Source organism: Eschrichtius robustus, chromosome 6 (genome assembly GCF_028021215.1).
Source record: "Eschrichtius robustus isolate mEscRob2 chromosome 6, mEscRob2.pri, whole genome shotgun sequence".
NCBI lineage: Eukaryota > Metazoa > Chordata > Mammalia > Artiodactyla > Eschrichtiidae > Eschrichtius > Eschrichtius robustus.
In genome coordinates, this window is record NC_090829.1 from 41191718 (window position 1) to 41480075 (window position 288358).

The 288358-nt window shown below is 42.6% G+C and overlaps 3 protein-coding genes and 1 long non-coding RNA gene across 8 annotated transcripts; 2 read left to right on the forward strand and 2 right to left on the reverse strand.

Annotated features, from left to right (window-relative positions):
- Window positions 1-7221: 7221 nt before the first annotated feature.
- SCHIP1 (schwannomin interacting protein 1) lies at window positions 7222-130097 on the forward strand. 5 transcript variants are annotated; one of them, XM_068546177.1, is made up of 9 exons: window positions 7222-7306; window positions 8454-9140; window positions 100156-100274; window positions 120718-120835; window positions 121814-122011; window positions 122898-123021; window positions 125459-125552; window positions 126006-126096; window positions 129458-130097. In XM_068546177.1, the coding sequence occupies exons 1-8, from the start codon at window positions 7253-7255 to the stop codon at window positions 126052-126054; spliced, it is 1443 nt and encodes a 480-aa protein (XP_068402278.1). In that variant the 5' UTR covers window positions 7222-7252; the 3' UTR covers window positions 126055-126096; window positions 129458-130097. The 5 variants fall into 5 exon arrangements, with proteins under 5 accessions (XP_068402278.1, XP_068402277.1, XP_068402281.1 ...); XM_068546176.1 differs by lacking the exon at window positions 126006-126096 and having other exon boundaries at window positions 7225-7306; XM_068546180.1 differs by lacking the exons at window positions 7222-7306; window positions 126006-126096 and adding an exon at window positions 7692-7918.
- A 71017-nt stretch (window positions 130098-201114) lies between these two features.
- Window positions 201115-236049, reverse strand: LOC137766801 (uncharacterized). The gene is made up of 4 exons (XR_011074370.1): window positions 235965-236049; window positions 219448-219520; window positions 218417-218533; window positions 201115-202194 (listed from the first exon to the last, which is right to left on the reverse strand). It is a non-coding gene; the product is annotated as an uncharacterized lncRNA (long non-coding RNA).
- IL12A (interleukin 12A) lies at window positions 235666-243108 on the forward strand. The gene is made up of 7 exons (XM_068547380.1): window positions 235666-236046; window positions 236699-236853; window positions 239824-239937; window positions 240648-240689; window positions 240765-240806; window positions 240909-241052; window positions 242578-243108. Exons 1-7 carry the CDS (start codon window positions 236031-236033, stop codon window positions 242731-242733), a joined length of 669 nt encoding a protein of 222 aa, XP_068403481.1. The 5' UTR covers window positions 235666-236030; the 3' UTR covers window positions 242734-243108.
- A 5911-nt stretch (window positions 243109-249019) lies between these two features.
- Window positions 249020-286021, reverse strand: LOC137765860 (NACHT, LRR and PYD domains-containing protein 1a allele 5-like). Its single transcript, XM_068545637.1, has 18 exons — window positions 286016-286021; window positions 285631-285902; window positions 275981-276012; window positions 273102-273146; window positions 267347-267388; window positions 266983-267012; window positions 263487-263531; window positions 263076-263123; window positions 262871-262917; window positions 262726-262775; window positions 262220-262437; window positions 261856-262106; window positions 259433-259567; window positions 256632-256770; window positions 255285-255338; window positions 254945-255025; window positions 252066-252338; window positions 249020-250356 (listed from the first exon to the last, which is right to left on the reverse strand). Exons 1-18 carry the CDS (start codon window positions 286019-286021, stop codon window positions 250337-250339), a joined length of 1788 nt encoding a protein of 595 aa, XP_068401738.1. The 3' UTR covers window positions 249020-250336.
- Window positions 286022-288358: the final 2337 nt, after the last annotated feature.

Below are 288358 nucleotides of genomic sequence, written 5' to 3' on the forward strand. Positions count from 1 at the left end.
AGTAGAGGAACCAACTTTGTATCTCCCAAGAAGGAAAGTGATAAAATGACGCAGAGACATTTCCAAAGGGTTTTTAAGCTGGAAGAAGCCTTTTAGTGCATTCACTTATTCATTCATTCAATTAACTCTTACTATTTGCTTAACACCCTGATCATGAAATCCAGCCCCTTCATGAGGAAACTGAGGTCACAAAGGCGGTTAGAGACAGGGCTGGAAAGAAAGCCCAGATGTTCTATCTCAAGGACACTTCACTCCATAGTCCTGTTAAATATTCCCATGTAGTTACACTCAGGTGATGAAATAGGAGAGCATCTGTGTACTGCGTGTGACTTGCATGTAATTCATGTAATAAAGATAAAATATAAACCCCTCTGCCAGCCATTTCTCTATTACTCTAAATGCCACAGCTTAGAGAAGGTTCAGCATTAGGGCTAATATCTTCAGAATTCGTTTGGGAATTTTGCAAATATAGTAAATCTTTTTTTTTTTTTTAAACATCTTTATTGGAGTATAATTGCTTTACAATGGTGTGTTAGTTTCTGCTGTATAACAAAGTGAATCAGCTATACATATACGTATATCCCCATATCTCCTCCCTCTTGCGTCTCCCTCCCACCTTCCCTATCCCAGCCTTCTAGGTGTTCACAAAGCACCGAGCTGATCTCCCTGTGCTATGCGCTGCTTCCCACTGCTATCTATTTTACATTTGGTAGTGTATATATGTCCATGCCACTCTCTCACTTCGTCCCAGCTTGCCCCTCCCCCTCCCCATGTCCTCAAGTCCATTCTCTACGTCTGCGTCTTTATTCCTGTCCTGCCCCTAGGTTCTTCAGAACCTTTTTTATTTTTTTTTTTAGACTCCATATACATGTGTTAGCATACGGTATTTGTTTTTCTCTTTCTGACTTACTTCACTCTGTATGACAGACTCTAGATCCATCCACCACACTACAAATAACTAAATTTCGTTTCTTTTTATGGCTGAGTAATATTCCATTGTATATATGTGCCACATCTTCCTTATCCATTCATCTGTTGATGGACACTTAGGTTGCTTCCATGTCCTGGCTATTGTAAATAGAGCTGCACTGAACACTGTGGTACATGACTCTGTTTGAACTATGGTTTTCTCAGGGTATATGACTAGTAGAGGGATTGCTGGGTCGTATGGTAGTTCTATTTTTAGTTCTTTAAGGAACCTCCATACTGTTCTCCATAGTGGCTGTATCAACTTACATCCCCACCAACAGTGGAAGAGGATTCCCTTTTCTCCACACCCTCTCCAGCATTTATTGTTTCTAGATTTTTTGATGATGGCCATTCTGACTGGTGTGAGGTGATACCTCATTGTAGTTTTGATTTGCATTTCTCTAATAATTAGTGATGTTGAGCATCCTTTCATGTGTTTGTTGGCAATCTGTATATCTTCTTTGGAGAAATGTCTATTTAGGTCTTCTGCCCATTTTTGGATTGGGTTGTTTTTTTTTTTGATATTGAGCTGCATGAGTTGCTTGTATGTTTTGGAGATTAATCCTTTGTCAGCTGCTTCGTTTGCAAATATTTTCTCCCATTCTGAGGGTTGTCTTTTCGTCTTGTTTATGATTTCCTTTGTTGTACAAAAGCTTTTAAGTTTCATAAGGTCTCATTTGTTTATTTTTGTTTCTATTTCCATTTTTCTAGGAGGTGGGTCAAAAAGGATCTTGCTGTGATTTATGTCATAGAGTGTTCTGCCTTCTGCCTATGTTTTCCTCTAAGAGTTTTATTGTGTCTGGCCTTACATTTAGGTCTTTAATCCATTTTGAGTTTGTTTTTCTGTATGGTGTTAGGGTGTGTTCTAATTTTATTCTTTTACATGTAGCTGTCCAGTTTTCCCAGCACCACTTATTGAAGAAGCTGTCTTTTCTCCAATGTATATTCTTGCCTCCTTTATCAAAGATAAGGTGACCGTATGTGCATGGGTTTATCTCTGGGCTTTCTATCCTGTTCCATTGATCTATATTTCTGTTTTTGTGCCAGTACCATACTGTCTTGAATCCTGTAGCTTTGTAGTATAGTCTGAAGTCAGGGAGCCTGATTCCTCCAGCTCCGTTTTTTTTTCTCAACATTGCTTTGGCTATTCGGGGTCTTTTGTGTTTCCATACAAATTGTGAAATTTTTTGTTCTAGTTCTGTGAAAAATGCCAGTGGTAGTTTGATAGGGATTGCATTGAATCTGTAGATTGCTTTGGGTAGTATAGTCATTTTCACAATGTTGATTCTTCCAATCCAAGAACATGGTATATCTTTCCCTCTGTTTGTATCATCTTTAATTTCTTTCATCAGTGTCTTATAGTTTTCTGCATACAGGTCTTTTGTCTCCTTAGGTAGGTTTATTCCTAGGTATTTTATTCTTTTTGTTGCAGTGGTAAATGGGAGTGTTTCCTTAATTCCTCTTTCAGATTTTTCATCATTAGTGTATAGGAATGCAAGAGATTTCTGTGCATTAATTTTGTATCCTGCTACTTTACCAAATTCATTGATTAGCTCTAGGAGTTTTCTGGTAGCATCTTTAGGATTCTCTATGTATAGTATCATGTCATCTGCAAACAGTGACAGCTTTACTGCTTCTTTTCAGATTTGTATTCCTTTCATTTCTTTTTCTTCTCTGATTGCTGTGGCTAAAACTTCCAAAGCTATCTTGAATAACAGTGGTGAGAGTGGACAACCTTGTCTTGTTCCTGATCTTAGAGGAAATGGTTTCAGTTTTTCACCATTGAGAACGATGTTGGCTGTGGGTTTGCCATATATGGCCTTTATTATGTTGAGGTAAGTTCCTTCTATGCCTACTTCTGGAGGGTTTTTATCATAAATGGGTGTTGAATTTTGTCGAAAGCTTTCTCTGCATCTATTGAGATGATCATATGGTTTTTCTCCTTCAATTTGTTAATATGGTGTATCACACTGATTGATTTGCATATATTGAAGAATCCTTGCATTCCTGGGATAAACCCCACTTGATCATGGTGTATGATCCTTTTCATGTGCTGTTGGATTCTGTTTGCTAGTATTTTATTGAGGATTTTGCATCTATGTTCATCAGTGATATTGGCCTATAGTTTTCTTTCTTTGTGACATCTTTGTCTGGTTTTGGTATCAGAGTGATGGTGGCTTCGTAGAATGAGTTTGGGAGTGTTCCTCCCTCTGCTATATTTTGGAAGAGTTTGAGAAGGATAGGTGTTAGCTTTTCTCTAAATGTATGATAGAATTCACCTGTGAAGCCACCTGGTCCTGGGCTTTTGTTTGTTGGCAGAGTTTTAATCACAGTCTCAATTTCAGTGCTTGTGATTGGTCTGTTTATATTTTCTATTTCTTCCAGGTTCAGTCTCAGAAGGTTGTGCTTTTCTAGGAATTTGTCCATTTCTTCCAGGTTGTCCATTTTATTGACATATAGTTGCTTGTAGTAGTCTCTCATGATCCTTTGTATTTCTGCAGTGTCAGTTGTCTCCTTTTTCATTTCTAATTCTATTGGTTTGAGTCTTCTCCCTTTTTTTCTTGATAAGTCTGGCTAATGGATTATCAATTTTGTTTATCTTCTCAAAGAACCAGCTTTTAGTTTTATTGATCTTTGCTATTGTTTCCTTCAGCAAATATAATAAATCTTTTCCCCACTTCTTCGTACTCTTTATGATTTAAATACTTCAGTCATGCCTTTTCTCAAGTGTTGCCTTTACAGATTAAAATCCTATAAATAGCACTGACCCCTAAGGAAGATGATCTCATCCATACCCCTAGACTATTATTCCAGTTTCCTATCCATGTCAAAATGAATACCCCAATCTCAGGGTGGCTACCTTCTTAAAGGATTTGTTTTGGGGGGAACTTAAGGCATCTAATTCATAACAATGTGAAATTCATTTTCTGAGGTGTCTATACTCTTCCTTTAGACAATGAAATCCCTCAACTTGCTGATTATTGCTGAACTTGTTGATAGTTGAGGAGGTTGACTGGAGCACCTATGAGCAGAGGGGAACAGCTGCTCTTGCCAGCTGCCTTTTCCTCTGCATAGACATAAATACTGCCCAAGGAGGCTCTGCAGGGCAGGAGACAGAGAACTCATTGAGGTTGCTGCAAGGAGACCCTGTCTGATATTTTTGCTTAGTCAGTACATCTGTATGCATCTGGACCAAGGGATGCTGAGCTCTTAGCTCAATGACTAAGAGCAAGGATTCTGAAGCCCATCTACCTGGGTTCAAATCCTGGCTCTGCCACCCGGCTTTGACATTAGTTACTTAACCTTACTGTCTTCAGCTTCCTTACCTATAGATGGAGATACTATTTTTTTTTTTTTTTTATATATAGGGTTTTTGAGGATTAAATGTTACTATTAATAATTCCAGCAACAATTATCAAGTTCCTATTCCATTCCAATTACCATGAACAAGATAGAAATGGCCCCTTCCTTCATGGAATTTAGAGTACTTTTTCATACTAGGAACCCTGACCCATTTAAGGGTTGTGAAGTCAATGGTGAAGTGTGACCACATTTTGTTTTCGATGACTTAGGATAGAATTTCACAAAATAAGAGTTTTAGGAAACTTTTAAAATATTTTTATATGTATGTGTGGCCTGGGTCTTGATATAAAATGGATTTCTTGAGTCTAGTAAAGAAGATAAGAAATTAAACAGCAACCTGGATTCAGCATATGTGATAAGTTCAGTGAGTGTCATGGTGACACAGGAAAGTCACATGATCCCCTTTGGGTGGGTATGAAGAATCAGGGAAGCCTTCCAGGAGGAAGTGGCATTGAAGCTGAGACTTAAAGGAGGAGTAGAAATTAACCAAAAGAAGTTGGGGGAATAAACAAATACTTAAAAAAAAAAAAAGAAGTTGGGGGAGGTTGGGCAGGGAGCAGTTCCTTTAAGGGCAGTGAGGAGCCCTGGTGTGGGAGGAGGCATGGGGGGTGGTGGTTGGTTAATGAAGCAAGGAGAGACTTGCTCAGATTTGCATTTTATAAAGGCACTCTGGCTGCTTGCAGAGAATGGGCAGAGAGAGTAGGGAGACTGTTTAGTAATTTCAGGACACAGTGGTCTAGACTAGGGTGGGGACAGTGGGTATTGAGAGCGACAGGACCCTGGTGATTGACGGGGAAAGGTGCTAGTCTGGGATGACACCCATCTGACTCACATGTCTGACACCTAATTTACAGAGGTTGCAGGGGACAAATCTAAGTCTGTAAGCCCCAAGCCCCTGACTTGAGGAACTGTTCCCGTAAACAGGAAGACAGGGCCTTTCAATCACTTTGCAAATCATCTCTCCATCCCACTGGACATATCTGTAGACTGTTGCTGGCCTAGCAGTTGGCAGGGCTTCCTGTTCCAAAGTGGGACGGTTCTTGGCAGGAGATGGAAAGCTGGAAACAGAATGCGAACTGGGCTAGCCAGGCACCTTGCATAAAGAGAAAAGAAAAGAAAAGAAAGGAAACCTGGTACTTTCCCATCTGATCCAGAATATCTGGTCAGAAAATAATTTAAAAGGACAGATAATTCAAAGATGTTTCTATTTGGCTTTGAAATGCCATGCATTTTTGGCAGTGGATTTACCTTGCCAAATGTTTTTCTAAGGCGTCATTTTGCATTCCCTGAACACAGACCATCTGGGCAGCAAAGGGCTGAACCAGAGCCCAGGAGGGAGTCTGGGTGGCTGGCTGAGGAGGTACTGATACTTGAAAATTGGACGGAGACCACAACTCTCCCTTATCACCCCAGTTGATCAATACTTGTCTGTCTACCTCTGTCCTGCCACAGAGCAGGGAGCTTTTTCTGACCTAAGCTTTGCCAAGTCACGTGGTGACTTAAAAAGCAGCTATCTAGTTCCCAGGACGCACCCAATGCTTTCTTCCCATATCTCTGAACACTCACAGGGCCACCTCTACTCCACAGGGGGGCAGCCAGCTGACCCAGGGCTCCACAGCAACCTCAAAATCAAACCATATTTGGAGCACGGGGCAGGCTGTTTACAGATGTCACCATAAAAGATATTTTAAGTTATAATCAGTCCTGTTTTATAGAAGGGCTGTAAAGGGGCCAGACCAGAAGGCCCCCTTTCCTGTTATTCATAAGATAGCTGCTTCCAGACAAGATAAAGATTAGTTTATCTTCCCTGGCTCAAGCCTACCTAAGAGAGGAAAGGGTCGCACTTCACAGAAATCACTTAAACAAAGGGTCTCTCCCATTTAGGACCTAGAAGAAATGTCAGGGTGGCAGCCACTCCCTACTAAAGAATTCCAAGCATTCCCCCATTCCTCCATCTGGAGGGTGCCAAGCCAGGGTAGTGGCCTGGTCCAGACTAGAATTCACTGGGAATAATCAGTAACAGGCCCAAATCTGGAAGTTCAAGGAAACTGGTTTTCCCCAATCTGTAGTAAAATTAAGCGAATTTTTTTTCTTCTTTTTCTTAAAAAAATTTTTTTTGGCTTTATTGAAATATAATTGACATATAAAATTGTAAGATATTTAAAGTGTCCACTATGGTGAAAATATATATATACATACACACACACACACACACACACACACGTATATATGTTGTGGAAGGATTCCCCCCATCTAGTTACATCCATCACCACACATATTTATCTTTTTTTGCCTGTGGGAGGACATTTAACTTCTAAGTGCTGTTTTTCATAACCCGAGAAGAGGGCATTTCCTACTTCCCCAGGGTTGGGTAACAGTTTTTTCACAGTAAAGTCTTAATCCTTAAAAGGTGCTCTGCGACCCATATCCGTTTTCCAAGTGTTGGTTATCTTTCCCTTCATGGAACCTTGTTCCTAAAGAGGACGAGCTGCCAAACTAAGGCCGTCGCTGTGTTTTGAAAAATCCAGCAGAGTTTTTTTTCGACTCGGTTTCCTGAAAAATTTAAGGAAGCCAAGCCAGCGTCTGTGCCAGGAGCTTGTGACCTGACACCCACCTCTTCCCCTCCTTTAATGTCCCCTTGATTGGAGGTGGCCAAAGGGGACTTTGGAGGCTCGCCCAAACCTTTAGCTCAGATTCCCCACCTCCATGCCAGACAGCAATCCCATCTCACACTCCTCCATTCCTCATACACACACACCTCTCATAGGTCATCCTCCGCGCGCAGCCGGGAGGGGAAAGAAAACGTGAGCTAACGCAACAGGTTCCACCCACAGCCTGAACTTAACAAGGGGAGACGGCCAGGCGACTGGAGCTGGGCGGTGGAGGGAGAGGAAGCGGCGAGGAGGAAGGTGGAAGGGAAATGATGGTGCATGACCACCGAGCACACGTCACTCGGACTCCCACATGGGCTTGTGTATGTGCGCATGTAGCGGGAGGGAGGTCCTGCAAGGGGTCACTTGGGGACTTCCGCGCGGGTTTGGGAGGCACCGGGCCTGCGCTTTGGGATGCGCGGGGGTTTAGGCGGGGTAATGAGCCCCGCAGAGAGGGCTTGAGGCTCTCCCAGGAAATATCAGTGTGTCTGGGGGTTAAAATTCACCACCCTCCCCAGGGCGCCGCCCCTACTAAGTGGTCCTGTCTGCGCCCCTAAAGCCCCGAGTCCCCTTCCCTCGGGCCTTTTCCCGGCCCCTCCAACGCGATCCCCGCCCGGCCTCCCGCCCCAGCCTGCTTCCGAGAAAGCCGGGAGAGCGGACTGCGCCGCGCCCGGCAGCCTCTGGGCATGCTCGGTGGCGGGACCGGCTCCGTGCCGGCAGGGCGCGTCCTCCCTCCCCCAGGGCGGCGGCGGCGCCTGCAGCTACGGCCGCCGCGTCCCGGCCCCGCACACCTTTGGGGGCCGCGGGGGCCACCCTGCCCGGCGGGAGCCGAGAGCGGCCCCCACCCCGAGCCTTCCGGCGAGCCGAGGAGGGGCCGGCCGGGGAGGCGCGGAGGCGGGAGTGAGACCTCCGAGCTGCCTGCGGTTCCTTAGAAAGTAAAGCTCGGCTCGCCAGCGGAGCCGGGCTCCCGGCCGCCGGCGGGGGCGGGGCGGGGCCGGGTAGGGGGTGGTCTCGGCGCCCTGCGCGAGGTGCGAATTTAGTAGCCGCCCACCCTCTTCTCGGTCCCCGCCCCCAGGGAGTTATAATTCTCTGGGAAAGTGTCTGGTTCTCGGAGAATCCCTGGGGCGGGGTGCGGGGGCGCGCCCGGCGCAAAATGGTTAAAACAAAGTCCATGTGCGCCCCGGGGTGCCTCTTATGGAAAGTCTACGTGCCGGTGGCTGGGCACCCCCTTTGCTGATTTGAGGGTTAGTTACCCGGAGGAAGTCTGCCTGTCGCAGGGGAGGGGATGGGATGAGGAAAGCCTCAGGCTGGTGCCGGATCCCCCCCCCCGCAGGCCTCTTTGGGGGGCGCACCTCCAGCCAGGCGGGCGCGGGGCCCCGGGCCGGGGCGTTCGCGGCGGGCGGCGGGCGGCGGGCGGCGGCCGGAGCAGGCTCGGCCCGGCGGCTCACTCTTTCTGCCTCCTCCCCCCAGGATTACCGAGAGGATGGGATGGATCTAGGCAGTGACGCCGGCAGCAGCAGCAGCAGTAGCCGCGCCAGTTCGCAGTCCAACTCCACCAAAGTGACCCCTTGCTCCGAGTGCAAATCCTCGTCGTCGCCGGGGGGCAGCCTGGACTTGGTGTCTGCCCTGGAGGACTATGAGGAGCCCTTCCCGGTCTACCAGAAGAAGGTGATTGATGAGTGGGCGCCGGAGGAGGACGGGGAGAAGGAAGAGGAGGAGGAGCGCGGCGAGCGAGGGTACCGGGATGACCGCTGTCCTGCCCAGGAGCCGGGGGACGTGAGCGCCAGGACCCGCAGCGGCGGCGGCAGGGGCGCCACCACCGCCATGCCGCCCCCCGTGCCCAACGGCAACCTCCACGCGCACGACCCCCAGGACCTCAGGCACAATGGCAACGTGGTGGTGGCCAGCCGGCTCAGCGGCTCCCGGGGCCCCCGCCGGGCGGTCCAGAAGCCTCAGCCGGCGGGGGGCCGGCGCGGTGGCCGGGGCCCGGCGGCCGGGGGCCTCTGTCTTCAGCCCACGGACAGCGGGACGTGCGTCCCGGAGGAGCCCCCGGTGCCCCCTATGGACTGGGAGGCTCTGGAGAAGCATCTGGCTGGGCTGCAGTTCCGGGAGCAGGAGGTGCGGAACCAGGGCCAGGCGAGGACCAACTCCACCTCGGTAAGTTGCCCGGGGTGCGTGCCCACGCGCGCACACACGTACACACCCCGCGCACAGCCCGCACGCGCCCTACCCGCGCTCCCGCCCGGCGGCGGCCCCATTCATCCTGCCCCGAGGGTGGGTGCCGGGCAGGAGAGCCTGACTTATGCTCTCCTGGGGTACCTTTGCTCAGTCTCTGAGCTGTCTGGGTTTGCAGGGTGGGCGGGGAGGAGGGAGGGGCAGCCAGAGGGCAGCGGAAAGTCGGGTTAGTGGAACCAGCGACTCATTTTAATGGAATTACTTATGGAGACGAGGTCGTGAGTCACTTGCCTGAAAATAAATCCGGGGAGATTTTGGCACCGAAGTCGGTGGCCTGTGTGTGTGTGGGGGTGATATCTTAGGTCGTAATAGTTGTGGCTTTGTCAGCCGTGGTGGGTGTCCCTTCGTTGCCACTAATGTCTCATCCATATACAGGCTGTCCCTACGCACAAGCACGCATTCGCCTGCCCACACCTCCGGTGAGGCAGCAGGGATTGTTCCCTCTTGGCGTTTGAGCGGATGCTCCTGCATTGTAATGGGTTGACCGCCCTCCTCTGAGATTTTTTCCTTTCTGAAACCCGATCTATTGTTGACCTGAGGGAACGGGTGAATTGACCTGCTAGGATGAGGGAGTGGTTCTTTCCTCTGTGGGCTGACTCACCCCCTCTCCGCTGAATCCCGCCTGGTTTTGATAAGCAGTTCCTTACCGGAGGCTTGCGCCTCAGTTCAGGAAACCCAGAGAGGGAACGGTGCTGGAGTGGAAAAGAGAGAGGGAGGGAAGGAGGGATACATCTATAATAAGAAGCTCTGGCAGGTTCACACTTGTCTCAACATCTTTTTTGCCCCTGAGAGGAGAGCAGATAAATGACTTAAAAGAAAAGCGTCATGAATGTAGCTCCCCTATTTATCACTGTCTTGAGATAAAGCAACAGTTGTAATTTGAAATCATTAATGAACAGATCCTAAATGGGGCTGAAGGGCATACAGTTTAAATGAGCTGCTTTCTGTGTGTGGCAGTGTGGGAGAATGCCTGCTTGCAGGTGTAATTTTTCGGCTCCAGGGCCCTGGGGCTACTGGAAATTGGGTGCATGCACTTCTGACTTCAGGGGTAAGGACAGTTGATTGGCACGGTTTCTATCAGAGGGAGCCCTTGGCTGACAGAGCCCACTGGTTAGTGTCCCTTGAGAAACTACCTATTAAATTAACACACTCATTTTAATACCAGCTGTTTACCATGGCCACTCGCAGACACGGAATCTTTCCATTACAGCCAGTACTCTGTCTCGTACCTTGCAATTCAAAACATGCTTTTCCCACCTAGTGCTGAGAAAAATACCTGATTAAGCTCCCTGGACTTAAACAATGACTTGAAGATACATAAGATTCCTTTACTATGGCCTGACATTTTTACATTCCAGGAAAATGTAATAATTGGGTATACATGCAAAGTTAGGGTTTGATGATGACAATGAGTTCCATTATTCAAAAAGTTCTTGAGCACCCATGTGCTCTGTGCTAAATTCAAGGTGTGATTCTCAGCGCTGCGGTTACACATCTGACCACGTGGGCCTGGAATTACGGTGAGCGAGGTAGGGATGCAGACTGACTCCCCGCCCCAGGAACTTACAATTTAATGGCTAACCTAACAGACCAGCCTACCCCAACACACACACACACCTTCTTCCTTATTGAAGAATAAGGACTGAATCTTTCCTTCTTGGGCCATCTTTGAAACCTGAGGGTGTCTTGTCTCCTCACCTAGTGAACAGTTTGCATTGTGGGTTCCTCCCCTCTCCTTCCCTCGCCCTCCTGAAAATGTCCCCACCTGGGCATTTCCTCCACAAGTCACACCGAATTTTGGGTTCCATTGCTTCAAAGTAAGTATATGTACAGAAAAAACGGGAGAAGGAAGTGGCCTGTGAGGTTGTTTAATATTGAAATTTTCCATATTTTGGTTTGTATTGGAACAAAATTACTAGCTGCTGTTAGTTTAGAATAGTGTTTTTCAAACTGCAAGTTCCCCATGAAGTCACCTTATCACTTTTTAAAAAATAAGATAGAATGTACTGCAGTGTGTTGCAGGTAGTCACAGTAAGATTGTTTTTTTTAGAAAGTTTTGTTTCAGTTTTATGTAGACGCTGGGTTACAGTGTAAGATTTCTTTCCCACTGTGGGTCACTGTCATAAAAGTTTGGAAAACACTGGTTAAAATCCTGTTTACTCCTGCCTGGAATAAGTGCAAGAATTTATAACCCTGAGGACAGAAGTTTGAGAGTAACAAAGGAGTTGGTGTAAAAGAAGAAGTCTGTCCTGAAGGAGTTGCTCAAATCGAGCGGTATTTTTGCTCCTCCTTAAAAAGTTGTGTGTAAATACATTTAGGTGAAATTAATACATAGTACTGGGAGGAGGGGTATAAAATGAAAAAGGCAGGTACAGCTCCTTCACCTGTGAAGAGACCCAAATAAGCTATTCCCACCACATGACTTTTGCCCGTGCTGTTACCTCTGCTTGGAATCCAGTGGCTGGTTCCTCCTGGTTCCTCCTCATCATCCCAGACTGTGCTCAACTCACCTCCTGAGAGAGGCTGTCCCCGGCCCCCCTCCCTGATACAGAGTAAGGCACTCCACCACCTACCAAGGCACTCCTCGTGTATTAGTGCTTATCACTGCCTGACATTATCATGTTCAGTTCTTCATTTTTGGTTCTCTAGAATCGAATTGGAGTGCAGGGGTCTTGCCTGCGTCGTTTCATTGTTGTAACCTAGAGCCTGCGACAGTGTCTGAGAAGTAGTAGGTTCTCAAATACTGAATAAATGAAGTGTTTATAAGACTCACACGGCCCAGACCTAAGCCAGCCCCCTCATTGTACAGTTGAGAAAATTGAGGCCTAGAGAGGTTAAGAGATTTGCCGAAGATCCCAGTAAGAAAACTACGAAAGGGTTTTTGTCCTTCCTTCTGATGCCAGACTAGGTTTTTTTCCTTTTGATGCTCAAAATTAGTTGAAACAAGAGGAAAGGAAAGAGCTTCCATGTTCCTGAAATAACTTAAAGGGTTTCCTAATGACAGGTCCTCTCTTGGATTTCCTTAGTGTTAAGGACAGAAGTAAACTAGGAAATAATCAAAATCCCATGACTTTACGGGTCTCTTCTCACAGACGGGGTTTGGTGTGAATGGAAACACGTTGAGTTCTGCCCAGCAAAGCAGCAGCTGCCTTCTCATCCCTGTCCAACGCCCCTTTCTTCCTCTTGGCTACAGCGATACACTCCAAACGAAACACTGAGGTCGCAAAGATGTGCTGACGATCAGCTGTCTCCAATCCAGGGAAGATTTAGAGGCACGTTTAAAAACACGCAGCGTTTGGGTAGGACTTCAAACCTAGGGCTGACCTTTACCTTGTGAAGCTGTGAGCAGCTCATTTCTCCCTTGGTGCCAGTGGAGGGGCATGAGCTTGGATGCTCCTGGGAACCACCTTTGGTGTCAGAGCAGGAGGTGCCTGGGGAGTCTTGAAGGAAGCTCTGGTCGCCTGACTTCCTGCTGTCTTCTCAGGGCTGCTCCATCACAAACCTGCATCGCCTCAGGCGACCCACCCGCTCCTCAACGTCCCAACCCCTCACCTTGACGTCAGAGCCTTGAGGGCAGCGAGGTCACTTTATCCCACTGCCTTATCCCCAGTAGCTCACTTGTGCCTGACACACTCTTTGGGGGCGGGGGTGGGGGTGGTGCGGGCGGACAGGGAGGGGAGAGGTTTCACCCAACAACCAGAACTACTCCTGAAGTGCCCCCTCCAGTTGGCCAGACCCCTCCCCACCTCCATCCCGTGTCCCTGTGTTTCTCATGGTCCTGCCCTGGGCCTCCAGGTGTGTGAACGCCACTGGTAAACTCAAGGGCCACACACAACCCAGGAGTGAGATTTAGAACCAGGGTGCCAAGTTACGTGAGCCCTGCCCCCATATGTTCGCGTTCATCCTAAATTCTCTTCTCCCTGCCTGCTCTATGGGAACTGGCGCGGACAATCCTGAGGGGCGGTCCTGAGGGAAACCTGGAGCTTCTCTTCCCGTTTCCCTCTTCTGAGCGCAGCCCCAAGCCTCTGTCTTTCTCCTGCTTCTCCAGGACCTTAGTGTGTCACAGTACCATTCTTCTGCCTCCCCATCACCAAGTGGAGGGGGGTGCCCACTGCCTCAACCTACTCCTCTTCCTAAGTGGAGTATAACTTCACCCTTTTTTCTCCCTCCTACTTCTCCCTCCTTTTGATTCTTTATTTTTTAAAAAATAGCTCCGTTGAGGTAGAATTGACATACAATTAACTGCACATTTAAAGCCAAGGTGATGCATCTATCTCTCACCCGCAACAGTATCCTCTTGCTGCTTTGCAGTCCTTCCCATTCTGTTCCTTGGCAACCACTGATCTTATTTCTATCACTATAAGTTAGCTTGCATTTTCTAAAACTACTGTAAAAGGAATCATATAATATGTACTCAATTTTGTCTGGCATCTTTCAGTCAGCATATAATTATTTTGTGATTCATCTGTGTTATCGTGTATGTCAATAGCTCATTCCTTTTTATGGCTGAGTAGAGTTCCATTTTATGGATATACCCTACTCCCTGGTTGATGCACCTTTGGGCGGTTTCTAGTTTTTGTCTATTACAAATAAAAGTGCTGTGAACATTCACGTACAAGTCTTTGTATGGACATATCCTTTCATTTCTCTTGGGAAAATACCAAAGAGTGGAATGGCTGGATCCTATGGGAGCTGTGTGTTTAACTGTTCGAGAAGTTGCCTGTTTTCCAAAGAATTGGCACCATTTGATGTTGGTTTCCTCTCCCACCTGTTGGTGTATTCCATCTGTGTCCTTGGGGATTTGCAGGACATCTCTCTTCAGGTGACTGGGGTGACTGATCCCCTATCTCTTAAGAGAAAACAACAGCAAAGTACCAGGATCACATCTTATAGCCAACCGAAGTCATTACACCCATTGCTCAAAAAAAGGAAAGGACTCTTTTTTAAATTAAAGAGGAGTTCTAGTTGTAGACCTGACACATTTTCATTGCAGTTTTATTATTTTTTACTGCCTGTGACAGATGCATTTTCCTCCATTAATGAGAAGATAAGAATAATTTTAATCAACATGTTAATTGAAAACAAGTGCTGATGAAGTTATTTCCAAAGTACTTGAAAGCAATTTGTCTTTTTATTTGTTTGTACTATTAACTAGTAGCAAACTTTAAATAGCCTACACTTCTTCCTAGAATGGTACTAATTACAGGTTATTTTCAATGTATTATTCTGTAAGAATTATAGCCCAGTTACTCCTTCTCCGTCAATGACACTACTAAAGTAGCTTGAATGGCTGAGTAGTTTGTTTCCTTAGTTACTCAGGCTATGTTTAAATTGCATGAATTCCCATTTTTACAGACTGAATTAAGAGGTCTTTATTATTCCTGCAAAATATAGTAAAGTTTATAAGTTTAATAAGTTATGTGATTCATCAGCCTGGGATACCACAGTGAAAACATTCTGAGTGGTTTGCAGTTATCACTTATCCCTCTTAGAGAGCACGACATGACAGTGTTAAAATCACTTTTTTTTTTTTTTTACCATAACCGGAAATTACCGGGCTAGCTATATTCTTTGCTTCAACCTTTACCTTGAAATGTTTAGTGTCATCATCGTCTGCTTTTCTAATTTATGTTGATTTCTGTTTAAGAGCTGCAAAGGCTGCTCTATGCATTAGCATGTACTCAAGACTTCAAAGAAATACGGTTGGGTTTTCCAACAACTTAGGTTGCAGGTAAACCACAGGTTCTGAGGCTCTGTTTGTGTATTTCAGCTACCATCAGATAGTTCATCCTACTGCAGAAGAGCCTTTTGAAAATATTGTAGTTGGATTAAAGGAAATCTTTGCCCACCAAGTGGTTTGTACGTAGTGGTCCTTTAGAACATTCTAAGGATCACTGTCGTGCCGCAGATCTGAAAAACAGATACAGATATTCTCATCACACATTCATTGAGCTGTTTGAACATCTCACCGCCGACATCACGTCACCTTCCTCCATCCCTTTCTAGCTCAGAATGCACTTTCAACTCTAGAACCTTTGCCTGGCATTCCTTGTGACTTCACTCCCAGGAAGGCCCAGCATGAGCCCTTTGCTCTGTAGCAGGTCCGGACGCTACTGTCCACCAAACCGCCCAGCACTCTCTTCCCCAAGGCGTGCTCTGATTCAGCTTCTTTGGGAAGCTGTACCTGATCATCTCGGCTCTAAGCAACCTCTCTTCCGAACTTCTTACTCCGCTTGTGTTTCACTTCCTCATTCTTAGGTTTTAAAAGGCTCATCCCTGACAAAACTCAAACCAGACCTGTCAATCTCTGGTTTCAGGCTCTTTCAGTGATATTGTTTGCATTCTCTTTTTGTGGGTATGTCTCTTATCTGCCCAACTATTTTAAATCCCTCCTCCCCTTCAAACACATACATGTACAGGCTCGGGCATTTCCTGAGGACTGGACATTTGATGAATGCTTGTTACCTGGTTAATGTATTTTGTACCACGTTTCTGTTTAGTTTTTAAATTTGCTCAAAGCCGGTATACTATGAACTTTATTAATACTAATAATAGTAATTACAGATCCTTCCTTAAAAGTTTATATGAACTCTGTGACATTACATTTGCATTTTAAAATAGAAATTTGTTTTTACTCCTGGACCTTTGCCCCTGAAGACATGAATCGTTTTGTTTTCTTACCTCTGAAACTCAGTCCTAAGTTTTGTGTTTTTTTTAACAACAAGGACCTTTGCAAATGCTTTTCTTTAGCTGCTTTATGTTCCCTGAGCTGTTGGGACAGATGACACTTTATACTGTTGCTGCTTTATACTGTCAGTGACTGGGAGATTATTTTGCACACAGCTTTTGTAGAAATTCAAGTGCCAGTTATGAAACTGAGCATTTTTCATAGAAAAGTAATAGGATTTTAAAGATAGAAAGGATCTGAGAGGTCATCTCATCAAACCCTCGCCACTTTCAAAGGAGGAAGCAGGCTTATGAAGATTAAACGTCTTCACCCACCTTCCTCAGCCCAGGCCTGACCCAACCTCAAGTCACCTGACTCACAATTCCCACTTTTAATGAACTCGGCCCCCTTCAGCTACCTTTTTTAAAAGGAGTCTTTTCACAACTTAACTGGAGGATAGATCCAGCCTCATCACTTAAGAGCTTCAAGACTGGAAGTAGATTCTAATTTTTATCACCTGATAGAAAAGTTTCATTTTATTGTTTATTTCTTTTTCTTTTTTTAAAACCCATGTTGGAATACAATCATAAAATTGCCTCCTTCCATTCGGATTTCAGCTCATCACCGTATTTCTGCCAGCAGAAGAGTACTCTCCCTGGGTTGACAGATTTTTTTTTTCTGTCCTTTCTCCTTCGCCATCTGTAAACACCTTTTCCTGGCTGTCCACCCTCCTTTCCAGCACTGGGCAACACGCAGTCCTCTCCTCTCACAGGTTCAGGGCCGACTGGCCCTTGCGGACCGTGCAAGGAGCCGCCTGAGTACCAGGAGGCAGAGGAGGGAGCAGCGAGGGTGAGGGCTGACCGTTGTGCACGCCACTTCCATTTACAATCCGTCCATCGACTGTCAGGCTATGAGGCCATGCCCGGGTTCAGATAGACAGGGCGGAGAAGATTTCCATGTGGCTCACTGCACAAGTGGAAACATTTTGTTCTAACTAGACAGAGTTTTAAGTGAATCGTTTATTATAAGCTCAAAAAAAAGCAAAATAACAAAACCAAGAAGAGACTAGAAAGAAAGGCATTTGTGGAGTTCAGGAGAGGCCCATAAAGTAGTCTCTATTAGGACACTGGCTTTGTTAGAATATGGATGAAAACTAGGAATAGAAAAATGGACGTCAGGGAAGGGAGATGTGTTTGGGTTTTTACGTTGCCTGTGTGGCGTTTCTGAGTTTCCCAGTTAAATCTGTAGAAGTGAATCATCACTCTTTCTTCTTGTCAGGTCCAGGAGAGTTGTAATAATCACTCTCCTTCACTTACCAAGTCTTATCAAATCCATAAGAGCGCTCATTGTTTCAGATGTTCTGGATGTGTTTGTTTTGGTTTGGTTTGGTTACTGCTATTCACTTTTGTGAATGATTCTGTTATTTTCCTTATATATTTGTTAAATAATTATGTCAAGCATGTTCTATCACTAATTTTCATCACTTGTTTTTCTCTGTTTTCATTCATGCATATATTTAACCTAATTTTATTCTCTCCACCTGACCTGTTTTTCAATATTTGTGTTATTATAGGTTATTCCCATTTTTTCCTACTTTTGTGGTATTTTCTCTATAAAGTATCAATATATGCGATTCAAAGGTGATGGTTGGGAATTCCCTGGCCGTCCACTGGTTAGGACTCTGCGTTTTCACTGCCAGGGCCCGGGTTTGATCCCTGGTCGGGGAACTAAGATCCTGGGAGCTATGTGGCAGGGCCAAAAAAAAAAAGAGAGAGAGAAAAGGGTGATGGTTTAGACTAGGAAACACCCAGGTGATAGGAATGAACTCGACCACTGCTTGTTCGGTACGAGGTTGATGGTTTTTAAAGTACTTGTAAAATATTTTTTAGTTATGTTTTACTGACATGAGGTTATCCTTAAAGCAAAGCTTACTGCAAGTGAAAAAGTTACCAGTTTTCTTCAGTCTAGCTTTGTATATCAGATTTCCTAATAATTGCCTCTTGTATCTGTACATTTTACTGATACCTCTGTATCTCCATCCACATATTTTATATTTACTTGTAATTGAGTGAACTTTTTGGTGTATCCATCATCAGCAATATCATGTCACCTTTCTCTCTCCTTTTTTTCCTTCCATTTCTCGAAGTCTCTCCTTAATATTTGTGGCTCATGAAAGTGATTGTGAATCTTCCTTGGGATACTAGCATAGTATACCAAAAAAAACATTTCAATTTTTATGGATTACAAGGAGCAGTGCATTAGTCAGCAGCTGATTTCTGCAGATTCATCAGTTCAAGAGTTTTATTACCCGTGTCCTAATAGAGATGATTGATTCTTCAAAACTCCTCCTCGTAGAAATAAATGTCTTAGTTATTCATGAATTTTTGGTTTTGTTTTGTTTTGTTTTAAATGTTACTAAAAGCTTCTATCCAGAAAGTGGTGGCAGCGTGAGGTTGGGGCTTTTCCAGGTGATGCTCTGTTTGCCCAGGCGGATGGGGTTGTTTTCACGGTGCTTGAGGAAGAGCAGAGAACAAAGCAGCATCTCTGCAGCCTCACAGTCAGGCCTCCAACAGCCAGATTTTCTACTGGTGCCTTCTGGACACACACCAGCCAGGCTGGTAGGTCGTTGTCCCCGTGGCAGCACATACCCATTGCTTCCTCCCCTCGGATCCCCCCGCTGTGATCCGCAGCCTGCCTCTGGTTCCCGTTTCACTCGTGTGTGGGTGACCTGTCTGTGAAGAGAACCAATACAAAGTCCATAAGAAAGTGGCTCCTCTAGTACTGGGCACCTCTGGTGGCCAGAGCCCCTGGCCAGGCTCCCTCATGGACCTCTTAGTGATGGAGAGCTGAGGACAGGCACTCTTCCGAGGCCAGCTAGCTGTGGCCAGGGACCACTCGCTCACTAATAGGCTGTAGACATGCCCTGAACAAAACAACAGGTAAGTCTAGACAGCTACTTGGTTCTGTAACTTGATTCTGTTTCCTTCTTGGTCTGCCATATATGGAAAGAACTTCGCTGTCTAAAAAAGTTGAAAGGGAATGAGGTAATTTCCTCGTAATTCCTGAGATCTCCAGCCGTGTTTTAAATTTAGATTTGAGGTTAGAGCGTTAAAAAAATAAAAACAGAAAAGCTGCTGTGTTATGAAATGCTAGGGCATTTTAAATGTCAAGTCCGTCAGCATGATAGCTTGTACCCCCATTTTCTCCATCCAAAGAAAGAGTAGTGTTAAACTTCTTTCTAAAATAAGAAGGGGCTGGACCTCTGGGAACCTGGCACAGTGTCTTCTTAGAAAAGAACGTAAAGCCTAATCTCCACTCCTATAAAAATAACATGTTTTCAAATAGTTTCAAAACCAACTTAGCCTTCTGTTTTTCTCCTCATGGCACCAGTGGCTAAAAATTATGCCACTTATGAAAATTACAATTTTTTTCTTTGTGCAGTCTTACAGAATTTTGGTCCGTTTTGACCGGGTCTGACATTTTATTATAAGCAACGACATCTTAAGTGCTCTGTCCTTTTTTTTTCCACTCTAAAATTGCTTCTGTGAGGAGTAAGAGAAGACCACTGGGATTTTATTTTTCAATACTTAAATTATGTAAATTATGTAATCAATGATCTCCTATTAGAGTTGTTATCCGGCCAACAGTGACCCCACCGTCTGACCCAAATAGCCCTTAAAGTAAGATCTTGTTCTAGAAGAACAACTTTAGGCAGCAGTAATTTTAAGTTTTTCTGAATACTGGCTCTACTATGGTATGGTGATCTCAGTATTAGATGTATTTTTCTTGTGTTTCATACGGAAACTTTCAACAAAGCAAACGTACAATGGTTGTGCTTAAACTAACATGCAAGACCTCTGCAGAAAGTCCAGTGCACTGGAAGCAAATTAAAATTCTCTTTTACTAGTAAACAATCACACTGAGAATGTGAATATTAGAGCTGGAAGGCACTCCATAGCAAGGGTGGCAAACTCAGATGCTTCCAGAGGCCACGGAGGAAACTAATGAGAGGAGTGGAGGACAGGTCCCAGGGACAGAAGACAGCTGTTCTTTCATACTACTGACTTGTTGCTGTTCCAGAACGGAGTCTCAGAGTTACGATATGTCAGGAGAAGCCCAAGACCCAGGTTTTTATGAGAAGTATCTTGAATACTAAATGCACTGCAAATAACTTTAAATAAATGCAGTTTTGTGGAGCTAAGAAACAGGTCTGTGGTTCAAAAGATGGTCTTGGGCTACCAGTTTTCCATCCCACACTTAACCCAACCCCTTCATTTTACAGGTAAGAAAACTGAGACCCAAAGATGTTAGGTCACTTACCTGAAGTGGGGATGAGGTGGGATGACTTGCTAAGAGGTTTGGTAAGAGTCTAGAAATGAGAGATCTCAGGGAGGAAAACTCCTGAAGGAGTGTTGGTCTTATTTACTGACACCAGCATAACATTTTTCCCCCTTTCAATGCTTAAAGTAATTTGAAACAATAACATCCAGAGGAAAAAAATAAGAGATGCCTTATGTACACACCTTCCTCTATTTCACTTTATTTTTTTATACATTCCATTACTTAGAATTTAGTTTTCTCTTTCATCTTCAAAGCAGTTCAAAAATTGATTTGTTATTTGGATTTGGGGTATTTCGTTATTTATGAAGGATGAAAAGGGAAGGGCTCTTTAAGAACAGATTGTCTTAAACATAAACATGCGTGTGCACACAGACACACACACACACACACACACATACAGTGCAGGATATGTGGCCTCAGTTCTTTTATCTGCTGGAAACTCATCTGAGACCATTTAATTCCAAGGGGTGGTGGTAGGGGTGAGTTCTAATAAAATTTATTGTTATATAGAATCTAATGAAACTTTAATATTGATGAATTGTATTGTTTTTATTTAACTAAATATATAGTATTTAGGAGGACTTATTGAAAGTGTAGAGATTGGGAAGTTTTTTTTTTCTTCTTTAGAACTATTGGCTATAAGTCCAAAGTCAACAGATTTCAAACAAATGAGACAAGTTTGGGGTGTTAATTCACTTTCCTTTGGAAAAATGGGAAACGTTCACTTAGCTTTTTTTAAAAAAAACTTTTTATCTGGGAATAACTTTAGATTTACAGAGGTGTTACAAAGATAGTACAGAAAGTTTCTGAATATCCTTTACCAACCTCCCCTGATGTTAACATTGTATATAATAGGTATATTATATATAATATACACATATATAATTATTAAGAGAAATATACTTGTTTTCTGATATTTCTTCAAATATAATAAATAGTTTGAGTATATGTAAGTGTGTGTGTGTTATATATAACTGTGGTACACTTGTCAAAACTAAGAAATGAACGTTGGCACAGTATTATTACCTAAACTGGAGGCTTTAATTGGATTTATATTAGCTTTTAAAATTAAGAAGGTTGTATTAAAACTACCCAACAAAGGTAATAAATAACACACAGGTTGTGGCTTTTGAAGAGAGGGGAGAGTTGGATCCTTCGTGCTGTCTCTCGGCCCCCCCAAAGTCATCCCAAGCGAACTTGAAACCGGAACAGAAATTCTGCTAGTGTGTTTGCTTTGTAGATGCATTTTGAAGACTCCTACCTCCTCTTCCGACGAGGCTGGCTTCCCTCAGTCTCTCCCCTGCAGGAGGAAGCGTGTGTTGTGAAGGGGCAGGAGAGGCAGGTGAAGAGAGAAACTCCACAGGCCTGTGGAGGGAAGGCTCCTCCCAGCAGGAAGGCAGGAGTCAGGGGGCTGTGTTTTGAGCCATCGTCTGCTTTCACGGGCTGCGGCCAGCCACAAATTGTCACTGTCCTTTGGAATGGTATTTGGCTCGCCAACATCTGAACCGTTTGTTTATTTGTTTTTTAACATCTTTATTGGAGTATAATTGCTTTACAATGGTGTGTTAGTTTCTGCTGTATAACAAAGTGAATCAGCTATACATATACATATATCCCCATATCTCCTCCCTCTTGTGTCTCCCTCCCACCCTCCCTATCCCACCCCTCTAGGTGGTCACAAAGCACCGAGCTGATCTCCCTGTGCTATGCGGCTGCTTCCCACTAGCTATCTATTTTACATTTGGTAGTGTATATATGTCAATGTTACTCTCTCACTTCGTCCCAGCTTACCCTTCCCCCTCCCCGTGTCCTCAAGTCCATTCTCTACATCTGCATCTTTATTCCTGTCCTGCCCCTAGGTTCTTCAGAACCATCAGAAAGAGAAAAATAAATACCATATGTTTATTTTTTTTTAATGAGGAAGCAGCATTTTGGCCTGGAAGTCTCCTTCCTTAAAGTTAAGGGTCTGGTGGAATTGTGAAGGCTCTGTGAGCCTGTGGCGTGAAAATTCCCACAGAAGGGAGTAAGTTACCGTTGACTAGAAAGAGGTGTAAGTGGCCTGGGGGACAAAGCCCACTCAGGCTGTGAAATGAGGGCTAAGTCATGAGGAACACATTTGGGAGACTTCACAGACTAGAAATGGTGAGGAAAGAGGTTTGAGACTCTCGTGAAAATGGAAAAGGAAAGGAACTTGGTATATCAGAATGTTCAGTATTTGCTGACTGATTGAATAATCCAGATTTTCAAAGCTAAACTGGTTGTGGGCTCCAGGCATAGTTTTATCAGCAATAGAAGGATGTCCCCATGACTCAGTGACTTCTCATAAGGAGCGTTCCCGGTTACTCATTCCCTGCCTTTGGGTGGCCTGGTTTGGCTGGCGGGATCAGTGATTTCCTCTTAGGACTTCTTCAAATTTCCCAGAATTCTTTTACTAATTACATGTTCAATGTATTGTGGATTATGATACTACTAAGTAAACGTTTCTTTCAGTAAAACCCATATAATCAGGTTGAAAACTGTGTGTTCTCCAGACCAAAATGGTTTTTTTTCTTTTTTTTGTATTGAAGTGTAATTGATTGACAATGCTGTGCCCATCTCTGCTGTGCAGCAAAGTGACTCAGTTATACACATATAGACATTCTTTGTTTTATATTCTTTTCCATTATGGTTTATCACAGGATATTGCAGACCAAATGTTTTGACTAGCTGCTTCAATTTATATACGCCTTTGAAATTCACTAGATGCTATGCTCGAGGATGGGACGTATGCACGTCACTGACATCTATACTCTTAGGTTCTTCCTCCTGTGGTGGATGTGCGTGGGGTTTCTGCCCAGCATGGGTTTACCCTTCCTAACAGCACACAGGTTCTTTTTAGGGAATTACCTCTTTTCTGCTGTGTGCGATTTTGGTGGGAGGGCAATTGCAAGTGGCTGACTCCTGTTCGGGCAACCTTAGCCCAGGTTCTCCCTCCCCTGACTCTGCCACAGGTGGAAGAGCTCCCCTGGGACTTTGGGTCTAGAGCGTTCCCTGCGAGGCCCTCCGGAGCAATGGGAGGCCTCCTCGCGGTGGTGACTGCTGCCGAACCCTTCCCATGAGGGGACCACGGTCGTGGCTTCTGCTTCCCAACCTTCCCCGCCTCCCCTGGTTTCTCAGTGCCCACCTCCTGTTGATTCTCTGAGCTTAAATCAGCCAGGGTTGGTTTTATTGCTGTCAAATCAGGAACCCTAACTAACAGCAGGCAGTCTCTCGACTTATGGCTCAGATTCAAACATGACAGTTGTAGGCCCAATAACACTAAGTAGAGGCCTTTAAGGTTTTTTGAGTCTTTCACACAATCATTGAATATCAAAGGTGGAATGGGGACTTCCCTGGTGGCGCAGCGGTTAAGAATCCGCATGCCAATGCAGGGGACACGGGTTTGATCCCTGGTCCGGGAAGATCCCACCTGGCGCAGAGCAACTAAGCCCGTGCGCCACAACTACTGAGCCTGCGCTCTAGAGCCCACAAGCCACAACTACTGAAGCCTGTGCTCTAGAGCCCGCAAGCCACAACTACTGAAGCCTGCGCTCTAGAGCCCGCAAGCCACAACTACTGAAGCCCGTGCGCCTGGAGCCCATGCTCCGCAACAAGAGAAGCCACTGCAATGAGAAGCCCGCGCACCGCAACAAAGAGTAGCCCCTGCTCGCCGCAACTAGAGAAGGCCCACGCGCATCAACGAAGACCCAACGCAGCCATAAATAAATAAATTTATAAAAAAAAAAAAGAAAAAAAAGGTGGAATGGACCTTAGAGCTAGAAGGGTAACTCATGCTGGGTACAGTCCCCTTCTTTTTTATAGGTGAGGAAATAACCACACAAAGTGAAAGTGACTTTCAAGGTGTCATAAACAGAACATGACATCCTACACTGATTTCTCATGAGTCCTCTGCCCAGGGCATCTTGACCTCACACCCTCCTTCTACTTCCCTGACCCTGTGAGCCATGGTGCCCATTTATAGGGTGACTGGCCAGAAGTAAAGACAGCCATCTGTGGCCTTGGAGAAGATCAGTGGCCTTGGAAAGGAGCAAAGCTAACTGGACCACATAGGACTTCAACCTATGGCTGGTGGCGTTATAACCAATATTCAAACGCTGAGCTGAAACGTGCCCTCGGATGCCCGTCCAGACGTGTCCTCTTGATGCAGCTCAGACTTTGCATAAGGAAGTGATTATCAGCAGCCTCCGGAATCGGGTAGACCTGGCCCAGGACAGCAGTAGTGGCATCCTTATGATTAGGGGCGCAAAAACAACCAATGTTATGGTATAAATCTCATGTTTTTAATGTGGATTAGAGATTGTCTTCTAGACATCCCTTAGTTTATAGAAATTGTGCTTTTATGTTGTAAGTGTAGCAAGTCTCCGAGCTTGGAGAGGGTAAATTTTCTGAATTCATTTTGGAGCAGAAGCTATATTTTTAAAATTGCTTATGTGAAACTTTTCAGCAAAGTGAAAAGTGTGCAATATGATGTCTGCCAAGACTTTCCTTAATATATGTCATTATTTTTTCTTCTTAGCTTTATTCAGTCAGTGACTATATATTTGCATATCTGCTGTGTGTTAGGGATGGCGGATAAAGATGAGCAGAAGCTCATGTGCGGCTGTCATGTCGTGGGGCTTCTTGCCCTCATGGAGCTTGCAGCCAAGCAAGGGAGACTCACATAAATCATATAAGGACACAAATGTGCCAGGTGCTGCTGAAGAAGGCCATGATGCTGTGAGAACTGCAGAGACATGCCCTAAACCTGTTTTAATGAGAGAAACAAGCTGTTGCTTATTGAGTGCCTACTGGGCACACACTGATCTGGCTGCTTTTCATTTATTTGCCTAATGCACGATGGGGCAAGTTGAATGCTGTTACTCCCATTTTATAGACAAAAAAACTGAAGTGTGTGGTGGGATCACAGAGCTAGTGCAGGTCCCTCTGGCTCCAAGGGCCATGTGCTTTCCACTTCTACTAGAAACCACTACACCAACTATTTGGAATTTAGCCCCTCTGACTTTTCATCACACAATAACTGCTTATTTTTGCTGGTGGCTATGGCCACATCTGAATATCTGTGATCTCTTGATATATAATATCCGCTTACACCCACGTGCTTCTATTCGAGAATTTTTCATAAACAGAAACTTTAATTAATAATTAGAAATTCACTTGACCATAAGTGCATGGCTTTCTGTTTGTTTTCTCTGTTTTGGAGGTCCCCGTCACCACCCCTATGCTTACTTTTAATCATCAAATCTATCCAGTTGTTAAGGCTCAGTCAAAAACTCACCCTACGTATTGGCTTGAAGGGAACATAATGATCCTCTGGTTGGGTGGAGGCACATGGAGATAAAACTGTGCATTCTCACTCCCTTGACGCCCAATCGGGAGCTGGCTGCACCTCGTAAACTGTTTTGAGCATAGAATGGGACAATGGGTCCCTGAGGTTCCAGGAAGCCCTGAATGGATGGAGCATGCCTCGGGAGCCCTTACCATCCAGTGGGCAATGCACTCGGAGAGCCTTCCCCCCAAAAGTCCTGGGACCGCATTCAGCAATGGCTTAATCTGTGCCAGTAGGTCTAACAAAAGAGACTGTCACCTGAGGGACCAGGAAGAGGGACAAGGTTGGGTAGGGTGAAGCAGAGGGGCTCAAGCTGCAGCTGAACCCACTGCCTTCTGTGACTTTTATTTCTATTTTGCCCATTCATGTACTTACTTAATAGTCATTCACTCAGTAGCTGCACTGTGCTAGACACTAAGGAGACAAGATAGCTGTGATCTTGCCCAAAGGGCATAGTTATTCTGGTGAGGGAGGTGGACATTTAACAGCTAGCTTCCTCGGTTATTTATTGAATGCCCGAGGTAAGTGCTGTGAAGGAGAGGTCCAGGAGGCAGAGGCAGCAGGGAGACAGCGGAATGGAGATCTGGAGAGGAGGGAGCCCGGCGCAAGGTGGGATGGCAAGAGTTTCCTGGAGCGGAAGGGCCGTGGGGCAGGAGGGAGTTTGGAAAAGTTTGTGGAAATCAGCCGGGGGATCCCTAACCAAAATCACTCTCTTTCTCAGCACACACATCCCAGGCATTTGAGTCTGTACTTCACTTTTGGAACTTTCTACCACCACTCTTAAAGCCATCTTTTTCACAATAAAATCACCTTGCAATTTTCCTATAGTAAATTTAAAAAATGTTTATGCTGCAAGGAGTTTAATAATAGAGGCAATGCTTGAAATGCCATTTCCTTGTACCCAGAGAATTGGGGTACAGTGGGGAATAGAGCCTTGTAGGAAAATAAGAGGGAAGAAGCTATTTGAATTCAGAAATGAATTCATGTTAAACTTCTCCGGCTCCCGGAACTTCTTGAGTGTTTTGGTTTAAAGGAGTTGGCATATTTGTGGGGTTTTCTGCTCAGGTCTCCTGGATGCTGTGGGCTGGGAATATGTTAAACACAGAAGTCCCAGCCTTTTTCCTAATGAGCTATTTGTGCTTTAGACACACTAACCTAGGATGGGGCAGAGATGTCGAAATGCCAGATGCTGACAGGATTGGGGACAGAACGTCAGGCATTCTGATGACGGCCATGTGAGCATTCCGTCCGGGGACTTCCTTTCAGAAACACCCACAATGCTCTGTGGGCAGGTCCAGGGAGGTTAGAGAAACCCCTCACCTCCCCCATCCATCCAATTCGAGATGATTGGATCTGAAGTCTTGGTTAGGAGCTAAAGGGTAATTTCTGGGTCAGAGCAGGACCATGAATTGTATGAGCTGAGGTAAAGCTTAATCCTCTCTTCTACCCACCCACAGTGAAAAGCTGTTGAACGTCAAATAGGGTTTGCAACTTTGAAGTGAAGACATTTCCTGCCGCATATCATCGAGTTGAACAAGTCCACACCTGTTGGTCTGGTCGTTGGTTAGTAGAAGGAGTGAAAGAGAAGAACTGTGTGCCTTTGAGTTAAGGCATTTTAGATACTTATTACTCTGATTCACTTTCTACCATTCCCCTTCACTGCAGTTTTCCTTTCATCTTGACATTGTAAGTAATGCATCAGCCTTCCCTATGGAACAGTGCAGATCTCATTTAAATGGTAAAAACGTCTCCAGCTCAGGCCCATTTGCTACACAAGAAATGGGAAATATTTTTCTCAGGTTGGAGCCTAAGGATTCCCTGTAACGTGGGTACCTCCCATTGGTTTCCATCACTATATTCCTTTAACCAATGGTTTCTGTTCTTTCAGTTATCCTATAGACTAAGTGGAAAAATAAACGGCTTCATAGCATTGTGCTGGGTCTGAGAAAATTGTTTATACATCTCTATCAAAAACCAAACTGCAAAATACTAAGTAAAAGTCGAAAAACCAATCGGACTTTTCTCCTTAGTATGCCTCCTTGGCTTTATAACCTAGAGACTGAACTAGGGCCTAGAGGTTATGAACTAGACAAGTATTGCATTTTTTTTTTTTTTTTTTTCCAAACACCCTTACCCGTTAAAAAAGAAAAAAGGCTTTAGGGTGAACTCTAAGGTCTGTGTTACTTTTTTAAAAAATCACAACTATGTATTATTCGGGTCATCCACCTACCAAAGGCAATACACTTAAAATGCCGTATCAGAGCGGTTGTGCAACTTCTCAATTTGATAGCTTTTCTGAAAAACCGTGCATCCATAAATGTAATGAGAGCTTTTTTCATATTAAAGGCATGTTATTGGGAGATGGAATGTTTCCTTCTACCTACATAACTGCACAGTGATTAAATATTGACTAAGAGCCAGGAGCTGACAGCCCTCGGCCTCACACTGGTAGATGCTGATGTGTGAGGCTGAATGTAAATACAGAGCCATCCCCAGCAGGGCCACCGTCTTCTGTTGGGAAGTGAGGAGCAGCAAGTTGTGAGTTATGCACGCCATGCGGTGTCAAAATTCAAGTGCTCAATAGAAGGATGCAATTTGAAACAAGTAATTCTGTAAAAAGCAACCCAACTCTGTCAAAAGAAAAAGATATTTTCCTAATCAATCTGAATAATAAAGAGGATGTTAGTCAGAAGTTTTAACAAAACATCCAGGGTATCCACTGAACACTGCTGTTTGCAGAAACAAAAGAGCTGTCTGTCACTGGAACGGCTTATTCTTTCACAGACAGTGATTACTTGGTTTCTATGAAACAGACTGGTTGAAATCATCAGATTTATTTCCGTGATACTCACTTGATTAGGAAATTTCAATACATCGTCTGTAGTTTTCTTGTGTGTATATTTTCTTATTTATTGTTGTTTTAAACAGTCTGACCATTTAACACACACAATTAGCTGTTTCTCTCCTTCTGTGGGGGGACGGGAGGGGAAATGCGATGTTCTGCTTGGTTTCCAAAAGAAAATAGTTTTCATTCCATCCTTCTGTTAATAGGATTCATTATATATCTAATTATTTTTAGTCTAAGACTTTTAAACGCTGCAACAAATACCTGGAATTTGTTTCAAAATAGGTCCTGTCCAAGCTGAAGGTAGAATATGAGCTTCAGCCTAACCTCCAACCCGTTTTGTTTGTTTTGGTTTGGGTTTGGGTTGTCTTTTAAGCACTAGAAGTTTCTGAGGCACCTTCCTCAATTTTGCAATCCCTGTTCATCCCTCACACATTCACACCCACTTGGCTGAGGCCTGTACGTTCCGACTCCGGAAGCTGAATGACAGTGCCTGCCAGGGCCTTGCCCCAGAGTCTGCCCCTCGCTGAGTACTTAGTGTGCTGAATGAATTCATGGCGAAATGATGAATCCCCTTCCTCAAATTCTGTTTTTAAGGTGAGTGGAGAGCAAATCCAACAGACTAGTTCTTAGTGTTTTTCCCCTCCGAAAAAACACCTTTGTGGTTGAACTGGGCTTTCAAAGATCCAACCCAAGGACTGACTGCTGTGTTGGAGAGGTCAGCTGTCAGCCTTGAGTCCTCCTTTCTGCCGGCCTCTGCCCCTCCACTGCACTGGGACCAGCTCCCCTCAGCCCTGCCTGAGCCGGTCAGCCAGCACAGAAAATCGGCTGTGGTTTCCACGAAACTTGACTTGGGCTTCAGTAGGTGGAATGGAGAAGGTTAGCCGAGGAATCTTTACTTTTTCTGATTTCGTCTGGCAGATAGAATGACCATCCCTGAGGTTTCAAAATAGCTTAGTGAAGATGACTTGACCCATGCTGAGAGCAGTCGCCTCCACCTGGAGACCAAGCCCTGCCTTTGTTCTTCATTGGCTGCCCCACTGAGTGGCTAACACGGAAGGGAAGGGGAGCCTCCTTGTCCCTGAGTTCTGTTTCTGTCACCCAGGAAAGCACATTTTTTAGATTTTTTTAGATTACCGTATTGGGGCAGACATTAAAATAGACAATGTTTGAGACTAAGTTTTCAATTTCACTCTTTCCAGAAAAGCAATGTACTGATAACCGAAGTGACAAGTTGCAGTCACCATGCTCATGACACTTAAACCAGTGGGTCCTGTGGATAGAACAGAATCTTAAGAATGGCCTGCTGAGTGCTGAGCATGCTTTCACTTGTAAGAAATTAAATTCAGAAACACTAAACACAATTCCTTGATGTGATTTCCTGTTGGTTCATCTATATACTCTAGAAGATTCCTGAGGAGAGGTTTATTGCTCACAGGAATTTAGTGCAAGTGTCCTCCAACAGTGTTGACTGTTTTCCAAGAGCCCCCTCTCAGGGCCAAATTATCCACTTCCCTTTCTTAGTGAGTTTACTGCAGATCATACATTTACCAAAAATACAGAGAGAGCCTATTATATCCTGGGCGCTGAGCATACAGTACTGGAAGAAAACGGTAGAATCCTAGTCCTTATGTAGACACATACATTAAACCTTTGAACCCACCTGTGTTAGTGAGGGTTCTCCAGAGAAGCAAAACCAATAGGATGTGTTTGTGTTTGCCTGTCTGTCTGTCTGTCTGTCTATCTGTCTATCGAGAGAGAGTTATTTTAAGGAAATAACTCTTGTCCAGGCTGGCAAGTCTGAAATCTACAGGGCAGGCCACCAGGAGTTGATGCTTCAACTTTAAGTCCAAAGGCAGTCTGGAGACAGAGTTCCTTCCAAGTCAGGGGACCTCAGTTTTTTTCTCTTAAGGCCTTCAGCTGATTAGATGAGACTGACCCACATTGTGGAGGGTAATCTGCTTTACATAAAGCCTATGTAAAATCTTAATCACATCTAAAAAAAATATCTTCACAGCAACATCTAGACTGGCATTTGACCAAGCAACTGGGCATCATGGCCTTGCCAAGTTGACACATAAAATTAACCATCCATCCCCTACCACCACCCCCAAATAACTATGTCATTTCAATTTAATGGCTCTCAAACGTAAGCAGGTATCAGAAACCCCTGGAGTGCTTGTTAAAACAGAATGCTGGCTCCTGTTCCCTTGACTCAGGAGGTCTGGGATTGGGCCCAAGAATTTGCAATTCTAACAGGTCCCAGGTGACGCTGATGATGCAGGGACCACACCTTGATAACCACTGGTCTGTGTAATCCAGGAGCTGTCCCTTAGCCTCATGGCTCAGAAACTGATGTTGTGATCATAAGAAAGGTTGTTTTATTTCTCAGGGATAGACGCAAACAAACCAAGATTACAAAGCTGCTGTGTAAAACGTCAATGCAAATTTATAGATTTATATTAAGAACTAAAACTACCACAGTGAGCAGAATAATCGTATCAGCTTGGGAGGGATCGTCTCCCCTAGGGCCACGCCATGGAACGCTGAGCCACGATCAGAAGCAGCTGGAGAATCAGAGCCAGGGAATGGGGATGAGTGACTGTCTTCTGCAACTACCACACCACAAGGTCGGTCCTGTTCTCAGGGGCCCCTGGCCAAGGCCCTCTCTCCTTGGACTTTGTACACGGATTAAGACAGGGCTGTTGTTTGGGGGATGGATGCTCTAAGTGGACAACTTGTTTGTACTGCTCTGAAAGAATGCTTCTCTCTGCTCTGCAAACTCTACTCAGCAGTGGGGCTCAAAGTCCACAGAGATTGGAAATACTTTCAGTGAATCATTTAAAGTTTAGTTTTTATAGTAACTTTTCATTAGGTGTAGCACATACCGTTTTTATGAAAGCGGAGATTGGGCAGCATTAGAATTTGTTAGTGTGTGCCCTTTATATGCTGGGTATCCTTTCTTGGTTGTCATTTGAGTGAATTTATAATCTCCCCTTCAAAGGCTATTTTCATCTTTCTTTGCACATTAAGGTGATTTGGCTTTGAAAAAAAGTTATACATTTCATATTTTCAAAATGTTCCATGTCCGTTTAGAAGCCATTTTTCTCTGAGTTTTGGCTTTCTGCCTCCATTGGGCTATTTTTAGATTTTTACATTAAGAATGGGATTCTTAATACAGACCTTTGAAGCAAATTGTGTTGCAAAAAAGTTATATTATTTGTTGCAGTGTTCTCTTTTTAAGAATCCTGAAGCTGCCTTCCTCAGTGTGAGAAGTTTGGCCTTTTGAGTAAAGATAGACCCTTAAAACTGGTTCTGAGAAATCTGTGGGCTGTCTCCGTCACCCCTCCCACCCGGCCTGCCTTGAACTTCTCGTGAAAGACAATTGAATAAATAGCCTTCGGACATAGGGATAGGTGGCCGTGGAGCTGCCCCTGGGTTACCGTACCCGGACCTCAGTGCCGATAAGAAGTAGATCTACACCGGTCTCGGGGACACGGCAAAGGCAGGTGCGTTCTCACGCCTAACCTTCCAGTCTCATTGCCCTACCAGTGCAGGGTCCAGTCAGCAAACAGAAGCCATTCTAGGAATCTCAGGGAGCTGATTTAATATAGGGAACTTGTTACACGAGTGAAGGGAGGCTGAACGAGCCAAAAAGTGGACACGGAGGTAACCTAGAGACATGTAACTGTGCAAGAAGCAGCCATCACCCCTAGAATTGAGGCAACAAACGGGAAGAGATGATATGACCGGAATCTTCCTGGGAGGTGCCTCGTGTGGTCAGGGCACAGCCCCTGGAGGACATGGCAAAGCTTGGGGAGCATCCTGGGGGGTGGGCATCTGGCAGCCACAGTCAGGTCACAGAAGAGTCACCCCAGGGCTGGCGCTCTCTGCAGCTGCTGAAGGAATGGACCTCCCAGAGCACATGCCTCTCCCCTCCACTGGCCAGTCTCCCACTGGTGCTTCCCATGGGCAGGGTCTAGCGAGGAGCCAGGTGGCAAAGGAGCCTGAGTGTGGTTTGCAGAGTCCCAGCCTTGGCATCGTAGAGCAGAGACCTTCCTTGGCTTTCTTTGCTTTCCTTCCTTCCTATGTTGGTCTCTGCTCTCAGTTTTATTCACTTATTTCTATAAAAAACTTAGTATCTCAAGTGAAGGTAATGTCAGTGATAAAGGGATCTCTAAGAACAAGGGAGGAGATCTATTAATCCATTCAGGTGATCCTACAAGATGCTTCCCCGGTCGTTATTAGGAAATACTTCTGTGTTAATGAGGGAAAGAAAAATTTCAGCTTATTTTTAACATTACATTTAAGTTTCCCAGAGACTAGAATGACTGTGTAATATTATCATTTCACTTTTGAGATTTTAAGTCTTGTTTTTATTTGGGGATAAAAGTACGTCCTCATAATAACCATTCTTATGTGCATGCCTATCTTGCATCTAGAAAAATTGATTCATTTTTCTCCTAAAGGTCAGACTTTCATGGGCATCACTTTTTGCTACAATTCTTTTGTTTGTTCATATCAGAGATGATGGAGTTGGCAATGATAATGCCCTCCTTGTACTGGATTCAGCTCAGTTCAAGGAGCCTTTTGAAGGGCTTGTCCAATGCCCGGCTGTGCCCCGAAGGCAAGGGGGAGAGCATAGCTTTGGGCTTAGGACAGACTTGGCTTTGAGTTCCAGCTCAACCACCTAAGTTTCTTACCCTGTCAAGCTCAGTTTCCTCATCTATGATATGAGTCGCAGGGCTGTTAAAGGATTATATATGACAAAGCACTTGACATCATGTCTGGGACATAGTAAGTGTTCTATAAATGGTAACATGTTTTTACTGTTATTATTATTATTGGCAATAATTCATAGTTTGGGTAGGCTTTGTAGACATTATTAAATTTAATAGTAAATTTTTCATTGCTTAGATATTTGTGTTTCATCTGTACAGTTAATCGGCATTTTAGTTGTCATTGGCCTAGAAGGGAATTTTTCTTTTAAAATTTTTATAATTTTAAAATCTTTAAACTCATAATTTTGTTTAGGATTTATACAACTCACTTTCCTACCTCCAGAAAGAATTTTAGGTGGCTGGCTTGTCATTTATAAGGTTTTAATAAGAGAATTAAAAGTAAATAACTCACATGCTTAAATCATTTTTTAGGTCTTTGGCTTTCATACTTACTTACAGGTTGACAGTTTGTTAATCAGAATGGAGATTTGATGTGGACTTGGGTGGGGAGATGTATTCTATTCCAGTGACTAGAGCACTGAATTGAGATTTTAGAAAGAACTTGGATTCTATTTTTAACCATGTCAGAGATTTGCCCATAACTGCAGGCAAACTATTTTATTCTCTCTGCTTGTTTTCATTTTGTATTCGCCATCTTCTTGATTCACAATGGCCTTATAAGAATTAATGAGAATGTTTATCAATAGTGTATAGCATATATTTACCTTGGATGAAAAGGGCTGTGTACAAACTATATCTTACCCTTCTTTTGTTGGTATGGGGCAAGGTTCTTAGCTGTCCCTGAGTATCAAATCCCTTAGAGCCTTCAATATATTCAGATCCAAGGCATCACCCACCCTACCCTAAGATTCTGATTCAGTTGGGACCCTAGCATTAGAGTGTGTGTGTGTGTGTGTGTGTGTGTGTGTGTGTGTGTGTGGTCTATCTATCTATTATCTATTTATCTATCTATCTATCTATCTGAGGAGGTTCTGACATGCCACCAGGGTTGAGAAACACTGGTATAAAGGATCAAGCCAACCTGTGTGCTTGGTTCTTTCTCTTATGTTGTATCTATTGGCCATTTCATTGCTTATTGCATATGGGCAGATGCATTAGTTTCCTCCTGCTACTATGATAAATTTACCAAAAACTTGGTGGCTTAAAACAACACATATTTATGATCTTACAGTTCTTGAGGCCAGAAGTCGGAAATGGCCTTACAGGGCTAAAATCAACTTGTTGGCAAGGCTAATTCCTTCTGGAGGCTCTAGAGGAAAATCTATTTCCTTGCCTTTTCCAGCTTCTAGAGGCTGCCTGCACTCCTTGGACATCATTCTTACCTCTGCTTCTGTCATTACATCTCATTCTCCGACTCTACCTGCCTCTCTCTTATAAGGGACCTTGTAATTACATTGGGACCACCTGGATAATCCAGGGTACTCTCCCTATCCCAAGACCTTAACTTAATCACATCTATGAAGTCTCTTTGGCGTGTAAGGAAATTTATGTTAGGACATGGACATATCGGGAGAGACCATTATTCTGCCTACCATAGCAGGAAAAAAATTCAAATCCCCCCCGTTTTTCTTGAGTACAGAAATCTGAGTTAGCCACAGCTTGCCTTCTCTACAGTTTTGATAGGCAAGAAAAGAACACTTTGCAAAGGCTGGAAGAGATGACACCATGTTCAAAAATTTGATTTTATTGATTTTTTAGAAGGCTACCAATTTTTACATTTTCAGTTGCCTTAGGAATTGTTTCAGAAATAGATTGCATAACATTTGAATTTCATCAGCTCTGAAATGGTGCATTGCTAATGTATCCCTCAGGTGGGGTACTTTCCTGCTACTAAAACAGTGATTCTCAACTTATTCTTGAATTTATTCCTCCAACGAGCAATTATTGAGCCCCAAGTGTGTGTTTGATCTCTAGACACAAGAAGACTGCATTCCTGACCTCAAAGTCAGGGTCAAAGAAGTCACCCCAAGTGGTCAATATTTTTGTATTTTAATGTAATTGATTTCTTTGTAATCCTATGTTTTTTTTACTATATGCATGTGAAAAACATTGTTCTAAGAGGGGGTCCACAGGCTTCGCCAGAGTGCCAAAGGGGTCCTCTTGACATAAAAATGATTAGCTCCTATGAGAGGCCAACAAATAGGATTCTAACAGAATGGTAGTTCTCACCAAAAAGATGATCATGAGACACAGGAAGCTGCCCAAGGGAGGGGGAAGCTCCTGGAAGTGGTTTTCAACTCTAGCTGCTTATTGGGATGATGGTCAGAAGGTGGGTGGGTGGTGCTGCTTAAAAATACCAGTGCCTGGGACCCACCAATGGAGAGTCTGACTTCCAGGGAAGGCTCCAACATCTGACACAGAAGTGATGTTGAGTTTGGTCTTGTAGAAGTGAAGCAGAGCGGGAAGACCTGGAGAGTGTGGTAGAAGTCAAGGGTAAAGGCTCTGTAAACAGTTCCATAGAACTGAGACGTGGACACGGCCAGTAAGTCCATTAGCTCATCCCGCCACCCGCCCGACACCCCCCTGCCCGGCCCAGTTCTTCTGCCAAACACTGTCTGCTGAAGGCTCTGTGACCTTGGAGCAAGACAGAACCAAACTTAGACACTTGGCAGCTCAACAATCCTCTGTTCCCCCCTTAGCCAGCTCTTTTCCTTGTAGGGAAGACAGGTTTCCAGTAGTTAAGAATGTGGGCATGAGCCAGACTGCTTGGAGGCTAATCCCAACTCCTCCACTTAAATAGCTATGCGATCTTTGGAAATTTACTTAATCTCCTTGCCTCAGTTTCCCCACTAATAATAACTTCCTAGGATAGTTACCAACAGCTGAGTGGGGTAGGTACTTTTATTGGCTCTATTTAACAGATGAAACTTCGAGATATTAAGTAACTCGTCCAAGATATCACAGCTGCTGTTATGGCCTGAATGTTTGTGTCTCCTAAAAATTCATATGTTCAAGCCCTAACTCCCAATGTGATGATATTAGGAAGTGGGGCTTTGGGGAGCTAATTAGGTTTAAATAAGGATGAAGCCCCAGTGATGGGTTTAGTGCCCTTATAAGAGGAGTAATAGAGACCAGAGCTCCTTTCTCTGCCATATGAGGACAGGGCAAAAAGCCAGGAAGAGGGCCCTTCAAAGAATCAAATCTGCTGGCACCTTGATCTTCGCCTTCCCAGCCACCAGGATCATGAGAAATAAATGTCTGTTGTTTAAGTCACCCATTCTATGGTAGTTATAACAGCCCGAACGGGCTAAGATAGCTAGCAAAGGGGCAGAGCTGGAATTGGAGACCGTTATCTTTGATTCCCAAATAGAGATATCTCACAAATAGGGTAGTCAATGTGATAAAAGTATGCACTAGGCACAGTGGTGGCCCAGAGGAAGGATTCACTTCATTTGAGTAGGTTAGAGGAAAAGAATCTTTAGCTGGGTCTTGAAACAAATGAATCCTCCTGGATTTACCGGAGGATGTGGGAGAAGGCATTCCAGGAAAGGGAAGAGCACATGGAAGATTATGGACACATGGAAGCGAGGCTGTGTTGGGGAGCATTTGGCCATGGAGTAGGGTATATGGAGGGAAGGCAGCAGCAATAGGGAGTGCTGTGGAACAGGGTTTCTCCAGGGTTGTGCTGCATCAGGTATATATATTAGAAGCACTGGGTATGCAGAATCCGGGCCTCTCCCGGGAATAATGAATCAAAATCACTGAGGTTAGAGCCTGGCCATCTGCATTTTAAATGAAGCATGTCCTATGCATCTAAGAAGACTAAAGTTTGGTGAACCACACACAAGGATGTAGGGGAAAGATAAGTCGTAGAGGGTCTTCTGTGTCATCTGAGGTGTTTGGACTCGGGCAGAGCCACTGCAGGTCAAATTTGAATTTTTAGGAAGATCAGTCTGAACACAGTGTAGAAGAGGAAGGTGAGCGCTGTGCGGGGGGATGGCATCTGGTGTGGCGGGAGTGCATTCTAGCAGGGGGATAATGGTCCTAAGTGAACACACTCCTGAACTAAGATAGCGGATGGCAGCGGAAGAGAAAAGGGCAGAAATAGAATCCATATAAAGCGTGGAGGATCATCGGAACGTAGTGAGAGGTGGTCTCTGTGTGGAGGCGGATGGGAGAGGCGGTGGGGGTATCAGAGAGGAGTCTGGATTGTTGGTGGGCATGAAGTGACTGCTTGGAATCCACTGAGTCTTTGACGTACTACTTCTTGCAAAAGAGACCTGCCAGGGTTGAGTGTCATGCACCCATCCTCCCCAGATTCCCCAGAGGAAAGCAGAGATGGAAACAGAGCATGACCAGGTGACAGCATCTGGAGGTAACAGGGAGAAAGCCATTTGTGTAAGCACCGTCCTCCCTCTGTGTGACACTTGTAGGTAATGATAACCATAGTAAAGGAGATTTACGGTTTTGATTCGGGATAGAAGCTGTGATGCAAAGAGTTTGAGAGTCATTGTGTTAAAGCAAAGTGCTGATCTAGAGAAATACTTGGAGACAAAGAAGCCTTACATTGACCATGGAAAAGAATCACTCTGAGAGCATACCAAGGCCATGAAATCATGAAAGGGAGATTAAAAACCAAAACTATGCACTCTGTATGTCAGGGAGGGAGAATGACTGAAAGTTTCTGGACAAGCACCACTGTGTTTTTCTTCCAGATGATGTCATTCAGTTAGAACAAGGACTTAACGACCAGTGACTGGATTATCTATTTTTCCATGGCTAACTGGCTTCTCCCGTTGTGTTTGGTGTTTGGATTTCTGCTCCTTGGGAGACCCACATATACTATTTCAACCTCATACCCTTCAAAATTATTGACATGAATGGCTATTGTTTAATACCTCTAAGTTGATGGGAGGCAATGGGGTACCACCCATTTCTGTAGCATGGAATTGATAAGTGGTAAGGTCACTGCATGCTTTTGACCCTGGATGTTTATTTTGCCCCTGTTGGTAACAATTTCCAGCAGGTCATTATAAAACTTGATTTTATAAGATGTCCTTAAATTTCTCTTAGGTTAAAATGTAGAGTCCTACAGCCCCTTATTTCTTAAGACCTTCCTTCAGATTTTTCCTCCAAGGGATTTTTCTCTTTCTTCCCTTCCAGTGTTACCTTAAAAAAAATTAAGCATTATATCAACTTTGCGAAGTTTCTTATTGTAGACAACACATTTATAAGATACAAATTAGTATTGAAGTGTTTTTTTTTTTTTGAAGTGTTTTTAAAGTAATTCTGTACTACATTGTTCTTAAAAAAGTAAAACTAAGTATTACAAAGTGTAATTTATATTAGTATTACACAAACTAGAAAGTTGGTATTGCCTAGAGCAAGTTTTGGAGGCAGCTGGGCTGGGTCTAATCCTTTCTGTCCCATCTAGCTGGGTGACCTTGAGCAAATCACTTGACCTCTCTGTGCTTTGACTTCTGCATCTGTAAAATGGGGGTATTGATAGTACCTAACTTCAGGGCTGTTAGAGGATTAATTTGTGATGTGTATACCTGACCCATAATTAAGGTTAGTTATTTTTCTTTATCACCATCATTTACTCCATTTTCATAATAGCTAAACAGGACATATTTTTCCAGGGACCTACTGCAGTTTTCTATACCTGGTTGGCTCTTAACAAATGAACGAATCTGAACTTTTGAATTAGAATGATCATGAGATGAAACAGAAAGTGATTTTAAAATCTTTCCTGGATTTCACGAGCCTTTGTTTTTAATGATAGTCACAGAGCTCCTGGAATTTTCCATTTAGCTATCTTCCACTTGTGGCTTCACATATGCAATGAGAAAAGTTGGGTAAAAGAGGGAGACGCTGGGCAGGGCAGTTATTTGACCTACATTCCTTTGCTCTGGTGTTCAAGAGGCTTTGTTCACAGTCTTGAGTAACAGCAAACATTCCATCTTCTGCGGGCGGCATTCTTTCTTGCTGAGGTAATAGATGCAAGCACCATGGTGGGCTGCTCAGACACAGGTGAGCTGCCTGGGCTGCTCTCCAGGAAAAGGAGGTGCCGGGTGCCACCACATGGCACCATGCAAAGGAAGCAGGCTCGGGGCCACAGACTTGCACTTGAACCCTAACCCTGGGCAATGACTTAGCCTCCCTGAGCCTCAGCTTTCTCATCCATGAGATCATGAAATGGAGGATTACGAAGAGCACGGCACCAAACCTGGCACAAAATAAAGCATATTTATCCAGTGAAAGTCTCCTCACTGCCTCCTTTGTGCCAGGGACACAGGTGACCCAGGTCACAAGACAGACAGCCTGACAGTGTTAACTGGCCAGCAGACAGACTGTCCAACAGAGAGCCATAGTAAGCGCAGTGTGGGAATAAAGGATGGTGGTGAGAACACATGGAAGACAGAAACTGAGACCTGATGGATGAGTTGGGAGTGTGCCGCCCAACCTGGTGGGAGATGGGAAGGAAGGGTGTGCAGGAAAGTGCTGGGCACACAGAGAGGTTCAGTAAGGCTAGCCAGGGCCAGAGGGATGGGGCGGGTGGGGTCTCATTTGAAAATTTGGACTTTATCCTAAGAATAATGAGAAACCTACTGCAGGGTTTTAAGTGGAGAAGTGATCCCAGAGATTTGGATTCTAGAAAGATAACTCAAGGTCGAGATTGGATTTGAGGGGGAGCTGTGCTGAGGTCTGGAGTCCAATTCAGTTGAGAGGCATTCGAGGTCTTCCAGGTGAGAGACGATGGAGGCCTGGTCTTGGAAAGAGGAGGCCTCCAGGGAGAATAAAGTGGTGCTTTCATTCAATCACTTACCCCACACGTGTTAATCGAGCATCTATTATGTACCATGTACTGTTCTAACTGCCTAGGATACTGTAGTGAACAAAGTCTCTTGCTCATGGAGCTGCGTTCAGCACATAACACAAGTGAATATAAATGAAATGCATATAACACTCTGATTTTATGACCAAGTTGATACCCACCTCCCCGATCCCACTTTAAGAAGGAGAGGTCAAGCAGAGCTGAGCATGTTTCAGGCCAACCTCCCGGTGCACAGGATTAGTGCACATCTCTGACCAGGAGAATGGCACACCTGAGTCCCAAGACCCAGAGTCTTCTGATCTCCTCCGGGCGCCCCCCTTGCAGCTGCCCCTCCGCCAGTAACAGATACAGAAAAGGGACCAATTCAAAGCTACTGAATACCAGCCAGGGTCACAAACTCAAATGCCTTCAGGAGCAGAATATCATTATTGGCTTTATGTTACACAGATGGTGTCTGGTGCTAGAAGGTGAACTTCGCAACGAGTCCGTTGGGTCTGAGGAGCACAGACCGCCATAGTAATTGCTGCTGTGAGGCTGTATGGCAGTGGTTCTCCAAGTGTGGTCTTCAACAACTGGTGGGCCAAGAGGGTCCCAGTGACAGACGGAGAACTGAACATGCCAGATCTTTCTTTTGTTGCTCTTGGCCCATGACCTACAGTTGCATGACGTTCCATTTTCACACAGGGCAGAGGTGCATGTGCAGACCCAGACACCTTAAATCATATGTGCAAATTCATACGTCTTCAATACAGGCCAGGCAGGTCTCTAACTAAGGGAAGCTCCCCACAGGTGCCGAGAGAGTAGACTTCATCTAAGGGGGCCCAGATAGCACTGTACACGGCCAGCTGTGTGTGCCTGTGTAGAAATGCCGGTCATGGGATTTTTATGTGAAAATCCTCATTTTTATTTTATTTTTTTTTCAGAATGTAAAATATGTGTCTGGAAGAAAATCCTCACTTTTAAAATGTTGGCAACTGAGTCCATTTTTTAAGCATGCAATTTGTAATCATCTGTGGGCTGGATACTCCCTTGATCTTTTCCAAGGCTGCCCTGCAGAAACCTCCACTTCTGGCAGCTACTTTTCTACCCTTTTCACTCCCCACTGAGTCCTTTAGTCCCTCATTATGTCCAATAGGAGTGACCCCAAATTGGCCAAAATGTTCTTGCATTTATACAAAAGTTATATACAAAAAGAAGTTTGTGTATACAAGGATTTTATATAAGAAGGAATTTTCAGTTAGGGGAAGTTAGGTGGTACTGTTGTAATGTTGTAGATGTTGTTTCTCTAAGGGGAGAAATTTCTGAATTCTAGTCAACTTACAAACACATGTTATGGAACACAAACATTTATTTATAAATAAAAGAGAGAAAGTGCATGCAGATGTATTAAATATATATTAACACACACTACGTGTAAGTACATAATACATTTTTCTTCGGAATTGTCAGATACTTTTTCCTGAGTCAAATGAATCGAAGGCCTACTTAAAGTAAAAAAGAAAGAAAATCAATATATTCTGTATGGATATTTTATCAGTTTTATGGTGAACAATTAGGTAAATATGTGCCTCTATTCTGGCCTTACGTAGCTTTAGATTATTTTTTAAATTAAATACAAGTTTTAGGAAGGACCAGATGTTTTGCGCCTCCTTTTATGATTGAAATCTTTTTCTTTCTAAAATTAAGGTATTTTCTTCTAAAAGAAATAATCCATTTGATCAATACTACTACTGTATTTGTGTGCACCTTACAACTTTATAAATTTCTTTCATGCACAGTATGTTTATAATCACCTTCTCACTTTTATTCACATCCTTAAAAACATCTCTAGGAGGAAGAAAAAACAGGATTCACTGAAATAATAATAAAAAAAGGTTTAGTGCAGTGCCTAACACTCGATAATCATGCAACATGCCAACAGTTGTTATTGCTACAATTAATATTATCCCTCTTGTTATAAGCCTGATTGACAGTCGAAGAAACTGAGTCTTGAGTAACAAGTCCACTAGGGTTATAAAGCTAGGGAGTTTTAGAGACTAAACTTATTAAGATATGGTTCTACTGATCTAAACTTTATAGACTTTCATTTATAACAAATAAAAACTAAAGAACAAATGAAAAGAAGCTTTTGTTACTAGAGCACCTATTTATGTCCTGGGTGCGTTGCACATATTCATTTGTTTGATTTTTTTTTTTTTTTTTTTTTTGCATGTACTGTTTGAGGTTTCATTTTATAGCTGAAGAAACCGGAGCTAGTAAGGGGTTAAGTTACTTACCAAGGTCACATTGCAAGTAAGTGACAAAGCCAAAAAGTGCTCCTAGGTCTGAAGCCAAGGCCCCTGACCACCTTCCAGAGCACACTGTCTCTTACTACATTGTATCTAATTGATGCTTGCAAGTAACAAGTATTTTATTTTTAACTGATAGTAAGCATTTGTGTCACTACGAAAATAGTCTTCATGTCATAAAATTGCCAGCTCAAGTAGGAGAAAGCAGTCATCTTGAATAGATAGGGTTTTCTGTAAAATAAACGAAAAGGTTTTGTTCTTGTTTTTTTTTTCTTTTTTTTAAAGAAATCTTTATTTCTTTCCCAGTCTGGGAGATGACCTTTCCGATGTTATACCGTGGATAGAATTCATTCTGTAGGCCGTGAGTGGGATTTGGGGAGTATGACGGAAATAACTGGTGAATCCATATCCCATTTGTAAGTGGCTTGTCACGTTAAAAACAGTGCCATTCTGATATCACAGATGCATGGAGAAAACATAAACAATGGATATAGGGAAGTATCCATTCAGATTAGGTTTTGTAATGAGTAACAAAACAAAACAAAAAAATGCCAGTGCCTCAAATAAGATAGAATTTTATTTCTCATGCATGGAAAAGAAGTGTGGAGGTCAGGAATCTCAGGCAGTTTCAAGATGACTGAAGATTGTTTTCTGTTTTGCTGCTCCATCCATCCTTAATCCTCAGTACAAGGCTTTCTGCCTTGTGGTCCAGGCTGGCTGCTTAAACACCTACTACCATGTCATAATATGGCCAGTGGGAAGGAAGAAGGGCACATCTCCCTACCTTTAAGGGCACTTTCCAGAAGTCATACATGACATCTTTGCTTAGATCCATTTAGCCAGAATGTAGTCCCATGGTTGTGAACGCACACACCTTGTTGCAAGGGAGGCTGGAAAATGTGGTCTTTTGGGGGAGGGGGCAGGGGGATGCGGGGACATATGTTATCAATCCGGAATAGGGAGAGAACAGATATTGGGGGACTAGTAAAGTCTGCCACAGAAAGAATGGAAAAGAGATATAGAGAAAGATTGACTCTGATCCAGCCTCTGTTCTAGAATACCTTATGTGCACTTGCCTTAGGACAGGAATCCTAGAACAGATGTGCAGATGTGGGTCCTAAACTTTTACTCTTTGAATGAATGATAGAAATCTTTAGGAGCCCGTGTCTTAAAAAAAGAATCAAAGACGACAGTAATCTTTATTTTTTTAGTAGCTCATTTGCACACTGCTTCACCACAAATAAGATCTGCCTGGGGAATTACATCATTAATGAATCACTAGCTCCAAACCTACAATGAGTATCCGAAGCTTTCAACTTCCATTTCAAAGTCTCTGCTGCCTGACACAGATACAGACTGTGGACAAGGGACATGGATTTCAAAGTTCTTGGCCCACTGCTCTCATCAGTAAACATTCACCCAGGGAATCTCATCATGGGTGGGAAGTAAATACAGTTGTTCCTCCATATCTGTGGGGGATTGGTACCCAGGACCTGCCACGAATACCAAACTCTGCAGATGCTCAAGTGCCATAGCCATTTACAGTGAATCATAAACATAATACAAGATCCGAGGATGTGGACCCCAAGGATGTGGAGGGCTGACTGTAAATACACTGGGAAGAATGTTAAGGGAGCTGGCTGCTTTTCTGCCAGAGTGCTCCTTTCCTCTCAAGGAATATTGAAATAATAATAATGCTAGCAACTAGTCTTTGAATGCCAAACCCATTACATGTTACTACACTTAAACTTCAGAGCAACTCTGAAAGGTAGGGTTTTATTCATTCTCACTTTACAGACATAGAGGCTCAGAGTCACATAACTAGTATGGGGAGTTACTGAGACTTGAATTCGGGTCTGATGGACTCCAAAATCTATACCCTTTATCACCAAGAAGGAACAAGGACCCCTTCAATGTTTTTGTGTGTAACAGCCTAAGGAAAGTAGGGACGTGCGGTCAACTTTTCCTGGTCCCTGGAGCTGTGTTAAGGCTCCCTCGACCCTCTCATTGGTCCTTTACTGAACCAGTGGGCTATAGGTAAAACCACAATACAGTCAACTGTAGGAAATGCCACTGTTTTAGAGCTGTGAGGGTAGAGGTTGCTTAGGGCTGAGCAGGTGAGAAGGGCGGTAGCAAAGAGCTGGGGCTCTGTCTGTCCCCATTTTTTTGCTTTTCAAATGTATGCTTTCACCACTGTACTCTTTTTTTTTCCAGTCACCTTCGTCTTATAGCTGTTCCTCCACACCTGGTGGTTGCCAGATGACTGTCTATATCTCTAGAGCTTTGGGTTTCTTCATCCTAATCCTCGGAGAGAGAGGGAGAGGGAGAGAGAGCGAGATTTACAGAAGCTCTCCCAGAAGAGCAAGGAAACAACTTGCTGCCATCCTCAGAAAATTTCTTCTCAATCTCTATTGGCCCACATAGGGTCACCTGTTTATCTCTGAGCCAATACTGTGGAGTGGGGGGTGGGGGTAGGATAATGCAAATTAACTTAGGTGGAGCCACAAATCCCACTCCCAGATCAACTTCCCCCAAGAACCTGGACTTTTGCAAGAGCAGCTGAGGGTAGCCAAATAAAAGTTAAGGCTGTTATTAAAAGACTGGGAGTGGGGTTTGGGAAAGCATCCACGGTGTCTTCTAGACTTTCCCTGTTGTGAGAATCATCCCCCACCCGCCCCTAGCAGCACCCCAGGGACTGGGGCTCTTAGCTGACTCTCGACTTTTGGAAGGCTGCTGACCCCTAGTGTTTGGAGTAGAGCATTGGAGGGGGAGAATCCAGAGATTTGAGTTAAGCTGCAAAATGAGAATCACAGTGCCACCTGCTCCCCTTCTCACACAGTGAGGGTGTGAGCAAAACGAAACTTCTAGAAGTAATTTAATGAATATGTGATTTTAGTTAGAACCCTTCCAAAGACCTTCGAGACCCAGTACACAGGCCCTCCCTGACCTTGCAGACCTGCGCCTTCAGAGCACACTCTGGAACCCTTGTCACACCTGTGAATAGTCACCCAAAGTATTTCTTCCTCCCTCAGTGGAGGCTGTGCTCTCTGAGGTCAGACCTGGCTGCGAAGACCCCAGCCCCGAGCACCCAAGCCTCGAGACTTAGTGAAAACTTGTGTAAGTAAATGAAGAGCCCAGATGTTGCTCAGCTCTCCTGTCCCCTTTCCCAGCCACTACTTTCACTTATAAAGATCCAATAGATCAGCCTAATTGTACTCACAATAATAAAAAGTAAATAAATAAGCAACCCATTGTGTTTGGAATATGTACGTATAAATATGAAAATATGCCAACAACCCAAAATACACGTGCTTTGTGATGGTAGGATAGCAGACAAGACTGATTCGACTTCTGTGCAAATCAGCAGGCACCACTGCTGTCAGCTCTCCTTTGATCTGTAGACAAGCCGTGTTAGATGGGGTCCTTCTTTGGTCTGTGCATTTGGGGTAACAGGACTTTTCCTGCGTTCCATGCTTTGGGATAAGGGTGGAAAGGAAAAGCAAGAACATGGTAATGATAATATAGGATGGCTTTCAAGAAGATAGAATAAGGTTTGGTTTGGTTTTGCTTTTAATTGACTTCTAATTCAAGCGTAAATGTGACAGCTCTCAAGATAAGAGAAATTTTGCACAAACCCGTGAGTAGAATGAACTGCCACTAAGCCGTGGAGGGCACCGAAGGGCAGATAGGATTTCTCAGTCGGAGTTCAGGGAGAGAGTTCTGGAAAATGGCGGCAGCCACAGCTGTAGAAGCCCTAACCGCTGTTCGGTTCTGTTTGTCAGGGCCAGCTGCTGTGCAGGGAAGGAGCTGTGCTGGCCCAGTCCAGGGCCCTCTCCTGACACACAGCCTGCGAGATCCCCTCCGGGAGACGAGTCCCACACTGACCTTCTCTTCCTTCCCCTTTTCACACGGAGAAACAAAATGGGAAAATGGGTTATGGGATGGGGAAAATTAAATCACTGATACAAAGTGACTGGAAAAACTGAAGTATATCATCGTGTCCTAAAGTATTATATCCGTTTTGCTAGCCTGCTCTTATCTCTTAATTAAGTAAAGGAAATGCTGTTCATTGTCAAGACTGTTACCATTAATACAATTTGGTATTTTGGAGAGAATGAAGATAGGTACTAAATACTTATTCTGGTGTTCAGTTGACAAATTTCACCATTCCGCTTTGGATTCATTCTTCTCCTTTGAGATAGATACTTAGTGTTCTTACAGAAATATGGGTGTTATTCAGTCAGTGTTTAACTGACTTTTAAAAAGCCACTAAAGTTGCAAACTGATCCCAATCAGCTAGTTTGAGCAGTCTCCTATTTTACACTGTATTTGTGCTTCAGGGAGAAAGTAACGGAAAAGGGTCCATGTTGGCTTTGTCAAACCGATGTATGAATAATGGACAAGCAATGGATGACGCGGGGCTCGTGCCTGCAGAGCCACTTGCACACCTGCTTTCCCAAGCACTTCACATGGTCCCACACTTTTTAATGTGCCAAGTACATAAATTTAGTTGGTGTGTTTTTCTAAGTGCTGGCTCTAAGTCTGTATGAATTACATTCCTAATTCTGTTAGGAAGGTTGCAACACTTTGGGTAAGAAAAGAGAAGTATTTTTAGAAATTTGTTCTCTACAGGTTAACTTTTATCTCCAGGGTGTTTTCTTTGGTTTTGTTTTTGTTTGTTTTATGTGTGTGGTTTTTTGTTTTTGTTTTTTTTGCTGTTCCCCTCCCTTTCCCACCCCCCACGCCCTGCAGTTATAATTGTGTGTGTGTGTGTGTGTGTGTGTGTGTGTGTGTGTTTTGAATAGATGGTATCTAATTAGGAATTCTCTTGAGAAAAATTTTTAGCCTGAGAAATATGGGGAAACCATGGCTGAAGAACTCTAAGGCAGCTGTTTAATTTTGGCAAGAAAAAAATTAGGTCTTAATCTTCTTTGTTGGGTGTGTGAGGCACCGTTGTGCCACTCTTCAGTGTGATCTGTGAGGAGAGAGGCTAGTGGACAGGCAAGTGCTTTACACCTGCAGTCTCTTTACATCCTCCCAGTAGCCCTTTAAAGCAGGTATTATCATTTTACTTGAACAGGTGAGGAAATTGAGGCTTAGATAAATTATGGGATTTGCCCAAGGCATAGGCGCTAAAGGGTGTGGCCAAGTGAATCCACGCGTTTGCAAACTCAAGAACTCTGTTCTTTCTACTATTCCAAGTGGCTCAGCTCTCAAATTTTTGTCTTAGAAATAAAAATACAAATAACAACAAACATTTGTTCAGCTTTAGTGTTTCTCAACAGAGTAACAGACAGTTTCTCTGGAACCCTTATGTTTTCACTGAGAATTTGATTGTTTTTGTTTTCATTTGGATAAGAAACCATAAGCATACTCTGGATCATCCAGATCATCCCTTTATAGCAGAGTACTCCTCTATTACGTAAGCAGTGCTGGTTTGATTTGTGTTTCCATTGACCCCAAGAAGTGTTTCTCCACCCCAGAGATTGCTAGCTGCTTTACCCAATATCCACTCTTTCTTTCTTCCTTACTAACAGGACCCTGATTTGACAATATTCCTACATTTCCCAGCCTTCCTTGAAATTAAGAATGGTCACATGACGCTGTTCTAGCCAATAATATGCAAGAGAGTTATTGGGTGGGGCTTCCCAGAAAATTCCTTAAAGGTGGCCGATTTAGCAGGCCCTTTACACTCTGTTCTTTCTCCTTTTGTAGCTTGGACGAAAGTCAAGCTATGACCAAGAGGGCAAGAACACGTGCTAGGGATGGCTGAAGATGGAAAAGGCTGGGTCTCTAATGACTACAAAAATCATCAAAACAGCCCTGGACTTGGCTATCTACAGACACCTTATTATATGGGAACACTAGCTCCCTAATTTTTAAAGTAGCTTTATTGAGATATAATTTACATACCATAAAATTTACCTCTTTTAAATGTACAATTCAATGATTTTTAGTAAATTTTCAGAGTTGTGCAAATATCACCACAATCCAAATTTAGAACATTTCCATCACCCTCAAAAGATCCTGCCTGCCCATTGACGGTCAATTCCCAGTCCCACTCCCAACCCCTGGCAACTACTGATCTGTTTCCTGTCCCTGTAAGTTGGACATTTCATATAAATGGGACCATACAATATGCAATCTTTTGCATCTGGTTTCTTTCACTTAGCTTATTGGTTTTGAGATCCGTCCATGTATCAGTAGTTCATCCCTTCTTATTGCTGAATAAGGTTCCATTGTATGGCTGTCCCATGTTTCGTTTATCTCTTCACCGGTTGATGGATGTGTGATTGCTTCCACTCTTCTGATATAATGAATAATGCTGCTATGAGCACCTACAGGTCTTTTGTGAGATACGTGTTTTTATGACTCCTGGGTAGATACTTAGGAATGGGATTGCAGGGTCATACGGTAAATTTATGTTTAATTTTTTTTTAAGAAACTGCCAAACTTTTTCATAATGTTTGCACCATCTTACATTCCCATCAGCAAAGTATGAGGGTTCTAGTTTTTCCATATCCTCACCAATAATTATTTTATCTTTTTGATTCTACCCATTCTATTGGGCATGAAATGGTATCTCATTGTTGTTTTAATTTTCATTTCCTTAATGACTAATGATGCTGAACCTCTTTTCATGTGCTTATTAGCCCATTTTTAAATTGGTTTGTTTGTCTTCTTATTGACTTGTAAGAGATCTTTATGTATTCTGGATATCAGAAATAATATTTGCACATATTTTCTCTCAGACCGTGGCTTATCTTTTTTATTATTGGTAATTTTTTAAGCACAACAATTTTTTAAAATATTTATTTGTTTGTTTGTTTATTTTGGCTGCTCTTGGTCTTAGTTGAGACACACGGGATCTTCGTGGTGGCATGCGGGCTCTTAGTTGCGGCATGCACGCGGGATCTAGTTCCCCCATGAGGGATCGAACACAGGCCCCCTGCGTTGGGAGTGTGAAGTCCTACCCACTGGACCACCAGGGAAGTCCCTAAGCACAACAATTTTAATCTTGGTGAAGTCTGTTTTTTCTTTTTTTTTCTTTTATGGATCATGCTTTTGGTGTTGTGTTTAGGAACTCTGTCTAACCCAAGCCACAAAAGATCTTCTATATTTTCTCCTAGGAGTTTTATAGTTTTAGCCCCTACGTTGGTCTGTGATCAATTTTGAGTTTATTTTTATATATGAGTGAGGTAAGTGTGTAAATTCATCTTTTTGCATGCAGATATCCAGTTGTCCCAGCACCATTTGTTGAAAGACTGCAGTTTCCCCTATTGGGTTACCTTGGTACCTTTGTCAAAAATTGGTGGGCTATAAATGTAAGGGTTTAAGACAAATATCGTATGATATCACTTATATGTGGAATCTAAAAAATGATACAAATGAACTTATAAACAAAACAGAAGCAGACTCACAGACATAGAAAACAAACTTATGGTTACCAAAGGGGAAGTGGGGGAGAGGGATAAATTAGGAGTGTGGGATTAGCAGATACACACTACTATATATAAAATAGATAGACAACAAGATCCTACTGTATAGCTCAGGGAACTATATTCAATATCTTATAATAAACTATAATAGAAAAGAATCTGAAAAAGAATATATATATATATATATTATAACTGAATATATGTATGTATATGTATAACTGAATCACTTCTCTGTACACCAGAAACTAACAGAACATTGTAAATCAACTATACTTCAAAATAAATAAATAAATTAATTAATTAAAGGGTTTATTTCTAGATTCTCAATTCTGTTCCATTTATCTATGTGTCCATCCTTATGGCAGTGCCACACTATCTTGATTAATGTACCTCTGTAGTAAGCTTTGAAATTGGGAAGTGTAAGTTCTCCAACTTTGCTCTTTTTCCAGATTGCTTTGGTGTTTCTGGGTCCTTTGCTTTCCCGTATAAATTTTTGGATCAGCTTGTCAATTTCTGCCAAAATCCTATTGAAATTTTAATAGGAATTGTGTTGAATCTATAGATCAGTTTGAGGAGAATTGCCATTCCAACCCATGAATATAGAATGTCTCTCCATTTATTTCGGGTTCTTTAATTTCTCTCAGCAATATTTTGTAGTTTTCAGTGAATAAATCTCATACTTCCTTTGTCCCTTAAATTTTAAGGTCATTGTTTTATGGACTTTTCTTCTGCTAAATTGAAATCCTGCTGTATGTTCTAATGGCCAAATAAAATAGAAAATTAAAGGAATAGAAGTGGACTTAACATACATAAATGATTTTTTGTTGTTGTTGTTACACTTTATTTATTTATTTATTTATTTATTTATTTATTTATTTATTTATTTATTTTTGGCTGTGTTGGGTCTTCGTTTCTGTGCGTGGGCTTTCTCTAGTTGCGGCGAGCGGGGGCCACTCTTCATCGCGGTGCGCGGGCCTCTCACTGTCGCGGCCTCTCTTGTTGCGGAGCACAGGCTCCAGACGCGCAGGCTCAGTAATCGTGGCTCACGGGCCCAGTTGCTCCGCGGCATGTGGGATCTTCCCAGACCAGGGCTCGAACCCGTGTCCCCTGCATTGGCAGGCAGATTCCCAACCACTGCGCCACCAGGGAAGCCCCATAAATGATATTTTTACGTGAAGGTCAAATGATGTCATGGTTCATTGTATAAATGACAGGTTTCACAGTGGATAAAATGGAGACACGTGTTGAGAAAATGGAATTATTGCATGGCACACAGAATTTAGGCATCTCCAATCCATACGAACCTTTGTCTTAAAGTTAGTATTGTATGTGTAAAAGCTAATAAAGCAACATCACCTGTCACAACTCAGTATTTGTTCATTGAAATTGATTGTATATCATTTTTATTTAGATTTGTTTATAAATTTGTTTGTATTTTATGTGTTATCAGCATAAAAAACTTATACCTAGTTTTACATTTATTGGCCCAATATTTTTTCCCTTTAATAAGTATCTAGTATGCAACACTGGAAAGCACTGGTTTTAGTTTATTAGTGTACAAAGCATTTTCGGTTCCCCATCTTACTGTTCTCACAGCAACCCTGGAGCTTGGGTAAAATAAGGATTCTTAGTATCCCACATTATAAATGACTAAACTAAGATTCACAGAAATTAAGTGACATGTATAATTTTATACATCTATACCTGGCAATTCTGGGATTTAAAATTAGCATTTCAGGCTCCAAATCCCTTACTCTTTTCGCTACATATATCACTGATTATTGATCACTTTCTTAAACCCTGCCAAGGATACAAGAGAAATATAAAATTTAGGTAGGGAGGGAGATAAAACCCATGAAACATGCTAAAAGTAAAGTTAGTATAACAGAGCCCACAGCGCAGACACAAAGTTGTTTTGGCAGCTACAGAATGCAGACAGGTGCATGGACCTGAATAATTGAGTAGGAACAACGCAGAGGATACCTTCAGGCAGCCCAGATCCATGACACCGCGCACCCCCTTCAGAAGTGAAGCAGTCGTTCCCTGCCCACCCCCCGACACTGCTGGGAATGTTGGCGGCTGACAGATCTCATCAGAGACTCTCTTTGAGGATTGCCCTAGGTGCCTTTGCCCGAAGAGAGCTGCCTTGCCCAAGGTCGTACCTTCCTTAGGGCAGCCCATATCCAGCGTCTGGTTGAAGCTGAGAGCCGATTCTCCCAGCTTGGGTCAACTGTCAAGGGCCAGCCTCGCTCCGAGCTCCCTTACAGGATCAGTGAGGCCTTTGCTGCAGCTGTGTCAGAATTCAGCCTCTCCTTCTGCCCTGTGTTGCTGCCTTTATTCCTTCACAGGGGTTGATCCCCAGAGTGTTCCTCAGTAAAGGTCCTTCCTGCTGGTGATCTTCGCTTCAGAGTCCGCTTCCTGGGGAACCGACCTGCAGCAAATGATCTCTTGAGGTTTCCAGGCAGCAGAAACAACACGAACAAAGGCCTAGAGGCCGCAGTTCCTCTCGAGGATGTAGCAGAGAGAAAATGGAATAGTGTTTTTAAAAGCCTAGGAAAAAATGGCCGGATGGTGGAGGACTTTGAAAAACATGGTGAAGTATCAGCCTTGATAGAGAACGCTCCAGAAAGCCTGGCTGACCCACCCCGCTATAGATGTTGCTCATTGAGAATATTGGAGCTCACCCTGACATTCCTTTTGAAAAGTGAATGCGTAAGCCAGATACATCAGCCCTGGCCTTGGGGCAATAAGCACTAATCCATCAGTGATCCTGTGAATCGGGCCCTGAAGCTGGAGAGGAAGATCTGAATTTAAGATCTCCCTTGCCAGCTTTCTACCTGTGTGATCTTAGAGCTTCGGTTCCTCATTTGGAAAATGGATATGCTGTGAGGATTGAAATATTCCTAATTTCACTGGCATTTCATTGGTGTCATGTGACAGGAGGCTTCCCTGGCCCAAATAACTGGATGATACTAGGCTAAACTTCGTTCAGTGGATTTCCTTACTGTAAGATTTCTCAGTCTTGAATATGCTGCTGTGCCTTGTGATCTCAGAGAGGGGGATGAAATTCAAATCATCTTACCTTAACTTAACAGAAAGATCTTTCCACACTCCTGACACTTTCCAGGGAGCATCTAATAGGCTTGTGTCCTACTGAAGTCATATTGAGAAACTGGCCCGTCACAGAGTAGGCAGTTAATAAAAGATAAACTGGATTCTATTGATCACCATAGTCTGCCCTGCCTTGGCCTTAAACTAAGTTAGGAATCTCTCAGGAATATGTTAAGACTTCTCAGTGACTCTGATACTCAAGATCAATGTGGTCTTGCTTATTTAAATTTGGAAAGGTATAATTCACTTCAAGGGTACCTCCAAATCATGACATGTATCTTTTAAAGAATGATACTCTCTCAAGCCTTTAGATTAGGGGGATTCATGGGTTTCCAATGCCTGCACTCTCCATTGGACTGGCAGGGGCCACCATGCTGTGCTGAAACATATGGCGGCTGCCTCGTGGGGACAGAGCAACTTGTTGAGAAGGATGCTGAAGCTGTGTCTGGGCTGTGTGAGCAAGGATGCTCTGATGGATTAGTGATGTCATCTGCTGTCACAGCCTTAGTTACCTTTATTTCAGACCATAGTTAAATTTAACTTACACATCCCTTTACTTTCGGAAGACAATGGGAGAATAAAGTATACAAACTATCTCAAGTGTGGCATGTTCAAAACCCAACTCATCATCATCTTGTCCTCTAACTCGAGTCAGTGCCAGTACCTTTCATCTCAGCTCACGGCAATGGCCACCACCAAGGTACACGTGATTCATCCCTGCTCTCCATTTCCTATAATCAATCAGTCACCAAGGCTTGTCAATTTTACCTTCTAAATGTGTCTCAAATCATTCCCCTTCCCATTGCAGCTACTGCCCTAATCCTACAAATGCTATTATCTCTCACCCCAACTGTTACAGCTTCTTCCATCCGGTCTCCCTGCCTCCAGCCCTGCACCCTTTAAATCCTCCCCCAATCTACCTGTCTACCTGTTCAGGTGGGTCTCCTTCTCAGATCCTTTAATGACTTCCTCAGGGTAAAGCCTAACCTAAATGTGGCAGCAGAGGCCTCCCATATCTGGGTCCTTCCCTGGTCTCATTTCATGCTACTCTCTGATGCTCTAAGAGAGCAATCTCTCTGACCTGCCTGATTCACATTGTTTCTAGCTTCCATGCCTTTGCTTCTGCTGTACCCTCTGCCTGAAATGTTTCCTCCACCCTGTTCACTCTGCCCTTTACTTGCCCAGTTAATTCCTACTCATCGCTGAAACTCAGCTCAGCCATCGCTAACTACAGAAAACCTTTCCTAACCCCTCCTTCCTCCAGACTTGGTTAGGTGCCCTAACCTGTGACATCTATTATGTATAAATAGCATAAATCTGTAATGTATAGTATGATTGTCTGTTTGTGTGTCTGTCTGCACTTTGAAAATGGGGTTTGTGTTATTTCATCTCTAGTCCTTGCACCTGTTAACATGACTGCTTTATCTAAAACATTCAATAGATAATGTGTGGACCAAGTGAAGGAATTAAATATCTATGATGAATAAAACTAAGCTAACAGCAGCCCATGCACATCAAAAATATAACCCATACTCAGGTAACAAATTTTCTTTGTGGATTAAGAACGATTGCCATGCCTGGCTGGTGAGGTTTGAGAGAGGAAAGCGATCAGTGGGTTTCACGAGTGAGAGTAGCAGAGTCTAATACCTTAAGCGTCACATAAAGCAACGTGGACACTGAATTGCATCTGGTTTCCAGGGAAAGAAAGTCACTCTGAGAAGTGCTTAGCCGGGTTTAAAGTAATTTTCCCACTTTTGTGTGGCCATTTTGGTGTTGGACCCTATCTGTACTCTGTGGCTGACTTTTTAAAAATGCCTACAATTCGGCTCATTTTTCTCGTGGATTACTGTAAAAAGAACACCTTCTTACTACTGATTAGATCAGATTTAAGTTAACTTGTGTGACCCTATGGTGAATGACCGAGTGGATTAAAACGTGTTTTCAACTAAAGCATTTTTTATGACAACAGAGGAGGAATTGAGTGTAGCCTGTCACCTTCTGGTTAAATTCCTTATTGTACTTTTGTCACTGTATTTTTACTATGGCCAGGACTTCTGCCAGTGACAGCCTCTAAGCCTTGATTTTTGAATGGCCCCAGGAATATGGACTTCCAGACTCTCTCTAGCGCCCTCATTTGTTTTGATTTTCCTTTTTATACGCATACACCCACAATATGCCACGGTCCAGGAACTCGAATTTAAAATAAACATGCAGTCCCCTCACACTCGTCTGATGGTGAGACCCTCAGCAACTGTGGTCGACTGAAGCCTAGACACACATCCTAAACTCAGACAACCCACTGAATGGTCAGCAGCAAAAGAGGGTTTACTAAGTCGTATATGTCACACTCAAGTAGGACAGGAGTGTGTAAAGAGGTAAGCTACAACTGTGTGGCAATTTCACTCCTCCTCAAATGATGCTAAATGAAAAAATCACTTTACACCAAGGTAATAGTTTCACTGCTCTTATCACGTGGCCCCCAGGCAGAGCACTGTGTCTCATGCTAAAGTTCTAGGGATAAAAAGCAATTGAAAAGCTGTAAACAATAGCTGGGGATACTTTCAGCTGGAGACAATAACACTCTGAGATTCAAAATCAAAGTGGACAGAGTGTGCAAATAGTGCAGCAAGTCTGAGCACTCTTACGCCTCCCGAACATTTTGTCATCAGCATCTCTCCCTGCTCCCCTCTTGTTTCCTGATCACGTCAGGTTTGTGTCCTCTTCCCCAGGAAGGGGCAGCATGGCGCCGTGGGCAGAGCACTGTCTGGGAGTCTGCTGGGCCTTTGTGTGTCCCTAGGGCAGCCTGCGGTGGGGGAACCACTGCCACCACCGTCAGCCTCCTCAGCGCCAGGAGCTGTGCCAGGTGCTTGGCACTTGTGATCTTGTGCAGCCCTCATAACCACACTGCAAGGAGGCACTGAGGCTTGGAGGAGCCAAGCTACCTGCCCAAGGATACAGAGAGAGGATCAGGCATGGCTGGCCCAGAGGCCTGCTCTGGTCTGTGCTAACATCATAGATCCTTTTCCTTCCTGGCAACTGAAGACTTTTTTTACATTAACAAAATTATATGTTATAGGCTCATAATTTAAACATGAAAAAAGTTTAATTGTGTGGTCCTTACATGTCCTTACCGGTCTTAGTTATCTATTGCTTTGTAACGGTTTACTATAAAATTTAATAGTTTAAAACAACAAACATTTGTTATCTCACAGTTTCTGATGGTCGGAAATTTGGGAGCTACTTAGCTGGGAGGTTCTGGCTCAGGGTCTTTTGTGAGGTTCAGTCAGAATGTCCGTGGGGCTGTAGTCATCCAAAGGCTTGGCTGAGGCTGGAGAGTCCTCTTCCCAGATGGTTCACTCACATGGCTGGAGGCTGGAGGCCTCAGTTCCTCACCATGTGGCCCTCCCCATAGGCTGCCTGGGTGTTCTTGCAACTTGGCTGCTAAGTTCCCCCAGTGTGGGTGAATGGGGAGAGAGAAGAGAGAGAGAGAGAGAGAGAGAAAGCAAATGTATCTTTTTTAACCTAGTCTCTGAAGTAGCTGGTGTGTCACTTCTGCTTTTTTTTTTTTTTTTTTTTCCTATTCTATACTAGAAAGTCACTAAGTTCAGCCCACAGTCAAGAGAAAGAGAATAAGGCTCCACCTCTTCAAAGGGAGAGTATCAGACAATTTGTGGACATATTTTAAACCACCCCACTCTCTCTAACCCATATCCATACATCTTTTAAGGCAAGCAAAAGAGAAGAAACCTCCATCACTAAAAAAGCAAATTGCTTTGCTCTTTCTCTGTTTGACTTTGTCTTGCGTGTTCTGACCACCCAGTGCCTCCAGTTTCCTATCCCTAAACTGCTATCTAAGGAAATGGTTGTTTCCATAGCAGAGAAATCTTTACTTTTCCAAGGAATTTACAAGGACTGGGAAATACGGAGATAAGCTTATCCTCTTGATTAAGCCCTGACTCTGGGGGCTATCTCGAATCTGTCTCCCACTCTTTGTCCTGCAGGCCAGTGGCGTAAGGGGGGCTGAGCTGGTGCCTGGGGCACCCCACAGATTATTCCCCACATGGCTTTCTCTTCCTATCTCCTAGGTGAGGCCTGGGGCTCAGGGTGGGGCTTAACCACACCCCCCCCCCATGACCTGGTACCCCCTCCCCCACCCTCAGGGCAGATGGCTCAGGTAATCAGGTCCTGGGAACCATCTCTCTCTGGACCAGTTGCTCTTAGTTGGGATTGGTCACTTATTTCCAGGTTTGAATGAAGGCTGTGTTGGTTACCAGGGTCACACGCCAGGCAACCTGCACAGCTCTCTGCCCAGAGTCCAGGTGGACCTTCCATAAAAAGACTTCAGTGGTTCTAGAAGGGAAACCCCAAGGTTAATTCTATATTTTAAAGTGATTTTCTCAGAGTAAGAGAGCAGAACCAGTTCTAGAATCAAGTTGTTTTTACCTTTCCCCTCTGCACCTACCTTAATCAGAATAAGTATTAGGAACTTCTGCCACTTAAAGGTAAATCAGACACCAAGACTAAACACTTGAAATTATGATTTCTTCCTGTGAGAGGAAATGATTAAAATTTCTTAAAATTATAATTACAGACAAGTTATTCTTAAAGAAACATGTATATGTATATATATTTTCAAATGAATTTATCAGTAGAGTATAGCCTGTTTAAAAATCTTTAGCTTTCATTCTGTCTGAAATTAAATGAATCTTACCCTAAAGCGGTACAGGCAGTTACTAGAGCAAGGTAACTGAAACCTGAAGAAAAGGAAGAAAAGAAGGAAAGTGTGTGCCTCTGTTGGACCATACATTCAAGAAATGTTTATTGAGGTGACTGCTATATGTGAGGCAGTTTTCTAGATGCTGGAGACAGCTGTAAACAAAACAGTCCCTGCGGCCCTAAAGCTGAAATGATACCAGGAGTTAAACAATAAACAAATAAGCACATATATAGTATTTTCAATGTGGTAAAGTACTATGGAGGAAAATAAAGCAGAGCTGGGGGGTGGGGAGTGCGGGGGGCAAGGAGAGGCATCGAGGTGGGATTACCACGACTTCAGACAGGGTGGTCAAGGAAGGCCTTGCTGCTAAGGCAGCATTTGAGGGGAGATCTAGAGAAAGTGTGGGAGCAAGTCACAGGCTGTGTGGGGCAAGAGAGTTCCAAGCATGAGAAGCAGAGTGCTTAACTTGATCAAGGGCTAATGAAGAGGGCTTTGTGGCAGGAACTGAGTGAGTAAAGGGAAGAACAGGCCCACGAGTGCTGGGAGGCCGATGAGAGGTCTTTGTGGGCTCTGAGCAGGGATTTGGTTTCCTACTCTGACTGAGATGGAGGCTATGAGAGGGTTTTGAGCAGACCTGAAAAGTGATGCAATCAGATTATCTGTTAGAAGAATTAACTCTGTCTATTTTGTTGAGGGTAGACCAAGGTGGAAGAAATTGGAAGGACAGAAGCAGAACGTCTGAGTACAAGACCTCTGTAATGGTGCAGGTGGGAGATGGTGATGGTTCACAGTAGAATGGTAGGAATGGAGGTGGTGAGAAGTGAGCAGATTGTGGATATATTTGAAGGTCCAGCCCAAGAGGATTTGCTGGCGGGTGGTGGGATGTGAGGGGCAGGGAAGAGTCAAGGATGATCCCCAGAGTTTAGGCCTGATGAACTAGAAGCATGGAGCTGTCAGTTACTAAAATGGGGAAGAACAGGTGGAAGAGTTGCAGGAGTTCAGGGTTGGGAGAGATCAAGAGTTCGTTTTAGGATTGATAAACGTAAGATCCTTATGAAACGTGCAAGTGGAAATGGCGAGTGGGCAGTCAGACAAAGGAGTCTGGACTTCAGGAAATGGTCCAGGCCAGAGGTGTAAGTTTTGGAGTCAGCAGCCAAGAGACTGGTTGACATTTCCAAGAGAGTGAGTTCAGATAGAGAAGAAACCCGAGGACTGAGCCTTGGGTATTCTAGTTCAGCACTGCCCAATAGAACGTTCTGTGATGATGGAAATGTTCTCTATCTACTCTGTCCAGTACAGTAGCCACTAGATGTGGCTATCGAGCACTTAGGAACAAAGGAACTAAAACTGTAATTTAATTTAATTCAAATTTAAATTGCCACACGTAGCTAGTGGCTACCATATTGGACAGTGCAGCTCCAGTAGGTTAAAGTAGGAAGAAATGAGGAGGGATCCGCAGAGGACAGGCCTTTAATGTAGGAAAAGAACCAGGAGAGAATGTTGTCTAGGAAGCTGGCAGTGTTGACTATTGTTCATAGATCTAGCATGAGAAAGACTGGGACTTGTTCTTGGGATTTAGGAAGGCGTAGCCATTTCAATGGCATGGGGGAGACGAAAGCCTCCTCGCTGGAGGGTGTTCAATAGGAAATAAAGGGCAGAGAGAAATTGTAGACAGTGAGTCTGGACAGCTCTCTGAAGGAGTGTTGTGGTTATCTAGGAGAGTGTGGGAGTGAATGGATGGAGAGATATAGAGGAGACCAGGCAGCGCTGAGGGCGCCCTTGGGGTTAGTGGTCATGAATTTAAAGTGAGATCAGTTAGTATGGTTGTGTATTTTTCTCCAGCCGAGCATATCAGCCTGGGAACAGGCACGGAGTAGCAAAGAGCTGAATTATCCACAGTTGGACCTTAACCAGAGGAGTGTGAAGGGAGAGGCGCAAGTGAGAAGCAGAGAGAGAGTTGGTGGTTGCAGCGATGGGCCATGGAGTCTTCGATGTTGTAGAGAGAGAAGGGAGGACATGATGGGAGAGAGGGATGGTAGAAAGGTGGGCAGGAAATGGGGTATAGGGCCCAGTGCAGTTGAAGAATTGTTGGAATTAGAATACTAGGGAGAGTTAGCCGGAGTGATGAGGCGAGATTGATGGAGAATAGGAGGCTTGATCAGTGATGGCAAGGTCAGGAGAAGAGCATGGGAGCAGGTATAACTGAGATAGAATGGAAGAAGAAGGAGTCAAGGAATTTACAGGCCAAGAGATTAGAGGGATTGTCTAGCAAACATGGAAACTCCTTGGAATTGTAACAGGTCTCACATCGGAGAGGGACTCCTCAAGGCATGAGGCAGAGTAACCTGGGGAGGAATAGGTGACTAACTAGGAGGGCTAGCTAGGGGTGACTGAGGGCTCTGATGGTGGGAGAGTCAGAGCAGGGTGTTAGGGAGAGCAACAGTGGTCTGCAAGCAGGAGATGAGCAGGGAGACGCCCCCCATCCAACAGGCCCTTTAGCAAGAGGGAGGTGGGAAGGAGAAGAGCTGTAGGGGAGACAGTGCCTTCAGGGACTGTTAGAGCAAGACAGTGAAGCGGGCCCCCTGGAAACGCTGTGGAGGACTTTGGGAGCCAGAGGGGGCTTTACAGAGCCATTGAGGGAGCGTAACTAGGGGTGAAAAGACCTTGCGGTAAGGTTGATGATGTGTCTCCAAGACAGACAGTGAGGGGAACGCTGCTAGTGTTGGAAGCAGGGGGAGGGTTCTTGCCCAGAGCACACAGACCTCTGGGGTCTTTGGGCTGATAGCAGTGGAGGATGAGTGGTCTTAAGCGGAGGATGTGGGTCAGGAGAGAAATCCCCTCCAGAGTTACAGGACAGCCCCAGGTGTCCTGTGGTGTCTGCATCCCTTACCCCGCTCTTTCTAAACTTAAGGCGGTTAAGCTTAAACTCATCATTGACCTCAGTTAGCTTCTGCTTCTGCAGTGTGGACTTAATCCCATGCTGGAGCAAGAAAGAATAGCGCCAGTGTCAGGGCCAGCCCGGGGCCCAGCAGCTGGCATGTGGTGGGCGCTTGGTAAAGGTCATCTTCCTCTTCTCCTCCTCAGCAGCCTCTGAAATTCCATTTCCTCTCCTACTGAGGGAAGTTACATCTTTCCATTGATATTCGCATGCCAGAATCAAAGATACTTTTTCTTTGTATCTGAGAACCCATGTAATACTCAAAGAAAACGTCTGTATGTCTGGTTCTCTCTCCTCCCCCATCTGCCACCCAGGACGGGTGTCGTGGGCATGTAACCTCTGCAGTTAGCAAAGGGCCCTGGACTTCAAGGGGACCAGCTCTTGGCTTCACGCTCTGCTGCTGCCATCCTGAAATTCTTAATAATTTTTGAACAAAGGGTCCCCGTTTTCATTTTTCACAGGGCCCTGCAGAGTATGTCGCTGGCCCTGTACTTATTCCAACCCCTAAAAGAACAAATAACAGGTAAAAATGACCATGGAGGGGTCAGGCCATTGGATTTATCATGCCGTCCACATGTCAACATTTCAGTGATGAAGGGTCATTTGCAAATAATGAAAACCCCCTAACCATATCATTTGTAAATAAGAAAATAATTGAGTGCATCTGAAATCTTATGAACGCCCAATTTTTAATCATCTATTTTTTTCAACATTAAGAACCAGCATCACTTTCAGAAGGATTCTTCACTTATTGTCATTACCCCCATGTATTAATACATTAAAAATCTGAAAGTTATTCTTAACTCCAAGTGAAGCATGACTGAATTATTATCACGCCAAACAGAGCATTGAATCCTTCCCTTGGAGCCTTTCTTACCTGCTTGTAGGAACTCTCTTGTCTTTACAGGAGACATCCATTTCCTATAGTGTGTACAGTCAAGAGCAATAGCCTTCGGGGAAGGAAAGAGGTAACGGGGGCAGGGCAGGTATGCATACCAGTTATTTATCTGGGGATAGACGCCATACCTGCCTCATCTTCTCACTGTCTGGGAAAAGCAGAGTCCCTACATAGGTTAAGGCATCAATCCTGGATTATGGTGACTTGTGCTAAATGAAGAGACCTCTCGGGTTCCCCAGATTCAGCAGTGCCAGACCTGTGCTCTTTGCATCCTTTGACCGGATTCATGATTAATTTATCATCGAGACAAGGCAAGCGAGTGCCTGGAGTCCTAAAACTTGGGTAGCTCCTTTACTGTGGAGATCACCATCAGTGATGGCGCTGTGCTGTAGAACAGTAAGTATTTTCTATGGAGATCACGCATTAGGATTAGAGAGACTCCAGCCACATCCAGCATTTCTTCTTCAAACAGTAGAATACTTTCTGGAAAACCACAGCCTAAATTGTAGCTTATTGCTTGTTTTTAAGCTGTCATTTTTGTTTGTTTTCCTCTAAGAAAACAAATGTGCTAATTTTTTTCTTTTTATGCCTTTTTTTTTTTCCAGCCTAAATCTCCATGGGAGGCAGGCAAATTTTTAAATGTCAGTCTTTCACAAACCCAGTTCATCTTCTTACCGGTCATTTTGCATCTTATTGTTTTGGTTAGAAAACTAGTTGGGACTCTCTATCATCCTTAAATATAAGAATTCTGACTTTGTACACTTATCAATATCCTTTTTTTTGGGGGGTGTACAAGTTGCCAGTGGTAAATTGAGAAGGGAGGAAAAAACCCTACTAGGCTGTTTCCTTTTTTTTCTTACTAATTTTGGATTCAATTGGAGGCAGTAGTCTAGTGAATGCACTTTAGTATGTGTTAACCTTACATGGGGAGCTATAAATGATTATTTTTGCCCTCAGGTCCAGCTGACAGTCAGTCCTGTCCCAGAGGCAAATCTACAGGGTGAGGGGCCCCTCTGAACCTGCCAGAGCCACAGTTCATAGTGAGGAGGGAAATGCAGCCAGAAGGCCTCACCCGGCTGACAGACTGGCCATCACCCACTTAGCTGTCCAGGTGAGGCTTCCCCTGCTGTCTTGAGATGAGGAAGTGGCTACTTGACCAGCTTTGCCACAGTGATGAACTAATAGCCGCTGATCGCAGGCACTGTCCTGCCCTGGGTCCCAAGGCCTGATATGAAAGAACTTCAAGGATATCATTCATTCATTTCTTCAAATATTTGTTGGACACCAGCTATATGCCTGGCACTGTGCTAGATGCTGGATGGACAACAGTAGACATGATGGATGAAGTATACTGTCTAGTGGAGCAAAGCAACATTATACATCCCACAAATTAACAGATACACATTGTGGTAAGTGCTAAGAAAGAAAACATAGTGTGCTAAGTGAACCTGAAGCAGGTCCTTATTTAGCCTGGGGGCTAAGGAAAGGCCTCCAACTTGAAGCCAGAGATGTTACTCCCTCGAGGGGCGTCCAGGTTGAGAAACACCTCCTAAGAAGTCCCTGAGGCAGCAGCAATCTTGGCTTTTCTAGGAAACTGAAAGGCAGCTAGTGTGCCCAGAGCTAGGTATGCAAGAATGTGAGAGGCACAAAGGAAGCCTAGAGGGTAGAGCAGAAGCAACGTTAGGGATTTAGGATTTCAGCCTAAATGTTGTGGGAAACCACTGAGGAGTTTTAAGCCAAGATGTGACATAATCTGACTTATGTTTCTAGAAGTATTTTTCATTCACAGAAGGGAAGCCTGCCAGCGCTTAATTTTGTATAACAACTTGGGAACTAGATCGAGAAAGCACGCAGCTACGGAGACTATCAAATCAGGGGCAGCTGCACGAGTGAACGAGGCTAAATTTCTTTTAAAGTGACGTTTTATAAATTTATGCCATCTAAAATTAGGGTCATAGGTCTGATTGCCTCAGTTGTAGTGACAGCTCTGCTGAAGAAATCACTTCGTCCTTTGGAAAACGAATTTGATTTTAAAGCCCTCAAAACAAGACCCAAGTAGCTTAAACCATCTGTATAAACTTCCACCACTGTCTGTCTGCAAAGCAGACGTGAGCGTTTTCAGCGGGCTGCTATTCCTCAAGTTACACTGGGGGTCAGAGGCGATGAGAGGAGAGGAAGCATGGGCGTCTAGGCAAAAATGGATTGTGTTTATTTTCCTTTTCTTCTCGCTCTTTGACTGAATGGCAGGAATGAGAGCAAGTGAACTCTACCTTCTCATAGCGTCATCTCTGATGAGGGGAGAGAGGGGAGAGGAGTGAGGTAAACAGGTATTCTAGGAGGCACCAGACAGCAGAAGGACTGCTAATTTCTCTCTTGGCTTTCTTAGTAAATAATGAAAAAGCCCAAGCACTTACAAGCAGCGGACGTTTTGTTGACCCAGCCTATGTGTCTGAAAGAGGCTCTTTTTGCTATTCCCAAAGGAAAACTGGTTAAATTAGGGAGTTTTAGAACACTTGGGATTAATGTGCAGATTAACTTTACTGCTTATGAATAACCCACGACTGATCTTTTTTTAAAAAATTTTATTAAAATATAGTTGATTTACAATGTTGTGTCAATTTCAAGTGTACAGTAAAGTGATTCAGTTATACATATAAATATATATTCTTTTTTACCTTCCCTTCTATTATAGGTTATTATAAGATATTGAGAAGAGTTCCCTGTGCTATACAGTAGGACCTTGTTGTTTATCTATTTTATATATAGTAGTGTGTATCTGTTAATCCCAAACTCCTAATTTATCCCTCTCCCACCCCTTTGGTAACCATAAGTTTGTTTTCTATATCTGTGATCTGTTTTGGAAATAAGTTCGTTTATATCTTTTTTTTTAGATTCCACATGTAAGTGATATCATATGATATTTGTCTTTCTCTGAACCCATGACTGATCTTAACCCTTAACGAGTTCACACCTTGTCCACTGTTTGGAGTAGCACAATTTCCTAACCAGTACCTTTATATTGTGAAAGAATTTATTTCTAGAAGATGAGAAACTTTCTTAATTCAGTAGCTTTAAGATAAAGCAAGTTAATGAAATCATTCAATAATATTCTGACATTTTTATTATACTTCAAAATACTTTTTAGACTAGTGTTTTGTCTCCTGCCTTTTAGCAACTAAAATCACCTCTTTTGAGGTGCGAGAATGAGAAAGATTATAAAACCATTCCAGATTGCTGTTTAACTGGCCCTGGGAAAGCTGGTTAGAGAATTTACCTGAGGAAGCTCTTAAGTACTAAATCCCATTATAACTAGTTGCATTTCAACACTACTCTTGTATTGGGGGGGGGGGGGAAGATTTAAAGACCACTAAAGAGTTTTAATAGTTCCTTAGAGATTATGTTGAGTTTAATCCTAAATTATTATGCCTCTGACCTGTGTTCAATGATAAAGTAGGAATATATGTCAGTTGGTGAACAGGTAGTTTTCAGAAGAGATATATACTCATAAATTATTATGTTTCCCTTATTTTCATTATTTTTATTTTCTATGAAATAAATTTTTGAAAGTGGTAGCTCTAACTTCCATAATAAACTAAAATTTCATAATAAGCTCATAATCTATGTGTTTAAGTTTTGAAATACTTTTTCCCACAGTCAATGTAAAAAGAAAAGTTGAAAATCATTGCCTTTCGTTGCATTTATATTAGGAAAGACCTTAAGTTGAAAGCAGATAGTTTTTGTGGACCTACCAAGTGTTTAATATATAATGTGATATTAATTTTGTTTTGTGGTTGATGTTGTTGCTGATTTGGAAGCCTCATCCTGTAAAATAAACTTGATTTTAAAGGACAACCATATGGTAGCCTGAAAGAGGGGGGCAGAGTGGGGGTTACAAGGAGATGATAGTTTGTGAATAAACCCATTTTATAGATTAGGAAATAGAGGCTCTTACATATGAAGTTGCCCAAGAGAATACATCTAGTCAGAGGCACAGTCGAGCCCAGAACCCAGGCCTATGAATCCTGGTTCAAGGCTCCATCCATTCCGGAACCATCAAAGATGGCCTAGATTGTAATTTTGGATATATTAGCATTAGTGTGACTTTTATACTCTTTTATTAATGAAGACTTACGTATTTATATTTATAACTGGTATTAAAAATATCACTGAAGTGTCAGTAGGACAGTGGAGCATATTTTTAACATTATTTTTGTTCTCTAATCCTATTCGTAGTTTGAACTGATTGCAAAACACACTTGTCCACTAGAGGTCACCTTTCTTCAAGATGAGGGTCGGTTCCCTTCCCTAATACTCTTGAGTCTGGTTTTAAATGAACCACCACCTGCGAGAAATAAACAGCCTTTTTTGTGGTCAGGGATTTCATGTGTTGCTTTAGCTAAATGCACTTATATTGGTAGGTAAGGCTATCAGTGGGGATGAAGGGCAGGTGTGCTCCCTTCTTCCCCTATACACACACACACACACACACACACACACACACACACACACACACACACACACACACACACACACACACACACACACACACACACACTTTGTGTGAGGTCTGGCTTGGCCCCTCTTGACAGACCAACTTATGTTTCTTTGGAAACTCTTGTGTTAGCCCTGGCGGGTTTATACTACCTTCCACTTTTTCTGCCACTGCTCTCTCTGACTACAAAGCCAGAGACTAAATGAAGACTAAAAGAAATGGGCCTTAAACATTGGCACAATTGGGGATGAAACCATGTAGACTTCACCCAAACTTATCTATGAGTCAGTTACTATTTTTCTGCAGTGTGTGAATTTCAGTCAACGTTGGCCAGAGAGTACTATGGGGAGAGGGCTAGGACTGTGTCCAATAAACAAGCACTTTGGCAGATTCTATTGAAATATAAACCATCTCAATATTCTAGGGGGAGAGGGAGGCCACGGCTACAGCACTGCCTGATGCATCAGGTTTCAAACTATCTGTAGAAACCCAGAGCTGCTGGAGGTATTTTTAGAGGTTCATTTGCACCTATTATATGAACTGCTAAACACCTCAGCCCCTAAAAAATCAAAGTGGAAATTAAAGAGTTCTGAGATGTGAAAGCAATTCAGAATAGAGATGCAAATGAGATTGTGAGGCTCTGGGCATTTGGAGAAGAGTTGTCCTGTAAAGCCGTGGTGAGAAGCGTATAACAACATTCCAGCCCAAATGGTAGGGGTTCATTCCTTCATATCTATGCAAAGAACTTCTCTCTGCCCCCTTTTCTGACATCAGCATATTAATTTATCCTGCCAGGTTAAGTAGTCTTTTACAGTTCTCAAAACTGAACTTGTAAATATGTCATTGACCGTGGAGGTGGTCGCTCTGTACTGGTCTTGCTGAAAGTTCGTGCCTGTGCATGTCCAGGTGGGAAAAATGATCTGGGCTGTCCAAGAGGCCCAGCTGGGTTCAGTGCCAGGTTAGGGGCGGCACATCTGTTTGGCACATTCCACATCAAGCCTAACAGGTGGATTGTGCAAATCACAAGTGAATGCCCAATGTATCAAACGAGGAGGTCTGGTTCCTGGTTGATGACGTATTGTCAGTTTCGGTAGTCTGTCTTTTCTTATCTTGTTTTTAATAAGAAATGTGAGCAGTTGCTGTATGTTATTAGTAAACCAATTTTGAAATAAATTTCTTGTGACTTTGCTTTCAAGCTCCCGGACATGTTTAATGAAGAATATCCGGAGATTGCAGCATAAGCTATTATAAAGGACTGTTACCATTTCCAACCACTTATCTGTGCGAAACAGGATTCTCTTGGTGTGGCACAAACAAAATGAAGACATAAATGTAAAACTACAGTGGGAATAAGACTGTAACTGACTTCTGTAAATTCTGTTTTCAAGTGTTTGTGTATAACAAAACAGCCTCATGTTCCCTGTGAGGGATTTAATAAGTAAATAATATCAATTGGAATGAAAAATAATTTTATTTTGATTAAAAACAGTTTTGATTGTTTCATACATTAGTTTTCATTTGAAAAGCAGAGTCTAATACTTAAAATGTGCCAGCCATTGACTCACAGTTGACTCCGGCAACTGTTTTTTAATATCTGAAAGGATAAACACAGGTGCAACCGTCCGTAGATTGGTCAAAACTTCTGAGTAAATTAGTTGACACATACACTTGTAAGATTCTCAGGTAATTTTGTTATAAGGATAAAAAATTACAACCTATTTTTACCCTTCTCTCTCTTTCCATTTCTGGGGCTCAGATTATGTGGGAAGAAGCTGTGGGACTATACAAATACCAAGCATCCTTTTCTGTGGGAAATGACCTTGGTGCAATAGTAGCCTCCAAGTCCACTACCAGGCACTCCTCCGAGAAGTCTCAGACCAAATTAAGATACTCAAATCACAGCTGATTAAATCAATTTAAAATGTGTATCAAGATGCAAGGGAAGGAGATGGGGTGAGCTGCCATATTTAGTGTGATATTGTGATGCGGTCTTCGTCCCTGCTTCTGGCACAGAGCTCCTAAAACCCTTGGAATTGCCTAAGTGATAGGAGCGATAAAGGTGTCTCTTGCTATGTTAGTCAGGTGACTTTTGAACATACCTCAGGATGGGGACCAGTTGCCTGAAGGGCCAACCAAGGGATTAGAGAGTTGGAATTTTCAGTCCCACCCCCCCTGACCTCAGAGAGGGGCCAGAGGTTGAATCAGTCGCCAGTGGCCTGTGATTTAATCAGTCACGTCTATGAAATGAAGCCTTCATAAAAATCCAAAAAGGACAGGGTTCCGAGAGCTTCCAGGTCGGTGAGCACTTGGGGGTTTAGGGAGAGTGGAATGCTCAGGGAGAGGGCATGAAAGCTCTTTGCCTTTCCCCATACTTTGCACTGCGCATCTCTCCCACCTGGCTGTTCCTGAGTTATGTCCTTTTATAATAAACCAGTAATCTAATAAGCAAAATGTTTCTTTGAGTTCTGTGAGCCGCTCTAGCAAATTAATTGAACCCAAGGAGGGGTTCGTTGGAACCTCCCATCTATAGCCTGTTGGTCAGGAGCACAGGTAACAACCCGGACTTGCAGTTGGCATGTGAAGTGGGGAGGGGGGACAATCACATGGACTGAGCCCTCAACCTGTGGAATCTGATGCCATCTCCAGGTAGAGAGTGTCAGAACTGAGCTGAATTGTAGGACACCCAGTTGGTATCCAAGAACCTGTGTTTTCATGTAGGGAAAACCCCACCTCCACATGAATTGGAATTGGTGCCAGAATCCTACTTGGGGTATGGTCCAGGAATGTGAAGGACCGCACTACCTGAGTCTTGGGTTATGCAGTATTTACATGTCCAGCCTTTCTGCCACAGCCACCTTCCCTGTTGATGATATGGTTACAAGTCAGCCTTGAGGTTGTAGAAGGGAAGCCCAATTAGACAGAAGGTGTCTGCCAATGACACACAACCTGCTTTATCAGAGACACAGGGGCAAGTCCCTCAGGCTCCCTCTGTAGCTTACCCCCTCACCTGATGAGCAGCTATGGAATTGTATTTCTTGGGCAGAGGACAGATAGGGCCAGAATGGGTGTCACCAATGGGCAGTCAGTGTACTATCTAATGAATATTGAGTGCCTAGCGGTTATTTAGTGTGTCATGAATATTAGGCGCTTCTTTAGTCTTTCCATCCCTTTCTATGCTCAGCTTGATCTAGGTCTAACACATCCAGTTAACTAACTTCCTTTTTTTTTTTTTAATTTTTATTTTATTTATTTTTGGCTGCGTTGGGTCTTCGTTGCTGCGTGCGGGCTTTCTCTAGTTGCGGCGAGCGGGGGCTACTGTTCGTTGCAGCGTGCAGGCTTCTCATTTCAGTGGCTTCTCTTGTCTCAGAGCATGGGCTCTAGGCGCGCAGGCTTCAGTAGTTGTGGCCCACGGGGCTTAGCTGCTCCGCAGCACGTGGGATCGTCCCAGACCAGGGATGGAACCTGTGTCCCCTGCATTGTCAGGCAGATTCTTATCCACTGCGCCACCAGGGAAGCCCCTAACTTACTTTTTAATACTTCATATCTCATGAACTCTGCCTCATCGTCTAAATCTTGTGCATTTCACTTGTGTCTGACAAGCCACTACATATTCATTATCTATGCTTAACACAGCTTGTAAGTTTCATCTAGCCCATTTGTTTTTCTTCTATAGCATTAATCAGCATTACTCGAATATTCTCAAGTAATACAGCAACACCTTCTACAAAATATCTTAGAAGAGCTTCCCCCACACTGCTCCGCCTCTCTGATTCCATTCTAGACAGCCTCCCAGTCCTTGAGGTCTTCGCCATCCTTCCTCCTTCAAGGACCCAATCAAGATACTCACCCATGTGTGCTCCTGCATCTTTCCCCATCTCCACTACAATCTCCTCTTTCCTCAACGTTTCTTTGTAATTTCACTGCCCATATCTTCAGTTCTAAGGCTGAATGAAGCCCTGTTACGTGATCCTGATCTAACTTGTCCAGGACCTGGCCCTTCCAGTTATTTCCCACCCACCATAGTCAGTTTCTCCCTTCTTGCTGGCTCCTTCCCTGATGCCCACACAGACGTTTGGATGTCCTTATCTTAAAGACCAACCACCTCTCTGATTCCATTATACACTCAGGCTACCACCCCAATGCTCTAATTCATCCACAACCTTCTTTACAGACTGCTCTCTACACCGTCCCTCAACTTCTTAACCACTTGTAACTCGACTTCCACCCCTAACACACTAGTATTCTCTCAAGGGAAACTGATGACTTCCTAATTGTCAAAACTTATGGCTTTTGGTTGTGTTTCCCTTTCCACCTGTTAGTCTTTTCTGCTTCCCTGCGGTATTTGAAGTCTTGACCCCTCACTCTGTTGGTTTTCCTTCTCCTCTCACCTTGTTGGCCACACCCCCTTTGCTTCCTCTTGCCCTCTGAATGCTGGTTTTCACCCAAGGGGATTGTCATTTTCTATTGCAGCTATAAAAGATCACCCCAAACTTAGTGACTTAAGTCAATGTACATTTATTATCCTACAATTCTGGAGGTCAGAAGTCCCTAACGAATCTCACGAACTAAAATCAAGGTGTCAGCAGGGCTGCAATCCTTCTGGAGGCTCTAAGGGAAAATCCACTTCCTTGCCTTTTCCCTTTTCTAGAGGCCTCCCACATTCCTGGGCTCGTGATCCTTCCTGTGTCTTCAAACCCAACAACGCTGGGCAGTCTTGCTCACGCTGCCATCTCTCTGGTTCTTCCTCTGCCACCTCCTCTTTTTACCTTATAAGGACCCTCGTGATAACATTGGGCCTGCCTGGATAACCCAGGATAATCTCCTCATCTCAAGGTCAGCTGATTAGCAAGCCTAATTCCCCTCCCCCACCCCCAGCCCCCGTGGGGATCGATGTGCCCACCACAGTGGTGTCTTTGTTTCTGATCAGTCCTTTCTCTACAATCTCTCCCTTCATCTCATCCATTTCTGCAACTATCCTCTCCCCGCAAAAGACCCCCACGTTCTATCTGTTGACCTGACTTCTCTTTTGAGCCCCAGGTGCTTCCTGCACCTTCAACTCAAAACTTTATGGTGAAAAATAAAAGACCTCATTACTGCAACCCAATCCCTCAGAATCAGTTCCTCCTTCTAACTGCCTGTTTCTTTTCACAGCACCAAGTTTACTCTGGCAGTGGTCTCGAAACCTCATGACCCCGTGTCCTGTTCACTCTTCCAGGTCAGATCACTGGCTAGGTGCCGTCAGTTTATTTTTCACAGTCTCATGGAATACCTTCCTCTGTCTTTAACTTTCCATTCCCACTATCATCTCCATCCTTCAGGCCTCTCTTTATTACTCGGACTGTTGATATTGCCTTTAATTAGGAGAAGGGGAACAAAATCCATTTCTGTTCCTTTCCAGGGCACCTAAGAGCTGTTTTACATGTTATTCTCATTTTATCCTATCATCAACCCAATAAACCAGGAATTAACATCCTTAGTTTATAGATGAGGAAACTGAGGCTAAGAGCAATGAAGTAACTTTCTGAAAGTCATAATCATGTATTCATCCATTTAAAAATATTGAGAGCCTATTATATGCCAGGTATTATTTCAAATGTTGGGGATAATAGCACTGAATTAGCCAACCATGATCCAAGTTCTAAGGAAATTTACATTAATCTAGAAATAGAAAAGACAGACATTCAAGAAGTAAACAACCAAATGAACAAGATTATTGCCGTCTCCTGGCTAACCTAGCTAAGAGTTCTCTTGCTCTCCTGAATTCCTAGTGAGCAAACAACAAAATCTCTTTGGTAGCACTTTACTCATTCATCACTCTATGCAGTCATTTGTATACTGCCTTATTTCCCTTACCAAACTCCTTGGGGGCAGAAACACTTCCTCACGTGGCACATAATAGGAATTTCTTTCAACCACAAGGTTGTAAGAGTCAAAGGAGATGTTGGGGAAAGTACTTTGTAAACTGTAAAGCCATTTTCTAAGGTTTGTCGTCATTGGTGACGCTGACTGTGATCTTCTTTGGGCAGGTTATTCAAGGACCCGATTCCCCTTGATGTGAACAGGATTAATTTTCCTCATAATTCCTTTTCCTCCCTTGCCTGGTAAAGAAGCACAACATAACGCTATATAAAATGTCTACCTGCTTTCCACAAATTCCTAAGGAAAAGCTTAAAAGTTATTGCTTAAAACAATGACTTTCTTGCTCATCTTCCCCACCCCCAATAACTTCATTTTTCCCCAATATTTCATTACAAACTGTTTCAAACTGAAAAGTTTTTAGGCGAATCTCCATTTATGCACCATACAGATTCTGCAATTACTGTTTTACTAAACTCCCTTTGTCAACAGCTTTCCATCTATCCATCCGTCAATTCATCTCATTTATTTGATGCATTTAAAGTGAGTTGCATTGTGACCACCTAGAGGTGTGGGATAGGGAGGGCGGGAGGGAGGGAGATGCAAGAGGGAAGAGATATGGGAACATATGTATATGTATAACTGATCCACTTTGTTATAAAGCAGAAACTAACACACCATTGTAAAGCAATTATACTCCAATAAAGATGTTAAAAAAATTAAAATAAAATAAAAATAAAAAATAAAATAAAATAAAGTGAGTTGCAGACATCCCTAAGCTATCCGCTAAATACTTCAGCTGCATATCATTAACCGGATCTTTTTTTATTCTTTTGAGGTAAATTTTACATACAATGAAATGCACAAATCTTAAATGTATTATTCAATGAGTTTTGACAAATGTATACTCCTCTGTAAACCAGGCCCTTTCAAGTCATACAGCTTGTGCCAGAAAGTTCCCTATGCCCTTCCCAAGTCAGTCCCTGACCCCAGTAATTCATTTTTGAAACTGTATTCTCAGATGACCTGCAGATGTGACTTTTTAACCACTATATTTACTACCCCCCGCAAAAAAAAACCCTTCATTCTGTTGCTATTTCAAAAATTTATTTATTTTAATCTTTTTTTTCAGCGTTTTTGAGGTATAATTGACAAAATTTGTATATATTTAAGGTGTACAATGTGATGGTTTCACATTAATATACACTGTGAAGTGATCACCACTATCAAGCTAATTAGCATTCATTACCTCACATAGTTACCTTTTTTTTTCTTTTGACCCCTCGCCCCCTCTCCCTGGCAACCACCTGTTTGTTCTCTGTATCTGTGAGTCTGTTTCTGTTCAGTTATGTTTGTTCATTTGTTTGTCTTTTAAATTCCACATGTAAGTGGAATTTATGCCATATTCCACAGTGGAATACTGCAGTGGAAATCATGCAGTATTTGTCTTTCTCTGTCTGACTTATTTCACTTAACATAATACCCTCTAGGTCTATCCATTTTGTCGCAAATGGCAAGAGTGCCATCTTTTTTTATGGCTGAGTAATATATATATGCCACATTTTCTTTATCCATTCATCTGTTGGTGGACACTTAGGTTGCTTCTATATCTTGGCTATTATAAATAATACTGCAGTGAACATAGGGGTGCATATATCTTTTCAAATTAGTGTTTTTGTTTTCTTGGGGAAAATACCCAGAAGTGGAATTGCTGGATCATATGGTAGTTCTACTTTTAATTTTTTTGAGGAAACTCCATACTGTTTTCCATAGTGCCTGTACCAATTTACATTCCCACCAACAGTGCACAAGGGTTCCCTTTTCTCTACATCCTCTCCAACACTTGTTATTTGTTGTCTTTTTGATGACAGACATTCTGATGTATGTGAACTGATATCTCATTATGGTTTTGATTTGCATTTCCCTGATGATTAGTGATGTTGAGCATCTTTTCATGTGTCTGTTGGCCATCTTCATTCTGTTGCTATTAATTGCCACAAATGAAAAAATATCTTTCTGGATTTAAAGACATAATAGTTTGCTTGGTGGCAGAAATAGGATCATTAGCTTAATGAGGAAATGCTCTAATATTTCTTCTTTTAAAACATACCTTGGATTCGGATTTAGATAGAACCACCCTGCAACCTCCCTCTTACCTTATGATGGATTTTGATTTCAAGGCCAGCCTACATTGGCTCAGTCAAAGGGGGTTTATTTCTCCAAGTCTAGTGGCCCTCAATTTAGCGGTTTTTATATGAACACACTCACAAAGAAAATCTGGAGGGTTTTTTTTTTCCTCTTACTTTGAGGCCTTTTTGCTGCTGTTGGAGGATTTATGTTCTTGGGCATGTCACAACTCTCTTAGGCCTCAGTTTCCATATCTGGAAAATAACAGTTTATCTCTTGAGGTCCCATCTAAATCTGAAATCCAATACTTTTTATGGGAAGAGAAGTTGTGAAGACCTGAGAAGAAAAAATAATCTCTATGCTACATAGATCACACTACTTAAACAGTTCATCAATATTTTTTAGTCCAAAAATAACAAATGTCACTGTAGCTTGGTAAGTTATTCTAGCTTAAATGTTCTTGGAACAGCTGGTTTCTGTTTAAAGTTTTTTGTACTAGCAAATCATAATTTAAATTATAACACAAAGTCCTTTCCAATGAATGACTATAAAGGGAAGCTTGCTTGACATATTCCTCTTTTTTTTTCTTTTTATCTTGTTTACACCTCTTGAGAGGTTTTTTTGACAGGATTTAGGATACAATTGTCAGAAGTCTGTTCTCCCCAGAGCCACCTCTGAGTCACTTCCACTATTTATGGAACAGCAACTGTGAAGAGTGGGATCATGTTTAGGCTTTTTTTTTTTTTTTAAACAACACATGATAAATGTCTTTAGGAGTTTATGTAATATATCCCAGAGCCTTCAGTTTTCAGAAGAGAACAGAGTCCAGGAAGCAACTTCTTAGGCCTTGTATAGCTTGAAAGCATGCTCCCAAGCCTTAAGGTCATAGACTGTCAAAGTAGTAACTTGGATAAAGTTTTAACAGACTTTCAAGTAAAGCTGTTCTGTCTTGGAAAGTTGGGATTGTGTTTTATGTTCGGCATAAAATTTCCATTTGATCTTATTTGCTACCTTGCAAAAGGAACTTTTACTTCGGCTTACTTTTCCTTGCACATACTTCGGATTCCAGAGCCTTCATCTGGGCAGTTGTATAGCAAGGCACTCCACAAAGAAGTCTGTCTCTGTCTCTGTCCTGTACGGATTACTCAACAAGGAGGGATGAAATTTTGGATGGGGATATGTTGCATGTTATTTCCTTTCACTGAAGAGTTTCTGTCCTCTTTTCTTCATCATCTTTTTAAGAAGACTCATAATCTAGCTCAGGCTTCTGCTTTGTTCATCAAGCTCTCATTGTGCCACCCACCAACGAACAGGCCTCAAAAGTCTTGCACATGTTAGGTGGCCTAGCTCTCTCCTAGATTCCAGGGAGAAGGCCCGTGAGCTTTGCAGGGTGCATGTCCAGAGTGCTTTTTCCTTTGAACCCATTGGACCAGTGCTGAAATGCCAGCCTGTGAGATCATCAGCTGGGCCTTTCCTGCCACCTTTCCACTGTCCTAACCAGGAAGCTGAAGCCTGGCTTGTGAGTGTGTCTCTGGGGTTGAACTCAGAGGGCCAACTTTTCTCCTGTCAGAATCTCAAATCACGAAAATTAAGAATATTTAGAAAAATAGGTTTGTTTCTTTCCAAGAAGCAGAGATGTTATAAAATTAAAAATATATCACCAAATATTCCTAACACAAATTCTCAGCATTCCTTAAGATCGAGCTGGATATGAAAACTTGTCAAACATGTTGACTCCATTCATCGGGCAAAAAGTACTTGTTTTTCTCGATTAATAGCATAATGAGGACTTTGCAGTTATTAGTAAGATTATTTAAGAAGATAGATATAGCTATATCAAAATAGCTTAAGAATAATATCTCTATTGAATTTTTTTTATTTGGTGGTTTAAATTCAGTCAAGATTTTATTGAATACCATTGACTTGCTCAGAGCCATTTTATTAAGAAATAGCAAGATGAGTTGCCCTATGGCAACTAAGAAATATAGATAAGAAAATTTTATTGTGTTTAGTTTTTAAATTATCTATCATTAAATTAGCTTCACAAATTTATAAGCCTAGTCGTTCCTCTTTATATATCCTAAAATCCTAGAACCACCCTGAAGTATTTTAGAAATTCGCTCCTCTTTTTACCAGAGACATGTATGGTCCAACTTGTATGTCCTTTGATTACTATCTGAAAGCCCAGAATCCTTTCCATTACTGTCTCTTAGGTGGAATGGTCTGTCTCTAGAATCATATTGTGCTATATTGGGGGTGTCTATATATTCAGGTCACAGCATTGGGCCATATATATATATGGCCTTACTGGCAAAAAAAAAAACTTGCAGTTTCATTTCATTTTCATGAAATGAATGAATTATACTGACTTTAATACTTTAATAAGCTCCCTCCCTAAAAAATTATACGAAAATTATTTCATCGTATTTCTGTTTGACTTAAAAAACATGCTGATAAGAGCCAAAAATAAGTGGGAAATCAAAAGAATTACAAAATAATATTTTTTGAAAGAATGAAGGCCCTCCTTTTAGTTATAAAGTTGACAAACACTTCAGACACTCAACACAGAGAACATCCCTTCAGTGTCAATATTCAGAACGGATTGTTTTCCCTTTCGCCTGTTAAAAGTTATGAAATGATCCTTAAGGCCTCTCGTTTCATAAGCACCATGCAAGCAGCATCTGCGGGCAGGAAGGATGATGCCGGAGGTTAGAAATGTTCAACTGCAACATTGATTTGTGTCTGTCTCTCTCCTTCTCCCTCGCCGGCCTTTTTCCCTTTAATGAGGACTAGAATGTTTCCACATCAGTTAACTGCCTTCATAAAGCACCAGAAGGTCACACCAGCCCCAGACTGATCCTTTCCTTTGTGCCTATAATATAATTGGCTGATTGTGCCAGTGATGAGCGCGCCCCCTCCCCCAGCCCGGTCCTAGCTCCATGTTTGTAAGCCTCACTGCTGCTTTCCGAGGAGAGCAGCTCGGCTCGCTGCGCGCTTCCCGGCACAGGCACTGCCACTGCGCAGGTTGATCAGCGAAACAGCATCCATTTTAATCTGCGGGGAGCCCCTGCCTTCCCAGGGCTTGCTCTCCGCCAGTGGGTGCTCCGCGCTTTCCCTCCGCAGCTTCGCTGAGCAGTCCTGTTTGGGGTCTGCGCCCTAGGATGCACTGAGATGGTACATCAGGAGAACTGTTCGTATCAGGTAAGATTTAAAGCCTGATTGTGAGGCCGGCATCCTTTGGGAGAGGAGGCCTTCCTCTTCCAAAGCAGCAGGTTGCCTCTTTCCGGATTTTCAAGGGATTTTGCTATCCTCCCCTCCTGGCCTTCATCGCATACAGTATCTGAATTGTAATTAGATTTTCTGGGGAGTAATGGGGCAGAAAACACTGCTTCTTTGGCCTTTAAAACATATGTGAAATCCACTGAGGTGATCTGTGCTTTGCACATTCTGTATGTCTGTGCAAATGAGACGAACTGCTTTGAACTGTAATTGAATTTCAGGGGCTTTGGAGAAGGAAAATCTATCTGGAATTTCACGTAGATAACAATGAAAAATACGATTTTTGCTCATTGCATAGGGTTGCGACTTGCTTCACATACAGTTTTTAGGATTGTCTTGAAGGATATTAAATAGCAAGTAATAATTGATGATCTAAGAATTTTCAAAAATTAGCTGGCATGCACTTGACGTTTAAAGTTGCACTTGTACGTCTCTCCAAACTTATTTTTACTAGTGTGTTGTTTTAAATGACTAGTAAATAAGAATTAAGGTACCAACATGCATAAAAAACTCCAAATAGAAGATTTTGAGTAATACATACTCATCTGTGTGCTAATTTGCTCTCTGGAGTTTTGAAGTAAACACAGACGATTGCAGAAGACCAGTTCTAGAGTGTGACTGGACTGTGGAGGCAACATTGAAAGTATCCTCGTTGTCAACAGACAACGAGAATGTTCTCGGAGAAATTGCTCTTTGCAGCAGCAAGCAATGGCTAGTCCAATTCCTGGATAGTTAATATCAGGATATCACTCAACTGACCGAGTTTAGACGCTCTAAGGGACCATTTCTCTAATCTAACAATGCCTCTTCCTTGTGTGAGGTAGGTTACCTGAGACCAGCAGGTGTTTCTCATAAGGTCGGGTTTCACAGTGGTGAATATATGCAGGCAGAATAGTACATCTCACAAGACTCAAGGCAGTCGTTCCTCAGCCAAGTATTGTGTGCCTAGAAAGTGTATTTATCCACTTTTTCTCTGCTTAATAATTGGAATTTTGTAACTGTAGACTTATAGTATTTTTATTTTATAGTACATTTAGGGCCATAGATCCTAAATATCAAGATTGTGCTTCATAGGAGCTCTTTCCAAGAGAAAAGGGTCATGATCTGAGGAAACAACCAAAACTTACACAGAATACAGTTTGGGAGCGTAGTGTCAACATCCATGGAGAGCCTAACCTACTTATGGCATGGCTCCAGGTGATTAAATTACTATAATAATTAAAATCATTTTTCTGCTCAGTTTTCAGAGATGCTATGTAATTTAATTTTTGAAAGGCAAGATACTATAAGATTATGCCCTATATCTTTTCATTAGGTTGAACATGGAATCACTGGTTTTACAAGTCAAAAATTGGTCAAATATCAGCAATTTCATCTGGAGAGGAGAGATTTTTTAGCCTACTGCTTCCAGAGGAAGACAAATTGATTTTATTTTATATGAACTACAACATGTAACAGTCGTTATGTGTTCGATAGTTTTGAAGTATTTATTGCTTATTTTCACAATAAAATTACGTGCATTAGGCAGATAATAATAGGCAATAGATTCTGCATCTCCATGGAGTTTTATAGGACTGTCTTCATGTGTATGTTCTTTTGAAATGCTCTCCCTTTATTCACAACTCAGCATAAACAAAAACATTAACCTTGAAGCCACGTCTCAATCCTACTTAGAAACCTTAGTTTTAGAACCCACTGGGCACCATGTGCATTTGGATTCAGAAAGGGTGGTTTCTCTAAGTGCTTGGCTTGATGTTGTCATGGTCACTGGTGATATCTACAGTTCGATGTTTTTCAGAAACTTCCCCTTTTCTGATGAAGGCTTATTTATTTATTTACTTATTCTTAAGGATGATAATGTAGTGGTTAAAGCAAATTCCTCAAGGTTAGCATCTCAGTGAGTAGAAGGACTTTATTTGTAGGACTGATTTCTTTCCTCCATAAATGTGTACCAAGGTTTCTTAATGGAGAGCCCATGAATGGGGCTTCGGAGGCCATTCCCCTCAAACTTACTTGGACATTTTGGTGCACATGTCTAGATATATGTTGTTATTACTCTTGTTCCATCATCGCCGTCATCATCAGAGCAGTAACGGCCTCCTGACTGGTACTGCTCCTGCCCTTGCCCCCATTCCGTAGTCTGTTTTCAACAAGTATCCAAAATGATCTTTCAAGACCTAAGTCAGAGCCTGTCACCCATCTCAAAATTCTCCTCCTCGACATAAAAGCCCATGTCCTCCCAGGGCCCCCAGGGCCTTACATCACCTCACCCCTGATTCCTCTCCCACATCCCCCTCCCTCCATCCCTTCCTCCCCTCCCCCCATGCTGGCCTGGCCCTGCACTTGCTGCCCCTCCTGCCTGACATGTGCTTCCTCCAGGTATCCTGTGTAGGGTTGCAGATTTAGCAAACAATCTGCAGTGTTTGGGGCATATTTATATTAAAAAATTGTTCACTGTTTACGTGAAATTCAGATTCACGCTGGCATCCTGTATTTGTCCTGTTGGTAACCCGCATGGCTTTCTGTCTCACTTGCTTCAGATCTTTGCTCAAATGTCACCTTCTTGTGAAGGCCTTCTCTGGACTTACTATGTCAGCTTCCAACTCCCCAGTTCTATCCCAGTATTTCTGTTACACTTTATTTTTATATTTGGCATTCATCACCAGCCATGAGACTTTTACTCATTTGTCTATTTTCTGTCTCCCTCTCTCCATGGAAGCTCCATGAGGGCAGCGATTTTCAGGTTTATGTCCATCTGCTCTCCCAGTGCTAAGAACAAGCTCTCAAATAAAATGGATGGATGTGCCTACTGTATATAAAATTGACTAAGAAGAAAGACACTGTTAACATTCCATAGCATTGTGGTTTGTTACATTTTGATGGCCATTGGGGTGACTTTCAATCCTATTCTAACCTCCTACCATTAATCTGCCCTGGTTTCAGTGTTTGTGGGTCAGATTATCCCCTTAATTCTTGTTCCTTTTCTCATCTGTGAAACGAGATTTTTCCTAGTTGACATCCTGGCATGAGAGTTGGCAGGTCCCTGCCAGAGGCCACCTTTCTGCATCAGCAAGTCTGTTACCGTGAATTAAGAGACACCTTCTCCCAATGCACATAAAGGGCTCAGTGAAGATTATAAGCAGCCCAGGAAAACCATGCATCACTTCACTTCCCAATTATTTATTACTAATATGTAGAAGTATAGCTGATTCTCATGTATTGCTTTTCCAAATAGATGACTGTTTTGAAAAAAAGAGTGTCACTGCTTCCAAGAGCTTGAAAACCACTGCTTGAGGTGGATGGATGCACTGTGCTTTGAACAACTTAATCCAAGGAGGGATGATCAGAGAGAAGTTCTCAGGCAGAATTTTTCATGGCTGTTTTGTTTTAAAAAGTTCTCACGTTGTCATCATCTTCGTGTACTTTCCTCCCTCCCAGGGTTTACATTAGCACAGAGGTTACCGCGGCATGTGTTGTCATTTTCAGTTGTAGCCGTGTTAAAAGAGAGAGCTATCAACCTCCATTTTCCAGTCTTGGGAGGAAGCCAGTCTCTTCAGGAAAGAGCCTTGCCCACAGCTTCAGGCCTGGCAGCCTTCAAGAGGTCTGATTCTTCTAAACGATCTCTGATAGAAAGCTTTGAAATATCGTTAACTTGGAAGTACACGCTTAGGTCAAAGGGTCCGTTTTGCTTAAAAACTCCCAAATATTTTCTCCTCTCTCCCTGCAGTTCATTTTGGAGATTGATGCGAATGTAAAGCCAATGACACGCTTTTATCCCTTTCTCTCCGTTGTTTAAATTCCCTTATCACCACCCCAGATACAAACCACACCCTCACGTTCTTAGCTACCACAGGAATGGAGGAGAAATAAAGTAAAATGGTATGTGAATGACTGTCGTCCTTTTCCTCCCTTGGGAGCATAAAGAAACTCTTCTTCAAATACACACCTGGTCTTGAAAAAGCAGAGTAGAAATCTTTGATGCTTCCCCATTTTCTTTAGGATAAATTTCCAACCCCTTTGTATGGCAGTCAAGACCTAACCATGATCAGAACCCTGGGCAGAAACACTCCTCCCTCCAAACTGCTATACTTCTGCCCCCAAATTGCCATTAGTCCTTTTTCTTTGCTGTGATGCCTCAGCCTACAAAGTCTGCCACCCACACACCTGCTTCTACCTGTTGCAAGCTGATGTACTCTGAGGCTCAAATGTCACCTCCTTCAGGAAGCTTTCTCCTTCTCAGTGCATTTTGCTTTTACTTCTGTTAGAACCCATTTACAGCTAGTGACATATAAGTCTGTCTCCCCCATTAGACAACAGGCTTCTTGAGAACAAAGACCTGATTTTCATTTCCTGCCCTGCAAACATAGTATGTGTTCAATAAATGTGTGTTGGACTGAACTGCATCTTCTACAGTTGGTGCTGTTCCGAGTCCCCAGGACGAGGCTTTTGCATCATAATACCAGAGAGAAGCTCAGATCTGTGCACTGCAACAGGGAGTTGGTGAAGCTGATCCTGGTATTCCGTATACCTGGCTTACGAGCCTCTTTCCCAGTTGCCAGCATCCCATATGCCGAGATGGGAGACACAGTGCAAAGAAGAAAATGAAAGAGACAGACACCCCCCCCCCTTCCCAGAGACAATGCATTAAGAACACACCTCCATACCTACTTCTCCTTCACCAAGAGAATTTTCCCAAGGTGAACCTCATGGTCCATCCCCAAGTACTTTTTCAAAATACCTGTGGTCAGTTGAGGCAAATACTCATCCTCAAGCCACCTTTCTTAATATATTGAATTTTGCGAAGTTTTCAGAAATCTTTTTACCATATAGAGGGATAATTTTACTGGCTCCTGAAACACCAAATACCTCTTGGACAAAATGTTTCAGCCCAATTGAAGTGTCATACCCAGCACATAAAAGATGTCCTATATTGGTCTCAAATGATAAAACTAGGGATTATATCAGTTTAAATAGTACATTAAAAATTCTTGCTGGAGAAAGTAGTAAACAGCCTTTCATGCCCAGATTCTAGTGGGTTATTTCATGGTTAACAAGGGAAAGGAAATATAGTCTGTCCCTATTGACACCAGGGCAAGGGAGGGCTCATTTCCCAATTCCCTCTTCCTGTGAATGAGAAAACAAGGTATCAAATTTGACTTCATTTAAGATTCCACTCAATTTAAGCCTGGTTTCATCCATAGCAGGGAAAAAATATATTGACCTAATGGAGAGGGGAATTTCAAAGCATTTAGTGCACTATTTGATACAGGCTTTTAAATATAAGTTCAATGAAAAATAAATAAAGTTCAATGAAGTTATTTTTCCATCTTGTTCTATAGATTTTTATTTGATTGGGAAATTTTTTTCCCCATAGTTAAGTGCTGAAGAATACTTGTTTTCATTGTTTTGCCTGGTTGGGGTATAGTTGTGTTTTGCCTTGTTGAGATACGGTGTGTTTGTCTGAGGAGAGAGTAACATGTCCATCACCTTAAAAATTAAGAAAATAGTTCTGGATGTAAACTCGTCTGCACTTGTTTTTAGGCTGTATATCTGAAAATCTAATGTTGTATATTTTTTACCACAAAAGGAGCACAGTGATAGGTGCCCAAATGGGGGGAAAAAATCATGGATTTTTTCAGTATTCATACAGGATTTCAGTATGGGCCTGATCTGAAATAGAAATTTAGTACAAGCACATCATTCCTATTTAAAGTAGCACTGGGGGCCTCAAACATCACGTTTTAGACATCAAGCGATTTTAAGAAATAAATATGCATATGCATATTTTAAGCCAAAAGTCTAGTATTTTCTCTTGGAAAGGGGCTGGGGATAGAGGAGGGGAAGGAAATGGAAACATCACTATGATACATATCAGTGCATGCATGATTTTTGCAGAGTAGAGACCCCACCTTCACACACACACGCGCGCACACACACACGATCTTAAACTAAGATTTCACATGCAGAAGCGCAACATCAATAGCGCCGTATTCTATTATTTATTTATATTCTCTATACCAAGGGAAAATTTGAAACCTTGGTGTACTTAGTATTCCCCTGGGCACTATCTAGAAGCATCAGAAATTACCAAGCTTCCTGAAATAGAAAGTACTTTGATAAAATTGCTTGAATTCAGAAGAAAACAACCATCCAAAGGCCTAGTGACAATCAGCATAGGAGAGCCATTAAGGGGGAAAGAATGCTAAGAACACAGAAAAACATAATGAGGGCATTAATCCTGGTCTCCCTCGGAAGCTGTGCCGCCGTCGTCCAAGTGACTGCAGTTGAGTTTCTTGTACTCAGGTCTTCAGCTGGGCAGAAAGCTTGATGTCTGTGGTTCTCAGTTTTTCTGATGTGGGTCAACGACTGGCACTCTGTCTCCTCCCAACATTTTCACCTCCTCCACTCCATGCTCCCAATGCCATTAGTTTAACTTTTTAAACCTACACTGAAAAGTCCACTGCAAAATTGCACGCATATGTTCGTGGTTTATCTAGCTATCGGAATACCTTAATTGAAAAGCAAAGCAAATTTAGACGAACATTGCACAGAAGAAAGTAGTTTATTTGAAAAGAGATTATAAATCAGGTGTCGGTTTGTATAGCACATGGAATTTGGATATTAAGGTGGAAGGAAAGGCGGTAGGAGGCTAAAGGGTTAATCAGGATGAAATAGTTTCCATCAATAGGAATAGGAAAATCTTTTGACAATGCATAAGTGATTTCCCAGTAATGCGGTGGGTGTTCTCACAGTCAATAATTTCCACCAGTGGCCGATAATGATCATTTAAAAGCATTAGCTCACGTGAGCAATGCACCTTGCAGTTCAGATCATGGCTTGACAGGAAACTGAAACTCTCCATTCTAGTCCTTGAACTTCAGGGCAGAGGGGTGAGCAGAGGCCCTTTCAACCTCAGGGACTGTAAGTGGCTCTGTGTACATTTTCTAAGGGGAAGCATTAGTATCTGGGCCCATGTTTTGCCAGCACAGTTCATTTTAGAGAGGGCAGCAGTAGAGGAAGGAACCAGGAAAAATTCTCTGTAGGAAAGACATGAGTGACTGTTATCCCCTTGTTTGTGCGTAGCTGCTACAAAACCACCAAACATTATGTTCAGCTCAAGCCTTTTGAGGTCGTGTTTTGTTTTGTTTTTTCCTTTCCTGCATTCATTTGGACCTCTTGGAAGTGAAATTAATTACAGCGTTGATCCCAGGCGTCTAAAGTCAAGATCTTGCCACCATGCCTAGAAATATGATCTACAATAATATAATCTCTTATAATGAATTTTTTCAAGGTCTAGAGCTGTGCTTCTAAAATTTAAAGCGCGCTCAAAAAATCCTAGCGCTCTTGTAAAAGTGCATTTTTTGATTCAATAGGTCTGGGGTGAGAGCTGAGAGTTTGCGCTTGCAGTCTGCTCCCAGGTGATGTGGGTGCTCTGATCGGAGGACACACTTTGAGTAGCAAAGCTCTAGAAAGCATCGAAGATCAGTTCACATGTTAGGAAAATAGCAGGTATTTTAAGCCGGCACAAGCCATCCAGATAGCGGTGGTACAGCTCCTTCTGGAAAGGGTTTGGTCTACGAGTGTATGTGCTGAGCACTTCTTTAGGGAGGGTGCAAAATAAATTCATCACCACTGGGGACCAAGTTTCAAGAGGAGGTGTTTTATCACTTGTCTCTATATAGTACTTATTAGAGAATCACTTATGCCAAGAAAAGATGTAGGGGGTAGAGGAGGGGAATGATCTTTAGTACTTTCTTAGTACTAATCCTTGCTGCTGTTGTATGGCTGGGGAATTTCCATCTTGGATTTTGAGGTGCCCTTCTCCAAAAGGTAATATGTTATTAATGTATATGCATATGCATTTATATGTATGTATGTGGTCAATGTATTATTGGTGTATGTAAATTAATTTGAATATGTTTATACATATACATAGTTAATAGTGAGGGTTGAGTCATTTTAACTGTATATTTAAGGCCACCCTGTTAAAATTAAAGTCAAAAGGTATTAGTAATTAGGCTTATAGTTTTATGTACCTTACTAAGTCTTGTACTCTCTAAGTTTTTATTGGGAATTCCCTGGCGGTGCAGTGGTTAGGACTCAGCACTTTCACTGCGGTGGCCTGGGTTCAATCCCTGGTCGGGGAACTAAGATCCTGCAAGCTGTGTGGCACAGCCAAATAAATAAATTTTTATAGCTGCATCCGTGTTAGCTCTTGATTATAGACTGCTAAGTGGGCTAGGATGCTAGCCTAGGTAAAAGGCTGAAATCACTGAAGTTCACGGTAGGCCCCCTCCTTCAACCTGAGCAGACCCATGTTTACCTTCTAAATGTATGTGGTTTCCACAGAAGATTTCGGTTGAAAAGCACTCATATGAACTATTAATGTTTCCTTCTGTGGACAACGTTCCAAGGACAAGGGAGATCTCTGCTAGAGAGAAGCCCTTCCCAAAAGCAAGTGTGGCTCGGGAGATACAACTTCCGTCAAACTGTCTGACAAAGGTACAAGACATTCTCTTGGGAATTGAGGTGGAGGATGAGGGTGGATGGAGTTAAAGGGGTGTTTGGATGTGGGTCATGGGGTGCAGGGAAAATATTTGTTTTAAGGAAGTAGGGCTACTACAGTGAGACACCTTGATGCTACAAGTCTACCACGAATTGAATTTTTTTTTAATTTGTGGAGAGGAAGGGTAGACAAGTGAATGTGAGCATGTCAGCAAAGGTTCAGATGCCAAAAGCTGTCTTGAACAGCACTTTTGCTTTAGAACTCTGTTCTTTTTTTTTTTTTTTTTTTAATGCTATTCTTGTCTGCTTACATTCTTTTCTTTATGTATGTATGTATGGCTTTGTTGGGTCTTCGTTTCTGTGCGAGGGCTTTCTCTAGTTGTGGCAAGCGGGGGCCACTCTTCATCGCGGTGCGGGGGCCACTCTTCATCGCGGTGCGCGGGCCTCTCACTATCGCGGCCTCTCGTTGCCGAGCACAGGCTCCAGACGCGCAGGCTCAGTAACTGTGGCTCACGGGCCGAGTTGCTCCGCGGCATGTGGGATCTTCCCAGACCAGGGCTCGAACCCGCGTCCCCTGCATTGGCAGGCAGATTCGCAACCACTGCGCCAGCAGGGAAGCCCTAGAACTCTGTTCTTAACAGCATTGAGGTTGGTCAGGAATTCACACTGGAAGAAGTATTGACTGGTACATTTGCTGCTTTCTGTCGCAGCATGTCAGACTATAAGACTGTGCTGCTGAACGGAGCCTTGGCCTTTGAATTCTTCTTTGGTCCATTTCTCCCACACACAGTAACTTTTAAAAAATACTGGATATAAGTTTTAGTTTATGGCAGTAGTAATTCGATAACAAGGAGTGTGTGTGTGTGTGCACTTCTGTTTATCTGCTTCTTGCATCAAAACATCCTCCAGCTGTGGCCCTTTTCCTTCTCTGTATGTAAAGCCAGCAAACAAAACCAAAAGCCATGGGAAAAGGGTAAAGAGAGCAGCAGAAAGGAACGTCTTCTTTTGTGAAAAAGCCTGCCACCGGCTTTTAAAGAAAAGTTGATGGATCTTTTTCTCTTGCCTACATTAATAGAACAAAGCAGCGATCCTGGAGCAGAAATGAATTTGGAAATGTGTTGGAAATGAATTTCATTCTTGTGCTGGGGTTTCTCCCTGAAGATGAGACTTTTACATCTGATTTTAAGGAATGATTGGTTATGGGAAAAAGGAAAAAAAGGCAAGCATCTGTCTTGCAGGTTAACTTTTAAATTATACTGTTTGGTTTTGGCACGGGAGACCCGGCTTTTAACTTACCAGTGAAGTCTGCGAGGCTGGGCTTTGCATCTATTTTTATCCCATACACTCTACCCCTGGTTCAGAAAAAGGTTGCTGGATTCCTTACAGAACTCCTACCCACATTCAGCCCTGAAGGGGGGAGTTGGGGAGTTGAATCAGCTTTTCCTTGACTTGGGGTAGAAAAGGTGCTGGGGAGAGGAATCCAGGCAGGATCCTTCAGGGTAAGGTGACAGCAGACGTGGGAAGGCTGAACTCAACCAGCTGAGTGTCAGGGCAGAGTTAGTCTCGGAGAACAGCAGCTGCCCCCGTGCTGGAGCGCAGGACAGACCACGGAGGCTGGGTGGGGCGGTGTCTCTGGGACAGAGCGGGGCAAGGTTACGTACAGCCGGACACAGACTCTTTTCTGGCTCTCCATGTCAGCATGAGCGGTAACCAGGGTCCTGGGCAACTGCACGTCAGCCTATCAGAATTCATGGGAGGTTATTTCTTAAGTGAAATTCTAAAGAGTTAAAGGATGAATTTGGACAGTGATGGAATGGATGACATCATCAGTCAAGAATCCCCATTGGATATGGAGGGGGATTATAAAAAGGTAAGGGGGGGCGAGCTCTTTTGTTTGTAAACAATCGGACCATTTTTCTAACTGGGAGAAAGATCACCCTTGAGGAGTGGCCAAATTCCACACTCAGTGGCCATTGTCATAATATATTCAGGAAGGCTAAATGCACAGAATCGAATGCATTAAGCTGGGAGAGTTCTTCTTTCTGTGTTTCCCAGTTTGTATTCATTAATATATTATAGCAGTAACTGGAATACACATGTTGTTATTCTGAAGTTGAAAAACATTCTATTATGCATATAGTTTCTAGGCAGGCTTTTTATGTAAAGGAATAATTTTTTAAATTACTGACATGTTGACAGTTCACCTGCAAGAAATAATTACTAGCATGTTTAATCTATCTTTCTAAGTTTGGCTTTTTTAAACAATGAAAACTATAAAGTTTTACTAAGAGAAGTGTGAGGTTTTAAAAAAAAACTGATACAGTATCTGCTAATTCTTTGCTTGCCTTTTCTTTTGAAAGTCAGTAAATATATTTTTGGTATGTTTTTTATGGTAATTGGTAATAACAGCCCCAAGTAAAAATAGCTTTAGTTATATGTGTGAGGTCATGAAATTAAACTACAAGCATATGCTTGTCTGTCCACAGAAGGCTAAACACTATGTCCTTCCCCCTTACTATTTCCCATAAGTCAAGTGTAGGTCACAACACAGCCCAGTATGAAGAATCAGGGACCTTCCGTCATGGACCTGGAAAGAAAGACCTGTTTTCCCTCAAAGGCAAATATCCTAAAACAGTAAAACTTGCTCCTAAATTTTTAATTTGATCAAATACGTCACTAACTTTTTTTCCCCTAGATTGAGATAGAAGCTTCTGTCTTGATAGATCTTTACGTATAATAATGTAAAATATGGCAATTTAAATCTTATATACATAATTGTGTGTATGAGGCCTGTTTTAAGGACATGCTTTATTTCTTAGAGCAGTTCACAATAGTTTATGTTCTTTTCCAGGAGTTGAAACTTAAATAGGTTTAAATGACCTGCCTTGTTGCTCTGTGTGTTTTTTGTCCTTTATGATCCCCAAGAAGGAAGTGAGGGCCCAAGGGGATAAGTGCTCAGAGTCTTGAAACCCTGACACCTCTCCGATGTCCCCTCCTGCCGGAAGTGGGTGTGCAAAAGATACTTGGGACACTCAGCAATCAGAGTCGGGCACTTACCCAACCCAGTAGAACAAGTGCACAGTTCTCATATTGCCTCTATTTTCAGTGCCAAAGGACTAGTCACGGTTTTCTTTGTCACAGCGTTTCTCAGCTAGGAAAGTGTAGGTCAGTTTGCACTTAGGAAAATGAAAGACATACCACTGCTAATGCAATAACAATAAAGTAATGACCACTGTAGTTTCATCCTACTTAGAAACAGAGAGAGCCCAGATGCCTGGAATGACTGAGCCATGGTATGCGGGCAACCTGATACAGCGTTGACTAAAGTGACAAACATGTAAGGCTCAAGTAGCTTTAAAACATCAACAACAACAAAACAAAGTTGAATTGTACAACCCTTAATCTCACTAAGGCAGTAGAACACCACATGTGACTTCAAGAGAAATAGTATCTGAGAGGTTAGTACAAAAGACCACTAGATGAAACTTTTAGATGTGAAGGATGCCCAGAGATCAGTGTATATTGTTGTGGACCCTAAACATGGAAGTCGTTCTGTTGTCATTTCAGCTTTTAACTATTTTTCTCAGGCAAAGTGCTTTCAAATGTATGCATATCATGATAACTACAAAGGCTTCTTTATTAAAAAACCATTATTGATCATTTCATTAAGAACTTCTAGTGAAACAGGGCAACATATGCTTTCTTTAAAATACAAAGGATAGAAAATAATTAGCTAATATAAAAATCACTTTTCCTAAGTAGAATCTTTCTTTTCTAAGTTTTTTTTTCTCTGTTTTGTTTTTGCTGTTTGGCTGACTAACTAGAAAATTAAATTAGATGCCATAAAGCAGTGGTCTGTAGGGTTTTTTCACCTTATATTCATCAGTAAAATGTTTTTGAGCCCAAGCCTTTAATATACATATATTCTATTCATAAATTACACATATATACCACTGTAAAAATACATTTTGTATGTATAAAACATATACAGTCGTCCCTTGGTATCCACAGAGGATTGGTTCCAGGATCTCCACAGATACCAAAATCCCAGGATGCTCAAGTCCCTTTTATGAAATGGCATGGTATTTGCATATAACTCACACACATCCTCCTGTATACTTTAAATCATCTTTAGATTACTTATAGTACCTAATACGGTGTAAATGCTATGCTATGTAAATAGTTACTGGGTACATGGCAAATTCATGTCTTGCTTTTTGGAACTTTCTGGCATTTTCCCAAATATTTTTGATCTCTGGTTGGTTAAATCTGCAGATGCAGAACCCAGAGACATGGAGGGCTGACTGTATACAAGTAGATATTTTTAAGAATAAGATGTTTAAAACGTAAATAAAAATAAAAGTTTTAATAACTTCTTCTTTCATCTCCTGTCACTCTGAGGTCAGTTGTCCAAAACACTTGGAAAATTGGTATATCCCTGCCTGGGTACGGTAGAATTTTTTATACCAGTTGCACTAATAAATACTGCATGTATATAGGGATTATTTTACAAGGTTGTGTTAAAGTCAGGCAAACAGCCTTCAGGGGAAAGGTCACTTTATGATGACTAAAATTAGATTCCACCCAGGCAAAGGAAGGAAAGGAGTACACATCTGTTCCATTTCCTTGGGGAAGGTCCTGATGTTTCATTAAGGACCTCTGGTTTGTTCAGGAATAGTAGTAAGACTGTACTCAACCGAAAGCACATCTTAGTATCTAGGAAGGAAAGCCTGCACCTTGGCAGAATCCTAGGTGTGTAAGTCCGGTCTATCATGGCCCTGCCTTGCTCTGAGCAACCTCTGACCCTCTGGGTCCCACAGCCCATTGTCTTCAGGACACGGAGGCACATAGCCTGCCAGTCAAAGTCCTGATCCCGTCAGCCGTCACTCACCAAGAGCCTTCCTGTGTCCCTGGCATTGCGTGTGGGGCCAGGATCACGAAAGGGAGGCTGGGCTTTCCCTCAAGGAGCTCACAGTCCAAATGGGGAGGCGTACAAACAAATACGCTGCGGTGGAATTGATGCCACCTGGAAGGACGTTCAGATGGTCAGTGTGGACCTAGAAAACGCACAGCCTGCACCATCTCAGGTCTGGGGATAGATCCACATTATAGCAGTGGAGAGAGAGAGGAAATCAAGAATATTTAACATGAAGCACGGTAGAGGACTGGTTCCCACTTTGTCCCAGAGCAGAGCAAACACCGGCAAGCTGGCCTTGCCTTCTGTCCCCAGGCTACTCCTGGCAGGAGGAGCTGCGTACAGGGCCGTGTGTGGTCGGAGGATGGGCAAGCCCGCTTGCCTGGCTTTGTTTCTCCGGGGTGCTGTCTCTCGTGTGGTGCATCCAATTATGGTGAAAGATTAGGGAGGAGCCCGTGAAAAAATTAAAAGGCTGGAAGGAACAATATTTAAAGTGAAGCCACAGCTGCGCCTCATGTTTTTTTAAAAAGGTGAATGGAAATGACTGCTTGAGATAAACTGTAATAAACAGGAACACAGAATGCCAGCTGCCATTCCAGACAAGAGCTCTGCCCTCCCCACACAATTACTGAGGAAAAGCAGCCGTCGACCTCCATGAGCCCTCCCGTCTTCCTGTCTGTAAGGGCTGAATATGCTTGAGGAACTCCGTTAAGTTACTGAACCCCGGAGCCCAGCCCTACCTCAGCCCCCCGGGACAGTCTCTTCCACTTTCTGGGCCAGGGTCTCCTTTTCTTTCAAGGGAGGAATGGGCCCGGTTGGTTTTAGGTCTTGTAAATATGAAGCCTCGTAACTCCCAGTTCAGGCCTCTTTGCATCATATAACCCTGTTGGCGCACCTCGGTAAGCCAGCGTGGTAGGGAGTGGGTTCTTTCAGATAACTAGATTTTCCAGATACATGGTATGTGAATTATACCTCAATTTAAAAAATAAACACACACACATTTTGGGGGGAGGGTACGGTTTATTTTTTAATTGAGATATAATTCACATACCATAAGATTCACATGTCCAAGTATATACTTTGATGGTTTTTAGTATATTCATAAGGTTCTACAAACCACTAGTATCTAATTCCAGAATATTTGCATCAGCACCCCCCAAAAAAAGCCTGTCCCCATTAGCAATTACTCCTGATTCCCAACTCCCCACCACAATCATCAATGTACTCTCTGTCTTTCTGGATTTGTCTGTTCTGGATATTTCTGTATCTCTTTTATCCTTTTCTCTACTCTTCTCAGCAGGTTACCCCGCCCCTACCTTTAATATTAGCAACAAGACCATTTAATGAATTTCTCTCTGGATCAGACACTGTGCCAAGTACTTTCTATATAGTATTGTATTTAATCCTTAAGACAACCTAAAAAATAAGGTATCTTTATCCCTTTTTTCAGAAAAAGACACTGGGGCTTAAAGTGTTTCTGTAACTTGCAGTAGTAAGTGTCAGAGTGAAGAGGTTAACTTGGGTCTTCTCGGCCCCGATTGCCCTGCGCCGGGCTCCTGCTCTCCTTCCTGGTCACACACCTGTGTTCGGCTCCCCCAGATCCTCAGCCCACCTTGACATGGGAGGCAGGGGACACCAACTTCCTGGTGGTTGATTGTGGTTTGGCTGTTGCATAACCTTGCAGTAGGTGTTTTGGACTGTTGTGTTCTGACAGTGATACTGAATGACTGAGATGGTTTTACAGACTTGCAAAATGGCACCTGTTAAAAATAGAGTCCCCAGATAACACCGTCCTGTGTTAAAAGTAGTCTCTGAAGGCAATCATTTGAGAACCCGGGAGAGCTCAAGATGCACCCAGCAGTTCATGTTTTGGCTATGCTGCTCAGAGGTGAGGAAAACTTTAATTTTCAACTGTGTCCCTTTAGGATTCGACATTGAAACACTCCCACTACAGAAGTCATCCTTGTAGATTGCACCCTGGGCTCCTTTACCTCCACCAGAGTTCCCATTCAGCCAGGAAATGGCTACTGAACTTCAACCCTAGGGGTTTGTTAAATACTTTTGCTCTGGTCCTTAACAATTAGATGTTCAAGTGTTAGGGACTCTGCAGGACAGCACTTCTGTCTGCCTGCTCATGTTTATCTCCTCTCCCTATAGCGTGAGGAGAAGGAATGCAGTCGATAGGCCAAACAAACCGTCATCAGGGTTAACTAATTGTAAACAAACATCTCCATCCTCTGAACTGGCATCCCAACCCTTTTGATGTTGGCAAATCCTTTAGTAAAACAGGTGTCAGAAGGCCCCTGGACCCTCCTTGGATGCCCGTCCTGGACTTCAGGTATCTAGAGGCAGCTGTCCCGTGATTCTGATGCTGAGCAAGCCGAACCCAGGTCTCAACATTGCCCAACAGCCCGGCCTGACGTCTAGTCCAGAGGACTTGTTTAGGTAGATGGGTGCGAGGATGCAAAGATAAGAGATTTCAGCAGCATTTCAGGAGACCTTTCTGGATTGTTTAGTGTAAGTATCTGAAATAGAAAATGTCAGGAAAACAAACTGAAAACAAAACAACCAGACTTACTATCCACTCAGTGATACAATGGAAAGATACTAGGTTATTTAACTTTCACTTCCACTAATAATTGAAAAGCTCTTCCCAGGAAGCTTGCGTCTTGAAGTAAGATGCAAGAACTTGAAATAACCTGCACAGAGCAAGTATTTATGCCCTTGACATTCAAAAGCATACAATCCATATTTTTACAGAATGCTGTTTTCATATTTTGATCTTGTGATAAACCCATAGTGAGAAAATAATTAGAAAGTACTATCAGTATATTTGGGTTTTGTTTTATTTTTTGTTTTAAAGAAAATTAATAAAATTTGCCTAATTAACGAATAAGTTCTGTCCTTGTGGTTCCTAATGTTTAAAAGCCTCAGACTCCTCCACACTAGAATGCTGCCTATAAATTTAGAGTAAAACTTTGTTTCTTAAGCCGAGGAGAGAAATAAGAGTAACTATTATTTTACTAAAGGAAGAGTTCTTTTCCACCGGGAGCTCCAGAATCCCAATTGCATTCCCTGGTGGATGCCGCTAATGGCAATGATGCCGGATATCACTAGGCAATAGATTGCACTGAAGCAACGGGATCATTAATTGCTTCAAAACAGGCATCCTGGCAAGGCCTTTGGCAGAGGCCAGACGACTGCAAATGCAATGCACCTGGATCCAGAGTCTGGACGTTCCACAGGCAGCAGATCTGTGCTCAATTAAAGAAGAACCAACTCTGTGTTGCATGTAGCTCCTTGATCTGTTCAGGTGTTTAAAGCCATGGTTCTCAGGGTGTTTGAGCCAGCAGCATCTGGGAACTTGTTAGAAATGCACTTTCTCAGCCCCACCTCAGACCTTTTGAATCAGAAAAATAGTCTCTGGTTTTGCAAGCCTTCCAGGTGATTCTCATGCATAATCAAGTTTGAGCACGACTGGTTTAAAGAAATTTGTGACCAGAGAGAGAGAGGGCCACGTTGTGCGTGTACCCACCCATGCGATTCTCCACTTGGCACACCGATGGCAAAGCAACCTCCCTGCATCCAGAGTTTCTTCCTGGGCCTTGGGGGACCAGGGTATTCATCAGCTTCTAGAATAATGCAGCCCCCAGCCCTTAGGAAGTTTTTCCTCAATGGCACATTGTTTTCCTTTTTCCCATTAGTTATCATTGCTTTAACAGACATGAGGCCTGTGTGAGACACCCAGGTAGAAGATGGAGAAAGAAAATTCAAGGCCTGGAGGCTTCTTCAACTTAGAGAGAGAAACTTCTGGTGAAATAGCTAACCCCTCGCAACTTCTGGGGCTTGTTAGAAATACAGGACCCCTGAATCAGAATCTGCATTTTAATAAGATCCCCAGGGGATTTGTATGCACCCTGAAGTGTAAGAAGCACTGACGGAGGTAACAGCTTTAGCAAGGCAGAAAGGAGGCTGCTAGAAGTGGTATCTTCCTGGATTTGTAGTGAATTGTACTGAGGCAGGATTATAAAATAAGCACATCCAATAATATAACAGGCTATTTCAGTTCCCATGGTGCACAGGTAAAAGTAAGAAACCGTGGAGCTGGGGAGGAGGGGAAGATCAATCCAGGGAAGAGACGGAAGACAGGAAACCTGGGAGGAAACATTTTCCTTTCTCCCACTTCCCTTCCCCACAACTGAATCCTATCCAGGCCCCGGTTGTCCCTGCTCCCAGGCTTACATCTGCTTTTGTTCCTAGAGCACTGCTGTGCCATTCGCATCAACTGCGCCCCCTGACTCTCTAAGCCAAGCTTCCTTAAATGTCTTCCTCCTTTGGGGAGTTTAAGGAACCCCTTCCTCTGGGTCAGGCAGGCCCTCTCCTTTCCAGCTATGTGGGGTCAGCATCTGTGCAGGAGTCAGAAGGAAGCAGCTGCTGGCAGTGTCCTGAGCACCAGCTGGCTTTCGGTTTAGGCTCAGGATGTTATGTTCCAAAGTGTGTTTCTGAGAACCTCAGTGGGCCCGCAGCTGCCCCCAAGAAAATGCAGTTTGCCAATTAAATTTTAGAAATGCACAAGACACACAGTCTTCTGCTTATACATTTATAAGACCAGCATGTGAAAGACTAGGTGGCCCCTGCTTCAGAGACACAAGGATGCTTCGAGCAAGGTGAATGGGGTGCCAGAGGGACGAAGGCAGGACCCAAGGAGGGTCTCGGGTAACCGGTGTGTAAGGGCCGGGTGCAGCCGTGTCCCAAAGAAAGTATGGAAAGGACTTGGGGACGGACCAGATTTGGAGATAGCCGATATTTACCCAAGCAGAACATTAGCTTGGGCCGTTTGCTTTTTATTTCTTTTACCAAATCCCCCCTCTTTCTTCTCTTCGACTTTGGGGAATTGCAGCAGAACGGTGGCACAATGGGAAAGGCTGAGCACCGGCGTTCGGGGTCTGAAAGGGCTCAGTGGTCTGTGTTCTGAGATCGTGGCTCACATGATGCCATCAGAAGCCATCGTGAGCCTTATCTGCCCAGGCACAGGGGGTGGCAGCAGGGAATTCGTCGACAGGCAAGGACAAAAAACTGCCTGTGGCTGGTCAATGGTGAGTTTGTGAGGACATTTTCACTCTTGATAATGGTCTTTCTGTCTCATAGTGACGAGCCGCTCCTCCTCAGGCGCCCTCTTGCTTTTTGCCTGCAACATCAATTTTAGACGTTTCACTTTTGTTTTATGACAATATTTCCCAAGACCATTTTAGGAGGGGACATGGCTCTGCTTGCCATAAACACAGTTGGCGAGTGTAGTTTTGAGTCCGCCTCTCCCTTTTCCTGTGCACTTCGCTGTTCCTCGCCCTGGGGCATGTTTGGGCTTTGGGGGTTTGGAGGACGTAATTGCCCTGCAGGTGTAATTCCTTAGAGAGCAAAAGAATTTTGAAACTACACATACATACACACACACACACACACACACACACACACTCATACTTTACACATGTGGGCAACAAGAAGGAAATCAGGTTCCAATTGTTGAATTTTAAGAGAAAAACTATTTTACTAGTCAGTCGAATCATAGTTACTTGAAAGGTTAGGGCGGTTTGTTCCAAAAGGAAGATTGAGCAGTGGTGTCCAATGAGTGGCTCTGATAAGAAGACATTTGTATTGTAAGTATTTGCGGTTATGATTAGGCATGTGGTGTGTATGTTTTGCAGTCAGGTGTGTTCTCCTTTTCTGAGAAAGCATCACATCCATCTCAGGAAAGACGTCGATCTGAATCTAAGTCCCGCCTCTTATCTTCAGCATGGTGTCCACGTGGACACCTTACTGATGGATGTGGAGGAGTGATGTGGAAGAGGAGCAGGAAGATCTGGCACCGGAAGGAAGGACTTGAATCCTAGCTCTTCTATCTAACAGTAGAGTAACCTTCCTTCACCCTCTGTTTCCTCATCTTCAGACCAGGAATTGTTGGAGGATTAATCATAATAGCTACCGCTTATTGCAGATTTACTTTACCATAGGGCAGGTACTGCTACTAAGCAATTTACATAAATTTTCTCATTTAATCCTCCATCATCAAGTGGGATCCTTTACCTCTGGACTGGGAAGGGCTTTCCAAGCACAGAGCCAGCAGACACTTCAGAGGGAGTGAGCTATTGACTTAACTGTATAACATTTAGATTCCAAACTCAAAAGGACTAATCATATGCTTACTATAAAATTTTCAAAACTCTCAGATCTTTATAGAAAAATAAGCAAAGCTAGGAGTGAGTAGAGGAAAGCAAGTACATTAACTGAAAAAAATTAAATATTTAATCTCACTGGTAATCAAAGAAATTAAAATAATAGCACTTTTTGCCTATCAAATAAAAAACACTAGCATTTTTTTTTTTTTTAAGTGAAACTACTCAGTGTTAGCCAGGATATAGTGAAAGCTGCACCCTTTTTCGTTGCTGGTGGGCACGTACATTGGAACAGATTTTCTCTCGAGCAGTGTGACAGAATGTGTCAGGAGCCTCAACAAGTGCTCACACTCAGCTGATCTGGTAATTCCACTTCCAGGAACTTATCCTGAGGAAATAATCAGACATGTGGGCAGGAATTTATGTAAAATGCTAACTTCTCTGTAATTTTTAATTGGATACAACCTAAATGGGTAACAATAGAAGATAACTCCAGAGGAGAGAATGATAATGCGGCCATTCACAATTGTATTTTTTAAGAATTTTGAATGAAGGAGGGAAATTCTCATAATATAAACATTATGATCTCAATTTTATAAAAAAGAGAAAAATACACACATAAGGTAAAAAACTAGAAGAAAATATACCAAAATGTTAGCAGCGATCTGTGTCTAAGTGGTGGGATTATGGTGGCTTTTATATGCTTTATACTTTTCTTGATTTGTTCAGTGGGATCCAGAGAGAGAAGAGGAGAAGAGGAGAAAGTTTGTGAATTACAAAACAGTTGTCTTTAAACTGTTAATGAAGTATTCCGGTATAAAAATAGTAATTAATGTAAATAGAAATATTTTTAAGACCTTCTCCACTATCTATAGCTTTAGCGTACAAAGTAAATCAGGAAAGATAGACATGAAATCAAGTGTGTGTTCACAGCTCACACCTGGGATAGGTGTTTTCTTTAAATAAAACCTCTTCCAGACCCCAGGCTAATGTTAGACAACATTAGTCATTAACACTCATGTTGTGATCTACCGATTTTATATTTGAATATTTCATTCCACTCAACAGTTTTCTGACTGTAGAGGACATTGAGTGAGATTCTCTTTTGGCTGTTATATGGATTGAGAAATAGGTTCACTGACTACATTGAATCTGTGTGGCAGATTTGGGGATTTTGAAATGAATTTGTTTTAAATAAAGATGTCAAGTGTTGTGGTTCTGTTTTGGCAGGACCATCACCAGTACCAGTCTTACATATTTGGAAGGGTGGGTTGCTTTAATTAAGGTTCCCAGCAGTACAGTTGCAAGTAGCTAGTGAAATTAAAAGCATTCTTACTTCCCTTTACAACTTCATGGTTACTTTCTCAGGGCTCAGTGCTGTGCTGGCCCAGTAACAATATGAGATCAGCATCACGTCTGTAACTGTATAGAAGTAGTCTTTCACCTTGTGGCTGTATTAACACATACACACAAATACAGGAGCTCCTAGTATGACACAGTTCCACTGGTACATGACAAAATGGGGGAGGATATCTATATAGACAGATAGATTTAAATATAATTGCTAAGTTTGAAAGTTGGAAGAGTGCTTGTAGTGTCCAAGAATGTTAAAATGTTAGAGAAAAGGAGAATAAAGATGAGCTTTCCTTCGACCAGAAGTTCTCAAACCCACTGAAACTAAATACCCAGTGCTAGAGTCTAGGGATGTGTATTTTACACTTGATCTTAGCCCAAAGGCTCAGAAGCAGTGGGAATGTGCATTTTAAAGTCTCTACAGGAAATTCTGATGCAGACTGTTGAAGCTGACGCTGTCTTAGCGGTGCTGCGCTGTCGTATATTTTATTCTGTGCTTCCCATATGATATCTACTAGCCACCTGTGGCTCTGGAGCTCTTGAAATGCAGCTAGTATGACTGAGGGACTGAATTTTTTAATTAGTTAATTTTTAATTTGAATGTAAACAGTTACATGTGACTAGTAACTATCATATTAAACAGCAGCCTTAACCTGTAGTGTATTGCCCTTCACTTGGGGATGAAATGAAGCCATTTTTCAGCCTGCCCTTCCGATAGGTTGTGCATTTCATTACTGTGACACAGTGAGGCTCAGAGGATGGCTCAGAGCCTTCACTGTAACCTGTGGGTACTGGTAGCAGCAAACGTGGCTCCAGAACCTCCTACTGAGAGAATCAAGGCGGTCGTGCGTTCCGTAACCGCACCCACTCGCGTGAGCTGGGTTTTGTTATATAATTTGTTCCGCAGAGCCTTCAGCCCCCTGCTCAGAACATAAAATGGTGCTTCTCACAGTCTCCCTCGTCCCACGAAACAGAAAACCAAAATCTCATTCTCACCCCAGGATGTCTAACTCATTATTTGTTTTTTGTAGTTTTATTTTTAACTAAGGAAATCGTCTCATCTTCTGTTGTTTAAAGGGTTTAAAAGTTCAGCATGGTGAGTTTTTATGGGACTTTTATGCGAAGCCAAGTGTTGTAAACGTATCCAAGTTATCTCAGTAGTGTAGTTTACCAAATCCTTTTCCTATGCACACCGACCTGACTTCCCTTCAAAATATGAAACAGATGGGTCCAGTGAGAATCCTCCAGCTATTCCAGGCACTAGGTTAGGATTTCTCACAATCTAAACCTGGTGAGATGAGCTTGAATGGAAACAAGAGTCCCCATCAAGTCTGTAATGGGTGGAGGCAGGGGCTGTGTCTATCCGTCCTGGGCCGCCTTCTAGCGTCACAGTGTGGCTTCTGCCTCTCAGAGAGGCTTGGTGCCTGTTGGTTGAACGAATTAATGTTCTTGCCATAGAGAAAGTGGACTGAAGGGACCATGTAAAGAAGGGAAAAGATCCAGGGAAGGGCCACATTTGAGATAAAAGTGATTTGGTTTAGGACAAAGTGCTTGCCCTCCATGACTTTACTCTGTTATATTTAGCAGGTAAGAAGAAGAAAGATTATAGTGCCAAATAATCTACAGGTGACCCTTTAACAACCCCTGGGGATAGGAGCACCGACCCTCTACACAGTCAGAAATCTGCCTATAATTTATAGTTAGCCCTCCGTCTGTGTGGTTCCCCATATGCAGATTCAACCAACTGTGGGTGGTGTAGCACTGTAGTATTTACTGTTGAGAAAAATCTGCTGTAAGTGGACCTGAGCAGTTCAAACCCGTGTTGTTCAGGGGTCAACTGTGGTTCTATCTTGATGACGATCATTTACTACCATGATGGTGATTTCCGAGACTAGTGATCATAAAGGACTCCAAAGAACTGAAAATGCTCACAGACGTGGAATCAGGAAAGACTGGTTGAATTTCAGTCTTAATAATTCACATGCTCTTGTGCTTTGGCCTGTTTACTTTTTGTCTGATATTGTAGTTCTAAGAGACTTAGCAGTTAGATTGCCTCTGGTTGTGACATATCTGCTTGCTTATCGGCATGTTTTATTTTTCTGAAATTTTAGGCACAGAAAAATGAAAGAGAATCTATCCGACAGAAGTTGGCACTTGGAAGCTTCTTTGATGATGGCCCGGGAATTTATACCAGCTGTAGCAAAAGTGGGAAGCCAAGCCTTTCCTCCCGGTGAGTGTTTTGAGTTGATTTTCTGATATGTACCTAATGGATTTTGTCATCTGACTATGTATGTCTAATAAGAGATATCCTTTAAATCCTTGAGTATTTTTTCCCCATAATACTGCCACCTTTATTTGCGTGCTAGACAGATCCCTCTCCACCTGTTTGTTGGGTTTGTATTTTGGGTTTTAGTTTTGGGGATTTTTGGCCCATTTGCCCAGCCATTTGAGGTCAGATTTCTATATTTCATTTTTTTTCTAGACACAATTCTGATTTTGCACTGTGAAGGGGGAATCAAGCTACACTCTTAAGCAAGCCAACTGATGCTTGAAGAAGTGTGGCAGACCACCAGATTTCCCATTAAGCAGTCCCAAAGCATCCAGCGTAACCCCCCTGATGCATTTGATTGCAATGAATACTGGTAACTGAGAAATACAATTCCCACTTTGATCATTGAATGTTTATTACAGAGCTTAACCTGTCCTGCAGGTGGTTTTTATTTTTTTATCTTAATTGATTTCAGGGTATCATTGATCATTTGCATAACTTCTAATTCCAATTAAAATATATTAAAATTATAATTTTATCTAGAAAATAGGATTGTAGACCAGAGCTTCTCAAACTTTAATGTGCATATGTATCGCCTGGGAATTGTGTTAAAATGCTGATTCTGATTTAGTAGGTTGGGGTGGGGTTTAAGATTCTGTATTTTTTTCTTTTTTTTTTTTAATTAATTAATTTATTTATTTTTGGCTGCGTTGGGTCTTCGTTGCTGCACGCAGGCTTTCTCTAGTTGCGGCGAGCAGGGCCTACTCTTCATTGCGGTGCGTGAGCTTCTCATTGCAGTGGCTTCTCTTGTTGCAGAGCGTGGGCTCTAGGTACACAGGCTTCAGTAGTTGCAGCACACGGGCTCGGTAGTTGTGGCTCACAGGCTCTAGAGCACAGGCTCAGTGGCACACGGGCTTAGTTGCTCTGCGGCATGTGGGATCTTCCCGGACCAGGGCTCGAACCCGTGTCCCCTGCACTGGCAGGCGGATTCTTTACCACTGCGCCACCAGGGAAGTCCCAAGATTCTGTATTTCTAACAAGCTCCCAGCTGATGTTCATGCTGCCAGTCCATAGGTCACACTTTGATTAGGGAGGGCATAGACAATCTGCAAAATTAACTGTTATGAGTACAGGTATTCCAAGTGATTAAAGCACATAAAACATTGTTTTAATAAAGATGGTAGTAACTGAAGACCCATCAGCATTCTCTTGATCCCTCCCCAAATATCTATTTCTTGTCAGAATGTCTGGCTCTTCCTTTGGGCTCTCTAAGAGCAAACATCCCCTGTATAAATACTAGGTATACTTACCATGTTAAACCAGGTGTGGGAGACAAATGATAGCATTCATGCATTCATTCAGCCAACGGATTTCCACTCTTTCCTTCGTATGAGGCCCAGAATTAGACACTTTAGTATCTATTTTATCTGGCTTTCAGTAAGCCTCATACTTCTGTCTGATCCTTACAGATTCATCTAAATCAGCAAAAATCAGAAAGCACATACACACTCATATATGTGCGTATTTAGGAGTCACTGCTGGTGGGTTAGTGCCTGGGGACAGGAGCTGTGGCCTGGCCATGCAGTGTTGAGGCCACGGCGTGTCCTCCTCAGCTGGGTGTGGGCCAGCTCAGGCTCAGAGGATTCCCGCGCTCTCCGCATATGTCGTTCCAGAGCTGGTAGGTCAGCCTTCCCCTCTGCCGTGGAAGCACCTCTTTCTCCTCCTAGTGGGATGTGGCAGGAGGAGCTCGGGCCTAGGGACCTGGACACCTGAGGGTTAGTCCTAGTCAGCTTCTAATTCTGAGACTTGAGCAATTTACTTAGTTTTTACCATGCCTCAGTTTCCTCATTTTTGTAAAATGAGTAGATTGGACCCCATAGTCTTATGGATCTCTGCTACTGCCTCTGTAGTCCCCAAAGCACCAAAAAGTTTTCTTCTAGAAACCCCATCTCTTTGCTCAGCCATGTCATATCCATCTGGTCCAAACGGGAGCTGTGGTTTTTAAAATCAAAGTTGTGTGTGTGTGTGTGTGTGTTTGTGTGTGTGTGTATTATATGACTTTGAAAGTAAAGTAGAATTAACTACAGAGTATATAATAACAACATAAAATAAAAGTAACAGTCCCCGGTCCCATCCCTCTCTATCCTCATCTCACTCTCCAGAAACAATAACTTTTAACTCCTTAGTTGTTTCTGCCGGTATTTATATCTCTGAGTAAAATGCTTATCTTCTTACCTTTTACTTTTAAACCATTTACTGACTGCTAAATACAGAAGGTTGGGATTTCACTCTCTTTTACAGCCCTCCCACAGACATATCTATATATCCCTCCCCATCCTCCTCATATAATTATTTTATAATTTGGGGTCAAATAACTGTTCAATTTTACATTGTTAAGATCATATATTATTCACCTTGAACCATGTAGTACACTATGATTACTTGAGAAATTTTATTATTTGTTCTGAAGTTTAAATTGCCCCATTTTCCCCTTTGCCAGTCCCTGATTTGACTGCTGTATTACATTCCACCATGTGAATGTATCACAGTTCATCGAGCCACTCTTCTGATGATAGGCATTGGGTTGTTTCAGAGGTTCTGCTCTTATAAACAGTGCTGCTTATAAACATCCTTGTACGTGTCGTCCGCTGTCTGTGTGCAAGAGTTTCTCTCTGGTGTGTACCTTGGACTGGTATTCCTAGGAAAATACATGAATGTTCCTATTTAGAAGATAATGCCAAACTGTTCAAAATAGTTGCACAAGTTACACTCCTACCAGCAATGGTTCAGAGATCCTGTGGATCCATAGCCTTTCTAACACTCAATATTGTCAATTTCTTTCACACTTTTGTTAACTGAATGGGTATTAAATGATATTTCATTACGTTTATTAGCCATCTCTGTTTCCCCTTCTGTGAAATGTCTTTTTGGGCCTCATGTCCAAATTTCTATTGGATTCTTTACGCTTTTTTCATTGATTTATGGAAGTTCTTTAGTTATGATACTAATCCTTAATATGCTGTATGTATGGCAAATATCTTCTCCCAGGTTGTAACTTGTCTTTTCACTTCCTCAGTGTGTCTTTATGACCAGAAGTTCTTAATTTTAATTTTAATGGTAATTTTTATCTAACTTTTCTTTTGGAGTCAGTGCTTTCTGAGGCTTGTATAAAAAATCTTCTTCTACCCTAAGGTCCAAAAGGTGTTAACCTAGATTTCCTGTTAAGAGTTAAAAGTGTTGTTTTTTTTTTAAAGTCTGTAAGCAATCAGGGGTTGGTTTCCTGATATGGTATGGAGAAGTCTAATTTCATCTTTTTCCATATACATGACCATTTTTTCCATCATATTTATTAGTAACAATTCTCTTTTACTGACTGATCTAACAGACCACTTCTGTATGACTATACATTAATGGGAATACATTCTATTTCACTGGTTAGTGTTTCTATCCCTGCACCAGTACCATACGGTCTTAATTACTATAGCTTCAAAATAAGTCCTGATATCTGGATTCTTTACTCTTTTACTGCCTGTTCTTGGTTTTTTATTCTTCCATATAAATTTTAAATCATCAAATCAAGTTCAGCAAAATACTGTCTTGGGATTTTTGACTAGAATTGCATTGAATCTGGAAATATTGGGTTGGCCAAAAAGTCCGTTCTGGTTTTTCCGTAAGATGTTACGGAAAAACCCAAATGAACTTACGGAAAACGAACTTACGGAAAAACCCAAACGATGTTTTTGGCCAACCCAATAATTTAGGGGAGAATTACATTTTCACAATATTAAATTTTCCTATCCCTGTTTTCCATTTAGAGATACTGCATGTCTTTTGTTATATTTATTTCTAGATATTTGATATTCTGATATTATCTTAAATTCTCTTTGCTAATGTTTTCTTTTTTTTTTTTTAAAGGAATTCCTTTATTTTATTTATTTATTTTTGGCTGTGTTGGGTCTTCGTTTCTGTGCAAGGGCTTTCTCTAGTTGTGGCAAGCGGGGGCCACCCTTTATCGCGGTGCGCGGGCCTCTCACTACTGCGGCCTCTCTTGTTGCGGAGCACAAGCTCCAGACGCGCAGGCTCAGTAGTTGTGGCTCACGGGCCTAGTTGCTCCGTGGCATGTGGGATCTTCCCAGACCAGGACTCGAACCCGTGTCCCCTGAATTGGCAGGCAGATTCTCAACCACTGCACCACCAGGGAAGCCCGATAATGCATTCTTGTTGTTTGCTGCAGCTTACTTTGTACACTAGTCATGTATCCAGCCATTTCGTTATTATTATACCTAGTATTTCTCTACTCTCCTATTATTTCCAGTAAAGTTGTCTGTACATTCTTTGGAAGTTTAAAACAATATCATCTACAAAAAATAGCAGCTTTTAAAATTCCTTTCTAATCCTCGTACTTCTGGTTTCTTTCTTTGTTTTACTGCACTGGAAAGGTACCCTAGTACACTGAGGATTAAAAGTGGTAGTAGTTGGAATCCTTAGCTCATTTCTCATATTAAATGGAATGCTTCTAATGTTTCCATTTAGGATGATGTTAATTTTATGTTTTCTTTAATTTTACTCTTTATGAGATTAACATTGTTCCCTTATATTCATAATTTTAAAAACATTTTTATCATGAATGGGTATTTGATGTTATCATGTGCTTTTTCTGCATCTGTTGAGATGATTGTATGATTTTCTCTATTAATCTATTAATGAATTACATTTATAGATTTTCAAAATATTGAACAATCTTTGCATACCTATTATAAACCAAAATTGGTTGGGGGTATTATCTTTTTTTGAACAGCATTGGATTTTATACATAATATTTTATTTAGGGTTGTTATTCTTACATTCATGAGTCACATGAATGACTGTTGTATTCTTTTCTTGTAACTTTTTTTTCTGGTTTTAGTATAAGTTTATGCTGGTGTAAATGAATTAGCTACTATTCCCCCTTTCATATTGTCTAAGAAAAGTCTACATAATATTGGAATGAGCTGTTTCTTAGCAGTATAACCATCTGGGCCCAGTGTCTACTTTGTATGTTTGATTTAACTGCTTCTGTTTTTTAAGTGGTTTTAAGATTGTACACACTTTTGATTTCTTCTTGAGCCAGTTCTGCTGAGTTGTATTTTCTAAGAATTTGTCCATTTTGTTTATGTTTTCAAAATTTTTCCCATCATACTTTCTCATTTCACTGAGGGCATTAATTTTAGTTAAATTGTTCAAAATGTTTCCTTCTGATTTCTACATTGTCCATGATTTTTTCCGAGTTTGTTTTTTTGTTCATTTTGATTTCCATTAATAATTAAGTGTAAAACACTAAAAGCTGTTGTAAAGTTTCTGGTTGGGGCTTGGAGACATATATTGTCTCCTCAGAGAGACCTTCCCTGACCACCCAATTAAAAGGTAAACTCCCAACCTACCTACCACTTTCTCTTCTCTTACCCTGCTTATCCTCTTACCCTGATTTGTTTTTCTTTGTGGTCCTTATCATTACCTGATGTTGTATTATATATATTTTTCATCTGTTCCTTGTCTTTCTCTAGTACGAAAATAATTAACCCCAAGAGAGCAGGCCTTTGTCTGTTTTGTTCACCACCATAACTATTGCTCAGATAGTGTCTAATACATAGTCAGCCACTGAATAGTTGTTGAATTAATGAATGGTGAACTTCACTTTAGAATGGTCAAATAAAAACATAACTATTTTGTAAGGGTGTATGCAATTAAAAGTGCCCAAAGTTCTTTTCTCTTGGGCTGTAAGTTGTCACAGGGAAGAACTCTCCAACTTTATCCTAAGGAATTTTAAGCCTGGCTGCCAGTGTTAAGACTCTAGCAGGGGAATGGTTGACGATTCAGCACGTAGAATTTCACTTAATTCCCTTGATTTCAGTAAGGCACTTCATTGCCACCTCAGCTGTGCCTGAGGGAGCCCTAGCCCAGAGCTCCCCTGATGCAGCCTCTCTAGATAGTAAACTTTCTCATTCTGCCAGGCCACACATAGTCAGGGCAAGTTAGAAGATCTAGGTTTTCCTTTCAGTTGTTTAATCAGTCTTGGTTTGTACGCAGCCTTACCCCACTCCCCTGCCTTTGGATGCACCTGAGTATTTCCAGGATCCTGAAGTGAAAATGCATGTGCCTTCTCCACCAGCCACCCCTGCAGACACCTAGCAAATTGAAGTAGTTAAGTCAAATACCCCTCATCCATCTGCATTTTGTCTTTCAAAATTTTTTCAAACTCTCTTGTGTGCCACTGTCTCCTTTTCCATTTCCTTTGTCCATGTAGATTCATACCTTATTTCTTCCTTTAATATTGTTTTAGTAGGATTTCAGAAGAGAGAGAAGATAAATTCCTGTGTTCGATATGCAATGTGTAACTAGAAGTCTCATGAAGGTTTTTATTATTTTTACTAGCAGAAATATAAAATCCTTTGCAGAAACCATGTATGTAAGACAAAGCAGACCTCTGGTCCAGGAGGACTGAAGGAGAGGGGTTGGGATACCCCTGCCCAGAACATGCCATCCCCCACCATTTCCCTTCAATGCCACTCTACTTCGCATTCAGTGCCCCTCACCATCCCTCCCCTATAAACCCTCAAAGCCCACCTGAAACTCTTCTGGCAGAGCAGAATTTGAGAATCACTTAGTCATCTACCCCCTTTGGAGATACAGCTATCTAAACACATATGTATTTCACAGTAGCTCATAACAAGCTACACTTGTTGACTCGCCATAAGGAAGATTATTTATATCCTGTTCTTTCATATGTTTTCCTCTCCACATTCAGGGATGAGATCATCCTCTCTGAGAACATGATGACTTTTTGGATCCCCCTTAGGATGATGGTTAATAATGAGACTTAACGTTCCTAAGAAATGTCATTTTTTCTCTGTAAATTTAAAGTCTGCAAAGACTGACTGCCATTCTCCTTCCTCAGTAATAATGTAGGAGAAAAGCCTTAGGAAATGTTCAGTTGCAATTGTGTAACCCATATTCTCCATCCCTATTAGAATTAGTCTTTCTCTAATGTATTACAATTCCTGAAATTCTTCATTGAGCTAGAAGTACCTTACCTCTTTCTTACAAAAGTACTTGAGGGATGTTAGAACTTTGAGGTCATTGATGTGGCACCCCAAAATGCTCCATAACACACATGTTGAATTAGTTAAATAATCAAAACCAGGTAAATATTAGCTGAATTTACTGCTTTAAGGAGCTCAGTACTCAATTTTAAATGAGGCTCAGGACTTGAAATTAATTGCCCAAGCAGTGGATTCTGAAGTGCTAAGCTTACTTTTAAGGCAGGGCCTACCCAGGTAAGTAGGATCCTTTGGCAAAATACTGGACTTCTATTTATGCATTTTAAAGGGTGTGTGTTTACCTGTAAAAATTAACTTCATATTATGTGAGAAATTGTGAAGTAGCGGGAGGGTCCTTTGGGAAGACATGTTTAAGCTGCTCCTGTGAGGGTAGGTCCTTCTCAGTTGGCCTTTGGGTTTCAGCCCCACTGAATTTTTCTAATTGGTGCTATCTCCTAAAGCACCTTTTAAAAGAATGACAAGCTATTAAATGTAAGCTAGACTTACGATAATCCCATAAAGACATTTCATGCCCAATACTTCAGCAAAAGAATTTTTGATATTGCTTCATAACTCAACTAATTAAATCTGACTTCTACTGAAATGTGGCACGTATGGGAAGTGCCATATTTTTCTTCAAAATGTGCTAATCCACACGTAATCAGCCTTTTCAAACTGAGATCGTATGACCTTTGTCAGTTTTCTCTGTTTAAAAATGTTCCAGCTAAAAGCTTAAAAGGAAATGAGAGAAATGAATTACCTATTTTTGAAATAAGTTTCTAAGAAATGTTAGATTTACTCATGTTCTTAGAAAAATTAAATATTCCTTTTCTCTTATGACTAGTATAATACTTTGCTATAAAATATTTTTTCATTGACCAGATTAATCTTGAATCAGCATTATATTTCAGATTCTGAGTTTATATAGCTTAGTGTTATTAAAGGAATGGAAACTGGCTTGGCTGCTATGAAAACACAAGACAGAGTGGTCATTAGTAATAGACATCTAGGAAGTCTTTCATTTTTCAAACATTACCACCTGATTTGACACCATGGAGAAAACTTTTTCTGCCATCTCCATTCTCCTTTTCTCAGAGTAACACAAAATAAACCTGACCCCCGACGTCTCTTCTTCCCTTACCCTAAGATAGATTTTATTTACATGCACATAAATATAAATACAACATAATACAGTCTATTCACAAAGTATGCAATGTAATATTGTAACCTAGAAAAGGCTATATACCCTTCTCTCCATGCGTTGTGAAGATTATGAAAAACAGAAATTCCCCAGAGAGCTTTTGAGACACTGGTTTGAATAATGATTACTGTTTACTTATCTCAGCCATTCCAACATCCCCAAATCAAAACTCATTTCTTTCTTGTTCTTATAGGTTTATTGGTGAATGGCTGAGATAAGACCAGTAATAGTTACCCACCACCTCCTCTTGTGTTTGGGCTGCGTGGAGAGAAGGGGGCGGGGAGGCAGCATGGCCCAGGGAGTTGTATCGATAGGACAGATAGCAGTGATCTAGAGAGCCTTTAAAGAAATTGGATTCATAGGAGCTTCGAATGTGAGGAACTGAGAATCTGAATATATAATCTGCCACAGATCACAGGTCAAACCAGCCTCATTTTGCCAGGAAAATATATCATCCTTTTGTCTCTGACAGTAATAATTTTTGCATAATTTCCTGGAAGAAGTAAGCACGGTGGTCATATATACCCAGCATGGGTGAGAAGAGGTTGTCCTGTTTCAACACAATGAAATTTGCTTTCCTGAAGTAAGAGGTACATACTACAACAACCTATTTGTAACATGCAACATACCTTTTGAACTTCATATTAATCTCATACATGTGTACTATTAATTTGCTTAGAAAATCCTTCATATGAGTAATTCCAAAGTGCCTGTCATTGCAAATGGTAGTTTGCAAATTCTTTTTTTATACTATTTGAAAATTCGTCGGGTAATCTACAGAAAACCTATCATCTTTATGCCCTCCTCCAAGAATTATCTGCAGTATTCTAAAATATTACACAATTTTTAAAGTGAAACAAAATTTGAAGTGGATCTTTTGAAGAGTAATAAGATTAAAATGGCAAAACAAATTTAATCATGTAAGCAATTCCTCTCTTTTACAAACCTGAAAGAAAAGCAAATTGGCATTTGTGAAATTTTCTTTGTCTAATAAATAGCCTCACTTTACAATAAAGCCAATGACCCCAGTTTAATTAGGGGCAATTAATTTTGTGCAAGTGAAATTTGACATCTTGCTAGAGGCATATCCAGCTGTACTCTGTCTTATGAATTTTATTATTATCGCCAGTGAGAATTCAGTTGTCAGAGCTACTGCAAAAGGGTGGGAGACAGGGAGAAAAAGGCCACAGGGCTGCATTTTATATTTAAAAATGGCTCCAGTGGACAGCCAAATGTTTAATTAAAAGAACTTCTAGAAATGATTTTTCATTGGTGCATCATCTTTGACAAGTTATCATGACTTTATTACTGAAATTTGCACTCCCTTTAGACAGTGGTCTCTCACATGTGTCTGGACACACAAAACTCATATGAAGACCGGCTCCTCTGAGAGTTTACATAAGCACTCACTGCTATGAGAAAACAGCCTCACTGACTGCACGTGAGCTCTGTCATCTGGAGTTTTAACACAATCCTTTTGTTCAGTATTTTTGTAAAATTTTCTGTGCCCCTCAGATTATTCTCATTCAGATTATCACATGCATTAAAAACCCATGGGGCTTCCCTGGTGGTGCAGCGGTTGGGAATCTGCCTGCCAATGCAGGGGACACGGGTTCGAGCCCTGGTCTGGGAAGATCCCACATGCCGCGGAGCAACTGGGCCCGTGAGCCACAACTACTGAGCCTGCGTGTCTGGAGCCTGTGCTCTGCAACAAGAGAGGCCGCAATAGTGAGAGGCCCGCGCACCACGACGAAGAGTGGCCCCCACTTGCCGCAACTAGAGAAAGCCCTCGCACAGAAACGAAGACCCAACACAGCCATAAATAAATAAATAAAAATTTAAAAATACGTTTAAAAAAAAAAAAAACCCATAGAAGATATTTCAGAAAACCACTGCCAATTAAATGGTGACACATGCCTCCTTAACACTTAGAATTTTTTTTGTTTTTTGTTGTTTGTTTTGGTGATGTGCCTTGCGGCATGCGGGAATCTTAGTTCCCCAACCAGGAATCCAACTTGCTCCCCCTGCAGTGGAAGCGTGGAGCCCTAACCACTGGACCACCAGGGAATTCCAGAATTTTTGTTTTAGTTATTGAAAAGTCCTTTCAGGTTTATTTGGGTATATATTTTTATCACATGTGTCTTTTGTGCATACAAAAAAATAAGAAAAAGTGAAATTGGTTAAGGTAGTCCTACACCCTTTTCACATTCACAATTCAGTTCTCCATTTAACCACTTTCCCTTAGAGTTGTCCATCTTTGCTTTTCCCCACAGTGTCACCCTTTGTGCCATCAGGAGGTGCTGTGCCTCACCTTCCAAGCCACTGTCCCCCATTCTGCAGGTTTCGATGCTGGCACTTTTTTATCAGAAGGCATGAATGGTCAACTACCAGAGCCCACCTCTTCTTCAGTGGTCCTTATATGGTTTGTTGGCCGACAGAGTTACAGCTCAGTAGAGCAGTCATGCCACCAGCTGCATGGGTGGCTGAGATTGTGAGACATGTCCCGACGTTGAAGATGGCCAAAGATGAATAACCATGCGTCATAGGATTAATGCAATTCAGTAAATCTACTGCGTTCTTTTTAATGACTGAATAGAATCAAATGACCACAAATTAAGTCATGTAACAGAAGGTCTTTGACATGAAGCTTACTATGGGACCAAGCTTAAATGGCAGCCCCAACATTATTTTAAACATGGACCATAAGAAGTGGTGAAAGCAGTGATTCAGTGTTCAAGACAGTAAAAGAATTTGCAATTAAGATTTTCACCAAATCTAACCATACCCCTCAGAAACATCCACAGGCACTGACTCTTCAACTGCCGTATCTTCAAGCACGTGTGTCCCGTCAGTGACACTGACCTCAGGCATGAAGAGACGCGGTCCCCCCGTGAGGGATGCGGTCAGCGGATGAGGCTACGCTGAGTCTCCACGGGCACATGCTGACCATGATCATTACGGTTTGTCACTCTGGCATTTGGGCCGTGACGAGCTCAGTGTAAGCCTCCGTTACGGAACTCTGAGAGCCAAGCTAGAACCCCAAGGGCAGCCTCTCTTTCCTGCTTTTTACTTCTGTGATATTTAGGAGACCTTACACACCTTATCATCGGTCCGGAAGGGGATGAGCCTAACTTCAGCTCCAGCAGCTGAAACTCATCAGCAGGTCGGGCAGATACAAGTTTAAAGTCTGTCTGGGCTGAGCAGAGTAAATAGGCAGGCTGGCTTTAAAAATACAAAGAGTGGGGCTTCCCTGGTGGCGCAGTGGTTGAGAGTCTGCCTGCCAATGCAGGGGACACGGGTTCGAGCCCTGGTCTGGGAAGATCCCACATGCCACGGAGCAACTAGGCCCATGAGCCACAACTACTGAGCCTGCGCGTCTGGAGCCTGTGCTCCGCAACAAGAGAGGCCACGATAGTGAGAGGCCCGCGCAGCGCGATGAAGAGGGGCCCCCCGCTTGCCGCAACTAGAGAGAGTCCTCGCACAGAAAGGAAGACCCAACACAGCCATAAATAAATAACTAAATAAATAAATAAATAAATAAATAAGTAAGTAAGTAAGTAAGGAGTTAGTTGTATTGTGGAATGTGAAACCATATCAGCGAACTTTAAAAAAAAAAAAAAATACAAAGAGTGAAGTGTATATCCCTTACTTGAGAGTCTATCATCTATGCAGATCCAAAAAGGAGAATGAGATTGAGACTGGGTTGAGGAGGGATGGCAACAGTTGAATCAAAGAGTCCATCCACAGAAATGTTTACTTATAAGAAAATTTGTTTCTTACTGCCCTCCCCTGTGCTGGGGGCAGGATCTCCCACCCCCAGCACCCTGCCAAAAACAAAAGCCCAGCCTGACTCACACGTGAGTCATGGTCCCTGCATAGACACCATCTGAGTCAGACACGCAGCCATCCTCTTCCAGCTGTCAATTACTTAATCCTACTCACCTTTCTCCAACACACAAGGGCTAATCAACTCACCCATTTTCTCTCCTTTTCCTTTTTTAAATTCCTGCTAAAGGCCCACACATAGCAGCTCAGAGACACTCAAAAGAGAAAAATTTGAAGTCAACTGAATTTCTTCCACGAAAAAATATCTAGGTATATTTCCTGCCACTTTTTCTGTACAGAAAGCTCCACATTTTTGTTTACAAACTTGGAATCATAGTATACCTATTGTTTTAGAGCTTGGTTTTTGTTTCTGTTTTTGAGTTAACAATACCTCAGGAATATTTGCCCATATTCATAACTGTTCCATTATATATGTTTTTACTAGCTGCATAATGGCCCGTCATATATTTCACCATAATATACTTTTTTTTGTAGTTCCATCAATCTTTTTTTTAAATTGGAGTATAGTTGTTTTACAATGTTGTGTTAGTTTCTACTGTACAGCGAAGTGAATCAGCTATGTGTATACTTATATCCCCTCTTTTTTGGATTTCCTTCCCATTTAGGTCACCACAGAGCACTAAGCAGAGTTCCCTGTGCTATACAGTATGTTCTCATTAGTTATCTATTTTATACATATCAGTGTATATTTGTCAATCCATAATATACTTAATCTCTTATTGTTAGACATTGAAGTTGTTTCCAATTTTTTGTTTTGTTTTTGTTTTGCTTTTTTTTCATCTTCTCTTCTATTCTTCCATTCATGAATTTATTCTAGCCTTCTTATAGTGCCCTGGCTTCTCACCACACTCTCCTAGAATAAAATGCCAGCTTTGTGACCTTGTATAATTTAACCTCTGAGCCTTAGTTTTCTCATATGCTAAATGGAGATCATAATACTTGTTTTAGGTGTATCTGAGGATTAGAGGTAATATATATGAAGTGCCTACAGTATAGTAGATGCTCAAAAGTGGTAATTCTTTTTATTTCAGAAAGTAGATTGCTGAGAAATCATTTGGCTTTAATTAAGAGAAAGTAGACCACATTTGGCACCTAGGAGAGATGGCTGTTTTGTTCCATTATTATTGCAGTATCAGAAGAGTACTCATTCTGGTCTTCAATTCGTGCAGAAAATATTTCTAGTGAAAATGCATTTTTTAACATTAAGATCCTATAATTCCAAATTTAATTACATAGAAGTGGCCATTATTGAAGGAACGAGACACTGATGTGGAATTAGAATCAGCAGCTGTCTGAGGAATGCCAGTATTTATAGCTCCCTAGAGAATCGGGTTAGGCTACAGGGGCTGCTGCTTCACCAGAGAAAAGCTGGTGAACGCTAGTCCGCTTCTCTATCCGTCACTTAAGTAGTGAGAAGATTCTGTGGCCATGTGGAGTCGGATGCCTACCAGCCCTCACGCGAACACATACAGATGGAAGGTCCAGAACTAACGAGCCTTAGAAAAGGAAGCAGACAAAACGTATGCGCAGGATTGGGAGAAGAAAACCCAGAGAGGGCCATTCACACTCCAGCCGCCTTTGGAGCTACCTTCCGTGGCTTTCGCTGAGAAAGCCAAAAGCCTGAGTCCTGTAAGATGTGGGGACAGGACAGGACATGAAGAGACATGGTGCCCCCCTTTCCCCCAGTCCTCTCTCTAGCACAGAGTTTGAAACTGCCCTTAACTGCTCTGGGCACATAACGGTGGGAGAGCCGGCTTTCCATCCCTCTTCTGCATTTGCTTCCCTGACCCCGCAGACCGCTTTTCTACTGCAGTTAGTTCCCTGCTCATTCACTCTTCCTGGTTAACACCTTACTTACTAATTAATGTCCAGGTAAGTGGAAGTGTTTCTTTTCTCATCTATAAGATAGGGAGTGTCTAGTAAGTGTTTTTTTGAGTTCTGTTCCAATGCTCTATAAAGTCCACATTTCTATTTGTATATTGTGATTTAGTGATGCAAGCATTTGGTACCTGTTAGAAGACCTGATTTCTGTCCCTGGATCAACTACTACTATGCATCCACTTAATATAGGGGTCGTGAACGGTAACATGCCTGCAGGGGCCAGCAAGAAACATAAAGGAATGAAGTAGCCCAGATAAAAGGCAATAGGTGGGACCGTAGTGAACTAGAAAGTGTGTGCCCTGGCCAAAGGGGAAGCATCAGCTCAGCACTGGCCAGTCAGTGCCGTGGGGTTTGCAGAGATGTTATTGCCTGATCATCAAATGAACAAACAAATGAACAGTTAAACATCCCCTTTCTTTCTAATATAGTTGTAAAAATCATTTATAGTACTTCTGTGTGTATGATCATATATGTTAGACCAGCAGTGTTTGCACCTGTTATGTGAATATCACTCTTTTTTAAAAAGTCAGCTCAGCCATAAAAAAGGAATGAAATTTTGCCATTTGCAGCAGCATGGATGGACTTGGAGGGCATTATGCTATGTGAAATAAGTCAGACAGAGAAAGACAAATACTGTATGATATCACTTATATGTGGAATCCTAAAAAATACAGCAAACTAGTGAATATAACAAAAAAGAAGCAGACTCACAGTTATAGAGAACAAACTAGTGGTTACCACCTTTGGCACCTAGGAGAGATGGCTGTGGGGAAACGGAGGCAGGAGGAGCAACATAGGGGTAGTGGAGTAAGAGGTACAAACTATTAGGTATAAAATAAGCTACAAGGATATATTGTACAACACAGGGAATATAGCCAATATTTTGTAATAACTATAAATGGAGTATAACCTTTAAAAATTGAGAATTACTGTATTGTACACCTGTAACTTATACAACATTGTACAGCAACTATACTTCAATTTTTAAAATTTTTAAATTTTTAAAAAGTCAAATTATCATCCCATGCATTGCACACTCTTTAGCAAAAGCAAGTTAACACAATCCCACTAAAGTAAAATAAGAAATAGCAGTATATTTTCACAATAACAAATATTGGGAAGCAGAAACTTTGCCTTTCCTTTTTTCTTTCCAATAGTAATGCTGTAACTTTCATGGTAAATGTCAATACAAAGCAGTCAGTAGGGAAAAGAAGAGTAAGGAGCAAGGTTTGGGAAATGGGAAAGGTATTTCACAATTTATTAAGGAATAGCAGCACCTCATTTTAACCCACCTCAGCACATTCTATAGAGACACCATCACACACGCAGTACACTTACCCAAACCTCAATTGTTCCCACGTTCTTTCTTCACGACAAATCCTTAGAAAAATGAAATGTGTTTACAGCTACCCTTGGGTAATTACAATCCACATTTTATATTCCGTCCCCATTGAAATTCTCATGAAACAGGAAAAGATAATGGGTGATAATATTCATTATGTAGAAAGCCTTTGAATAATGCATCGGAGATCCATTAAAATAAATAGAGATAATATATTTTAACAGCCCAGCCACAAACTAGTTGGGAATACTGAATAATGAATGGATGGCATGGCAGGGCCAGAGGCTCTCACAGCCACACTGGTTTTGGACAGAAGATGAGCAATGCATGTTTGAAATCCATAGGCATTTCAAAGTTTCCTCTCACTCTGTTTCTTAAGGAAACCATACAATTGCCTTGAAATTATAAGCAACTACAGGAGGCATTATGTGCTTAAAATTATATTGCCATCACAGGCAAGACCTAATAAATCCAAACCTAAGGTTAAGTGCAGTATGGGGGAAAGGCCACTGGATTCAAAAACCAGAGGCCCAGCCTGTAGTCTCTTGCTTTGTGATCTTGTACCATTTATCTGTTGCCATGGTGGTGATGTGCAATAAAAACCCACCCACATCAGTGGCATCCGATGATAAGCACTGATTTCTGCTGCTGATCAGAGCTGGGTTCCCATGGGGCTTACTCGTGTGTCTGTGATCGGCTACGGGCTGGCGAGGTGCCGCTAACTGCTCTTGGCTGAGCTCCGTCAGGTGCCTGGGGCTTCAGTTGGGACAACGGCCGATTGAGTTCTGTGCTACGAAGTCCCTCCTCTGCCAGCAGGCTGAGCTGGGCTTGTTCTGCGGGCAGCGGCAGCGTTCCCTGGGGCAGCGGGGGGTGGGGGGGCGGATGGAGGGGCTCGGAACCGGAATACTGTCACTTCCTCTGCATTCTGTTGGCCAAGGCAAGTCAGGAGGCCAGCCCAGGGGTCCGGAAATAGACTCCACCTCTTGATGGAGAACCCGCAGTCTTATTATAGGGGGACCAGATAGAGAGAGGGGAAGAATTGGGACCATTTTAATAATCAGGCTGTCACAGATCTGGGGCAAGTTATCTGACTTCTTTGAGTAACCGCTGCCTTGCCTGTAATCCACAGGTGGTTGTACAGCCCAAGGAGGGAGTGAACTGAACACACTTTTAAACTCAAATTCACTGTAACCGTTCAAGTGAAGTTAACTAAGGCGTGGTGCAGGGGATAGAACCAAAGAATCTTCAGCTTTTCTCTGTGGATGCTGGCGGTCTAAGCTAGTGCTGGGAGATTCCTGTTCTTAAAATCAGAAAACACCAAATAGTTCTGGGATTCGGAGCTGGCCGTCAGACCAGGCCACTCCCCGTCACTGCAACCCAAGGCCAAGAACAAAGGCCAGATTCCCAATGCTGCTGCCCCACTAGAAGTCACAGCAGACTTTAAGATCACCCCATCACTTCTCCCACGGAGTAAACTGGTCTTGTCCCTGTATTTTGAAAAAGGTATTGTCTTTATACCAAATCATATCACCAGGTAGCTAGGTTTTTGAGATATCCTCTTAGTAGTTAAGATCTTTCCATCTCTGTCATTCTCTCAATTCCGAGCATATTTTCATAATATCCCTGCTGACAGTAGTTGGAGGTCAGCACACGTGTTTTCTAAGTAAGTTTTCCTCACTGTAAATGCCAAGTGGACACTGGTGCTGAACAGCTTATCAACTAAATGCTTTCCCGATCCTGGCCAACAGGAACTGTCACTCAGAAAGCCACGTCCACTCACCCTGAGATGTCCAGGAAGCACACTTAGTCTCTATCTCGTCATGTTTCTGAGCCTTCTCCATCCATGACAACCCCCTCTCCATACCCTCGGCTCCCTGTCAGTAACTCTGGGATGCAGTGTGGTTTTTCGTGGCATAAGGAGAAGAGGTTTCCCGGGTGACCAGGACGTAGACCTTCCCGTAATCAAATCCACAGGCGAGGCAGACATCAAGCAGCATTTTGCTCATAGCCCTCTGCCGAACGCCGTTCCAAACATCAAGCAACCCTGAACTGGATACCTTAAATGATACCACTAATTAACAAGAAGAGGATAGTGTTGTGTTTTCACCTCAGACGGTGCTTGAGAGCTCCAAGCAAATTAGCCCCCGGCTGCTGGGATTTCGTCAGACTGCGTAGCCTGGTTATAGGCGAGACGCCGCGGTGTGAGGGGCAGGGGCTCTGAGTGGCTGGAGGGAGAGGCTCAGAGCAGCCACGCCTCCCCGGGATGGGAAGGGGCCAGGAACAGGGGCTATCGTTCCTGGACGCAGTGGCACAGAGGCCCTCAGCAGCACTGGCCGCTGCTTGCGAGCTGTGGTCGAGTTTCCCCAAAGCCGCCTTCATCTTAAACCCTCTTAAAGGCTAAAGGCAAACAAATCCTTCTTGAAACCTGAGTCCGTTTTAAGATGTCTGTACTAAAATCCCCGCTGAACTATTAGCTGTAATATCATATAATTTCCTTTTCCTGAGAGTAACACTTGGCGATTACCGCTATAAGGAATTATAAGGCTCACCCTGTAAGAAGCTCTGCTCAGTTTCCCACGGTGATAATGTGTTACTAAGGCGATTTTCTGAATTTCTACCTGAGGTGTTTTTTCATTTCACTCCGACTACTAAATCCTTCCCTTTTTTTTTTTTTTTTTTCTTGGCCTTTCCTGAGTTAGAAACGCTGCGTGGGATAGTTGATTTAGGTCTGAGTTGATCCTTAGCACAAAGGTCAGTTTGGGGGCAGAACAACAGAATTTATGATCAGACTTTCTTCATAATGAAAATATATATCTTTGGATGTTTTAAGCCTTATTTTGCAGTGGTATCATGTGTTATATTTTTATAATCTGTGTATATAGTGTCTTCTTTCTTCTTTTCAAGACTTTAGTTATTCAATAAATAGGAAATACTACATAATCCTTGATTTGAATTAAGTTTAATTTAAAATGTCTTTTTTATTTTAAAGTATGACTTTAAAATATGTCTGTTTTTAATTTGCACTTTTTTAATTTCCACTGTTGTCCAATCCATGGATCTTGAGTTTTATTGTTAAAAATGGGTTGATTTGGGGTTTTTTTTTACCAACTACAGACAATAAATTTTAAAACTTAATTTATATGGGATCAAAGGGTAACCTGAACATATTACATTTCTCCGGGAAAAATATATATATATTATAATGGTAGAAAGTTAAAAGGAGACAAATTCCAGCTCAGTAAATTTTCAAGCTGCCTAACAGTGAAAGTCAGCTCGGGACACTCCAAGTGAGTCAGTTGTGCATCAGGAATTGCTGTGACCAGGCCAGGTATTCAAGTAGGTGACTGCAAGGGTCCCTTTACGAAGTCACATCACCTTTAAAATTCTGTGGTTTTTTGGTCTAGGCTTTCAGAAAGTAGAGAAAGGAGGATAATGAACAGAGCACCTGCCCTGTGCCCATCTCTGAGCTCTTTTCATCCTTTCTACAAACCACTGGATTATTCACCCTATTTTACAGATGGGGAAACTGAGGTTCATAAAGTAATGTGCCTTGGGAAAGAAGTAAAGATTCAAACCTAAGTCCTACTGATTGCAAGCACCCTGAGCTGGATCACAGCAGAACCTGTCCCCTTCTGCGGCCAGCCCTAGGCCTGGGTCTGCTTGCCTGCACCGGAGGCTAGTGGGGGAATGGAACTGGACCTACAGAGGGAAAGGCTGCGTTTCTCTCCTGGGGAAAATAAGCTGGGACTTTCAGTCGTTAGAGAAGTTAACAGTAGGTGGCGGTACATACCCGTAACAATGATGGTGCCTGTGTTAAATCAGTACATTTTCTTTTTCTGAGTTCTGTATTGTTTTCAATCAAAGTGCTTTAAATGAGTCATTTGAGCAATTTATGCAGAGCATCTCTACCCATTTGAATAAAAAAAAAAAAAAGCAAATGGGAATGTCAGCTATCAGACGAGTTGCTCTTTGCATTTCTCACTGTGGCAATAATAACGCCAGAGCAGATTTGGTGTCCCCTGTCCTAAACCTGGCTTACGGGAGCCTCCTTATGACCCCTTGCTGCTTAGGAGTTTCCTTCTGCCTTTTCTTTCTCTAAACTTACAGACTGGGGCTACTAGAGATGCTAAGAAAGTGCTTCTTGAAAAACACTTTGTTGTCAAACAGCAATGAAATGTGTTCGACTTCAAATGAAGGTCAGGACACAGAGTTGGATCCACAGCCTGGTTGCGTGTATAGCAGATACACAGCCGGCTGGCCCTTTGTGACCACATTTCCAGCAACATCCCTCTGGAGCTTCCCGGATTCGTCACAAACATAATGAGCTCCCAAGACATCTCTGCCTCTGAAGCTCTGTACGCGAGGCAGTCTGTAGAGACTTGTTGTGTTCCAACGTTCTGCTTTGCTGACTAAGCTGGAGGTTTCCTTAAGTTTCTCGAGGGTGAACCTCTGGTGTGTTTTTTTCTTAATGTCATAAATGGGCTCCCTTGGTTGGCTTTTGACAACCACCTCAAATAAGATTTTCCTTCAGACGACCTTATTCTATTTGGGAAAAAAAAAGGAGTCTTTCTTCGGAGAGCTGTGGCCCCGGGATGCGGGATCTAATGAGCATCATTGGATCATCCCCGTGGGGCAGGACACTGGATGACACCAGGCAGCCTTGTTTGGCTGAGGACCCATTCCTCTTCATCGACAAAAAATGTAAACTCAGTGTCTCAACGCATTTTTCTTGTGTACCAACTATGTGTTTGGTATTGTGCTGGGGGCTATAACGTGGCCTGAAATTACTTTTCTCCCAGCGTGAATTTGTGTGTGGAAAAAAACCTAATACAGTATGAGTTAAAAGTTATCATCTTATCATTTATCGACTTATCAAGTTATCTTTCTTATCTTCTAGTAAAAGTTATCATTTATGAGTCGGGAGTAATATTGCTCACTCACTGCTCCCTGTGAAGAGCACATTCAACTACTTTCTTTAGCAAAATCAGGCAGTTCTTTTGGATGCTACCAGATAACAAATAGCTGAATGGAATGAGTGTCCTGTTTGCTTGTGCCCAGCCTGCAGAGTGGGATGAACCTGCAGATATGCTTTGTCAACGACAGCGGCAGCGACAAGGACAGCGATGCTGATGACAGCAAGACCGAAACGAGCTTGGACACCCCCTTGTCTCCCATGGTGAGTCCCAAAGCTGCCACTGGGGCTCAGAGTGTGCTCTCCTGGTCATCTAGCTTCTTTTCTGTTGTTAGTCAGAAGCAAACATTTCAGAGAGTAAAAAAGAAATGTCTCATGACATTTCTGGACATGGCATGCTCCTAAAATTTGACAGTGATTGGAAAATCAAAACTGTGATCCAAGAAGGGTACATAAGCTCTGTTAAAGTTAGCGACTACTTTCATATTAAATCATAAGAGAAATCACATAGGCCCTGAAAATTATAAAAGAAAATACACTATATACCGATCCTTCCCCACTGGGCTTAGAAATATGAGCACAGACTAGCAATGGGACACATTTTAAAAGGCAGGGGATGGGGTCCAGGCAGAGGTGGGAAGGCTAGCACATAGATGTTGCTCAGAGAAACCAGCAAGGTAATGTGGGTTAAACATTGGTTACTATTCCTTGCACACATATTACAGAAGATGGCTTGAAGATCCTGGGTGCTTGTTGCTGGATTTCTTTCCTCTCTGGGAGGTCTATCGCCTTTCTTACCAAAAACTAACTAACAGGAAACCGTGTTGGTTGTTGAGTGCAATGCCGCGTCAGAACTTCATTGGATATCTGAGATCCTGTCCGCTCCAGGGAGCAACGCACCGCCTTAGCTCTGGGTTAAATATTTTGCTGTGTCTGTTCACTTCAAGAAAGTTTTGAGAGTAAGAATCAAAGAAATGTCTCAAGTTTGTTACAAATATATATTCTCCCTATTATTAATTGTCTTACTTTTTAATGCTAAAATCAGAGTCTATCACTGACTGAGGAAATAAAGTAGCTTTTAAAATGTTACTTGCGATTGGTACAAATCAAATCAAGAGTTGAGGCCCCTTGATGGAGGGGACTCTTGGCTGCTTTGAGAGAGGGCTCAGGGAAGACTGTAGCTCATCTCCAAAGATGGTACCCGGCACGCAAAGCTCAGGGCTGCTCTTTTTCCCTTCACAGAGCAAACAGAGTTCTTCCTATTCCGATAGAGACACTACTGAAGAGGAATCCGAATCCCTGGATGACATGGATTTCCTCACAAGGCAAAAGAAATTGCAAGCCGAAGCCAAAATGGCCCTTGCCATGGCCAAACCAATGGCCAAAATGCAAGTAGAAGTGGAAAAACAGAACAGGAAAAAGTCTCCCGTCGCTGATCTTGTAAGCAGCGAACACTGAAACGCAAGCGAATGTTTGGTGGCTGCAAATGGTTGAGGCTGTCCCAGTCCTTTCCCAGAGTTATGCAAACTTGGGTTTTTACAAGGCAGTGTGTAAAACGTACTGTCATTGAGAAATATTTAAGTCTGTTTCTTTTTCCTTCCTACTGTATCACTGAAGGATACACACGCAACAGATTTCACAAAAGTAAACTTTGCTCTTGATTCATATCTACTGTGTTTCTTAGGGGCAGTATTAGCTGTCATGGGAATATTTTAATTCCTTTAAAGCAGTCTCAGTTTAAGAACCCATTGCTATGGCAAACTCACTATTGCTTTAGCTCTTGTTCCCCCCTTTTCAATGAAGACAGTATGGCAGAGTGGATGAGAGCCCTGGGCTTTGGAGCTTAAGACTAGCTCTGCCATTGACCTACTGTGGGGCTCTGGACACGTCTCAGTTTTCTCATCTATAAAATGGGAATAATAATAATAGCTGTGTCAGAGCACGATTGTGGAAAAAGTAGTCAAAGCACTTAGTACAGTGCTTGTAGCGTGCTATAAGTTAATGAATAGCTGATATTATTAATTTTATCCATGTCACTGACATTACTTGAGCTCCCTGGTAATTCATTTGTGGATGTAATAATTGACTCTCAGTTGTAGACCAGTCCAAAAGCTTTTGATTTGAGTAGTGTCCCATTCTGATGCCAATAGTGTTTCAGATGATGTGCATATATGGAGGGCCTCACGTTGGGAAAGTCAGATGGGGAAAGCTTTTAAGCAAGGAACCTGAAGTGGGTGAATGAAGGTGGGTCTTTTAGGAGAAAACTGGGTTGTACGTTCAGTGTGCTTGCTGCTCACACCTCCATTTCTTCCCTTTCTGTCTTCAGCTGCCACACATGCCTCATATAAGTGAATGCTTGATGAAAAGAAGTTTAAAGCCCACTGACCTGAGAGACATGACTATTGGGCAGCTACAAGTGATAGTCAATGATCTCCATTCCCAGATAGAAAGTAAGTGTAAGATGCTCTGGAAAATGGGATATTAAGTGTAAAATATCATGGGATGGATAGTACTATTTCCTTGATTCAGTTCCTTGGTACGTTTCATTGGGGTCCTCCTGTGTACTTGCAAGGAAAAGAAGAGAATCACAAGGCTCTCTTTTTGTTTTTGTTTTTTTTTACTGTAAAATGTTGAGAAACTTTAAGACTTTTTCAAGGTTCACAGAGGTTAGGGATCCTTTTTATTCATCTGAAATCCCCAGCTCCCAGCACAGTGCCTGGCATATAGTTGGCTCCCAACACCTGTTTGTAGAATACAATTTATTAGTTACAAGTCATTTATTATACAGTTATACGCTCAGCTTTACTTGCACGTACATTCATTTTAGGTCATCAAATTCTATTCGACTTATGCTGTGGGACTCCAGGTGGTGAAAATATATGTGACCGATATGTGAAAATTATAGGGTGAGAAAGCGTGGGCCTTTTCCCCCCAGAATGAAGAAGGACCTCTACCGGAAGTGTGCAGGGCGGGTGGTGAGTGAGTGGCTTTCACTCGAAGTGATTGGTTACGCAGAGAAGGGCAGGTGCTGGACCAATGAGAGAGCTCGCTCACTGGGAGAGCGTGCTTAGCCCAGGTGAACTCACGAGCCCTCCAGCCTCTGGAACATACAAGTCCATAAAGTCCGTAGGCTGATAGATTAAAACCACCTAAGAGACATGCCAACCAAATGCAAACCAACTATAAAAAAGCATTGAGGAGCCAAGCGGGGAAATTCGAACACTGACTAAATGTTTTATTAAAGATGTATTTACTTATTCAGGTACAATAAAGGTATTGTGGTTATGTTAAATTTTTTTAAAAACGAGCCCTGTCTTTAGAGACACATACTGAAGCATTTACAGATGAAATAATATGATGTCTGAAATTCACTTTCAAATGATCTAGAGGGAGAAGGGGTGATACATGAGTCAAGACTGGCCATGAGTTGATAACTGTTGAAGCTGGCTGGATGCATGGGGCAGGCGGATTCCTTAAACAATTCTCTTTACTTTTGTATCTCTTTGAAAATGTCCATAATAAAAAATTTAAAACTTCATACAGAAAAGACATTCCCACACACTATGCAGGCACTCTACTGAGTACTAGTGTAAAAAGCTACCCTAAGAACCCACTAGAAAAAATAAAATTGGATGTATTCAGTGGCAGGTTAATACCTTCAGCATTTTAAAATCAAGAGAAAGGATTTAACATTTTAATTAGGAAACCATAGATTCACAGGCTTTTTAAAAATTCTACTACATTTTAATTTTAGTTGAGCATAAATTACTAGGAATTAAGGACTTAAAAGGCTTTCTGATCTTTTACCACTGAAACATCTTCCTTAGACTTTTAAATAATAACATTGCCAGCTAGTCCTTTTCAGGAGTTTTAGACCTCTTTGTATGACTTTTTTTCTCCTTTTTTAAATTGAAAACTAATCTGAACTAAAGGCAGACAAATGCATCATTTGAGGTCAGGATCTCTGAAAACATTTCCAAGGAGGACCTCGCTGAGTACCCCCTTCCTTTCTTTGGTTTCTGGGCCCAGAGCTCTTGCTAAAAGAATGCTATCCCTCATGTGTCCACATGTCCAGACCTAGAAGCTTTCATTCTTAGCTGATGTGAGGGGGAAAAAGCAAGAGAGAGCCCCCTGCTTGTTTATATTTTTCAATGGCAGAAGCCAAATTAAACCCAGTACACTGATTTCAGGAAGACTAGTTATGTTTCCATCTATTTTATGCCCAGTATAAATCCTGAAGAAAATTTTCCTCAGCACCCATTGTCCGGAGAACTCAGGGGTTATTCCTTCAGGTCTTACACATCTGGTTCTCCCACAGCTTTAGATATTACTGTTTCCTAGAACAACCTGCACGTAGGGCTGCTTCTCCCCTCGACCCCGAGGAGCCTTTGAGCATCCTCAAGGCGCCTTCCTCCCCAGCTGGGGGTCTGATGGGGCTCTTGTCGGGTGCAGTGGCCCCTCCAGCTCTCCGTGTGGCAGGAGCACCCTGAAGATGAACGGTGGAAAACTTAACGTGCCCCAGACTTTTGCGTTCACATTTCTTGAAAACAAAATCCGGCTTCTTCTAACAAGCTCTTTTCCTAACAGCTAACAATTTCTTTTCCCACTCTAATGTGAATGTAATTGGATCTACTTTGTACTCCTTTTCTTTCAACACTTCTATAAGTATGCAAGCTAGTCGTGCTCTCAAATTGGTGACTTCTCCTGGGCTTATGAGAAGCTAATGTAAGAACTCTACATTTTAGCAAAGATAGTCTCCTACTGTGTTTAGCTGTTTGCATATATGTATGTACCGTACGTACGTATATAATGGCCCATAAGTAGTTTCACGTCCTGACTTAGATGCAATTTTATCTATTTCTAAACGCTTTCGTTTCTTTGCCCCAGGCTTGAATGAAGAGTTGGTCCAGCTGCTCCTCATCCGAGATGAGCTGCACACAGAGCAAGACGCCATGCTGGTGGACATCGAGGACTTGACCAGGTCAGTGGTGCCTCCTCTTTCCAAAGAAGGGAAGAAGCCTGGGATGGTTGGAAGTCTTAAGAATTAAGGCACGAGCGAGCTCTAGAGAACTTCTTTCCTTACTTCCATGAGTAACTCGCCTAATCTCTGCTGGTGTCAGCTGTTTAGATGGAGGGGAAGCGGCCAAAACTGCTCCCATCCAAATGCATGGCTTCTTCACAACCATCCTCCCCTAGTGATGGACTGTAAGTGCATTAGAACTTCGTCCACCCCCGCTTAAATCAGGTCAGCTGTTCTGGCCTAAGGACTTTATCCTGAAGGACTGTCCCCTTGAGAGTCGTCCCTAAGCCATTCCATGCTGGCACGATTCCAGCACGTGGTGGGTGCCACCAAGTGGCACTTGCTGTTATATGACCCGACTCTTGATCGCATCTGCCATGCCCGGAAGGCAAGGACACTGGCATCTTTCCACAGCACCAGCGCCACCAGATTGCTCTCACCATGGGGACACTCCAAGACTTGAGTTTCTAGCTGGGCCTGGTTCCGAGTGCCTGTCTGTAAAGAGGTAAAGAATGCTTCCTTCCCTGGGGGAATAGGGAAACTAGGCTAATGCTGGTCAAGATCTGGCATTTCTTCATAGTTTTCCTTGTGGAAAAGCCTCTCGCCATAAGTATATAAAGTATATGAAATACCGTGAGCGTTCCTATGATCCTATATTGTATTTACGATGCCACCTTTTCTGAGACAGTTTATAGGAAGTCTTTAAACCACAAGGCAACAGTTACTATTAATCCCAGAAATGGTATTCAGAGAGTAGAAGCTCCCAATGAGAGAAAGAAAACTGCTTATCACGGTAACATAAGGAATTAACCACGTGATCCAGAACCATCCAAGAGAAGTTTGAAAACATATGTAGTGAAAATGCTCTCAGCACTCACCACAGGGACCACTTCTCAATGTGTAACACTGGGTAAAATATTTTTCTAAATGCAGTGTTATAAAAATAGCTTGGGTAGCAAAATAAATGCTGCAGAACTATGTTTAAGTTTGTGTTTAAAGACCCATGGGCAGCACTCTGTTTTGTATGCTTTGGATGTTATATTGCCTCACCCCTAACAAAAAAACAAAAACAAAAAAACCCACAAGGTCTTCTCATACCTTCTTAGCATATTTGCCTGCATGTGAAATACAGTAACCCTCAAATACTATTAGTGCCCCCTACAGCTGTATTCAGGCACTGCACCAACCATTGTTAAGACACCTGCCTTTTTGTTAGGCTAAAAACTTTGCATATTAGGGATTAAGATTATGGGAAATCAGTAGTGAAATATACAACCAGGACATGCATCTTCTGAAAAATATATAGACTCTTTCGTCAGTTCTGTGGCTTGCCTGTGATGACAGAGACCGTTTCTCTGCCCGTCAGAGCGGCGTTGGCGCCCCTCGTTGCAGACACGACATTCAGAGCTCCTCCCTTCTCTCAGAATGTTAGGCTATTACTTAGGTTTGCAGTGAATTTTGCTTATCCCTTCAGATGGTGTGATCATGGGAGACAGGGTGGGCAGAACCATGGGGTTCAAAGGAGAGGAGTCACTAATATAAAGGTACTAGAGGATCCCTTTAAATTAGAGCAGGTGGGGAGAAGTTTCCATGCCCATTCCTGGCTGCAGAAATATAATTTTGCTCATGGAGGGATCTAAGGATACTTAAACTTCCCTAAAGGTAGCAGTGCCAGAGTTTTGCAGCCAGATCCCAGAAGGCCGAGAGCATGGCCGCTGGGAAGCCCTGTTCACCTATTCCCTTTACCTGTGCAGCTCCTGCCATTCAGGTGTCAGTTCAGATCTGTGCTTCTCAATTTTGGCTGCACATTGGAACCACCTGGGGAGCTTTTAAAATACTGATGCCTGGGTCTCACCCCCAGAGATTCTGATTTAATTATTCTGTGAAGTAGCCTGTGCATTAGGAGTTTTTAAATCTTTCCAGATGATTCCAACGCACAGCCTAATTTGAAAACCACGGGTTTAGATACCTCTTTGGAGAAGTGCTCCCTGATCCCCCAAGACTGATGTAGGACCCTCTGTGCTCCTGGCAGCATGGCATCCCTCCCAAGTAGAGGCTAATCCTATTGTGTTATATGGTTGACAACCAACCTGGCTATAAGCCCCCTGAAAGCAGAGACAACACTATTTTCATTCATTGCTGTGTCCCCAGAACCTAATACAGGGCCTGCCAAGTACATAGTAGGTCCTCAATAGGGATTGTTGATAAAAAGAAGTCCTTGTGGGGCTTGAGTGAAATAAATCCTAATAAAGACTTTATAAATAGTTGATGAGAACCTTTTGGTTTTATGGACGGAAACCCTTTCCCTCCTTTGTTTACAATTTTAATGAAATTCACCCTTGTATGTATGTCTCAAAATAACACCCAGCTTTCAATATTTTCTGAAGCTCTTGCCTGCCTGTTCGTTCCTTCTCTCTCAGAAAAACCCTCGTTGTTTGTATGCACACACACACACACACACACACACACACACACACAGATACATATTTTAAAACTGCTATAAGAACTATACTTTAATTAGCTACCGTGGAATCTTAGTCACTGGGCATCAAAATATTTCTTGAGCTGAATTTGTTCAAGTGAGGCCCATGAGTTACTTTATGAAAATGATAAAAAAGATGGTCTGCTAGAAGGCATAATTTCTTTTTTAGGAATAGGGTGCTATTGATGTCTTTTTCCTGAGTCCCTTTGTTGGTAAATGAATATCAGAATATTCTTTGTGGGCTGCTGCGTGTGGCAGGGACGCTGCTGTCACTTCTCTGTTTCTGAATGTATTTGTGGTCTTCCCTGTAACACAGATGGGAGACATTCTGCATAATACCAGTGAGTTAAACTTGATGTCACTGACTACCCAAGTCTAGGCAGCACCCAGAAACTGCCCCTGGACCTTTGATGACAGCTGGAAACCACACCCTTAGATGCTTTTCTCTTGCCAGATTTATAATTTCCTAAGATCCTCCTTCAAAACATTTGTTTCTTGCAGCCTTCAGACCCTGCCACTCTCTGGGAAGACGTTTACTTAGTGCCGGATCGAGTGATGTAAGCAGCTTGGCCATTCCTCCCACTCCGTCTCCACTGGCCAGCTGCTGGTTAGCCCAACTTTGGGCTCACAGGCCGTAATAGGGCTTGATGAGTAAGACTCACCCCGCCCTGTCCCCCCCTCACTGCCGTGATCATGCCCTTGGGACTAACTGAGGGGGAAAAAATATGCAAATGTGGGAAATCTTGACATCCACAAAGACCTACCGTTTGTTTGGAAGACATTAGCCTTTGTAAGAATAAAATTGAACTATTGTATTATTAACAAGAGCCTTGTTAATACTTAGATTTGCATCTATGTGCATGTTTGGATAAAGTAGTCATGCAGTTACTTTCTATCACAACACCTTGTTTTGACTTTTTGCTTAGCACTTAATCTTCTATCTGCTATCTCCTTGCTTGCTGTCTGTTCCTTTCTTGTCTCTTTCCATTAGAATACATGCTCCATGAGAACAAAGATCATTGTCTGCTCACCACCAAATCCCCAGCACCAGGAGCACAGAGAAGGCACATATTAAACATTTGTTGAATAAATTATCCTAGTTACTTTCCTCTTTTCATTTTTAAACATGGCACTTTTCTTCTCAAAGGAATGTGACATCTACATGTCTCAGGTTAATCCAGTGGCTTACTAAACAAAAGGAATCATACATAGAATACAAAAATTGGAAGAGGGCAATTCCATTTGAATTAAGTACCGTTTCTTGATTCTCTTGATTTCACTATGAGTAACTCCGAGCCTCCGTTTGGAGGATATTTTAGCTGTTGATGGGAAAGCAGTTTGGCTTTCTCCTTAGCACTAAATAATTGTACTATTCATTTTACAGACACGCTGAGAGTCAGCAGAAGCACATGGCCGAGAAAATGCCTGCAAAGTGAAAAGAAGCCATCCAACCAGAGGACAAGCTAGAATTTATTTTGCTTCTGTGGTTGTAAAAATGCTGTTGCTAAAGGTGGCACAGAAACAAACAAATATCAGTGTTAGTCATCGATAATGTCTGAAGCTTAACGTCCAGTGATTGGCCTTTGCTTCTTAATTTATTTTAATTTTTTTACTGTGCCACTAAATATCAGGCATTTTAATAAAATATTGTTACAAAAAATGTACAGTACTTACACCATCACAAATCATGGTTAATCAAAGAGGGTAGTTTTAACTTTATTTTTATTTGTTTAGAGATTCTGAGTTGGAGCAGTATTTTACCATTGACTGCTTTCATTCTTCACTGTAGTTTTAAAGAAGAACTGTAAATGACGGTGCTATCCAAGTCAAAAAATACATGCCTGCCTCGTAGTGAAGTTGTAGGTCTCCGTAATATGTATATTTTAATCAGTTTTCAACATTTTGTGAATGTTGACTACCTGAAGTTCATTTTTAGATGTGCTATTAACATTCTGTTGGATTCAGAGGGTTCCTTAAAAGTTTTATGTATAAATATGTAAAATAAAAATTAAAACTTTGTTTCATAGGATATGTCTTTTTGCTCACTAGCAAGCTCTACACTGGCTGTACTTCTTCCCTCTTCACTCTTCCTCAACTGAAATCCCCACCAGGAAGCTTTTATCAGTGAAGAAACAAAGGGCTCCGGAGGACAAGAAAGGCAGGGAATCGCCAAGAAGGTTGTGGAGAGTATGGGAGTGTGTGTGGGTGTGTGTGCGTGTGTGTGTGTGTGTGATCCAAAGACGACAACATCAGGCACATCAGAGCCAGCACTGTTACTGCTCAAAGTTATCAGTCTGGAATTTCAATACTTTATTATTTAATAGCTGCTGGTCTTGTCAGAGCCAATGACTGCATCCAAACTGCATTTCCCAAATTTGCCGCGTGAACAGATGATGCCTGCATTTACACTTTTCCCAAGGCCAGTTGGTGCCATTTTTCACATTTTAACCACTTATGTTGGTCTCATGAAGAAAAATGCCAAGTCTAAAGCAGATTACAGACTGTTCCTCAATAGGTAGAGAGTTTCAGAAAATCGATGTAATTAGCGAATGTCCACGCAGGTGTTAGAGAACCTTAAACTAAAGCTGAGATGAGCAATCAACATTCCAGAACCACCCACAGACCACCTGGTTTCACTATAAGGTCCGTGATGTAATCTGAAGATAGAAGGTTAGTCAGTTTCCTTTTTCAAAAATACCCAGATAGATATTTTAAGTAATTCAGAGTTGCCAATTTTCATAGCCTTCTTATTTTAGTAAAATAGTCCATCTTACATTGAAACACTCATCATTTCTTTATGGGCTTCAATCAAGTTATTTTCATTTGGAATAGAAAAATAATGCAGCCCATAAATATATTTTGGTTTTCGACAGTTGGCTACGGAGCAGGACAGGTTGCTCGCCACTGGGCTGAAGGGTGGAGCCCGAAGTCCTCTTTGCACCAAGGTGTCTAACTGAGCCCCGAAGTCCTGCACCAGCTGTCAGTGCTCCCCTGGGGTGACCCCAGCCCTGAAAATCCAGGCACAGCTAGTGGAGCTTTGTTGCTTCAGCTGGGTGAGAATATTGGTCACTAAGCCAGCGGTTCTCATCTTCAGCGACACAGTGGAATCACTTGGGAAACTTTAGAAACCACGGGGACCTGGGTCCCACCCCCATAGACACTGATTTAATTGGCCCGGGGTGTGGTGTGGGCAACAGGATTTTTTAAAGGTCCCTTGGTGACACTAATGTAAAGAACCACTGCCTTGGACTTCCTTCTTTTTTAGCTTTTCTTAAACCATTTTTTAGTATCTATTTTTTTTTCTAATTGAAATATATTCCTATTAATTTGGAACTTTGGGGGAAAGCCAACCTAGGAACAGTGCCACGAAAATGCCTGAGCCCAAGTGAGAGTGGTAACGTGACCGAAACCTCCTACAGTGACATCTGTAACCTGAAATCCTGACGCTAAAACTCAGCCCACCGAGAAAGACGATCTTCATTTTTTAAATCCTTGCCAGAACTGCCAACTCCAGTAAGAATTTAGAAATGAGTTTTCTCTTTGTCTTAAGCAATGCCGCCTCTCTGGTTTGAAATATGTTCTGAAGAAATCCATGGCCTCGAAACGCTTCAGTTGTCTGAAACCCATATTATAAGTGAAGAGCCCTAACTCGAGAAGGAAGGAAGTGAGATTACACCCACAAGGGCCCCTCAAAACACTTCCGGGGGCAAAGCCAGCTGAAAGAAGAGCAGTTCTCCCCACCACCCCAAGACCATCAAAGGAGATTATACCAGTGTACCCATGTTCCTTTCACATGTCCCTGCCTCTGGTAGAGATGTCACCAAGTGACTCACCTCCAAGGGGATTCTTTCAAAATTGGGTCTTTCCAGTCCCTTTGATTAGCTTTTTCAGCAAAGATTGGGATTATTCCCAACAGGATTCTTATCTGCACTAGATCACCCTTCCATACGTTGATTAGCACCCTCACTAGTTTACCTGGCTTAGTTAGATGCTAGAATTCCTGTAGTTAAAACATAGGGCCACCTATCCTCCCAATTTTAAGAAAGAGGCTCTGGGGCCAGAAGGGACTGGGCCCAATGCTGACTCCACCATCTTCCTAGTGATTTGACCTTAAGCAAGTTACTAAAGCCCTACGTTATCTTGTTTTACCTTCTGCAAATAAGATCTCCTGGGATTATTCTAAAGATTGAATAAAACAGTGTCCGTGAAAGCACTGGCACCCAGTAGATACCCAATAATTGTTGACAGGAGAAGTAAATGATCACAGTTTAGGTGGAGGAGGCATTCGGTATTTTACCAGTTTCTGAGGTTTAACACATCCTTGTAGGCTTTTTCTTGTTTATTAATCATTAACTTACAAAACAGATGCTTAAGGGAAAAGTTCACTTCAATCTTCAAGCCCCCCTCCCTCCTCCAAATATTGATGTTAAAACTTAGAGTGTATTCTCACACACCTTTCTCCACACTTATACAAACAGATACACACATACAGGTTTTGTGTTTCAATTTGTTTATGCAAAGGTGGGAGCACGTAAAACTCAGTGCTTTGCAACCTGCTTTAACCGTGGACACCCTTCCAGGTCAGTACATACATACCTAAGCCATTCTTTTTAACAGCTGTATAGTAATGCCCAGTATGCTGGAACATACTTTATTAGTCATTCCCTTTACTGATGGACATGAAGGATCTTCCCAGATCTCTGCCACTAAAAACAGCGATGCAATAAACATGCTTGTACTTACATGTCCTTGTGCTTTAATTCTGTGATGACCTCATTTTTTTCTTTAACCATTACTTGGTATTTGTTTAGATAATTCAAACTACAGAGAGCTAATTAAGGTAGGGAAGACCAGGTGAATCTACTGAAGAGAAGTTCAGTTTCTTAAAACAAAATTAGACCAACTCCCCTTATCTGACTAACACCAACTCATTTCTAGAGCGTAGGTGTTACTTCCTTGATGCAACTGTTTCTTTCTCTCTATTACACACACACACACACACACACACACACACACACACGTAACTTAGCCTCCAAGGATTGTCATCTGCTTCCTGAATACAGATTTTTCTCTATTTCCTGTTTGAGGGTAGAGGCAAACCTCAGCCATCTTTGTAATGATAGCTCTCAGCACAGAATGCAGAGTTTTCTCTCGAAGAGAAACGCTGATCATTGGGACCCACCCTTTTGACACTTCCACTAGCTGGTGGACCCTACTCTTCCTGATGCCTGACACCTCTTCTCTCAGCTGCCAGAAGAGCCCCTCAGCCTGATTTTCACTCAGGTTTAATCTCATTGTTTTCAAGCTTGAAACCCTGTGACTGGCTGTCTCTTCTTAAGTCCCTCCCCTCTCAAAATTTTTGAACTATGATCCCGGAGACTTTCCTTCCACAGAATGTCATCTCTGCTGTCTCTGACAGACAGCCCTATGGCGGGTATAGCTAGCCATCTACTGAAATTCATCCCTCTCCACCATGTTCTTAGTTACAGAGTTGTCCCTGGGAAGTGGCTAAACAAACAGGGACTGCATTTCCCACCCACCATCCATTTGCATTTAGATGTGACCCATGACCGATTTTCACCAACAGAGTGAGTGTGATGTACCTTAATTCTAGCCAAGGCTTTGAAGAAGGGGTTTGCCTTCTCCATGGTTTCTTTTTCTCCTTGCACCAGCTGCTATCACAAGGACCTAGAGGAAGGCAGAGCCACAATATGGAAGGAGTTTGGGTCCCTGAGTCCACTGCATGAGGAGAGCTGCCTGCTGTCCAGTAGGGTTTGCCCCATACAGTTGCAGAAGTGAGAAATAAACTCTGATTATGTTTGAGCCATTATACTGCATTGAATCTCTTTGTTACCATAGCTAGCATTACCATAACTAATGCAAGTCCTTAACAAAGACAGCCATAGTCCTTTAAGAAAGAGCTGGAACACAAACCCAGGTCTCTGAAGACAAACCCTGTGTTCTTAACCACCAACCCACACTGCTAGAGGCTGTGCCTCTTCCCTCTAGAAAATCTTCTCTAGGTCAGTGACTCACCCTTTTTCACTTCATGGACCTCTTCAGTTTAGTTTAAATCCTAACCCCCAGTCTATATTTTCCTTTAGCCACTGGGGCAGAAACTGGATAAGGTCAAAATAAGATTTGTCATGAGCAAACAATCAATTCATGCCAGAAACAAGAACTTGGATTTTACTATAATGTCAGAAACACAAATATTTATCAAGTGACTACAGGAGACTACTTTGGTGTCCAACTGGAAGAGCCTTGGGTATCTGCAATCCTCAGCACCAGGCTTTGACTATTACCACCCCAGCTGAATTCTGATGCTTAGAAATGCAATTACCTTTTGCATTGACGTTCATTTATTTTTTCTAAATAGGATATGACACATTCATTATGAAGTAGGTTGATGGGTAATGAGTTTTTCAGGATATTTTAATTGAGGCTTATAGTCAATTGTTGCTATAAATTAGTATTATATTAAATAATTTATGAATTATGGTCTAGCTGCGCAGAATGAAAAGAACGTCTCACTCCTAATTTCTGAGAATCCAAAAGGTCTTTCATTTAGTAGCTTTGGTAGGAAATGATTTACCAGGACTAATTAATTGGCCGTAAGAAATGCTTTGCCTGAGCATCCTTCTCTCCGTCCATCCCCCTATTCTATAACAACGCTCTGCCTATGTTTGTAACATGGCCCTTGTTTTTAAGACTACTGAATCCACTTCCTCGCACACTGTACAAGAGCACAAGGTAGAAAAGTGATACTTTGTGAAAAGCAGTTTTATTTTCACCCTCCAGACTAGCCATTCAAACTTTCTTCATGATTATTTACTACCAGAGTCTCTCTCCTTTTATATTCAATCAATACCTTATTTGCTTTCTGGCTTTGCAGAAAATAGTGGCGTGTATCCTGACTCTGGTAATGCATAGACAAGGCTGGAAGTGAGTTCTTTAATTTTCTGCCTCATAAAGTTACTTCCTTCCAGATGTCTGTTAGTTCTCAGTAGAAATTACAGTCTGTAATGACGTGTTCTTTCACCTTGTGAGGGGGCTTTTTAGGTCACAGAGCACCCCCATGTATTAGAAATAGCATTTGAAAGACAACCAGGGGTTCACCTTGGGAGCAATTCAGATGTGAGGGTTCAAGGTGAAAACGGTGTGGACTCTTATAGGCAACAGGGAGGGAGGACTTTCCTGTTTATCACAAAGCATCCGTTTCCTCTTTCCAGTGATGTGAAGGAATCCCATCCCTGCTGCTTAAGAAGGCCGATTTTAAGATGTGTCATTTTCTCCAATGCAAATCAGGTTGAGAATGGAGCTCCAGGCGACTCTGTCAGGCTAAGTAATTTTTTTAAGGGAAGTAATAAATGCCTCAGGAGCAATAATTTGGTGTGGGGATATTTCGTATGGGAGGAATAAATCCGTCTCCCTGCAGTTCTGGTTAAACTAAGAGTGGGGGGAAAACAGAACATGGGCCTTTTCGGAGTTCCCAAACAGTCTGACCACACTGCATGTCGGGGTGCTGGGTCTTTAGGGAGACAGCAGTTTTCACTTCCCGGACCCGAGGCCAAGAACCGGGGAGGCGAACGTGCGGACTGGGGACGTGGACGCTTCAATGAGCGGCCCAGGAAACCAGGCCACATCTGCAGACCTGGGCACCTCTGCTGCAGGACTTCCCATGATGGCCACATCCTCCACGATGGCATTTTGGTGCTTGGAACCCGTTTGCCAAGCAGCTCCTGGTGCTGTTGCCTCTGTGAGAGTCAGAGGTAGAGACCCCCCAGTGTGCCTTTCAGGGACCTGAAGTTTCCCATGAGGATGTTATGTTGTGCAGTCCCCAGTGGGACCCGGTGAAGCTCTGAGGCAGGCCCGCCTCCAGGAGGTCTGAGGCCTGGAAGGGGTTTGGCAAAGGCAGCCTTGAAGGGGCTGAGCAACTGAGGTGTTATGAGTTTTGCAAGCAATATGTAAACAATTAAAAACCTCATTTGAGTTTCCTCTACTTCCCAAGCTGATCTGAGGGCTATCTCCCCCAAACACTCAGGCAAGAATCACTCAGGAAATGCAAATTAATGGGCTTTAGAGGGAAGGGGTAAATCCAATAATAAAAAATAAAACATAAAAGTTTAGAATTATGCCCCTTTTGGCCACACTTGAAATTTGTTGTCCATTTGCCCCTTACAAGAAAGAGTCCTAGATAAATCGTTGTCTTGAAATCTAAACTGTATCTCAAGTCTTATTTTCTTGGTCTCTTGTTTCTACTATAATCAACCCAGTCCCCTGATTTGCATAACTGCTGTGTCAATGTAGTACCAACAATGCCCTCCCCAATCCACTAAACTAAAAAGTCTCAATGCCCACTTCCTCTTTTCAAAAGTACACACATGTGTATCACTTCCTAAATTACACTCATTGTCAAGAATTTTGGACTATAAAATCATCCAAGAGTTGTTTTTGTCTGAGGCAGTTAACCGCTCCTTTAAAACATCGCAGTTGCCTTCACTTCATATCTTAAGAGCCTCTGTACATACAAGTTGGGGCCAAATATACTTACTCATCCTCAGAATTTTGAATTTCAAAGAAAGCAGGAAGTTCACATACAAATGACGTTCATTTCAGGTGCTTGCATGGATTTTCCTCTACCACCAATTAATTGGGCAAGCAGCGTTGCTTTCACATCACACCAGAAAGTGAAAAACAAATCTTAGGGCTACTTCAGATTTCTGAGACAATACTTATGGTCATTCCCAACTCAAAGTTACTCAGGCTTCTTGGCTCAAGATGAAAGCATTTTCATTGGGAATTCCTTTGGCTTCACTTTCCAGGCCAGTCATGCAAACCATCCAAAACATAGACCAGTCTCACAACAACTGCAAGGGGTGGGGGGGTGGGTGCCAGGTCTTTATGAAAATGGTAGCCTTACCTTCCAAGTCCTGAAGCCAAGAGCACAAGAGGGTTGACCATGAGGACTTGTCCAAAGAAGATTGGAGGAGAATGGAAGAGGTATTTGATAAAACCAGTATTAGAGGCAGCTGGGAAGGGGAAAAGAAGACACTGAGGTACACTAACATGTAGGTTGACCTGTGTAGAGGGGCAAGGAGTTGGACTACTGGTTATGTACATCTCTTCCAGAGGTCACACGTGCTGACCTATTTAGGAGCCAGATTGGTAATGAAAGTAACTGAAACAAGTTGAGTATAAAACAAAAAGGAATGATGGAGAGCACATACCCTGACTAAAGGGATTCACGGCTAAATAAATGCTAACTACACACATAATTGTTGAGCTGACCTGGCTTCTGCAAAACTTTTCTAGGATTTAAAAATATCCTGGATTCATTGCAGAGTACATCACTTCTACTAACTAATGTTTTAGCTATATGACATTATTAGCCACCATTGAAAGTCATTTTAAGAAAGGCCCCACAAAACGTACTATTATGTTTACTGACAGAAAGATATTACTATAACATTACACCATGACAACTTTATGAGGGCCTGGGGAGATATTCCTTTCAGGTGTCAGCACCAATATTAGTCAAGTTTCTCTGATGATCATTGTCAATTTTTTGACTGATAATGTTGCCCTCTTTGCTTTGGCTTCCAGGAAGCAAAGAACTAAATTTGCAGCACACCTATGACAAATTAGTTAAGGACTTGGGGTGATGTAACTGTTAAGTGACTGTATTATCCCTATAAGTTGCCTCAAATTCTTTTGAGGAACCGAGAAAGGTGTCATAAGCAAATAAATATCTCTCTATATGTATTTACATTTTTATCTATATATTTATCTCTATATATTTATTTAGCCCTCTCTGGCTAACAACACCTGGAAACTTCTCACAGTGGTAGAATCTCCAGGTAGCTGCCAAAGACAGAAATCTCTTTTGTTTTAGAAGATCAAGTAAATAAAAACAAGTCCTGATGTCAACTATACCCCACCCCAAATCTCTTTTGTCTGTCCTCTCTTCCATATTTCCGCTATCATACTGTAATCAGATTCTGCTCTTGTGATCAGTAATAGCTATTGTCTTTGTATTCTCAGTGCATGTTACCATTCTTCTGGTTTCTTTGGGGATCTCTTTCCAACTCTGTGTGGTTCTGCCAGGGCTGGGAGACTTGCTGCCTACCCTCTCTATCACAGGAGTGACCCAGGCAGTCACCCCAAATGGAATACCCATTCCCCCCACCCTCCATTAATAATTGGTTCATTAATGTGCATGTGACCCCAGCAACACCAATCAGAAGCTTCCCTGGAATTGGTATACAGATACTGGACTTGCTCCACTGAGAAAATAAGAGCCTGGCAGCCCTCTTGTATACTATGTGGAGAGAGAGTTTGCATCAGAAGCTAAGGAGAGCAGCAGAGCCAAGAGATGGTGGGGGAGAAAGAGAAAACCTTGATGACATCCTAGAATTTGGATTTAGTCTGAAGCCAGATCCTCCCCTGAACATTTTGTTATAGCAGCCAATAATATCCCATTTTGCTCATACTAGTTCAGTCAAGTTTCTGTCAAGACTGAAAGAGTCCTGATTGTACTCTGTCTTTGATTTTATGGCCTTGTCCCTATCACCTCAACCCACCCTCCACACAGCTAAGTGATCTTGTAACATTTCTAAGAAACATCTGACCTTGACATGTCCCTGCTCAATGTACTAAAACCTGTCACCCACAGGATAAAATAGAAACTCTCTGCATGATGTTCAAGGCTTATTATGTGGACTGACCACCCTCAGTTACCTGAATAGGTGTTAATAGTGACAATACTATGTTCTCTGGCTGAGTCAATGTTCTCTGGGCTAAGATACATTTGGGAAGAAGGTTTAGTCTTGTTGGCTTTCCTGTTGTGTAGTCTGTGATTTCTCTTGCTGACCATCAGAGTAGAACCTTGGACTGAGCCCTGAAATAGAGTTAGGTCCTTCCTTGCTAACCCTGTGATGCAGTGACACAGAAACTAACCCTATGATATTAGATCTCTCTCGTGAAGTTCCCAACACTGAATCAAAACTGGGGGAAAGTGGAGACCATAGTAAAGTAGAGGTAGTAATAAGAATACCTTTCATTTATACTTTCTGGAGAACTAACAGTATCCTGTTAACCTGAAAAAGTTATTGAAACTTCCCAGAGGTGTCCAACTTGCCCCCAGGAAATAATCTAGACTTTTCACATTAGTTCATTATCTCGTATGATCTCAGAACATTCCTGAGAATAAGGGAAAGCAAGCAGGTGTGCTTTTTATTTTGCAGAAAGAGAAATGGACACAGAGGGATTAAGAAGGGCATTTCCCAAGGCTTGACAGTAACTGTGCAGCCAGGATTAGAATGCCACACTTGTAGTATTAACCCAGTGGTCTTCAGACTTTTTGTTGGCATAGCCCTCAGAAAAATGTTCAAAACTCTGCACTCCTCATACATTTCTAAGGTGACTTCAAAATTTGTCCATCCTATATTTAAAGAACTGCAAAAAATATCACTTCCAGAACTTTCTAAATATAAACATTTAAAAATATATCTGATGTGTTCAATGGAATGCATCTTTTAAATGTCTGATAGAGGACTTCCCTGGTGGCGCAGTGGTTAAGAATCCACCTGCCAATGCAGGGAACACAGGTTTGAGCCCTGGTCTGGGAAGATCCCACATGCTGCAGAGCAACTAAGCCCGTGCGCCACAACTACTGAGCCCACGTGTCACAACTACTGAAGCCTGTGCGCCTAGAGCCCGTGCTGTGCAACAAGAGAAGCCACCGCAATGAGAAGCCTGTGCACTGCAACGAAGAGAAACTAGAGGAACCACTCACTGCAACTAGAGAAAGCCCGCATGCAGCAACGAAGACCCAACACAACCAAAACAATAATTAATTAATTAATTAATTAATTTTAAAAAAATAAATTAAAAAAATGTCCAATGGAACTTAAATACCAAACCAATTTGAGTATCATATCCATTCTTTTTTTTTTTTTTGGCCTCCACGACGCGGCTTGTGGGATTTTAGTTCCCCAGCCAGGGATCGAACCCCGGCCCTTGGCAGTGAGATTGCGGAGTCCTAACCACTGGACTGCCAGGGAATTCCCTATCATATCCTGTTAAAAAAAATAAATGAGTGAGCTCTAATTTATTTATTCTTATTCTATTCTACTTCCCCCTCAAAATTTAGTACTAATGTAATTTTATTTAGTTTTTCAAAATGGTTTATTGATCACCCTATCAAACTTCTTTACACATAAATATATATATAACTATCAATTTACATTTTTAAGTTTCCTGTGACCATAAGGTTCTAAGTAAAAAAGTCTTCTATATTTGTTACAGTTACTATAATTAATCATTTGACTAAAACAACATACATATATTATAAACTTTGATGGACAATTATAGAATAAGAAGGGAAATTGTATTGGAAATGCACCTTTTATTGAAAGGATGGTTTTTTTCCCCCAATTCATTCATGTATCTGTCAATGAATATTACTTATTGACAGAATGAGACAGAGTTCTCCATTATTTCTATTCCCATTATTGTATTTATAGATGTAAATCTTGGAAAAATCCTGCTCATAATTAAGTAGGTGGGAATGGAAAGACCCTTGTACAGTGACGTCAATCAATTCTTTGAGTTCCCTTTGAATTATATGCCAAAAACATGTTGTGATCTACCATCAAAAATTATTTTTAGTGATCTTTCAGATGACAACTCCATTAGTTCTTGAATTTTGTGACAGCAAAGTATTGGAAACCACTTGACTTGCAAAAATATATTAACCAGTCATTAGAGCCATTTACTGTCTCACACCTGTCCCTATACCTCCCAGAGTTTCTTCACGGGTGTTTTTTTACCACCTGCGGGAAAGCATCTCAGTAAGACTGGAGAGAAAAGCCATTCATTTGTGGAGTAAGAGAAGAAGGATTGTAAAACGGAAGATGGAAAAAAACCCAGCAGGACACGTTTCTCAGTGCATTCTCAGGCAGGTCAACTTTGAGAAATAACTCATACAGAAGTTGAAGATCTGGAAATTAATTCCCCTAAAGCTATCCATCCCATCCATCTCTTGGAAAGTCTTTGTAAACTCTTTTTGGATAAGCATACTGCAGTTTGAAGACCACTGTGTTAGCTTCTATCACCTTTTAAAATATCCTTCAAACTTGTGACCCATCCTTACACCTTGTATGTCAATCACCAATAATATGTTGGGCATTCTTCCAGTTATTGGACATACAACAATCAATAAAAGGGACAAAATTCCTGCCTTCCATGCTAGTGGAGGAGATAGACAATAAATTTTCAGAGTTTGACTCCATTTTACACTGAGCGTGACAATGACATGGACATGCATGGCAGAGCCAGAAATAGAAAGCTCAGGCAGCTGCTGATCTTGGAACACAGCTGTCTTGTCTCCTCTGTAGCCTGCAAGAGCAGAGGATATTGTGACCTTTGTCCTAAGTTTCCCCAGCAGCAAGCAAAATGCCAGGCACATAATAGGCTCCTTCATACAAATTTGTCTAATTAATTGAGTGAAGTTGCAAGTCAAAGAAATTGTATTTATCTTTCTAAAGTGTCTGACACAATTGTCCTTTAAAGGAGGAATACTGTAGAACCATTCCTAAAATCAAAGCATTTTTAGATCCAAAAGGAAACTCAGTAACCACCTGATCCCATTTCTCCTTTTCTTTTTAAGAAATTGCTTATTTTCCATCGACCTTATTTCCATCTTCTGTTTAGGAGTCTGTGGAAGAGCAGCTTTGAGACCACTCTGGTTGTTTCTCCCCATTTAGTGGTCTGAGCAGCGGCAGCTGCAGACCGGCCTTCAGAGGCTGGCTGCGCGCCGCGGTCCTTCAGGAGATGCTGCTGGAAGGTGCTGAGGCCACCTGCGCCTTCAGACCCGTCTGCAACTTCGGGTTGAGTAGCAATAAGTTCGGGACCTGGAGCGGCTCATTCACCCCGAAATTCCTCTGGGGTCTCAGCCTTTTCAGCAGCTGCCTGCTCTTCCTTTTCAGTCTCTTCACGATCCCTGTCGAAGCAGAGATGGGACCTGACCTCCCACGAGCGCGCACCTGAGACGGAGCCGCGCAGGCGCACAATCCCCAGGCCAGCATCACCACATCAGACCCGCCGGGAGCGCCCCTCGCGCTGCAGGGATGGCAGTGTCCACACAGCGCAGGGGGAGAGTCTGTGTGACGTGGAGCAACGGTAGGCGGGTTACCATAAGACGCCTCTGTGAGGCTGGTGGTCACCCTGATAACCGCACAACACACAGCGGAAGGCTGCCTGGATCCGGTTAGTGAAGCTGCCAGGAGTGGTTGGAGCACCTGCAATAGAGAGGCTCCCGTGGCAGCAGCAAACTTCAGCACAGATCGCTGGCCCGCATTCCTGGAGGGCATGACACTGGCATCTGCTGGGTTTTCAATGTCGACAATGGCACGAGCTGCTGGCAGGAGCTTCTCCCGGGTTCTCTTCAGATTTATGAAGTAACGCCATCACTTTTCCTTTTGTAGATGTGCTGTTCCATTTGGAAGTCAGGTTGGTGCCACCTAAGTGGGCTCTGCTGTGAGGGATTTGAGGACATCCTCTTCCTTCATCTGCAGGACATCAAGGGCTCCGGTTATTGTGAAATTTTCCCTGTAAGTTACAAGGGGGAGCCCAGACTAATGCCGCCATATGGACCCCTCTCTGGCTAGTGTGGAAAGACTATTTTGCCTTTTCTTGAAGAAGAAAATTTAAGCCTGGAAAGGTAAAGCAATTTGTCAAGGTCATGAATCTAGACAGTGATAGATGCTGTATTTGTGGCCAGTGGAAAATTTCTAGATACCTTCAATCCAGGCAAATTCTGCATCCAGTTTCCTTTAACGTTGCCCCAGTTTGATAGTTGCCACTGAGAAATGTCCCTGCCCCATACCCATGTAACCTCCCAACGCAACCTTAGTGTCTATATAAAAAGTGAAATAAGAAAATGTTTCTCCCTTTATTTCATGAATTCCCTTGGAATTCACAAAAAATATATATATCATAACAGAAACAATAGGTCAATTGGGTCATTTAGAGTGGCTACTTCTACAACCCAAAATGTGGTTTCTGGTTTTTAGCTTGGAGAGTATGAATGGAATTTCTAATGAATGGGCGTCTTGTACAGTTTCACTGTGAATTTAATATCTGTAAACGGAGCCCCAAGGCCAAATTTCCCATAAAGGGTTAGCAGGATTATTGGTCAGGAAGATTCCTTAGACAGAGAAATAACAGTTCAAGTGGAAATGCAGTTGCTTCTGTTCTGAGGCCTCTGGGGTAAGTCCTTGGGGTGGGTGCTGCCCCTACTAGAGGGAAGTCCCAGGTGGCTGAATAAAGAGGTTCCAAGTAAAAGAAAGAAAGAGTTGTTTTATTACCCTGGCACAAATGGAAACCAAACAAGTAAATAAAGGAAGAGTTTCTGAGAGAAGAATTTGTTGGTTTGGTTTCTGGGTGTGTCCCCAGTGGTTTCACTTTGCATTTCTGTAGCATTTGATTGAAGTGATATACTGTGAGAAGTTTCTGCTCATGGCTTTCCAATAAGAAACTCTGGAAACCACACTCAGGGGTAGGGACCAATGAAACCCAAAGAAGAGATCACTTCATAGCTATCCTTCAGCCTCCACTGGTGACTCTCAGGTAATGAGCTCCATCCCCATGCTCTCTTCTGTGTCCTAAGCTGGATTTCTCACTCCCTTCTGGAAGTCTTTATTTGAGGGTTCCCAAAACATCTCATATGGACCCCTCTCTGGCTAGTGCAGAAAGACTATTTTGCCTTTTCTTGAAGCAGAAAATTTAAGCCTGGAAAAGTGAAGCAACTTGTCAAGGTCACGAATCTAGTCAGTGACAGACGCTGTATTTGTGGCCAGTGGAAAAATCTCTAGAAACCTTCAATCCAGGCAAATTATCTTCATTATCTTTGCCCCTGAAACTGCTCCTTCTCCTATTTTCTCTTGTTCAGCAAACAGCCCTACCATTTATCCAGGTACCCCAGTCTGAAACTTGGAACTTCTTCTTGACTCTTTCTCTGAAACCACTTCAAATTCAAATTCATCATCAGGTCCTGTCATGGCTGCCTTCTAAATACATTTCACACCTTGCTCGTCCTCAGCAGGCCTAGGGCCAATGCCTTACTGGAGTGAGTCACCAGTTCTTACCAGAGCTGATATGAAAACCTCCTCCCCAGAGTCCCAGCCTCCACAAAGTTCCCTCCAATCCATCCACCACATCATTCCTCATGCTTTTTCAGAAAAGCAAATCCAATTACCTACCTTTCCACTCTGCAAAGTCCTTCAGTGGCTCTGGCCACGGAGGCATCTATGAAATATGAAACAAGGAGGAAACCTATAAGTCTGGATGTGTGAGCAGGAATTCTAGCCCTGCTACTCATCTTGGGCAAGTCACTTGGCCTGTATGAGCCTCCATTTCCTTACCCATAATACAAGGTATTTTGAACTAGGACAATAGATTTAAACTTTTTAGTCCAGGATCAACAGTAAGAAATACATTTCAACCATCACACACACACACACACACACACACAGAAACACTTATGCATAAACACACAGCACACACAAAAATGCACACACAAAAAACACATATATGCACATGCAGACCACACGTATACACACACGAACTCACCTGCTACACACAAATACGCATATGTACACACAAATCGTATTGTAAAACACAAAGTTTCTCAATATGAAATGTAGCCTTTCTATGTACAATGTACTCTGATACTTTTTGTCCATATTATTTAATTTTTAAATTTTTAATGATTGAAGTAATGCTAGTTGTGACCCACAAAACTGATGACAGGACTCTCTAGGAGACTGAAACCTGCTGTTAAATACTAAGCTACATGATTTCTAAGTTTCCTTCTAACTCTGAAGAGGTAGGTGGGCCAAGTCAGAAAAAAGAAGAGCTTCCAGAGTATAAGAAGAAAGGTTAGGAAGAATTCCTTCTAACTAATAAAACCCTGGGCACAATAGCCTTTCCATGTCCCCTGTTTACTGTTTGTAGGAAAAAGGCTTCAGCCTCTTAGACCTTCCCTGATTTCCAAAGGATGGATTCAAACAGTTACTCATTAGGGGAGTGAGGGAAGGCAGAAAGAAACAATAGTACCGCAATGGGACAGGGTCCTGGTTCCTCCTGGGGTGGGGTGGGGGATTGGGGGAGAACAATCTGATATACATCTCTGAGTTCTTCTACGGAAACTAAGGCCTCCACCCAGGTGGAGGATGGTAGCTTCAGGCTGAGCACATGTATGTGGACCCCAGACAGATTGGAACCAGAAGGCTGATGACTGAGATTCCTGGAACACCACCTAGCTACCTCACCATTAACCAATCAGAGGAAGGTTGCACATTCTGCCGCCCTCCCCCCAAATTTGCCACCTGTTCTCCCTGCTTGGAACTTCAATAGACCTTTCTCTGCTCCAAACTCCGACATTTCGATTTGTTTGGCCTCACTATGCTGGGCACACAAACTTGAATTTAACAACACTAATACCATAAAAACACTCACTTCTTCACAAGGCAGTCCCATATCCTAGTCAACAGCTCACTATTTTGCTAATTGCAAATATGGAAACCACAGACACCAGTTAAAAATTAACCACAGACCTCAGTTAAAAATTGTGTAATTGGCTCATGATAGTATCCACAATTCCCCATTTCTCAGTCCCTTTTAAAACAACACACAGAAAGTGTGGGGAACAGCTTATTTTTAGCTTAATAATTATCTTGCAGACCATTCTACTCATATATCTATATTCAGATGCATCTCTTTCTTAATGGCTACATAGGATTCCATTTTATGAATTGAGCCTAATTTAACTAATTCCTTATTGATGGCCATTTCTACTCTACTACAAACATCCTAGAAGTGAAATTCCAAAGACAAAGAATATATGCAGCTGTCATGTGATAGGTATGGCCAAGCTATCTTCCACGGAAACTTTACCAGCTTACACCCTACTTACCAAGTATGAGTGCCAGTTACCCCAGATCCTTGCCAACATTTGTTTGAGAATCAGACACATGGATTCAAATCTCAGCTTCTGCTTGATGTATGTGGCCTTGAACAAGTTGCTGAACAACTCTGAGCCTCGGTTTCCCTCCTTTTGGCAAAACCCACAAGGTTGTTATGAGGATTAAATGCAATAGTGAATGCAGTAGATCTTTTATAAATTATCAGGTGTGGTTGGCTGCATCTTTTTTTTCCAGCCCCATCCCAGTAATACTAATATAATATTTAACTTTAACATACTACTGTATGTTAACTTACAATTGTAACAGTGTACATTCCTTGAGGGTAGTCAAATTTAAACAGCATGCCTCCTAGCTTCTGTCTGTGGCAAACTTCTGTGCTCAATAAACGTTGACGCATCATGAGCACATCTTTTTTTTAAATATATGGTTTTCAAGTGAGTCTTGCTTATTGATGATCTTGGGTATTTAAAGTCTTCTAAGCTCTTTTGCAGGACAGAAAGTGCTGAAGAACTCATTGTAGATGATCAATATCTATCACCAAAAATAGTTATTTATTGTTCTGACAGAAGTTGGTTTTGGAGTGCCATAATATAACCAAAGAAAAATTAAAACAACATTTCTTAGAGCTGTTTATTAGAACTTGAATGTTTTTAACAGATTTATTGATGTATAATTTACATACCTTAAAATCAATCTGTTTTGAGTATAAAATTAGTGATTTGGGATAAGTTTACAGAGTTGGGCAAACATCACCAGAATCCAGTTTTAGAACATTTCTATCAACCCCGTAAGATTCCCGAATGCCCATTCACATCTCTGCAAGTTCATGGCATCAGTTAGCCAGGGATGAGTGAAGAGCTTGGATCATCTCTGGTCCCCACCCCGCCCAGCACGTGCTCAGAAGGCAGCCAGTGGGTGTGGGGTAGTTGTTCAAGCTGTTCTGTAGTTGTCTCATTTCTAGGATCTCCTAATTAAATTCCTAGCTTGTCAACCATAATACTGCTTTCCCCAACCTGGACTGCAGCCTCAGGGGAACAAAGTGCTGGCTTTCCTTATTCGCTTGCCACCAGGATCATTCCTTTAACTGACAACACAACCGGGGGTGGGTTTTCTGCCTTCGGCTAAAACTCAGTTGCACTCTCCCAAGCACTGAAGCTGCGGGCTTTATCGGTATGTCCCATCCTTCTAGAACCTTCTCACTGACTGAGCTGGCACTGGGCTGGGAGCAGTCCAGGGAAGAATGTCACAGATTCCCACTATTCTTAATGAAATATAGCAGTTCTTTATGAAAAAACAAAAAAACAAAAAAACACTTCTCAGTTTGTTGTTTGCCTTTGGTCAATTTCCAGAGCCCTGAAATTGATGTGCTTTACAATGTTGTCTCGTTTTATCATTATTTTCTAAGGAGATGATTTGCTGACTTGCTTACTCTGCCCTATTGGAAGTCTGGAACTTGGGTTTTAAGACGAGTAGTTTTCCTCTATTTGGCTTCTCAGTGTTCCAGCAGCTTTGATCCTTGGCCTCAGTGGACATTCTCCTATAAGTGATGCCTTCAGAAGGCGAGTCAAGACTCAACGTCACCATGCCAGACCTGTCAATCAGGAGGTGGCTGGCCATCACTCAGCATACACAGATTGTCTTGGTTCTTCAGGAGCAACTTGATGGGCAAAATGAGCACAATAGGACAAGAAAGCAGCAGTAAAAAGACGTACTAACTATTCATAGAGTAATAAAACCTCCTCTGTGGTTTAAAATCCGAGAACTGAACCCTTCCCCAGCCTAGAAAATCCAGAGGCGAGGACCTTTGGACAAATGACAACCCAGTACAGGGCTGTGCACAATTAGAATTCTAGGAGAGGGCTGTAGGGCTGAAAGAAGTTATTGTTTTGGGCCTGACATATTTTATTCTATGCAGTGTAGCAAATTCAGGGCTCCTCTTATATCCAGAGAGAGGAATCCCCTTAATAATATACCAAGAAGGCATATAGCATAATAGTTGATATGCAGGGTCTGGAGCCAAACTCCCTCAGCTTGAACCCATTCCCCCTTTCTGCCTGCCTCTTTTACTGCAGGGTGACCTTGGACAATTTTCATAAGCTCCCTTGGCCTCACCTGCCACAACTATAAAATGGGGAAGAAGGTGATATAAACAATACCAGCCTCAGAGGCCTGGTACATGTGGAAGTTCTTAGAATCATTCCTGACCCATCGCTTGAGCTCAGGAGATGTTAGTTCTTATTAATATTTTTAAACATCATCATTTCTAGGGCTCCCCAGTATATGCCACATGAGAGGCTATTGGCCGTGAAATCTCCTTACCAGCCCTGGGATAGAGCAGGGGAATGAGAGCAGGATCTTAAGAATAGTGCTGCTTTCAGATGAAGAATTGTGCCCAACAAAACGGCACTGAATCCAGTCAGAATGACCCATTGGCCACCGCATTCCTCAGACTCGTGTTCTGAGGCTCCTTGGGACCAGTGCACCTCCACCCCCTGGGCCATCATGCCTCCACTGTGCCTGGGCTACACCCCTACTGCCCAGCACCGCTTTCCCCAAGCTGTGCATCCAAGAGGCAAATGTCCCTTCACCTGGATTCCTTGCTCTTCCCTTCGGCTCCTGTAGCCAGGGCCCTGGCAGCCTGCACTGCCCAGATCAGCCTGCTAGCTCGGCCTGGCTCCAGGCAATGGCTAACATACCCTAAGGTGACACTTGGGAGCCCCATAACCCTGCCAAGACAGCAGGTATCTGTCTTTCTGATCATCTGAAATAACAAGCCACCAGACCGATAAAGACAAACTAAGTGAAATATATATATATACACACATATGTATGTGTGCATGTATATATGAAACATATATACACACATATGTATGTGTCTGTATATATGAAACATATGTATGCGTATATATGAAACATATATACACACATACATATGTGTATATATGAAACATATATACACATACATATGTGTATATATATGAAACATATATACACACATACATATGTGTATATATATGACACATATGTATGTGTGTATATATATATATATATATATGCCATATTCTGCATATGGGTCAAGATTACAAATATTCCAAAATCTGGCTTCAGTTCTTGCTTAGGGCTACATGAAACACCATAGAATATTTTCAGTGATTCTTAATCTCTTAGAAATATAGGCCAGTGCTATTTGGAGAGCTCAATATTAAACACGCTAAGAGTCTTTACATTGAATTCCCACTTCCATGCCATATTAACATAAAACTCAGATCTATACCATATGGGTTTAAGTGAAAAAAATAAAGGTGAAGACAACCAAATCAAAACAAAATAAAACAAAACAAAGCACTAAGAAGGCAGCATGTGTAGTGGATTCAAGTGTAGCCAGCGAGCACAGCCTGCCTGCGTTCATACACTCTTCCCCAAGTAGCCACGTGAGCTTGGCCAAGCTGATTGACCTTCCTGCACCTGCTCCTTCATCTGGAGAACAGGGATAATCATAGCACCTGCCCCACAGGGTTGTTTTAAGAAATAAAGCATGTAATGTGTGTAGCACACTTAGGACAGTGCCCGACACATTGTTGATGCTTATAAATGTTCGATGTTCATTATTTATTCTAATTCTTATCCTATTATTTACTGGCCAGATAAATCAGCATTTCCTAATTGCTGGTCCAGGGAACTCAAAGAGGCCACAAAAACCTACCGCTAAATGGACTTAGTTTTTAAGACCAAAAACTCACGTGACTCATAATCAATAAGATAAATAACATATAAGTCAATGTGTTCGATGCAATTTGTATTTTCAGTGGTAAAATAAATAAAGGAAAAATTATTATTCAAATGTTTTACTCTTTTTATTGAAAATGTTAAGAAGAATATAGTCTATGCTTTCAAAGATTTAACAGTCTGTGGAGGAGAATTTTTATATTTTACCAATCCACACTAAACCAGTGTGGGGACACGCTGCTAGAATAAGCACTTAGAAAGAGCCTGCTACGCTCTTTCATTAGGATGTAAATTATAGATGCGGTAGATTAGTGACTGTCCCAGGACACACTCAGCATCAATAACAGCACTAAAATAAGTAGAAAATAGTTATTTTAACGAGAATGTTTCATTGTGCCTAAAATGTGCAAGCAGTATGGCTTATGCTGAGTACTTGCCTTCCTTTTAAGAGTCTGGAATTCTGGTATGTACTAGGCAGAGTGTACTTGCCTTCCTTTTAAGAGTCTGGAATTCTGGTATGTACTAGGCAGAGTGTGCCTTCAGGACCAGCTCCCAGTAAGAACCCTGGTCACTGAGTCTATTTTTTTTTTTTTGGCTGCGTTGGGTCTTCGTTGCTGCACATGGGCTTTCTCTAGTTACGGCGAGAGGGGGCTACTCTTCATTGCGGTGCATGGGCTTCTCATTGCAGTGGCTTATCTTGTTGCAGAGAATGGGCTCTAGGTGCATGGGCTTCAGTAGTTGCAGCACACGGGCTCAGTAGTTGTGGCACACGGGCTTAGTTGCTCTGTGGCATGTGGGATCTTCCCGGACCAGGGAGCGAACCCGGGTCCCCTGAAGTGGCAGGTGGATTCTAAACCACTGCACCACCAGGGAAGTCCCAGGTCACTGAGTCTTAATGAGCTTCCCTGGTAGACAGCATTTCACACATGTTGTCCCAATCTGTGGTTGGAAGAATTCAGTGCATTCTGCATGACTCCAATGGCAATAAACTCTTGGAAACCCGCACCTGGTTTCCTCTGGTCTTTGCTCCATGTACATTTCCTCTTTGCTGATTTTGCTTTGTATCCTTTCGCTATAGTAAATCATAGCTGTGAACACACACAAACACACAAAGAAAATAGTTATTTGAAACAGGGTGCTAGATATATTTATAACACATATAACAAAGGCATAATATTCACAATATCTTTTTTTAATTAATTTTTTTGGAGTATAGTTGCTTTACTATTCACAATATCTTAAAACATCTTACTTATCAACTAGAAACAGACTAACAATTCAAATCATAAATGACAAAAGAGAATGAATAAGCAACTTAGAAAAAAAATACAGGGCTTCCCTGGTGGCGCAGTGGTTGAGAATCTGCCTGCCAATGCAGGGGACACGGGTTCGAGCCCTGGTCTGGGAGGATCCCATATGCCACGGAGCAACTGGGCCCGTGAGCCTCAACTACTGAGCCTGCGCGTCTGGAGCCTGTGCTCCGCAACAAGAGAGGCCGCGATGAGGAGTGGCCCCTGCTTGCCACAACTGGAGAAAACCCTCGCACAGAAACGAAGACCCAACACAGCCAAAAATAAATAATAAATAAATAATAAATAAATTAAAAGAAATACAAATGACCATATGATATGAAAATATTCTTAACCTCGTTAAAAATGAACAATATGTAAACTGGATATATTTGCTCCTAACACACTGGCAAAGAGAAAAATAAATAATTGGTAATACCTAGGATAAGTAGCAGTTTGGTGGCAGTGTGAACTTGTACAGCCTATGGCAGGAATGCTACAAGACTTTTCTTCCTCTTAGGTTCAAAGCCAGCTGGAAGAAGTTCCATCAAAGTCACATAGGCTCTAACTGAGTCTAATGCTCTTCCCTAAACCAATCTCTGTGGCCACAGAATGCAGTACCATGATTGGCTTAGCCTGAGCCAGAATTGGAACCCCTTCCAAAAGAGACAAAAATTTGGGGGTCTTCAGCATGAAGACATGTAAAGCCACTGAAATGAATAAGATCACCCAGGAAGAAAATTTAGAGAGGAACCCCAGCACCTAACCTTGAGAAACTACAGTATGACCACAGATACTGTGAGTACCTTTCCAGTTATTCTGTGCCCTTAAGTTCATATTTATGTACTTCTATTTTTATTTTGTCTGTTAATGCACAAGGGATTAGCTCATGTGTATTGTTCTACAGCATGTTTGTTTGTTTCACTTACTATTATATCCTGGAGAAATTTCCATGTCTGGCGTCCCCAAGTTAAGAGCATCCCTGACCCATTTTTCTGAAGAATTAACTCTTGACTGGGGCCAAGAAGGAAGTGGAAGTGGTCTGCTCCCCAAACACATCTGGTTTATGCCCCCACCCATCTCCCCCCACCTTCCTGGACAATGGTACCACCATTTCCTGAGACTCGTTTTATGTTTTATTTTTTGTTACCCTTTTCAAAATTTATTTTCATGATTTGGTCTCTTTAGGGATACTTTTGTGCTGTCATTTCAATGAGATTTGTGAAGGATAAGTGTGTAAATCGTATGGTCAGCCTGCTCTAGCGAAGCAAAGTCTTCATAATGTAATTTTAAGGGATAAAAGCAAGTTGCAGAAATATTTACATATACATGTATAACACATATATATTTACATATAATGCCATTTTCAAAATTAATAAATGTATGCTCTGTATGTTTAGAAATTGAGCAAGAACTTTCCAGAGTATACATTTCTATATTTTTAAAAGTTTTTTGAATGGGCAGAGATCGATACTTTCTAAAAACAGCAAACTGGGTCTTCCCTGGTGGTGCAGTCGTTAAGAATCCGCCTGCCAATGCAGGGGACACAGGTTTGATCCCTGGTCCGGGAAGATCCCACATGCCATGGAGCAACTAAGCCAGTGCATCACAGCTACTGAAGCCCGCACGCCTAGAGCCCGTGCTCTGCAACAAGAGAAGCCACCACAATGAGAAGCCCGCGCACCACAATGAAGAGTCGCCTTCGCTCACCACAACTAGAGAAAGCCCGCACACAGAAATGAAGACCCAACACAGCCAAAAAATAAATAAATAAATACAAATTTAAAAAAAACAACAGTAAACTGATTTTTAATTTTTTAATGTTCACTGAAGAAATTATTGAAAATTCAACAAACAGAACTAATTAAAAAAAAAAAACCAGAAACCTTCCACTGTCCTTTCACTTTGGTTATAATTATCTGGCAGATAACTATTTGGGCTTACATCCCCTTCATCTTTTCTCCCTGCAGGCATGCACACACTTGTTCTCCCCAGTGCAATCATTGTTAACATGATGTTTTCTCTCAACAATATGTCATAGGCATCTTTCCAAATCAATAAAAGAAGTATCAACTGATCTCAAAGAATAGATTTAATATCCTCTGTCCACAGAGCAATAAAATCAATCAGTGTGAGATCAATGTGAGAAGATAGGAAAAAATACATTTGGAATTTTAAAGACATCATTCTAATAATGTATGGGTACAAGAAGAAATTGCAAGAAAATTTCAAAATATTGGTAACTAAAAGATAATCGAAGCTCTAAAAAATCAAGATGCAATGAATGTTGTATTTATATGGAAATGTGTAGTCTTAACTGCTTTTATTAAGAAATACAAGAAATATTTAGTAAATAATATTTAAAAAATCTGGGTACGATATTGTGATTTATAGGAAGAAATATATATTTGGTCTTTCGGATTTCTGGCACAGAGCTCCCAAAACCCTCAGAGTTTCCTAAGTGTTGAGAGCTATAAAGGTGTCTTTTGTTATGTTAATGAGGTGGCTTTTGGAAAGCCCCTAGGTCATCTGAGGATGGGGATTGGTCACCAGAGGAAACAACCAAGGGATTAAAGGGTTGGAACTTTCAGTCCCACCCCCGATCTCCAAGAAGGGGAGGGGGCTGAAGGTTGAATAAATCGTCAATGGCCAATGACTTAATCACTCATAACTACTTAATGAAACCTCTGTAAAGACTCGAAGCACAGGGTTCAGAGGGCTTCAAGGTTAGCGAGCACATGGAGACTGGGGGAAGGCGGTGTGCCTGGAGAGGGTAAGGAAGCTCTGAGCCCCTTCCCATACCTTGCCCTATGCATCTTCTCGATCTGGCTTTTCCTGAGTTATATCCTTTAATAATAAATTGGTGAGCTAGTAAGTGAAATGTTTCTCTGACTTCTGTGACCTTCTCTAGCAAATTAATCAAACCCAAAGAGGGGGTTTTTGGAACCTCCCACCAGAAGCACAGGTGGCATCTGAAATGAAGGGGGAGACACTCTTGTGAGACTGAGCCCTTAACCTGTGGAATCTGATGCCATTTCCAGGTAGACAGTGTCAGAATTGTATTGAATTGCTAGACACACAGTTGGTGTCAGAGAATTGCCTGGTGCCATGGGAAACCCTCCTCCCAGTTTCCCACACATTTGAATTGGGTGGAGAATTGTTCCTGGGTTTTAGTTACATTGGTGTCTATTACATATATATTAACTGGGGGGTGGGGAGTTGTTTGGTTTTTGGTTTTCTGGGTGTTCAGGATATCTCATATATTAAAACTTTTGAAGAAAAATAAAGGAGTTAACTCAGGAAGCATTTGACTCAAAGTAAACTCAAAGAAAGCAGGAAAAAAGAAATAAATACAAAAGCAGAAATTAATGATGATCAATAAAAATAAAAGCCAGTTCTTTGAAGAGACAATAAATAAATTCCTGACTGCAGTGACCAAGAAAAATGAGAGAAGCCATGAATTCGGCATGGCATTAGAAAGGAAGGGGAAGACATAAATACAGATGCGGTGGAAATTGTTAAAACTATGAGAGAACAACATTATAAATTTGAAAAATATAATCATATAAATAAATTTAAAGCAAAACAGAAGAGTTGAATAAGTCAACAATATTTAAGAACTTAAGTAAGTTCCAGGGGAGAAAAATTCCCCTCGTCCTCTCACAAATGGCACAATGTGGTTTCATAGGCAGGTTTTAACACCATTCAACAGATTATTGCTATCCAATGCAACAATCTCAGCAAACTAATTTTAAAGAGAAAGAAAGCTACCAACTTACTTTCTAAGACAAAACTGTCTTCGCCTGGGTTTCTCTGAAAACAGAGCCTGAGATACAGGCTTGCATGTAGGTAGTTTATTTGGAATGGGATCTCAGGAAGCAAAAGTGAGAGATAGAAGGTTGAAGCAAGGAAGGAAAAAGGTTAATGTAAGGGTGCATCTTTGAGTCGGCTTCAGGGGAGGGATGGATTGAGGATTGATGGCTCAAGGATAAGCAGGGTTATTTTGTTTTTTGGGTTTTTTTTTAGAGACTGAGTATTTTTATTTTATTTTATATATTTTCCTTTTTTTTTTTTTTTTGGCTGCGTCAGGTCTTAGTTGTGGCACACAGGCTCTTCGTTGAGGCCTGCAGGATCTTTCGTTACAGCACGTGGTATCTTCGTTGCAGTGTGCAGGTTTTCTCTCTCTAGTTGTGGCTCACGGGCTCCAGGGCACGTGGGCTCTGTAGTTTTCGGCATGCGGGCTCTCTCTTTGAGGCGCGCCAGCTCAATAGTTGTGGTGCACTGGCTTAGTTGCCTCGTGGCATGTAGGATCTTAGTCCCCTGACCAGGGATCGAACTCATGTCCCCTGCATTGGAAGGTGGATTCTTTACCACTGGACCACCAGGGAAGTCCTAAGGATAAGCAGTTTTTTACAAGGGGTGATGAAAAATGTCCTAAAATTGATTGTAATGATAGTTACATAACTGTAAATATACTAAAAGCCATTGAATTTTACAATTGAAATGGGTAAATTGTATGCGAATTATGTCTCAATAAAGCTGTTACAAAAACAAAAGGGGACTGACCTTCAACATGGCAGAGGAGTAAGACGTGTAGATCACCTTCCTCCCCACAAATGCATCAAAAATACATCTACATGTGGAACAACTCCTACAGAACACCTACTGAACACTGGCAGAAGACCTCAGACTTCCCAAAAGGCAAGAAACTCCCCACGTACGTGAGTAGGGCAAAAGAATAAAGAAAAAACAGAGACAAAAGAATAGGGATGGGACCTGCACCTCTGGGAGGGAGTTGTGAAGGAGGAAAAGTTTCCACACACTAGGAAGCCCCTTCACTGGTGGAGACGGGGGTTGGGTGTGGGGGAAGCTTCGGAGCCATGGAGGAGAACGCAGCAACAGGGGTGCAGAGGGCAAAGCAGAGAGATTCCCACACAGAGGATCAGTGTCGACCAGCACTTACCAGCCTGAGAAGCTTGTCTGCTCACCCGCCGGGGCAGGTGGGGGCTAGGAGCTGAGGCTCGGGCTTCGGAGGTCAGATGCCAGGGAGAGGACTGGGGTTGGCTGCGTGAACACAGCCTGAAGGGGGCTAGTGCACCACAGCTAGCCGGGAGGGAGTCTGGGGAAAACACTGGACCTGCCTAAGGGGCAAGAGACCATTGTTTCAGGGTGCGTGAGGAGAAGGGATTCAGAGCACTGCCTAAACAAGCTCCAGAGACAGGCACGAGCTGCGGCTATCAGCGCGAACACCAGAGACGGGCATGAAATGCTAAGGCTGCTGCTGCCGCCACCAACAAGCCTGTGTGCAAGCACAGGTCACTCTCCACACCTCCCCTCCTGGGAGCCTGTGCAGCCCGCCACTGCCAGGGTCCCGTGATGCAGGGACAACTTCCCCGGGAGAACACACGGTGTGCATCAGGCTGTTGCAAAGTCACACCTGCCTCGGCCACCACAGGCTCACCCTGAATTCCAATTATAACTACCATACCCCTCCCTCCCCCATGCCTGAGTGAATCAGAGCCCCATAATCAGCTGCTCCTTTAACTCCCTCCTGTCTGGGTGAAGAACTGTTGCCCTCAGGCGACCTACATGTAGAGACGGAGCCAAATTCAAAGCTGAACACCAGGAGCTGTGTGAACAAAGAAGAGGAAGGGAAATCTCTCTGTGCAGCCTCAGGAGCAGCAGATTAAATCTCCACAATCAACTTGATGTATGCTGCATCTGTGGAATACCTGAATAGACAACAAATCATCCCAAAACTGAGGCAGTGGACTTTGGGCGCAACTGTAGACTTGGGGTTTGCTTTCTACATCTAATTTGTTTCCGGTTTTACGTTTATCTTAGTTTAGTACTTAGAGCTTATTATCACTAGTAGATTTCTTTATTGATTTGGTTGCTCTCTTCCTTTTTTTTTAAATATATATATATTTTTTCCTTTTTCTCTTTTTGTGAGTGTGTATGTGTATGCTTCTTTGTGTGATTTTGTCTGTATAGGTTTGCTTTTACCATTTGTCCTAGGGAATCTGTCTGTCTGGTTTTTTTTAATATAGTTTTTAGCACTTGTTATCATTGGTGAATTTGTTTATTGGTTTGGTTTCTCTCTTCTTTTTTAAAAAATTACTTTTTAATTTTATTTAAATAATTTTTTTTATTTTTTATTTTAATAACTTTTTTTTCCTTTCTTTTTTTCCGCTTTTCTCCCTTTTCTCCTGAGCCGTGTGGCTGACAGTGTCTTGGTGCTCCAGCTGGGTGTCAGGCCTGAGCCTCTGAGGTGGGAGAGCCAAGTTCAGGACATTGGCCCACCAGAGACCTCCCAGCCCCTCATAATACCAATCAGAGAGAGCTGTCCCAGAGATCTCTGTCTCAACATTAAGATCCAGTTCCACTCAATGACCAGAAAGCTCCAGTGCTGGTCACCCCATGCCAAACAACTAGCAGGACAGGAACACAACCCCACCCATTAGCAGAGAGGCTGCCTAAAATCATAATAACTTCACAGACACACAAAAACACACCACCAGACACGGTCCTGCCCACCAGAAAGACAAGATCCAGCCTCATCCACCAGAACACAGGCACCAGTCCCCCCCACCAGGAAGCTTACACAACCCACTGAACTAACCTTACCCACTGGGGGAAGACACCAAAAACAACGGGAATTACAAATGAGCAGCTTGTGAAAAGGAGACGCCAAACACAGTGAGTTAAGCAAAATGGGAAGACAGAGAAATACACGGCAGATGAAGGAGCAAGGTAAAAACCCACCAGACCAAACAAATGAAGAGGAAATAGGCAGTCTACCTGAAAAAGAATTCAGAATAATGATAGTAAAGATGATCCAAAATCTTGGAAATAGAATGGAGAAAATATAAGAAACATTTAACAAGGACCTAAAAGAACTAAAGAGCAAACAAATAATGATGAACAACAAAATAAATGAAATTTAAAATTCTCTAGAAGGAAGCAATAGCAGAATAATGGAGGCAGAAGAACAGATAAGTGCCCTAGAAGATAAAATAGTGGAAATAACTACCACAGAGCAAAATAAAGAAAAAGAATGAAAAGAATTGAGGACAGTCTCAGAGACGTCTGGAACAACATTAAATGCACCAATGTTCGAATTATAGGGGTTCCAGAAGAAGAAGAGAAAAAGAAAGAGACTGAGAAAATATTTGAAGAGATTATAGTTGAAAACTTCCCTAATATGGGAAAGGAAATAGTCAATCAAGTCCAGGAAGCACAGAGAGTCCCATACAGGATAAATCCAAGGAGAAACACTCCAAGACACATATTAATCAAACTATCAAAAATTAAATACAGGGCTTCCCTGGTGGCGCAGTGGTTGAGAATCTGCCTGCCAATGCAGGGGACACGGGTTCGAGCCCTGGTCTGGGAAGATCCCACATGCCGCAGAGCAACTGGGCCCGTGAGCCACGACTACTGAGCCTGCGCGTCTGGAGCCTGTGCTCCGCAACAAGAGAGGCCGCGACAGTGAGAGGCCCACGCACTGCGATGAAGAGTAGCCCCCGCTGGCCGCAACTAGAGAAAGCCCTCGCACAGAAACAAAGACCCAACACAGCCATAAATAAATAAATAAATAATTCCCATTTTAAAAAAAATTTAAATACAAAGAAAAAATATTGAAAGCAGCAAGGGAAAAGCAACAAATAACATACAGGGGAATCCCCATAAGGTTAACAGCTGATCTTTCAGCAGAAACTCTGCAAGCCAGAGGGTGTGGCAGGACATATTTAAAGTGATTAAGGGGAAAAACCTACAACAAAGATTACTCTAGCCAGCAGGAATCTCATTCAGATTCAACAGAGAAATTAAAACCTTTACAGAGAAGCAAAAGCTAAGAGAATTCAGCACCACCAAACCAGCTTTACAACAAATGCTAAAGGAACTTCTCTAGGCAGGAAACACAAGAGAAGGAAAAGACCTACAATAACAAACTGAAAACAATTAAGAAAATGGTGATAGGAACATACATATCGATAATTACTTTAAATGTAAATGGATTAAATGCTCCAACCAAAAGACATAGACTAGCTGAATGAATACAAAAACAAGACCTGTATATATGCTGTCTAAAAGAGGCCCACTTCAGGCCTAGGGACACATACAGACTGAAAGTCAGGGGATGGAAAAAGATATTCCATGTAAATAGAAATCAAAAGAAAGATGGAGTAGCAATTCTCATATATATCACACAAAATAGACTTTAAAATAAAGTCTGTTACAAGAGACAAAGAAGGACACTACATAATGATCAAGGGATCAATCCAAGAATAAGATATAAGAACTGTAAATATTTACGCACCCAACAGAGGATCACCTCAGTACGTAAGGCAAATGCTAACAGCCATAAAGGGGAAATAGTAGGGGACTTTAACATCCCACTTTCACCAATGGACAGATCATCCAAAATGAAAACAAATAAGGAAACACAAGCTTTAAATGACAAATTAAACAAAATGGACTTAATTGATATTTATAGGACATTCCATCCAAAAGCAACAGAATACACTTTCTTCTCAAGTGCTCATGGAACATTCTCCAGGATAGCTCATATCATGGGTCACAAATCAAACCTTGGTAAATTTAAGAAAACTGAAATCATATCAAGAATCCTTTCCAAACACAATGCTATAAGACTAGACATCAATTACAGGGAAAAAAAGTAAAAAATACAAACATATGGAGGCTACACAATACACTACTTAATAACGAAGTGATCACTGAAGAAATCAAAGAGGAAATCAAAAAATACCTAGAAACAAATGACAATGAAAACACAATGACCCAAACCTATGGAAAGCAGCAAAAGCAGTTCTAAGAGGGAAGTTTATAGCAATATAATTCTACCTCCAGAAACAAGAAAAATCTCAAATAAACAACCTAACATTACATCTAAAGCAATTAGAGAAAGAAGAACCAAAAAAACCCAAAGTTAGCAGAAGGAAAGAAATCATAAAGATCAGATCAGAAATAAATGAAAAATAAATGAAGGAAACGATAGCAAAGATCAATAAAACTAAAAGCTGGTTCTTTGAGAAGATAAACAAAATTGATATACCATTAGCCAAACTCATCAAGAAACAAAGGGAAAAGGCTCCAATCAATAGAATTAGAAATGAAAAAGGAGAAGTGACAACTGACACTGCAGAAACACAAAGGATCATGAGAGATTACTACAAGCAACTCTAGGCCAATAAAATGGACAACCTGGAAGAAATGGACAAATTCTCAGAAAAGCACAACCTTCTGAGACTGAACCAGGAAGAAACAGAAAATATAAATAGACCGATCACAAGCACTGAAATTGAAACTGTGATTTAAAATCTTCCAACAAACAAAAGCCCAGGACCAGGTGGCTTCACAGGTGAATTCTATCAAACACTTAGAGATGAGCTAACACCTATCCTTCTCAAACTCTTCCAAAATATAGCAGAGGGAGGAACACTCCCAAATTCACTCTACAAGGCCACCATCACCCTGATATCAAAACCAGAAAAAGATGTCACAAAAAAAAGAAAACTACAGGCCAATACAACTGATGAACATAGATGCAAAAATCCTCAACAAAATACTAGCAAACAGAATCCAACAGCACATGAAAAGGATCATACACCATGATCAAGTGAGGTTTATCCCAGGAATGCAAGGATTCTTCAATATATGCAAATCAATCAATGTGTTAAACCATAGTACAAAATTGAAGGAGAAAAACCAAATAATCATCTCAATAGATGCAGAAAAAGCTTTTGACAGATTTCAGCATGGATGTATGATAAAAACCCTCCAGAAAGTAGGCATAGACGGAACTTACCTCAACATAATAAAGGCCATATATGACAAACACACAGCCAATATCATTCCCAATGGTGAAAAACAAAAACCATTTCCACTACAATCAGGAACAAGACAAGGTTGCCCAATCTCTCCACTATTATTCAACATAGTTTTGGAAGTTTTAGCCACAGCAATCAGAGACAAAAAAGAAATAAAAGGAATCCAAATCAGAAAAGAAAAACTAAAACTGTCACTGTTTGTAGATGACATGATACTATACATAGAGAATCCTAAAGATGCTACCAGAAAACTACTAGAGCTAATCAATGAATTTGGTAAAGTAGCAGGATACAAAATTAATGCACAGAAATCTCTTGCATTCTTATATACTAATGATGAAAAATCTGAAAGAGAAATGAAGGAAACACTTCCATTTACCGTTGCAACAAAAAGAATAAAATACCTAGGAATACACCTACATAAGGAGACATAAAACCTGTATGCAGAAAACTATAAGACACTAATGAAAGGAATTAAAAATGACACAAACAGTTGGAGAGATATACCATGTTCTTGGATTGGAAGAATCAACATTGTGAAAATGACTCTACTACCCAAAGCAATCTACAGATTCAATGCAATCCTTGTCAAACTACCAGTGGCATTTTTAACAGAATTAGAACAAAACATTTCACAATGTGTATGGAAACACAAAAGACTCCGAATAGCCACAGCAATCTTGAGAAAGAAAAACGGAGCTGGAGGAATCAGGCTCCCTGACTTCAGACTATACTACAAAGCTACAGTAATCAAGATAGTATGGTACTGGCACAAAAACAGAAATATAGATCAATGGAACAGGATAGAAAGCCTAGAGATAAACCCAAGCACTTATGGTCACCTTATCTTTGATAAAGGAGGTAAGAATATACAGTGGAGAAAAGACAGCCTCTTCAATAATTGGTGCTTGGAAAACTGGACAGCTACATGTAAAAGAATGAAATTAGAACACTCCCTAACACCATACACAAAAATAAACTCAAAATGGATTAAAGACCTAAATGTAAGCCCAGACACTGTAAAACTCTTAGAGGAAAACATAGGTAGAACACTCTATGACATAAATCACAGCAAGATCCTTTTTGACCCACCTCCTAGAGAAATGGAAATAAAAACAAAAATAAACAAATGGGACCTAATGAAACTTAAAAGCTTTTGCACAGCAAAGGAAACCATAAACAAGATGAAAAGACAACCCTCAGAATGGGAGAAAATATTTGCAAATGAAGCAACTGACGAAGGATTAATCTCCAAAATATACAAGCAACTCATGCAGCTCAATATCAAAAAAACAAACAACCCAATCAGAAAATGGGCAGAAGACCTAAATAGACATTTCTCCAAAGAAGATATACAGATTGCCGACAAACACATGAAAGGATGCTCAACATCACTAATCATTAGAGAAATGCAAATCGAACTACAATGAGGTATCACCTCACACCGGTCAGAATGGCCATCATCAAAAAGTCTACACCCAATAAATGCTGGAGAGAGGTGGAGAAAAGGGAACCCTCTTACACTGTTGGTGAGAATGTAAATGGATACAGCCACTGTGGAGAACAGTATGGAGGTTCCTTAAAACTCTAAAAATAGAACTACCGTATGACCCAGCAATCCCACTATGGGGCATATACCCTGAGAAAACCATAATTCAAAAAGAACCATGTACCACAGTGTTCATTGAAGCACTATTTACAATAGCCAGGACATGGAAGCAACCTAAGTGTCCAATGACAGATGAATGGATAAAGAAGATGTGGCACATATATACAATGGAAAATTACTCAGCCATAAAAAGAAACAAAAGTGAGTTATTTGCAGTGAGGTGGATGGACCTAGAGTCTGTTGTACAGAGTGAAGTAAATCAGAAAGAGAAAAACAAATACCATATGCTAACATATATATATGGAATCTAAAAGAAAAAAAGAAAAGAAATGGTTCTGAAGAACCTAGGGGCTGGACAGGAAAAAAGACGCAGACATAGAGAATGGACTTGAGGACACGGGGAGGGGTAAGCTGGGACGAAGTGAAAGAGTAGCACTGACATATATACACTATCAAATGTAAAATAGCTAGCTAGTGGGAAGCAGCTGCACAGCACAGGGAGGTCAGCTCAGTGCTTTATGTCCACCTAGAGGGGTGGGATAGGGAGGGTGGGAGGGAGACGCAAAAGGGAGGGGATATGGGATATATGTATATGTATAGCTGATTCACTTTGTTATACAGCAGAAGCTAACACACCATTGTAAAGCAATTATACTCTAATAAAGATGTTAAAAATAAACACATTTTTTAAAAAACACAAAAGGAAAATAATTATTTGAAAATTATTCTCATTATTTAAAAATAAGAAAATAAGGGGCTTCCCTGCTGGCACAGTGGTTGAGAGTGTGCCTGCCAATGCAGGGGACACAGGTTCGAGCCCTGGTCTGGGAAGATCCCACATGCCGTGAGCAACTGAGCCCGTGAGCCACAACTACCGAGCCTGCGCATCTGGAGCCTGTGCTCTGCAACAAGAGAGGCCACGACAGTGAGAGGCCCGTGCACTGCAATGAAGCGTGGCCCCCGCTCACCGCAACTAGAGAAAGTCCTCGTACAGAAACGAAGACCCAACACAGCCAAAAATAAATAAATAAACAAATAAAAAAAATTTTTTAAATTAAAAAAAAATAAGAAGAAAATAAGACCAAAGTAATAAAGAGAAGAAAGAGAAAAAGAAGGAGAATGCAAAGAAGGTTGTGCCCAGGGAGAGGGAGAGGGAGTGAAGAGGAAGAATAAAACTTCTTTGAATCAGTAGGTAAATACAAAATTGTTAATTTCTTGCGATATAATTGTCTATATAGAAAAGTTGACTCTTAAGACAAACCCTTTAAATGTTGCTGAATCCAAGGTTAACACACCAAAATCAATAGCAGTCTGTAGCAGGCTTATTAATGGCCCCCAGTTATATCAGGTCCTAATCCCTGGAATCTAATAAATGTTGCCTTATTTGAAAAAAGGATCTTTGCAGATGCGATTAAGTTAAGCATCTTGTGAAGAGGAGATGATCCTGAATTATCCAGGTGGATATATTTTTGTGTGTGTTTATTTTTTATTTATATTTTCTCATTAGTCATCCATTTTGTACACATCAGTGTATATATGTCAATCCCAATCGCCCAATTCATCACACCACAACCCCCACTGCCCGCCACTTCCCCCCTTGGTGTCCATACGTTTTTTCTCTACTTTTGTGTCTCAATTTCTGCTCTCCAAACCGGTTCATCTGTATCATTTTCTACGTTCCACATATATGTGTTAACATACGATATTTGTTTTGCTCTTTCTGACATACTTCACTCTGTATGACAGTCTCAAGGTCCATCCACATCTCTACAAATGACCCAATTTCATTCCTTTTTATGGCTGAGTAATATTCCATTATATATATGTACCACATCTTCTTTATCCATTCATCTGTCGATGGGCATATAGGTTGCTTCCATGAGCTGGCTATTGTAAATAGTGCTGCAATGAACATTGGGGTGCATGTGTCTTTTTGAATTTTGGTTTTCTCTGGGTATATGCCCAGTAGTGGGATTGCTGGGTCATATGGTAATTCTCTTTTTAGTTCTTTAAGGAACCTCCATACTGTTCTCCATAGTGGCTGTATCAATTTACATTCCCACCAACAGTGCAGGAGGGTCCCCTTTTCTCCACACCCTCTCCAGCATTTCTTGTGTGTAGATTTTCTGATGATGCCCATTCTAACTGGTGTGAGGTGATACCTCATCGTAGCTTTGATTTGCATTTCTCTAATAATTAGTGATGTTGAGCAGCTTTTCATGTGCTTCTTGGCCATCTGTATGTCTTCCTTGGAGGAATGTCTATTTAGGTCTTCTGCCCATCTTTGGACTGGGTTGTTTGTTTTTTTAATATTGAGCTGCATGAGCTGTTTATATGTTTTGGAGATTGATCCTTTGTCCGATGATTCATTTGCAAATCTTTTCTCCCATTCTGAGTGCTGTCTTTTCATCTTGTTTATGGTTTCCTTTGCTGTGCAAAAACTTTTAAGTTTCATTAGGTCCCATTTGTTTATTTTTGTTTTTACTTCCATTACCCTAGGAGGTGAATCAAAAAATATCTTGCTGTGATTTATGTCAGAGTGTTCTTCCTATGTTTTCCTCTAAGAGTTTTATAGTGTCCTATCTTACATTTAGGTCTCAAATCCATTTTGAGTTTATTTTTGTGTGTGCTGTTAGAGAGTGTTCTAATTTCATTCTTTTACATGTAGCTGTCCAGTTTTCCCAGCACCAATTATTGAGGAGACTGTCTTTTCTCCATTGTATATCCTTGCCTCCTTTTTCATAGATTAGTTGACCATAGGTGCGTGAGTTTATCTCTGGGCTTTCTATTCTGTTCCAATGATCTATATTTCTGTTTTTGTGCCAGTACCATATTGTCTTGATTACTGTAGCTTTGTAGTACAGTCGGAAGTCAGGGAGTCTGATTCCTCCAGCTCCGTTTCTTTCCCTCAAGACTGCTTTGGCTATTCGGGGTTTCTTGTGTCTCCATAAAAATTTTAAGATGATTTGCTCTAGTTCCATAAAAAATGCCATTGGTAATTTAATAGGGATTGCAATGAATCTGTAGATTGCTTTGGGTAGTATAGTCATTTTCACAATACTGATTCTTCCAATCCAAGAACATGGTACATCTCTCCAACTGTTTGTGTCATCGTTAATTTCTTTCATCAGTGTCTTATAGTCAGTCTTCTGCATACAGGTCTTTTGTCTCCCTAGGTAGGTTTATTCCTAGGTATTTTATTCTTTTTGTTGCAATGGTAAATGCGAGTGTTTCCTTAATTTCTCTTTCAGATTTTTCATCATTAGTGTATAGAAATGCAAGAGATTTCTGTGCATTAATTTTGTATCCTGCTACTTTACCAAATTCATTGATTAACTCTAGTAGTTTTCTGGTGGCATCTTTAGGATTCTCTATGTATAGTATCATGTCATCTGCAAACAGTGACAGTTTTACTTCTTCTTTTCCAATTTGTATTCCTTTTATTTCTTTTTCTTCTCTGATTGCCATGGCTAGGACATCCAAAACTATGTTGAATAATAGTGGTGAGAATGGACATCCTTGTCTTGTTCCTGATATTAGACGAAATGTTTTCAGTTTTTCACCATTGAGAATGAAGTTTGCTGTGGGTTTGTCGTATATGGCCTTTATTATGTTGAGGTAGGTTCTCTCTATGCCTACTTTCTGGAGAGTTTTTATCATACATCAGTGTTGAATTTTGCCAAAAGCTTTTTCTGCATCTATTGAGATGATCATATGCTTTTTATTCTTCAATTTGTTAATATGGTGTATCACGTTGATTGATTTGCGTATATTGAAGAATCCTTGCATCTCTGGGATAAATCCCACTTGATCATGCTGTATGATCCTTTTAATGTGTTGTTGGAGTCTGTTTGCTAGTATTTTCTTGAGGATTTTTGCATCTATATTCATTAGTGATATTGGTCTGTAATTTTCTTTTTTTGTAGTATCTTTGTCTGGTTTTGGTATCAGGTTGATGGTGGCCCCATAGAGTGAGTTTGGGAGTGTTCCTTCCTCTGAAATTTTTTGGAAGAGTTTGGGAAGCATGCGTGTTAGCTCTTCTGTAAATGTTTGATAGAATTCACCTGTGAAGCCATCTGGTCCTGGACTTTGGTTTGTTGGAAGATTTTTAATCACAGTTTCAATTTCACTACTTGTGATTGGTCTGTTCATATTTTCTATTTCTTCCTGGTTCAGTCTTGGAAGGTTATACCTTTCTAAGAATTTGTCCATTTCTTCCAGGTTGTCCATTTTATTTGCATAGAGTTGCTTGTACTAGTCTCTTAGGATGCTTTGTATTTCTGCGGTGTCTGTTGTAACTTCTCCTTTTTCATTTCTAATTTTATTGATTTGAGTCCTCTCCTTCTTTTTCTTGATGAATCTGGCTAATGGTTTATCAATTTTGTTTATCTTCTCAAAGAACCAGCTTTTAGTTTTATTGATCTTTGCTATTGTTTTCTTTGTTTCTATTTTATTTATTTCTGCTCTGATCTTTATGATTTCTTTCCTTCTGCTTACTTTGGGTTTTGTTTGTTTGTTCTTCTTTCTCTAGTTCCTTTAGGTGTAAGGTTAGATTTTTTGACATTTTTCTTGTTTCTTGAGGTAGGCTTGTGTCGCTATAAACTTCCCTCTTAGAACTGCTTTTGCTGCATCCCATAGGTTTTGGATCATCATGTTTCATTGCCATTTGTCTCTAGGTACTTTTTGATTTCCTCTTTGATTTCTTCAGTGATCTCTTGGTTATTTAGTAATGTATTGTTTAGCCTCCATGTGTTTGTGTTTTTAAGTTTTTTTCCCTGTAATTCATTTTTAATCTCATAGTGTTGTGTTCAGAAAAGATGCTTGATATGATTTCAATTTTCTTAAATTTACTGAGACTTGATTTGTGACCCAAGATGTGATCTATCCTGGAGAATGTTCCATGTGCACTTGAGAAGAAACTGTAATCTGCTGTTTTTCGATGGAATGTCCTGTAAATATCAATTAAATCTATCTGATCTATTGTGTCATTTAAAGCTTGTGTTTCCTTATTAATTTTCTGTTTGGATGATCTGTCCATTGGTGTAAGTGAGGTGTTAAAGTCCCCCACTATTATTGTGTTACTGTCGATTTCCTCTTTTAGAGCTGTTAGCAGTTGCCTTGTGTATTGAGGTGCTCCTATGTTGGGTTCATATATATTTATAATTGTTATATCTTCTTCTTGGATTGATCCCTTGATCCTTTTGTAGTGTCCTTCCTTCTATCTTGTAACATTCTTTATTTTAAAGTCTATTTTATCTGATATGAGTATTGCTACTCCATCTTTCTTTTGATTTCCATTTGCATGGAATATCGTTTTCCATCCCTCACTTTCAGTCTGTATGTGCCCCTAGGTCTGAAGTGTGTCTCTTGTAGACAGCATATATATTGGTCTTGTTTTTGTATCCATTCAGCAAGCCTGTGTCTTTTGGTTGGAGCATTTAATCCATTCACGTTTAGGGTAATTATCGATATGTATGTTCCTATCACCATTTTTTTACTTGTTTTGGGTTTGTTTTTTTAGGTCCTTTTCTTCTCTTGTGTTTCCCACTTAGAGAAGTTCCTTTAACATTTGTTGTAGAGCTGGTTTGGTGGTGCTGAATTCTCTTAGCTTTTGCTTGTCTGTAAAGCTTTTGATTTCTCCATCAAATCTGAATGAGATCTTTGCTGGGTAGAGTCATCTTGGTTGTAGGTTCTTCCCTTTCATCACTTTAAGTATATCGTCCACTCCCTTCTGGCTTGTAGAGTTTCTGCTGAGAAATCAGCTGTTAACCTTATGGGAGTTCCCTTGTATGTTATTTGTCGTTTTTCCCTTGCTGTTTTCAATAATTTTTCTTTGTCTTTAATTTTTGCTAATTTGATTACCATGTGTCTCGGCGTGTTTCTCCTTGGGTTTATCCTGTATGGGACTCTCTGTGCTTCCTGGACTTGGGTGGCTATTTCCTTTCCCATGTTAGGGAAGTTTTCAACTATAATCTCTTCAAACATTTTCTCTGGTCCTTTGTCTCTCTCTTCTCCTTCTGGGACCCCTATAATGCGAATGTTGTTGCATTTAATGTTGTCCCAGAGGTCTCTTAGGCTATCTTCATTTCTTTTCATTCTTTTTTCTTTATTCTCTTCTGCAGCAGTGAATTCCACCATTGTGTCTTCCGGGTCACTTATCTGTTCTTCTGCCTCAGTTATTCTGCTATTGATTCCTTCTATTATATTTTTCATTTCAGTTATTGCATTGTTCATCTCTGTTTGTTTGTTCTTTTATTCTTCTAGATCTTTGTTAAACATTTCTTGCATCTTCTTGATCTTTGCCTCCATTCTTTTTCCAAAGTCCTGGATCATCTTCACTATCATTATTCTGAATTCTTTTTCTGGAAGATTGCCTATCTCCATTTCATTTAGTTGTTTTTCTGGGGTTTTAACTTGTTCCTTCTTCTGGTACATAGCCTTCTGTCTTTTCATCTTATCTACCTTTCTGTGAGCGTGGTTTTTGTTCCACAGGCTGCAGGATTGTAGTTCTTCTTGCTTCTGCTGTCTGCCCTCTGGTGGATTAGGCTATCTAAGAGGCTTGTGGAAGTTTCCTGATGGGAGGGACTGGTGGTGGGTAGAGCTGGCTTTTGCTGTGGTAAGCAGAGCTCAGTGAAACTTTAATCCGCTTGTCTGCTGATGGGTGGGGCTGGGTTCCCTCCCTGTTGGTTGTTTAGCCTGAGGCGACCCAACACTGGAGCCTACCCGGCTCTTTGGTAGAGCTAATTGTGGACTCTGGGAGAGCTCATGCCAAGGAGTACTTCCCCGAACTTCTGCTGCCAGTGTCCTTGTCGCTTGGTGAGCCATAGCTGCCCCCCGCCTCTGCAGGAGACCCTCCAACACTAACAGGTAGGTCTGGTTCAGTCTCCTATGGGGTCACTGCTCCTTCCCCATGGGTCCCGATGCACACACTACTTTGTGTGTGCCCTCCACGAGTGGAGTCTCTGTCTCCCCCAGTCCTGCCGGAGTCCTGCAATCAAATCCCGCTAGCCTTCAAAGTCTGATTCTCTAGGAATTCCTCCTCCCGTTGCCAGGCCCCCAGGTTGGGAAGCCTGACGTGGGGCTCAGAACCTTCACTCCAGTGGGTGGACTTCTGTGGTGGAAGTGTTCTCCAGTTTGTGAGTCACCCACCCAGCAGTTATGGGATTTGATTTTATTGTGATAGTGCCCCTCCTACCATCTCCTTGCAGCTTCTCCTTTGTCTTTGCATGTGGGGTATCTTTTTTGATGAGTTCCAGTGTCTTCCTGTCGATGATTGCTCAGCAGTTATTTGTGATTCCAGTGTTCTCGAAAGAGGGAGAGAGAGCATGTCCTTCTACTCTGCCGTTTTGAACCAATCTCTCCATGTGGATCTTAAATGCAATCATATGTATCATAGGAGGGAGATTTCACACACACACACACACACACACACACACACACACTGGAGAAGGCAATGTGAAGACAGAGCACAGAAGGATTTGAAGACTGACCTTTAAGACTGGAATGATGTGGCCACAAACCAAGGAACACTGGCAACCACCAGAAGCTGGAAGAGGTGAGGAATGGATTCTTCCCTGGAACCTCTGGAGGGAAAGCAGCCCTGCCGACAGCTTGATCTCGGCCCAGTGGTATTTTTTTGTGCTTCTGGCCTCCAGAACTGTGAAAGAATAGATTTCTGTCGTTTTAAGTCATCAAGCTTTTAGAAATTTGTTACGGCAGCCATGGGAAACTAATGCACAGTCCTATAGCATCCACCAGAAGAAACGAATTAAAAGGTATAATGAACGAAAGTTCCTACTCATAAAGCAATAAACACTTCAAGATACTTAGGAACAGATCTCACACTCTACAGCACTCGTCACGGACTTTCTGTATGCACCCAGGTCTGGCTTCCCTATCAGAGCAAAAGTCCTCTGAGATTGGAGAACACGTCTTTAGGAATGATGTGTGAAGTACAGGTGCTAGAGACTTAAAAATAAATAGACATAGACTCTGTCTTCAAAGCCGACAGACAGGTAATAACAGTAGAATTCAGTAAGTATCTCAATGGTAACAAGATTTCTGTGGGAATTTGGTAGGGAAGAGGGTAGGAGCAACTAGCCTTGAAAACTACCTTGAAAAATTAAGAACATTTCAGAAAGGAGATAGCACCAGAACTGACTCTTCAAACTTCAGACCAAGAAGAGGTGGGGAGGTTAGTGCAGGTCGAGGGAACAGTGAGTGCAAAGATAAGGAAGTATCAGGAAAGAACCTGACATGTTTGGGGAAGGGTACAAAGTGCACTCTGATTATTTACACTGCGAGCGCTATTCTGTACGTATTATATACTTCATAGGAAAAAAGCTAGGGAGTCAGAAGAAGCCAGATCAAAAAGGAAAATTTGCCTTAAACCAAACAAAGGTGTTCCTTGGTGAAAAGGGAGATAGAGAAAGTCTTCAGCTGTGGAGCAGATTTGATTTTTTCTAGTTCACTCTGGTGGCGGGTGGGAGCGGACTGGTATCAGGCCAGTTAGGAGACCATGAAGCCATCTAGGTAAGAGGTGATGAGAGCATGAGGAAAGCAGTGGGGGTGGGGGACAGGGGACAGATTGGAGAGGTTTTAAGCATTGAGGACACGGAGACCAACTAGACATGGAGGCGAAGGGGAAGGAACAGTCCTCCAGAGTGGCAGCCCCACAAGGACAGGGAATTTTTATACCCTGCTGTATCCTTGGCATTTACACGAATTCCTGGCACACGGTAAGTGCTCAAAAAAGAACCATCTAATGAATAAATGACGTATGATTCCCAGTTTCTAGGTTGGAAGATGGATTCAATGGTGACACAAATAAGCAAAAACATGGGAGGGGGAATCAATTTATGGGCAGAAGTGCAATGGCTTATTTGAGTCCTATTGGTTTACATGCCTGTAAGTGAGATATGGGTTTGGAGCTGAGGAAAAAGTTTGAAACCACTGGAAAAAGATGAAATTTCCCAGGAAAAAAGTACCAGAGCAAGAAGGGATAAGATCAAGAACGGACCTTCCCCCTTACTCAGTCCGCTTGGGCTGCCATAACAAAATACCATAGATTGAGTGGTTTAGACAACAGAAGTTTATCTTCTCTCAATTTTGAAGGCTTGAAGTCCAAGGTCAGGGTGCCAGCATGGTGGGGTTCTGGTGAGAGCTCTCTTCCTGGCTTGCAGATGGCTACGTCCTCCCTGTGTCCTCACATGGCAGAGACAGAGAGAGAGAGAGAGAGAGAGAGAAGGAGAGGGTTCCCTAGCATCTCTTCCTATAAACTCATCAAGCCCATCATGATGGCTCACCCTCAGGACCCCATCTAAACGTAATTACCTCCCAAAGACTTCATCTCTAAATACCATCACACTGGAGGTTAAGGCTTCAAAATGTGAATTTGGGGGGTTGGAGGGGACACAACTGAGTCTGTGGCAGAGATTGTTAATGCCCTTTGAGAGAGCTGCTTCAGAAGAGTGGGAGGAGCAGAAGCAGATGATAATGGTAGAAAGTGGATGGAAATAACCTACATTTTTAGCCCTTTGTGCCTGGAGTATAGTAGGACCTTAACAGACATTCCTTAAATGAATGTTTGGGGGGATTCTCTGAACCTGAATCTGCCCCCTTCCTAACCTAAAATATTCAATAATTACACCTTATCTTGAGTTTCTCCTGCATCCTTCCATCCAAATCCCTCTGGACTAACTTTTGCTGTAGATTTCACAGTTGTTCGGTGAAAGCACCCGATAACCATGCCCCAGTGGAGAGCACCAGTCCGAGACCCAGAAGCAGGCTTCACACTGGGAAGACCAAGGCTGAGACATGCTGTGCTGAATGTCTACAAGATCGTAGACCTCAGGGTCCAGAATGCTTTGGGAAGGCTATTCCTGGGCTTACAAAAAAAAAAAAAAAAATTAACAGCTGAGCAGGTAAAATAAATGAGTAGAGCCAGCTGCATGTAAGGCAGCTGAGAGTGGGGACGACTGGGGAGTGTCCACAGGTCTGCATGAGGCGAGCTCGACTCAGTTCCAGCCAACTAGTCCACGAAGAACTGTGGTCCAGACCTGCCGGATATTTGTATCTTCCAAGGGAGGCCATCATCTCAGATTATTCTATAAAACTGCCCAATTTTTAATCTTGGCAACTAATTCAAATTAGTCATGGGGGTTCAACAGGGCACAACCTGCAGGGCCATGAGACACTCAAGTCACAGGAGACTCTCAAGTTGCCTGCGGTGGCCCTGCCTTAGATCTTGCAAGAAGTAAATGAAAGATTCATGAAGAAAAGTTTTACTACTACATTATAAGTCATAAAGTTAGAAACCTGATTAACCCCCAGGGAATGATTTGGGTTGAGAATAAAAATAAAGTCTCATTAAATTCATGGAAACAGAACCAAATTTGAAGCTATGGAGGACACCCCGAGATGTCAGGCACGTCCCTAACTGCTCAAGAAGGACAAGCAGGCTGTTGACAACACAGCCCGCCACGTCCCCATCAGAACAGACCCTGCGAGGAATGGCCCACAGGGCGATGATGTCGTGCAGATCCTCTCTCTCATTAGGAGCAGGTGGGAGTAGCAGTGGGGGGGCAGTCAGGAGAAACAGGACAGGATCAGCTTTCTCATTTATACAACAAAGGGGCTGAGCCTGAGATGTTCCCTCCCATCCCTTCTACTCTGCAGTTTGCACAGAACGATGGGCTGACTTCATTGCTGCTCTCCTGCCCTGACACTGTGTTGTTTTCTGACCGGCAGGAAGAAGCTGTGCCTCCTAGACTTGATGAAAAGCTGTCACCACAGACCTCAACAGTCAGCACACTGAACGAACGTCTTGGGGAAAAAAAAAAAAAAAAAACAGTGTCAGAAATTCATCTTCATAACCAGTAAGTGAAGACTGGCCAAGGAGAAAGAAAACACTAGCAGGAATAATCTGGTATTTTTTGGTTTTCCACTCAGCATCCCTTCCCTTATGAGAAGGAAAGAGACAACTTCAGAAAAAGTCTTGCTCTGAGAAAGTAAATTACACTCGTTTATCCATTCAGTCACTCACTCAACAAGTATTTATTGAGTCCTGCAGGCTCCAGCCCCTGTGTGAGGCTGCGGGGCACCGCAGTGAAGGACAGGCGCGCTCCTGCCCTCAGGAAGCTCACGTGCTCCCAGGATGGGACAGACCTCAAATAAGTAAGCATAATAAACCAAATTTAGGTAATACAGATTTTATATATTTTTTTAAAAGATTTTTTGATGTGGACCATTTTTAAAGTCTTTATTGAATTTGTTACAATATTGCTTCTGTTTCATGTTTTTGGTTTTTTTTGGCCACAAGGCACGTGGGATCTTAACTCCCCAACCAGGGATCAAACCCGCACCCGCTGCACTGCAGGGTGAAATCTCAGCCACTGGCCTGCCAGGGAAGTCCCAAGATTATATAGTTTTAAAATTTATTATTATTTTTTATGAGCTATGAAAGAAGGCACCATGTGCTGTGATACAGTAACTTCAGGAGTTGTGCAGAGGCCCCTTTAAAAATGATATAATGGGGGCTTCCCTGGTGGCGCAGTGGTTGAGAATCTGCCTGCCAATGCAGGGGACACGGGTTCGAGCCCTGGTCTGGGAAGATCCCACATGCCGCAGAGCAACTGGGCCTGTGAGCCACGACTACTGAGCCTGCGCGTCTGGAGCCTGTGCTCCGCAACAAGAGAGGCCGCGACAGTGAGAGGCCCACGCACTGCGATGAAGAGTAGCCCCCGCTGGCCGCAACTAGAGAAAGCCCTCGCACAGAAACAAAGACCCAACACAGCCATAAATAAATAAATAAATAAATTTTTAAAAAATGATATAATGATATAAAATGATAAGCTGGAAGTTGGGGGAGAAGCGGGTGGCAGGAACGGCTCAGGGAAGGGTGTTATAGGAAGAGGACATAGAAGTCCAAAGTACTGAATCAGAAAGAGCTTAGCAAGTCCTAGAAACCATCAGAGGGCCGGCTGGCCAGAGCCTGCTAACAAGAGGGTGAGTAAACTGAGTCTGAGATTACGGGAGAGGTGCTGGGCCTCCGATAGCCACCATGAGGAGTTTGGATTTTGTCTCAAGGGCAGTGGGGAGCTGTTTTTAAGGGGATATAAGGAGGGGCTTGACATTACCTGAATTTTTTCAAAGATCCCTCTGGCTGCCGCATGGAGATTAGATTGCAGGAAGGCAGGAACCTCATTACAAAGCAGATAACAATCATCCAGGCCAGAGAGACGGCTATGGAGAGCAATGAATGGACTTGGGATACGTCTTAGAGGCAGAACAGAGAGAACTGTTGATGGGTTGGATGTAGGTGATGCAGGAAAGAGAGGAATCAAGGATGAGCAATAGATATTTGACCTGAGACACAGACATTTGTGGGTACCGTTTACCACAGTGGGGAAGGCTAGAGAAAAAGGGGGTTCAAAGAAGAAAAAATGGTTACATTAGTAAGTAAGTGACTGGGCTTGGGAAACACTGTCCTGGAAGATCTCACAATGTCCCACGTCACAGTGCTGATCATGCCACTGCCTTGCCTGAAACATACCAACAACTTCTCAATGCCATTGAGACACATTGCGAAGTAGCAAGGAGTCTACAATGCTTTATGGTTTGGGCTCAACTTTATTTCATCAGCTTTATTTGCCAGCTTCATCTGCTTCCACTTGCTACACACATTCTACCCTCTTTTCTTTTTTTTTTTTTTTTTTAACATCTTTATTGGAGTATAATTGCTTTACAATGGTGTGTTAGTTTCTGCTTTACAACAAAGTGAATCAGCTATACATATACATATATCCCCATATCTCCTCCTTCTTGCATCTCCCTCCCTCCCACCCTCCCTATCCCACCCCTCTAGGTGGTCACAAAGCACCGAGCTGATCTCCCTGTGCTATGCAGCTGCTTCCCACTAGCTATCGGTTTTACATGTTCTACCCTCTTTTCTGCATTATTATTATTTTTGCCATTCCACATAATTTGCAGTTGCTTGAATATGCCTTTCTCTCCTCACACCTCTTAGCTTTTGAACTTATTGTTTGGTTTCCCGAGAACAGGCTTCCTTCTTCATTCACTTGTTGAACTCAACTCAGCTCAAAAGTAATACCTCTTCTAAGAAGCCTTCCTTGATTCCTCCAGGAGGACTTGCCTGTTTTCTAACTGGGCAACATAGTATTAATTTAGAACATAAGAACAGGGAGTCAGAGGGCCTGGGTTCAAATCCACCCAGCAGCTGGGAGTTCCTCAAGGTCAGGGACTACACCTGGATCAACTCCGTACCACCGAAGCACCTGGGACAATCCTTGGCACAGAGTGCGGAGTTGCCTGGTGAAGATCTGGTGAAGAGGTGTAAAAGACCTCACTGTTCATGCTAGGCTTCTAATCCTCAAACCAAGTTCTTAAATCTTCCTTCTAAACTGAGAGGATACACTCCAGAGACACCTATGTCTGCACTACTAAAGGGCCCCAAATAAGAAGTGATTGCACTCATTTTCCTCCAGTGCTTTCTCTCCCCTGTGACTTTTTTTCTCATCCCAGCCCTCCAGGCTCACCTCTGTAGAGCCAATCCTTACCCCAACCGCCAAGACCCCAGCCCTCATCGGGAGTGGAGGAGGTCAAGCGGTGGTCTGCAAGATTTCCAGATACACTTCAAGGATCATTTAAATTTCCCAGAACCTACTGACCGAAAATTAATTATTGAAAGCCTACTATGTGCCCACTACCAAGCTAAATGTATTGGTTGGTCAAAGTTTTATATTATGGGGTGTGAAACATGTACAAATGCTGGGGTCTTTTAAGAAAAATAATATAAAGTGACAAATGCAAGTTTAGGAACAGAGTCCGGAAAAGCATGGTAGAGTGAGGGACCTTGAAGCTTAAACTTTATTAGCTTCACATAAATCTGCTTCTAGCTTAAAAGCTCTTAACCTGTTTTGTGCTATTTGATAGCCTGGTAAAAGTATAGATCTCTTCTACGTTTTTAAATGCATAAAATAAAATACAGAGCATTACAAAAGAAACTATTTATATTGAAATACATCTGGGAAATACATTCGAAAAACAAATTTGTGATATAGTCATCTGTTTTTCTTTATTAGGGCATTAAACATCAAGATCTTGCAACAGGTCAAAGAACTAGTGCTTTCCTTTCTTTAGAATTTCCCTACTGTGAGTTCAGTATCTACTTTGTCTCAGTAACCAGCACGCTCTTGGGTGCCTCGCACATGGGTGAGCTGAACACCCTCCAGTGTTCACAGCTGTGCCAGCCAGCTTAGGGGTCCTCGTGCTCTGTCTCTAGTAACCAGTAGTGGTGGCGCCAGCTTGAAAGTTGGAGCCATAATCACATGCACCCCACGTATATGTTCTCCATTTCTTCCTTATTCAACCATCCAAAAGATTTCATGTTAGTCTGGAGATTTGCACCACAGGCTGGGAGGCATAGGAAGAAGGAAAAACAGCAAGATTCACAGTCTGCAAATCTGGGTTCAACTAGTTAGGTAGTCTTAGCAACCACTCTGAATCAAATCTCCAAAATGGGCAGAAGGAAGGTTTCTGCCCTGCAGGGGTGTTCTGCATATGGGAAGGTATGTTAAAAGCACTCTGATAACTAAACATTTCCGGGAAGAAGTTATATAATTTGACATCCTGAAAAAGGAAGAGAGAATATTGAATTTAGTGATGCTTCCAGCCATCCATTCTCTCAGTATTGTGAGAAGCGCTTTAACATTCATTCCCAAGTTTATTAAAATTGATTGTCTGACATAGTATGTGCTCTGCCCCAAGGCACATGATAGAGTAAAGCAGGGCTGGGTTCAAACTCAGGTCCCTGGGTTCTGAGTCCACTAGTTTTTCCATTCTGCTGGGTAGCTGGGTTCCAGGTCAGCTGGGAGCCAGTCTCCATGCTCAGGGGGCCAGACCATAGTGTACAGTGAGTTTCCTCACATATTCCTCTACTTAGGTCACCCAGATTCTGGTTGTCCCCCTTTTCTTCATGGCTTCAGTACTCCTCAAGACCACGAATCCATCTGTTAAGACAGAGGAGACCTCTTCCTCTTCCTGAAGGCCTTGGCCCCTGGGGTGAGGTCCAGCTGTTAGTACAGCTGTTAGAACAACACTTATTGCTTCATAACAAGTCTTTACTCCCCTTCATAGGACCCTCACCAAGCAATTCATGCACACATTTAAAACGTCTTGAATACCTACAAGGTGTTAGGCACTGTCCCAGGCCCTTTGTGGGGGGACAGATTTGACCCAGGTAGAGTCAGTCCCTGACCTTGAGAATCCCCAGATGATGGAGTTAGGATTTGAACCCAGGCAGGTTATGAGTTTTATTTTTTTAATTTTTATTTTATATTGAGTATAGTTGATTTACAACATTAGTGGTTATGAATTTTATATGGAAAGTGTTCTCAGAGTTCACTGGATCCAATCCTCCCATTTTACAGATGAAAACGCTACTTCCATATTTACTAGGTGCCAGGCAGTATTCTAAGGACTTTAAAAATGTGAAATAGGTACAAAAGAAAAAATGAAGGCAAAGAACTTTTAAGTAACTTGCCTAAGATCACATAGCCAGGAATAAATGGCAGAGCTGGGCTTCAAACCCAGAGAATCCAGCTTCGGCATTCACACTCTCAACCTGCTTTACTGAGGGAGGACTAGGATGCCGGCCCCTCTGCCGGGTTGCCAGCCCTTCCCCCCCACACCTGTCCGGATGCTCCCCCAAGCATCTGGCAGGCCAGACCTGACCCAGTCTTGAGTCAGAGAGCAGAGATCCTATCAGTGACAACCCTGAGAACAAACAAGAGACGAGCTTGTTCTCTGCTATTTTTTTCCAGCCGTTAGTCAGCCTGGAGTGGTTAGTTTCCCAGCATTTCCAGTCACAGAGAAAAGCCCCCAAGACACAATGGAGCCGGAGCAAACAGTGGCCCCCACCCACCCTTCCAGCTAAGCCTTCTCCACTCTTCTCTCCCAAATCCTGCAGCCTCCTTTGCCCTTGACCCGACTTCGAAAGGACAAATCATCAGTCTCCCATTAGGGCTGACATTTGAGTGGAGGAATATCAATAGATGTGTTGAGAGAGATCTGCTGATTGGATCCAGGCAGCTCATGAAATGTGGCATCAAAAGCCCCTCCGGGGGCTCCCAGGCAAAGTGCTCCAGCTGGCCCTGGGCAGAGCAGACCCGCAGAGTCTAGACAGAGACCTCAGGCCTGCCAGCCCTGAGTCTTGGCTGCAGAGACACTCTTCCCCGCCCGGTACATTTTTGCAGCTCCTTCCTGCTGCCAGAGAAGAACAGACTGGTCTCCTCTGCACTGTTGTTTCCAGGTCCCAGCTGCTGTCAGCATCAGCCCCTCTCATACCACTGCAATACAAGGAACCTGGTCTGAAAACACCCCAGACTCTGTGGCTGGTTTCAGGGCCTCACAACTGCTTTCAAGCCATCATTTGTCCCATACTTATTGAGCATCTACTATGTGTCAGGCATTGTGCTCCATGCCAGAGATCAAGTAGTAAATAAGGCAAATATGATCCCTGCCTTTAAGGAACTTCCAGTCCCGTGAGGACAAAGGCAATCATGACAAGGACTAACAAGTACAGGACAAGAGGAATGTAGCCATTGTCTGGGTGGTCAGGGAAGGCTCCCTGGAAGAAGAGATATCTAATCTAAGATCTGAAGAATTAGTGAGGCTTAACTAAGCAGAAGTAAGAGGAAGGAGAACTGGGTGAAAAAGTATTTGAGGTAGAGAAAGGAACATATGCAGAGGTCTTCATGAGAGGAAACCCTTGGCTTTCAAGAAATGAATGTTGTGAAGAACGTGAAGGGCAGAAAGGTCATGGAATGTGGAGAAAGGCTGGAGTGATTACAAAGGGCTATAGACCGAGGTAGAAGTTAGATTTATGAAGATAATCAAGGCTATTATTGGGTTTTATGTAAGCAAGAGTGTGTCTGGCTGACCACTCATCATTCCTCTGGCCATGATTTAAGTGACCTGGCCCTTCAGCTCATATGTCAGTTCCACAGAAGGGCTGTCCTTGAGCATCTAGCTTGCAAAAGGAGGAGGGTCAGAGCTCTGGCTTGAGTGAAGGTTGGACATTTTGACTGAGCTCGGCTGTGACTGAGAAGCTATGAGACCTGGCTGGTCTGAATCCTAAAGAGGGATTCAAAGATCTCAGTCAGCCACAGCTCTTGGAAAACTAAAGCCTCCCAACTGATAGTCAAAGGGTAGAAGCTCTTCCCTGAAACCAGTTCCACAAGGTCAGGGAATCCCTTGCGACAGTGAACGCCAGAGGGAACCAAAGCCGGGCCTTTGAGGAAGAGGTTTGAGGAGAATGTGGGCGTTTCTCATAAAAGGGTAAACAGGACCTTTCATTTTCTCTTGGCCTCAGGCAGGTATGAATTGCAAAACCAATATATTGAGCCTTTTCACCAGAAACAGCGCTACTCTCACAACAACCCACCCTGACAGAGTCTCATTACTCAGCTCTAAGGGTTTAAAAACCCCACAGGGCTTAGCAGCAACGCTGAGAGAAGTGAGAGAAGGGGAGACCTGTGAGCTCATGGGGTGAGAGTGGGACCCTCTGCAAGGGCAGGACCCGCACCCATCTGAGAAACCAAAATAAAGAAGAGGCACCAACACGGAGTGCGTTGGAAGACAGCTGGTCACCTCAAGAAGAGGGAAATGAAAAATCCCACAAATGTGAGTGGAACCAGGGTGAGCGGAATTTCCTCCTGCTGTTCAGGAAGGAGGGTTTCATGAGGCAGGTCTCCAAGACAGAAAGCAATGATTCATGAGCACAGAGCTCTGTGTCTGCCTGGGCTCCATCCTCAGAAGACCCTCAGGAAGAAATGAGGTCTTAGTGCTCAAAAGTTCCCATCAGTCTTTTCTCTTGAAAGGCCGTTGTGAAAAGCCTGACGAAAACTCGACAAGTGTAAATATTAACCATGTGTTGAGTGAAGAGAACTTCTCAAGCAAGAAACTAGCCGCTATTTTTACAGATGCGTGTAAAATAAATATCGCCCCCTGGAAACACGTCTTCCTATCTCTAACACCACATCTCAAGTGGTGCTTGAGGTCCACCCAGGCTCTGGGCTCTGAGAGGAAGTGTTTCTTGATGCAGGTGAGACTCGCATGGACCAGCTTTGAGTAAGTCTGGCTTCTAAATAAGTTCGGAAACCGAGGGACTCCTTGGTGATCAATGAAAATGATAAATGGGCTGGAAAAGTGACCATTATGTGGGAAGGCTACAGAAATTGAGGTCTTTTTTTAGTCTGAAGAAATAGGTTGAAGAAGAAAAGCCTGGGGAATCGATGGGGCTTGGGGAGCAGAGTGCTTGATAGCAGTCATCAGATATATTAAAAGCTACGTGTAAGATGTGAGTAAGGTCTTCTCAAACGCAGCGGGGAAAAATGAGAAAATGCACTTAACTAGCCACTCAGTCCTCTAACCCAGTTTGCACATTCCCTTTTCCCCCAACTACTATCCTCTCCTCCAAAAGCTACTTAGAGAACCTGGGAGTTTGTTTGTGTTTCAAGACCACATATACTCTTCACTCGTCCAACGGCTTTATCTCTGCAGCTATCATTTTTCAAAATAGCTGCCAAACAACTATGGACCACTGTTTGACAGAATATGAGATCATTAGTAAAATACAAGATTTCATATGAGTAAGCACACTATCTCAGCTATCACTTCTGTCCTTAAAAGTCCCCTCCTTACCCATGGCCAAAGTCATAGGCGCCTTATAAAAATAATGATAAAGAGGCCTTAAAGATTTCAAGAACTCTTGGCTTCTCTCACATTTAGATTCAAGCCCTCTCACTTTAGTCTGGTTTCCTAAGATACCATTCTGTTGCCGCAAACCTGGAGTCTCCACAGGGCCTCTGGATGGATGACTCAGTTGTCCTGAAACATTGGTTTTGTTTTTTGTTTCAGCCCAATTTCATTTACCGTCTTATCTTATCTTCGGTTTCATAGTTTACAGTCTATGGGCAAATCCCACCCAACGTTATTGGTCAGCTCCACAGTTCAGCTCCCTGAGGAAGGCTCCTATTCTCTAGAGGGAGGCGCCTACAAGTCCTGTCGGCTGGAAGGTTAACATAAGCTCAGGAAGACCCAGCCAACATCTCACAAATGGCATTCTTTGGAACAAGCCATGTTAGTGGATTACACTAACATCAGGACTGCAGAGTCAGGTAAGTGGGGAGAATGCTGGGCTTAAGTTTATCACTCTATCCCAGTGCCTAGAACAGTACCTGACACACAGTAAATATGCAAGAGTTGTTGATTGAATATGTGAATTAAATACCTATCGATAGGACTTCTCAAAAGCTTTAAAGTGCTGGTGTGCATTATAAACCTCCAGGAGGGTGACGATTTGCTCAAAACTTCCTCAAGGGACCCCTCTCTTATTTTTCACCAAATACCAATTAACATCTCATGGGACACAATTATACTGAGGAACTCAGTTTGGGAAATGCTGACCTAGTTTCTTTTTCCCCTCCAATGTGATTTATCTACTGTTTTAGCCAGTCATATCTTTGAAGCCAAAGCTACCTAAAAATAAATAACTATTTTTTATAATGCATATTTTCCTCCAAACTGCAAAAGAGAGTTTCCTAGCTGTGGAATCAGTTTTTTATGTAGTTCCCCAAAGGAGCAGCACAGGAGAGAATGACTGGCCCTTTAGAGGAGCCATGTGCGTTAAAGATCTTGAGTGACTGGTTGAATCCCAAGAAATAGAGGCTATTTGGTGATTTGCTATTGTTATTTTCTGGCCAAAAACACCTGATTCAAATAAACTTAGGTAAAGTGTTAATATCAGTATGGTTTTCATGCAGTAGCTTTAAATTAAAGGTCATTTTTCCTAGAAGTTTGAGTGCCAGATAGTATTTAATGTAGCTGTGCCTCAGTTTCTCCTGCTTCATGAGACATCCTCCTCCTCCTGCCTTCTATGGATGCTAAGAAAATGCCTGAATCACCCATAAACTCAACAACAAAAAACCAAACAATCCAATTAAAAAATAGGCAGTGGATCTGAATAGATTTTTTTTTTTCAAAGAAGACATACCGATGGCCAACAGGCACATGAAAAGATGTTCAACGTCACTAATTATTAGGGGAACGCAAACCAATACCACAATGAGATATCACTTCACACCTGTTAGAATGGCTATTACTGAAAAGACAAGAAATAACAAACGTAGAGAGGATGTGGAGAAAAGGGAAGCCTCATCCATGATTGGTAGGACTGAAAATCGGTGCAGCCACTATAGAAAACAGATCCCTCAAAAAATTAAAACAGAACTATCATATGGCCTGGCTATTCCACTTCTGGGTATTTTTCCGGAGAACAAGAAAACATTAATTTAAAAAGATATATACACTCCTATGTTCACTGCAGCATTATTTACAGTAGCCAAATATGGAAACAACTTAAGTGTCCATCAATGGATGAATGAATAAAGAAGATGTGGTATACATACACAGTGGAATACTACTCAGCCATAAAAAATAATGAAATCCTGCCATTTGCAACAACATGGATGGACCTTGAAGGTACGCTAAGTGAAATAAGTCAGAGAAAGACAAATGCCATATGATTTCACTCATATGTGGAACCTAAAACAAAAGAAAAAAAAAGAACAAACAAGACAAAAACTCATAGATCAGAGATCAGATTAGTGGTTACCAGAGGGGAAGGGGATTGGGAGTAGGTGAAATGGATGAAGGGGGTCAACTGTTTGATGACAGATGGTAACTAGACTTGTGGCCTAGTGTGGGAATCACTTTTTAGTGTATACAGATGTCAAAGTATAATGCTGTACACCTGAAAAGATATATATATATAAATGCCTGAGCCAACAGATGTAAAGAATCTACAACTTTTCATACATCTGTGCTTTGTATGTATTCACAATTAATTATAACATTTTATCTACCATGCAATTATTTATCAGGAGCAGACAGAAAATATGAAATTGCAATGGTCGCAGAGTGGCCAAAAGAAACATCTATTTCATGGTTTTGCCCTGAAGCTTATACACCTGCCTCACTGTAGTGATTCTCATATTTTCACTCAGAGCCAACTTTTCTTTTTTTTAATCACTTGGACAACTTCTCAATTTTTAAAAATTAAAAGAAATTTTAAACATTTTAATACAATTTTTAAAGGATACATTTCATTTACAGTTATTATAAAATATTGGCTATATTCCCCATGTTGTACAATAATATATCCTTGAGCCTATCTTACACCCAATAGTTTGTACCTCCCACTTCCCCACCCCTATATGCCCCCACCCCACTGGCTACCACTAGTTTGTTCTCTATATCTGTGAGTCTGCTTCTTTTTTTGTTATATTCACTAATTTGCTGCATTTTTCAGATTCCACATATAAGTGATATCATACAGTATTTGTCTTTCTCTGTCTGACTGATTTCACTTAGCATAATGCCCTCCAAGTCCATCCGTGTTGCTGCAAATAGCAAAATTTCATTCTTTTTTATGAGAGCTAACTTATTTTTATCTCACACATAATGCTAACAAGTTTAAGAAGTAGTTTAGAACTTTAAGAACAAACTTAAGTTTCTGAGAATTAAAAAAAAAAAACCAAAAACAACCAAGCCTGGGGCTCTTCAGCGTGATGGACAAATGACCTTACTGCAGTGATCTGTTTAAACCCTTGTCCTGGCATCCCTTTCATTCTGATGGCTGCGGGCTCTATCTCTTTACATCTGTAAGTCTGGCTGATGTCTCACATCCGGAAGCAATCCTCCTTGGGAGGCACAGGAAGAATAAGGGCATTATCATTATGGAAGCAAAATCCAAAGACAGAAATAAATTCAGCTATTTACATCTATATGTAATCAGCTATACAATTATTAAACATTAGAAATTGGCATTTTCTTTGAAATCTGGGTTACATGGCCGCCTTTGTTCCAGATACCTGTAGGTAGACATATTTGCTTCTTGAATTAACTTTATTTCTCTCTGCTATGGGAATATTTCTACATATAAAAACAGGCTCAAGCATTTTAGTTTCTATGGCACTAGGAAAAAATGAAACCGGTTTTCTTTCTGAAAAAAAAAAAAAGAAAAAGGAGCCCATTTCTTTGCGTGTAGGCATATGTGTCTCCCTCTGGCTTCCTGGCCAAGTCAAACAGGTTGGTTCAGCACAGAGGCCTTTTATAGTGTGGTGATCTGGGCTGCACGTGTCTCATCTGTAAAAATAAAGTACAGAACGAGGGTTTCTGTCAGTTTCAAATGCGATGATATGCATGCTAGTGCTTTGAGAGGGGCTATAAAAATACAAGGCATATTATTACCAGTGGGGTGGGGATTCCAGCCAGGTACCAGGGTAAACGTGGTCAGGAGATGGGGGAAAAGACTCTCAGGAAGCCCCTGAAGGCCTAGCCCACCTACTCCTTAAGCTGCAGAAAGGCCTCCACCCTGACCCTGGCAGGATGAGAGAGAGAGACTCAACCTCTCCTTTTCTGCTTCTTGTGGTCCTAGAACTCTGCTTCCTTCTGACCACCCTCTGCGGAGAGAAAATAAAGTAAAATAGATGGCAATAGAAGAAAGCAATGTGTACGCATTCTTATGAGCCTGGCCATGTTAATACCAATCCTTTCCTGGGACAACTGCTTCATCCCTGTAAGTCTGGCTGACCTCTCAACTCTGAAACAATCCACCTTGGGAAGGATGGGGCAGGATAAGGAGCTTTTTTTTTTTTTAAATTTTTATTTTATTTTTTTGGCTGTGTTGGGTCTTCGTTTTCTGTGCGAGGGCTTTCTCTAGTTGTGGCAAGCGGGGGCCACTCTTCATCACGGTGTGCAGGCCTCTCACTATCGCGGCCTCTCTTGTTGCGGGGCACAGGCTCCAGACGCGCAGGCTCAGTAGTTGTGGCTCACGGGCCTAGTTGCTCCACGGCATGTGGGATCTTCCCAGACCAGGGCTCGAACCCGTGTCCCCTGCACTGGCAGGCAGATTCTCAACCACTGCGCCACCAGGGAGGCCCAGGAGCTTTTATGTTGCTGCATATATTGCTCCTAAAAAAAGTATTTATACATAAGATATATACATATATAATATATGTATGACATGTGTATAAGATATAGATATAAACATATAAAGTCTGGAGTTTGTATCGGTATCCAGCCAGTCCTTTCACTGGAATCATGGACTTTCATTAGAATCACCGTCCTTCTATCAGAGGTCCCCAACCCCGGGCCACAGCCCGGGATCAGCCCTCGTATGATACAGGGCAGAGCTGTAAATGTTGAAGAATGGATCTAAAAGTAAAAACGCCCAAGACTGGCCCAGGTATTAACAGTTCTGAAATGTGAAAATTGGTCTTCCAGTAGCTGGAGCTAATGGGCTTCAGGAGGCAATTCACTGGGTAAATAAAGGCTTGTTCTCTAAATCTCTGGTCACTCTAACAAGGGGGAAATCCTCTTTTTTGGTTGAAAGAATTCGTAAGTAAAATACTTCATTCTACAGGTAGCAAAACCATGGTATTGTTACTCAAGAGAGGTTGAAAATATAAACAGAGTTATACACTTAGGTAAATTAATTCCATAAAAATGCATTTAGCACCTATGATGTTCACGTTGCAAAGGCAGAGATTCCTAAATGATGTGGCCATGGCATTCTGGAGTGCTATAAGCCAGGGGTCCCCAACCCCCAGGCCGCAGACTGGTACCGGTCCTCGGCCTGGTAGGAACTGGGTCGCACAGCAGGCGGTGAGCGGCGGGCAAGCCAGCAAAGCTTCATCTGCCTCTCCCCATCTCTCCCCATCGCTCCCCATCACTCCCCATCACTCGCATTACTGCCTGAACCATCCCTCCCCCCCACCGCCCGCCATAGAAAAATTGTCTTCCACGAAACTGGTCCCTGGTGCCAAAAAGGTTGGGGACCGCCACTTCTATAGCTCCTTTGATGTCTTTCTATTGATGGGCCAACCAAAGTATCAAACTAGTTATCTACCAGGACAGTGTACATGGAAACAACATAGCCCGCTTGCAGCAACTTCTCCAGCCGTAGAGCAGCTTAGGTCAAGACTGGCTTTCTTAGTGTTTCCCTGTGGACAAAACTTACTGCAAATGATAAACTCTCTCTCTCTCTGGATTGTATGTCTGTTCCCCTATGTTCATGCACTGCTCTATACCTGGGTACATGTTCTTTAATCACTCCTTCATTCATTCATCAAGTATGTATTGATCTCCTTCAATGAGTCAGATTTGCCTAAAATGCCTTTTTTAAAAACAAAGACCCTTTGCCTTCTCTCCTCCAGAGCCAGGCCACATACCACCTTATTTGTGAAGAATTGCTCATTGCATTTATCACACTATATTTCACCTGCTCACTGCCTGCCTCCCTCACCAGGCTATGAGTACCTTCAAGGCAGGACCCAATCTTGATCATTTTTTAATTCCTAGTTCCAAATACTGGCACATAGGAGACAGTCAATAAACGTTTGTTCACTTGAATTCTATGTGACAGATCCAGGGTCAGGCATGGCAATAAAAAGATGATTAAGACAAGGACCTTGGGACTTCCCTGGTGGCACAGTGGTTAGGAATCCACCTGCCAATGCAGCGGACACAGGTTCAATCCCTGGTCCAGGAAGATCCCACATGCCACGGAGCAACTAAGCCCGTGCGCCACAACTACTGAGCCTGCGCTCTAGAGCCCCTGTGTCGCAACTACTGAGCCTGCATGCTGCAACTACTGAAGCCCACGCGCCTAGAGTCCGTGCTCCACAAGAGAAGCCACAGCAATGAGAAGCCCGCACACCGCAATAAAGAGTAGCCGCCGCTCTCCACAACTAGAGAAAGCCCATGCACAGCAACGAAGACCCAACGCAGCCAAAAAAATTAAAAAACTACAAGGACCTTTCCTCAAGGAGCTCACAGCCATCCCCTCCCAGTTCACCTTACATAAGCCTGGGAAGTATCCATGCCCTTTCTTCTTTTCCTTGTTCTTTCTAGTCCTGCATTAAATATTAAGCAAAATAAGCACGTGCTTACTTGTTCAAGGGGAAGGGGCACCTTGGCATTTTCCCCTACCTCAGGCCCTTAACTTTCGCTGCTACTCTAGATAGACCTGAGCGGAATTTTTTTGTAATTGTCATTATCCGCTTATATTCAATTCTAATCAGCATTGTTAAAAACAATTTTCTTTGGCACACTGACTAAATTTTAAGTTTGATTTGAAGGTGTCGTCAGATATCTCATTTGTTTCCACCTCATAGTGTGAGAGTTTCACTTCCATTCAGTGTAAACACAAGGGCTGGGTCTGACTAGCATTTAACTCATCAGCTGACTTGTGTAACAGACCTGTATTTGAAGTGATGGACCAGCCAAGGAGGCAGCATTGTTGGTCTGTGTTTAGGGTATCAGTTGACCTTAATCTAGCCCTGCTCCTTCCATTACTTGTTAGCAACTGTGGTGAAAGGCTTGTTGCAGGAACATGAAACATCTGGATAAAAAGAGGCACCTTGGGTATCAAGTCCAATCTGGCCCTGGTCTAACTGCTTAGTCTTTTTTCTTACATGTACCCAGCCCTGTGCTCCATTCCACATCTACTGGGACCCTCAGTTTCTCCCCAAATCACTCCCCTCCACAATATGGACTTCTTCCCCATCCTATTCGCTCATCTAGAGTTTATCCCAAGGAGGACTCAGCTTCAGTCCGGCCTCCTCCACGGGGCCTGTTTGGAAAATGCCTGGAACTCATAATACATCGTGGCAAGTAATAGGCATAGAGCATCTTTATCCAATGTCCCATGAGCTCTTGTGTGTCATTTTTGAACGTTCACTTATAAATAGTTTTTAACTCTCAATTAGCAAGTTCCTGGAGGTCTGAGTTTGTGTTTTTTGGTACAAGGTAACGTGAACAGTAGGTGTACAATAAATGTTTTGTATTAAATACTTCCCAGATTTCAGTTGTTCATGGGACCCCCATCTCTCCCCATTCTCCCCTTTCCCAAATCACAGATCATGGTTGTCACTCTTTAATCCAAATTTGGGCACATTTAAGAGTCTTGTCTGCATCTCTCCCTTAAGGGAGGACATCCCCACGAAAATTCAAATAAACATAGCTATGGGAAGTTTGAACCTGACACCCTCATTTACGTGTCCTCCTGAAGAGCAGTGGAGAGTTTCACTTCCTTATTGTAGTAAAGTTCTCTCCTGTCTTTCAACAAGTGAAGGAGGTCTCCTGGGAGGGATTAAGCAGGATCTAAACAAGGAAATCTCAATATGTCAAGTACCTACCGTCAGCAGAACTGTCTCCTGGAGCCATGGGCAGGGACTGCTGACCTGAGCAAGGTGGGCAAGGTGACAGGTTTGGAGTTGAGCAGGATGGCAGCACCAGTAACCTCAGCTGTCGCTCTGCATCTGCCATAAGCCGGGTATTCTGCGAAGAACGTGACAGGCACACTATCCTTTAATTCTCACAACACTCCCATGAAAGCAGGACTATTATTGCCCCCATTTAACAGATGAACAAACTGGGGCTCTGTCTATCTAACGGCATGCCTGAATTCCAGCATCAGCCCAGCCACTACACCACACTGAGTAGGGTTTTCTAATAACTACTTAGGCTCAAGTTCAAGAAATAAAAATGTTAAACATGAGCTGAGTATTCTTTATGAGCATGAACTGATTCTGAAGTTGAGGCTTCTAAAATGGCTCTAAATATAATTTGAAGCAATTTCCAAGTGTTTAGATTTATTGGGTCCAGAAAGCTCTGAGGATTATAGAAAAAAAGTTGTTATATGACGCAGCAAGACCAGCTGCCCGCTCTGGCCAGTCTTGAAAGCTTCACTAACCACAGGCAAAAGTACAAACTCACCCAACTGCAGAAGAGCAGAATGGTGCTGTGGGTGACCCTTCCTGACCCAGCTAGGGATCCCACCTTGACCTCTAATTGCCTTTATTGTAGACGTGATGGGCAGGGCCAAAGATATGACAATAGCCGTTGATCAAGTCACTCAGCTGCTGGGAGGGAATGATTCAAGGGTTTTAGTGCAGTGCTCTGGAGCTGAGCTTTTAAAATGCATTGGTTGTGGTACATGTCTCTTTTTGAATTATGGTTTTCTCAGGGTATATGCCCAGTAGTGGGATTGCTGGGTCATATGGTAGTCCTATTTTTAGTTTTTTGAAGATCAGCTCAGTGCTTTGTGACCACCTAGAGGGGTGGGATAGGGAGGGTGGGAGGGAGACGCAAGAGGGAGGGGATATGAGGATATATGTATACGTATAGCTGATTCACTTTGTTATACAGCAGAAACTAACACACCATTGTAAAGCAATTATACTCCAATAAAGATGTAAAATGCATTGGTTATCTGTTAGATCATTGTAGTGGGTAGTTAACAGCATGAGAGAGAGAGAAACGGGGGTGGGGGGGAGGAAGAAGGAAGGAAGGAAAGAAAGAAAGAAAGAAAGAAAGAAAGAAAGAAAGAAAGAAAGAAAGAAAGAAAGAAAGAAAGAAAGAAAGAAAGAAAGGAAGGAAGGAAGGAAGGAAGGAAGGAAGGAAGGAAGGAAGGAAGGAAGGAAGGAAGGGAGAAAGAAAGAAAGAAAAAGAAAGAAAGAAAGAAAGAAAGAAGGAAAATGAAGAAAGAAAGGAAGAAAGGTGGAGGGAGGGAGAAAGGAAGGGAGAGAGGAGAGAGGGAGAGGGGAAGAGGGATGGGGAAGGGGGAAAAAAAAGAGAGAAAATGGAGTGCATTTCACACAGTTTAAGTATTGTTTTGTTGGAAATCATTTTTTAAATATATATGTTTACTGGAACATGATGTAGAAATCATAGTCTGAAAACACATGAGAAACACTGGCTTTGATCCTTGAAGTAAAAAGTTTCTTCAAAATACAGACTATTGAACTTCCACAACGACTGGACTAAATGGAAACCCTTCCAAAGTTTTCCTGCCTTCCCACCTAGCTTAGCTTGCTGGAGACGTTTGAGAACATTTCACGTTTGATTAACGTGTCCACAAGATTCCCTCCCTATCCTCCATCCTTGGGAGCTAAGAAAACACATGAGTGACTATTTCTTGAACCCTTTTTCCTAGCCACCTAAAAAGGTTTCAAACTGTCTTAAGTTTCTGAGCATTTCTTGGGCTGGGCACTGAGTGTAGGATGCAGACCCCCCATGAGCCCAGGCTGAGTGAGTGACCCCACTCTGCTCCCATCTCATCTCTTCCTTTGTCTCTCACCAAATTGGGATGCCTTGTGCTTAGAACTATTTACTGTCTCTGCATCCCCACAATTCAGTGCACTGTATGCAGTAGGCACTCCGTAAATGTTTGGTGAATAAAAAAAAAAAAAAGAGTGCTTTACTGCTATCAGTAAAGATCAGCTAGGTGAAGTACATTTAGCTTTGTTAAGGCCTTTCATTGACCAAGAGGTTAATGAAATTTGCTTGCATAGTCAGTGTCTGGCTTTGAACCCAATTAAAATTCATCTTCCTCTGATTAACGGGGTTAAGTGAAGGTCTCCAAATTACAGTAAAGGATCTAGGAGATGCGTGTTCCCATCTCATAAATGGTGGCCCCAGCGAGCATTGCCAGGAGACCAGTTATTTGCCTAAGAAAGCAAATAAATAATACCTGGAAGAGGAAAAATGTTTCTGCATTTGGGATACAGACAGGTGAACAAAGGAGAGAGGGGAAAAGGCAGACTCGGCCTCACAGGGAGAACCCTGGTGGATCAGGAACTCACCCAGAGGCCAGAGAAGATGCTGGGTGCCACACTGGAAACCAGTGAGGACTGGTGGGGAGAGACATTTCTGGGTGCCACCCACATGATGCCTTTCAGTTGTCCCCCAACTTTGCCCCAAGGGAGTTTAGTGTCAGTCCTTGAGAGAGAGAGCTATGAAACATCAGACCATACAGCACCCTTTCTGGGCTAATTCAGGAGCTGTGTCACTAGGGGGGAGCGACTGTCCCCCACCTCAGTCCACACAGGGTGAAACCCCAACAGTAATGGCATCACAGAGGTTGCCTCAGGGTGAGAGACCATGGCTGCAGGGGCTCCTGGTCAGACTCCCAGAATGACAGTGTGAAGCCTACGCCCGTAGCAGAAATACTCTGAAAGGCATCACGGAGAACTATGGAGTCGCTCAGAGACTGAGGAAAGGAGAATCCTGTGTGTTCTGGCCCAGGCTGTTGGGTAGCTGCTCAGCGCTAAAGTTAGCTTTCCTTCCTGTCACCATGATTAGCCAACCCTTCATCTGACCCTTCTCAGCTGATGTGGCTTGGCAGAAAATAGGGCTACACAGCACTGTGGAAAATCCTTCAGCATCAATCAGCCTTTTTCCAAAGAATTCAGATATCTGCCAACCCAACCCTGGGGAGCTCATTCATGTCCAGGAAATGTGCTAGTGAGTCAGGCCCTGGGAGCCTAATTTCATTATTAAAGAAGGTTCCTATCCTATGAGGAACTACAGATCTGGACTCTGTCTCTCTCAGCATATTCTAAACTTAGGATACGGGGTTCCATTGTGCAAAGCACACTTCTCTACAAAGCCACAGAAATCCCTTCTGAAATTACAGCCAGGCAATACTCTTTTGTTTCTATTCCATTATCACATCAATTCACTGACAACATGTACCAAAACGTCTAGGAAATTTTCAAGCTTTGTACAACTGTTGAAGAGACTTATACAGAGGAATACTGTCATTGACTCATGGTTTCCAGTAAGAGGGAAAAAAAACAGGTTCCTTATTTCTTAAGAAAAATCTATCCATTGAAATGTCATCCACTTGTTTTGTTAAAGACCTTGGGTGCTTACATGCCCTATAAGCTCTTGAGGTGGAGACAGTGTGTCCTCATGTTCAAGGAGAGAGAAAACATTGGTGGGCTGAGGGGTGTCTCATGTTTTTAAGATTTAAGTTTCTACATTGCACGTTCGATTGGAAAGCTACCAAAACCAGCTGTAACAATAATAGCTGTTGTTTATTCTGTATTTACCATATGCCAAACACTTTCTATGCAGTGTCTTATTTAATCCTCAAAACAACCCAGTGAGCAGAGCTGACATTCAGCCTGTGTGCAACAGTAGGTTTATAAGCTACTGAAATATTTCCTTACTGGTTGGTAAAATATTCACTGCCCTGGGACCCCTGTGTGACAGCTCCCACCCTCCCCACATACACAGCATGCTGTCTATCCTTACGCTCCTCTGAGGACCTCCAGGACTGTTGTTCTCTACACTAACGTGTTAATGCTGGTGATGTTGTGATTGGGCAGTGTCTAGGCTGTACTCCTGATTAAACATCTTCAGTGTCTCCCCTGCCTTATGAGGTACATATGGTTATCCTCATTTGCAGATGAAGATCGGGAAGCTTTAGACAGTATGGCAGACTCTCTTTTCCAAAATTAGCTCCAACAATATTTCCAAGCATACATGCTCTTCAAGAACCTTGTCACTTCCCCATCAAGAGTTGGTATCTATCTCCCCTCCCCTAGAAACTGGGTGGGCCTGTGGGGCTGTCTCAATGAACAGAATGTGGCAGAAGCAATGCTGTGTGACTTCTAGGGCTAGGTCAGCAAAGGTGATCCAGTTTCCATTTGGCTTTCTCCGGACACTCACTGGAAGAATACAACCACCATGGAGAAGAAGCCCTGGCCACTTGAAGAGGCTGTGTGCAGGCGCTCTGGCTGACAGTCTCGGCTGAGGTCCCAGCTGACAGCCAGCCTCAATAGCTAGACGTGTGAGTGAAGGAGCCTTCAGGTGATTTCAGCCCCCAGCCTGTGAGTTTCCAGCTAAGGCCCCAGACATCAGGGAGCAGAGACCAGCTGTCCTGCTGTGCCCTGTCTAAATTTCTGACCTAAAATGTATGAGTATGCCAAATGGGAGGAATTTGTTACATGGCACTACATGATCCTAACAGAGAGATTAAACAATTTGCCCAAGGTCACACAGCTAGTAAGTGGTGAAGCCAGGATATCTACCGCAAATCACCTGACTTTGAAAGCTGGCATTCTTAACCACCAGGTGACACTGATCCTGTGGCCACAACACCAAGAGGCAACATGGTAGGGCAAAGATGCCAGCTGGACAATCTTTCAGTGGATGCATGGAGTTGAAGGATGGGCCAAGCTCTTTTTATCCTGTGGCTCTGTGGTTCCCATTTCCAACATCATCTCCCAATCCAAGATGGCAGCTCCAATTCTCGCCATCACATCTGCATTCCAGGCATTAGGAAGAAGGAAAGAAGAGAGGAGCATGCACTGCTCCTTTCAAGAAGATTTCCTGGGAGGTGCAGACCCTATTTCCATTTAACATACCACCATCCAGACCTTAGGTACATGGTGCACCTAGCAGCAAGTGATGTTGGGTGACCTTGTGTCCAGTTAAAAACTAGGGGCATATTTCTGTATATTCTAGAGAGTAAAAGGAAAGATCTGACATTGGGACAACTCTCAATCTCTGCCATAGAAAATAAAGGGGGTTGGGTAGGAAAAGTGATTTCGAATTTGGAGCTATACTAATCCCTGTCTTCCTCTACTTTCCCCAATCTTTTGGGTTAAAAAAATTATTTATCATCTATTAGTAAATGTTTTGTAGAGGATTTAAGCTGACTTTACTGTAAGAGTTTTGAATACCTTGAGACAACAGGAATCCCCTGGCTGTGTTGCAAGGGGAGATCTGCCCCGAAGATAATCTGGGCTCAATCTACTATGGCCCATTGTGCTCCGAAAGAGTGGAAATGCTGGGTGGACCAAGAACCTAAGAAAATGGTGTCCTATTCAGGCATCACACCAGAGAAAGCCACACATGGTTGGCTGGTGGTTCTGGCATGACTGAGAAATACATGTTACAGTGAACTTTGAAGGAGCCCATTTCCAGTTTTCAAGGTGCATTTCCTTCCCTCTTAAGTGTACATCTAGAGAATATTTCAGATGATGGCTGCTCGGATGACTACACTGCTGAAACTGATTTCACTGATTACTCTCTAAAATCTGAATGTCTACTGTCTTCTACATTTCCAAAGTCCTTCCCAACATGGAAAGCTTTTAGGTAGGTGAAGGTGGAAATCACAGGGTCCCTTGGAACAAATACATCATTTGATCTCATTACAAGCCTCTAAGGTTTGCATTTTTCAGGGCTTGATGACTCAAACGCAAAGAATTCTTTAAAGAAGGGACCTGGAACGCCATAAACAACAGAAGTGAGTTTAAAGGAAAGAAAATCATAGCATCCCCAATACACAAATCTGTCTTTACATCATTTTGATGAAAATTTGCCACCATGTTACTAAATAAAACAGAAAATCAAGTATGGCTTAGCAGTAGGGAGAAAGGGCTGCAAATAAAATGTTCTGTTGGCACAAAAATGCAACATCTGTTTCTGAAGTGGAGTCTATCTGATCTTAATTAGAGATGTCTTCAACTTGTTTCTACAAGAAATAGGACTACAGCCTGTATAGAATGTTTCACCCAGGCCTCCAGAGGAACTCGGGAAAGGGTACATAAAAAGAAGGCTTAGGGCTTCCCTGGTGGCGCAGTGGTTGAGAATCTGCCTGCTAATGCAGGGGACACGGGTTCGAGCCCTGGTCTGGGAAGGTCCCACATGCCGCGGAGCAACTGGGCCCGTGAGCCACAGCTACTGAGCCTGCGCATCTGGAGCCTGTGCTCCGCAACAAGAGAGGCCGCGATAGTGAGAGGCCCGCGCACCGCGATGAAGAGTGGTCCCCACTTGCCGCAACTAGAGAAAGCCCTCGCACAGAAACGAAGACCCAACACAGCCATAAATAAATAAATTAATTAATTAAAAAAAAAAAAAAAGAAGGCTTAACCCCATGAACTCCCTGAAATCTAAAAGCCTGATCCTGAAATAAAACTGGGTAGGAACTCTGTGACCAGCAGATGAGAAAGGGGCAGGGGTTTGTGCTCTGCCCACAGAGGAACAGGGTAAATTTTGCTATGGATGTTTCCCTCAACCACATGTAAAGCCAGCCTGAATATAAAAGCAGTGTAAGTCTGCATAGCATTTTGTGATATACAAATAGGTTTTCACACACATCACCCTTAGCCCTCTATAAGACTTTCTGCAGCTTGTAGGGAAGGCATACTGTCCATTTAATTCTGATAATGGAAACTAAGTTTCAGAGCACTTGTGATTTTCTAGGAGTCACCAGCTGGCGAATGGAAAAGCCAGAACTCAAGCCAGGTCTCCGTTCCCAAATAGATTATTCTTTCCACCACACCACATTTCTCTCTCTCTCTCCACTTTTCCAGGAGTCCAGACTGTGTAAATACATACAGCACAGATATAGTGGTTTTAAAATATGTCCACAGAATTCTTCAAAACTCCTTCTTAAAACAGTAGGGCATACTCATTCCTCTCGCTTTCAGCATGGACTGGACTTAGTGACTGTCATCTAACAAATAGAATACGGTAGAAATGACTGTGTCATGACAAGTTCATAAAAAGCACTGTGGCCTTCTCCCTGCTCTCTCTTGGATAACTCATCTGGGAGAAGCCAGTGGCCACGTTGTAAGGGCACTCAAGCAGCCCTACAGAGAGAACTAAGGCCCCCTTCCAACAGCCGGCAAAGAACTGAAGCTCCTGCCAACAGCCTTGTGAGTGAGCCACCTTGGAAAAGGATGTCGTCCCAGTCAGGTATTCACATGACTGCAGCCTCATCTGACATCTTGACTACAGGCTCGTGAGAGACTATGAGCCAGAATCACCCAGCTAAGCCACTTTCAAGTTCCAGGCACATAGAAATTGTGAGATAACAAATATTTATGGCTTCATACCACTAAGTTTTGGGGGCAATTTGCTACACAGAAATAGATAACTAAGATATTAGGGAATACTTTATTCTGTTCCTTGACTCCCAAGGGTGTGTTCTTTCCACTATACCATACATTTTCCTATCTTACTCCACTTTTCCAGGTTTCCAGACTGTGAAGTACATACAACCCAAGAAACTCCTCATTCAGTTCCTTGGCTCCCAGAAGCCCTACCTTTTGGGCACATTCACCCAGATTCTTATTATCCTTTAGCTATTCTATTCATCTGAGTCAGTACGTTAATATTTAATAATTTAATAATAATCATCCCTTCCAGATACTATGTCTGTATTTTAACAGGGAACTTCATCATCTTAAGCTAAAGGGCAGTCTCAGCATAAGGTAGAGTGGGAGGGGAATTTCTGGCCCTTGAAGATCCCTAGAGCTGTACTCATAGTGTTCCCTAGTCTTTCTCTTTGCGTGGATACCCTACAGGCTATGCTCACTGTGTGACTAGCCACGACATCCAGGGACCCAAACCCTGAATTTGAAAAGGGTCCTACAAAGGAAGTAATTGAAAGATGAAAAGTAGAAGGTGGAATCTGAAAGGGCTACACCCCGAATCATTCTAAATGCTATGACATTCTGGAAAAGGCAAAACTATGGAGACGATAAAAAGATCAGTGTTTGCCAAAGGTTAAGGGCAAGGGAGGGATAAATAGGCAGGGCACGGAGGACATTTAGGGCAGTGGAACTACTCTGTACAATACTGTACTGACGGACACATGTCATTATGTACTTGTCCAAACCCATAAGCTGTACAACACCAAGAGTGAACCCTAATGTAAACTATGGCCTCTGGGTGGTCATGATCTGTTGATCTAGGTTCACTGGTTGTAACACATGTACCACAGTGGTGCAGGATGTTGATAGTAGAGGAAACAAGGGCATATGTGGGGACACAGGGTAGATGGGAAACCTCTGTACTTTCTACTCAATTTTGCTGTGAATCTAAGATTGTTGTTTAAAAAAGTCTATGAAGACCTAAAAAATAACATCTAAAAAAACAAGTAGGAGGTTAGTCTAGATTCATAGATTGTGTAGAAGAGAGGCAGACAGCAATGGAGAAGGCCACAGTTTTAAGGAAGCCCTCCATCCAACATCAGAATTCTTGATGCCCATGTAATGAGGAGTCAATATGGCACCTCATCAACAGCAGAGTCTATTTCTGAGCTATTTGTTTCCTGCCCAGCCTTGGGCTAGATCCTGGGAGTACAGTAGATGACTTCCCAGATCTACATTCTACTTAAGGAAACAGTATAATACACAAAAAGGAGAACAAGCAAGAGCAACGAATACAAACCAGGATGATATTGGTTGCTGAAATGCAAAGCAGTGAGGTCAGGTGTGGATTGGCTAGTAAGATGGGGGATGAGAAGTGGCTGAAGTGGGGTTTAAATGATGCAATGCACAGAAGATAAGATAAAAGGTAAAGAATTGGGTGGGAAGAGTGGCTATTTGGTGGGGATTCGAGTGAAGGTATCTTAGAGGAGCTGGATTCTGGGTGATGTTTTGGGGGCACTGTTTTGGGATTTTCAAAGAAGTAACTCTAAGTCCATGGACTTGATGTTTCTCTCCAAAGTCTCGGAAGATGGAGAGCGCCCCAGATGGTGGAAATGGAACGTGGATGGGCTCCCTCTGCCTCCACAGGGAGCCCTGCCTGCTGCTGAGTGGGGATTGCGCATGGGAATGCTAAATCTGCTTTCACAAGAGGACCTGGGGTTCCCGCCCCACCCCGTGCTTTACTCCCAGAGCCCGGCAGCCTGCGGAACTACCCACTCTGACCCCAGGCAAGGGTTCCAGAGGCCAGCTGGGTGCTGGGGTAAGGCGGGGCTGGCTTGTGGGCTGTGGGTACAAGCCCAGGGCACTCAGACAGACAGAGGTCAGAACTGACTGCCAGACACACAGTGGAAATGAAGGATTAGGGTGAGGGGGCCCCCAAGAGGGCGGCCGATCAGGAGGCAGAACCAGCAAGACTCTCTGAGATGGGAAACCGAAAGCCCAGACCTTGTTACAAAACTTCGCTGTCAAATGGGAAGAGGACCCCTAAGGTGCAGCCCTGAAACTGTGCCTGTCTTTATCTGGTTCCTATCTGTAAAATGGGGATGCTAAATTGTCCTTGCCTCACAGGGACGCTATGAGGATTAGGTGAATTCGTACATGCACGATCACTTAGAGCAACGCCTCGCACAAAATAAGTGGTTGATAAGGATTAGTTGTCATGAAACTTGGACAGAAGCATCAACAGCTCCTAGAAAGAAAGTGCCAGAGGAATACACACACCACTTGGTGACAAATACACATCTTGACAGCATGCTAGAAACTCTTTCTGAAAGCATTCTGCTGAGGTGACTGCCCTCTGCTTTAGGGAATGGTACATCCGGCCAAGCCCCCAGGATCCTGCCTCACTGTGTGTGGAAAGCCGCAGCGGGGCTGCGCAGTATCGGGCCCGCCCGTCTCTCACCGTATGCGCAGTGCGGACCGTCCCGCAGCCCTGCAGCCATCCCAAGCCTCAGCCCCCAGCCTGTGGTCAGCAGAGCAACGCTGCTTTCTCCTTTCAGGGGGAGATGTGACCTGAGAAAATCAAGGTGCCATTATCTCGGGCACAGCCCACCCTGAAGCCCGCAGTAACTCCCTCGATTTCGTGAAGGAGCAGTTCCCAGGGTTATCTTTAGAATTCACACTCCAAATGCTGTAGCAAGGGAAGAATTTTACTGATGAGTGACGAGATGAAATGGCTTCGCTCTGTCGTCACAGTCACAGAAGAAGGGGCCTTGGCTTGTCGGTAGGACAGAGAAAGTGTTTCAAAAACGTCCATGGCATCTCCCGAGAACTTTCACTTTCTCCCCACTGAAGCAGCTTTCCTTGTCACCATGTGTTGGGTGTCACCAAGGGTGAACGATTCAGAAGTCTTGGGATCTTCTTCCCTTTCTTTGTGGAGACCCCCCTCCCCACTACTCTTGTGCCAGCATCTGTGTTTTATTCCGCGGCTCAGCTGTCTTCTAGACTTGGAAGCATCTAGCAATGTCGGTCATTCATTCAGAAATATTTCTTAAGGACCCATCATGACCCTGCAGGTGAAAAGATGGATATGATAAATTGTCTGCTCTCTAGGGTCCCTGTCTACTTGATGATAGATTGTCTGCTCTCTAGGGTCCCTGTCTACTTGGTAGGGTGACAATCAAGAAAAAAGCAATGTGGTAAACTCCACACTATAGGATCGCTACATTATCATAACAGGGTTACGTGTATTGTAACAGTGTATTATAGCAGTGTACCTGAGGGCCCGTACCCATAACCCACCCCCTGATGGATGTCTTAGAGTCCATCCCTGTCAGGGAGAGTTATGTTTTAATAAAAGTACTGAAAAGCAGAAAAGCTTTCAACACAAAAGAATTGATCTGTGGGGAAGAAGAAACTCCTTGCCAGTGAGAGAGAATTGGGGGCAGGAATTTTCCTTGCACTTTTCAGTCATTTGAATGTACCTTCCTTAGAGGGTAGTCCCAGGACCTAAGATTGTAACTCCGATGCCCCACCCTCATGCCAAGTGCCTTAGCAAAAGAATCACCTAGGAGTAACAGTTTTTCTATGGAGAGGGGAAGGTTTGTCTGCTGTGAAGAAAAGCAAGATTTTTTTCACCATGTCTTCACAGTAAGGACATGATTTCTTCCAAGACTCAAACCCCTTTCCAGGGGAAGGAGATGTCTGGAGTCGGTTGCTAATGCATCATCATTTATCTGCAAAGGATGCTAATGGGTCCCTGGCCATGGAGGGGGGACTGTCATGGTCCAGGATGCCCAGCTGATGCCCAGCAGCATCAGCTAAAATTAGGCTTTATCTCAGCTGGAAAGATCTCCCTCTTTTGGGAAAAGCTATTATGGGAGATAAAGGGATCTAGCTGTTGCCTTTTCATAACCCATTTCTGGCTAAGAATGACTTCACGGGATCTCAACCACAAGGAAAAGGGGAAGCACTCTACTATTTCAGGCATCTTGGAAAGAGCCCCTGCTTTGAACTCTGCCCTGCCCACTGCCACTGATCATGGCCAAAATTAGGGGCACACTGTCCTGGGACCCCACCACTGCTAAGAGTTGACACTCATTTAAAAATAAACAAAACTGGAGAAAAAGCCACTGGAGTTGGGTCTGCAGGTCAACAGAATATCCATAGGACAAACACAGTGTGAAAGGGTCCAAGACAGAAGCCCAGGAGAAATAAAGGGACACAGATCCTCATGCTGCCTTCAAAGAGTTAACAACCCACATGCAAATTCCCCCCAACAGAGCAGAGATTACCTAATAGCCACCTCTCCCCAAGGGCTGCTGAGTGGAATACTCAGTGCTATAAAAGGAGGGGGGAGCTAAGGAGGAGAGCAATTCTGTTGGTCAAAGAAACTTAAAGAAAACACAGGACTTGTGTTGGGTTCTTGAAGCCCAGAAAAAAGGCAAAGTAAGTCAGTCTCAGGACTAGTAATTGTAACTCAAATGACTTTTTCAGGTATGTGAGTCACAGATCTGAATTGTATATATGAGGGGTAGAGCACACTAACTTACAGAAACTTGAGCTGGCTCACATAGCAAATTTTTATTAAACTATGAATTGATTTTAACTGGGAAAGATTTGTTTTTACAAAATGACTGAATCAATTCAGATGGAAAGAAACCAACATATTTTTCAAAAATGACTGATCCAAATGAAAGCAAAGGCATTTATTCATTCATTTTCTCATTCAACAAACATTGAGTGTCTGTTAGTGCCAGCCAGTGTTCTACGTATAACGTTCCTGCCTTTGGAGCTTACAGTTTGGTAGGGGAAAGCCAGACAGTGAAACAGATTGAATAAACAAGGAAATATCAGGAAGTAATAAGATGAAAGTAAAACCAAGTTATGTGCTCGAGCTACTAATTCAGATTGGGTGGTCAGGGAAGGATTTTCGGGAGAAGTGATTTTTAATAAGAAATGGAAATGACCAGAAGGAGCTGGAAAGGTAATGATAGGGCGTTGGGGTCATTCCAGGCAAAAAGGAACAAGACTGAAGGTAGAAGTAAGCTTAATATGTTCAAAAAACCGAAAGGAAACGAGGGCTGGAAAGTGATGGGCAAGGGGAGGGTGGTACAAAATTAGTTAGGAAAGCCAGGCAGGGCCACATCATGGAGGCCTCATAGGCCAGGGTTAGGGGCTTGGACTTTATTCTACGTGTGACGAGAAGCCATCAGTGATTTCAGGTGCTGTGTGGAGTGAGCAGCGGTGGCAGGGAGACCACATCAGGGGCCAGAAGCCTGGTGGGGATGGCCATGGCTTGGACTGGGCATGCATGCCAGCTGACCCAAATCTTGACTTTTCCATTGCCCATTGGAAAGCATCAACAAGCTGTACTTGTGTGTGGTTGAAAAACAAAAACAAATTCTCCCAAATAAGATTCAATCAAACCATATAGGGATGCTTTTTTCCAACAGGCCATCCTGGAGTTCAGTTAGTCTCAGACAAAAGCACAGACCAGACACCGCTGTTGAGGTGTCCGTGAATCTTTAGGAGCCTAGGAATTTGGTGAGAAGATGGGTTTGAATTAACTGGACTGGGTCTTGGACAGCTGATGTGGAAAGGAGGTTGGCTGCCGTGGTAAAGAGCAGGGGATACCCCTGCATCACCATCTTCCTAAAGTAGCAATGGTCTGTCCCTCTGGTGTAAGATGATTTCACGGAGACTCGGTTTGATCCCGAAAGGCATCATAGAGAGTAAGTTTGGAGAAAGTTTGGAGAACACGAGATGGGACTTGAATATGAATCTCCTCTGGTACCTTCTGAGCTTTTCAGCATATCATTCACTGGTTCTTCTTGGCTGGGCAGAAGAAAGGATCAGATTTCGTCACTCACTGTGCGCACAGAGTATTATATAACGTTCTACAAGGTACATGGAAACTTTAAAAAGCCTATTATTATCATTTGCCAGATGCCAGCTGTGTTTATATAACTTGATTTTCTTGGTTACTGGTCTCCATTTTGTAAATTAGTTCAAACCAATAAATCAAACTCCATTTCATCCTACGAGAGAGCTTCAGACTAGGCTAGCAAGCCCTGTGTGGGAACTCTTTATAAAAGAATAAGAGAGTCAAGGTTGTGTTCTTAATGCCCATTTTATATGCATGACTTGAGTTGAGCCCTTATGCATAATTCATGCAGTCATTTACAGGCTTTTACACGAGTCCTTCCTTTAAGAGTTAACTAACAGAGGACAATATCAGCCATGGCAACCAGGATGTTATGTAAATCTCTGTACCAACAGAAGAGGGGGTGGGTTGAGAGGAGGAAAGGGGGGTATACATGCCTCCTGATGTTACTCATCATTTATTAATGTATTTAACTGAAAAGAATTCTGCAGGGTAAATATGTGTTTGTACATTACCTCTGGGTGTGAGGGCACTGTTTAACCCTGTGAGCAACCATTTGAATAAATGGAAAATAACTGATTTCACTCATTTCATTTCCTCTCCTTCCAAGGAACAGCATCATGAGAAGGTGAACAAAGTCTTGGATTTGATATCAGGTGACACAACATTCTTGTGCCTATAGCCCATTATACTAATCAAGTTACTTAACTCCTTTGAGTCTCAGTTTCTTGTATACACAATACAAATAAAAATACTTGTTCCCATTTATTTACCTCATACAGGGTGAGAGGGGACTACACAAGGGTATAAATAGGAAGAGGAAGGAATTATTGGGGGTCATCTGGAAGGCAAGTGACCAGATGTCAGTAGTAGATTTTCCCAGAGTCATTGGGATGATACAGAGCCAAGTCAAAGCAAAGGTCTAGCGAAGTCTTTCTACGACAAAGGTCCTGACATAACTGCTGTTCACTGAATTGCTGGAGGGAACCAAAGTGGGACCGTCTATCTTGCTGAATGGGACTTTGAAATTTTCATTTCCAAAAGCTGATCCAAAAGCAGTGATAGGGTCTGACCCGTGAGTATTTAAAATATTTACCCTTTACCTGACGAGCAGATGTTTCCTTCAAGTGCAGGTATAACGCAAGACTAAGTCAAGAAGCAAGTTAGGCGCTCTCTGTCTCTCTCTCTCTCTCTGTGTGTGTGTGTGTGTGTGTGTGTGTGTGTGTGTGTGTGTGTGTGTCTCCTAGGCTTTCAGTACTGAGACCAGGCCAGGGCTCCTGTCCAGGAGAATCTTCCAGATGGACTGAGTGAAGCCATCACAGTTCTTTCTGGATTTCATACACAGTCCTGGGGTAGCTTCAAACTAATGGGTGATGACTCCCAGACTAACAGAATTCCTGTAGAAAGACAGCAGCCACGTTTCCCTGTGAACAACTGGCTTTTGACCTTATTTCCAACACCTGAGAACTGAAGACACCTTCTCGTATATCCCCAGTACTTACTCTTCAGTATTTCCTATTTTTAAATTATGGTGTAACTGCATTCTTATCCCCCATTACAGAGGATTTGTGGATTGTTCTGATTCAGCTGTGGAGTAGACAGTACTGTGTTTCTGTTCCAAAATAACCTGTTATTTTTTATTATAAAATAATATATGCTTATTATATACATTTCAGGAATCAAAGAAACATCTGAATGAAGAATTAAAAATTCACTGTCAATATTTGATGTCTTAGGAATTTTTTTTCTGTACGTATGTGAATATACCTGTAATTACAACATTAAGAAACATGGTCTATTTTCCCATAGGAAAGTTCATAAGTGGGGTTGTCTTCTGTCTGGATTTCATCATTTCATACATCACAGGGGCCACAAATGATGTGCCATAAAACATAGCAACAACTATAAACTTCTATAACTACTTAAAATTATAAAATGAATAACGGGTAATGAATAAATGGGTAATGTTCGTAATTCCTACCATAGATAGCATCCCAAATGACAACGAATGCACAGAGGATTCCGAGCCACTGAGCACCACTGCTAATTTCTCAAGAGGTGAGCATTCTTGGAACCAAAGAGTTCCCTTCCCAACCTTCCAGGAAGAGGAGTCTCCAGGATCACCAGGACAATGGATTCTTCACAGCTTTGCTGTATTCCCAGCAAAGGTGATGCCCATAGCCCCAGTCTCTAAGTATGACCAGTTATTGGGCTGATGTCACTGGGGTCTTTGCCTTTACTCTCTGGAAACTAGAGGCCAGTTCATCCCATAATCCTTTATATCCCTAAACCATAGTCCAAAAGGCAAGCCTCTCTCAGTTTCTGGTATCTCGCATATTCTTAATTCTGTATTCCTTAGAATATCTTTCTCCATCTCCTGCCATTATGATGTTTTCTTCTAAGAAAACTTCTGATCATTCCCTCTGGAATCCTCACTCCATGTAAAGAAACTTCCAACGCCTCCTATTTCTGGTAATATCGTACGTTACTTGGAACAGCTTCCTGCTGGAAACAACTAAAAACAGCTGAGTTCATCTGCACTCTCTCAACACCTCCATTTCCATTTCCAAAGGATATTGAAACAGCTCGCTTCACTTCAAATGTCAGTGTTTATTAACACCAGAGCAGGGAAGATGCACTTCTGAACTGTCAGAGATTAAATAGTTGAGACAGACATAAAAGCTTTTTTATTTTTTCATAAAAGCTTTTTATGTTGATGTTCTTACATATCATTTATTGACAATCCAATCCTGTTTAACGCTTTCCCATCTCATTTCAGGGTTTGTCAAGAGCCTGCTGGGACATTTTTCACAAGCCATTTTGGACCAATTCCTTGGCAAGCAAATGAAATCTCTTTGGAGGGTGGCAGGCCAATGGTGGCCACATCAGGAGAATCAGACTGTGATTCTCTGTCTGGTGCCAAGAGGGCCCATGCTCCCCTTTACACTTGGTTCAGATGGCTCCCCTCTTTGTGTGTGAGTGCGATTTGATCATTGCCTCCCCCTCTGAGCCCCTCCTGCTCACTCATTTTTCCTACTTGCAGTTTGCGTGAATGATGGGCAGAACTTAGGACTGGGATGGAACTCTGTAACAAGCAGGCGAGACAGACATGCTCCTTGGTCGATGGGAGCATGCAATGAAAACCAGACATCACCATATGGTAAGTGGAAGACCTACAGATAGAATACTAAAACCCCACACACATATGAAAGCAGTATTTACACGGCACAGCCAGTCCGGGGTCAAGTACGTCTGAGCATAAAGAGAGATCCGGAGCTGGGAGAAATACCAGGTGTGTGTACCTGCATTCAGAGAGCACTTGGGCCCCATTAACATACCTACACTGAACGTCTAGTATAGAAATCGTCGAGACATCATTCTCATATCTGATACAAGATTTCTTCACCTTTAATGAGAGCGCATACAGCACAGCAGTTAAAGCCCAGGCTTTGGATCCAAAAGCCCAGGCTCTGGACCCAAACATATCCAGGCTCAGATTCTACTTCCCTGAACTATACTTTTCTCAAGCCCAATGGGAAAAATAACAATACCTCCCTTCCTAAGATAACTGTATAAATTAAATGAAAATATGCACATAAAGTACTGAATATAATGCCTAGCACATCCAGAGAACTTAAAAATTATAAGCAATTGTCATCATATATTAGCTTATAGGTGAATTTCTTTTTTTGGCTACTTGAGATAAACAGTTAGAGATTGAATCAGTTTCCTTGAATCTCCAGCAATACCAGCAAACATATTGATAACATTAATTCCAACACTGTGATTATAATATGTTCATTTTAAAGGTGAGTTTCATGAGTTTTTTAAAATTCCGCCTATCATTGTCTTTATTTTTCTTTATTTTCTTGTCCTGTTAAGGATACTTTTTTTTTTTTTTTTTTTTTGGTAATTCTATATATTTGAAAGTCCTTGTAGAAATTATCATAGTCTTATTCATTTCTTCAGTTTAACATTTCTGAAGTAGCTAGCACATAATAGTGTTTCTTTAGAACAGTAACTTGTCATGTGTTGAAATTATACCTTAAAAGCATAAACTTCTATAAAATATTAGAGCCCATTTTAGGTGAAGTCATTTTCTTCTTTCAATAATTCTGTGTGTGCAAAGATTTAACACCAGAGGCAGTAAAATTCATAGTCTGAAAGGGCTATCAATATTCAGGTAGCCTGAAGGACATGGCACATTGTTAGTGCTTAATAATAATGTATCTTATCATTAACACTGACTTCTTCTTTGCTTTTAGAGTGTTTTAGAAAATCTTCAATGGATGTGCCACCTTGTGGGGTTAGTTGTACCAAGAACTTGAATATGGAAGCCACAGATGTTCACAGCGTCATCACTGAGGTCTTTGCACACCAAGTGGATCTCAGTAGATTCCAGGATTGGTTAATTCAGTGCTAGATCACCAAGGACTCAGATTCTATCTTTCCATTCTGCTATCTATTTCCAGTGTGTCACCTTTATCCTCAGGCTGTCTGCCTTTCTCATAACTTCCCATCCAGGCCTAAGAGTGTCCAAAGGGAGAAGAGGTGTCTGGCTCACGCATCCTTTTTTAAACTTTTTTCTATGAAAGAAAAGGATTTAGCTTTCTTCTCCCCACCATATAATGCCCCTTCCTAGTCCCCCATCCTCTCATCAGAGTCATATCACAACTTTGATTAGAGAGATAGTCAGTGTTTACATTCTGATGACTATTTGGACTTTATTCAAACTGAGTCAGAAGTTGTACTATGATTTATATTCCCTTTCCTCTACAACTTTGTGTATCCCCTAGAATTAATAATTACCTATTTTTATTTGCTTATTTTTCAACGTACTTCCTAGCAATTTGACTGCAAATTCTCCATTAATCCTCTAAATTCCTCTCAGGATGTTTGGAGACATTGGGTATCTATCAAATCATATTCCTGAGGAGTTTTCCTTTGGAGACTTCTGACTTGTTCTGATCTGGGCTGGCTGCCATTTGGGGGTCTTTCTTTAACATCAGCCTAGATGTTCTCTTTCCCTGTCTCTTCTTTCAGCAGTTTTCTTTCTTGGTTTACTCCTTAGTTTTTTGTGGTGCACACCCTCCAGTCACCTCCCTAAAAAGGAGTGGATCAGAGGTAAATTTATGAGATCTTGACAATGTCTCTGTCTTATCTTCATTTGATTGATAGTTTGGTGGGTATAAAATTGCAGGCTGGAAATCATTTTGCTTCTGATATTTTTGAGGACATTTCTCTACTTTCTTTTAGTTTCCAGTTTTGCTGTTGAAAAATCCAGAACTATTCTGATTCATGACTCTCTTTTGCATAGGCTGTTTTCTTTGCCCTCTAGAAACTTGTAAGATCTTATCTGTGTCCCCTGTGCTGTGAAATGTCTTGAGACTATGCATTGACTTGAGTCTATTTTCATCGATGTTGATGGCCACTCAGTCAGCTATATTTCCTTTAGTTCTAGGAAATTTTGTTGAACCATTTCCTTGATGATTTCTTTGTCTCCATTTTTTTCCAGTTCCGCCTGATGAATCTTTTTCTTAATTGCCAATGCAGTGAGCAAAAAACCATAAATTTTAAAAGGCTCAATTTTCATTTCTGTGGTTCCTAGTGATGTAGCCTATCTCTTCATACTACCTTTACTATCTTTATTTCCTAGGTTAATTATCTCCTGTATCCTTTGTCCATTGCATTCCCTTCCTTTCTAGCAGGTCTATATTTAAAATTGAGGGGAAAAAACCTAGCCTATGTTTAAGTAAAAGATTCTTCAACCATTATAAAAGTAAAACAAGAAGAAACAAAGGAAGAAAAGAGCTTAGGTAGTCCCACCCCAAAGACAGCCAGCCACAGTGGATATTTTGGTGTTTTCTTCCATTCTCCTTTTCTTTTCTTTCTATGCATATGATTTTGGACTGTGTTGTTATCTGACAAAAGTTGTGATCACCTCATTTGTACAGTTGTGTGCCCTACAATCCTATCTTTATTTTGAAACCTCTAAAGAAGGTACTTTGGAAGGTGTGAGTCATTCAGTCCTTTTAAAATTTTTTTATCAAGGCGTTTTCTCCTATAAAATCCTAACTTTCACTCTGCCCACACAGCACTTGCTCTGAAATCAAGGCAGGGAAAAGGCTGCACCTCTGGGGACATATGTAACTGGAAAATCTTAAAATAGTTCTGTGAGGAAAGGGAGTGAGTTTAAGATAAAAGTTGTGAATCTCTAAGTTTCCAAGCTCAGGAATTCCCCACTCTAGGGACAGCTTCCTGATTGCTCTTTCTTTCCCGCACGAACTGCGCCCAGACCCTCTCACTCTCCCCATCTAAGACCCAGGTCCTTGCCTCACCTCTCCTCCCTCACTGCCCGTTCTAGATCCCGGTGGTCCAGGTATCTTCCTGACTCACTCCCTCACTTCCTTGAAGTCTCAGTGCCCAGCCACACATCCTCACCCACTCCTGGTCCACACTCCCAGTTCCCTCCACCCTGCACAATCATTTCTTTTGTTCCTCATTACACACATTATTGTGATTATTCCTTATGCTGTGTCCCCTCCTCACCCCACCCTCACATTTAGGGATCTTAGTTATTGTTCACTGATGTAGCCAAGAATAACTAGGACAGTGCCTGGTACACAGTATGTGTCAAAAAGTATAAGTTTTGCTGAGAGGATAAATGATTGCTCAAACCAGCACCCTAGATGCTTTTACCACCCTGGTTTTCTCCCAGCTTCATTGGGTCGATTTCCAAACTTGAATTTACCCAACACCCATTTTCTCAGCCTCTGATGCTGTGGCTTCTGCTATTTTCAGGCTGCTGAGAGTTGCTGGAGAAAATCACAGATGTCTGCCAAGCGGATCCACCACAAAAATCATATTGCTGAGCCTCATATGTGCCTTTAATCGTGCCTAACAATCTTTGTATGTATCTCACGTTGCCTCCCTAGCAAATTCCACGCTGTGATGTTCTAAAACATCTTTCCTTTTCGAATTTGCAAAGAGTCAGACTTGTGGCCCAACCGTAGCCAATGTTCAGACTTGAGCAATTGTTTTCGTTTTTGTAATAGGTTCTTTCCAGCTCTTATTTTTTCTCTACTCTTGTTGGCCTCTTTCCCTCACCTACTTCTAACCTAGGCAATCTTGCTGAATTTTAAATCTACTCACAAGCTGCCTTAGGTCATTTTGTTTTAACAGAGAGGGTTATAAGTTTGTTGTTGCTGATTTTTTTTTAATGTTCTTAGGTGATTTTAAAGCTCTTTGTAGCTTAATTTTGATGGCCATGTCATATTCTAATATATGATAATGTACTTGCCTTTACTAGTGTTGGACATACACATATTATTCCATCTATTTTATCATAAAAACCTAGGCATTGGGGCTTCCCTGGTGGCGCAGTGGTTGAGAACCTGCCTGCCGATGCAGGGGACACGGGTTCGAGCCCTGGCCTGGGAAGATCCCACATGCCGCTGAGCGGCTGGGCCCGTGAGCCACAACTACTGAGCCTGCGCGTCTGGAGCCTGTGCTCCGCAACAAGAGAGGCCGCGACAGTGAGAGGCCCGCGCACCGCGATGAAGAGTGGCCCCCGCTCGCCACAACTAGAGAAAGCCTTCGCGCAGAAACGAAGACCCAACACAGCCAAAAATAAATAAATAAATTAATTAATTAATTAAAAAAAAAAAAAAAACCTAGGCACATAAATCTTTATTTTGCACTTCTGCAAATTCCTTATGGTAGATTCCTAGGTTTATTGGAGTCAAAAGGTATAAGCATTTTAAGACTCATGATAAATGTTGCCAAATTTCTTTTCAGAAAAATGGTACTGATTTATGTTCCTACCCGTCACAGTGATCATTTCATTATACCCTCACCAGTACTAGCATTCTCGTTTTATCATTTTTTTCCAACTGGATAGACAAAGAATGTTTCATTTTAACTGCATCTCTTTGGACATTTGTGAATATGACATTTTTCACATATTCATTAACTATATGTACTTTTCTTCTTGTGAATTGTCTATTAAATATTTTTCCCCGTTCATCTGTTGAGGTATTCCTGTTCTTGGTCATTTTATCTGTTTAGTTGAGAAATTTATGGCAGTAATTTTGTGTAATGTTTACTAGAAATAATTTTCCAGCTTGATAATTGTCGCTTATTCTTTTTGTTTTTTTCTTTTGCTTCTTTATATGTACACACTGTTTTTAAATCTTGTTAGAGCTATGTATCTTTGCCTTTGGGATCTTTGCATTTGTTTGTAACCTTGGAGAGTCTTCTCTGATCCAGAAATTTGATATTGTCTTCCAGTTTTTATTTTTAATAGTTTAACATTTATAAAAGTGATTCTTCATATACTGACATGCATTATGATATAAATTTTTTCCCCAAGTAGCCAACCACTTGGTCCAGTTTTGGAGTTTTAACTGGACCAACAAATAATATCCTTTCCCCTTCATGAGTTAGAAACCAATTGAGAGATAAAGGGAATGCAGGCCGATGTTGTCTCCTTTATTTCTGGGTAAAGCTGATTAGAATATGTAATTTAAGATTAAACAGCCAAAATAGTCTGTTAATACACCTCACCCCTGGATTAAGCTGCCTGGGCCACCCGAACCCAGGCCCTGCTAGACCACAGTGAATCCCCAAAGGGCAGGAGCAGGAACTTCCTCAATAAGGGGCCACAGAGCAGAGGGCAGAACAGCACTCAGCTTCTCTGCAGCCCAGCAGATCCAAGAGAGGAGGGGTCTGAGCCACTCACACCCTATTTCTTCTTCTAAACTCATCAGTGAGGTGCTTCCCTCCTCCTACCCTAGGGAATAGAAAGTGAGGGCTTGGGAGAGAAGTGGGATGTGGGACTCTAGTTGAAGACCCGTGCACAGAAACACACACTTAGCAACACTTTCCCTCCAATCCTTCCTCCCACCCCCACCAACAAATATCTAGGACCATTCATTGGAGAATCCCCCACTTCCGTCCTGTGCTGTGTACCGTCTTTATCATCATCATATATATTCTGTGGGCTATTACTGGCCTATCTATTCCGTTTCCCTAAACTATACTAGCAGTAGAAACAAACTGAAAACATTATTGTTGCTTTCTGTTGTCTTTTACTTTCTGGGAAAACTAATCCCTCTCTGCCATCCACATTTTTTTTTTTCTCAAAATGTATTAGTTGCCCATGAGCCACAACTACTGAGCCCAAGCGCCTAGAGCCCGTGCTCCGCAACAAGAGAAGCCACCGCAATGAGAAGCCCGCACACTGCAACGAAGAGTAGTCCCTGCTCGCCGCAACTAGAGAAGAGCCCGCACACAGCAATGAAGACCCAACGCAGCCAAACATAAATAAGTGAAATAAATACATTTATTTTTTAAAAAATGTATTAGTTACTTTTGCTGGTTGTCCTCTAGCTGCACTTTAGCATGATTTTGTCATACTCCAAAAATAACTCTATTGGGATTTTGATTGGAGTTATAGTATAACTATAAATTAATTTGGTAGGAAATTGACATCTGTATAATATTCAGTTCTCCCATCCAAGAACACGGTATGGTTCTATTTATTGAAGTCTTCTTTTATACTTTGTAGTAAAATCTTGTCATTTATTCATATAAATCTCTCATATTTCTTGTTAAGTTATTCCTAGGTATTTCATATCTCTTTTGTTGCTATTGGGAGCGCAATCTTTTTTTCTGCTATGTTTCCTCACTCATTATAGTTAGTAAATAGAAAATCCGGTAATTTTCAAATATTTACCTTAACATATATATGCGTGTATCTTTCATATATTAAGTCATTCTTCTCACTCTTTTATTCATGTCAATACTTTCTTCCTTTGGCTTTCCAGACCAGAGCTTTCCAGTTGGTGCGCTGCGTGCGGTCCGCTGCTCTACCGAGAGGGGGACTCGGGTGCTCTGTCAGATACTGACTGCTCAGCAGTCAGGGAGGGTCTGGTGCGGCCACTTGTCACTCGTCACCTACATTCAATAAGCTCCTTGGAGGCTCGAGAGAGAGCCCTAAGCAGAGAAGCTCTGATTGTGTGAGATCACTATTAGCAATGAGCAGAACCGGCCACATCCCGCACACCTTGCTTTGTGGCAACCTGTTAAAACAGCCCAAGGGTGCCCTCCAGCCAGGATGCCCCCTCAGTGCCAGCTGCAGAGCACATCTCTGCCTTGTGGCCCTAGGACCATGGAGCTGCTGGAGGGGTTTGGGTACCAGGTGCCCGTGGTGCCCAGATCACAGCCCAAGGGGGCTCAGGGCAGGCACTTCACCAGGTGGCAGCTTGGAATCTTGGTCCTGACACAGGAAATGCTGCCACGTATTTGTGCTGACGGATTCTTTTAGTGACATTCAAGCGACTTGCAAAGTGACTGCTCTAATGACACCTGTCGTTTCCTCACATTAGAGCTTTGTCACTCCTTCGAAGTACATGCTATGAAAAAGCTATATTGTTTTGAAAAATCTGTTTGCATCATCACAACAAATTTCAATATCACATTTGTCTATAAAGCAGAAACTAACACACCCTTGTAAAGCAATTATACTCCAATAAAGATGTTAAAAAAAAAAAAAAAAGGAATGAAAGACCTGTTTGATTTTCCTGGAAACTATTATAAATTTTAAAACTTAAACTAAATATTTTAAATTAGCAATTTATATGAACAAAGTTTCTCGTTCGTGTTGACTAGCAAGAGATGATCATGAAAAAGTCAACACCAAGAAATGCTGATGGCCCCTTATATAATCTGATATTAATCTCATATTAAAGATTTAGGCGTCCAATCTTATATTAAAGTTATGTCCAGAGAAGTAAGCCCAAGTATCTAGGTGAATAATCCGAGAATATTTTCCATGGAAGTTTTATATAAGTTCAATATTGAATATCTTTTGTAATACGTTATGTTTTATTTTTATTATCATAATTATATAATATAAAAACTCACTAAAATTTTTTCACCAAGCCACAGATAATTGCCTCCAAATCCCCTATGGCTTACTCCAATATATCTTATAGATACTATCATTTTCTTCAAGGGCCATGTGTGGAAAGGGCTGAGAATCTCTGTTTTAGAACAGTAAACATATCATCTGCAAACCATGATAATCATGCACTTTCTTTTGTAATAGACTTATCTCTGCTTTAAGCCATTGCAACAACAGACACGTCCACACAAAAAAAGAAAAAACACACAAAAAAACCAACTGTGGGTTTGATCCAACCACTCCCTGTGCCATCAGGCATCCCATTTTTCTCCTGAACCATTAATCGCTTCCTCTCCTGGGCACCTCCCCTTCAGCTCAGAAAAATAGGATCAAATTCCCCGTCTCGAAAAAGGAAGGAATATTCCATCAGCTTTGCATTCTCAAGCAAGTATTTTAGCTCTCTCCTTCTTTTCATCACCAAACTTTGTCAAAAAATGCTTATGCTGACTTCTCCTCCTCCCTCTGCCCTCATTTACTCCTCAGTTCACAATAGTCTGGCTCCTGCTCTGGCCATGCTACCAAAATCATCTCGGATGATCATCTCCTTTGTGCAAAACCCTATGGTCTCTTTTCAGTCCTCATCATCCTTGGCTTCTTTGCTGACCACCCTCTTTCCCCGTTTGAAAAAGCTATCATTTATTCATCACTTCTTGTGATTCAGGAATTGTGCTAAGTGCTTTATTTAGATTACTGAATTCAATCTTCACGATAGCCTTATTTTAGATAGGCCTTACTCTACCCATTTTACAGATGAGGAAACTGAGACTCAGGAACATAAGCAAAATTCCCCTAGGCCTCACAGTAAGTAAGGGGCAGTACTGGGCATTCATATGTCCAAAATCTTTTCAATCCCTTGTTGTCTTCTATGACATTTTGTTTGCCTTGTTCTTTATTCTTATCCTGTATCTCTGTGGCTCGTTTCCAAAGTTAGGGAAATTTTCGGGAATTCCCTGGTGGTCCAGTGGTTAGGACTCCAAGCTCCCACTGCCGAGGGCCCGGCTTCAATCCCTGGTCGGGGAGCTAAAATCCCACAAGCCACGTGGTGTGGCCAAAAAAAAAAAAAAAAAAAAAATTAGGGAAATTTTCACTCATTATTCTTTCAAATACTTTTTCTGAAGTTTCCTCCTTCTACTCTCTTTCTGGGACTCTAATGACATGAATGTTAGATCTTTTGGTATGCTCCCACAGGAGAGAGAGGGGCTATGCTCTTCCTACCCTCATCAAATCTTTTTTTTTTCTCTGTTGTTCAGATTGGATAATTTTCATTGACTTGTCTTCGAATGTACTGACTTTTTCTTCTGTTATATCCATTCTGCTATTCAGTCCATCTGGGAAACTTTTTATTTTGGTTATTGTATCTTTTTAGTTCAATATTGTATCTGGTTCTTTTTATATCTTCTATTTCTTTGCTGAGACTTTCTATCTTTCCATTCATTTCAAGACTGCTTACCTTTACTTCTTGGAGCATTTCTATAATAGCTACGTAAAAGTGATAATTCCAAAATCTGTTGGCTGCTGTCACTTATCTTGTCTCCTGTGAGTTGACATTTCCCTGGTTCTTTGTATGATGAGTAATTTTGGATTGCACCTTTGATATTCTGATTGTTGTGTAATGAGACTCAGGTTCTTGTTTATATCCTATGGAGAATTATGATATTTCTGTCTTAGCAGGCAATTGATCTGGTTGGGTTCAGGTCACAAGTTCTGACCTGCCTTCTATGGGTTGCAGTTCTAATGACAGTTCGGTTTTCCGAGTCTTTGCAGGCTATTGGGATCTGTGCCCTGTATGTGCCATCCAGTGACCAGTGTGGGACCAGCATGGTGGCCTGTCCCATAGTCCAGTTCTCATAGTCTTTGGCAATCTATTTAGAGCCATGTCTATACATGTACAGGCCAAGGGTGAGCCCAGGGATTCATAAGCAACTTGATGAGGTTGATTTCCTGAACTCTTCTCTCTCCATGATCATCTTATCTTTTCATTTCCCTGGGGCTTCCCTTTTCAGTCTGGGTGTTTAGCTACCTGATTCTGCTGTCCACTTCCTACAACATGGAGTGTACATTCCCAGACATGGACTATGCACTCGATATGGTAGGGTCAATTAAGTGCCACGTCCACCCCTGGACCAGTAACAGTCAGCAGGGGGGTCTCCTCGAGCTGATAGCTTACACCAATTAGGATACTCCTAAGGGACTGAGGATGATTGACATTTGACAGAACTGGGCTCTGTGAAGAACAGAGACATGGCCGTTGGGTAGACAACCAGTAGTGTTTAGCCAGTGCTTCTTTCCTCCTTTTCTTCCCTAAACCACTAAATGTCAGCACCACCCTCCCAATCACTCAAGCTTAAAACCTCAGAGTTTTCTTCCCCTCTGTGCTTCTCCTCCCCATCCTCACCCCTGTAAACATCTAGGTAGATGCTCAGCCTAAACATGCCTCCTCATCAAGGCCTCTCTCGTTGATCCTCTCTGTCTAGCCACATTTTAATTTTAATTTTAAAAAATTTTTGGCAGTACCCTGTGGCATGTGGGATTTTAGTTCCCCGACCAGGGATCAAACCCACACCCCCTGCAGTGGAAGCACAGAGTCTCAACCACTGGACCACCAGAGAAGTCCCCTAGCCACGTTTTAAAGCTCTCCTTTCCTGCTTCAGATTTCCCTTCTCTGTGATTAGCTTCTAAAAGCAGAGGGGAACTGATCATCAAACTCCCCTGGCCTACAGAAGAAAGTCCTCAGCGCTGTGATCAAGGCCTCCCCGCATCTGCCCTAACTTCTATGCCTAGGGTCACACGGCACCCCTCTACCCCCAACACTCCACCAGCTACATTTGACTAAAAGTCAGTCCTTAAACATACCCTGCATTTTGTGCCTTTTGTTCCAGCTGTGTCCTCCTAAAAGACCCTTCTACACAGTCACAGGATTCAAGGCTCAGCTAAGACACCATGAAGACTGAGACCACACAGTGTTAGCACTCATCTCCCTTTGCCCCGAGGCCTTGTGGACATCTCTACTGTAGCTCTTGATCACAATGCCTTGAGGTGCACTGTTGTCTCCTTCACTAGAGCATGAGCTACTTAAGACGTGAGACCCATTCTCGTTCTCTTTTGTAGCCTCTGCAGTTCCTGGCCCAGTACCTCAGACACAGTAGATACTGAAGACATGGTTGTTTCATTAGATTCAGTTAAACGGACTTGACTCTATAGCCTCTGGTATAACATTCTTGGGATCAAAGCAATCTAGAAAAATAATTTTCTCCTTCTAATAGGCTTCTGTGGGTGTTTTATTCAGAAAGGCATTTAACAGAAATTATTCTCTCCCCAACGTAGGCTGGGTGCTCACCTCTATGCTGCTATAGCTCCCTGTACCCCTCATTTTATATCATTCATCATTTTTCAATTACTTGATTAGTATCTGTTCCCCCACCTCACGCTTTCATATCATTCTTTGAAGGCAGGGACTGATCTTTCTTTTTCTCCACTGTATGTCTGACACCTACCACAGGTTCAGGTTTGCAGAAAGCACTCACAAATAGTTATTCTTTGAATGGAGTTGAGTAAATAAGAGCTACTGAGAAGAGATAAACGGAGGTTTATTGCACTGCAAACTGCAGTGATCAGAAATAAATTCAGACGTCTAGAGTCAACTGACCAACAGAAAAAAGAAAACACCATATATAGTCTACATTTATCAAGACAACCTTTGCCTTTTCCTTCTCCCATTCTCTTTCTCCCTCTTTCTTAACTTCTCCAATTCTTTCATTCTCCTTTATTCTCCCTCCTTGTTTGTACATGGGGATGGGGCAGCCAGTTGTCCCCTCGTTTCCATTCTCATCTTCTTACACGTGAATAGAGTTTTTAGCTTGTCATAAGGCCACCTAAGTAAAGTTGACATTTCTTAGCCCCATTTGTGGCTTGGTGTAGCCATTTGACTAAGTTCTGGCCAGTGGGATGTAAGTGGAATGAGGTATGCAACTTTGGGATCACACCCCTGAGAGAAAGCAGTGAGCTCTCCCCTTCCATCTCTCCCCTTCCCAACAGCTGAAATGCAGATGTGCTGGCTGGAGCCAGAACAGTCATGTTGGCCCACAAAGTAGAAGCTGCATGTTAAGTGTAGTAAGAAGATCAAAGAAGCCGGATCCCTAACTCCACGTAGCCACCAGACCCACCCTGGCTGCTTCTACTCACATTGTTAGGAAAGTGATCTAGAGAAATGTCTATTTTATTAAACTTTGTCTCTAAAATAACACCAATACTTACCTCCTTAGTAATATAATGCATGGCCATCTTTATGGCCATTTTTCCCAATAGAAAGAAAAAAAAAAAAAGATAAAGGTACCTTTGAAAAATCCTACTCCCACAGACCAAAACTCTTGGCTATACACTATGTGACAATACTTCTATCATCTGGAACCTACCTCCAGAAGAGAACGATATGGGCTGTCGGTGCACAATATCTCATTTCCAAAGGATAATGTGCTACCACAAAGGAATGAATTCAAGCAAAAGACATTTTGCAAAAATTTTATGTCTTGCTCTGTGTCTTGAAAAATTATGGATACCTGCTACTTTGGGATATTTCTATTAAAAAATAAAGTTGACCTTTCAGTGTCTAAATGAGAAAGGAAATGTTATAATTGGATGTCTACTGAGAATCATCTTGTTTATAAGAAAGGGGTTAGACTATACCCATTTGGACTTTCGGGACAAAAGAAAAACATTACTGATTATTTTTTAATGTTACCTTGAGTAGATAGCAAAAGGGATTCTATTGAAAAAGCCCTTTGAATTATGTTTGCCTCTCAGAGTTCTGAATCTTTCATTCACTTCTCAATAAAAATAGTTAACTACTTAATTTATGGTCTGGCAAAGCGAGGGAAATTATTGGCCCAGAATCCCCCTAAAACACCTAGAGTAAGTACTGAAATGTGTGCATTTTATTAATTTAGCCACTGAGAGCTTTGATTACTTACTCTTATTTATGCAACTTTTCAAATTTACTGATGACAATAACTTCATATTTTGTTTTGTTTTTTTTTTTAAAGTAGTCTCTTAGCATTCTTAGATTTAACCTCATGGTTTCTAATATCCATGAAAAACTTGGGAAGTATATAGTATGATATTACATAATTGCTGCAGTTCACAATGGAAATTGTATCCTAGAATGATCTATATGACAGCTCACAACGGTCTGGGAACGTTCAGGATCTCACCTCTCAGCATTATGACTGTCCTCTCTCTTCAGCAGGAAGCTTGCCTGGTTCAACAGACTTTGTTCATCAAGAAATCTGATGAAGGTTTCCTTCTATAGAGTCTAGGGTTTGTGGTTCCTGAAGGCCAAAGAGAAGAGACTATTTCCTTTCAAAGCCCTTTTGTTAGTCCTTATTGATAATAGGGCGAATCGAGTGTTAGTTACTGGTCCCTCTTCCTTACAAATCATTCCCTTGTTGAAGGGACAGAGCAAATATTACTGGTAGGTGTGCAGTTTGGAAGGAAGACTATCACTCAAGAGATCTCAAATGAGTAAGGCCCTTCACAGTGGCTTCCGAGCGTTCATTGCTCTGTTCAAGAACCTAGCACAGGGTCATGTACACAGCAGGTACTCAACAAATATCTGCTGAATGAATAAACAAATAGATTCAGTGCATAATGCAAGAAAACGTAAGAAATACTTCCTGCCTTCAAAGAGTTTACCAGTCATACATACACATTACTTAAATTAAAAGAAACCAATTTCCTAAGAAGCAGAGGATTAGTACAGATTTTAAGTACTGTAGCTTTTCTGGAAGGTCATTCTCTAGGGCATAGAATGAAAAAGTTGAAAGTGAGATGGGCCGTAAGAGAAGAGAAGGCAGAGAGGGAGAAATTCCAGAGAAAAAGGAGGACAGGCATGAATGTGTAAGGTACAGCCAAAGACACCAGGCAGATGAAATGGCCGAAGAAGAAGGGAGTGGTTGAGAATGAGGTTAGGGCAGGAACTGGGGCTGTGTGTGGAAGGCTCGAGACGGCTGGCTGAGAGCTTGGAGTCCGCCGCGGGTCACAGGGAGCTCCTGTGGTTCGCTCCATTGGAGGAGACAGACAGGAGGGGGCAGGAAGACCACTTAGGGGGCAACTGCTATCTGGTCCACATGACCAGGAAAGAGTCTAAATTAGGGCAGTGGCGGGGCAATGGAGAAAAGGAATGACAACATCGAGAAGGACAGCGAACGTCCCCTGTGGGAGCCAGGAGGTAAACCTGCAATACCTCTTCCTGGAATTTCAGCTGATGAGTCAGTCAACCGTGGGCTGCTTTGACACAGGGTAGACCAGAATCAGCTCTAGAGTAGAAAAAAACGTTTTATAGAACAGCTCTATTAGCTTTGTTTACATTTTTTTCAGAAATACACAAGGTCATTTATTTTAAAAAATACACAAAGTATACAGAAACAATAAAAAGAATCCCAAATCCCACTCCCACCCACCAAGATTACTGCTATTATTTTAGTGAATACCTTTCCTCACACTCTTCTATGCACAGATACATACAAAGTACGAAAGAATCTTATTACGATGCAATCATTCCACATATGCTGTTCCTGAATCAATTTTCCTTACCCCCTAACATGTTGTAAACATTTTTCCATGTTGATCAATATTGATTTACATATAACAATGTCAATTTGTTTGCCTATATCACAATGTTCCACTAATGGATATTTAGATTCCCACTCTGTGTGTTACTGTAAACAACCCTGCGATTAACCTTATTATGTATATTATTTTTCAACTGTATCATTACCTCCTTAATGCAAGTCTAAGAAGTTGGATTGGCTAGGTCAAAGGTATGTATCATTTTATGTTTTGATACATATTCCCAAACCATATGGGATACAAAACCCTCCAGAAAAGTACGTTCATTTATTTATTTACTCAATAACTATTTTTTGAGCACCTACTATGTACCAAACATTGTTCTATATGCTGTGAATACAATAGTGAATAAAATGGACAAAGTCCCTGCCCTCGTGGAGTATACATTCTAATGCAGGACAATAAGCAGTAAACAAACAATTAAACATATAATATATTGTCAAATAGTGGTAAGTGCTAGGAAAGCAAAATAAAACTGAGTAGGGGGCTGGAGAGTCCCAGGGGGCAGGGGGAGGGAAGAGAGTGTGTTACATAAGATGGCAGGGAAGGGACTATGAGGGAGAGACATGTGATCCGACGTGTGAATGACCATGGGAACAGTGGTGCAGAGAAGGAACAGGAAGGGCAAAACATCTGACGTGGGAACATGCCTGGCGTGTTTCATGGCCAAAAAGCCAGTGTCTCTGGAGCAACTCGAACAAGAGGGAGAGTTGTGGGGGATGCCGGTGGAGAGGTGGCCAGGTCAGACCAGAGAATTAGGGATGAGCACTTGTAGAGGTGTTCTAAGTCATTATGATATTGGCCGAAGGAATCTGAGATTCTAGTCTGAGACTTTTAAAAGGAGAAGGAGAAAGATGGAACTGGGTCTGCTTTAGTTGTGTCTTACCACTTCTCAGTCTTCTATTCATTAGACACTGCTTAGTGGACGTCTGCACTCCTTCTCCCTCACCACTGCCCACCCAACCCCGCTTTCCCACTTATAAACAGCATCTTTCCCACTTATAAACAGTTCCGGCAAGGAGGGAACACAGGTAGGACTTCGTACCTGGGAGGTGATCTAAGTTTCCCTTATGTTCATTATTCAGGTCTTACCTCACAATACCTCCCAACTTCAATCAGATTTGAAAACTCCTTTTGCCAGCCTCTTAACTACGCTGAGAGATTCTCTGCTCCCCTGATTGGAGACCCTCTGTCACCCTAACAAAAACTCAGGCAGCCTCGTGGGCTTATCATGGCTGACTTACACTAACTTTCCCAAGCCCTCCTGACACAGAATTTCTAACATGGAAGGTGGTCTATAAATATTTGCTGGATAAACAAAAGAATGTATTCACAATTTTTCTCTGAAGGCGTCTTTACTTTGTAGGAGCTCTGTTCTACTACTTTGATTAGCGTCAGTTTCAGAGGATATATTCTGACCATGTTCTCCATGTTTTGATGCACTTTGATTGCAGCTCCCTGAGCCCTGCCTTTGGGTGTCTCCTTACCATCTGTTGGGAAGGTCCAGGGGATTTAAATGTGCCCAAGGAGAGCACTTATAGACAGCGCTTAGGGCAAGCCTCGAGTAAACGCAGGGCTTCACTCTGCGCCAAGATATCTGCCTGTGATGATGATTTCTTCTACAGTGATATTCTAGAAATTGCACAGCAAAAAAAGGACTAAGAGCAAAACAAATTTTTTTAATTAAAAGCAAAAGGTGATTTGCTGACAATGGAAATTGCAGTGTTGGTTAATTTATTGTTCTTCAGTTTAAACAAAATTAATAATAGCATTTTCTTCTGGTTATAAAAGTACTTCATACTCATTCTAGATAAAACTTTTAAATATCAAAAAGCATAAAGGAGAAAATAAAAATTACTCATAATCCATTATCCGCAGATAGGCATTGTTGACATTTTGCTGGATCTCCTTCCATTTTAAACATCATTATTATCATACTATACATCTATGGTTTTATATCTCTCTTTTTCACCTGACAGCAAATTCTGAACATTTTCCCCAAAATACGTGTTTTAATATTATTACTAAAAGATGCACAATGTTCCAACTATGCCTTTGTCATAATTTATATTATGTGCCTATTATAATTAGTAGAGACCATTAGTTTTCAACCTATATTATAAACTCTTATAAATAATGTTGCAGTGAACATTCTTGTACATAATCATTGTCTATATCTCTGAACAATGCCCTAAACTAGACCCTCAGAAGTGTAATTATTTGGTCAAAATATATGGTATTTTTAAAAGGCTTCTGGTAAGTATTTCAAAACTGCTTTCCAAAAAGTTTATATTAACTTACACTCCCCTCCCACTAATCTCAAGCATCCCCCTCATGCCACTGTATTTTAATAGAGTAGCAAAGATATGCTGGGTTCAAATCCCAGCTCTACTGTCTTAGGAAAGTTATTTAACCTCACTAAAGCTCAGTTTCCCTGTAAATCGGGGATAGTAACAGTATCTAGCTCATAGAGGTGTTGTGAGGATTAAATTACATAATATAAAATTGCCTAGTACGGTCCCCAGAACATACCATGTAGTCAATATTAGCAACTATTACCAGTAACCAGTAAAATCACCCTTCCCCAGATCATTCCAGAGTAATATTTGGGTACAAAATCCCCTAAACACAGTCAGAAAAAGTACCAAGCTTCCCTGTTTAACAAGACTGTTTAAGTAGCTGAAGTCACTCGATTATTGTATCCATACACAAAGCCTCAGCATTCTAAAAATACTAGCCTATTTGGCTTCCACCTGGAAGCAAAGAGGATCTTCTGAAAGGTGTTTTCGGCCCTTTATATGTTATTTTAACAATGGTATGTTTTTCTTTATTATTTAAAGGGAAACATTTATTTAAGGGCCAATGGCTCAAATTTGGATTTTTTTTTCCAGCGAAAGAAGGAATCAGCATAAACAGCCTTGTAATTCATCATCATAAACAGATCTCATAAGCATCAATCCACTACATCTTGGCCAGAGCCTCTCAAAAGAGATCACTGTTTTTTTTAAAAAAAAAGTCCCTGAGCAACTTAACAAAGAAAAAGTTATTCCAATTAATGTGAAAGGTCTGCTGGAACTTTGCTTAGAATTCAGTGAGTTTTTCGTTTGCCTATTCCCAGAATTTTTGGTTGAGATGATCCCAAGATATATAAAATCACTTGTAGAAAGTTGTTTATTAGATAGATGCCCTAAAATTGTTGCATGAAATTGGTTTAGCTCTATTTAAATCCAAAATAGATCAATTTCACGTGCTTTATGAGAATATATTTGCTTAACCTTTTTATAGAGCTAAATATTTACTGGGTGTGGGAACATTAGTTCTCAGCTTCTGGAGAGAAACCACTCAACATTGTTCTGTGTCCATTGTCTAAAAGGATATTACTACCAGTGGAATAAATATACAGAATGTGCTCTAAGGTCTTTGGAGTTCCTTGACATTGGGTAAACTTATGTCACTGGTTAGGAGAGAAACAGTGGGGCATTTCATGCTGTGAAAACAACAGAGGAAATGAAATTGTAGGATATCAGAAAAGGCCCTGGCTGCTACTTTCACCTGGAGTTTCTTCTCTGGAAATCTACTACACAAAAAGCTTTGGTCTGACACCAAAGATAGCATTTGAGAACAGAAAACTGATTCAACTCTTCCCTTTCTGAAGTACAAATATGCCCAGTGCTTTCCTGTCCTATTTTCCTTCTCCTTACTCTGAGATCAGTGTCATCAGACCCTGTAAATTTCCCATGCAGTGGGTCCCAAATAAACAGAGGTATACGATAACAAACAGTTGGGTTTAGACATCTTCCTGTTCAACTGCTTTGGCCAGAAAAGATGGGTAATTCCTCCTGTGAGATAGCTTAGAGAAAAATTCTAACTTAGAGTTGTCCAGAACCTGAATGAGAAAAAGGCACCCTTTCCTCCCTGCTGCAGTGGGTATCCCTTAGCTTGACGAGCAAAGCACAGGATAGATTTTGCCCTAAACTATCTCTTTGGGCTGCACAATCATACTGTGTATCCCTAAATTTCATTTTCATGAATGCAATATGTGTTGCTGAATTCTTAACGGTAACACAAGAAAAGCAACAAGACAAATGATAAAATATAACTTCAGACCTCAGCTTTACACTGGAAATCAAAATGTTTTATTGTGAATGTGCATGTGCCCAGCTCTGTGAAAGGCTTGTAGGGGATACAAATGGAAAAGAAAAATCCAGTGAGTTCCTGAAGGATGCTATGGTATAAAGGTCTCTCTGTATATTTGTTATTGCTTGTTACAGATCTGGGGGAAGGGAGAGAGAAAGAGTATCATACTACATTCTCAATAATAAGACCTTGTTTAATGTCCTATGCTTCTGTTAAGAGTGACCTCAAGAATCATACCACATGGATTCAAATCCCAGCACTGTTACTTGCTAGCTATATGACTTTCAGTGACTGACTGAGATGCCCTGTTCCTCAGTTTCCTCATCTATAAAAATGGGGATGATAATAGTAATGACTTACGTTATAAGTCATTACTATTATTCTGTGTCCATTACAGTTCTTCTAGTACCAAGGACAGTATATTATTTTTAAAAAGGAGAACACCATCAGTTGTCATAATCACTCTGAATTTAAACTTCAACTTTGGAACTCTGAGCAGACCCTGTATTTAAAATGGTTATTTGGTTTCTATTTCTAGCCATGGCAGGTAGCTTGTAGCAAGAAAATCCTCCCATGAGAACACCTAGAAGAGTTAAATTTAAAAAAAAATTTTAATGTCTGAAAACATTGAAGAGCCACCAAGGCAGCCAGGGCTTGAAGAGTCAAGATCCTTGAAAGAAGGCAAACTCACTGAGATAAGCCTGACATTCTACAATCCCCACTGAGTCATCTGCTGACTCATATTTATAATGGATAGAGGACAGAGAAGCTGAGCAGAAAGTGGCTGTTAAAAAGCAGAAAATGTGAGCAGAAGTTTTGGCAGATTCACTGGAGAGACAAATATGGAAGATCAGGGCCACCAAAGGAACCAGGACTTGAGATGCCAAGATTTTGGAGGGAAAGAAAGTGCAGAGAACTGATTTAAATAGAATTATCTGCTTTGGGACTTCCCTGGTGGCACAATGGTTAAGAATCTGCCTGCCAATGCAGGGGACACAGGTTTGAGCCCTGGTCCAGGAAGATCCCACATGCCGCGGAGCAACTAAGCCTGTGCGTCTCAACTACTGAGCCTGCGCTCTAGAGCCCACGAGCCACAACTACTGAGCCCACGTGCCTAGAGCCCATGCTCCGCAACAAGAGAAGCCACTGCAATGAGACGCCCGCGCACGGCAACGAAGAGCAGCCCCTGCTCGCCACAACTAGAGACAGCCTGTGCACAGCGAAGACCCAACGCAGCCAAAAATAAGTAAATAAATTTTTTAAAAACATAAAAAAATAATAAGTAAATAGAATTATCTGTTTTTTGACTCTACATATTTGCCAGTTAGTAAGCAGAACAGGCTAAGGGTTAGAGAGGCAGAACAAAAAGTGGCTGTTAAGTGACTGAGAAACTAAACAGAGCTAATGACAGTACCACAGTGCTGGATAAATAAACATTAGCATTCAGAGCCCACCAAAGCAGAGTGGCCATGGTAAACACCTTCTGCTTTCAGCTGGAACTGATGGGACTACATCCTAGAAATAAGGATAAATAGATATAGACCAACCTTTGTAAAGGCTTAAAACCCAGCCTCAAGTAAGCTTATTCCCTGATTGGTTTAAGGTATTCTGCTTTTAATCTGACTGTCTGCCAGAGTTAACATCATTGAGAGTCTTTACAATTTTTCATATGCAGTGTCTGGCATTCAATCAAAAATTACCAGGCATACAAACAGACAGGGACGAGAGAAAAAATACACAATAGAAACAGACACAGAGATGATCCAGACACTGGAATTATCAGACACAGAATTGTAAAATAACCGTGATTGACATGTTCAAGAAAATAGATGGCAAGGTGGAGAATTTCATCAGAGAACTGAAATCTATGTATTACAAAAAAGCCAAATATAAATTCTAAAACTGCAAAATTCAATAAATGAGTTTAAAAACAGTTTAGACAGACGAAGAATGCATTAGCAACCTGGAAGATTGGTTGGCAGAAAATATCCAGATGGAAGCATCCAAACCAAAAAAGAAGAAAAAAGGGTGGAAAATCGCATAAAAAAGCATGTAAGACATTGTGAAAAGGTCAAACATATATGTAATTGGAGTTCCAGAAGGGTTCCAGAGCGAAATTGAGTTGAGCTCAATAGGAGCAATATCTGAAAAGGTGATGACTAAGAATTTTTCAAAACTGATTTAAAGGGATCAAGGTATAGATCAAGAAGTATTACAAACCTCAAGCAGGATAAATACAAACACACACACACACACACACACACACACACACACACCTAGGAATGTTCACAACCAAGTTTCTGGGAAAACTAAACAAAACAAAACAAAACAGAAAATCCTAAAAGCAGCCAGACTATATCCCCAAATTACCTTCAAAGAAGCAACAATTAAACAGCAACTTCTAAACAGAAACAGTGGCAGCCGGAAGACACTGCAATAACATCTTCAAAATGCTGAAAGAAAATAACTGCCAAACAACAATGTATTTCAAATATTAAGCCAAAATAAAGACATTTAAGACAAACGAAAGTTGAGAGAATTTATTGCCAGCAGACCTGTGCTTTTTTTGTTAAAAAAAAAAGTCTCAAAGGAGCTCTTCAGGCAGAAGGAACATTATCTCTGATAGAAGACCATACAAATGTGGAGGAATGAAAAATGCTGGAGACTAAACAAATAAATAATGACTATATAAAACTATAAAAATGGCTGTTTGGGGACTTTAAAAAGCTAGTCGTAACCAGCCTACTTTTCAGGTCTTGTATGTTGAGAAAGGTTCATTGTTTTTTAAGAAGCAAAAAAAAGATCACCTTAACTAGGAATATTCCATTTCCTTCCACATTAGGAGCCTTACAGCATCACATGCTAGCCCCGACCCTTCTACTCACTGAAGAATAAGGCATGTGATGGGCCCCTGAGGGATTATTTAAAGCCTCATTAGTCACTGTTTAGAAACCAATGCCACAAAAGGAAATAGCAACATGCTCAGGGCAATGCAGCTGTGTTACAGGGCTCCACCCATTGTCTCACTGTGTGTACATTATCCCAATAAGTTGCCCCAACAACCCCAGCAGGTAGGTGTTTTTCTCCCTATTTTATAGAAGTTCAGAAAAGTTAATGAAATTGCCCTAATTGCACAGTTAGAAAGTGACGGGGGGGGGGCTGGATTTTAACCCAGTACTGCAAACAAAGCCCATGGTCTTTCCACTCTACCAGGCCAGAGGCTAGAAAGGCTCCAGCCAGTAAACTAATGTGAGTGCACATAATAGTTAAAAGAGAAGATCTAAATGTGCGTAGCACACATGTAGAATATTCTTCAAAATAAGAGTGAGAAGATGGAAGGATGGATGGATGGATGGATGGATGGAGTCAGACACAAAAGCCCCTGCCTCAGCAGTAGATGGTTAATCCACTGACAGATTCAATGTTTATATTACAAATCAAGCAAAAATGCTGAAACTTAGAGGAAATTCTCTGTTCAAAAGCTGCAACAACATGGATGGACCTAGGGATTATCATGCTAAGTGAAGTAAGTCAGAAAGAGAAAGACAAATATCATTTGATATCACTGATATGTGGAATCTAAAAAAAAAAAAGAAACAAATGAACTTATTTACAAAACAGAAATAGACTCACAGACATAGAAAGCAAACTTATGGTTACCAAAGGGGAAAGGGGGGGAGGAATCAATTAGGAGTTTGGGATTAAAATATACATACTACTATATATAAAATAGATAACCAGGGACTTCCCTGGTGGCGCAGTGGTTAAGAATCCTCCTGCCAATGCAGGGGACACGGGTTCGATCCCTGGTCCGGGAAGATCCCATATGTCGCAGAGCAACTAAGCTTGTGCACCACAACTACTGAGCCTGCGCTTTAGAGCCCACGAGCCACAACTACTGAGCCCGCGAGCCAGAGCCACAACTACTGAAGCCCGCGTGCTTAGAGCCCGTGCTCCGCAACAAGAGAAGCCACCGCAATGAGAAGCATGCGCAGTGCAAAGAAGAGTAGCCCCCGCTCGCCGCAGTTAGAGAAAGCCCGCACGCAGCAACGAAGACCCAACGCAGCCAAAAGTAAATAAACATATTAATTTAAAAAAAATAGATAACCAACAGGACCTATCGTATAGTACAGGGAACTATACCTAGTATCTTATAATAACATATACTGGAAAAGAATCTAAAAAAGAATATATATATGTCTCTGAATCACCTTGCTGTACACCTGAAACTAACACAACATTGTAAATCAACTATTTTTCAAAAAAAAACTAAAAAAAAAAAAGCTGTCAGAATGGGCCCAGCAGCTCTCTTAGCAGTTCACTTCACCTGCCATTAGGTGATCTTTCAGAATACAAATAAAACAAAGCAAAAAATAAATAAATAAAGCTGCAATATATTTGCATGTTAAATAATTCAAACAGTACAGAGGATATTAAATAAAAGGCAGGTTTTCCCCCTACTTCAAAGATTCAATCTCCTTCTCCAGAGGAAATGGTCATTGATTTTCTACGCTCTTATGAGTGTAGATCTATGTTGATACTGCACCTATATCTATGTGTATGTATATATATATATACTTTTTTCCTTGCACAGATGGAAGCATATTACACACTGGTGTGAACCTTGATTTTTCACATGACTTTTCACGTAATGAAGATTGTTCCTAACACACATATAAATCTAATTCAATCTTTTTAATAGCTACATTGAAAAATTCATTGAAAAGATGAATTAGGCTTTGTTGAAACAATTCTCTATTAATGGACATTTAGAATGTTTCGAGTCTTTTGATATTAAAAATAATACTTTTAATGGAAATCAGTCTTTATGTATACGTGCAAATAGTTTACAGGATAAATACTTGGAAGTGGAATTGCTGAGCAAAAGTATACATATATTTTTTATTTTAATAGCTATTGCCAACTAACCCTCCAAATATATTGCACTGGATTATACTCCCTCCAACAGAATATGGAAACCTATTTCCACATACCCATAAGTCATCAAACTTTCTAGTTTTGCAAATTACAGGTTAAAAATCATATCTAGTAATTTTAATTTGCATTTCTTTAATTTTGAGCGCAGCCGAGTATTCGTCATATGTTTCTAAGTAATTTGTATTTTTCTTTCTTTAAACTGTCTATTCATATCCTTTGCCCATTTTTTATTGGATTGTTGGCTTTTTTTCTTTTTAATATTCACATTCATATACTAAGGAGATCAGCCCTTGATCTGTCATACGCCGTTGCAAATTTTTTTTGAGGTTATCATTTGTCTTTAACTGTTATCTATGGTATCTTTTTCTTGTAGAAATGTTTATTCTTTATATAGTCAAATTCATCATTTCTTTTCTTTTTAATGACTAAGCATCAGGTGATATCATCATGCATGACGCTGCAATGCCCAGGAGCTGTTATCATTTTTGTTTGTTTGCTTAACTGTCCCAAGATGCAGAAAAGTTTGCAACAATATTCATAAAAATCTTTATTCTGGAGCATCAGTAAGCAATAACAACACCTTTCCTGGAATTTTTTCTTGAAGACCACTGTTAATACTTTTGAGGTTCTTCAAGACGGTATGACAACATACGGATGTTGCCTGTAGAAACAGTGCTATGGATATTTAGGACTCCCCTTCCCCCCTCATTGGGAAGTTGCCACTTAACATTTAAAAGAGTGCAAAGAGGCAGTTGTGGAAGAAACTGGTGAGTGTGTGCCTTAATCCAAAAATAATAACTGCACCTCTCATTGTATAGTGATATCTCAAAGCGATGACACTCTACCACTGTACAAAAGTCTTACCTGGTCATTATATGATCTGATTCATATGACAAAGCTAGACAATCAGGGATTACCGTCTCCATTTTGCAGATATGAAAATTAGGAAAGGCAGTGGCTTGTCTAAGCTTACATGGTTACCAAGTCGCAGAAGGGGGCTAGAACCTAAGTCTTTGGATCATAGATGCAAAGTTACTGTAGACTCTACCGTAGCCTCTCTGGCTCAGCTCACTACTGTTCTCCCTGCTGCTGAAACACCTCACCACCAAAGAAGAAATTGCTCCATGGAACCAGCCTCATCAGCATGTCACGTTTGAGGTTGGTATATGCAGCCAGGCACACAAGGCTCTGCCTCTCAGCTAACAGGTCACCTTTTAAGAGCAGAGCTGTACTGGACCCCACACTGTCAGATGGCATGCGAACACCAGCTGATTTATGCTCAAATTCAGTAGTCCCTATAGAATAGAACCGCAGGAAATCTGACAGCAGAGTCCTTGCTATATTATGAAGGATGCTAGTGTTTACAACACCTACCTACAGATTCACATTCACAGTTTCAACTGATCACAAGTCTCTTTGGAATCTCACTTCTTCCAAGAATGGGCTGCCACTCTGAATTACGGCACCAAAGATACAGTCCTAAGTCTATTGTTCAGAGCCTATGACTATGAACATGTCTACTCACGGAGAAGAATAATGATGAAGGCAGGTAGCCTGAGTTACTACTCATATTTGGTACTATTGCAGGTATCCAGCACTACTGATAATTTGGATGGTATAACTTCTTTTAGTTTGGGGAAGCGAGGAGCCATCCTGTGTACTGTAGGATGTTTAGCAACATGTTACATCAATTCTCTACCCACTAGATGCCAGTAGCAACCCCCTTCCCCCATTATGATAACCAAAAATTTCTTCAGACATTTCCAAATGTCCCCTGGGGAACAAGATCGCCTCCAGTTGAGAAACTCTGATACAGAGCCTTAATACATTCTGCCAAATTCCTGAAAAGACCTTTGATTCCCAGTGATGGATCTACTAGGTGAGATCTCAGATTGGCCCACTGCTCAAACTGAAAGGGAAAGGAATGACTAATAGAAAAACTATCTGAATATACTAAACTACAAGTTAAAGTTTGCAAACAACTATCGAGTTATCTGCTTAGAAAGGGTGTCTTTACTTATCAACATTTTGGGCAGAATAAGGACTTCAGATGAAGAGGATTAAGTTGATCATATTCTTCAATTCATGACATCACAGGTCCCTTCTTTTATATGTGTGTATACTTATATTTTATTTATCTCCATTCCTTATTCTCATTCCCATCACTCCTCAGTGGGATCTATCTTAATATGTTTAACACGTATCTTTTTGTTTGCAGGTGTCCTTGTGTAATGTGTACCATTTTGAATATATTCTTCCCATTAAAGTATATGGACGTCCACAATCACTTACAATTCTGAAACCTCACAGCTTTGGACACCAAAGGGTTTTTTTCTTAAGCTCACTTAGCAGCAAAATATGACTCACGGTATGTGAGGTTATTTGTAGTCTTTATCCACTTAAAGTAACCATTCCTACATTTTGCTGCAGAAATACTGTGTTCAATCATGAGATGTTACCTTTTCACTTTCTAAAATCCAAATTTTTTGTATTCCCAAACAAATCTGACTCCAAGGGGTTTAATTGTCTGCCTCTAGTGTTATATACAGATTTTACTCTGTTTTTATCTTTATATTTTTACCCAGTATTATGTTTTAAAGATCTACCCATGTTGATGCATGTACATATAGTCCATTATTTCTTTTTTTTATAAATTTATTTATTTCTTTGGCTGTGTTGGGTCTTCGTTACCGTGCGAGGGCTTTCTCTAGTTGCGGCGAGCGGGGTCCACTCTTCATCGCGGTGCGCGGGCCTCTCACTATCGCGGGCTCCCCCGTTGCGGAGCACAGGCTCCAGACGCGCAGGCTCAGCAGTCGTGGCTCACGGGCCCAGTTGCTCCGCGGCACGTGGGATCTTCCCAGACCAGGGCCCGAACCCGTGCCTCCTGCATTGCAGGCAGACTCTCAACCACTGCGCCACCAGGGAAGCCCCCTAGTCCGTTATTTCTAACTGCTGCAGAGTACTCCATGAAGTGGATCCCTCACATTTCACCTACTCATTTACCCACTGGTGGGCAACTAGATTGCCTTCAACTCCCACCACTACAAACAGTGACTTAAAGAACATCTTCATATACAGGCTTTATGGACCTGTATAAGAATCTCTTTGGGATGTACATGCCAAGGTAGAATGCTGGGTCATCAGGTATGCATATACTTAATCTGACCAAAGCTAGACGCCAGAATGCCCTCTAGTATAGCTGCATCAGTCTATTTGCATTATATAAAAGATCCTAGAATCCTACATTTCACCAACATTTGTCAATATCCAATGTACTCATTTTTGCCAGTCTAAAAGGTACAAAGTGATATCTTATTCTTATTTTCTTTGGCATTTTTCAGATTATAATATATCTGAGCATCCCATGATGCTGGTTAGCCTTTGGGGTTTCCTCTTTGTATATTGCCTGTTCATAAGTTTTGCTCATTTTCATTGGGGTCTCTTTTTCTTGCTGACTTGTAGGAGTTTCTTGTAACTCTCCTATTGGCTTTAGACATTGCAAAATATCTTCTCCCACTTTGTCAGCTATCTGTTAACTTTGTCGATGGTTAACAGGAAATCACACTACAGAAATTCTTAATTTTTATATAATCAAATTTATGAGTATTTCACTTATGGCTTGTGGCTTTGATGTTTTTAAGAAGTCCTTCCCACTCTTAAGTGACAAAGATAGTCTCCTACATTTTCTTCTACTATTGTAATAATTTTACTTTTCACATTTAGTCTTTAACCTACTTCGAGGTGGCTTCACTTCTGTATGTTGTTTTAGGTTGGAGTCCAGTTTTATTTTTCACCTTACAGTGAGAATTTTCTAGTAAACAATCCATGCTTCCCTGATTGTTCTGGGTGCCATTGTATCTTTGTACTAAATATGCATATATATGAGTCTGCCTGTAATTTTCTATTTTGTTTCAAAGGTCCATTTGGCTGTCCTTTTGCCAAACACTATTTTTATTACTATTGCTCTGAACTATGTCTTTATATCTGGTAGGGCTACTCCCCCATCTTTTTGATTCCTTTGCAAGTTTAATTTAGATATTCATGGGCTTTTATTCTCATATATTTTAGAGTAGGCTTATTATTAAGTTCTTCAGAAAAGTTATTTGTAATTTGCATTGGAATTGCATTGAATATGTGAATTAACTAGAAGAGACTTGAGCTATTTATATCTCAAGATCTTCCACCCAAGGGTATGTGTTTCCCATTTAAATTAAATCACTCTATGTTCTTGATTAAATTTTCTCCAAAGACTATTTTATGCTTCTACTAACCCATGTAATAATCACAACAAACCTATGGTACTTTTATTATCATCATTTTCCAGATGAGGAAACTGAGCCCAGAGAGATAAGTAACTTGCCCAAGAACACACAGCAAGTAACTAACAGAACCTGGATTCAAATAGTTTAGAGTCCATATTCTTAACCACTGTACTGCCTCTCCATCTACAGGCAGTTGCTTTATAGTTTGGCTGCTACTGTGAATGGTATCTTCTTTTTATTACTGTCTATTTACTATCTGGTATATTATTTTTATTATATTTTCTAATTGGTTGTTGCAGATGTAGAGAAATTTGGTTGATTTTTGAAAGTTGGTATTTGTATCCAGTGAAGGTGCTGAATTCTCTTATTAGTTCTAGTATTTGATCTGTTGTTTCTGTTGCTAATAGTGACAGTTTTGTCTTTTATGTTCCAATTTTTAAACCTCTCATTTCTTTTTCTTTCCTTATAGCATTGGCCAAGACTGCCAGTACAATGCTAGATATCAGGCAGTAGTAATCATGGGCAAAGAATGTCTCTTATAGAAAAGTAATGTTACCCCAGAAGAAGGCTGTTGTTCTATCTTGGCTAAAGGATGTGCAGCACATCAGAGAACTTTCACAAAAGTATAGGCTAGAAACTGTGTCTGGTGGCCAAGAATCCACTCTGAGCAGAGGCCCTATGCTCATTTATGCTGCAGAAATTACTTTTCCATAGAAGATGGACCTTCCAAGGGAGAAATAGCTCCCTTGTGATAAACTTGACTTCATCTGACTTAAGTACATTTAACTCCATCCTAAACCCCTATGGCAACAACACAGCTCAGCACCTGTCATTTGCTTCACACAATCTGCTAGATGCAACTGTTTCTGACAATGCATTGCTCTCTATGCCCAAGGGGTAGTTCACAGACTGCAGCATTGGAAGGAGCCTTGGAGATCAACTATTGCTCCCGTTATACACACATCTACAAGTCCCTATGGTGGGTACCTCATCGGCCTTGAGCAGATGATCTGCTAGGGGGACTGATGCCAACAACAGAGAGAGTTTGAATCAGACAAGGGGTTAACACAGCTTTCTCCTTTCTCCTAGTTGGCTTCATCAGTCCATCTTCAGTAAAGGTTGGCCCTGCCGAGTGTACATGGTAACATCTCAAGGCTTACCTCATCCTTCCCAACTCCAACAGGGACCCAGAGGAAACACCCTCTCTTCTCTCCTGTATTCCAAAAGGCTTATCCCTATCCAAGTTTAGTGCATCTGCACGAAGGTGGGCACTGGCACCTCCATTGTAAAGTCCTGGGGCTTTAGTGCAGTCAGATCCATCAGAGATGCTGAGTGGGTGACCAAACACATCCCTTCCTTTCACACACACCCAGGGTGACTAATGCTCGTGGTAGAAATGAGTGAACTGAAAAGTCCCACAGGAACCTCAAACCCAACACATCCAAAGTGGAACTTCTCAGTGTCTCCTCCAAACTCACTCCCCTCTTACAGTAACCCTTGTGCAGGAACTGGAACAACCTCCATTCAGCCATTCTCAGCACCTTCCTATCCCTCTCACCTGAGGAGTTACCAAGTCTTGGTCCCTCTCCACCCTAAGGATCCCTCTTGCCCACCCTCCATTCTGAATAGGGCCTTGGCCATGCCCTCCCACTCCTGACCCCTGGGATCCATCCTCCATACTACTGCTGAAAGATCTTCCCATCATGCAGATCCAACCATGTCTCCTGCCTAAAACCCTAGAAGGCTCCCCACCACCCTCAGCAGAAAGTTCACTCCTTAGCGCGGCATCTACTACCCTCACCGCACAGCCCCATCACCCTCAGCAACCTCACACCCTGTACAGGACCCCTAGATCGCCACCTCCCTCTACCTTCCCTGACTGTGCTTCTGATCTCTGTTCCCTCAACCTAGAACCTGCATCCCATCACACTGGAAGCGGTCTAATGCCTACTCACCCTTCAACATTCAGGTCGCAGCCCCCTGCGTCTGGGAGCTTTTGCTGCCTCCTCACCCCCGTTGCTCCTGCTGATGTGCCCTCTCTCTGGCCTCTCCTGCCAAGACCCTGTACATCCATCCCATTAAATTGTAACGATTCTCTCCTGGACACTGTAAAAAACTGGATTGTCTAGGAGAGTAAGTTACTGCATAGCCAGTCTGGTTTCATCCCTTTCCGTGTTTAAGAGGGTACCCAGGAACAAAACACATTGAGTCAGATTTGGTGTGGGAGTGCCCCCAAAGTGACCTGTTCACTGCTGGGTGCCCCGCACCTGGCACAATGTCGGCCTGGCACACCGTGGACTATCTGACTAAAGTTATGATAAATGAATGATTTGCCCACCCCCGTCCAGAACCAGGCGAGAGGTCAGGGCTCATCCTGGATATAGATGGAGAGCGGGTGGCCCTACTCGGCGCTCCGTCGGGAGGGGGCGCTGCAGGGAGGCGGGGCCAGGGCTGGGTACCTGGGGGCGGGGGCCGTCCGAGGGTGGCGGGCCAGGGGTCGGGCTTGCCCGGGGACCCCGCGCCGCGACTCTGCGCGAATTTCTCTTTCGTTTTGGGCCAGGCCGGAGGCGGCGGGGCCGTCCCGGAACGACTGCGGCCGGGTGCGCTGGGAGTTAATCCGAAAGCGCCGCTAGCCCCGCGGGCCAGACTCCACGTGTCACCGAGAAGCTGATGTAGAGAGGATACAGAGAGAGAAAGAAAGCAAGAGACCAGAGTCCCGGGAAAGTCCTGCCGCGCCTCGGGCAATTATAAAAATGTGACCCCCCCGGGTCTGCCTCCCAACCACCGCCCTCACCTGCCGCGTGCACCCGTCTGCTTCCAGCTGGCCGCTCGGTTCGGTGCCCCCGCAGCGCCGCTCAGCATGTGCCCGCCGCGCAGTGAGTAACCAGCCCGAGACTAGCGCTCGGCGCTCGGGTGGGGAGGGGCGGCGGCCGGGAAGAGGAGGCAGACACTTGGGACAGGCTCCGCGGAGCCTGGAAGGCAGTCAGCAGTCTCGGGCAGAGGAGAAAGAAAGGGGAAAGACATTGCGAGCTTACCCTGCGCTCGATAGGATATCGTCTCTTTTAACCTCGAAAGAGCCCTGTGAGCTAAGTATCATGCCCACTTCACAGATGAGAAACTGAGGCCCCACGGGATGGTTTCTTGCCCAGGGTCTCTAGGCTACAGCTCTAAGAGGGCAGATCCCAGCCGGCTTCAAAGCGAGGCTTTGTCACCCCACTGCTTACAAAACACTGGGTCGCTTTACCACCTGGCCTCACTTTCCCTCCTCCTGAAATGGAGACTTTTTCTGGGTGAACTCTGTCCACACCCCTGTCTGAACTCACAAGGTGGCCGTGACAGCGAGTAGGCTTCTAACGCTAGCACAGAGCGCTGTCCTCCAAGAACCTGATTCATCCCTCAGTTGTTGAAGGAAGACTGGAAACGGGTGGAGGGAGGCTGGCGCCCAGAAGAAGTGGATGGGTGGAGATGGCCAGAAGAGATGGAAGATGGAGGTAGGCCAGCTCATCCTGCCCCTCCATTCCCTTTCAGACCTCCTCCTTGTGGCCACCCTGGTCCTCCTCCACCACCTGGACCACTTTAGTTTGGCCAGGAACCTCCCCGCCACCACAGCGGGCCCCGGAATGTTCCAGTGCCTCAACCACTCCCAAAGCCTGCTGAGAGCCGTCAGCAACACCCTTCAGAAGGTGAGCTTTTCAATGTCCTGCTTCCCACTTTGCAGCCTCTGTAGTGAAGGGGCATCTCCGAACCGCTGGTCACCTGAAGGAACTGCAGGGAAATTGTGGAAGTTAATCAGGAGCTGTTAAGAGAAGAAGAGGGAACTTTACAAATGGCCCAACTATTAGCTAAAGAGTCTCAATGAAACTGTCTCCAGAGAAAGCAGGCGGGGTGATAAATTATAATGGCATTCGTTTGGGCTGTGTCTACACAGAGGAAAGTGGATACTTACAGTGTTCCTTGTAGCCTGCCAACAGAGATGGAATTGTGTCAGGCCCACACTGTTCCTCTGACACGCTTATCAATCCAGGAAACCGCTATTAGGGGCGGCCTCTGTGCTCCAGGGCCTGCGAAGATGAATTAGCCTTGCGTCTAATACTCCTCTCCAGCTTCCAGTCTGGTGGCTCGGCTTGTTGCTGTAGCATCACATTTCAGGGAGCTCATGACAGTGCACATCCAGGCTTCATTTTCTAGGGAGAGAGTTATCTAATTTTATTTACAGCTTCAGTCACCTTTTTAGCTTTCATATTTTAATGCAAAACAAATATTTTTTTCTTCCTTTAAAAGCACTCCAACATCTATTGCTTTTGCTGCAACGGCCTAAGACTGATGTTTTAAAAGATGTCCTTTCGCCTTCCTGCTCTCTAGTAAATCTTTCTTGAAGATTTCTAGCTTGTTGCTTTATGAATATCTTAAAGTAAGCTCAGTGCCATGAGTCCTCCTTAAAGAACTCTTTTTTTCCCCTTCTAATCTTTCATAACGTGCTGCCAGTTGTTCCTTACAGTTCAATCCATCTTAATTAAAAAGGCAGCTCACCAAGTGAAAACTGCAGAGATAGGTGCTTTGATTCCTAAAGAAAGGTTCGATGTGGGTAAAATTTAGGAGCTCCTATTTAAGTAGATGCTTTATGTGAAAAAGCTGACTCTTCTACTCCCAGATGCAGCACCAAAGGTGAAAGATTGCAGAACTCAATTTGATTTTTTAATATGATTCCTGCATCAATTTTGCCAGAACAAATCAGCTGGCTACTTGCAGAGAAAATAGAGGTGACAAATGCATGTGACTCACAGGCCATATCTAGCCCACAGATCTGTAGAGTTTGGCCATGTCTTTTTTATTTCATTTTGATTTCTGAGTTTGATGCCATTGAAAAAGTAGACCTCCCATATAAGGATCCAAATTTCCAGCTTCTCCTGAAAACATCTGAAAAACTATAGCAGTAGGCCCACATTTTCAAGTCTAATTTATTTATTTTTTGCTCTATGTATTCATTTTTTTCATTCAACAAGTACTTATTGACTGCGTACTGTAAGCCAGGCACTATTTTATAGATTCTTGAAGGTCATCTTTTTTAACCATGCAATAGTAATAGAGAGATAGTCGCCGTTTTCATTTTGGAATAAAGGAAGGCAATTATCACAGAAATAAAACTATTGTGTTATTTGGAGATTTTTTTTTTTCTTATTGAAGTATAATTGCAAATCTAACTTTTTAGAACCTGCTCAGGATAGCAGCTGCCTCGATCTGCTTGACCACCTCCAGGAACAGTGTATTCATTTGCTATTGCTGCTGTAACAGATTACCACGAATTTAGTGGCTTTAAACAACACAAATTTATTATCTTACAGCCCTGGAGTTCAGAAATCCAAAATGGGTCTCACTGGAGTAAAATTAAGGTGTCAACAGAGCTGTATCCCTTTCTGAAGACTCTAGGGGAGAATCCAATTTTCTTGCCTTTTCCAGCTTCTAAAAGCAGCCCACATTCCTGGGGGCCCCCTTCCATCCTCAAAACCAACAAATGAGACTTAATCATGCTGCATCACTCTGAGCTTGACTCTCTTGCCTCTCTCTTCTGCTTATAAGGACCCAGTGATTACACTGGACCCACCCAGACACTCCAGGATAACCTCTCTATTTTAGAGTCAGCTGATTAGCAACCTTAATTTCATCTGCGACCTTAATTCCCCTTTGCCACGTAACATAACCTAGTCTGTGGTTCCAGGGATTGGGAGGTGGATATCTTTGGCAGGGGCATTATTCTGCTTACCACAGACAGGAATTTAACTGCTTGTACCCCAGCATGTTCTGTACTCTCAAGCTTTGATTCATGGCTCACGCTGTTCCCTCTGCCTGAAATTCCCCCTCCTCTGTAGATGCCCCATCTCTGGGGAAGACTTTGCTTCCCTTTCCACCCCCTTCCCAGAGCCTTCTGACCCTTCTCAGCCCTTCTCACTTGCCAGCATGTCTCCTGGTCATTTGGGCACTTGCCTGACTCCACAGCTGAACTTGGAATTCTGGGGGACATAACATAGTCCCCTTTGTCACCTTCCTTAGTACCTAGCATAGTGCCTGGCACACATCAGGCTTGTTAAATGGAAAAATGATCTCGCTCTTCAATCAAAAAGTCATCGACTTCTTAAGATAAATATCATAATTATAGTCAACATGCCTGTAAGATGACATCTGTGTGTGTGCACGCACGCGAGTGTGTGTACACCCATATTAAATCTCCGCTTGTCTTTAGGGTTGCATGTTTGTTATGTTCATCAAGTAGTGACCTAACAGTCCCCCTTTAGAAGCTATACTTGAAAAAGATATTCACAAAACACAGCCATGCTGGCAAAAGGAAAAAACGGTTTTCACCAGAAGCAAGTGTCACAGCGTGGTACAGAGGCTGATTAGCACAGCCTGTTGAAATGATTTATAGTGTTTACGTAATGGAAAAACGTATCATCCAGAGAAACATGTCCTAAGCAAAAGGGGAGGAGGGATGGAGAGAGTGCAAATGATCTGTTTCCTTTTGTCTTATGAAGACCCTAAAATTCCTACAGATCAGAGGTGGAGGTCAAGGGCAGCCGGCTCTCGCTTTGGTGCCAGTGCCATGGGGAGCCGGGTGCCTTATTAATCTTGTAAACTGGGGTTCTCTTTATGTTTTACAGGCCAGACAAACCCTAGAATTGTACTCCTGCACTTCTGAAGAGATTGATCATGAAGATATCACCAAAGATAGAACCAGCACAGTGGAGGCCTGCTTACCACTGGAATTAGCCACGGTATAGAGGCTTTCCTCCCAAAGCTTGTAATACAGTTAAGAGCTGTGCATCAGACCTCGTCTTCTTCCAAAAATGTGCATGCTTCTGGGGTCCACCACCATGGGACTTTAACAGGTCCCATTGTAGAAGTTCAATTTGGAAAAAAAAATTATAAAAACGTGGTTTTTCACAACAGTGTGAGATATACTTAACACTACTGAACTGTACACTTAAAAATAGTTAAGATGGGGCTTCCCTGGTGGCGCAGTGGTTGAGAATCTGCCTGGCAATGCAGGGGACACGGGTTCGAGCCCTGGTTCTGGGAAGATCCCACATGCCGCAGAGCAACTGGGCCCGTGAGCCACAACTACTGAGCCTGCGCGTCTGGAGCCCGTGCTCCGCAACAAGAGAGGCCCGCGCACCGCGATGAAGAGTGGGCCCCGCTTGCCGCAACTAGAGAAAGCCCTCGCATAGAAACGAAGACCCAACACAGCCAAAAATATAAAATAATTAATTAATTAAAAATTTTTTTTTAAATGAGGTTCTCATTTAAAAAAATAACAATAACACCCTTAAGAATAGTTAAGATGGTAAATTTTACATGTATTTTTTACCACAGTAAAAAAAAAAAAAAAAAAAGATATGTTTGAGAAGAAAAGTCAGAAAAATTTACGTTAAGAATTAATAATTAATGTCTTTAATGTGTGATTTTTTTTTTTTTTTGGCTCCAGAATGAGAGTTGCCTGGCTTCCAGAGAGACCTCTTTAATAACTGTAAGTCAGAAAATTGAAGGTTTTAGCTCATATTATGAATTCATGTCATTGATATCTGATTATTTTTTCTTCTAGAATGGGAGTTGCCTGGCTTCCAGAAAGAGCTCTTTTATGATGGTAGGACACAAAATTCTTTCCTCAAATGCAACGGCAGGGGAAGGGGGGGTACGTTTTTAGCCCATCTCAATAGTTCCTTCCCCACTTTGTCATATTATGCAGACCCTGTGCCTTAGCAGTATCTATGAGGACTTGAAGATGTACCAAATGGAGTTCCAGGCCATGAACGCAAAGCTTCTGATGGATCCTGAGAGGCAGATCTTTCTGGATCAGAACATGCTGGCAGCTATTGCTGAGCTGATGCAGGTAAGGCCTTCTTCATGCTGAGACCGCCAGCCAGGGTCCCTGATGAAGGGGTATACCATCAGCCCTTCCTGGGTTGGGGGAGGCCTGAAATGCCCCCTTCTGAAGCCAGCTACATATTGGGGGAGACAGCCTTGAGGGCACCTCTAGAGAGAGGGCAACATGAGCAGGTCACATTAAGGAAAGCAGCCTCCTGCTTGCTGACCATGCGGTATGCACCAGGCTCTGGGCAAAGGTGCATACATTTCCTTATGCTGTCCCCTTGGAAACCACTTGGGGGTCCGTGCAAATGAGGAGACCAATGCTTAGAGGGTTAGCCACTTGTCTGAGGTCACACAGCTTGGAAGCGGCAGAGGCAGGATTTAAACTCCCATCAAAGGGATTCCACTGCACTCATCTTCTCATGCATCTCTAAAGCCTCTGGGACGTACCTGCAAGGGGCTGGCATGCATATCTGCAAATACTGCTAGAGAAGACAAGCGGGGCTGGTGTCTGGATATGACGCATGCTGAACCAAAATGTGAATGAAAGAAAAGAATGACCTATCACCTGGGGACAACCACAGTGTTACTCATAGACAAGAATGTGCTTTGTAATTTTCTGAATCACCATAGCACATGATGCTAACATAAAACACAGAATTATCCACTTAAGAAAGAGCAGAGTGACTGCCATGTTGGCCAGGGCGTGGGACAATAATACGGCATCAGAAATGATTGTCTGAAAAGAAATTTATTTCATTCATCCTTTTTCAATTTTTTTTTGGAGGGGGTGCCAGATTACTTGTTTGAAAGGCAGTGAACATCACGCAAGTATCAAAGAATGTTACCATCTAGAGAGCTGTAGATGATATTTCATTTTCAGGACCAAGAGTCGAATCAGTTCTACCAGTAATCAGACAACTATGCCCAGACCTTTTGTCCCTCTGTGCCTCAGTTTCTTCCTCTGTGAAATGGGATGACTTTACCCACCCTACCTTTCTTTTAGGCTTTTTGTGAGGAAGTACAAGCAAAACTGCTGATCATTGTGCAAATATATGGTCTTGCATTGTGTTATCAAATTAAAGGGCTCAAACTGCCAGGTTTATTTATCTCACATGAATAAGTGTCTTTAGTCAACAGGTCTCATACTGACTGAGAGTTTCCAATCAATCGCAATCCATCACCTCCCTGTTCTAAAAAGGATGCCGCTTCTTAATGTAACATATAAAAATTAATTAGATATCACAGCAGATGTCATCTTAACAGAATTGTTTCTTTCTAAAATACAACTCCCACTGATGATTTTCTAAATAGCTTTCAGGGTCTTTTCAGAGCTCACTGAAGCTCCATGTGCTTGGATAATGAGCATTTCTTCTCTCAGGTTCTGCCTGCCCATCTGGCTGGGAGTAGATTTGATTTGGTTTAGGAGATGCAGTGAGGGAGTGGGTTGCAGGCTCTGAGACACGTATTGGCTTCACCCACCTTTACGGATGGACGTTTTAATTTTGGAATACTGTCTATGTCATGCTCAATATTTATTCTCCTAGGCCCTGAATTCCCACAGCGAGACTGTGTCACAGAAACCCTCCCTGGAAGAACTGGATTTTTATAAGACTAAAATCAAGCTCTGCATACTTCTCCATGCCTTCAGAATTCGTGTGGTGACCATCGACAGAATGATGAGCTATCTGAGTTCTTCCTAAAAAGCTGAGGTCTCTCCTAAACTTAAAGTCATTTTTATAAATATTGGAACCAAAGAAATTGTAATAGGGCATGGGTTAAGAACTGGGGCGGGGGGTGGCTTGACCTGTTCCTACTTAAGCTGGAACAGGAATTCTCATGCTTGTTTACATTAGTCATTACCCCAAATTTGCAGGATGTGACTGTCCTATCCACATGATTCCTTTGATCAAGTCTATTTCATATTTACTATGGATAAGTTATTTTTAAGTTTTCATGAGCAAACTGATAAGGAGGGGAAATGTCCTCCCAGAACGTGTTTTTCTTTTTTTCCCTTTAATAGAAGAGCAAGAATTTATAAGCTATTTCAGTACCAAAGAGTTTGTAGGAACAAACACTCAAGCATAATTTATTTTAAAATATTTATTTATATAATTTTGTGTTCATGAAAGCCTGTGAACTAACTTATATTTATTTATGTTATATTTATTAAGATATTTATTGCCAAGTGGATTTGAGATATACCTTATGTTGTTTTAAAATAAAATGACTGAATTAAAGTAATTCTCATACTTTTCTAATGTGATTGGAATACTTTGAGTGTTAAAATACAGATCATGGGAAAACTGAAAACTCTGATGAAATCTGAACAAAATCACCTTAGAAAGAATGCCATGAGATTCTCACTCATTTCCTAGTTCCTTTAATCTCATATTTTAAAGGGAGCCTCATAAGACTAGATCTGACTTAATACTGAGGCCGTTGAATGAGTTAGTTTTTGATAATATACTTTATTACTTTTGTTCAACATCTGAATCTAAAAATAAAATACATAAAAATGTTTTTCCCTATTAACCACAGCCCCATAACATACTGTGCATTAAACAAATACATGATAACATCCACCAACTGGGAAAAGCATCATTAAGAGGTCTTCTAGTCAAATTATTCTAATTTTTGTGACCCTTTGGGCTCTCAGGGGGAAGTTGTTTCTAAATTACAACTCAAAAAACTCTCCCTTTGCTTTAAATTATATAGAACTTCTGCCTGAACCACATGGATAATTGCCTTCCTTTGGCTTAAGAGATGTGCTTTTTAATTCTTTAAACCATGAGAATTTTAAAAGATTTACCTGATGGAATACCATGTAATTTTCAAACTCTGATAATCACATTCCTCCTTCATATGAAAAGGTCGTAAGAAATGAACGATTCAGAATCTGTCCTGTCCCCCCTACCTTTCCTCATGTGAATCCTCCCTCCCCTCCAGAGCTCCAGTCTTATCCCTGTAAACAGGGAGGGGAGCGTGGATGGCCACCTCAGGTCCTCACGTGTGGGGAAACGTACTCGTTTTTCAGAGTCTCACCCCACGTGATGTACAATTAGACAGAAATCATCAAGCTGGATCCCATCACATACCTTCTTTTCTTTAGGAATTCCTCCCCAAGCTTGGATGACTGGCAGGTGATTCACAGGTAGGAGTTTCTTGCCTTTAAGTATCGGTTTTGGGGTCGGCAGCTTTGATGTGGCGAGAACTCATGGCTTTGGTGAAGCAAGCTGGCGCTGTCCAGTTGCTGCCATTCCACCCCCCCCACCCCCGACCCTGCCTTCCTCCCCCTCCTCCTCCCGCCCGCCCATCGAATGGCGACTTGTCTGTTGTCTGGCCGGTTGTCTGTGCCCAGAAACAAGGAGAGGAAAGCCTGCTGACTGTGCTACAGACTGGGTTTATACAAAGGGACAAAGTGGCACACAAAGGGTCGCTTTCGTTCTAGAAATTGCCATGACATATGCTTCAAAAACATGACTGGCCCAAGAAACATCTTCACAAAACTAATTGCATTCTTCACTACATGGTCAGTTTTCTGGTTTTTTTGTTTTAAGCCTGGGTCTGCCATTTATAACTTGTATGATGTGGCCATGTTGTTTTGCCCTCACCCTACCTGTTTCCTCTTCTAAGAAGTGAAGATAGGGACTTCCCTGGCAGTCCAGTGGTTAGGACTCCGCACTGCCACTGCAGGGGGCATGGGTTCGATCCCTGGTCGGGGAACTAAGATCCCGCAAGCCACGCGGCCCGGCCAAAAACAACAACAAAAAAAGTGAAGATACTACTAGAACCTTGATCGATCGATCCAGGGTTAAATGGAGCAACTCCTACAAAGCACTAGCATTGCACCTGGCACATAATCTGTACACAATAAATGTGAGCAATCTTTGACAATGATTACTAGCCTTTGGGTTTGGTGACCAGGCCAAATTGGTTAAAGCCTCTTTGCTACTATTTTCTTATCTGTGAAATTCAGAAAACTGTAGCCCCTATTTCACAGCACTATTGTGAGGACTCAATGACTCAGTACAGTGTTGGCATCTAGTCAGTGCCTAACACCAATTTTTTTAAATTGTTAAGACTGTCTGCTTGAAGACCTCAGTGACGCCCTGTCCCTCCAGGGCACTCAGCTATCGGGGGCTTTCAGCAGAGGAGGCCATCTGGTGCAAGACACGACAGCAAAAAAAGCAGGGTCCTGCCTTTCCAGAACAGAGGGTGGGAGCAAAGTAACTTGGTGAGAACGAGATCCCCCTAAAAACAGGCCCCAGACCTAGCCTACTACAGACATTTGATAACAAATTACTTTTTAAAAAGGAAATAAACAGTTTAAGTGTTTCTCACACCTAAAAATGACTGAATCAGAGAATTAACGTAAAAAACAGCTGACAGCTGCCCTACTGATAGTCGAGAGCTTTGGGGAAAGGGGTCAGTTCTGGGGAGTGGTCTGGCCAGACATCCAAAGGTGGGTTTGGGAAAACTCAAGAGATGCACAAGGGCCTTAGACACCCTAAGGAGGAAAGAAAACATGGGAGGGGAGAAAACCAGCTTTGTCTGAAGCCAGCACAGACAGAGACCGTGAGTCCCCCCGGCCATGTCACCCTGGGGCATGCAGTTGTTGCCCTTGTTTAAGGACAAAACATTTGGTTTTAGCTAGCGTAACTGTGGCTTCCTAGTTTAAGGCAAAGTGCACCTACAATATCGCTGTGAACTGAACGTTTGTGTTCCCTTAAAATTCATATGTTGAAGCCCTGATCCCCAGTGTGATGGTATTAGGAGATGGGGTCTTTAGGAGGTTAGGTCATAAGCATGGAGCCCTCATAGTGGGATTAGTGACCTTATAAGAGACTTGGAGAGATCCCCCCCCAACCTCCATGTGAGGACACAGTGACACGGTGGCCTGCTGCAAACCAGGGATAGCTCTCACCAGACACCAGATCCACCAGCACCCTCATCTTGGACCTCCCAACTTCAAGAACTGTGAGAAACACAGGTCTGTTGTTTAAGCCGCCCAGTCTGCAGTATTTTGTTGTAGTAGTCTGAGCTGAGAAAACTTTTAAATAAGTCAGAAAGAGAAAAACAAATACCGTATGCTAACACATATGCATGGAATCTAAGAAAAAAAAAAAAAAGGTCATGAAGAACCTAGGGGCAAGACAGGAATAAAGACACAGGCCTACTAGAGTAGGGACTTGAGGATATGGGGAGGGGGGAAGGGTAAGCTGGGACAAAGTGAGAGAGTGGCATGGACGTATGTACACTACCAAACATAAAATAGATAGCTAGTGGGAAGCAGCCGCATAGCACAGGGAGATCAGCTCGGTGCTTTGTGACCACCTAGAGGGGTGGGATAGGGAGGGTGGGAGGGAGACGCAAGAGGGAGGGGATATGGGGATATATGTATACGTATAGCTGATTCACTTTGTTATAAAGCAGAAACTAACACATCATTGTAAAGCAATTATACTCCAATAAAGATGTTAAAAAAAAAAGAAAAAACCCAATGACAATTTTCCAACAATTGAATTGTATCAACTTTTCGGTTGAAATGTATTTGGTCAGAACAAGTCAAAAACTTTAGTTGCATGTTATGTATCTTTGAGTATGATATTAAAATTAGGAGTATAAATTATGACATCAATGTAACATCAGAGACAATACACTCACGTAACCTTTTTCAGAAGCAATAGGAACTAATGCTTACTCCGTGCTTACTAAGTGCCAGGCATGTTTCTACAAGTGTTTACCACAAACGCACAGAATCCTCCCAAAAACCCTAGGAGGAGGTGTTATTACCTTCCCCTTTTTATAGATGAGGAAACTAAACCAAGAGGCCATAGACACTTACAGGGTAAGTGGCTGATGCTGGGATCTGAACCCAGGCGGCCTGGCTCTGGCCTATGCACACAGCCACAGTATCCTTTGCCTCTCATATTAAGGTCACACAGTAACTCATCATAACCACGCAAACAGCATCATAGTTACTTATGCTTCTCCTCTCTCCCTCACTACACTGTGAGGCTTCAAGTACAGGAAATGTCATGTTATACAAGTATTTGTGTGCTCAGGCCCCAGCACTCAAAAATGGTAGAGAAAGGCAAATCTTCATGGGTTTCCACGCGTTTCTCATTTCTTTTCCTAATCTAGGAATACATAAGAAAGTCTTTAGTCTTTAAGAATCAAAGTATTCCCAATTACAAAAAAAAAGTTAAGAATTGTAAAATGCACATGCTTGCTTGGCTCAAAACCATTATACATGCTTAGAATGGGGGAAAATCCAAAATTCATTAAGGCTGTTTTTGGTTTTGGTTTTTTGGCCTAAAACAAAGGTTTATTTCTTGCTTGAGGTACATGCTCATTGCCTATCAGTTGGGGGCTCTGCTCTCATGGTTCTCTTCTGGAACCCAGGCTGTTGGAGCATCAGCTGTCATCTGCGGTCATCACTGCAGAGGAAAGGAAGGCTGGAAGGTCTCCACAAGCCTGTTGATTTAAATAATTTACATGTCTATGGTTTGGCATTATGTGATCCCTTCAGGAGCAAGGTGCCGCCCAAACATCCATCACTGGTGAACTGGAAAGGGGTTTACCTCCCGTTGCAGACATCGTAGATACAAACTCCTGGACGACAGCTCCCAGAGACCCAAGCAGTCATCTTATCAGCTGGTTCCCACGCTGCCCCCGACAGGAGTGGGTCAGGGGTCCAGCAGGGTGCCTCGACGGCCCCTCATCAGCCCTCAGTAACCCCCCGGCAGAGCAGCTCCACTTCTGAACGCTTTACCAATGCAGGTTCCAGGTGAGATTTCCTTTCACAAAAGGCTCCTACAGCTAAAGAAAGAACAGAACTCGGCCAAGCCCCTCCCCGCAGTTAAGTTTTTATAAGTCACAAAACCATCTTTTAGATTTCTCAACTTGCTTGAAAATAAAACACTGCTATAAATGCATAGATCAGACCCCCTTCTAAAAATGAAACTCGTGCCAAAGGTTACAGCAAACAGCAAGAATGTACTTCTGCAGAATAAAGATAGCAGCCTAACTACAGGCTGTTTAACCAGAAATTTACATCACGGTTTGAATAAATTGGATCTAAATCCTCTGGAGGCTCAAGGCTGGAAGTCCCAGTTAAAAAAGCAGGAAGAACTTCAGAACTCTGCACTCAGAACTCAACCCCAGGGCCTCTGTTTTAGTATCAGCAGCCACAGAGCCATTAACAGAAATGCTCAAGCCCTGGAATGTGGGCTGGAAAAGATGCATTCCCAAGCAGTCTGGAATCCTCACCTTCAGCAAGCAGTGTGCTGCTTCAACCCAAGAAGGACTTCCAGCAACGGCAACAGGCTGGGCCAACCTCTGAAAACCACTGTCCTCGTGAGAGCACACTTAAATATCGGCAAATACAGTGGCCTCTTTAGAAAATGGAGTGAAAACACACTTCCACATGATGAAGCAGGGAAGAAAGGTTGTCCCCTAAAGCAATCCAAAAAAATAACAAAATGTGCCCCCAATATGCAGAAAAATCCTGTTACAGAGATGCACAAGTAAGGAACTAATTATGAATCCACCTGGTTTTACATAAAAACATACCTCCCCATCCACGGGGTGGGGGGGAGACACACTCTAAATCATTCCTGGAGTGAGAAGGGTTAGGGGATGTGCAGGTTCTCCTGAATCTGTGCAAACTCCTGGGTTAGTTTACCCTGGTTTACACTCACTCGGCCTCAGTCCAAGAACTGGGGCTGGGAGCAAAACCAACTAACGTCCAAACAGCCAAGATAATAGCAACCAAGGAATATGATGCTTTAAAAAGTAATTTGTCAGTAAATAATAATACAAAGAAGACATATTAGCACTGTACAAATGCAGATTTATTGGTCTTCCCTTTATCCATAGTAGGAAAAAGGTTGGAAATTGCTAGGAAAGCAGCTTATATACAAAGCACTTCTGAAATTATGCTTTTCTTTGGAAAACAACTTATAAAAAATAATAAACGTTTAAAAAATTCAAGTCCTTTAAGTATTTTACACTTCTGAATGTTAAAACTCCATGTGTTTCCTAAAATATAGAACAATTAAAAAAAAACTCATAAAGTGACATTGACTTAAATTCCACAGAATCCCTGACATTAGAAATACGTTCTTCCCTATAAAGTCAATTTGTTCTTCACAGGCAATGCTATAGTTAAAGTGTGTTTCTCTAATTCATTGAGATTGAATTTACTCTCCAGCTAATGTCTACAGGAGACTAATGGTAATTTATAGTTTCTTCAAATAAGTTAACAAAACATATCCAAAATGTTAATCACCACATGCATGATTCTGGGAGAGTGACAGTATCTATACATAAAAAAAAAAAAAAGATTTCACCCATTAACAAGAGCCAATATGGCCCATGATTCCCTGGGGCAAGTCCTCCTCGAGAAGAGATGACAGTTTTCCCTTGGTCCTGGCTAAGGCTATTTCTGAGTGGCATTCCTGTGCTCCCCACCCACCAACCCTCCCCAAAGTAAAGGACCCAGGGGCCAAAGTCAAGAAATGTAGTGTTTGGCCTGGTGATTTCGGAAGGTTGATGAAACCTGCAGGGACTCTGAAGACGGACCCAGCTGCACTTGCCCAGTGAGATGAGGCAATCACCTCTGAGGGTTTGCACCAACACTGATGGGGAGAGGATTACATTCCTTTCTAATCACCCTAGGACCAGGTAACATGATTGGTTTAATGGTCTAACAGACCACTAGCCAGACTGGTTAGTAATGTGAGACATGGAAATCACACCCCACATAAAAAGACATATTGTACCTGGAGGCACATAAGTGTCCGACTGCGTGGGAGCTAAAAGAATAGGAACCTCTCTTTATTATTAATGTCATTAGGAAAAAAACTAAAAGAAATTGGTGCCGTTTAAGTACTCCAACACTTAACCGCTAAAAATGTTTCAAACACTTGATATATATTTCATAGTTCACAGACTCCAAAAGGAAAACTATCGCATTTCTCACCTGAATGCGTTGGGTCATTTTAAGCACCCTTTGTAAGTGTATTTGTTTGGGTGGGGAAGCGGGTGGGAGGGTGTGAGTGGGAGGTACAAAAAAAAAAAAAAAATCTTGATATTGCAGAGGTTTTTTTCTTCCTCAAGGTTTCCAAATATTTCATTCCCTCTGCCCCTGAATAATGTGAGCTGTGGGCAGCCTGTGAAAGGAGCTGCTTCCACAGGCTGTGCAGCTCTAGGTTCCGGAGTCCACACCCAATTACCACGGCGAGGGTCTTTGCAGGTAAAAGTTCCTGAAGCTTCCTTTTCCAGCTCATCTTCCAAACTTCACGTTTCCTGTAAGAAACCTAACAAAACAGAGAAATGAATTCAGAGATTCATTGTTGGGGGGGAAAGGGCACATGCTTTTAAAGAAAGTTGCTTGTCCATTTCAAAAAAGAATTCCTGGGAGTGGCTGGGTTTTCCTGAGCTGAAGATAAACCAGTGCAATTTTTTAAGGTTGTAGTTACAAGATACTAAAACATCCTGATAAAAAAACAAAATTCAGCCAATTAACCAGACATTTTGGCTACATGAGGGCATAAAACACTGGCAAATTTTTGGCTTTTTGTTTGTTCGTTTTTAACTCACAGAAGATTTTTCTCCTATTTAATGAGGGGAATGGACTAAGAAGCTTTTATGATCCCCTTCACTGCTAAAAAATGTCACAAACCCTGGTATAGCTTTGTGTCAGCAAGTCAAGCGTCTAGTGAGGTCAACAGCAGATAAAAACAAAACAAAAAATAACAACCCATTCTACAGGATTTGTGAGATAGTCAGATTTCCAAGCCTTCCTCTGATGGAAGAGGCTGTGATTATTTCCTTATCACAGCACAGAGGCCAGACTGTCAACAGGCAGAAGTGCTTAAATGCAAATAAGCAGATTTCCACATGTGGGCCTCAGTGACTTACATAATTTCAACATACCCATGAAAAAGAATGAAAAATTTGATATTGAAAAACTGGCTCTTCTATTTGCTTGCAGCTTTTGCATCCAAACTATGGTGGGGGAGTTCAGAAAGCTTGCCCACCACACCTGACAGCATCCTGAAAGTTCGCCCCAGACTCTTACTTTTCATATAAGCTTTTGGGGAGCTGACACACTTTTACATTCTTTAAGGAATAAAAAGTCCAAATAAAAACCTCTCTCTGATTTGCTGAGGCTTCTGAGAAGTAACACCACACATTTGTTAATCATGGTAACAATATATAATAATCAAAGTTGTGAATTGGTTTGACCTTGATTCTAACAATGTGCTAAGTAAGTCAAGCCACAAAAAAAGAAGTGCTTAGAGCAAAGGAAGGAACCCTGTGGTTTTCTGGATTGAGACCAGAAACAACTCCCTTTAGCTCTCTCTTGGGTTCTGCTCTTTCCCTTCCCTTCTTTGCTGCTGAAGGTTCACTGGTGCCACGCAGTGGCCTCCTGGAGCACTGCTTCAGCACCACAGAAAGCCTAGAAGGATCAATGAATGCTACCAGTCAGGTCCCTGCCTGAGCCTCACTACCTGCCTGGAGCTTTACACGCATTACCTCTTTTCGTTATCACACCAGACCCAGGACATTGGGGTTTTGCATCCATTTGACAGATGGGAACACAGAGGTTTAAAATCAGGTAAGGAATTTGCTTAGTCATGGATATATCGTACAACACAGGGAATACAGCCAGTAGTTTATAACTATAAATGGAGTATAACCTGTAAAAACTGTGAATCACTATATTGCACACCTGTGACATACAATATTATATATCAACTATACTTCAATTAAAAAAAAAAATTTTGCCTAGTCACAAACCTAGCCAGCACTTGAGATGGGATTTGAACACTTCCTCTGACTCCATACACGAGTCACCTTTACTTAGATTATGGCAGCCCACATGCTTACTGCTACAGCATTTGCACAGTTCTCTAAACCCCAGCTTATAAATACACAAGCAACACAATCTATAATAGAAATTTGCTATTTGCAAAGACACAGCTTGATTTCAAGTAAATGACTAAGATAACTTCCTACTTACCTTTCAGCACATCTTGGACTTCAACTGAATTGACATTTTTTAAGCAGTTCCATAAATTCTGAGCTGTGGCGTTACTCTGCTCCTTTTCTTGCCACTTCTTCAGCATCCTAAACTTATTGATCGTGACATCTTCTTTCTTCTCCAGGATAGCATCAATGTCGCTAATCTTCAACTTCAGGTTGGCAATGGCAATCTTTACCCACTCCTTCCCCAACTTCTCAGCAAGGTTAATCAACTGAGTGTCTGTTAACAAGGTTTTAGTCTTCACTCCATCTAAAAGCACATGAAGAATTCAGTTGTTCCTCTAAACACTTCATTTATAGCCATTTACAATGAAAATGTATTCTCTTTATATAAAAAAAGAAACCATGATTCGAAACTTTAATAACTGCTTTTAAAATATATTTAAGTGTCAAAAAAATCCCTGCTTTCCCAACTATTTTAAGGACCAAAGGGAACAATTTCATACAACATTAAACTGGGGTATAATGCTCACATGATAATTCAATAATTCAGGGAATGAAATTGTTTTATAAAGCAGCACAAATTAGGTTGGAGTAAAAAAAAAAAAAAAATCAGGCACCAAAAATAATTTATGTGGCTCAAAAAGAAAAATATACAGCTTTTACCCTTGCCCAGCTCTGCATCTTCATCTAAGTGTTAACACCACATACAAAATGCTACCTTTAGTGGTCAATAAGGAGAACGGCAAGAGATATGAATTGCAGTCTCCATTCCACCACCTCCTGGCATTAGGGGAAAGAGCACATTCCACAGAAAAGCCAGGGGATGGTATCTGTAATATCTGTTGCTCACTAAGAAACAGTGTCATAATCTTGGAAGGGTATATGTTTGCCAATGGAAACCACTGGCCCCATAAAAAATATCAGCCCAAGCAGTAAGGTGGATTTCCTACGTTCCCACTTTTCAGCTGGTTGTGCTATGGTGCAGCAAAGCTCATGGGGTACAGAGTCTCGGTTAAGGATCCTCAAGGCCTTACAAACACTGGAGGTGACATTAGAAGGGAATAAGAGGGAGGAAGAATCCTTCCTGCCCCTCCTCCAGGACCGTAACGCTTTCACTCATCTACAGCCAACAATCTATTACAGTGAACCTAACGTTTGTATTGGACCCTAACCCACTTCAGTTTCCTCTCTAACGTTCTAGACTGAAGAATGGGTTCTAAAGGATGGCCCCTGCCCCCTAGTGGTCTCCTGATACATGGGAGTGTGCTCCTACCTCTCAAACTGCTACAATGAAAACTGCACAGGGAATCTGTCAAAAATGTAAGTTCTCAGGACCATCCCCAAACCCCCCAAAATGTTATGTGGCAGCCTGAATGGGAGGGGAGTTTGGGGGGAGAACGGATACATGTTATATGTATGGCTGAGCCCTCTGCTGTGCACCTGAAACTATCACAACATTGTTCATTGGCTGTACTCCAATATAAAATTAAAAGTTTTTTTAAAAAAAGTAAATCTTATTAATTTATTCGCTACTACATTGTCAACTCTAAAAAGGTTGGAAATCTTAACCTTTCTAGGTAGTATTTGATCATTTTAATTCTATTTCTAGTTACTTGCTGTTGGAGCTAATTTTAAATAGCCAAATAATTGCAAGAAAAAAACTTTTCCTATATATCAATTTAATATAAAATTGTTTCCCATTCAGTTACAAATGAGTAAGTTCTGAGGATCTAATATACAGCATGGTGACTATAGTTAATAATACTGTGTTGTACACTTGAAATTTACTAAGAGAGTAGGTCTTATGCATTCTCACTACCACCAAAAAAAAAAAAAAAAGGCTATGTGAGATGATAGATGTGCTAATTAACTTGATTGGTAAATATTTCACAATATATGCATACATCAAAACATCACACTGTGTACTTCAAGTATATACAATTTTGTCAATTATATCTCTATAAAACTGGAAAAATATTGTATCCCAACTTGGTTAGCTTTTAAAATAACTCTAGAGCCTCATTTTGATGTTCATTAAATAGAAATAATAAACTTTTCTCTAGTGACATACAGTAAAATCAGACATATGTCATCCTCACAACCTCCTGCTCTAGCAAGTAAAGAATAGCTTATTTTAGTCTATAGAGAGTTTATCTGCTTTTAGAGATTCATACCTTCTTACAATAGTAAAATAAAAGGTATTTTGATGAAAGGGTTAATCTGGGGAGTTACACGAGGCCCCCAAAGCCTTGCGATCTTGTCTCATATAATTTGAGTCTGGGTTCTTTAACTTAAATTTGTGAATTCTGGCTGGACTTGAATTTTGAGGTACATACTCCATCTTCTGGCTCCTTGGAGTATTGTTTTTAAATGTTTAAATCTCTACTGTATTTTCACAACTATCAAGTCTTGGTCTCTGCCATTTAATTGGAAGAAATTAAGTTGACCTTTGTCTCCAATAACTGAGCTGGCGGCTCCTTCCCCCAAAAGTAGCTAATAACTTTGAGGCCAGTGAATGCACACATGGACATTCACTATTTACTCCTTCAATGAATATTCATTACCTTCTACATAAAAGGCTGCAGGCTCAGTGTTATGGGAAAACGCACAGATGGACAGGCCACGGCCCCTGTCCCTACGGGCTGCAGGAGCTTCCCCTGGCCCTCCATTCTACTTTCACCGAGTGAAGGGGAGGAGTGGGCAGTCAAGCAGGAAAAGTAAGCTGGGGCAGACCAAGAAGGACCCTTATCCAGCCCTAAGGAGCTGGGACACAGAGGGCAAGTATCTGGGAGGGCACGCACACCTAGGAGGTGGCTCCAGGAGGACTGACCCAAAAAGCACATGTGCTGCATGAAAGTCAATAGGGGAGACGAGGGAAAACAACTGATAGCCACGGGTGACATTTTTACAAACCTGAAGTGTCAATCTGCTTCATTCTTTTATCATAGACCACCTCATCAGGTAAGCTGCTACTCATTTTTCGCCGCCTATTACCTTTAAAAAACAACAACAACAAAAAATTGGCTTTCCCTTAGGGTTCTTATTGTCTACCCATCTTCAAACTAGAGTTCTTTTTTAAAAAAATCATCATTGAGATAGAAACAAATTGAAAATGGATTCAAAGCTCGATCAGATGATTAAGAGTTATGGAACACGGAACAGATCCTTAACGTTACCGTATTTGCACAGCAGAATTAAAATTCTAGTGGATGGCAGGAACAGACGAGTCTAATGCCCAGTTACGAGCACTTACCACTTGTGCCGCTTTTCGAAACGTTCGGGTTCTGATCATGCTGAACCCAGTCACCTGTTAAAGTACAATAAGCAGCAATTGGAAAAAGTGGTTTTGAAACTGGAAGTAAAGCAATCGATTTATGAAAGCACCTGAAACCCGAGGGTCTTGGCAATCTCTCTAAAGTTCAAATATGAGTTTGGGGTTTTAACTTGGTATGTATGCAAATGCACTGGGCTTGAACTCTTGAGATAAATAACAAGTACTCCTTCCAACACATCTTGTGGGACAAGTGTTTCCCAAACTTCAGTCATCCGCACACCACTGTCATGATATCTGCCATACCCATCTGCCAGGTGAAATGTCATTCGCTCCGTATTTCTTTAAATCTAGAACTACCATAAATAGAACACTGGCATCATGTGCCATATGGAGAAGGAAGCCATAAAAATAAACATCTTTAAATTTTAAGTGTATTTATATGTACTCCACGTAAAAGAATCTCATATATGTATTATCATTCTGTACTTGAGGGGTTCTTTCTGGACACTTCACCGGTGATTCGACACCACCTGCCCCATGTGAAATTCAGCCCCTGCTCTAACCGATGCCTATGTGTCAGGCAGGCCTTCTGCAGGTTCCTTTAGTGAAGATGCCTAATAGTGATGTGCAATTTCAGTTCATTGTTAGCTTAGGCCGCCAAAATAATGGAGACCAGAACCATCTTACAGTGCAGAATATTAAGTAAGTTTAAAAAAAGAAGTCTTAAAAAGTGGTCTTTAAAATTGCCAAGAGGCTTAGTCTAGAAGAACTTCTGTCATTCAGGTTGCTACATGTTAAATACCTTTATTCCCGTGGCATTTGCTGTGATTAAAAAGTAACGTATTTCGGGTTCATTTATTTGAGCATATTAATGAATACCGAGCAAAAATACTACAATCCCCAATACACAGTCCCAGCTAGGACTCTCCCCAGCTAAGTAATTGTAGTTTGGATAAAAGGGCCTGTTTCAAACTGGCTAACTTAAGGGTATAATATTGAGAACAGGAGTCACACCTATAGAAAAGCTTCCTGCTTAAACTAGCACAGAATTCCAAACTGATTAGACTGGGTTTCGTTTCTGGAGTATAAAGACATGAGAGCAAATATGGACTCTGTGCACCCACTGACTCTGGGGATTTGGACGGTGGGTGCCTGAGAAGCAGAGCCAGCACTTCTGCCCAGGAGCTGGGGCCTCTGTTTCTCTTAATCGAATGTTTTAATATTACAGTGATGGGACAGACAACTACTCTATTTGCTTTTCCACCCAGGCCACCTGCCCCCCTCAACCCCCAAACAGAGTTTTAATTCAAGATACAAAACACTCACACTCTCTCAGTTTTGCTTTCCATACAATTTCCTCGGAATCCATTTCAACCAAAAGTAACTTAAACTCCGCTGGTTGCTCCAAATACACTTCACTATAACTTTTCAATTTTAAAAGTGAACCATCCACAAATTCAATTTCCTTTTAAAAAAAAAAACAACACGTGATTTTCTGAAATTTAAAAGTTGCATTAATTAACAACATAAAATGTCAGATAAGGAATAATGGCAATGAGAAGGGTTAGTGCTTGAAGGCTCACTGAAATTTCGACCTTGGAAATCCCACTCCTTAATCATACATCCTCTCACTCTCCTGCTCCTAGCCCCTCTTTACTCGTACTCCAAACTGCTTTCCTACCTCATGGAAGCTTCTAGTCCTGTGGCCCTAGTTTTCTAAAGTGTAACTTTTCAGCCTTTCCTGATTCCAACGTTTCATCTTTCCCAAATGGAACCTGTGTTCACCCATCAGCCACCCTATCCCAGGTGCTTTTAAACTCCCCACCATCCTTTTCCTAGATCGTTCTCCAATCTGCGGTTGATTCCGCATTTACAGAACTATGTGCAGTGTCTTATCCACATGTCCTCATTGAACACTGCCGTCCCCCAACAAATCCTCGTATCGCTATTTTATGGATAAAGATTCCCAGAGAAGCGAATGAACTTGCCCAGGTCCACACCTAGGAAGTGACGGAACTGGAATTTGAATCCACACCTCGTGGCTCCAGAGCGTGAGCTCTTAACCACTACACAGACTGCCTCCTGCCTTCCCCCTCCTCTGCTCCTCTCCAGGCTGGCTAGCAAGGCTGGCGGGAGAAATACATCTTTTAAAAAATATCAGTGACCTGCACAGGGCGTCACCATCACAACCTGTCCCCCTCCCTCTCCGTTCCAAGTCACTAGTATGATCTTCACAACCTTCTAAGGGGTCAGTCACCTGGGCCTACAAAGCTGAGACAGCGCCCTCCCCGGGCCCTACTCCTCCTAAATCCCTCCACGTTCAGCTTCTCCAGAACTATCCTGGGGCCTCCAGCCCAACGGCACATCCCCGCCCCCTCACCTAGACACCTGCGGCCCCTCTTCCGGGAGAGCTTCGGAAAGCTCATCTCTTCCAGGGAATCCCTCACCCTTCAAACCCAGAACAAACATCACCCACGTGGAAAGCATTCCCGGAGACCCACTGCACTTCGCACCCATCTCTATAGTAACACATTATGTTAAAATTATTTCTTTTCATGAATGGAGTATTTCTATCACTTTGAGGGAAAAGACTGTGACTTATTTGTTTTTCAATTCTTAGCTCTTATCTCAAGCTGACTGGTAATAGGCACTTCTGATCAATGTCAGTTAAGCAAATCATTAATGGTATAAAACTAGTAAGAACACCTTATATTTACACAGTTTGATAACTTTCAGAGTGCTCCCAAACCATTACTTGGTATGATCCTTACAGCAATCCTGGGAGATTATCCCCATTTTATTGGCCAGAAGTGTGGTTAACAGAACGTAGACTATTTAAAGCCCTCCAGCTATCAACATCTTTTGTAAGAATGAACTCCTGGGACCCCCTCGGTGTCTTCCTGGGCACATCCATCCATTCAATATGTATTATTCCCTCTCCTAGTGGTTCTTAAACGTGGCAGCACATTATAGTCACCTCGGGAGCTTTAATAAGCCCAATGCCCAGGCCATTCCCAGACCAATTAAGTCAGCATCTCTGGAGGTGGGACCCAGGCCACGGAATGTTTTTAAAGCTCCTCAGGGAATTTCACTATGCAGCAAAGGCCAAGAATCACTGCTCTAAGCACACCCTTCTAATTTAATTCCACTTCCCAGACAAGGCTGCAGTTTGCTTCTCGTGATTGTTTTGATGTACCATCTGCCAGGACTTGATCAGCTTAGAAGGGCTGAGAATCAGCCTCTCAGATCCCTGTGTGGGGACAGTGGCTTTAGAGGTCAAGGGCAGTCGGGGCCCTGGGCGAGCCCTCCAGCGCCCAGGTGTGTGCAGATCGCCCACCTGCTTTGCACATTAGTTTCCTCAGCCATGTTGTTGTAAGGCTCAAATGGTTCAAAGGGTGTGGAGAGACGCTTTGAAACTGGAAAGGAAGGAAGGTTATAGAAGACTGTCTGACCAACCTGACTGCTTCTACAGGGCACGAGGCCCCTAATAATATAATAAAACAGTACAACATGGACCACTGCCATTAGCTCTCTTGCCTCACATTTTAATTTAATGGAATCAAAACATGTTTTCAACTTTTCATGAACTATAAAACAAACAAACAAACAAACAAAAGGAGGTGTACAAAAGGAATTTCCATGCAGCCGTCCAGACTAGAGAAGCTGTGGCATATGCTCAGAGCACATAATGAAAATAAGTTTTAAAAATAAACTAAGTCATTTCCAAGAAACCAAGATCACTTACAAATGTCATGGTGTGTACAGTGAATAGTTCAAATCTAACAACAGTTTGTCCTCATAACTATTTTTCAAATGCCTTCCAGTAAGAAAAGCCCAATATCCCTTGCTAACATTGTTTGAAGAATTTAATTTAAAATGCAAGAACATTTAAAACCTTTTTAAAGGGAAAGAGATTGGATAGTCTATTTTTCCAATGATTGCAGATAAATCCTGAAATTCAACTGCATTTTTGGAATAAACAACAAGTTTAGCAAAACAACTGCCTTCTTAGAAACTGGGAAATAAAAAAGGAAAACAAAATGCATTAATTTGAATATCTTCAAAACACCATATCTAAGAAATATACATCCTTGCTACTACTCCAAGGTGGTTTTTAAAATATCTACCTCGGGGGTGATTTCAGCTTCTGGCTCACTGATCAGCCTGTACTTCTTCCCATTCTGCAACAACTTCTGGCAAACGGGAGGCTTGTCGATTTTCATGAATTTCTTAGAGGAGTGCTTTACAGATTTGGAAATATCCTAAAGGAGGAAATAGGTTTTGGTTTTGAAATCCATCAGCAACAACTGTCAGAGACCTAAGAGCCAGGCTGTGCATGTGCCAGCTGCATTATCTTCACTTCCTCCTACAGAATGACAGCGGGGGAGTAGCTTTCACAGTGCTCACAAGGGAAAAAAGCCACAGAGGCTGAGTCGCCTTTGATCTGCATTTCCGGCACCCAGATCGCCAAACATCTTCCTGCAAAAGCACTACAGCCAAAAGCAACACTTATATACCCTGTGTGGCACCAAAAATCTGCTTCTGAAGAATCTGAGAAAATTAAATTAGCGCTAGCATTACACATTTGTATTACTAACTACATGCCCATCGTGTGAACAGAAAGCAACTATTTTACTGTACATGGTTCCAGCCTACTCAGAGTTTGTTTCCATCCTTATTTTCACAACTATCCCTTTGACATGGCCCTAGAGGGGACACTGATTTTATATGTAATGTTCAAATGCCCCCAAGAGGTTAATGTAACCTTTGACCCAAGCTCCCTTGGTAAAGCAGCTGTAGAGCCGAACATGAAATTTAGGTTTCCTGAGGCAGAGTTCAAGGAAATCTTTTCCTACGTAGGAAAAAAACCAACCCAAGAAGAAAGGTGTAAAAATAAAACATCAGCCAGGAAGGACATCCTGCCTTATGCATGCCACACTCCCCATTGTTCTGGTGGCATCCTTCTCTACATTTGCTGATACAATCAGCTCCCTACCCCAGCTTCCCAGGAAGTGTGGAATAACGCTCTTTTAATTAGTTGATTTTACTTTAAAAAAATATAAAGTTCATCAAATAATAGTACTTATTCCAAATCTATGCTAATTATACTTTTGTTTTTAACTTTTTATTTTATATTGGAGTAGAGCCCGTTAACAATGTTGTGAAAGTTTCAGGTGCACAGCAAAGCGACTCAGCCATACATATACATGTATCCATTCTCCCCCAGACTCCCTCGGGTCCAGGCTGCCGCATAACACTGAGCAGAGTGCCCTGTGCTATACTAATTATACTTTAGATGTGATTATTTTTATACCGTTTTAAAGACTACTTTCCCAACGGAAAGTATTATCTTCAATGAGACTACAGGAAGCATATTCTACTTGCTTAGGAGGAAACTAAGAACCTATTACTTAATAAAGTTTTTATACTTTAATACATATTGCTAATTAAAATCAGTATATTTTTAAAGCATGGAAATATTACAACCTAAAACCACTGGGAGTAGGTATTTTGATATAAATTCTATAACTCAAATTATAACTCATAAATTAGTACACTTTATTATAGCTCTAATGCTTATTTTTTTCCAATTCTGTTAAACCCTAATTTTGAATCTGAAAGTATAATTTTGAGTCACTGCTTTATCTACTATATTTCAGTGCTCCATCCACCTCTAAGTCATTATAACTGTATTGACAGTGAGTCAGCCTATGAAAGGAGATTCAGTTCTCTGTTATAGATACAGTGCAGAAAATGGGCTAAACATCATGGCCTTATTCTGCGTTCTGGAAAACTGGTTCCATTATGAATATCCACACCCCTCCCCTCAGGCCATTCTACCTTAAACATATTGGGTGCTTCATGAACATTTGCTGCTACAAAACCCAGAATGTTGAACCCAAGGTCAATTTTTATCCAAAAAATTGCTCTGGAATGAGTCACCCTAAGAGATCCATCTTACTGACGGAGCTTTAGGCCAAGGAGAAACCTTCAGTCGCCCTACACTTGACCCAAAGACCTGAAACGGCTCCCCAGTGTATCCAGAGCAGGTGCTTCTCCAACTCTAACGTCCCAATCACCTGGGAATGTTGACCAGTGCAGGCTCTGAGTCTGCAGGTCTGGGTGGGGCTGAGACTTTGCACTTTAACGAACTCCCTGCTAATGTCAGCCAGCCCCTGCTGGTCTCCATGTCCCCTGGTCCCAAGACCACATGTTGAGTAGCAAGGTGTAGAGAATAGATGGCCTAGGTTCCCCACCAGGCAACCCTCTCCAAGGCCAGGCCTGCCTGTCTGCGCCATCCCCACCTCTGGAGCGCTATTTTCCTATCTGTTATCTTCACGACACTGTTTACATGTATAAACACCCATACTCCGTGGATCTGAGGACTTGGCATGCACCCAGGCGCTGACCTGATGACCTCTGTGGGCGAGCACCAAATCAGACCCGCTGTGGGTGACGCTTAAATCAACAGGGGCGGGACCCACCCGGACGTCATGTCAAGTCTGAACACAAAGTATTCAACATTTAGTATTCACTTTCATTGACTTACCTTGATGAAGGACTCATTATTGGTTGCTATGTACACTCGAAAAGACAAGGATGGATTATGGTCGATGGCTTTGTACAGGATCACGGCCCCGTGGTGGAATACTGCTTCTTCGCTTTGAATAACAGGTCCCACAGGAGAAAGAGAGCTCACGTGCCATTTGACATGGGTTGCAGAATGGTCCACAGTATATTCTAACAAGGCCCCAGTACTTTTAACATGTAAGACTTTGAACATCATGTTGGCATCGCAGTCTGTTAACACACGAAGGTGAATCAGTATTCCAGGTACTGTATGGGTTGCACACGTACTCTCACACATATGCACACGCACACACTAACTAAACTTTTAGCAAACGAGTACTTACGACCCAAGCAGAGGGAATGTGGAAAATGAATGGAGGTAAGACAGGTTGGGTCACATTTAACATCAAACAAGGGTCCACCGACAACCCAGGGCTTCACAACCAGGTCCGCGTATTTGCTCCAGGACAGGACGCAATACTTGATGTCAACTTTTCTGTTAACCTCAAATATCAGACCAGTCTCCGTGCACTGGTAAGTTCCCTCTGTGTCCACCTTCAGTCTGCATTGGATAGATAAGAACACCTGTTTAGTCCTGATGTTTGCTTAGGAGAAGACTTCTGAAAATTTTGTTTTTTTTAATTCATTTTTTTGTTCTTAATTTCACTCAAAAGCACTAAGGGAACTCTATAACATTTTGAAGCAGCACCATTATCAAAGAAAACAATCCAAGTAATTACATAAAATGTGTAAAGTTAGTTATGCTTTTTGTATTTCCCCTACTTGGGGTTATAATTATGTAGAAAGTTAAATTACTGACGATATGTATTCTGTATTCACAATTACTTACAAAAACTGTCCCCGGGAAAGGAGCCTGGGGGTCACTAGTTCATTGTGTTTCTGGAGAAAAAGCACATATATAACCTATAAGTAAATGCTGTTTTCTTAAATAAAGCAAATTAAAGAATCATCCTTCGTAATTAAAAGATACTTACATTTTCAGCATTACAGTGTTCACAGTGAGATTGGATTTCATTAAATTCTAAATGATAGAGAAAAAGTTTTACTTATAGGAATGTGATTGGCATTTTCAGACAAAAATTGTTTTAATAAATATATAAGATATGACCAGATTACAAAATTCAAAGGTACAGGTCCCTCAGCAATCATGAGAATATTTTGGAAAACATCAGTTCATACCTGAATTAAAATGACCTGTGGGCAATTCTTTACCCTCCCATTCTTCAACTGTAAAAGATATGGTCACACATGTATTGGCGTAAGTCAGCCACAGGGTAAATCACTCAAACCCCCATCTCCAGCTTCACAACCAACAGGAACTTTAAACATACATTAAACACCTCCGTGAGTGGATTCAGTGCCACATGACGCATCATGCTTGTGAGTCCCGCTGTAGGTCTAAGGCATGAAAACGAGCTTGGAAGCGACTCTTAAGTTTCCATGCACCCCATTTTGGCACATTAAGTCTTTAGCTGATCTTTTGGCACAGAAGCAACAGCTCTCTCAGAATACTCCTCTCACACCACAGGCACAGGCAGAACGGGATGAATTAGAGAAAACGAGAGGGCAAGGGCACTGCCTCGCTCTTACCCTGATTAGACGCCTCCTCGGTGGAAGACTCTCTTAGCTCCCCATCTGCGGAGACAAGAAGGGACGGAGGCACAGGTGGTCATGAACGAGCTCTTCACTGGTTACTCCTCACCTAGGCCAGCGTCTCAGCTGGACAGCCGCAGCCCCCAGTGAAGAGCCCTTCATGGTGGCCAGGAGTCGGGAACTAAGCTGGAGTCATTATCCCCAAGGTAGAGCTTGACTGGCATCAGCCCTTCAGGTTAGTACAGAGTTAGAGATAAGCTTGGAAGTAAGAGAGGAGTTGACATCTGATTTTAGGCATATTTAAACTGGAACTATCTTGTAAGCGCCTCTGATTTAGCATGTAGACTCCTTCCATTGGCTCCCCACTACTTCAGCTTCTATCAGCCTCCCCACACTTACTGCCCTCCTGTCACTCCGAGCCGCTCTGCACACCAAAGCACGCTCCTGCCTCGGGGCCTTTGCACTTACTGTCTCCTAGCACAAATATTCACGCTGCTCACTCCCTTACATCCTTGCAGTCTCTGTTCAAATGTCGCCTTATCGGAGAGGCTTTCCTGATGCCCCCGCCCCGACCAAAGCAGGGCCTGCCTGACACCTCTCTTCCCCCTCCATTTTCTTCAGGGCACTGCCTGCCACCTTGCACACTATACAGTTCAGTGTTTCTGCTTCCTGTCTCTCTCCCCACTAGAATGTAAGCCTCATGAGGACTGTAACACCAGGGCCTGGTAAGTGCTCACTTTCTGAATGACTAGAATTCCAGAATACAAAAATGTATTATGAAAGGGAACAGTGGTGAATTTTCCTATTATCTACACCGGCCACTAGTTGCATGAGCTTGGGCACTCTAGTTATGTACTAAACCTCTCTGTCCATTACTTTCCTCATCTGTAAAATGAGGATTAACATAATACCACCCCCAGAAAGACAGAAAATAAAATTACAGGCAGGTATTGCACCTGGCACTCAGCAAGCACTCAGTGAGTGCTAGCTAACTGTTATTAACTATTATTTTGCTAGGGCAATGGGTGGAACTCATTAAAAAATTAAAGAATTCTAAAGTAGACAATAACCCTTCACTTGGGGTAAGACCTAATATGTTGAATGCTTGGTTTTATATTTTAAAGATTCTGAACAACCTTTGGGAGGGTGAGCCCATGGGTAGGACAGGCATCTTCACCACGTGTGGAAGGTCCTAGGCCACCACCAATGCCCAGAAGGTGCGGACTCTCCCCAGGATGCTGTTCCAGCCCTGGCCACACCAGCTGCCGGCTATCAGGGCATTCATTATACAGGAACCAGGAGTTGCAAGAGAGAACCAGCTTTAAAAAACAGCATTAAGATGAAATAGAAACTAGAGACTAAAAGTATCCAGAATTCTGGACTCAGAATACTATAGATCCAAAGGTTCTTAAATACTGACCCAAGTCCTGCACCACAAAATTCTTCAATCATATTTCCACAGCCACTATCCTAAAAAGCATCATAAAATTCTAAATTATTTAATGGCTATCGTCTATACCCGGGGTCCCCAACCCCTGGATCCTGTTAGGAACCAGGCCGCACAGCAGGAGGTGAGTGGTGGGCGAGTGAGCAAAGCTTCATCTGGGGCTCCCCATCACCGTCCCCATCACTTGCATTACCGCCTGAACCATATCCACACCCCCCTGACCCGGGTCCATGGGAAAATCGTCTTCCATGAAACTGGCCCCTGGTGCCAAAAAGGTTGGGGACTGCTGATCTACACTGCATTTCATCCACATCCCATGTTTTTGTTTCTACCTATCTGCCTTGGGAGCAGAGAAAAGAAAAGAGGTTAGGGAATCCTAACCACCCAGCAAACTGAGTCTTCCACCAGGTCTTCCCAGCCAAAGCAGAGAAATTGATGCAATTCTCTCCAACACATAAACCACAGCTTCTCTTTAATCCACACGACACAGGTGACCTCAGAGTTCATGCCTATGAGGAGAAGGCATATCCGATCATGAGGATGATGGGTGGGCCTGCATCACCAGCCAGCCCACAGAAAGGGAAGCATCCCAGGGCGGCCCGCCTGGTCCTTCCACCTGGCCTGAGAATGGAGGTGAACGGCGGGGGTCGGGGGGGGGGGTCTCTTCGATTTCTCCCCCCAGCGTGGAGGATAAAAGGTCTTTTAACAAAGAGAATAACCTTGGGGGAAGGCAGGGCCCCGTGGATAGCCTCGGGGCTCCAGAAACAAGCATCCTCAGCCCACCCACTTGCACTGCCAAAGACATCCAGGAGTCTAATTTGGCCAAGGGCCAGGTCCAGCAGCTCCCTGACCCACGCATGCCCTGTCTGACCGCACTGACCGTGCCCTCCCACCCAAATATGAGCCTATCTTGAGCCTCTCTGACTCAAATGCCTTCCACCTGGTTGCCACCCTAGTGAGGCCCTGGTCCAGGCCTGGCTTCCAGGACCCTGAGGGCCCTGCCTCTGGACTCTGTGTCCCTACGGCCATTTACTCAATTATTAACCAGGAACAACAAAGACCAGATCCCAATACACAGCTTTCTGACTTCATTTCTATCCTAATCCAATCTATTGGAGGCTAGACTTCTGACTGCATTTTGCAGGATGAAATAGTCCTTATAATGTATAAAGGGGATTGGGAGTAGGAGGGCTGATACACATTCTTTCCTTATGGGTATCAGAATGTGACATCTACTCCACGAGTGTGATACAGAAATAATTACAGGTTCTTATCAATACATAACATGATTGCAAGGAGCTTATAATTACCTTCACGGGTTCCCCACTGGGAAACCGCAGAGAGAATTAGATTAAAGACAGAAGGACCTCTGAGTGAAGAGACTTCATTAATTTTAAAATATTACAAAGGAGCCCTCTGACTGCCTTGCTATAGTATTTGTGTTCATAAGCAGATTATATTCGAAGAACTGGGGGAAAAAAATCCTGCAGTAAAATAAAATCAGTTAGAATATAAGCTTAGTCATGCAACATTTTTTTCCTAAGTCTTTCACAAAACTTTAGATCAAAACCAAATTTTATATTTAGAATCTACGTCTTTACAGTGGTTTCCTACTCAAGTTGTTCACAAACAGCCAGAAGAGCAAGCCAGAAACTTTAAACCACAGATCTACAACATTTTCAGCAGCAAACAGTTTACTCTGCGATAAACTGTGAGCGGTGACCACCTCGGAAGGAAGCCAAGGCCGCTGCGGCGACACTGCAGATTTCAGTCAGTCCCTCAATCTCTTCTCCTTTGGGAACCGTGAGGGCAGAACCACACATGCAGAGTCTTGGCATCAATGCAGACCAGGAACACATCCTTTGTATTCCAAGTCTACTGAGCTCAAATTTTCAAAATGCTTATTCGTTTCCCAATGTTGAACCCGATTTTACACAGGAAAAGATCATGAACAAGCAACTTGCAACTTAAAAATCTCAAAGCCTATCCGTCTTTTTTCCTTTCAACAACAAAAAAGAAAGTCAGAGGAAGGAAGGATATACTCACTTGTTTTTTCTGGTTTTGGCTCCTCATTATCTACAAAAAAAAAAAAAAAAAAAGGTCTAAATCAGATTCATACAACTAAGAAAAAACACAGGCTAATGGGAGAATAGGTAAAATGTTTGCCTCTCACCAATAGCAACCATTTCCTGTCTTTCTTCTTCAGCTCATCCTGTTTTGCCACTTTGCTTGCCAACTAGAAATTATTTACTATGTAAGTACTTTTTCAGTACTCCACAAAAAAGACACTAGTAATTATTATGTCCTCAAGCAATGTAAGTGATCTGGGCATTACTTTAAAATAAAAATAAAGGTGTCTATGTTTAACTAGAATTCTGTAATTAAAGAAACACATACACAGATAACTCACCAGATTCACTTTCCAAACTGCTCTCGGAACTGCTGTCGTCACCTAAAAAAAAGCATATGCCAGGAGAAGCACACAATGAATAAAAGTAGGAACTATTTTTTTTAATTATACATATAATAAAACAGATCCGAACTCAACTAATTTCTTTTAATCCATTCTCACTAAGTCCAAAACTAGCCTGGTTTACATAAAAGAAGGCTTATCTTTCTTTGGAGCTGGATAAAACATACTTTAATTGCTTAAGTATGAGCTCAAATCACACTTTGGCTGCAATAATCACTTTATTTGGGTGTCACCCAAGTCCCACCCAGCCTGACCTGCCCTTGCTGCTCCCGTCTTGGACCCGCACTTGTATATCTAGAAGGCTCCATGCAAAAGTTCAGTGATACAACAGTGCAGAATACTGTAGTGTAAATGCCATTTCCCTGAAGCATAGGACAAACAGTCTATATTGTTCAACTACTTCTGGAAAGAGCGGTCCCCAAGAATGCTCCCTCCCCTTTCTCATGCCCAACTCAGCGCCTCCATCCACGGCAGTTAGGCTTCTGTTCCCACAACTAGTTTGGAATCCTTTCCCTGATGTCCCCAAAGGCCCACTAACCCCCAGACCCATGACTCCCACGGGTAGACCCAGGGTTCCCACAGCTAGAGACCCCTACCACCCAATCCTGCCCGCACAGCTCTCCCGTCTGTCCCGGTTCTCCGCCTACCTCTCCATGTGTCCTCCATTTGCGTTCTGCTCCTCTCCACACTCCACCCCCACTCCCCACTTCCAGCCTTCTTTCCACCTCAAGAGCCCTGAGAGGGCTTGCCACCTACTCCCAAATCCGGATCTGACCTCCACCTCCAGGCGCACCCTGGACCTCCCCTGGCTGGCCAGATGAGCGCCAGGCAGAATCTGCTCAGCCAAGTTCACCCCCTCCACTCCCTCCCCTCAGCTGCGCGTCCTGCTTCACCCTCCACGAAGGCTCAGGGTCCCCTGAGTAAATACACAGAAAGCTATTAATATTATTCTCAGATCTTCCCTCCCTGCACGCAACTACTGACAACCAAAACCAAGGACGGACAATCGTTACACGGAGAAATGGAAAGATTTGAGAATAAAGATGAGAACGATAATACAGCAGCTAAGAGCAGCTTTTTAGAGTGTTCACTATGTGCCAGGCACTGTGCATATACTGACTCATTTACGTGTATTCACTCATTTACATTTATTTACTCACTTTGCATATATATATATACATTTACATATATTTACGTAAGGGCTTTACATATACTTACACATTAACTCTCACTTCCAAATGAGGTAAGCTGAGGTCAGTTAACTGACTTATGCAACACCACGAGCACCAGGGCACTACCCCTCATCCCCGGCCCAGGAAGTCTGGAGCTAAGATTTCAGCTTGGGCAGTCTGGCCTGAACTTGCCCTCTTAACCATGTTGTTACACTTGCAAACATGCTTCTTGTTACTTCAGCAGTTCAACACCCAGGAGCTGGTGACTGATTGGATGGCGGGGGGTAGGGGGGGGCAGTAGGAGGCAGACTCCTGCATGAGAGGATACCTGAGGGGAGGGTGAGGCGTCGAAACAGGTGCTGGGAAATCAAAGTGATACGACATGGCCTTGGTCTTCCAGGGCTGGAAGAACAGAGCAGTGGTTCTCAACCTTGGCTGCACGCTGATATCACCTAGGGAGCTTTCTAAACACACCCATGCCTGGGACTCCGGGCTGGGGCCTGAACAGCAGTATTTTTTTTAAAGGTCCCCAGATAACTGCAGTGTGCAGCCAGGGGTGAGAACCACTGGCCTAGAATCAACCCATTTTAATCACTTCCTCGTGCCCCAAGCTGTACCCCAGGATGATTACCACTCCTTCCTCCAAGCCCTTACAGATGCCATCCCATTGCCTGGAAATCCCTTCCCCAGACCCCACTTCCAGAGCTCCTAGGTATCCATTAAGAGCCAGCCCAATGTCACTTCTGCTGACAGTCTCCCTCTGCCCCACCAAGTTAGGTGAGCCGTGCCTCTTTCCTGATCCATCCTGCCACATTTACCCCGTTGCCAAGCAGTGCCTGCTTGCTTAGCTGTTGGTCTGTGAGCCCCGGAGGACTGAGGCTGTGTCTCACCACCTTGATTCCCCAGCACCCATCCCTATACAGATGCTCAATGAATGAATGAATGTGTGAACGAACGAATGCTTTGCCCAGCTTTAAAGAGCCAAGCAGCCCCTACCATGGCCCCTCTTTATTCTGTCGGTTCCCTCTGGCAGTCTGGGACCTCTGCAGGGCTGTAATTCTGCCTGGACCAGTCCCAGGTGAGGCCCGCCTTCTGCCCCAGGTCCCTGGGAGAGGGAGTCTGGGGCCAGCCCTTCGTTCACCTTTCCTCTGGTTCTGGACCTAGGACTCCTGATTCTATTTCTGCCTCCCTGCCCTGTGAGCCTGCTCAAGCCCCCAGGACCATTTTTCTGCCTCACGGCACAAATTTGAGAACTAAATAAGATGTCTGTGAAGAGGGACCAGCCCAGGGCCTCGCACACAGTAGGCACTTAATAAGTGTTACTAATAGGTCACGTTCACTCCTAAACTCCAGTGACAGGCCAGTCCAAGCCTGCTACTACAAGCACTAAACCCTTCCCATGTTTGTGCAGGTAAAAGCCCTGGCAGCAAGCTGGTGCGCAAACAACCCCCAACTCTGAGCTTCTCTTCTCCCAGTTTCTCATTCTGATGGGTGCCACCTTCACCACACCCAGCTGTCCTTCAGAACGCCAGCCTAGATGCGGACAAAATCCATACTCCTTCCTTTGATCCACTGCATTCAACTAAAAAAAGCTAAGCCTTTAAAAATAAACTTTACTTTAAAAAAAAAATAAAAGGAGAGAAAGGTGAGAAAGGGAACAGAGGGAATGTGAAAGCAGGCAAACTGAAAGAGCAGGTCCCATGCCTTATCTGGTCCAGAGGCCAGTGCACTTTCTCCCCTCTGAGGGTTGGACACTTCGGGGCAGACAGGAGGGGAATGCAGGCCACAGCCCCTTCCACATACTCTCAGCCTAGATAGAGACAGCAGCTGCACAGCCCGCTCCCTCTCCACCCCCGAGGCCAAGTCAGGGGTCACTCCCGTCTCCCCTCTGGGGCTCGCTGCCCTGCCCTGTACTCCGTATCAGCTCTGCTCTCAGTTTACAAAAATCACCCTCTGCTTCTTGACAAGGCCAGCCTCCCTTCATCCAGCTGAGAAGGCTCCACCCCACTCTGGCCTGAGGTGCCTGTCCCTTCACTCACCTGACAACCTGTGTTATCCACTGGCTGGACTAAACTCTGCGTGTACACACTTTTAACTCTCATCTTTAGATTCGGACACTATCACCAGCAGCGGACTTTCTCCTCCTTTCTCAGACAGCTGGGGGAGAGGTGTCCTTGCACAATCCCATTTTAATCTCCATTTTGGTTATATCTTACAAATCCATAGTTCTCCTTTTCTATTTAACGTTAAAACCAAAGGGTACTTCTCATAACTTTAGGTACTGTTCCCCTTTCGTCACTAGGAACATGGAAACCTCATAAAAATAGCCGATGTAATCATCAAACCCGTACAATATTACCTCGAGGAAAAAGAGAAAAATATACTTAATTTTCCAGATATAACAATAAAAACTCTACAATCTGGCAACAAGATTGCCAGCTGGCTCTGTTCTCAGAAATGACAAGGGTAAGGAAACAAATCAGAGGGACAACTTTTGCTACTTGTCTGTCCTGAAGTATATTCTATTCCACATAAACCTAATCACAGGAATAAATCAAGTGTGCAAAAACCACAGTCCCAGCAAACTGTTCAGGAAGCAGGGCCCTGGGCACAGACATGACTGAGCATAAGTTTTTCAAGAAAACACGTGGATTTTTTTCTGGACAACAAGCTTTGGATATTTTTCTTCTGATATAACCTTTTTTTTTTTCTATAACGACCTTATTGAGATCTAATTTGCATACTATACAATTCACTCAAAGTGTACAATTCAATGGCTTTTCGCATATTCACAGTTATACATCTATCATGACAATCAATTTTACATTTTCATAACCCAAAAAAAACCCTGTACCTTTTAACTATTTCCACCCTCCCCATTCCTCCCAGACCTAGACAACCAATACTCTATTTTCTGCCTGAATAGATGTGCCTATTCTAGACATTTCATATAAATGGAATTACACAATACACAGGCTTTTGTACCTGGCTTTTCTCACTGAGCATGTTTCCAAGGTTCAACTATGTTGTAGTATGTATCAGCACTTTATTCTTTTTTATGGCTGAATAATATTCCATTATATGGTGTTGTGTATTGAATTGTGTTCCCCCCCCCCAAAAGAAAATTCATGTTTGAAGTCCTTAGAATATGACCTTATTTGGAGATAGAGTCTTTATAGAGGTATTTACCTCAGGTAAAATGAGGTCATTAGGGTAGGCCCTAATCCAGGATGACTGGTGTCCTTACAAAAAAGGGAAATTCAGACACAGAGACACATCATAGGAAGAACATCATATGACCACGATGATGGCTATCTACAAACCAACAAAAGAGATCTGGAACAGATCTTCCCTCCGAGTCCTCAGAAGGAACCAACCCTGCCAACACCTTGATCTCAAGACTTCTAGCCCCCAGAACTGTGAGACAATACATTTCTGCTGATTAAGCCCCCCAGTCTGTGGCACTTCGTTACAGCAGTCCTAGCAAAGTAATACAAACGGGTATACCACATTTTGTTTATGCATTTAAAACTTGATGGACTTTTGGGTTGTTTCCAACTTTTGACTATCATGAATAATGCTGCTGTGAACATTCATGCACAAGTTTCTCTTGGGTATACACAGAGGAGAGAAATTGCTGGATCAAATGGTAATTTGTTTAGCTATTTGAGAATGACCTGTTTTCCCAGATGGCTGTGACAATTTACATTCCCATCAGCAGTATATGAGGGTTTTAATTTCTCTGCATCCTTGACAACACTTGCTATTATCTTCTTCATTATAGCCATCCTAGTGGGTGTGAAGTGGTATCTTGCTGTGGTTTTGATTTGTAACTTCCTGAAATGATATTGAGCATCTTTTATGTGCTTATTGGCCATTTGTACATCTTCTCCGGAGAACAGATTTTTTAATCCAAAGGGCCTGTGTAATCTAGCCCCCGCCTGCCTCTGCAGACACACTATGGCCCTGCCACCTTTCCCCTCTCTCTCTGATTCCAGTCATCTGACCTCCTCCAGCCTCTGCAAACAACCACTGTGCACTTTCCCACATCAGGGCCTTTACACCTGCAAGTCTTTTGAACTAAGACAACTCTTTTCCCCACCTTTGCCCTGTTACCTCAATTCATGCTTCAGAGTTCAAGTCGACCATCACCTTCTCAGGGAAGCCTCCCAGGACTACCCTAGCCAAGTATCCACCACCTGGCTGGGCTCACAGAGGACCCTCTATTAGGTTAGTGGAGCCAATCTAGAAAATGGCCTGACTGCCCCATCAGATAAATTCTCAGTTTCACTAAGTACATCTTTATCACCAAACCTTAAAGTCACTGATTTCACTAGGCTAGGTAATCATGAAAGTTTAAAACTCATTCAACTCTTTCAAGTAGAAAGATGAAAGTCCCTACCTTTCATTCAGATTGTTTGAAGTAAAACAGAAAAATAAATGTAATTTATCTTGCTATGAATTGGTTATTTTGTAAAAATTTCATTTGGGCATTTACCAATATTAATTATATCCCTTACCTGATTTAGAGTCCTTTGAAGTATCTAGGTTGCGACTGGGGCAATCTAAATTTTGAGAAAGAAACAAAGTTTAATAGTATAAATACAAGGATAAAATAGAAGATTATGTCCATTTTTGTAAAAGCTGCTAAACCAAAAATAACAGAAGCACCCTATTCCATAAACTGAATCACCTCTTTAGAGCCAAAGCAGCCTTGCATGTCAAATGAATGCCCAGTTACCAATGGTAAACAATGCCATATTCTCAAAGGAAAAAAGATTTAGCCCAAGAAACCATAAGCCTTTTCCAATAGAAGGCAAACAGAAAGCCAACAAACTTTATAATTACATTTGGTTGGATCCCTGGCAATCTCTCAATTTTGTGCCAAAGGGCATTGTTTCTTTGTTTGATTAACTCAGCAGCTCCCTAAAAACATCCCTGGCAATTAAGTAACTTGACACCAGAAAGGAAAAAAAAGCACCTGGTTTTAGATTTTGTCACTGAAGGGCAGACAGTGGTGTTACTATACCAAAGAATCAGTGTCCTTCCCCAGTTAACAGTCAATTCAGGCAAACAACTGTCAACAATTTAGTGAAATGACACAAATAGGTTAGAGGTGAGGATGTAAAGTTGGCCAGATAAGTTGTGACCAGACTAGGGAGGACCCGGAATGCAGTTAGGAAGAACTGGCCTTGGGGGATGGTTCTCCTACAGGGAATGACATGGAGACACGGAATAACATGGAGACGCAGAATTACATGACAGCTTCAAGCTGGAATGGGCCTTGGTGTTCCTCAAGATGTTGGTGGACACTGGGGGGTACTGACGTTCAGGATGCATTAGACTGCAGAGAGCCTGACATGGAGGCCACTGCAGAGATCCAGGTATGAAGTGATGAGAGCCTAGGCCAGTGTGGGTGCATGGGAATGGAGATATTATAGTATAGGGGAAGAAGGGGTAACTGCTGCAGAAGTTACCAACAATGTTAAACAGAGCAAGAGCATTTCTGTGTAGGGAAGGATTGCCCCTTAGCTACCAGGTCCCTAGTCTGTATTTACGCCATGCTCAATTAGACTGCTCATGGAACAGACAACTCTTCCATTTCGTTTGTCTGGAACATTCACCCACGCCAGGCTGGTGAACAACAGGGGCTTAATTACCAGTTGACTAATTCCCCTGGGCGTGAGCAGAGACTACTGTCCCTTCAATTTAATGAACATTGACTTAGTGTCCACCGTGTGATGGGCACTCTGCAGCATTAGGAGAAAATCCATGTCCCAGCAAACAGCCTGTGTGCGGACAAGCAGTGGCTGTGCATAGACAAATGAAGAAATCAGGACAATACGAAACGAAGGAAGGCCAGTATTCTGCTGGTCCAAGAGAGAAATTGAGACCACTCACTGCAGGTGAGGGATTCAGCACGAGTCCTTGAATTCGGTAGCGCTGAAACAAGCCTGAGAGGTTAAGTGTGCAGGAAGGGAGAGGCATCTCAAGCAGACAGAAACAGGCAAAAGCCAATAGAGGGACGGGTGAGGTTGAGGTCAGCACCAGGAAGCAGAAAAGCTGGCCAGATCCAACCCTACACTTGACAGATTCATGACAGCCCCATACACTACACATTCCAGCCAAATGTTACAGAAACTGTTATTAGATTATAATCAGGATACTTTTATTAGGCAGGTTATTATTCTGTGCTGGAAAAATGAAACACAGGAGGGATATGTAACTTGCAAAAGTAAGACAGTGGCCCAGCAATGAGCTGAGGAGTTTCTAAGCCACTCTGCAGTCCAGTGACACAGGTCAACAACTAAAGTGGCCTCGGAACCACCCTCCAGAAGGACTCAGAGCCATGCAGCACACGATAAAGAGAAGGAGGCAAAGCAAGAAATACATCCCCACACACTGTTTACAGCCTTTAATAACAAGCAGCACAGGCCAAAAAGAGGACTCAACCCTCAGCAACCCCCAAACCTAGACCAAGACCTTCCTTTAATAAAGGAGTATTGGGCTTCCCTGGTGGCGCAGTGGTTAAGAATCCTCCTGCCAAATGCAGGGGACACGGGTTCGAGCCCTGGTCCAGGAAGATCCCACATGCCACGGAGCAACTAAACCCATGCGCCACAACTACTGAGCCTGTGCTCTAGAGCCTGCGAGCCACAACTACTGAGCCCACGTGCCACAACTACTGAAGCCCGCACGCCTACAGCCTGAGCTCCACAACAAGAGAAGCCACTGAAATGAAAAGCCCGTGCACCGCAATGAAGAGTAGCCCCCGCTCGCCGCAACTAGAGAAAGCCACACGCAGCAACAAAGACCCAATGCAGCCAAAAATAAATAATAAATAAATAAATTTATTTTTTTAAAATAAATAAATAAAATGTTTATCTGACCCACTTTCAGGGATAGAATTGTGTGCTGTTATTTTCATTAAGTATCTAAAATTGACGACAACACTCAAGTATTAAAGAAAATATCTAGTCATTGTGTATGGAACATTTATAGAATTCAGTTGACAATACTTCCCTAATCTTACTTTATTGAATTTAAAATAAGGTTAAAAAGAACGTTAGAGCCAGAGTTTAAAAGGAGAGAGATGTAAGAGCATTTATTTTCTATTCTTAAGTTATAAAAACTACAAAGGCCCAAATTCTTTACATTTCTTTTTTTTTTTGGAATATCTGTTGAAAAACAATCTTAAAGAAAATTCTGAAAAATTGTCATTATCGCATCATCCTAACCTATTGATTATTTTAACACATTTCTATAAGTTGGTGAATGCATGAATGTAAACTGCAGCCAATAAAGAAAATTAATAAAAAAAATCATTTTCTAACAATGCAAATTTCCACAGTACAGGTTAAGTTTTCGGTAACTCAGCATTGACGTAAGAGTTCCATACCTTTTTCTTCCGAAGAGGCACTGCGATCATCACTAGAACAAGAAAAGAAAAAGGTTTATAAACGGATACTAATTTTATACAAAATAATTATGGAAGTCTTCAAAATGATCATACTATGTTTCTCCAGAAACGGATGAAAGAACTCTCTCCCTCCTCAAGGCTCTTCCTGCCCCTCTCACTCCCCACCTACGACGGCCTGACTCCGAACCACGGGATAGATGGGGCTTATGGAGCGTGCCCTTGAAGCCCAGCTTGTCCGCTCACACCCCTGCACCACCGGCACCGCCGGCACCCCTGCACTGGGTCGCTGCGCGGCATCCCCGTGCCCGCCACGCCCCTTGCTCTGCCGCGTTTCCAGCGATCCATCCTCTTCGCCCATCCCAGCCCAGCCGCGCTGGCCCCCAGCCCCTCCTCCTGGTTCCCAGAGCTGCTCCCTGAGTCGCCCTCCCTCGCCCAGGTCTTCTCACCTGCTTCTCTGGCCTCCTCCCTCAGACACAGCACGCCTGAGAATGAAGGGCTCGGACAGCTCCCATTCAATTAACCGGTCCTTCCCCTGCCCGACCTGACGTTCCATCCTCACCACCGCCTGGACTCCCTCTGCCCGGCTAGTGCCGGTCTCACGGGGGAACTCACGGCCTCCGCTTCCCACTCCCCACCCTCTCCCAGAATCAAAGCCACCTGCCTTCTGCTCCTCCACGTTACCCAAACCACCCAAGCTAGAGCCACCGAGGACTCCTGTCCGACAGACCCAACGGGCCCTCTCCGTCCTTAGTGCCCGCTCTCTCTTTAGATGAAGCACGTGACAGGCTCCCCCCCGGCCCCCTCCCCCCGTGGCTTCCAGTCCCTCTCAGCCGGTCTGCTCCCCCCTCCCCTGCCTCAGTGGCCTCTCCCCTCTCCATGTGCTCCATCTCCTGGCTCCAGGCCCCAGCCTCCTGGGGATTAGATCGCTGTGTCCCAGGATCACATCAGTGCACCCTCCTCACACTGCCTCATGCTCGCCTTCATGCCAAGGTTTCAGATCCTAAATCTTTGCCCCCTTCCAGGCCGCTTCCCAGAGTTCCAGGTGCCCAGGGCCCAAGGGTCAATTCAGCGCTTTCCATTGACTTCGGTCAGCACTTAACTAATCACTGTCTTCCCCTCTCCACGAAAACCTGCTCCTCCTGACCTCACCAGGTCACCTAACTGGGACCTCCAAGCCATCACTAGCTCCTGCTCCCTTTTTCTCAGCGAGCAGCACCATCCGTGTCCTCCTAACCGCCTCCAGCACATCTCTCAAATCTGTCCCCTCCTCAGTGCAAACTGTCTCCGCCTCCATTCAAGCGCTCTCCCCACCCAGCTGGTTGATTATATTCTCTCATAATTACTGTCTCATTCTCTTGGTTCGTCCCTCATGTGACCGTCAGCATGACCTAATCATGTCTTTGCCTAGACTCTTCTGTGGCTTCTCACCACTTCCTAGCCAAAGCCTGAGTTCCCTGGCATGGCACACAAGGACCCCCACCCTGCTTCCTCGTCTCCCACCCTGCGTGCTCCCTCAGAGGGAAAGCTCTTCAGTGTCCCAAGCATACCCTGCATAACACACACACACACACACACACACACACACACACACACACACCACTCTCTGCACCCTCCCCCAAAAAGGGTCACTGCCTGTGGCCTTGCAGGTCAGGTACCCCAACTATGTGTGCTCCATGGACATGTACTACAATGTTGGGGTAACCCCTCGAGTTGTGTGTGCACGTACGTGACAGCCCTGCCCTCCCCCTTGATGCCCAAACTGCTCCTCATCCCTTAAGGACAGCATTTCTCAAGGTGTGGACTGAGGACATTAGAACTCTACAGGGTGCCTTCTAAAAACCATTTTTTCTGGGCCCACCGAATCAGAATCTTTGATGAATAAATGAAAAAGCAGGCAGAAAACAACAATGTTATTTGCACTTATGGGGGTGTAAAATCTTTCTGCATTTTCTCACTGAATCATCCCAATAAGCCTATGAAGGCCATTTTACAAATGCAGGGACTGAGGCTCAGAGAGGTTCATTAACTTCCTTGAGGTCACACAGCTAACAAACAGAAAAGAAGCACTTGACCCTAGGCCATTATGACTTCAAAGCCCCACAGTTGCCTGGCACCATGTCTCCCTTCACTCCCCACCACTTTACCCCAAACCCCAATCCTGGTAGTGAAAGTAAACTGAAGAAGAAAACAGCAAAAGCAGCAGACCAACTGCTGGCCCTTTCCTTTCTCTTCTTCAGTCAAGTTAGTCAGGAGCCTCCAGATTTTGAAAACCTCCTTGAATCAAGATTTTTTCTGGTAAACATTCCCAAGTATTTGGTATTTTCTAGGAAAAACATGTATTTTCATTTTCAGACCTAAGTCCTCTTATTTTTTAATCCTAAACTCCAGCTCAAAAGGTCAGAGAGTGGTGGTAAACTTGAAATTAGGAAATGCTTCAAGACACTAAGAAAGGCTAAAATATGGTTCCCAATGAAATGCATAAAAGAAAAAGCCAACCACTGCATCTTTTTTCTCCAGACTCATACCTCTTATAATGCAGTCGTTGTGCCTTTTAATTTAAAAATAATTATGAGAACATGTATTGAGAGTTAGCCGTTCTTATTGTACAAAATATGTCTGCTTAAAACCCACTCCGGGGGCTTCCCTGGTGGCGCAGTGGTTGAGAATCTGACTACCAATGCAGGGGACACGGGTTCGAGCCCTGGTCTGGGAAGATCCCACATGCCGCGGAGCGACTAGGCCCGTGAGCCACAATTGCTGAGCCTGCGCGTCTGGAGCCTGTGCTCCGCAACAAGAGAGGCCGCGATAGTGAGAGGCCCGCGCACCGCGATGAAGAGCGGCCCCCGCTTGCCGCAACTAGAGAAAGCCCTCGCACAGAAACGAAGACCCAACACAACCATAAATAAAATAAATTAAACAAAAAAAACCCACTCCGTGTCCCCAATGACAAATCGCGTTTTTCTCTTAATTGTCCCTTTCATATTCCCCTTTCTACAGCTGTTTATCTTTATTTCCAGATGTGTGTACATGCGTCTAGATAACAGAACTTCTGCTAAAAACCAGAAAACCTTTATGGAAAACCTTTATTTTCTCCATGTAGTGAGGCTGCAGGGTAGAGGGCCAGCTCTCTGTACTAAAACACCCGACAGTTATAGGGGAGGAGACTTAGCCCCAAGGTGCAGGAGCCCGCCCGCAGGGCAGCTCCAGGAGTCACAGCCAGGTGGAGGGAGCAACCCCAGGGGACCCATAGGGGCCTAGCCACTTTACAGAGTAGCAGAATTTGCTACCCTAAAATATGTCTCTTTGGTATATTAATTATTTTAAGCTGGTTATTCTCTAAGAAACAACATTGTTTGGGAAAAAACATTGAAAACCAAGCAGGAGTTACCCTTTGTAAGAAACATTTACATTTGTAAGGGAAATCGCTGTCTGCAACGGTGTCCAAGTCCGTATCTTATCCGTGGAGAAGGCAGTGAGTTAAATGTGCATCACAACCTTACCTGTGTTTACCGTGCTCTTCCTGGTGACCTCCCAGAACTCACTCTCCTCACCCTCAACATCCTCTTTCGTCTTTAGCTGAGGACGGTATTTACGGTGAGGGCTTTGGCCTTTTTCAAGTTTTCCTCGGTATCTCCCACGTGTCCCTGTTATTACATTTTTGTGTGACTTTCTCCTGTTAATCTGTGTCATGTCAATTTAATCCTTACACCAGAAGAACCCAGAAGGGTCGAGGAAGATTTTCTTCCTCCCTAACACACTACATGGAAGCTAGTTCCCCACATCCTCTTCCTTTCTGCTTTTTCCATGTGGTTTGTTAAAAGGAAAACCACGGCAACCACGGAGAGAGAGTACCCATTCCAAATGTTCCCAGTATAATCTAGGGGCTGAAGATCAGCAGGGAAGGGACTTGGACATTTACTTAATATCACTTAAAATTCCTTACATTTTGATCGGGACTCAACCATGATGACTAGGTATAATTTCAATGCCGCCCCATCCATGCCGATCAGCTCCCAGGCCCCGTCTAATACAGGCCCCTTTCCCTCAGCGGGAGGAGAAAAACCCTGCATCTCAGCATAGTAAAATCCAACCTGAGGGAGCCTTTCTCTCACCTCCACTCCCAGCCTGACAGGTGGATAGTAGATGCCAGAAGGATTTCACTCAAATCTGGCTCAATAAGTAATAATTCTCCAGTTAAAGATCTTTAGCAATTCTTAGAGTGAAAATAAAAATGTAATATAATACCTAATTTTTTTCTTTAACTAATATTTTAAAAATATTTACTGTGTGCCTGAACCCAAGCCAAGGACCCCAAGCCCATCGATGGGCTCATTGCAACAACCTTTTTAGTCCTTGATACTGAACTAGTGTCATCTCCGTTTCACAGATGAGGAAATAAGGCTCAGAGACCTTAGTTATTAGGTATAATTAAACCCATAATGAGCCCCAAATCCTCCTTTAACTTTTCACCAGAATTAAACCAACTAGTGTTTTACTTCTTTTAGCCCCTATCAACCTTCTGGGAAATAGGCCAGAAGAAGTTAAATGGGTTAAGGAAAGTGGAAAAGAGTTTATGTTAGTCACAAACTTGAGTTAATCTGCATAATCATGAAATAGCTATACTTTCCAGAGAATAATCTCAATGAAAGTAATATTCTCTATAATACAGATCTCTTTTCATCAACTGAAATTAACTCACAGGTGCTGTGCTAAGCGAAGGGGATATAAAAGTAACACGTGACACATGAACCTTGTCCCCAAGGGGCACACTAATGGAAGAGAAGACAGATCAGGAAATAAATAAATGTATATGACGTTGGAAGAGCAAAATAAAAGCAAATATAAGCTATAGTTTTAGCCCAGAGCAGGCTATGATGAACTGGGAAGAACAGAGCTCTTATGCTAAGAACACGGGCGTGCAACTAAGGCCACTTAAACCATGATGCTAAGGCCAGCCTGCATTTTCAAAGAATGCTACCCCTCAGGTAGGATCTTCTCACTGTTAGACTCAGAAAAAACTGAAGCGGAAAGGTGCCTACAAGATCTTCCAGCCTTATGCATTATTTTACAGAGAGGGAGATAGGCTCTAGGAGAGGTGAAGTTAATGAACACCCAAGATCACACAGCAAATTATAAGCAGAGACAGTCTCACAACCTGTCTCAGGCCCCTTGGTTTACCCATCAATTCATCCATTTAACAAACATGGATGGATATGTGCCAGGCATAAGTGAACAAAGCAACTGGGTCTGTGCCTTCAAGAACACATCAGCCTGATGGGGAAGACTGTCTTCTTGTATCTGAGACAGGAAGTGCTTCAAGGGCACTTGTCTAAGATTGAAAAATTGGAGAGGGCTTCCTGGGGAAGTGACGTTTAAACTGAGCCACAAAGGACAAGCAAGAATGGACAAGAGAATGTTGCACAGCTTCTGTCTGAGGCAGGAAGGAATTAATCAAGGTCCAGGAACAGGAAGAAAGCAAGTGTGTTCAGGGGGAGAGAGGTAGGAGATGAGGAAAGACAGGGAGGTGGAGAAACTCTAACGGTAACCAAACGGATGGCAACCCCAGGATGCTGAGTGGCGATCATTCAGTCTACTGAGTAGTCTTTGTATTTCCCCCTTGGGAAGATTTGAAGCTTGAGAGCAAAGGAGGAAGTCAACAATGCAGGGTCTGCTGTCATCAGCATCTTTCATGGAGGATGTGTGGTCCTGTGAGACCCCCTGACATTCTACAGGCTCAGACACTGCCTGTGTTGAGTCCAAAAGGCCCAAGCATTTCCCCAAAGAAAATCTCAGTCCCCCAGACCACAAAAGCCAGACCACCCTGAAAAGAAGTTGTAGTACCAGATGACAAAAACCCCTCAAGAGGCTAGGTAACTTTAAAACATACTCCAAGGAAACTGCTTTCACTCAGAATCAAGCTCTGGAAGCCAACTACACAGCCTCTTCCACACTGGCCAGGACAGAGGGACTTCCTGAGTACCAAGCCCTCTGGGACCAGGCCCTGGGGGAGGGTCAGGGTCGAGCCGCCAGTTGTCAGTGCCCCCAGGGGACACTTCCCAAGCCAGGCTGGTTTCCCATTATCACCCAGTTTCTTTTATTCTAAGCATCCCAAAGACCACCAACTGCAATCAGCTCGCCCGCCCATGATGGAAGCCATCCCATAGCTTTTTTCTTCTGTGTTCAGGTTTCTGAATGAGAGCACAGGCTTCAGTGCTTCAGAAAACACTTAGTACCAGCAAAGATAAAAAATCCACAGGCCTGGCTCTCCAGGCTGGCTCCTTCATCTACCCTCTCCCTTCCTTTTTTTCAGTTACACCAGTAGGCAAAAATAATAGTGAAATGGGTAGGTCTTTGGGCATCAAAGGGCTAAAGGACAAAACCTGGAAACTACCGTGTTCATCAAGAGGAGAATGGATGAATAAAATGTGATATCATCATATAATGGAATCCTGTAAGCCATGAGAATGAAAAACTGCTTACACACAACCGAGAGAATTAATCTCACAAACATAATGCCAAAAAAGAAGCCAGACACAAAAGCGTATATACTATATGATTCTATTTCTATAAAGTTTACGAACTAGCAAAACTAATCTCTGGTCCCTCTGGGGAGGAGGGACAGGAAAGTAAGAGGAAAACAAGGGGGGCTTTTAGGGTGTTATATTCTATTTCTTGACCTGGGTGGTGGTTACACAGATGTGTTCACTTTGTGGTAATTCATCAAGCTGTGCACTTAAGATGCTGTGTTTTCTGTATGACTGTATACACATACACACACAGGAAGGGTTTTCAGTGTCTTGGGAAAGGAAAAGTATTATATAGGACTTTAGCTTTACTGGCCACATTTGTGAATGGAGAATGATCCCAGGTGGAAGGAAGAGGTGACTGCATTGGGGAAATAGCCCAAACGGCTGCTGTGGGGTGGCAGGAATTAGGAGGAACAGTTTCGGGGTTTACTCCCTTCTTTCTCCTTGTAACTAACTGCCAATGAAATCTCTGCATAATGTACTCCAAAGGGAAGTGGAGCCAAGAGGGAAAAGGGCTGGAACTAAGCTGGCTTAAGGGAGACGGGAGGCAGCTGGAACACTTCTAGCAGTGAAGGGACAAGGAGGGAAGGAGGAAGAGGAAGAAGAGGGAAGAGAAAGAAATCATAAGTGCTCAGGGTGGGCAAGAAGGAGAGCTCACCTGACTGGGGATGGATGGGGTGGGGTGATTCCCATGACTCAGCCCAGTAGAAGGGATCCCTTCTCTACTCCCCTCCCTGAGCCCAGGTCTGATGTACACCTAGATTAATGGTTTTATTGCACTGCTTTCCTGTGCTTTGTTTATAAGCCGTTTATAACCCCTGGGAACTAAAGGAACAAGGAGTGTGTATGAGTGTCTGTTTGTGTGTGCGTGTGTGCAGCCAAGGATTCCACATCCCCAGCATCTAACACACTGTTTGGCATATAGTTCGCACTATTAAAAAAAAAATGTTCATTGGACAAATAAATGACAGAAAGAATGTGGTAATTAGATATAAAATAGAGACTTCCTTAATATTGAAAAATCAGTAATAACAGCTCAAATGGCCAAAAATGTGGGAATGGCTAAGTATCAGAGGGGCATACTGTGCAGCTACTAAAAATTACAACTAACTGTAGCAAACATCTGTAGGGTGCTTTACAGCTTACTGAGAATTGCACCTCCCCCTTGTTTGACGCACAATTATATGGACTTTGTTACCACACTGAAGTGTTTAAATGACACATTAGCAACGATCTCCCTGAAGAGGCCAGAAAGATCAGAGGTGGTGGACTAACAAGTTTTCATGGAAAGTGGTGGGGAGGGCCCACATTTCAGAGTAATACTAGGAAGGCTGGTAGAGGTTTCCTTAGCTCTCTGTAAGTAACTGTGCTAATTTCACACACTATATTTCAATTCACTTCCTCTTTTGTTTTGAGGAACAAAACTTTACTTTTAGCCATAACTTGATTCAAAGTTCTCTTTAACAATCATTTACAAGTCTTGCTGTTAACTGACCACCTCTAAAGAAGTGTTTTTGATATTCCAAGCAGACACAGTTTATGGCCTAGTGTAGTTTTATTCATGCTAACTTCAAGAAATTCAACAGCAAAACCCATCCACAACAGACTTTTCTAAGACTGTCTTCCTGATTGCAACAGTGTTTTAAAGAATAGACGAGGAAAAAACACACACCCACACACACACACAAAACAAAACCAAAAAATCCCTCCCTCCTTCCTGAGAGAAGCTGGGCCTAATGTTCCGTGAATGATCCACGAAAAACTGAAGTGAACTCTTTAAACCTCCGCATTCTCTTCTTCCTCTAGCTGATCCTGCAGAAACTCTTTTTGTGTCAGGGACTGTCCCATAAGTAAATTCTCTGCAGAGTCTCAATCTTCGCCGAGCGTTTCTGCACTCTTTTGGGTTGGACTTCCTGCAAGTATTTACTGCAATGAGAGGATTACCTAAAGGATATATTTCACAAACAAGCCATCATGTGTCTTCTGCTGAAACACTACGTCCAAACACTACATCTAAAAGCCTGCTTTTGCAGATGACAGTGAGTCCTGGAGAACTCGACCACAACATCTCAAACCAGCTCTTAATAGACATTCCCACGTAAAAAGCGGCTGCTTTTAAAGGGCTATGGGACGCTGATAACACACAGAAGCATTGGCTGCCTTTACAGTAATAGCAGAAATCCTTCAAGCAATGTTGATCTTGCGCCTACTGTGCTCAAGACATTGTTAGGGCCCCACGGGGGCGTTGAGGGGATGATGGGCGCGCGGGTGTCCCACGCATGGGCAAAAAGGGATTAAGGAAATAATCCTGCTCTCAACTCAACTTGACAGCCAGGTGGCCAAAGCGCCGATGGTGTTCAGTAAAACCTCCCCAGTCCTCCTCCAGGTGCAGAGGGCGCAGGAGCTCCAGAGAGCTGAAGCTCGAGAGCTGGGGGCACACGAGGACAGCAGAACCGGGCCTCGGGGGCGGGGAGTCGCCATGGAGGCGGGAAGGGCGCCGGTCCACACACGCTGAGAGCAAAGGGGATGCCGCAGGGAGACCTGCCCTCCTCCTCACCCGCCCGCCGCCAGGTGTATGTGAACAAATCGGGCCCACCTGCCGCCGCCGCCGCCGCCCTGGAGACGGGTAGCAGGCGTGGGGAAGCCGCGGCGACAGGGGGCAGCAGCGCTGCCCGTAGCCCCGCCTCCGGGCAGGGTGCCCTGGGCCTCCGAGCTGCGCGCGACCGCCTTCCGCGCGAGCACCTGCGCGCGACCCCGGCGCCGCCCGCCCGACCCAGGTGCGACCGCCCGGGCCCCCCGCCGGGGGTAGGGGGTCGGAGTCCGGGAAGCACGGCGCGTCGCCTCCCCCATGCTCCGTGCCCGCGCGGGGCAGGCGCCGCCGCCGAAGGGCGCTTTGTTTGTGCGGCCCGAGCGGGGATGCCGGGGCGGGAGTGGAGCCCTCGCCCCGCCCGGGAAAGGGCAAAAGCAGAGCCTGCGGTGGAGGGTGCTAAAGACCGCAAAGCCCCTTCTCCACGCGGCGATGTTGGGCCCAGCCGCACTCCACCCCCGCTCTCCCTTTCTCCTTCCGAAACCCCCACCCCCCAGCCCCGCGGCTGCGCTCACCTGCTCTCCGCGACCCCTGCGCCTCGGCTCATCGTCGCTCGGCGGCTGCGGGGCGGGGGGGGACGATGCGCGCGCCCGGGGCTCGACGCTCGAGTGGCGCCGGGGCGCCTGCAGAAGGGGTTCGCGTGCCGAGCGCTGCCCTGCGCACCCGGAGGCGGCCGACGTTGCCGGGGGAGGGAAGAGGGGGAGCGAGAGCCACAGGGGGAGGGGACTGGGCGGGAGGGGGCGCCGGGCGCGCTGCTGCCGCCGCAGCCGGAGGCCGCCCGGGCTCCCTAACGGAAACGCACGCTCGCCGGCGGCCCTGCGCGTGCACGCCGGCGTGCACACTCTCACACGTGTGCACACTCTCACACGTGCGCACACCGGCCGCTCGGTAGCTGCTTACCGCCATGCCCGACCTAGGTTTGGTGACACTAACGCCGAGGCTTCTGTGAAAGAGAAAGGGCCAGCGCCATTCTGGAGGGGACGGAGAGCTAATGTCACTCTGATTGGGATTGGATACTTCTGTGTCTGGGGGGTTTTCACGAGACAGCCCGCCCCCTACAAGGAATTCCCAGATTCTCTTCTTAGGATCTGTAAGCCCTCTGAAATTCTCTTTCAGATTTTGTACCTAAATACAAGTGTCTGGGATGAGGGACCACAGCTTCCTCAGATAAAACAGCTGTGTGACCCCAACCCCACCCCAGACTGTAAGGATGGATGGACTAAACCAATGGCTCCCAAACTTTGCTGCACATTGAATCACCCAGGGAGTTTTTCAAATCGCGATGCTCTGGGTAGTATCCCAGACCAATTACGTTAGTGCAGTGGGATCCAGTCATCCGTATTTTTCAAAGATCCACGTGATTACAATATTCAGGAAAGTGTGGGAACCACTGCTTAGACTGTCGGTGATCCTCACTGTACACTGTTTTCTTTTACCGCGTTTTTCAGCGTGATTGTTTGCTTGTCTGTCTTTTCCATGAGGTGGTGGGTGTCACACAGCATCTAGCTCAGGTCTGACTCCCTGTAAGTGCTCAGCATGCCTTTACTGCAGGAAGGAGACAAGGCAGAGTCAGGGATAGGCCCTCTACCTTGTAGACCCCTCTTTGCTCTTTCTGAAATTCTCCACAGGCTGACATACCCTTGACCTCATGGAAATGGCTTCATGTAATGCCTGAAGCTGGGGAAGAGAATGGGTCATTGCAGCTTGAAGGGATATCTGTCTTTTAGATTCTTCCAAATGTCTCCACCCCAGAACACCCCTTACCTGCCTCACTGTGACTCAAAGGTCCAGCGCTGGCAGTGTGGGTGTGTGCAATAAAGTCATAACCCTGATGGATGGAACACCTGTGAGTCCAGCACTATGATAAGATATTTTATACTCTGGGAAAAAGCTGGCCTGGTGCTATCACTGGGCCTTGGTGTTTTTCTCTTAAACATAAACGTGGACAATTTCTCAGAACATCAACCTGAGACAAGGCCCCTCTGTGACCACGACAGATGAAGACAAGAACAAGACTCCTTAATCATGTCTAAACACAGACAAAATATGAACATTGTCCAAGCCACAGTGGACACACAGCTATCCTGGCCAGTTAGCGTGACCGCTGCTTCTTTGCCAGTTAACAGCCTTAGCCTCTCTCTGGTCTCCCCTTCTATGGATAAGATTTATGAAGATACACACTCATAAAATGACCCCTGCTTTCCTAAGCCCTCCCCCAATCAGCTAACAAAAACCCAAATCCTTTAATAATATTTCCTAATACCCTCTCACTGACACACCTCCAGGATAGTGTACATTTCCCTCACTGCGATGAGTAATAAATTCAAATTTTTAAACTATAGGTATATTCCTAGTGGTCTTTGGCAAGGGAGCATTAAAGATAACTTAGTCGACACAATAATAGCACAAGGTAAATATTACACCCTCTTCACGTATAAGCTAACCAGGATTTGTACAGATCCTATGACTCAAGCTCACACAAGGCTGCCTGGCGGTCAGTGGAGAGCCAGGGTTCATGTTCACCTGGGTTTGTGGGGATCCAGCCTTGTACGTTGCTTCCTCACAGGAACTGTGGCTTCCAGATGAGCCTGAATTCCAGTCTTTTTCAGTTCAGTCTTTTTCTAGCTATGGGAATTTGAGGAAGTCATTTAACTTTCTTGACTTCAGCTTCCTTGCAAAAGAAAAAAAAAAAAAAGTGGGTCTAGGAACTGGTATTTTTTATCGAGATAGACAACATTTTATTAGTTACAGGTGAACAATATGATTCGATACGTGTATATATGTGAAATGATCACCATAATAAGTCTAGTTAACATCCATCACCACACATAATTACAAAAGTTGTTTTCCTTGTGCCAAGAACTTTTAAGATATAATGTCTTAGCAACTTTCAAATATACAGTACAGTATTATTAACTCTAAGGATATGTATACTATTGGTGTATTTTTCATAAGGTCCCCAAGTAGCCTGACACAGCACCAGTTGGCAGACCCTGGTTTGGGAAGTTACCTTGCAGCTGCCAGATCTGAGGTACCCTTTTCCAAATGCCATTGTCTCACTTGACTCTTGCCTCACCCTTCTCTCCTTCCGGAAATTCTCCTTTGGCTTCCAGGAGGCCCCTGTGATATGACAAGCAAATGAACTAAAGCCTGAAAAACCATGTGAGTGGACTTGGAATAGCATCCTGCAGCCTCACCTGAGTCCTGGGACGACTGCAGCCCTGGTGGACAGCTTGCCTGCAA

What these genes read in the sequence shown, in the direction of transcription:
- SCHIP1 (XM_068546176.1), top strand. Translation starts at nt 7,253, where the DNA reads ATGATGGTGCATGACCACCGAGCACACGTCACTCGGACTCCCACATGG. An exon ending in AGTCTCCCGTCGCTGATCTT is followed by an intron (nt 122,012 to 122,897) that starts GTAAGCAGCGAA and finishes TTCTGTCTTCAG; the next exon opens with CTGCCACACATGCCTCATAT. An exon ending in GACATCGAGGACTTGACCAG is followed by an intron (nt 125,553 to 129,457) that starts GTCAGTGGTGCC and finishes TTCATTTTACAG; the next exon opens with ACACGCTGAGAGTCAGCAGA.
- IL12A (XM_068547380.1), top strand. An exon ending in TACCACTGGAATTAGCCACG is followed by an intron (nt 239,938 to 240,647) that starts GTATAGAGGCTT and finishes TTTTGGCTCCAG; the next exon opens with AATGAGAGTTGCCTGGCTTC. An exon ending in GAGAGACCTCTTTAATAACT is followed by an intron (nt 240,690 to 240,764) that starts GTAAGTCAGAAA and finishes TTTTTCTTCTAG; the next exon opens with AATGGGAGTTGCCTGGCTTC.
- LOC137765860 (XM_068545637.1), bottom strand. An exon ending in CAGTTTGGAAAGTGAATCTG is followed by an intron (nt 267,013 to 267,346) that starts GTGAGTTATCTG and finishes TTTTTTTTGTAG; the next exon opens with ATAATGAGGAGCCAAAACCA. An exon ending in GAAGCAGATTGACACTTCAG is followed by an intron (nt 252,339 to 254,944) that starts GTTTGTAAAAAT and finishes ATGTGCTTTTAG; the next exon opens with ATGGAGTGAAGACTAAAACC.